Genomic DNA, 217408 nt, shown 5'->3' with positions numbered 1-217408 from the left:
CAATATTATTGTCTCGAGTTTCATGGATTTCTCGAGAAAAAGTCCTATTTCTGCCTTGCATAGGGGACGCACCCAAGGACTAGATGACAAGAACTAGGCTGATGAGATTTCACCTAATCAGTTTTTGTTCAAACATGAAATTAATCTCATCTCACTTACAGCTTCCATGCAACTTTTTCCTACTCTTCTTTTTCTTCTTCAGTTTACCTAAACCAGTGCAGTGAAATGCATTAGAAGATTTGAACAAGATTGATGTTTAAATGGTTCCCATTAATTCTGGGGACCTTGGCCAGCCATACTTTGCCAGTTTACTTCAAAGGGATGTCATGGAGATAAAATGGGAGAGAAAGAACCATGATTTGACATGCTTGCCCCCTCCTTTGCATTTGGAGGACAGGGAGTTTTGGGAGGGCCATGTCTAGAAACCTTCGCTGAGCATGTCTTCAAGAAGTATCTAATGTCCTCTGGCTCTAATCTTAAAAACAGACTGAGTTAGGACTGTGCAAATACTTGGACATTTCTTATCTACTTTTATTTATATACAGTATTTTAAGAATATAAGCAGAAAAAATAAAGCTAGATTCCTCTGCAAAGCTAACTCCATAGGAGCTCATTGTAATTGGATTCCTGGAAGTGATCGCTTTTATATGGCTAGAAGGGAGCATTGCAAACAATACAAAGCCAGGAACCTCAGTGTGCAGACCCATCCTTCATTATCTGTCAGTTAACTTTTAATTGCACTGTGATGCCTATGATTGAATGGGTTATGTTCTTCCTATGCACTTTATGGATGAAGTTAGAATTCTGAATTCAGTTTGAGAATTCAAATCTAAGCATATCTCTTTTTCCTATTGCAGCATCTTAATTTGTCATGAAAGTATGGTAATTAATGCTGACTAGGACATAATGCTGTGATTCTTCTTTCATACCTTCTGTTTGAAATGAGATCTTAGTTTCAAGGATCTCTGGAGGATTCTTCATGAAACTTTTCCAACCAATTGGAAAAACATTCAGAATTGGATCAGGAGAAGTTTGAGGCAGTAAGTGCTTCTATTTCCAAGCCCTTTATTTTAATTTTATTCTCTCTCTCCTCTCTCTCTCTCTCTCTCTCTCTCTCTCTCTCTCTCTCTCTCTCTCTCTCTCCCCCCTCCATCTCTCTTGACAACTATACCCTTGCTGAAAATTCTTTTTTAAATAATGTTGAGATATAATTTACATTTCCAGCAAGGAAGCATGGATCCTTGCCCTCTGAAGTTCAGACTCTATTTTCCTGAATTCTGAGTTTCCCATAACTTCACTTTTGGAGGGCAGTGGGCAGGAGCTTGAAAAGCCCAAATTGTTGCTGACTTTGGACTAGCGGCTGGTGTCAAGTTCTGGCTCAAATTTGCCAACGGGTTTTGGATGTTCCTGCAACTAAAAGAAGGAACTTGGATGTCTTGCCTTTTCCCTAGCAAAGTAGAGGGGACTGAATGTCTCGAGCCATGTTAGAAAAAAAAAGTGATGTAAGTGTATTTCATAAACAAAGGCTTCAGATTTGTAATGTGCAAAATGTGTAAAACTGAGATGTAAAAAGAAACATTTTAGAAAGAGTTCAGGCTTCTGGTTATATCAGCTGTTGTTTTGCCTGGCCTGTCTGAACAAAACCAGAGCAGAACTCTATATTATAAGGCAGTTCCTGAACCTCTTCTCTGTTTCTGCTTTGTGTGAGGGCAGGAAAGGGGCATTTTGGGGGAGAGAACTCATCAAAAGGCTGGGGAAGGGTGTTGTCCATTTCCATCTCTACTGTTTCTTTTCTAAAATGAGTCTCCAGTTGTTTCCCCCACCTCCCTCTTCTCTGAATCCATGTATTTGTGCAGCTTAAGGCTCAAAGTATGACTAATTTTAGCAATCTTCCTTGCTATGGGAAAGATGAAGTACAGTAGCCGTTCTTACCTACTGCCTCCCTCTTGTAACAACCATGTCTAGTTTAACGAAGAGAAGGACAAGGGTGGACATGATAGCAGTGCTCCAATATCTCAGGAGCTGCCACAAAGAAGAGGGAGTCAAGCTATTCTTCAAAGCGCCTGAAGGCAGGACAAGAAGCAACGGATGGAAACTAATCAAGGAGAGAAGCAACCTAGAACTAAGGAGAAATTTCCTGACAATAAGAACAAGTAGTCAGTGGAACAACCTGCCTCCAGAAGCGGTGAATGCTCCAACACTGGAAGTTTTTAAGAAGAGACTGGACAGCCGTCTGTCCGAAATGGTGTAGGGTTTCCTGCTTGAGCAGGGGGTTGGACTCGATGACCTCCAAGATCCCTTCCAACTTTATTATTATTATTATGGATCATCACACAGTCAGCCAGATGTTCAGATTGGATTTGGCATTTTGTCTACCTGTCGAGTCCTTACCCAGGATCTGGGATAGGCAGATGTGGATGTTTGATGGTATTACAGGTATCGTCGCAGGATGGAAGCAGTTCGTAGTAAGGCCACCTTTTGCAACTGACTAATAGCGAATTTGTCAATGCCAATGGTGTTCAAGTGGTGCTCCAGTTGTTTTGGGATTGCACCCAAGGAGCCTATTACTATTGGTAATACCCTCGCTTGCTTTTGCCACAGTCTTTCTATTTCTATTTGTAGGTCTTTGTATTTTGTTATCTTCTCCAGTTCTTTCTTGTCTATTCTGCTGTCTCCAGGCACTGCCACGTCCACTATCCAGACTTTTTTGTCTTTCTTATCGACAATTGTTAAGTCTGGGGTGTTATGTTGCAGGTGCTTGTCTGTTTGAATTCTGAAGTCCCAGAGCAGTTTAATTTTATCATTTTCTATGACTTTCTCTATTTTATGATCCCACCAGTTTTTGCTTACAGGCAAATGATATTTTTTGCAGATCTTCCAATGCACCATTGTTGCTACTTTGTCATGCCGCTGCTTGTAGTCAGTCTGTGCAATCTTCTTGCAACAACTTACCAGGTGGTCCACTGTTTCTTCAGCTTCTTTGCATAGGCGGCACTTACTGTCTGTTGCTGTCTTCTCAATTTTGACTTTGTATGCATTTGTCCTTAAGCTTGGTCTTGTGCAGCCAGAATTAGTCCCTCGGTCTCTTTCTTCAATTTTCCTGCTCTTAGCCATTGCCAGGTTTTATTATTATCTGCTTTCCCAGCTATTTTTTTTATGTATTGGCCATGTAGTGCTTTGTCTTCCCATGCCTCTATTCTGTTCTTCATTTGGTCTTTCTTGTAGGCCAGTTTGGTCTCTCCAGTAGACAGTAAGCCTTCCTGATATACTAATTTCAGTGCATCTTCATCATTGTTCTTCAGATATTCTTCCAAAGCCATTTTTTCTTCTTCAACCATCTGATGTACTTGTAGCATTCCACGCCCACCTATTTGCCTTGGTAGATAAAGTCTATCAATGTCACTGCGTGGATGAAGGGCATGATTCATTGTCATTATTTTTCTGGTCTGCCTATCCATTGCTTTTAGTTCTGCTTGAGTCCAGTCCACTATTCCAGCTGTGTACCTAATGACTGGGATTGCCCAGGTGTTGATTGCCTTTATGGTATTTCCTCCATTGAGTTTGGACTTTAAGATCTTCTTCACTCTCTTGATGTATTCACCTCTAATCTTTTTCTTGACTTCAGTGTGCTTGATGTTGTCAGCTTGAATAATAATAATAATAATAATAATCATCATCATCATCATCATCATCTCTGTCCTTGGTTTTGGCTTCAGTTTTTAAGGCCGGTGAGCCAGCTGCATGAGATAGATGGTGGGGAGAGTTAGGTGAGGAGAGATAGAGGTGACAGTATCTTCTTGGTTTCCATGACCTTTCATTTCTGCTGGAAGATAACAGTTATGAATGATATCTGATTTACTCTGGGTTCCGTAGACTGGCTGTTTGCCTTTTGGTGGAGAACATTGTCTCTTTATCAGAGTTGAAGAAACATTCAGAGCTGATTTGGTCACCTCTTACAAACTGGGGGAGGGGGAGGAGGAGTATCATGCCATCTACTTCTTTGCTATGAGAGCAAACTAAATTGTACTGATCCTCCAAGCAGCAAACAGCAAAAGGTTCTAGTCCTGCCTTGACCAGGAAAGCCAGCTGGGTGACTTTGGGCCAGTCACTCTCTTTTAGCCCAATTCGTCTCACAGGATTGTTGTTGTGGGAAAAATAGGAGGACGGAGTAGATGTATTTGCTGCCTTGACTTTTTTATAAAAAGAATAAAGGCAGGAAATAAATAAATAAATAAATAAATAAATAACCGCCAAATACACATTGCTAAATAAGCACATGTATAGCATCCCTTCCAGTTAGCAGCATTTACTATGAGTCAAAGACTTTGGCTTGATGTTACCACAGTTGTCCATCAAGGAGCTTAGGACTGGTACTCTGTCCTTGACTCTTTTTTTTTTTATAATAATTTTTTATTTTTCCAAACTCTCCCCAATACATATACCATGATATTTATTAGATGTTAACATACATTCTTTTTACATTCATATATAAGATACTTTTAATAAAATGAAATAAATACATACACATGACTTTTGGTGTTGCTCGCCCATTTCCCCTTTCACTGTATCCACACTCCTTCTTCTCTACCTTCTTTCTCCCTTTCTTCTCTTCCCTACTTCCCTCTTCTTCCTCTCCTCTTCTCTTTCCTTCACCACTCTCCTCCCCTTTCTCCCCACTTCTCCTCTTCTCCTCCCACCTTCCTACTTCCTTCTCCCCTCCTTTACTCTTTTCTCTTTCCTCTCCTTTCTTTCCTCTCATCTCTCTTCAGATACAATTCAGGGGCAATGTCCGAGCAACTCTGGTACTCTGTCCTTGACTCCTGTCCTTTGTCGTTTGCCACTTAATGGCTAATGTGGTTAACTCATTCTGTACCATTGTCTCTGACACTGTTGGAATATCCCAGTCTTCTTTCCTGTGGAATTACTCATGTTTCATTTAAGGTCAAGTCTGCTAGGCCATTTTTCATTTGGACAGGATGATTCGGGGTATGACACTTTCAGTGGGCATCCATTCTTTTGAATTCCTCCACCTCTTCCAACTTGCCTCCTCACTGCCACTAATTATCAGCTTAGGTCTGCTTTCCAGATCTTATTTATCAGCAGTTCAGTTCTCATGCACATAAAACTAAACTGGCTAACCATGTTTTGGCTTGGTTTATGGGACTAATCCAGTGCAAGTTATCCAGAATCACTTGATAGTGAGATGGGTGACATATACATTTAATTAATAGTAATAATAGTAGTAATAATAATAAAAATATCTGAGGTCCTTGGAAATGATTTGATAGATGGGATGAAAATACCAAAATTCAATCTAAACATCTGGTTGAATGTGTGACCAACCATAATAATAATAATAGTGATGGAGCAGCTTACATCCTGTGAGGATAACTTTAGCACCATCAAACAACAACATCTGCTTATCTCACATCCTTGAGAAGGACTCAATAGGTGGATAAAAATGTCAAATCCAGTCTAAACAGCTGGCTGGCTGTGCAACCAATCATGATAATAAGATAGGATTGAGGGAAATCTAGAAAACTGGCCTACTTGATAGGCAAAGTGGCCATGCAAACACAACCAGTTGCATCTCCAACTCTTTTACTTTGTTTTACTCCCTGCAGATTAAAAGATAGGAGGAGCAGAAGCAGGAGAAGAAGGAGGATCAGAGGCAAGTCAGCCTCAGCAAAGTCCTATCACGCTGAGCCCATAAAAACTTACACTGAAGCAATAGTAAAACTAACAAAAAAATAGCAATATCCAGGACATTATCATATGCTAACAGGCCTTGGCTAGTCAGTATCATAATCCTTTCTTGAGAAATCCAACATGTTGAATGCTTTTCAGTAGATGCCCCTCCAGATTTCCCATTGAACTGCTTTAATTTTCACAATCACTTTTGTAGATGTCTTCATAGAAATAACAGTCGCTAAAACTTCTTTTAGTAGCTGGAATGCCTATACATGTCCTTATACTCTTGCTTCTAGCCTAGTTTGCTAATTTTTAATTTGCTGGACTCCAAAGATCTAGGAAGTTGTACACCGATAACTAAGACCGGGAGTTACTTATTATACAGGCTAATAAATGACAGGAGTGTCATTTATCTGGTGATTCATTCCTCATCTTTTTGACTAGTCCTTGAGGGAAGCAAAGACTGGAGTCATGTGCTCTGCTCTCTCAGAAGAGCTGTGTGGCTAAAGTGCAGGGGTTTATTGCATGTGGAAACATCAGTGTGCATTAATATTTACACCAAGATCCTAGGTCCCCTAGAACCTGAATGCACCTTTTGATGAGTCACCCTATTTAGTCCCATGAACTGAACTTTACCCTGAGAATAAACTGTTGCTTTGAGCAAGACTTCCCCAGTTCTGTATCCTCCAGATATATTGGAAGCTAATTCCAAGAATGTTCTGGCCAGGAAGGAATTCTGAGAGTTGCAGGTAACATATCTGGAGAACAGCAGATTGGGAAATGCCTTTAAATCAGTGGTTCTCAACCTGTGGGTCGGGACCCCATTTGGGGTCGAACGACCATTTCACGGGGGTCGCCAAACAATGCAGTCCGCCATTTTTCCCCCTTTTCCTTAGCTGTGCTACTCCCTTTTATTCTATTGGCTTTTGAAAGCCAATAGAATAGACTCTCTTGAATAGAGTCTAATTCTATTGGCTTTCAAAAGCCAATAGGAATTGTCCAGGCTGTCTCTGCCCTGCTGAGCCCGCCAAAAGTCCCATTCTGCAAACGGTGCTGCACCAGTTGAGTAGTCCTCGACTTACGACCAGTTGAGTAGTCCTTGACTTACGACCAGTTGGGGGTCGCGGCATTAAAAAGGTTGAGAACCACTGCTTTAAATCATAATCAACCTAGAAAATGTTGAGGAGTATTCAAAGAAGAGAATTAAGCCAAACAATAGGTAGCATAGCAAAAGAGGGGCATGCAAGGTAATAATTGCAATATCATACACATACACATAAAAGAGGAGAAGGAAAAGGTTGTGAAAAGTTATGGAAGAGAAATACTCTTATCATTTCCAAATAGCTTTGTCTTGAATTGCATCAGATAAACATTTCCCAGATCAGGTCCTGAGTATGTGACCCCAATGTACAACTCATCTCTCCAGCATTAACGCAACAAAATACTAGTGGTCAAGCTCTTTCCCACTAAAACACACAAACACACCTTCCCATTAACCAACGCTTTTCAAATTTAAGGCATCTCCTCAACTGCAATCAGGCTGCAATCAGGCAATAAGCTTATACCATCCTATTTGTTTTTCATCATTCAGCTCCTATGAAAATGTTGGGCAGGTCATTTCTCTCCTAGTCATTTTTGAAAAAGTATGTTGGCACACCTTTGTGGGGTGTCAGTTCTTCAAGGCAAGTAAAAAGCATAGTAAATAGCTTGTGTTGATTTTTCTGGGCATCCTTCTGTTCTTCAATGGCTTTGAAGAGATGCAGGAATTAAGTTAAAAATGTACATTTAATCTGACCTAATCTAAAATGGTCTAAAATAAATCATGAGCCAAAGACAAAAAACGTTTATAGAATGTGTCTTCCCCAGGAATATGGGAAATCTGAATGAATTTCGATCTCTATATTCATGGACATTTTTTTTTATGAAGTAGCACTGTTACTCAGCTTTAGAAGTGGTAGAAGAATTTGATGGCTTTTGCTGTTATAGCAATTGCTATTTAACATTTTGCATCAGAGACCTCTAAAAGCAATCTCTCATCCAGATTCTGTGTTCAGAGAAAACCAGCAGTTATCACGTGCATGCAGAGTTTGGGGGTTTGGGATTATTGTCTTCTGTACATTGGGAAAGTTCTGACTAACCATCCAAGCCACGTAGCCTATCTGTTTCCACCCTTAACCTACTGCTCATGAGCTTTCAACTTCCAGAAAGTCTCAAATCCCTGCAGTCTATCTTCCCTCATTTGAAGATTCCCATCCCCGTCCCTGGATGCTGCTCTGCTCACTTCCGTGCTTCTAGATTCCAGTCCCTCCTTCTGAGCCAAGCTGAAGAAGCAATACAGCTGAAGGACTGTTGCATTCCAGATGGCGATGTATTTGAGAGAAGGAACCACAGTGCCTGGAACCAATTTAAATTCCACTCGTATGTTATTGCAGTTGGAGGGCTCCTCCAGCTGTACAGTTGTAACTGCTATGCAGTAGATTTTTTTTTATAAAGCGGCCTCAGTAAAAAGAACCCTTTGCCTTTTCTTCCTAGTGTTTGCTAAGGATTTCTTCCTGGATAATTTAATAAATAATTTTAAGAAAACAAGTGAAGTTTATAAAATTAGATTGTTAGCTTGCCCCAGATTTTTACCCTTCAGTTATGTTAGATGACGAACCCCTATCTGGGGATTATGGGGTTGGTAGGCTAACAGATCTGCAGAGCAACATAAGCGATTTAGGTCACAAAAAACATGCTAGTCTTTAAGATCCCAAATACTGTTTTGTTATTTTTTGCTATCCATCTGAAATATTTTTATCAGCATATTTTCTATCAACTATTTTTCTATATCACAGAATTGTGTTTCCTGCTGCTATTTCTAGCTCCGCACAGTTGTATTTCATTGTAGTGTTTAGTTGTTATTGTAACTGTTTGTTGAGAGAGGGCAAAATAGATCTCTTTGGTACATTTCCACCAGATCTTAAAAATTTCCTGGGTCTATAAAGCAAATATAAAACAATTTTCTATCATAAATCAACAATATCTCTGACTTACTTGTTTCTTTGTCATTTACTCTTCTATTTGACTGCCCGGCATAGTCCATTCTGCCCCTGTTATTCCTCCAAAAGATAAATAGACTTCTACTGTATTCTGTTCTGTTCTGTTCCGTTCTGTTCCATTCCACTCATTTACACATCCACAAACAATACAGTAAGAAGAGTTCTCTCTTTTTTTTAGTGTTGTTAATGGGTTTTTCCCTTTGCATTTCTACTGGGACTACTCTGTGACTGCTCTTATCACATTTCTCCATTTTAACATGATGCTATTGAGGGCTGTTTCAAACCTTACAATTCTATATGCATAATTGCAGTAACAACAAATTTGCCCATTTCTCTTTCTAAGCGAATTCTTCTGCACTTTGTTCCAGTTTCATTCTTTTCAGTTTATTCCTATAATCTTCCAAGATTATTTTGAATTTTATTACTATCTTGAGTCTTAGCTACTCCTCTTAATGTTATCTCTATTAATCATCTGGAATATAAACTTTCCCATCCTCCTATTAATTAATATTTCTTTGATAATTATAAACATAATAAATCTTAAAATTCATTGTGATGCATTCCTCATCCATCCTCCTGTCAGGCAGCATACTTAACTGATAGGTATGGTCAACACATATTTCTGTTCCTCATAGTACTGAATCACTAATTACTGTAACTGTTCTGTCTCCTTGCCAGATGCTGCCAGGTCCTTCAAGGAGGCACCATCTCATTTCCTGTTTGTCAGCATCTTTTTTCGTCTTTGAAAGCCCAGAGGCTTTTTCTTTTGGAAGACTATTAAATCTGTTTCTGAATTCCAGCAGTGCAGAGTATCTTTTATGCTGTTTCTGCATGGCACTCTTGTCCACTCATTAAACAAACACTCATTTGTTTTATAGAAAAAACTACTTCATTGTCAGTTCTTGATGAATGTGTCTTTATTGGATCTATGCCAGACATGTCAAACACAAGGCCCGGGGGCCGGATGCAGCCCACAAAGTGGTTTCATGTGGTCCGCGAAGCCATCCTGGAAACAGTGAGGGAACAGACCCCGCTGCCTTGACCCTGGCCCAGGCCAGCTGGGAGCCAATGTGGTGGCTATCTTAGCACTTGCCCCAGTCCCACCCCCTTCTGCAAGAGACCCTCAGATCTGTCCCACTCCTGCCCAGGCCCCCATAGGCACCTTTGACACGAATGATGTAGAACTGGCCACGCCTACCCAGTAGTCCACACCCACTCCATCCACACCCACCCAGTAGGCTGCACCTACTCTGGCCACACACCCCCAGCCCCCCCAGGGCAACCACAATGCTGATGTGGCTCTCAGTGAAATTGTGTTTGAGCACCCCTGATCTATGCTATCTGACGAGTTGAAGTTTGTCTACTTCCTGCTCCAATTTTTTCTTCAGAGTCTGCTCCAAGCTTGGGCTTTTTACACATACTGAATATGATAATTTATTTTCAGGAGAGCATCTAAACATGTCATGCGCATGGCAAGTCATGTTCGTTCATCTCCGCTGCTGTCTCTCAAGGCATCATCCATCAATACAGAGGTGATACCTTTTTGTTTTCTCAGGCGGTCAAGTTAGCTAAGTACCAAATGCCCATTGGAGATTAACTTTTTTATGGATTCCTTAAACTTCACGTTCATATTCTTATTACTGTTTGTCTTTCTGTTGCTTTGCTCAGATATTAGTTCCAGAAAGTGCTACATCACAAAACATTTGGGGCTTTGGGGAAGAGGCCTCTGGCTTCTGTGTACAGAAATCTCCTATCCAGGGTAGGAGGAGCAGCAAGTGAAACAAAGAAATGTGTTCCGTGGGTTGGAAGTTTGATGGAACCATTATGGGCAAAGTCACAGTTAAGGCAAATGAAACCTGGTCTCCTTTGGCTGAAATAAAAACTCTCTCTGTCTGACTTATGGAGAGAACAGAGCAAGGCTTGTTCCTCTTATTCCTCTCTTACCTCCTGTTTAGCATTGAGAGCCAGTCCACATTCAATCTTCCCTCTGCCTTCCTTCCCTTCCTCTTCCATGCTTGAACTCAACAAAGGCATACATACCCAAAGGCTCATCTGTCCATTTTTCAATTTTCCTTGTACCTCAGTCCTTTCCCCTTGCCTCTCATTAGTTGGCATCCTTGAATTCAAGTCTAATGCACCCAGTTCTGCCCCTCCCTCTTTCCATCCCAAAAAAGATACATTCAGCAAGAACTGACAATGAAGCAGTTTTGCAATAAACTTTTCTCCAACCACCCCAGTGGCTTGGCCGTTTCCCATCTCCCACCCTAGAACATCTCTGACACACACATTTTGAATTCATGCCTAGATTAAATATATATTTCAATCCAGGCATGGATCACCCGCTGCCTTTCCTATGCATAGAAGAGATTGTACTTCTAAATGGTCTTATCTCCTAGGATAGATTATTAGTCTAATGATGCCCTCAAGTTCTGAGCATGAGACGTTCATGGCCAGGTTTGTGAGAAAGGTCAGAGACAGTTCAGAGCAATATTTGATAATTCCAGTTTCAGGAATAATTCAAGAGGAAAGTTGACAGATCAAAAAAAGACTGTGGGCAGAGCTACAAGGATAATAAAAAATCTGCAAGGCAAATCACATTACCAGAAGTTGCGTAAACTTTGCATATTTTGCTTGCTGGAAGAAATCCTAGGAGATGTAAGTTTACAGCTTTCAAAATATTTATAATGATGTCAAAAAGAAAAAGGAGAAACATTTGTTCACTCTATCTACTGCTGCTGGAATAAAAAACAGAAAAGAGCAAGGGTAGATTTGCAAATAAGCAGTTCTCTCTCTATTTTAGAGATTCTTCTATTGAGAGCAGTTTGGAAAGGAAAGGTTAAAAACATTTCTATAGTTTCATGCACTGAGCACAACCACATTTATCTGTGAATATAAAAGATCTGGCTGAAATATAATTAGCTATTTATCAAATTTATATGGCCACCCATCTTACCAGAAGTGACTCTGTGTGGTGTACAATGGGCAGTGTACAATCATGATTTAAAATATAGAGAAAAATATACAGTAGTGGTCAAAATTGTGGAAACCTTTTGGGAAAAGTGTACTTTTGTGGTTTGATGGCTATTAACACTATTTTTTTTGGAGTAGTACCATAAAATTATATATCAATGGAAAGATAATTTAATCAAGAATGTAATGCAACAAAGTTTGTTCAATTATCTGTATTGTATTTTATGAAATGTTATAGCCAAATAACCAACCAGAAAAAGGAAGCACAACTTGCTTAGGTTGATATCAGGTAGCTTTCCTTCATCTGATTGTAGCCAATGAGCATGAGTGTTTAGAGAGCCAATCAGGTGTCATCTTGTAGGATTCAGTTATTGGTGTCATGTATTGAAGCTGAGAGGAGGACATTTGTCAGTGTGTTATGTGATCGCTATCAAGTTGGTTGTTTTTTTGTGTGTGTTCTTTCATTTAGTGAGTTTGTAGAACGTAATAAAATTAAAGTAATGATGCAAAGAGTTGACTGGTTGCCCAGAAAGTGATGTGAAATGGTATTATTAAGTGAACAAGGCTACAGTTATAAAGAAATTAGAAGAAAAATTTGTTGGAAACTTAACCAAAGGTGACATTTCTACTGTACACTTTTCCCAAAAGGTTTCCACAATATTGGCCACTATTGTACGGTAGTCTTCAACTTACAATCATAGAGGAGTTTGACAAGCACAGTCATTAAGTTATGATGGTCAAAAAGCAGGACATCATGTGGCCAGACCTGATTTTACAACCTTTTTGCAGCGATCATTAAATGAACACCAGTCATTAAGCAAAGCTATTGTTCTTTCACTATGGTCATTTTATCCCCCTGGAAACTGAAAGCAAAAGCCAGTTTCTGGAAAAAAAACATAATAAATTGTAGTCATGTGACTGTGAGATGTTGTAAATGCAGGCTGGTTGCCAATGCCCAAAATGCGGCCAAATAAGTCAAAGATCACCTATAAAATCTTTTATTCTATACTTCATTTACATGGGGGGGGGAATCCCATTGTACTCAATAGGGCTTTATTCTAAATCCCACCGGGGATCAGAAACAAAACTGTTGCTATTTTATTTGCACATTTTGATGGAAATAAATACCACTGGGTTCAATATGGCCTACTGAAGATGTTCAGGGAGTTTCCAAGTGTGAAACATAAAATCTGAAAATCCTAAAACTGTTGAGATGCTAGTCTAGGAAACATATGAATGCATCCTAAACTAATTTAAGAATGATTTGTGAGGGAAAGAGGGAACCTAACAAAGGGGCAGTCCACATTCCCCTGTAAATCTCAGATGGAAATAATAGAAAAAATAAATAATTATGACCCCTGGGTTCTTATTTCTGTCCTTACTAATTAGCAAATTGACTGCCATGACTTTAATGTCTGCTCAAAGGCAATCTGAATCTTGTTCTTTAAGAGGAAAATTTAGGAGTGAGGGTACTGGTAATAAACCTTGTGTTTAAAATTTCTTAAAAGATAGATTCATGAACATGACATGGAAGTTATTATGTTAATCCATGATAAATGTGCAAAGAAATGCAAGGCTTCCTTGCATTACTAGTCAGCTCAATGTTTTTATTTGCTTGTGTTTCATGGAATGATATCTAGCAAAAAGACTTTCAAGGGCATCTTGATATGTGTCTTCTACCAAGCCTTTGCATGTAGACTCAGATCTCTTTTCTGCTTATGACTGTTTTATTATCCCATATTATAACATTCAAGGGCAAAAGAAAGATTATGCCATGTTATCATCAATCTAATTATTATTAATACAGCATAATTGGAATATATGGCACTTTCCAGTTATGTAGCAAAATAAACCAATCTTGGTTACTATTGGGAAGGAGAGGAAAATAATTCTCTTGGAATTCAAATGCCTTAAAAGTGAATGATATTTTTTTGCTACAATACAATCACATTACTACTCGTAGCTGGTTTCAGCAGTAGGGCAATCACCAAAGAATTTTGGCACTTTTTATGTATGTCATGAGTGTATAAGGGCAACAATCATCAAATTATGCAATTTCTTTTCTTGGGTGCTGGTCATAGTCCTAATGGAGACAGGGCTCAGCTTTGGGACATGTTCCATTTTATTTTGCACTGCCAGGGCTCAGCAACTGAACCCATGCAGGCCAATGACACAAGATAAATGCATGAGCAGAGTCTTTCCCTTGCCCCTGCCCCCCCAATCAGTTTGAATCAAGGTTCAGAAGTCTAGGAGAGTTAATACCAGGACTTGCAAACACACTCTGAAACTCCTGCATGCTTCTGATAAAACAGAGTTTGCTCTCAACTTCCAAGTAGGGACGGGGAGATAATCTTCAGAACACAGGCCTGAACTTTGAATTCATACATTTAAGCCAATTAATGTTGACTTAAAATGCAATTGCAAGGTGATTGACTTAGACATACACATGTTAAGAAACATGTAAAGTGGAGCTGATTAATTTGCTAGTTTGGAAAAGTCCAAGGTATTTTAAAGCAGTTTATGCTGTAATTAAAAGTACTCCAATTAGGAAAAGGAAGGACACCCTTCATTTTGTGGTGGCATTTGCAGCTAACTTTTAACATGAGTTTTTCTAAATATGGCTTAAGGAAACACTTATTTTAGCCTCCTTCTCTTTCCCCCTACTATTTCAGTGTTCAAAGGCACCAAATCCAACTTCACCCCCTTCCAATTTATTTAAATAGTTAAGGGAAAAACGGTGCGGCTTTTCATAATTTTGACTTGAGTTCCACAGAAACGCAGATAGAACAATGAATATAGTATCGATCGGGGTCGATCTACCGTCAACGTAGATCTCATTAGCTGTTTATGTATTACATTTTTGTCCCGCCGCACTCCAGAAAAAACTTCTAACCGATTTTCCAACCGGGTCTTTCATAAACCTAAGAAGGCAGCAGGGGTGGCTTCGCCAGAAGGTGAAATCCCTATCCTCCAATCTAAGGGAAAACTAGCGGCAGCAGCCAAGCAAAGGCAAAAAGGAGATTCGCCAGCACTCGACATAGCCTTAAGCTCGGCCGTGGAACAGCATGGAAGTGAATAGGAGGAGGGTCATGTGACTCGCCGCCGCGCCGGGATGTGCACGTGCATCCTTGCGATGGGCAAAGGGAGGGAGGAGAGGTTTCGGAGCGATCACGTGTCTTTCCCGGCTCTCCTCCTCCCCCTCCTCCTCCCAGCTGCGGAGCAAGCCAAGCAGCTGGCTGGGAGGGCTTCCACCAGCGTCCAGCGACTGCCGCAGCGCAGCTGGGAAGAAAAGGGGAAGGGACAGGCCGCCAGCTCTGGATCGATCGCCGAGTTCAAGCACCACCTCAGAGGGGGCGATGGATACCCTTTCCTACTTGTGAGGCACGCGGCGCGCTGGCGCCTTTGGAAGTGCCGCGAAGCCAGCATGTGGACTGGGTAGGAAGTCTTGAGTCTGCAGTGAATTTCCGACTGGGGTGGCGATGATGACCACAGCGGCACTTTACATGCCTTTTGTCCTGTCGGTCTTCTTTTCCCCCTTCGAGGAGGATTGAATTCCCGTAATCTGCTTTTGCAGCTCATCCGTGGGAGAGCCTCCGCTCTAGGTTCGGGGAGCCCCGGCTGAACAGTGCGGAGGCAGGGGCGGAATCCAGAGAGGAGAATCCCCGAGCGCCGGCTGGGAAAAGCTGACTAGAGGGGAGGGGGTGCGTTGTTGGCTACCGGTAGCTTGCATTTTACGGATAAGAACTTGTGCGAGTCTGATTACGGGGAGTAGTCCCTCCAAGAGAGTTCCGTGGCTGATGTGTAAATTGGAATAATTGTGCGCCGTGGTCAGCGAGGGATCTAGGTTCGAATGATCCAATTTTACTCCGTAAAGCAGAATATTCTGATGAATGCCAGAGGTGCTTCGACTCTTAGCACCCAGAACTGGTGCATGCGGTCCCAGTGATAAGCTTTAGGTTTGAAAATGGCAGAAGTGTTGCATTCTGAAATTCCGAAAATTCCCTGCAAATATACCCAAAGATATACCTGCAGGTGTATGAAATACCTGTCCAAGGACTGATAACTGTAATATAGGTTCAAGTGTGTGTGTGTGAGTGAGTGAGAATGGAAATGCTGATGCATTTCCAGGTTTGGAAGAAGCAGAGAGAAAACATTTGGAAAGCCTCCAAACCTATCTGGCTACCTGACTGTCTGCTATAGTCCCTCTGCTTTTTCCTCTTCCTTGTCCCCATTACCTCACAGCCACTATTGGCTTCCTATTCTTTGTATCAACTAGCCATCCACCCAGGAAACAACATGGAAAGTAAGTCTCTGCTGGCCTTCCACCTATTGCTGTACAACAATTTAAAGTGCTTGGCTCAGTTCTTTCGTGGAGCCTCAGAAGTACACTTCAGAGTAAGATGTACTACACCTTGCTGATGCTTCTGTGCATTAGAATGGATAATTATCACTTTAGATCCAAAATGACTCTCCCCTCAGAGATCCAGTTCTGCATAGTGTGCAGAAGGGTACAGTACTTCTTTTCAGCTTGTACGCTAAAGGTTATTCCCTTAACTGGAAAAAAGGGGGAAAGTGGAGATGAAAGATGGGCTGATGATATTTGTGTCTTTGTGGAACAGAGCTTAATTGCTAGCTTCCAGAAACAAACAGCTTTGTGCTCAGGACTGTAAAGGAAGAATTAAAGTCAGAGTGAAACCTTTTGGGGTAAAGACTAGGAAGACTGATTCTAAATCCAGCACTTTTGGCTCTTTATCTACTTTTGTCTACTTACTGTCTTTGAAAGGGTAAAGGACCGATTCAGATGTGATGCAGAAAGATAAGTAATAGGCAATTTTACTCTTTTTTTCTTGCAATAACATTTTGGTGTTTGCGTGTGCAGTGGGCACGTCAAAACTACACGTTTGGTTAACTTGGTTGAAGTGTTGCTGTGCCTTTGAAGTCCCAAGAACATGAGTGATGTGTGTATAGATGTTGAGTCAGCTAGTGGTTATAGGCTCTCCTGCCAAGGAACATGTACATTATTTCAGGAATCCCTATGCCAAAAGTCCTACTAAAGTGATGGTATATAAACATTTTTATATATACTGCCCAGCACTTTAGATTTTGTTCCAAAAGGCTTTCTAGTTTTAGTCAAGATGTCGGTGGATTTCCCATTCAGCATTGTGGTATCAGGTTGATGATGTGGTATAGCAATGTATGAAATATTAGGGAAATCAAAGAGAACTTCATGAAGTGGCTTGATTCTCTCGGTTAAAGTGATGTAGAATGCCAGGAGCATACTAGCCTTATGGGTGTTATTTCCGTGCTAATAGCCAGTGTTGTTTCTGTTATATGTTTATGTATTCAGAGAGCTTTAACTAGTCTGTGTGAAAGCAATAAAAAGAAAAATGATGAAGTTGTCTTGTAGTTGCTCAGTTAATAATTTTTCTCCAGGTTTACAGTATGTAGGAGGAAAATTCACTGCACATTGGAACATAGATTTCATCTCTTTATTCTGGTGTCAGAGGAGATTTCTTTCATTGAAGAGAGAAGCCCTGCAAATTTCTTTGTTGGGCATATTCCTTGCAGAATTCTACCAAAAGTCATCTATAGGCATTTCATACAGGAAATTGCTCTGTCAGACCAGCTCTGCAGGGAACTCACTGGGCCTTTTGCTAAAAATACAGATCTGGCACATTTCCCTCTCCCCTCCTCCTGTTTTGACAGAATTAGATTTTTTTAAAAGATCTTATTAACAACTTCCCATTGTGAAGAGCCTTTATGAGACAAGACGTTGGTCTCCCTCACTAAATTGATGGAATGAGCGGCCCCTTAGTTGTGCCGAGAATCAGTGTTGCAGGGAAGAGCATCTGTAACCTTGAAGTCTGGATTGAGGGCTGCCTCTTCAAATGCTTCAAATTAAAAGACTGCTAAGAAAATGACTCATGATACGCATTTATCCCAATACTTTTTGTATTATATTGCCCTCTTAATCCATTTGATTTAAATTTGTTTTTTTTTTTTCATTCACAAGAGCTTCTTCTTGAAAAGAGCAGCTATATTGAATTACTATATAACAACTGATCTTGAAAATGAGAACCAGATTGCAACTTTAATCCGGACTAACAGTGGCAACTGCACTGATTAATGATTCTGAAATTTACTCTCAGTGTGGTTGCTTCCAAATAATTCAAATAAACATAAGGTGCTGGAGTTGAGCAAAATTATTGGACAGTGTAATATTCCTAGATATCGATATGGCTAAAAGCCTATTTAACTCCTTGCAGGTCAGAAATGCCATCTGCAAAGTAGGAAGAAAACAGGAAGGACTATTATATAAGCTATGGCAAGAAATGGACAACAGACAGCAAAGACCAGAGAAAAGAGTTCTGGCCATTTTTTTATATTGTTAAAGTCGGGGATAAGCATTTAAACCTGGAGTGTTACCTATATGGGTAATATAGGTGGTTAGAGTTCTAGACTTTGGAGAAGCTGGTCTTTGCCAGGACTAAAGTAATGCCAGATCTGCAATAATAATTATTTACCTGTTCAGGCCTTGTCTTTGATTTCACAGGAATGCTCTTGTGGGTGGGCTGTAGTTGAGGAATGAGGTTTATCGCAAAGGCCCAAATGTGTTCTAGATGTATTTTGAAAGGCAGAAGGAAGTTTCAGTACATGAGGGCATGTATTCAGGATGTGGCAGCATTTAATACACATGTTCATATATCCCTGCTACATCTTATAGGATGCCAGCTGAACTGTGATTACAGCTGATAGACATTATAGAAAGGCAATTTTTTTCCACTTGCCTAATGCTGGTAGACTACCTCAAAGGTGTTTTTACAAAAGGCAGCGGAGCTTTCTTTGTTTTTCCTTGAAGATGTTTTGCTTCTCATCCAAGAAGCTTCATCAGTTCTGACTGGATGGTGGGAGGGATAGAAAGATAAAAGAGTTTGAGGTCAGAACTAATTCTTCCATTCCACCCTGCCCCACAGTCAGAACTGATGAAGTTTCCTGGATGAGAAGCGAAACATCTTTAAGGGAAAACAAAGAAAGTCCAGTTGCTTTTTGAAAAAGCACCTTTGAGGCAACCATGACCTGGATGACTGAGAATCTCCATAGACAGTTAGTAGACCGCGTCCCAAGTTTATTTCTCAGCATCTCCAGAAAGAACTACAGAAAGTAAGGAAGTTGGAGATTCATTCCTACATGTTGCAGTCCCCATGCATCTGAGATAATCTGGTTTTGGGCAGGGAGTGATACTGATATTGAGCTAGATTGATCAATAATGAATTGTTCAATCTCTGAAGTTTGAGCTAAGCATATAAGGTAAAACTAGAAAAATATTGTTTTCTTTTGTTCCATTATGTTTGATTCAGAGCTTGCCTTGGACAAGTCCCTGTCATTTTCTTGGCAAGGTTTTTCAGAAGTAGTTTGCTCTTACCTCTTTCCTCAGACTGAGAGAAAGTGACTGGCCCAAGATCATCCAATTTAGGCTTTGTGCCTAAGGCAGGACTAGAACTCATGGTCTCCCGGTTTCTAGCCTGATGCATTAAACACTTCACCAAACTGGGTGTAGGGAGAGGGAAAGTGGCATGGAAAATGAAAAAATGAAACAAAATCAGTGAAAGGAAAAATATAGGAGCACTTCTTAAAGTTATTACATAATAATAATAATAATAATAATAATAATAATAATAATAATAATATAACAATAATAATAACAACAACAATAATAACAATTTATTAAATTTATTACATAAATTTATTACTTTTTGTTACATAAAGGTTTTCCTACTTCCTCCTGTCTTCCAAGGATTTGTGAAAATTTTATGCATTCCCAGAATTTTCATAAATAAGCTATCCAAATTAAGAAACCTTCAGTTTGCTGCCTTAAATAAAATAAAGTTCATACTTTTACATTTTATTAAGGCTCAGTAAACCTGAAATTGTCTGATTCTTGCTCATTTATCTTTGCTGAGTTGTCACTAAACAACTCTTTCTAACAGAATCCCCAGCCTTGAAATATTTGTAAATGTCTTGTTTTCCTCATGAAAGCATGCAAGCGTAGTTACAATTTCTATAGAGTAGGTAAGAAGCAGTTCATAAGCATTTCCAGAGAACTGGCAGTAAAGAAGTGTTTGTGGGAATGAAAGACTTTTACTGTAATTCACCCCTTTCTTCCTCTGTTCTAGGAAATGATTTAGGACCTGAACTATTTTGTTCAATTGACAGTTGTTTTTAAAGAAATTCTTGCTGACTGTGCTCCTTTTAAACTAGGCAAGCAGAAGTTTAGATGTTTCTGTTTATGAATGAATGATTGCCTTCTTCTGCATGTAAACTATATATGTCAAATGTGAGTGAAATTTCATTACAAGCACGTCACACTGCATTAAGTTTTTAATTAACTGTTATATATGGAAGCAGAACAGCCAAGTGGTATGTCCATCTTATAGAATATGTAAAGATTTTGGATCTCTTGAACTTGAGAAGCCAAGATATATAGAGTCCCAATTGTGCCATGGGCTAAATGATACATTTTTTTCCATGGTCTCCTATGGCCTCTGCTGTTCCAACTAGCCCTAGAATAATAATTACCTAAGGATGTTTTCAAATGTGTTCTAAATGCTGACTCAGTATGTTTGATATCTGTTAACCACACAGGAACCAAGACTTGCTGATTCATTTCTACTTTTTCAAGGGGCAGACCAGACTCTGCCAGGATCACCTGGCATCATAATGGAATGCAGGGCCAGTTGCATAAATAATATAAGTTATTTGGTACTTTTCTGCTCAATTTTCTGTTTGTTTTTAATGCAGCACATTAAACTGATCATAATGAAATTTCTTGGACAAATATTACTTTGCAGAATCTTCTAAAACATAAAAAATATAGAAGGCTTTTTCTGCAATATATTTAAAAAGACAGTCTTTTGACCACTGGTGATAGTTGACCATCTAGTAAATTTCCAATAAATTTAAAAGGAAGTAATGTTTGTTTTTTTCTGAAAGAAGCTCTGTTAAGTCACTTCTTTTAAATAATATAATTCTTCTTTTAAAAGATCATCTATTTTACTCTAGACATTTATATTCAGTCTATGCTACAGAGAGTGCTAGATGGCTCACAGCAATTAAATTCAACTCCCAGCTACAAAAACAAAATAAGTCCCTACCATTCTTCATCTTCAGTGAGGTTTTTTAAAAATGTTATTTCAGTTATTGGTAGATTTATATCCTATTTTTCCTCTAGGACCTCAAGGCAGTATACATAACATTCTCTCCCTTTCCAGCAACAACCACTCTGTGGGGTGAGTATATTTATTTATTGAAATTCCCACGTTGTGGCTGCTGCAGAATTTTCTCAAAACCTCTCAAGGCTTTAACTAAATAAGACAGTAATGGGCAGAGATTATTGGTTTGGTTCCAGAGAAGTATTGATAGAAAGCAATTTCTCACCTTTCTCTTCTTTCAACAGCCATCCAAATCTTCTCTTGAGAATTGGTGATCCCTCAGTGGTGACATAGAAGCAGTGGAGGGATTCAGCCAGCTTGCACCAGTTCGATAGAACTGGTAGCTAATTTTTTGATGCCCAGGCCCAGAATGTATTTCTGGAAGTGGCATCCACACAGAGAACCAGTTGTTCACATTTTTGAATCCCACCACTGCATAGGAGATTGAAGAGTGCGCACAAGGAATTGGTGGGGTATTATCTATTCTATTAGCGACATCTAGCCTGCCACATCCCCATTGGGCCCCCAGCCCAGTAGGCACAACCATGTCTTCAACACCTTTCTAAAAGTCAAAAGAGTGGGAGCAGATCTCACCTGGGGGGCATGATGTTCCAGAGCCTGGGAGCCATGGCAGAAAAGACTCTTCTTCTGGACCTGACGGGATCTGAAGCATGCCCCTTCTACCAGAGTGGGTAGGATGGGCTAATCCCATCGGGCTGATGTTAATCTTTTCATTAACATATCCAAATACTTTTTATATGTTAGTTTATCTTGGTTCTACAGGTTGATGAATATTTTAATTCCGACAATAAAGTCTACACTGCACTCATAAAAGATTATTATTTCAAGTCCAAGACAAAATTTAGTATGGAACAAAAGTGTCTCCAGTTAAGTTCTATATTTCTACTACCTGTGTTTTCCCCAAAATTAGACCGGGTCTTATATTAATTTTTGCTCCCAAAGATGCATTAGGGCTTATTTTCCAGTTAGGTCTTATTTTCAGGGAAATACGGTATTAAATGCATCCATTTGGCTGACAATCTTAACTGGGACTTATTTTTTGGGGAGAGCTTATATTATGAATATTTTGAAAAATCATGCTAGGGCTTATTTTCCAGTTGGGAAATGAAATGGAATAATTTTGTCCCACATTCTCTCCTTCCCCCACTTTACTGAATATTAAAAGGCTTTCTAATGGATTTTAATATCTTGTTTAATTAATTTTTGAATCAAGGGTTTCATTGATCACTATTAAACAAGGCCCTTAACTGTGCTAATTGGGTGGCTTCATAACCCAATTTAAGATTTGGGATTGCTAATATCTCATTAGTCTTTTCTGTTCTTGTTCATGATCGGCTAATTTATTCCAAGTCTTCTACTGCAAATAAAAGTATTTAGCCATTTTCTGTCTTCCTATCAGCACATTTCTATTAATCAGAAATTGGATATAATAATTCTTTTAATAATTCCTTGCGTTAAAGTAAATGCATATTGTTGTCCCTATTAATTCTCTCTGGCAACTAAAAACATATGAAAATGTTTAATGCTTGAAATCTGCAGTATTGTACAGGTTGGGGGTTATCTTTTTTGTTATCCAATAGATCATGATTAGTTAAGGATATTTGTAGTAGTTATTTATAGCATCATCAAAGCATCACTTTGTTAATAAAGAAAAGATAGCTGGACAGTATGAATAGTGTGAATAGCCTGTTTTACTCTACTCTGCCACAGTGCAGGTGGGATTTGATTCTTTATATTAAAAAGATCTCTGCATATAGAAAACTAGATGTCAGGCATCTATCCTTTCTCACCAATATACAGTTTGCTGCAGCAATATGGGGAATTAGGGAACTGTCTGCACAGCAGCATCAAATAAGATTGTCTAATGCTCCTGCACTGATTTTCTTTTCTTTTCTTTTTGCCTAATCCCATAATGTTTTCCAAATCTGTGACGTCTGTCTGGGTTGGGTTTAGCTTTTTCCGGTGGTATTAGTTTAAGTCTTCCTGAGAGACTTGTTTATTTATTAACCATTTTTCCCACCATGCTTAATTATTTTCTTAGCTAAAATGTTAAATAGTCCCTGATCTATTTAAGTTTCAGGGAAAAAAATGTTGTGCTATTGAGTTTTTTGCAGTGCTGGCACTTTCTTAAAAAAAAAAAAAAGGATTGGTTTGGATATGCCTGCTCTGTGTTTTACTTTTTCAGATTATTTGGCCAAGTAGTTATAAGTCAGTGTGCAAGCCGAAGTTGGGATCTAGATTAAAACAGGGAATGAAGTGCTAAGATTTGGGGAGAAGATCTTTCTTGATCATGTGAAGATCTTTTGGCATTTTTATTACTCAGTTTCTCAGATTAGGTTTAAAAGAGATGATACAGGTAGTCCTTGACTTATGACCAATTGCTTAGTGACTGTTCAAAGTTCCAGTGGACCTACCGGGGGGGGGTACTTAAGATCTGGATTCAAAATTCCAGTGGTTTTCACCTCCCTTGAAGTCACATGATCTGCACTTTGGACACTTAGCTATTGGGCCGCATTTTATTTATTTATTAAAATTATATGCCACCCATCTCACTATCAAAGATTTACAGCTGTTTGCAGCATCTTGCAGTCACTTGAACTGTTTTGCATCTATTTTACTGAAAACCGTCATTTACTTCTGGTTTTCAGCAAAACTGCACCATAACAAACCATTTTGTCACTTAACGATTACTGTGTTGGCTTAATGACCGCTGCAAAAATATCATAAAGTCAGGTTGGTTATATGACCAGCCTGCTTTACTATGTTTGTGAGCTATAACTGTGATGGGCAGGCTCTATTTCAGTTGTAACATGAGGACAACCTGTATTGCTATTCCCTTCAGATTCCTATGTTCTTCACCCATCTGCATTTCAGTTCTGTCTGCTTGGTTTTAAGAGTTGTACCTTGATAAGGAACTTTTTTTTCTGGACACTAAAGAAACACCTGGCCTATTATAGTTTCCCCTAACTTCTTTCTTTTTGATAATTGTTTTTTTACAGACTTTGTTAGAGAGTCCCATTTTCTCCCTCCCGAAGTGATTGATTGTCACTGCAATCCTTTTCAATATGATTTATTAAAAAAAAAAACCCACCACCTGTTCTGGAATGGATATGCAATCAGACCTCTAAAGCTGAAGAACTTGAGGGCTTTCATCCCAACCACAGAATTTCATAGAGCACTTTGTTTTCCCTTTTTTCTAGATCACTGAGCAAAGAACAATATAAAGTCAGGTACAGGACGTGTCAGTAGCTTCCCAGCTTTTGCTGCACATTGTTTTTGGTGCTGAGAGGGACTTTCCTTGATTCCAGGAATGGTAATTCACATCTAACAATAGAGAGCTGATATACAGTTGATGCAGGGGTGGGGAATATTTTTGCGAGCTAGGCTTCCTCCTCTTTTTCGCAATAGTTGGAGGAGGCATGGGAATTATATCATCAGCGGGCGTGGGGCTAAACTATGCCTACTGGAGGCTTGAAGCATTTTCAGAAAGTAAATTGGCAAACTGCTCTGCTGGAAATTGGAAAATTGCCTGCCAATTTCATTTGTTTAGTTTTGGCAGGAGCTTAGGGGCTGAAAAATGGGCCAATAGGTACTTACACGTGGTGGAATGAGTTTGATATCAATAGCTGTGTGAAATAAAAATAGACATTTGGGCACTTGCAAAATTCATGCAAGCTGATTGCGTGAGACAACAATGAGCAGGGCCTGATTAGTACTCCATTGCCGAGCTCGTAACTTTGGTTAGGATTGATATTGCTATTCCTTTTAGCAGCCTTCAAGGTGGGGAGAGGAAGCACAGGCTCCTGGCTCTTTAATCATAGCCAAAAGGCAGGTCCATTTAAATAAATACCATTTATTTATGTTCAGGATCAATATCCATCTCTTCACTTGTCCTTTTTAGAGACTTTGAGCCTAAGAGTCTCGGTGTGATGTAGGTGGCTTCTGTCGGGTTCCTAGACAGGCTGTTGGCTGCTCTTTTACTTGGAATCAAAATTGAAGTGTAAGACAAGAACTGGCAAATTCAACATCTTATTCTTATTTTGTAAAGTTCTTTGCAAAGATTCCTTTATTTGTTTTTTGCTTCACATGAACTTGAACCAGTCTGACTTAAGGAAACAATTGCCATTGCTTGGTACATATATAGCATTTACTCCTGATCTTTTTTCCAAGTTTGATGTAATCAAATCTTGGCCATAGGCTAATTGCTGGCTAAACCTGAGCAATTTCGTTCCCAGGATTAAGCCACAGGGATGTCTAGATAATGGCTACGCTTCTGTAGTTTCTTGTTTGGATCTTTTCCATAGTGGATTTTCTTCTCGTGTGTGGCATATTTTCTTTGAAATAAAATATAGGTAAAAATTATAATGCTTAGGGCAGGGGTCCTCAACCCCCAGTCCAGGGATAGGCAACCTTGGCTCTTTTATGACTCGTGGACTTCAACTCCCAGAATTCCTGAGCCAGCATAGCTGGGAGTTCAAGTCCACGAATCATAAAAGAGCCAAGGTTGCCTACCCCTGGACTGGGGGTTGGGGACCTCTGGCTTAGGGTCTTTATCCTTTTTAAACATACACAGGGATTTTCAGTGATTCTGAGATGTTTTAGCAATAGCAATAGCACTTAGATTTATATACCGCTTCATAGTGATTTTCAACACTCTCTAAGTGGTTACAGAGTCAGCATATTTCCCCCAACAATCTGGGTCCTCATTTTACCAACCTCAGAAGCATGGAAGGCTGAGTCAACCTTGAGTTGGTCAGGATTGAACTCTTGGCTGTGGGCAGAGTTAGCTTGCAATACTGCATTTTAACCACTGTACCACCATGGCTCCTTTTAATGAGCTCTTCATTCATTATACAGTTGCTGGTCTCACATTTATGTGACTTTGGGCTGCTTACAATAAAACAAATAAAATATATAAACTTCACAATATACAAAATAAAATGAAAACACATAGCAGCTGGTTATTATCCAACCAGTTATTCACATAGGCTCGGGCACAACTTACTTTACCTTTGTCTTCATTATATCTTGTGAAAGAAATAGCTTTCTACTACCATTTCTACTATTACTATTACTAGCTCCTTCTCCCCTTTCCCTTTTCTTTCCATTTTATACAAGGAAATCTGGGATGGTGTAGAAATGTTTAAGGAGATTCTCAATCATCCATATCATGGTTTTCCCAAAGGTGCTTTTCTACTTCTTCATCCAAGAAGCATCATTTAGAAATTTTTCAGAATTTGGATAATTTCAATTGGAAACTCTAAAGGATACACCCATTCTCTGCACTGATATCTCTCTCTCTCTCTCTCTCTCTATCTCTCTCTCTCTGTGTGTGTGTGTGTGTGTGTGTGTGTGTTGGGGATGTGTGTGACCAGCATATACAAAACATAAGCAGCTGCCTTAATGCTGTACTTTATTAGGCCATTGGTCAGAAATGCTGCAACTGGCCTTGAAGATTTTAGGTAGAAGTTTCTCTTTGTCCTGTCTGGAGGAAACAAGGGCTGAATCTTGGACTTCCTCCTTGCAAAGCATTATCATTATGTCAGAAAAGTCCAATTCTTCAAGAGTTTTGTTTCTTTCTATACTTGGAACAAAAGCTGGCCATTGAGAGTGGTGTTGTTTTGAAAGTTCTGGGTGGTTCTGACTGCTGTGACCAGAATTTTGTTTTGTGGCTTGTGATAGGTTGCTTTTTTTCCAGTTTTTCCATGTCCCTGCTGGTTGTGGGACTGCTACTCCTGGCCTGGCCTGGGTGGAATGGCAGAGGGAACCCTGAGGCAAACAATTCCTTATTGAAGCACACAGTTCAGAACCGAAAAGTCATTGTGGAGTCTGCTGTGCTACTGGAGAGCAAGGGCAGGAACGTTGCCACTGTATGACCTAGGTTGGTGCACGGGAGTGCATCACTTGGTCTCCTTCATAAGCATAGCTGAAACTTTTGAAGTTGTGTGAGTTGTATATATCAAGACTATTATTGTTATCTATGTTGGAATGATTTGATTGATTTCTACATTGTGGTTTGTGTGTGTGTGTGTATCTGTGTACATGCTCTTGTATCCTGTTGATGTTGAGCTTCAGAATGTCTTTTCAAATAAGATAAAAGTTTTTTTTATGTCAAATGCCCTCTGATGTTCAATTTCAATAGGAGCCAAGAGTATGCATGGAATGCCCGCAAAGCTAAGCGCAGTAATCTTACCAAGTCTATCAAAAGTCTGAAAAGATCTCTGATTGGTTGATAGTTTTGTTGTGATTTTACTCTTGTATCTTTTTAATGGTCAGCTCAAGAGTACATTGAAAATAAAAAGAATTCTGGATTGATTGGTTTGATTTGCTGAGCTTTGATTACATTCTATTATTAATGTTATTCTTGATGCTGAGTTTTCAGAGTGCTTTGAAATTCAGTCTTCGTTGGCATTGCAAATACAGTTATTTGTGTGTACACACATATGCACACACATATGCATATGGCGTGTGTGTGTGTGTGTGTGTGTGTGTGAATGTTTGCTGTAATGTTCATGTAAGCTCTAAGCAACAATGGCCCTGTTGTGAAAAGCAAGAGAGTGAAGGTTTTGTTTCATTGGAATATAGCTAATTTGAAATGATCTTCTTTGTGCAAAACATTATTCTTCCATTGAGCTATAATCCATTTTTGACTGTGTGTAAATTATGAAAGTGAGTTTTTTAGAAAATATAGCACATACAATAATTGGAGAGGAAAAAAGTGTTTTCACTGTTCCCATTTTCCACTCTGTAGCAGGAGTAGAAAATCTCCAAGCAGCCTCAGGCAGTTTGAGAGGATGACAGAAACTGAAGTTCAGCTACATTGTAGAAGTCAAAGATTCTCTCTCTCTATATATATTTCTGCATGAACAAGTTTGTGTATTATTTGAAAAGTTATTGTCACAGATATGGGAATAGATAAAAATGCATCACTATGCAAGAAAAAGGTTTCTTTGAGCTCTATATTAGTACAATGTATCTTCCTTCTAGTGGCAACTGCAGCAACTTCCACATCAACTCAGTCCCCAGTAATCTGGACCTCTTTTCTTCCTGGTGAGGAAGAGCTGTGTTTCAGTGATGGTGAATGAATCCTTGAGAGAGGAGGGGCTGCCTTCCTCTTTGAAGGAGACAGTGATGAACTCTTTCTTAATGTGCTCTTTCTTAAGGCATGATTCAGATATACTAAATAAACTACTGACCTGTCTCCAGCTCTTTCTGAGGAAAGAGATAATTGTGGAGAAAATGCAAAAAGCCTTGAAGGAAACAGATTATTTGGAACTGTTGCAGTATACAGTATAGAGCCAGCGCTGGGTTGCACTTGGAGGGACCTAGTTAGAGATAGGGCAGTCTGCTTCATCTCTCAACAGCTTTTGACACCATTGATTGTTGTATCCTTCTGCGTGGAGAATTTGATGTTTGCCCTCATTTTCTCCCAAGTTCTGTCAGAATGCTGTCCAGATGCCTTGGAGCTGCAGCTGGAAGGGGAGGAACGGGGAGAAATTCACCATGACAGAATAGCATTGGGTTTGAAGGTCTGCTGATTCGAAAGAGATGCCATCTTTAGTTCTGAATGTGGTTTTCATTTCCCATCATTGAATTGGTTTGTAATTTGGAGGTGCCAGGTCCTGCTTGCTTGAAAAGCATCTTGTATATGGAGCAAAGTGGGTTATAGCCCTTCTTCTGCACTGGGTGATGCTAAAATAACAATACATGTTGTGTATTGACATCACTAAAATGCTGCCTTCTTTTGTGTTCTGACAAAATACTTGCTCTGTGCTGCTGTACCAAGTTTATATTCTTTTGATGAGCATGAGTGCACCATAGCTAATTGGCATTAGCCTCATTTATGTTCTCAGCCAAGGAAAAAACATTGAAGAGATTGCTTCCTGGAGAAATATTTCTAACCCAGCCTTCTTGTCGTGTAGTAGCTAATTCCATTTGTAAAACTCATTGGCAGAAAAGAAGCCAATTTTAAGGCTTATTTTAAAAAAGGAAGAAAACCTGCTTGATTCTTGATTTGTTGTGTCTCTTCTTCTCATGCTTCCTGGAGAAATATTTCTAACCCAGCCTTCTTGTCGTGTAGTAGCTAATTCCATTTGTAAAACTCATTGGCAGAAAAGAAGCCAATTTTAAGGCTTATTTTAAAAAAGGAAGAAAACCTGCTTGATTCTTGATTTGTTGTGTCTGTTCATCTTCACTCCTTTCTCTCCCTTCCTCCTTTCTCCCTCTCTCTTTGCGCAATTATGTAATGGAACTCATATGGGATTTTTGAAAAAAATATCCATGAGGGGAAATAAGGGCCATATGGAGCCAGGGTGTCTCCCTTTGTAATCCTGAACATACTTTTTTACAGCCAGGCCCATATTGAGGAAGCCAGGCCACAGCTCCAAAAGCAACTAGTGGTGAGTCAGTGGAAGCCTCTTGCAACAACTAACAGAGGACAAGAGTTACAGCCTCCAGAGCCTTCTGTCAAGAGCCTGGCTGGTGGGGATGAGAACCAGTCAGTGGCACAACTGAACGTCTCCCGCTTGCGCAGCTCCTCGGTAGAAATCCGTGAGAAGGGCTCTGAGTTCCTGAAGGAGGAGCTCCATAGAGCTCAGAAGGTAAATATGAGGTTAAAAAGAGATGGAGAATTTGACTACTAGCCCCAAACCCACCTGTTGGCAAGCATAAGGCCTAGGCTCAGATGTTGGATCTCAGTGGGTCCAAAAGCTTCATCTGAATTGCTCACCAAGTAATATTGAATTGTTGTCCATCTGCATTAGGAAATTGACATTTTGTCCTGCCACTCTGCTTCGTCTTTTGTGAGCTACATTGATTCCATTCTGCCCAAAGCTATTTCATATCAATTCATGAAGTAGACAGTTGATGAGCAGGTAAAATGCTAGAATACTATTGGGAAATTAAAAAAGAAAACCAGATAGTTTATGTTATTCCATCTTTGTTTCTGCTAGGTTTTTACTGCATAACATATAATTCCCTCCATACTCTGTAAGTTCATACATATATTATTTAAGTCTTTTCATATTCTGATTTTGGTGTTTTTCTAAACAGAACTTGGACAAAGGTCTATTTCTTAACTTGATTTCGCGAATCTTACACTTTTATAGAACCCTTACTGCTTCCTATTCATAAATGATAAGTTCCTTTTGAAACAGCGATCACTATATTCTACTGCTTCTATATAGTGTAGACTGCAGGACTGATTGGCTACAAGACCAGGGGTTTCCATAACAAACTGGATCAGAACTGGAATTTGGGATGATGCAGTTCTCACATTGTGCTGTCTATGCAAACAAGAGTTCCAGTCTGTTGCTTCTCTAGATTCCAGACTCTGATTGACAGCTGGTTTTCTTTCACGTCTTTCCTGATCATATGATCTGGCTCTAGATCACAACTGAGGACTTTGTATAGTCAGCTGACAGTCTCATGTTGCCTTTGGCTGCCCACAGGGAAGCCCAAATTAGGGTATGCTATTTAGTGGGTTTATTTTCTTTATGTTCATATATTTGACAACCTGAAGTTGAAGTGGTAGGAAAGTGGATCCGGAGTTCCATACTTTCTAAACCACATGTCCAAGTCCAGCTTTTGCCATCGCCTTCTTCAGTTAATATGATTTTTGGCAAAGCTGGCCCATTAAAATTTTTGGTTAAGGTTCGTAAAAATACTTTCAGGGGTGGACAGCTGTCGACACGTTTCAGTGTATGGTAGATCTCTCTGTGTGTATGTGTGTGTTTGTATCTCTCTCTCTCTTTCTCTAAACTAGAATAATTATGGAGAGTCATAATTTCTTGTGTTTTCCTTTTGCAGGAATTAAAGTTGAAAGATGAAGAATGTGAGAGACTTTCCAAAGTCAGGGAGCAGCTGGAACAGGAACTGGAAGAGCTGACAGCAAGCTTATTTGAGGTACTGGCGCTTTCTTAACTTGAACTTGGCATTCAAATCCTGAAGATGGTAGTGTGGAACCTTTAGAAACCAAGTCCAAAGCTGAGTTTAAGTAATCAGTGTACCTCTTTGAAGACAACTCTTTGGATACTAGAATCCATGCATCTCTTCTCACCCACCCAGTATGTTCTGATAACCTTTGAAAAAGCTGTACTTATTGAAAGAACAGAATTCCAAACCTAGCATGGAGTTCTGTTATTTCAATAAGTATGGCTTTTTCAAAGGTCATCAGAACATACTTTGTGGGTGAGAAGAGATGTATGGATTAATCATCATCATCATCACCATCATCATCATCATCATCATCATCATCATCATCCATGCATCTTTTCTCACCCACAAAGTATGTTCTGATGACCTTTGAAAAAGCCATACTTATTGAAAGAACAGAATTCCATGCTGGGGTTTTTTTTTTTTTGGACTGTATTATTTCAGATTATGCACATTTTAATAATTTACCACAAACATATTGACACATGAGATTTCCTGGAGTTGTACTTTATATGTTCAGGAAAACTTTACTGTGTAGAGCAGTGAAATTTGTATTCCACTGGAAGATGTTAGATCCAGCAAAAGCCACACCGTGTTGTTGCTTTGATTATGTAGGCCAGCACCAACAGGAACTGGGTGTTTGCATAAGAGCACTCTCTCTCCTCAGTTAGCAGAGCAACCATTTCTCTTTCCCTAAAGTCAGCAAAATCTGAGCTGGTGCATTTTCTGTCTCATTACCCTGATGTGTTGTATTCCTCATAGGAATGGAAATTTCTCATTTTATATGGATGCAGAGCCTTTCTCTGGGGGGGATGAGGCTATCCACCCTTGGCCCTGGATTAGAGAGCTGTGCATTCATTCTCTTGCCATTGAACATTAGCTGGGGATGAGTAAGGAATTTACTCAGTTCCTATATTTCAGGAAATTTACCCAGTTTGATCTTTCTGAATTCTTATGTAAATAGAAATGCTGAAATCTGAATTTTAAGGATGCATTTTGGAACTAAAAAAAAAGGGGCGAGGGGGGAGATGTACACAATATTTTTAAATCAAAATTGCAAACTGGTACAGAAGTAGGCCTAATCTCTCTTGGGCTGGAAAAATGAGAAATGGAATATATTCTAAATGGATTTGCCCTAACTCTGAACAAACTTGAGAGAGGTTGAGTTCCTCAATCCACATCTAATTCAGGTAGTCTTCACTTAACACAACCACAGTTGCGACAGATAACTCCATAGCTAAGTGACACAGTCTTTTAAGTGAGACATCACCTGATTTACATCAGCTCCACTGTGGACATCAGGCGAATCACCTATGGTTGCTAAATGCAGTGTCACGTGAGTGCACCTTGCAACTTACTGCTGGCTTCCCCATTGAGTTCGCTTGTCAGACGCTGACTGTGAAGGTTGCAAATGCTGATCAGGTAACCACAGCACACTGTAAGTAGAAGGACCAGTCATAAACCTATTTTTTCAGTACCATCATAAGTTTGAACAGATGTTAAATAGGGGAGTCAATATGCAAGCATTGCCTGTATATAAGTGTGTGGTGGAGGAGAGCTTGTTCTCATTGATTTGCAAGATCATATTGACTGAAGCTACACTAGGATAAGACATGGTGGGTGTTTAATAAACTACTGTATGGCTTCAGGTGAACATTAAATATAAATTGAATACTGAATGCTTTATTTATTTTTAGTTTGCTTTTAAGAATATTACATTGTGCTCTTTTAAAGACATTCTCAAGAAAAATTATGAAATTAAAAGTAAAACATGCAGGAGGAACTCCAGATATTGTAAAAGTAGTTTAAAATTGCCATTCAAACATAAAGCTGTTTGTGGCCTAAATCATGTGAGGACCTAATTTTTTTGTATTTGGTGAAGGGAATGGACTAAGAATTAGGACTGGCAGTGACCTTTCAGCTAAGAGGATTTATATCAGCCCTATCCTCTCTAAATTCCAAAGTATTCTATGGCAGCCTCATTTAGATTTGATAAATAAAAGATATATCGCTATCCAGTATTTTTTTAAAATAAAATCTCATATTTAAAACAGTGGCGATATTTTGATTGCCAAAAAGAAAAAGGCCCTGAGAAGAGGAAGTGTCACCTTAGAACAGCAGCTCCCAACCTTTTCTATACCCTGCACCCCTAAAATGCTTCTGATATATTCTCAGACCTCTTACAAAAATTCGAAATAATGGCAATGAATTATGCATATACACTATAATTTTGAAAACCCAACTTTTTGCACCCCCTGGAATATCATCTCACACCCCCAGGAGGTGCGAGCATCCCTGGTTGAGAACCCCTGCCTTAGAACATACAGTACATGTTTCCAGCAGGTGGGAAAACATTCCTGTTTTGTACGGTTATCACACCTGCCCTCTCCACTGCTTTTTATGGTATTGCAGACCACCTGCACAGCTGCCACCAATTTGTAGTACATAAAACTAACATACTCAAATGGAAGAGAAACCGTAAAAAATAAACTTGTGGAGAAGAAGTTGGATGGAATGTTTTTTTTTTTAAAAAAATATATATATCAAGATTTAATCTCAATATTCCAACTTTCCATGTTGGCTGCACTCATTTTCCACATTGCCACTTCCTCATGAAGTCTGCAAGACTTCTGCAAGACTCACCTGTCACCATTGATTTCAAGAAAAGACTGTGTACTTCTGCTGTATGTGATTAAATGTTCCTTATTTTAATGTGCTGGTCCACCACGTGTCTGTGTTGGTTCTTATGGGTGGCAGTTTGGGAAAAGACATTCTTTGAGAGTTGACCCCTCTACTTCATCTTCTTTAGAAGTTGGTCTTGTCATTTTTGAGAACCTGATTGTCTTTGACAAAAGTTTGTAACTCCTTTTGTTTTGTGGTATCTGCTGTAGGAAGCCCACAAGATGGTCCGGGAGGCAAACACCAAGCAAGCAGCATCAGAGAAGCAACTGAGGGAGGCCAAAGGGAAGGTGAACAAATCCATTTCATACATTGCCTCCATCCGTATAATCATGGTGACCACTAGACCATATCTACTAAGCATATCCCAAAGTCCATGAGCCTGACACTGAAAGGGGAAGCGTTTAGATATGGACTCTCCTCACAATCTGGATAGCAGACCTGCTTGCACTAGTTCCCAGCTGTGTAGAGCATGTGTGTGTATGCATACAGAAGTGTTGGAGCAGGCTTTTCTTTCAGATGTAAAGGTAGCGGGAGTCACTTGGGTATAGAATATCTGTTGCAGTTCCTTTCTCCTTCCTGGTTGGAGACAACAGGTTAGAAAGGCCTTTTTACATGGCAGAGTAGTCCAAATCAAGCTGTTGCACGGGAGCAGGAATCGAACCATACAAGAATGCTTCTGAGGTGTATTTTTCAATTGCATTGTCAGCCTGTTGCCCCCATACTGATAATTGTAACAAAGCCCAAGCTGATGGGACACGTTTCCTCTCAGTGAATCCTCATGGATTGTAATGATGAAGCAATAAAAGGAATGTAGTAGAGTTTGTAATAACTTCAGAAAACTGAAAACTAAACGGCTAAACGTGAATGCACTGCAATCAGAAAGGGAAATCCTCTAAAAACCGAAGACCTGAGCTTTGCTGAAGCAGGAGATTGGCTCTAGCTGTCTGAAAACTCATGTTATTTCACCTCTTTGGAGAAAATGTTTTCCATGCTATTCTGGCAGTTCCAGTTCAGAAACAAGTCCTGCTGAGTTTGCTGGGGTTTGCTTCCAAGGGAGAGAGCAGAGGGTTGTAGCCTAAGTAGGTCAGAGCAAGACCATAAATAGGTGTACCCCTATGCCTTGATGCCAGAAAGAGTTCAGAGAGAAAAGATAAGACCACCATGTTCTGCCTGCTGAAATGTAGGCTGATTTAGTTGCTACAGGAAGTCCTCGGCTTACTACAGGTCGCTTAGTGACCGTTCAGTTACAACAGAACCTCAAAAAAGCTATTTGTGATCCAGATACAAAGTCAAAATGTCTACTCCCCCCCCCATGACTGCAGTTTGGGTGCTGGGCAACTGCCCTGCATTTACAGCCATTTGCAGCATTCTGTGATCACCTGACCATAATTTATGACATATTTGTTGGAAATGTGTTTATTTCTGGTTGTGGTAAAAACACCCCATAATGAACAATGGTTTGCTTATGTACCATAGCATTCACTTTACAACCACCACAAAAAGTCATAAAATTGAACGCAGTCATGTGATGGACTTGCTTAACAACCATCATAACTTATGACTGAAATTGCAGGCTGAATTATAGCCATAAGTCAAGGACTACCAGTATACATTCAGAAACAATCTACGGAAGAAAAAAAAGGACCAAGTAGCATAATACATCGCCTCAAGGAACTGGAAAAAGCCTAGCTGTTGGATCCATTGTGAGATTTCTCTTAATGCCAACACTTTTATCTTCATTCCCAAACTAGCCACAGTAACTGAAGCCAGTTAGGTTTCATCCCATTCTCTGGAGGAGCAGAAAATGTCTTTGCTTCCAGCATGAGAAACCTTCAGGTATTTGAAAAGTCTTGTTCAACCAGTTTGTGCAGGAGAGGGGACACCAGAGATTAGTGATACATCACTGATACTTCAACTTCCACAATCCCTTTTTTGGATAGTTTTAGAAGAACTTGCTGAACTCGAACTTCTTGTGTATTCAAAAACTCCAGAGGCACAGCTAAGGATTTGTGAAAAGGATTTGTAAGCTATGAACGACAGAAAAACCGCTGCCATTTTTAAAGTGATTATAGCGCCATCTGTTGGCAGAGCTAAAGCAAATCACCTAAAAGATTTTGTGTTAAATGCTTTACCCAGCCATAATGTGAGAAATACAGGTAGTCCTTGATTTACGACCACAATTGAGCCTAACATTTCTGTTGCTAAGCAAGGCAGTTGTAAGTGAGTTTGCCCCCATTTTACGCCCTTTCCTGCCTCAGTTGTTAAGGGAATCACTACCATTGTTAAGTTGGTAACACGGTTGTTAAGTGAATCTGGCTTCCCCATTGACTTGGCTTGATGGAAGGTCATAAAAAGTGATCGCATGACATTGGGACACTGCAACCGTCCTAAATTCATGCCAGTTACAAGCATCTGAATTTTGATCACGTGACCATGGGGATGCTGCAACAGTTGTAAGTGTGAAAAACGGTCATAAGTCATTTATGCTGTGGTAACTTGGCTGTTGTAACTTTGAATGGTCACTAACGGTCACTCTCTCATTTGAAGATTAAGTTGACTAGGTTCTTAAATAAGCATTGTGATCAGAGATATATGGCATTTCTCAGATAAATTTCACTACTGTCATTTAAATTGGATTCCTTCTGATTTCCTGGCTAGCATTATATACTGAAACTACAGGAAACCACTTTGGGGAAGTGGTGAATGTGCTACTCTAGAAATCAGGTGACTGGATTTTACTCCCACTTTAGGCCTGAAGTGTGGTGATCTTGGGCCATTCACTCTCTCTTGGCCCAACTTACCTCACAGGGTTATTGTTGTAAGGGAAATAGGAGGAGGAAGGAATATTATTACATTCTCCGCTTTGAGTTATTGCTCTGGATGCGGGTTTTATCAAAACTGTCACCATGTGGCAGATTTCTTGATTAGCCTTGGACTCTTAATATCTGCTACTAGACAGAAGCAATAGACAATACTGTACACTTTGGAGTTTTCCCTAGTCTCACAGCTCTTGCTTGAAAGGCAGGTGGGAGCCAAGGGCACAACTGTGCAAAATGTGCCATTTGGATCCTTTCCTGGATCAGGGAGCGCTGCGTACAGTTTCTTATAGTTCAGTCACCCCATTTGGACTATTTCAAAGGACTGTACATGGGGCTGCTCTTGCAGAGCATCTGGAAATTGCAAGATGGGTCCACAGTGCAGCGGTGTAAGCAGTTATGGGTGTACCTAGTTATACCCAAGTTACACCTTTACTTTGCACATTGCACTGGTTCCCAATAGGCTTGCAAATGGAATTCAAAGCATTCTGCTTGCCACTTGCATGGCCTGAGGCCATGATATTTGAGAATCACCTTTCTCTGACTCTACCTGCTCCATCAAATCTGAGAGAAGGGGGCAGACTCTGGTGCAGTCTATTAAACAAGATCATTATAATGAGACCCAGTAAATGTATCTTTTAGATCAGTGGTTCTCAACCTTTCTAATGCCGCGACCCCATAATACAGGTCCCCATGTTGTGGTGACCCTCAACCACTTATACATCACCGGGTGCCAGGGGCGTGGCCAAAGAAAAGGGGGAAAAAATGGCGGACAGCCTTGTTTGGCGACCCCCGTGAAATGGTCGTTCGACCCCAAATGGGGTCCCGACCCACAGGTTAAGAACCACTGTTTTAGATCCTGTGCTTGCCTTTTGGAATACTATTCCTCCCGAGATTAGATTGGCCCCAATCTTGCTAGGTAGGCTCTTAAGACCTAGCTGGAGGCAAGAGGTTAGATGAGCTTGTAAGATATTGTTGATTAAGGCTATTGGTTCTCCTCAGCTACTACTTTATTGTTTCTACTTACATTTATTTTATATTATTATATTGATGACTTTGAATTGTATTTACTAGCCAGAATTGTTTATGCAATAGGGATGGACATATAAACTAAATGTACTAAAAGAAAAAAAATTCCTGGGATGAGATTGAGGGAAGTAAGCAGCTGGTGCAGAGAAGTTTTGTACCGATTCATTCCTATTTATTGATGAGTAATTACTTAATTTTTAAGTGGGGAAGGGTGATCAAGAGTGTGGTCTTCTTTACATAAACCTGTTTTGCCAGTATTTATATAAAGAAAAATTATGCAGCAAGAAAACCCGACATTGGTATGTAAGTAACTAATATATGCAAATATATATGCATCCTTTTCTATTTAGTGCATTTGGTAGTTATCATGTACAGGGAAAAATCTTTATAAAGCCTATATATTTAACATTTGGGGTTTGTGCAAGTAAATAAGAAAAAACATAATTTAGAGGTTATAAAGCTAGTAGCTCCTGAACTCAACTTCCTGTTTGCTTCAAAAAACAGCCATGACTGATTGGCTTAATAAGCCATTAAATGTTCTACTGGACATGGCATAATCCTGGTACCAAGTCCTTTGCTGATCATTGCTGATGGCTTTTTGTCTCTTGTTAGATTGACATGTTGCAAGCAGAGGTGACAGCCTTGAAGACGCTAGTGATAACGTCAACTCCTTCCTCGCCAAATCGGGAGTTGCACCCACAGCTTCAGAGCCCTGCCAAAACAGCCTTCAGAAAGGGACATGGACGCAACAAAAGCACCAGCAGCACCGGGGCAATCACAGTTGCTGGCCAAAGCGCACCCCAGGAATCAGTCAACAGCGAATTCAAAGAGGTGGGTAAATGTGGTCGGTCAGCATCTAGCTTGAGGCCCTGGGAAGAAGCAAAATATTATTAGCCATGCTGTGTTGTCTGTGTGATGGGGAAATGCAGTAAGGTCAGGGATGTGGTAGAAAAGTTTGTTTTATCTTGCACTTACACAATCTTCTTCATTGCAGAAAGTGTTGAGGAAACTTTTATTGACTTTGATTAATTCCTTGATTCTGGTTGGGTTCTTTTGATATACTAAGCCAGAGTCAAAGAAATAAGCAGTAGTTATCATGTATGACAAGGCATGAATGAGCTTAACTATAGCTGGAGTCAAACATGAGAAGTCTCTTGTTAGATCAAATCTTGTAGCTTCTAGCCATGTTGGACCAGAGTTCCCAACATTGCTAGGGAAGATAATTTTGGAAATCTGGGAGTTGCGATGTCCCAGTACATCTGGATTAGGCCACAATTAGATAGGATGGCCACCTTTATGTACCTTCTGGGGTGGGATATTTGTGCCCAAGGTCTTTTGTGACTGAGGTTGTCTTTTTTCTAATCTTCTGTCCCTCTCACACCCTTTTCCTTTCTCTCCTTGTCTTTCTCCTCTTTCCCCCTTCTCTCTGCCCTTGTCACCTCTCTGTCTTGCTCTCCCATTCCTTAAAGTCTGGGGTACCCACTCTCCTCTCCCTGCTGCTCTGTATCGTCCCTGCGAAGGCGATCCACATCACCTATGAGCCAGGCTGGCGGTTCCCGGCAGCAGACTCTCCTTTCTCCTCTCCTCTCTCGCGGCAGGTAATCTCTCTTAGGGTGGGGTGAAGTAGAGTAGCTCTACGACTAGGAAGGTAGGCTCAGATATTTGATCGCTACAGTGTCAACAAGACTGCTTTGCTGGTGAAGGTGGTCATAAAGTCTGAGGGAAGCTGTTCTTCTTCTGTACAGATAGTAAAGAGCCGTGTCCTCTTTTTCATGTTGACTAGCTTCACTATCCATAGCAGTTGTTGCCAGAAAGGATGGGACTGCAACATCAAGGCTGGTAAAAAAATATTGATAGTTGCAATCCCAATCAGTCTGGCTGTAGAAATTGGTTTCAGTGATTTTGAGGAAGGATCAGTTCTGGGGACAAGAAATACTTTTTGGATGCACTTTTAACACTTTCCCCCTGTTCAGTTTTTTTCTTTAATACTAACAGTCATTTGTGTGTGTTTTTTCTCTCTAAATGTTTTCCCCCTTCTCCCATACGGGTGCTCTGAAGTGGTTTCCTGGTCTCAGGTGAGCAGTCTCTGTAGCTTAGTTATTGGAACCTTTTATAACCTTTTTTTTTTAAAAAAAAATGCAGCTAGGATGTCAGAATTCAGTTATTTCTGATTATCATGGTTATGCCTTCTATTCTGGAACTTTCTAACCTTCTCCAGCGTTTGGAACAGGACATGCTGGGAGAGATTGGCAGCTTCCTGAAAACCTGAAGGTACTCACGTCTTTTGAGGATATCTTTTATTTAAAAAGGATTGCCTTTATTTAAAGAGGAAACATGGAGGTACCAAATTTTGAGGATTTTGAGAATTGCCTTTATTTAAAACAGAGGTTGGGAACTATGGCCCCTTTATGACTTGTGGACTTCAACTCCCAGAATTCCTGAACCGGTGTGACTGGCTCAGGAATTCTGGGAGTTGAAGTCCACAAGTCATAAAAAGGTCATAGTTCCACACCTCTGATTTAAAACAAAGGTCTTGTCTATGGCTGTGGTAGTTCTGTGGGCCAGGTAGAGAAACCGAAAAGCCAAGAACAGATTTTTCCCACAAATCAAATATGAGCTTCTAACTGGTTTACTTTTGGAAAAAAGAACTCACAAGTTTATGGAAGATTGGATGGTCAGTGGCTACCAGTCATGATTGCTATAAACTGTGTCCAGTTTTGGAATCATAAATCCTAAATGTTTATAATTGCTAAACGCAAAATTGGAAAGGGGCTGTGCAGCCATGTCCTATTTGTCTTGGGTTTCCCAAAAGCACCAGTTAGATCTTTATGGGAATAATCAGCATTTAAGACTTGATTCATTACAGAATGTTTTAATTTTTTTTTTGTTCTTAAGGGGTAGCTACAAAAATCAAGCAGCAATGTCTTCTCTGCCTGCCTGGGTGCCTGGTCTTCTTTATTTGCTTGATTAAATATTTATTTATTTACAACCTGCCTCCAGAAGTGGTGAATGCTCCAACACTGGAAGTTTTTAAGAAGAAACTGGGCAGCCATTTGTCCGAAATGGTATAGGGTTTCCTGCCTGAGCAGGGGGTTGGACTAGATGACCTCCAAGGTCCCTTCCAACTTTATTATTATTATTATTATTATTACTTATTTGTCAGATAAATTTAGTGCCACTGCAACTGAAAAGACTCTGATTTTGTGAGTCTTTCCCCTGTCATATGGATACGTGGCTAGAAGAAAGGATTTCTTGCATCCTGCCTTTCATACCTAGCATGTTTTATTTTGTAACAGCCACAGAGTCTTCAGAACATAGAATGCTTCAGTTGTTTTGGAATTGGGCCCTTATTCAACACAACTAAGTAGCCATGCAGTCTTTTGGAAAAAACCTCAATTTTTTTCAACTTTGGTGAAGGGATGCTTGCTTGCTGGGACTGGAAGTGAATTCCTTTTGGTGAAGGGGGGGGGGCAACTAAGCTTTGTATTGGATGGCCTTTCCGTATGGATGGCCTTCTTTTCATGGGAAGGCCATCCATACGGTTATCTTCCTATTCAGTGGTACAAAATTGTGTGATTTAAAATACATATCGTTTGGAAGAGCTTAACATTCATATTGCCAATAGTAATAAAGTTCTAGGAGAATGTACAATTGAGCAGTCTAAGGATTTCCCTCCCTTCTTCTGGATCTGTTGGAAGCAACCGATTTGTCATAAAGAGGAGCAGGAGATTTTGCTGAGGCCCCACCTTCTCTTTGCTTGACATACTGCTTGATTATGAATGCAGATCACAGCTCATGCGAGACTGTGAAGAGGGAACAGATCTTCACCCCTGATATGGCATGTGAGCCCCAGTATGCTGAAAAATTTATAGACTAATAAATGATGTTCCCTTTGGTTACATTATTGGGGTACTACTGTAATCTACTAATACACTGTCTCCTGATGATGCTGTCTCTGTCATGCCCCTTTCTGCAGTAACCACAGCAAGAGGCAGAACTGCCTATCGCTGGCGCATAAGTCACATTTATTCTGCTTCTTTGCCTCATCATCTGCCTAATGAATAGGAAGAACATTCTGTTTTTTGTGTAAAGGAATATCTACTTCCTTCTTCGTGTCTGTGTATCGATATCCGTGTGTTTTTCTCTCCCTAGTTTTCCTCAACAGACATCTGTTTTGTGGTTTTCTGTCACTGCAGGTGGATTCCATCTTGTTTGCAGAATTTCAGGCTTGGAAGGAGTCTCCAACATTGGATAAATCGTGTCCTTTTCTCAAGAGGATTTATCATGAAGATGTAGGCCCTTGCCTGGACTTTACCAAGCATGAAGTCAGTTTAAAGATGAGTTATTCAGAGATTTCTAAAAGATGAAGGTGCTCCTTCCTTGTTGACATGAATTCCTTGTGTTTGTTTTCTTTGTTGCAGCTTTCAGAGCTGATTCAGGCAGCTGTGGAGCAGAACACCCTTACCATTGAGCCAGCGGCTATCCAGGCATTGCCTGTAGTGAAGGTGTCAGCCATTGAATGCGGTGGACCAAAGTAAGATTATAACAGCTGTTCAGCTGCCTTTTTTTCTCCTCCTCTTCTTACACAGACGCATCATTAGTCTCTAACATGCGGCATTACCAGTTGCCTTTCTGAAACAAGGTCTTCTATTTGGTTGTTCACAGAATTTGTTTTATTGAACCACTGTGTATTCTTCCTTTCAATTTGTACTGCATGGCCCACAAAAACCAGAAGAGAAAGCAAAGGAGGGAAGGGATCAGTAATAGGAGAATCGGATTACATGAATATACAAAAGTATAAATATTATACAACAACCAGCAGTTCTAATGGACCTAAATTGAGCTAGAAAGCACTACAAGGTGTGATACCATCGTTGGAGAAGGTTGTGGCAATTCAAATATTTGTAGCTCAGGGTTGAACTGTGGGGTCCTTGGTGCTCTCTGAGCTTCTTTGTTTTCTTGCAGACATTTCATTGCCCTACTAAGTAACATTGTCAGCACTGATTATGTTACTTAGCTGGCAATGAAATGTCTGCAAGAAACAACCAAACTCGGAGAGCACCAAGGACCCCATAGAGTGATATAAACTGGCTTCCTTTTCAGTATGCTTGATTTGCATATATATCAGAAGAATTATCCTCTGGGCCAAAGTTTAGTAAGGGACTTCATTTTGCAGATACAAATATCTTGTTGTAATGTGTAAGAAGACTATTTCCTTAGCTGTGTTCTGATTATTCTTTTATTGGACTCCAGCGGTTTTCATTCGCTGTTCTACCCCCTTCTTTCCATAACTTTGTATAATCTGGTATGTTTGAAAAAAGATTTGTACAAATATTTGAATTGTTAGTGAATTGCTATACTATTCTGTACTGTACTATTACAGTTCTTTTTATGTGTGCACATACGTGCTGGAACTTTCTTCCTCTGTTTCTGACAGTAAGTTAATAAAGCAGGTAAACACAATTTAGGTTTTGTTATGTGCCCATGAAAAAAGAATTTTAGAGCCTTGGTGCTGGTATCTGTCAGAAAGATCCTAATTACTGGAATTACTTTTCTGAATTTACATAAGGTGGTGGACCAAAGCTCGTAATTGGGATTAGTGTTGCTGTTTTATACTAATGTTGTTTTGTTTTCTACTTTTTAATGTTTTTATTTTTTTATCACTATTAATGTCAGGCACGAAAGACCATGTGAAAGTCCAATTAAACTGATTTATTGCTAAATAGTCTATGCACAGGAATCTTTTCAGTTAATCGTTAGTACCTGCTTTGAGTTAAATAAGGGTCCACAATGTTCAAGGGAGAGCGGACTTGATCCGCTTGTGGCTACTTAGGGATTCTAAGCTGATCCTTCTTTTAACTCCATCCCCAGGTTCTGCCACTTCTTCTCCTGCAAGTTAAAAAGCCAGATTCATGAACTTGAGATAGGCTGCCATATAAATTGAAAAAAATGAATGAATGAATTAATAATAACATGATAAAAAGCAGGGTTTTTGAACTCTACTTGTGGAAAAATTTGCCGGGGATAATACATTTTCTGAGGTCATCTTTTTTCTTCATGGACAAAAATTTGAGCACTAGGTGAAAATTGCTTTATTCTGGTGCAAAGTAAGAATTTGATTGAAGTGATGCTTATCTTCCAGGCATGGGAATCAGACATTGAGCCTGAGAGATACAATTAATTATTGCTGATGGTTATCCTCAGCCACCACTTTTTTTTTTGCTTTATTCTTCTTACATATTCTCATTTTTTCTTTCTTTTTGTATTATTATATTGATGTTTTGAATTGTGTTCATTGCCCAAAGCTGCTTACTAGAAATGGCAGCCATAAGCATTTAAGTAAATAAATATCAAGGATGGAGAATATCACCTGGACTGCAGCCATATCCAGCTGCCTCTCACTTTTTCTTAAGAGCCACATGACATTAGGAGACAAAGCTTCAATAAATGCCCTAACCTTTATGAACAGGAGATAGGAGATCACTGCTTCTGCATCATTTCTCCTGCCCAGAGGGGAAAATTATGCAGGATGAACATGAAGCATTGCTTCTCACTTTATCTTACAAAGTGATTTGGGTGATTGGGGAAGGGGAGCAGAAAGAGAGAGAAAATTTGATGTCTATGTCTATTATTTGCACTCAACTCTGGGCAAGGGATTTAAACTGCCTGGAGTTACCCAATTGTTTTCTTCCATCAGACTGGATGTCTGCTAGGGTGGTGCATCTGTTGTGCAATGCCTCCACCATTGGCATCAGTGCAAGGGGGCCCACAAGAAGGGGCACTTGGTTACCTTAGAGCCAAACGGTATGGACCAGTCTGCTGGGCTAGAAATAACATATCCTTGAGACAGATATTCTCTCTGCTGCATTTAAACTTCAGGAGTAGTGCAGTCCAGAATTCTGCTACTCTAAGTTTCTTCTTGTAGGTTTCTTGGTAGGTATAGGATTGTAGCTTAATAATTTAGATGTTAATCTTCCCTCAGTTTGAGCTGTGCTTTCTACACGCACACCGCCATTAATCCAAGAAGAATGAATGTTGCCATTGCTAGCCTAATACTAGTTTCAACTTCTTATTTCTTCTCACAGTGGGTTCCGGTCCCAAATTATAACGTAAGTTATTTTTTTTAAGCCAGTGAAAAGTATTTACACCATTATTAATAAGCTACTAACTCAAGTTGTTACTAACAGCTTTGCAATTGGTGCTATCAAATAAATGGTGAGCATCCAGGATGCTGACAGCATACCATATAATCTTCAATTACAACTGCCTTTGAAATGGTTCATCTTTATTTCCGCATTGCTGGGTATATAAGCCCAGAGGGATATTTTTGTCTACTAACTGTCAACTTTCTCCTGTAATATTAACTTTATTTGGTTTTCTGTGTTGCTCGTTACCTCCCAAATCCTATAGCTAGATTTTTCAAATGTCACATTTTAATGCAAGAAATGTTGAATTGCCTACAGGAGGCTTAATAGTAATAGTTTCTTTTATTTTCTCTTTTAAATTAAATTACTTATAAATCTACAGAAGGAAGAAAGACAAGATGCAACAAATTCTAATATTCTAAAGTGCTAATCTTTGTAATGATAATAGAGTTGATTTACTGTGGAATAGGAAGAGGTAACAGAATGGAGGCAGAATATTTGTAAATGCATCTTTATGATTCTTCCATTTCTTAATATTTTATTTCTAGTAAGGTCAAATTCCAAACTTTCTGCAACCTCTATAGCAGCAACATCTTTTGAAATTGAATACCCCAAAAGCACTTTTCAAACAAGCTGCAAATAGAAAAGTTTGAATCAACAAAGTTTGATTGAACAGAAATACTAATTAGCCTCCAAGATCAAAAACAAGAAGCGGGAGGGCTGTAGAAAGACAAGCATGCTGGGGAATTCTGGGAGTTAAAAACAGAATTTTAACTCCTCCCAGGGTATAACAGTCCCTAATATGAAGGTGGCAAGTTTACTATCCACTTCTCAGGTGTAAATTGTATTGAATTGAGTTGAGTTGAGTTGAACTTCTTTGTTAATAAGTATGCTTAGCTTTATAGCCTTAACATCTTTTAGGATAAATTCATAGTACAGAGAATAATTCAAAAAAATGACAACATACTGTGAAATCCTTTAATTATAGGATGCAAAAATGAAGGTCTTTGCTTGGGTTTGCCTCGTGGTGACCAGCATCATGTTTTGTTCCCTTTAGTCAAGGCCTCTAGATGACATCCTGCTTGACTTTTTCCACTCCCACTTTCCTTTTTACAGGAAATGCGCTCTGAGTGGCCTGTCCCGAGCCTGCAAGCATCGCATCAAACTGGGGGATTCTGGGAATTACTACTACATTTCCCCTTCTTGCAGGGCCAGGGTAAGTTCTTATTAGTAATGCACTTAGCAGAAAATAATCTAATCTTCAGCTGGACACTCTAAATGTGAATACGTGCAGAAGAATTGTGTTCAGCTTGTTTGCATTTGTTTTGCCTGGCTCCGTGCCTTTTTTATGTGCTTTGCATCTGACGCCAAGGGAGTAATCTCTCATCTTAAAGACCGAAGAGTTTACTATTGTCTGTCCTATTCACATAGATGTTTTCTGTAAATATTTCTAAATGTGCTTGTAAACAGGTGTAATGTTTGTTCTCTTGTTCAGATTACAGCCGTATGCAACTTCTTCACTTATATTCGGTACATCCAGCAGGGACTGGTGAGACAAGATGGTAAGAATTCTCCTCTTTCTTGGGCTCTTCCCTTTGTAGCTAATTCACAAAGTGCCCAACCAAGTTACGTGATTATAAGTGGGACCACCAAATCACTCCAAGCATTTTGGAGTTTTATAAGGGAACATTCAAGAGAGAATTATTTCCCCCCCTTGTAAATGTTACCCAAAGCAGATAGAAAAGAAAGGTAATCTAGCTGAAATAATGTGTTCATCTAGATTATTTGAACTAATCTAGGTAATCTAATGTGTAATGGATTCAAAAATTCATGTGCATAAAATCAAATACAAAATTCCAGAAATAAGATATATGTGATGTTAAGGTTCAAGTTGGGATTTGATCTTTGCAGAATTTGGATTATTTTTAGGACAGCATATTAATTAAAAATGGGTAGGATTTCAACATACAGATGCCTTCCATTCAGTGAGGGGATAAATATGTGGTTGTCATGGGCAGAAGGAATAACCTTGTGAACAGGAGGAAGAGCCACAACTAAGACAGCGCTTGGATAAAAGAAATCTGAGTCCAGAGTCAAAATGTAATTTGAGAAAGTGGAGGGCTTATGGTGGTGGAAAAAGAAGCTATTATACTGTTAAGCAAAGGACAATAGTAACACCCCTCTCCCCACCTTTTGATCCATAGAGAAGTAGCCATTATTGTAGGGCAAGGATCTTGCTTTTGTGTCAGTGGAACACAGATGCTACACGTCAATTCCTCTACCTTCATATTTTAGCAAGAGGGGATCTCTTGCTAAAATACGAAGTGGCTTTTCCGAAGGGAAAGGAGAGGTTCCTCAAATGATGCTCATGACTCCTGATCATTTGGCCATGCTGGCTGAGCTGATGAGTGTTGAAGTCCCAAGATCAGGAGAGCAGTACATTGGGGAAGCTAGCATAGAGCAAACAGGTTTGCCTTCTGCTACAACGATCTCTCACTTGCTTCTCTGTTTAATGTCTTCCTTTGACCCACAGTGGAATTGATGTATTGGGAAGTCACGAGGCTTCGGAAGGAAATGTCCATTGCTAAATTGGGCTTCTATCTCAGCGAGATGTAAATGGAAGATGATGATCAGGAAGGATTTTTGCCTTCAGTTATTCTCTGGACACCCAGAAAATCGATGACAGAATGTCTGCTCATACTCAAGATGGCGCAATATTAATTGAAAATGTAAGAAGCACAGGTTTTCCTTGTTGAGTGGCAGTCTCAGTTTCCTGAGAGCACCTACTCCGGGCATTTTTACCGAGTGAATATGAGCTCTCTGGCACTATGGAGTGAGGCCATGTTGGGACTCCTGCCTTTTTTCTATGCATTTCTCCTCAGCCAGTATATAATAGTCTACTTAAAAGCCACTATATATACACACATATATAAATATATAAAAAATATTCCTGAGGCTTTGGCTGCACCTTGGGCTCATTACCTGCTTGCCACTCTGAAATCTAAATGCTGTTGGTCATTGCTGCATAATGGATAGATAGATAAACTGCTGCTCCTGCTTTCCAAAGGCATGCACCTATTGAAAACAGCCTTCCTTGAGAGCTGCAAGGTGCAGATTCCTCCAGTATTTCTTAGGAGCTTGAAAGAGATAACTGGGAATGGTTTTGCTTTTGATTCTGATTGTAGCTCAGGGTTTTCCTTTGAGGGATCCACGGACCCTTTGACAAACTCAGCAGGCTGATATTAAAGCCACTCCTGATCAAAACCCCAGTCGTGATGGAAGGATGGGGAAATGACCTAATGGATAGCCATTCATGACTAATAGACTTCTTTTTTATGCCATGGACATTCTAGAACAAGCTCTTTCCACCTGAAATCATTTCTCCCAAGGCTTCTCCAACTTTTTGCATTCAACATACTAGTCATGAATCCATTGCCATAATCTTCCTTAGCCCACATTTCTGCTGTACTCCTGGTTCTCATTTAGAGGCTTGCATCTGGATAAGTATTTTCTAAACTCAAGCTTCTCCCCCCCCCTCCCATTTTATTCACCTCCAAAGATTGACCTCAGAGATTGAATTTTCTAGCAAGTTATTAGAAGTTACACACATTCTGCCATTTTTAAAAAGTGGGGGCTATTTGGATTTAACTAGCGAGACTTCAGTTTTGATGCTACAGCATTGATGAGGATCTCTCTTTTTATTGTATATTAGCGTAGAATAAAAGCTGATGATGAATTTTTAAATCAAAGATCTAGATGATCTGTTGGGTGTTAATAAAAATGCTTCTCACTTTCTCTGGTTAAAGAAAGGACTAGCTTTTCCTTTTGGATAATACTTCGAGACTTCTGAGATGAGAACAACTGATACAGGCTTTCTAGAAGACATAATTTCCCTTGGTAGCCATTCCCTCCTACTTTTAGACCAAGTGGTTTAGTTGGTGGTTACTCATTGTGAAAGGCATCTGCTATCTCAGCTTCCATCCATGAATAGTGACAATGAAAATCAGGTTTTGTTGGTAATCCATGAATTCACAAAGCCTCTACAACCAGAATCTCCTGCTTGGGGAATTAGCAGATCAATTCAGTTTGTGTTACTGAGAGAGTGTTCCATTGGTTCCATTGGGTATGTATTCCTGGTTGGCAGCAGATTTTTACATACATTGTGGCTTCCTTTTGTCTCCTTATGATTGCACCCGCATCATGGATCTGTGTGGACTTTACCAGATTTTCAACTCTACCATCACAAGAGGAGGAAGCCAGAACATGACACAGTGGCTAGATTTTATCAACTGATCATTAGTGGGGTTGTTAGAATTATGTTCTGAATACAGTTTGAAGCCACATCTGACAGAGTTGCCTGTAATCGCTGAATTGGACCCTACCATTTCTATTCTTGGGGAAGCAATGTTTTCTTCAGTTTGCCTTGAAATTAATAGCTTGACTTCACTAATACGTTGTGTTTATGAGCAACAGAGCAAGCATTCTTTGGGGTGTTACTGGAAGTTATTGACTTGGGAGTGTTTGATAGTGTTGCATATCAAAACATTATTTTCTTGACCTACACTACTTTGTTGTTCACTATCCCCTGGCTACTATCCTAATCATTTATAGTACCACTTGAGGGATAAAGATTGTATACACTCATACAGCTTAGATAGAACCTCTTCTCTTGAAGGATGTATTTGGGAAATATGCTATTGAAATTATGCAATCAGGAGAACAAGTAATAATACACATTTTTCCTGCTATAAGATTTCTGTGCATCATAGGACAGCTGCACCCAGATGGACAAATTAGCCAGGATTTTAGAATTGCTTTTTTTACAGCAAAGATTGCTGCCTTTTTCATCTCGCCTCTCAGATACCTAAAATGATGACCTGAACTGTATGAGTGTATGAAGAACAATCTTTTGGGCCAGAGAGGCAGTTAGTCATATAGGATCTTGCAAAGACTTCAGAATAAAATTGGCAAAGGATCTATTTATACTCAGTGGTGAGCATGTATCTGATTGCTTCTCTGTTGAACAACCAGAAGTGAAATTGTTTCTAGCAACATTTGCTTTGAGAATATTGACTTCTGCAACTTCCCCTACAAAGTGGTACAAAAATTGGCCTATTAAGCATGTGCCCCAGAGCAATCTGGTGACTATTCAGTCACCTTTTCCCAGCCTGGTGGCCTCCTGATGTGTTAACTTAGAACTCTAGTCCAGCTCATCTGGAAGACAGCACAATGGTGGAGGGTACACTAAGGCACTGTGGTAAGGAAGCAAATGATTAATGGTGGTGGAGGACAACTGAAGGGTTCCTTGTAGAGATGGTGACTGCCTTATGAGAAAGTCCAGTTTGTTTATTGAAAGGGGATTTAGCATTGTTTTGAGTACATAATGAACTGTTGTGAAGAAAGGTATCCTCTGAAATTTCATTTGCAAAAAGTATTTATCATGCCAAATTCACTGCAAAGACCTCCAGTTTTTTTCATGCTGGCTATAGGTTTTGTACTGTCATTATATACTTATCAATATCTGGTCCTATAAGAGATGAAGGAAATGATTAGATCAAGATGGCTTGACTAGCTGCCAGTTTTCCCAAATTACAAGAATTGGTTGCCTGAAAAGAAAAAAAACAATATATATTACAGGCAGCTTTGTATCTTTTCTCCTGGTTGCATTATTATCTCTTTGTTACTTCTGTGTTCCTATTCTAATAACATATGCTGATTTCTATTTAATAAATAGACTCCAGTGTTGACATGAAGCTGGTTCTTATTGCCATTGGACTGATTTCTTTTGAAGTCTTGCATGTATTCCAGTGACAAAATAAACAAGGCATTACAAGCAGTATTGATTGTGTATATAGTAGTGTTGAAGTTTTAGTAGTGTTTAAATAACAAAATCAAAATTGCATGCAAAATGAGCCTCACCCTAAAAGGCAGCAGTGACCCATCAGTTGAAGCATGACACATTAACCATGGAAAGGATGCATGTCCTGTTCAAAGGAAGACATCAAAGACACCTAGCTCCAGAGCCCAAAACAATCCTTTCTGGCTTGCCTAGTTAGTTCACAATAAGACAGACCACCAAGGAGTGAAATAGAAACAGTACCCACAGGTATGTCATAACAATACCTTGACAATATGCTTTATTTTAGCATAAAATATGGCTTTCTTTTGGATCAGAAGAATGTTAGAGGCACAGTCTGTACAGGTTAACTACTTTTTCTATTAACTGCCTGCCTGCTCAGAATTCTTCCCATCAGATACTCTGCTGTGGCATTACTTAAGTGTCACCCTTTGTAAGTACACATTGACCATCTGGATAAGTAAAACAAGAGCTTGGGGAAAGAGAATGATTTGAGACAGAAAATGTGTCATTCAGAACACACCCCAAAATACAGATAGGCACTTTCTTTAGAACTGGGCCTGGATTGATATTGTTCAGGCCTAAAATTTTGCTTCCTAGAACACAAATCCCCAAAACAAGGAAAACAGATCTTTGAACGACTTGCCCATTAAAGGTTTTCAATATGAATTTGAATGTAGCTGTTCCTACCTCTTGACTAATATGCTCTGCAGAGCATAGTCTGTCATCCTTCAATTTTATGCTCCTTGGAATATTGCAAATTTTAAGGTAAAAATTAACATAAATGCACACTCTGCTAGACAGTTGATTGGGGCTATATGGGTCTCTTAGTGATAAGGAAATGTGAATAAATTAAATAGTTATTCATCTATGTGCTGCCTAGTTCAATACGTTGCCCTGGTGAAGATTTGATTTTCCTAGTTTTCTTCAGTTATTCATGTGCTGTATATTTAAAACTAATGTAGACATGGGATTTCACACAGCCTGATGAATTAACTCATATGAAACTGTATAGATTAGAAAGAATCTGCCTCCCTAGCTTTAATTGGATTTTAGCTCCTGGTGTTATTTTTTTTTTTAAAAAATCTTGCTTGTACATAATCAGTGGGCTCTGGTAATTATGAAAGAAAGTGCAGACTATGATGAGCAATTAGCAGTTTTGGAAGAGCCTGAAATTGCTTTTCTTACTATTTAGAGCAGAGATGTCAAACTTGCAACTTCACGTGACGTGTTGCAATGTTGCCGGCAATGGGGTGGGCACAGTTTTGCCATGATGCATCTGGCCTGTGGGCTGGCAGTTTGACACCCCTGATTTAGAGCATTCTTTCACTTCCTGTTGCCCCTTAAATGCACTGAACTTCAACTCTAATTATGTAGTTGGGTAATGAAACTTCTGCAATAAAACAAGATCAGAGAACACCAAGGATCCCACAACTCTTAATAATCCCCAAGCCGATGGGTTTAAAGCAGCTAGTCTAATATATCAAAAGGATAATTAAGTTCATTCATTCATTCATTCCATTTCTGTATTGCCCATCTCACCTAAATTGAGTTGAGAAGACTGACTTCCTGGTATAATTGTAGTGGCAGCATCTGCAACACTTTTATAGGTAGCTGCTAACTCTGGGAAGTAAATCTTGATCTAGTTAGCAATAGTGGTTAACCTTTGAGAGATGGGCAGCCATAGAAATACAATAAATAAATAAACTATAAAAACAAATGGTCCATTCAGTGGTATTAAGGTTTTTTTTTTTTACTTAGAAAAGGATATTAAAATAATAAAGTGACAGTGATTGGGAACCTTGAAATGCTTAATCTGAAGATCCATGTAGCAAAATTGCAAAAGAGTCAGTCTTTGTTATATTAATTTCAAGGACAACAATTATCAACAGATAGTTTCATTTTCTTGCTCAGGAGCAGCTGGGAAATAACTGCTACAACAAGTGTTCATGTATGCTGGATACTTCAATAAAAAGGATGCAAAGTTCCAAATCCAGGGGATATGAAGGTTAAATTCATGGCTCAACCATACTTTGGGTTGCTGAGTCTTTGTAGAAAAGGCATGGATATGGGAAAAAAATTGCAGTTTGAAAAGTCTTGATCCAAAGAGAAATCTCAAAGGAAGGGAAAGGAGAATTTAACATACAATAGATTTCCATATCACAGGCTGATTTTCCTCAGCCCATCATAAAGCATCTGCATTTTATTTCTTGATGAAAAATTAATAATAAAATAATGAAAAATAAACTATTTCACATAATTATTGAATTACAGTGGGAACAAATCAAATCAAGGGCTGAGTTCATGTATAATTTGATTGATTGCTCTGGGTAAGATTCAGCAGGATTTACTTCAAGAATTGTTTCTGAGGCTGAACCTTCCTTGAAAATCTTAAAGGAAGGTTAATTATTTACAAGAGCAGGCAAAAGGTGTGAAGGAAGACATGTTTGAAAGAAGCAGAATCTGCTAGTAAAGGAACATCCAATATGTGAACTGGAACTTGTTATGTATTAAGCAATTCATAAGGTCTGTTATAAAAACAGTTAACTGATTGTTCTATTTGAATTATAGACTGTCTGTATAACTTTAAACCTTTGTTTTAGGCGGGAATGAGTACTTTAAATTGATTGACCGCCGCCTAGTGGTGGTCCGTATAAATATAAGTCAAGCAGCTGCTAGAGCAGTGGTTCTCAACCTTTTTAATGCCAACCGGTCGTAAGTCGAGGACTACTCAACCGGTCGTAAGTCAAGGACTACTCAACTGGTGCAGCACCGTTTGCAGAATGGGACTTTTGGTGGGCTCAGCAGGGCAGAGACAGCCTGGACAATTCCTATTGGCTTTTGAAAGCCAATAGAATTAGACTCTATTCAAGAGAGTCTATTCTATTGGCTTTCAAAAGCCAATAGAATAAAAGGGAGTAGCACAGCTAAGGAAAAGGGGGAAAAATGGTGGACTGCGTTGTTTGGCGACCCCCGTGAAATGGTCATTCGACCCCAAATGGGGTCCCGACCCACAGGTGAGAACCACTGTGCTAGAGTTTGCTTCTGTGAGAACTGAATAAAGAGCTGTTATTTCAACTCAGTGTCTTCAATGCCTCGCTGTTCCAACTACACAACACAACTAGATAAGAGTTCAAAGCCCATGGTCGATCTCCCTTGAAAAGACAGACAAATGTGGATAAGATAAGATACACCAACAGTCTCCAAAGAAGAGCTTTTCCAAATGCAGATAATGCACACCTTTGAGAGAAAAAATTGGCACATCTTCTCTAGCACATGAATCAGCTGAAATGTCTCATGCTCTTGTGTAATATGTATGTTAATGTGTTTGTGTATATGTATATGTATATAGGGAGGTGTGACCTCACAATTGAAGCCTGCCCCCCCCCCCACTTTATATACTTGCCATGTCAATGCACAGATGAAAGGGTGGGGCTTCAACCATTCAGTCATCCCACCCACTTGACTTCTTTTTAATATTCTCCATGGATGCCCCTGATGACAGTTGTTATTAAATTGCTGACCTGCAGGTATATTGGGCTACAACTTCAACAGTTCTCAGGCATCGTCACTGTTGGCTAGGAACAGTAGGAAGTGCTGTCATAGAATGAAGGGCAAAAAAGACAACAGCCATGACCGCATCACTGAAAGCCCATCCCTTTCTTATGTGCATTTTCTGAGGTCCAGGGTAGTATCTGATTCAGGCTGAAATTTAGCAGCTCTCTCTTCTCTATTCCCTTATGTCATACTCCTTTTGATCTAGCCCAGTTTCACCATATATTAAAGTTTATTCTAGCTTCCCCATGCTTTTTTATAACCTAATGTAAACCTCTCTCTAAGAATAGCCTGACCTGTTTTTCATAGCTTGCCTATTTTAGAATCTATTCATATCTTCAACAGCATTGAGAGAGGAAGATTTGAGCCAGTACAGACTGGAAGATTAATGTTGAGGATGAATTACCTTATTCAGTTCCAATGTGTCACTTAAAACTTTCATTGAATACATACCCATGAAGCTTACAGAGAGCTGCACTATACCTGCACATATCAGAACAAGTTATTTCATACATCTAGCATAATCTTTTCAAATGCAATTAAATCACCTAATCAACTTCTGATAGCAAGCATGTTAGAGTTCCAAGTTTTTTCTGTATATTATTTTAAGGCTGTAGGACTGATCCAGCATGGCTCTTTTGGTCCCAGAAATGCTGCCATACTTAAAATTCTCAAAACTATAATTAAAAAAAGATATAATAAAAATATAGGTTGTATAAGTCCTCAGCCTGGTGCCTTTTAGATTTGTTCGACAAAGTCTAATTAAATGGATTATTTATTTATTATTAGATGTTATCCTAACTGTATTAGTTTGTAAGTGACTCAAGATGGCGAACATACCTAATATTTTCCTCCTCCTATTTTCCCCATAACAACAACCCTGTGAGGTGGCTTGAGAGAGACGAATAAGACACTTGGTTTCACTACATATTCAGGAATCACTGCTGAGACTGTAGTTGAAAAAAAGATAATTTCAACCTTCTGCTTAAATGTTGCCAGGCAGGTCTTTCTTTTCTCTCTTTCCTCATCACTCTCTTTAGTTTTATAAAACACAAAAAATAAGTGAAAGCTTCTTTGGAGAGACAAATACCTCTATTCATACAAGCAAAAGGTTATGATACCAGAATATAGCCAGCAGATGGGAAATTATCTAGTAGCTAAGTCCACCATCCTAGTGACTCTTGATAGAGTCACAAAGAGTCATATACAAGTGTGTCATTGAATAAATAAAATTACTTGATTGGTTTTTCTGAGAAACAGAAAACTGAATTCCATTTATTTAAGCTGTCAGTTTATTAGGCTACTTACTAGATAGATGTTCCCTGGGCACTATTATGCCATACCAAACACTAGACCTTTGTCACAGGAAAGCTGATGTTGCTCTTACAAACGAAGAATGAAATTGCAAAGCATCTAAATTATTTCTAAATTGTTTCTTGTCCATTCTTAAACCATGGAGTTAATATTATCTGTAGAATTTTCATCTGTTATTGTATTTGCAATTTTAATAAAATATGTGCATTTCATCCATGTAAAGACTGTGATGATACAGCTCAGCAACAGCCTTTCTATCTTAGTATTCCTTGCCACAATGAGATTATTCCTCTAATTTAATCTGCTTAAAGGTTCATCTTGGTTGAAAATGTCAATTAGGAATTACTCTACTTCACCTCATCAGGAAAAAAAACACCCTCATTATTTCTAATTGCTTTTTCTTCTTTTATCAACCAAGAAACTTAAAAAAGCTCTTCTTATCCTAACAAAAGCAGAAAACAAAATTCAATATAGCTGTTACTATCCTTGGAGGCAAATATGCTTTAACTATAATGGCATCTAAAATAAATTCTATTCAGAGGCAAATCAATACTACTACTACTACTACTACTACTACAACACTGGTCACATGTCATGTGAAGTATCTGTTCTCTCCTGCATTGGGCAACCCCATCTTGAGTATTGTGTGCAGTTCTGTGCACCACACTTTAAGGATGCAGATAAATAAAAATGGGTTCAGGTAGGGTAACAAAGATGGACACTAGGTCCTACAAGGAAAGGCTGAGAAAAATAGATAGATTTCATTGTGAGGAAGCTAAAAGGAGATATGTCAGTACAAAATACCAAAAGATCATGTCCTCTGCTTTATTATTCTAGAGTGCAGGCAACAAAAAAAGGCATTTAAGTTACAAGAAGATAGACTCTGGTTGAATATGTGGGGGGAAAATACTAACTGCAAAAGCAGGCTGATGTTAAAACAGATTATCTAATGAGCAGGTTGGCTCCTGTTTGTAAATGTGTTCAAGCAGAAGCTGTCAGATATGCTTTAATTTGAATATTAATATTTACAATGCTGCTACATTATTCTATTGTCTTGAGGGAATTATTCAAACTCAGATAATGTATAGTCCTGCCTCAAGCAACAGTAAAATTACTGATATCTTAAAAAAACAACTAAATATATTTTCCAGTTTCTGATATCAGATCTTTTGGGTGAACCAAGAATATGAAAATGGCTGTAGAACAGCAGCATAAAATATGTTCATTGAAGTGTAATTCTAAGTCACTTCTAAATGAGATGAGTGACACACAATAAATAAGCAAATCAATCAATCAATCAACCAATCAATCAAATTCTTCAGTCATACTTCTTCATATAATTACCTCTCAGGTTTACTGAATAGACTAAGCTTAAACAAGCAACCAATTCAGCTGAACAAACTTAGTATTGTCTATATATATCAATCCACCTAGGTAACAGTTTCATCTTCCTTCATTGCTTATACAATGGTCCAACACTTAAACAACTTCCTAAAATAATTTAGTTGGAGAAGAAATTTAATGTAAAATTTGAGGATATATTTCTATATAACTCTATTTCATCATCCAAGCATCCATTTGGTCAAATAAGCAAATATACTTCACCAGTTTAGAATTATAGAACTGGAAGAGACTTAGTTCAATTCCCTGTTCAAAGCAGGATCAGGTAGAGTATTTCTGAGGGATGACAATCCAGCCTCAGTTTGAAGATTTCCATTGAAGACCTCACTATATTATGTGGCAGCTTTCCTTTGGCTGAAAGCTTATACAATCAATCTTGCCTATTTCATAATTTTAACCTGTTAATTTTGGCCCTATCTTCTGGGACAATAAAAAATAAGTCCACTCATTTTGTGGATAATCTTCAGATATTTGAAGAATCAAATATCTTCCCTCAGTCAATTGAACTGTAGGCTAAACAAATGTAGAAGCTTTAATTGATCTTCATAAGGCTTGGTTTCCAGATCCCTCACCCTTTTGGTAACCCTCCTCTGAAGTTAGTCAATGTCCTTTCTGAACTATGGAACACAGAACTAAGTATTCCAAGTAGAATCTGATCAGGGCAATGTAGAGTGGAACAAATATTTTGCATGGCTTGTTCTTGCTTAGTGCGATATTTTATAAGGCTCCACTGATCCAGAGAAAACACACACTCCTTTGGAATCTATTGATTCAGATTAGTGTGAGAGAAAAAATTGTCAGAAAATTGAAACCTGAACACAAGATCCAATATTAAAGCTAATAATAATCTACATGGATTGACATGTAGATGTACCCATTAATGTGTGCATGTGATTACCAAGTATTTTAATCTCCAAGAACATGTACAATGAAACAGACTTCTCCTCTGAATGCAAAAGCTACCATTTTATTTCAATTTATTTCTACCATTTATTTTCAATGTTTTTTCACAAACAAGAAAATTTAAGCAACCATTGAGTTTTTAGTTAAGGAAGGAAAAGTAACTATCACACCATTTCCTTTCCTCTGCCTATCTTATTCTAGTGGGGCTGTTATATTTGCAAAAATTGTTATGTACAACTGTGTATTGGCCCCTTCTTTTGTGGATTGTCCCAGCAACATTGCTGTTTATTTTAAAAATGATTCTTACCTAGAGGTGCTATCATTAGATGCAGCTGCCTTTCCCCAAAACTGCTGGCAGTGCAGGGTTTTTTATAGATATGTTTTTAAAAAATTAATAACCTGGTAAGAATAAAGCCATTGAATCGAGAAAGCTGAAATCCTAACATTCTGGGGCTCCTCTTGAGTTAAACAAATAGAAAATAGCCAGGCAATGCAAGGTGGCTGGAGTGGAACAAAACTGTAGGAAATTCCTGCAAGTTCTGATAGAAATGAATTGTTCTTGAACAAAAGGTCGAGAGAACAACAAAGAAATCAGAAGCCTTCAGATTAAGTGAGCTGTCCAATTGGAAGACTGCATAAGAGATGCTACAGGACCTTTATTTTTGTGCTCATTCCTGTAGAAACAAAGAAAATGAAGTACATTCATGGAACTAGGCAGGCATGACTAAGCCAAATGCCAACACTTATATGAGTCAATGCTAAATTATGTGCTTAAATTGCTCACATTTAACTTTGGCTGGGTCATGCCCTGAGAGATTAAGACAGTCTTTCTCTGCTACCCTCCAAAACTTCAACTCCCATTTCCAATCTAGGAAAGCCAAAGGCTCTGGCTCCAAACTTCTGAAGGACATCAGATAGGAAAAGTCTGGATTAAGGCAAAGTATTGTGTTATCCGTAATTTAATGTTTACTCACTCCCTATATTATATTCTAAAAAGGCTACAAAATATGGACTGTTTCTGCTAATTCTGGAACCAGAGATTCTCAGATTCATAATAAAAAGTCTCGTCAGTAATTAAGGTTAAAACCACTATTGTGGTAGTTATATGCAGGGTGGCAAGTAGGAATTCCATTGCTTGCCAATAATCAAGAAGCAATGAAGAGACATTAGGAACAATTTTGACTACAATTTGAGATGTATTCTTTGAGAGTTAACCCAAACTTTCAAGCTTCCAGTGAACCATCATGGCAAACTGATGTTAGAGAAACATGTTGTGGCTAAAAATGGCATCCAAATGCTTTTGTGCTGCCAACATCTCTCCAAAGTAAAGAGAGATTGCCATATTACTGCCATGTACCCCACACAGCTGTTTTTGTGAGCAGACAGCAGGAAATGCATATTTTTTGTGATCAACTCATTATGAATTGTAAGTCGTGAGATTTCTTTGTGCTTAGAGCACTAATATTGTCTATATGGACCATATATTGGACTGAGGTTCATCTCTTAATCACTTTGTATTTAATTTTTCTCCCATTTGGCCATTTTTTTAAAAAGATTGAGAACTTTCAGTCTGGCAAATTTTATTGAAATTACAAGTGAGCTTCCCTCAATTCTTTTTTAAAAAAGTTTAACCTCAAGTTTAAGATTTGTAACATTTTTATTATACAGCAACATAATAATTACTGCTGGGTTTAGAAAAATTTAAATGGCTCAAGGGATGAAGTTGACTTGATTTAAGACTGAATCTAATTGAAAGGATCCTCTTTCATGGGAAAATGCTCTTGTTTATACTTTGAAACGGATAAGATGACTTTGAAAGTTCAACACTAGAGGGCACCTAATGGCTACCTTAAAATAAATGTTTGATGAAGGGGTGAAGGAAGTCTTTGAGTTATTGATGTTTATAATACAGGATTCTCCAACCTCTGGGCCATGGGCTGGTACTGGTCTGGGGTCTATTGGGAACATGCAGCACAAGTGGCGGGCAAGCGCACAAAGTTTCATTTGCGCCTGTGCAGGATTAGGTTACGCACACAAAACCATCCCCTCCCCCCCCACTGCCACTGCTGCTGCTCTGTGGAGCCAGAAAGGTTGGAGATTTCTGCTATAATAAAATCAGAAGGTGTTATTGAATAAATCCCATTGAATAAAACTGAAATTGACTTACCGATGATTTAAAAAATTATAGCCTATAAGAAAGAGATGGAAATAATAGATTTACAAACTGAAATTGAATGAAGATTTTTAAAATATTAAAAGATGTACAAATAATGAATCAGAAGAGGGATGTGGATAATTTTCTTATATTGGATTTATAAAAGACGTTTGCTGGAGTTGTCACACTAGAATTGCAAAAGTGGCCTGACAAAAATGACAAGAATTTTGCAAGAAAAGAGAAAAAAAAAGTATGAGAAAGCAGATGTTAGAACTTTCTTTGATGAATTCAAAGATCCTTGGGGGAAAGAATACTGAATACAAATCAATTTATTAGATCAAGGTTAAAATAATGAATTGCTCTTTCTGGTGGGGTTAAATGGTTTTCTGATTGGGATAGGATGATGATGGTTATTTCTGGTAACATTTAATTGTTTTTGACTGGGACTAGACTCTGAATAGAGGAAATGGGGGGATCTTTTAAATATAACTAAATATAAATACAAAAAGGTTCAAACTGGGTATAATAGATAAAGGTTATAAGACTTATTTCTGATAATGCTTACTGGGTTTTGCTGATTAACATGGATGTTTTAGAGACAGTCTTATAGAGAATAGGGTGAGGTGTGGAGTGGAAGAGGTGTTTGTTTATATTAGTGATAAGTTGTTGAGTATGCTTGCTGTGGATAAAGGGAGAGGTTTTTTTTCTTTTATTGTTTTTGTTCCTTTTATTTCCCCTTTTCAGCACTTCTTAAATTTTTAAAATATCTTTCTGTACTATGTAGTTGTATTAGTTTTATCTGTATAATACAACCTTCAATGAAATTATTGGGAAGGAGAGAGCTAGTCCAAAATTTCATTAGTTGTAAGAAACTAGATGCCTTTTTGCTCATCATCCAGTTGGATTTCTTTGCTAATAGCATACATATATTTAGAGCACTTGATTTATAATATTGAAATCCTTGAATGGCCTTGCCCATCACAATGTCTCTAGCTGGGGAATACATTTACATGGACATACTAATTTCTTAAAACAACTTCTTTCCAGAAGCTCAGTGTGGAATATGTAGGTAGATAATTATGCTCAATGTTTTACTCACAAGAAACCTATATCATATATTAGCCAAAGCAACTGTTTCCAGTATAGACATAAAATGAGCTTCAGAGCTGATCAAATTACCTAAACTGTTTAAGACTCTAAGCCAGCAGATCTGGGACAATTTTACATATGGTAAAGACCTATGTAATTAAATTATTAGTTTTCACTTTTGGAAAACTTAAAAGGAGATTTTTTTTTTTTAGTTTACTGTCACAAGCTCTATTTGTAATCATTCAGAGTACTTTTTTTATCCTCTACAAGTAGGGATTACCTGTACTGAGAGAATCACAATTCTCAGCAAGGATAAGAAATAAATGAGAGAAAACGGCCTCAAACACATCAGTTGCAGCTGAATTGCTTCCAGAAATTGAACATCTGATGTGATATAGCAATGGGGGAGATTGTCTTGTTTTGGGATTTTTTAAAAAAATTCATATATGGACACTTTTAATTAGCAAAACAAATAGAGGAAATTATCTATAAGATCATAAGGAAAAAAAGGAAAGTGTCCTCTCAATATACTGTATAAAAAGACAAGCTGTTGTCATGAATTGTAAGTGATTAAAGTAATTCTTAAAAAGCCTCTGGAATTCCACATTAGGAATAAAACTCGAGAGAGGTTGTATTATTTTGATTTTAGAAAACAGGCCAGGTGGCTGGGCTCAGATTTAAGGCAATATCTATCTATCACAAAGTTTGTCTACTATTGGTCCTTTTAAAACTTTGGTCATGGACTGTAAAAGGTTTCTTAAAAAAATCTATTCCCCAATTAATTAGATATTGTAAGATAGATGAGATTGATTAACAGGAGGAAAAAATGAGAGTGATTTTGATTGCAATTTTATATACAGTAGCAATTAAGAATTACCATGCATGGGACCTGAAGCAAATCTTTACAAAGTTTCTGTTTAAAGCAAGCACGATTCTGTTTTATGTCAGTTGTTATAGAAATTGTGACTGAACCGAGCAATGATGCAGAACACAAACTTGCTGGTCCAGTGTAAAAATGTAAATGTACAGTCCATCATTATTACTAATCAGCTGTTTAGGCATGGAGAATGATAAATAGGCTTTCCTGTTTGCTCATTTTAAAATCCATTCTGTAAGTGCAGCTGTCTGTCTACAGCAGGGGGTCTTCAAACTTGGCCCTTTTATGACTTGTGGACTTCAATTCCCAGAATTCTTCAGCCAGCATGCCTGGCTGAGGAATTCTGGGAATTGAAGTCCACAAGTCATAAAAGGGCCAAGTTTGAAGACTCCTGATCTACAGCAATAGTTGGTGAACCATGCATACACATTCATATGCATACAGTATCTCTTATCTAATTAGGAATCTAGTTAGGGATACACACATAGCCCAAAGTTGGTTTAAGCTGGTTGATCTAGTGTAAACAGGCATTTGTAATGCTCATTGAAGAGAGAATTGGAACTGACCGCCAGGAAGCTCAGTGTAAATGAAGCACATTACAGTTTCTTCAAACAGTATGAAAGAAGAGGTAGGGAAAATTCAAGAAACATATGCATATAGTTATATGCAAATCCCCAGCAATTGGTTCTCTGTGTGGATGCTGCTTCCGGAAGCCTGGGCAACAAAAAAATTAGCTACCGGTTCTGCTGAAGTTGTGTGAACTGGCTGAATCCCACCACTGCATGTATATGTGTGTGTGAATGTGTGTGTGTTTTGGAACTGGAGAAGAAAAGCTCCATTTGGTAAGAAACAATACTTTCTTATTTGATTTCTTAAAAACATTAGAATGTAAGCATTTTCACCTGACAATTTAGATATTATTCTCTGAATTAAACATACCTCACCCTTTCCTCCTCCCTTGTGTGACAATTATTAAGGAGAATAAGTCCCCAGATTTGTTTACAGTTTATTCTTTGAAAGAACTAGCTAACACTCCTGTATTTAATGTGGATCAAATAGATAGCTGGACTGCATGTGACCCAACCATCTCTGTCAGGTTTTTTTCAAACTGTGTTTATAGAACCCTGGGGTTTCATGAGAGGCTAAGAGCAAGAAAAAGGTCCACTTAAACACAGCCAGGGTTGTCTGCAGCAATTTTCCATAGTACAGTGGAAAGGGATGGAGTTGTTTGGCTGACATTCAAAAACTCCAACCCCGTTGGGGAGGGATATTTGTATTTATGCTTTGCTTAATTTTAATTGGGTTCTGATGTTTTTTTCCAACTGAAGGTTCCAGGTCCTGAAGAAGTTTGAAAACCCTGGGATAAGAGACAGCTGGAACTATAACAACAAGACTTAGGAGAAGATACAAAAATCAACTTGCTCCTTCTTTCACACCTTTATCAGTTCTCTTTAAAAGGTCTCAACCTTCTGAGCTATCCTGTGTTGAATCTTTTCTTTTTTTCAGTATCTGACACATCTGAAATTCCTTCTGATTTGAAATAGGTTCCCTCAATCTGCCTCAACTTCAGTTTGACAATACAGTACAGGAAACTTCTTTCCAAATGTGTGTACTCATACAGACTGAAATCAGACAAGAAGAATACATATTACCCCTTTCCCCAGCCCTCCCCTTTGCTAAGTCATTCTCTTCACCGAAATCCAGCTTCATTTATGGAGGTAAGCATCCAACCACAGCGCTCCAGATTTCTTTAGGGATCTAAAGAGTAAGAAGAGAGGGGTGAGATTCCAATAGTATAACAGAAGTCTGATTGTGTAAGCCACTTTCTCCCACTTGAATTCATAGCAAACACTTGTAACAAATACAGAGCATCCCCAGAGCTATCCACATACAGATTAAACATTACTCTAAACTGCATTTCTGTAAGTAGAACCCATATAAAGATAGCATACAAAGCATATAAAGATGGCTGGCTGGCTTTATGAACTTGTGCTGGCATCTCTATACTCACCAAAAGATAAATAGACTGACAATCCCTATTTAGTCTCTTACCCTACGATATCTCCAAATGCTCTCAGAAGAGGTTTTTCTTCATAAGGAACTTCATACTTGGCACACAGGGACTTTACCAATGGTGCTATCTTGTGGTAGTTGTGGCGTGGCATTGTAGGAAACAAGCTCAAATAAAACAGAAGAAGAAGGCATGAAGAAAGCTCAGGAGCAGCAGTTCTGCAGGACATGCCATGCACTAGCTTTCACTTATGGAAATAAATAGAACCTAGTCAGTTCAACAGTCAGATGAGACAGCTGAATCCAGAAGTGATATGATGGACTGTATTACTTCAGCATCTAAGATACAAGTACATCACTTTGAGGCACTGCGGTGAGCTTGGGTGAAGTCCAACATCTTTTGCATTCTCTCTCTCTCTCTTTGTCTCCATATATCTAGATCATCTTATATACTTGTATTATTTACGTATATGTACTTTAAACTAAAACTGAGAGGAAAGATTTCATAATCTAGTTATTTTAAAATTTTTTTCCAGAAGACAGCAATAGTTTAAAGCTTTGGAAAGATGGGTTTTAAAACTCCATGTTGTTTGATGGGCAGTTGGCCTTTCCATTTCTAAATAGATGGAATATTTGGATGTTTTATATGGCAGACCACTGGAATGGTGTACAATAGCTTTATGTACATTGCATTTTTTTATTTATTAAGCTACCCATCTCTGCAAAGTGACTCTGGGTGGCATATACATTTAATAATTATTATTAATTACATTAATATATATTATTACATTAATATATAATTATTACATATGCTCATACCATATAAATTTAATAAATATTAAATAATAATAAATATGTGTGTACTGTATTGAAATTCTATGGTGGTTGCTGCTAGCCAATATTTTTTTTCTTCTAATTTCTCCAAGCTGACAATTACATCTTGCGTATGTATTTTCACTGCCAACGTTCCTTCAGATCCAAACATTGTATACTTACTGGTGCTCTATTTGAAAGTTCAAATGTCCACTGAACCAGTCATTGAAAAAAGACTGCTCAATATTGCAGGTAGCTGCCAACTGTGAAAGAAAAGTAATCGTGAATCCCAATAAACCTGAATTTGAAAAGAGATTAAGTTCAAATTCATTAGTTTATTCTTTTTGGTAAAGTCTGCCATTCCAGTACTGTGCGCATGCTGCAATTGATTACTCTGATTGCAGACTAAAATAGTAATCTTTTGAATTCTTCAAAATAGTGAGGTAATGCAAGAGGCAGGAAATTAAGAAATAATATGTTTCAAAGAACCTTTGGAACAGAGCAGTGGCAAGCCCTTTGGTGTAAATCTGAATTATAGTCAGCTTCATGTTTTTAGAAAAATAGGTCAGCCATTGTTCCTTTGTCTCAAGATGCCAGACTAAATGGATATTTTCAATATCAAATGGTGACTAAGGATTTAGCTAAATTAAATCCTTAACCCAGTATGGTCTGTTTTGCAAGAAGTGTGGAGCATGGAGGAACATTTTCTTAGTTTCATCAAACTGAGATAAAGTCAGTATGACACGTTTCCATACTCTACCAGAGTATACCAAGCATGGTTGCTCAGAAACTCCTTTGGACTCGGTGACACTTATTCCTAGATAGGGATGAGATTTCAGTAAACAACGTTTACCTGGGAGCTGAGCCAGTCTCTGTGCTTCTCATTGTCAATTTCCATTGGAATATGATTCATCTGAGTAACCCAAACAAACCAATGGCTTTCCATAAATCTGAAGAGCAAGAAAGAGAGAGAGAGGATTGAGCTCAAGAGCCTGAAAGCTATAATCTAGAGAACTTATGGACAACAAAATGGTCAAAGATTAGGTTTATGTCCAGTAATTTAATAACAGGCCAAAATTCATGTCTGAACAGTCTTGAACTTGCCATATTTTGTAGGCATACAGTTGTTCTCTAATATGTTATTTGCCATCTTTGCCATCTAATATGTTATTTGCCTTCAAAATTACTCTGGGTGGCTTCACAAGATCAAAAGAAAAGAAAAGAGTCAAGCATAGATATAGCTATATAGACACACACATACATACACACTATATAATAGCACAGCAATCATCTGAGGGAACAATACATTACAATATATATTTACATCATCCTTCAGTTCAACCTCAGCCCCTCCCCTGAAACATCTAACTCAAGTCCTGGAAGGAAAAACAGGTTTTTAGAATCCAATTAACAGTGGGAAAGGATTATTTGTGGGAACCTATTTCCATCCATCTGTTCAGCAGCATTGATTATTGTCATCTTACAGGATTTTTCTGCTCTATGACCTAACTTTTGGAATACCTTACCTGTCAAGATATGGTTGAATTCAACTCTTCCAGGCTTCTGGAAAATGTTGAAGTCACGAATGTGTTTTGGAGGCCAAGAGGTAAGTTGAAGCCAGCGGAGTTGTGGTTCCCGAGTTCATTGTAGATTGGCTTTTACCTCCGCTGTCTTTCTAGATTATTTATTTATTAAATTTATATGCCACTCATCTCACTCTGCAAAGCGATTCTCAATATTAATACTGTTTGATGTTATTGTGGATCTAGTTTTAATACATTGTTGGCTGTCTAGAGTTGCTATAGGATGAGCAGCCACACAAATCAAATCAATCAATCAATGATAAATAAGTAAATATTAGAACAATTGATAAAATCAAGAAAAGTCCTAGGAGGGGAAATTCCAAGGTGCTGCTAGTGCAGATAATACCTATCTATAGCAGAAACAAGCATAGGTAGTCCTCGTTGAACAACCACTCATTCAACAACCAAAGTTATGACAACACTGAACAAGGGAACTGAAAACAGGTCCTTATAGTTGCTGCCATTGCAGCATCTCCACAGTCACACCATCATAATTCAGGTGCTTGGCAATTGGCTCATAATTACAACATTGCAGCATCCTTGCCATTTACAATCTTTATTGCCAGCTTCCAACAAGCAAAGTCAAAGAGGAAGCTGGCAGGAGATTTGCAAATGGCAACCACATATTCATGAGATGCTGCAGCCACACAGGATTCACCTAACAATGTTAACTGGGACTGCTACAACTGCCATCATAAGTCAGAATGGTCACATGAAGTCAAACTTTACAACCCCATTGCTTAGCAACAGTGTTCCCTGTCCCAATTAGCATCACTGTATCAGTCAGTCACAATGTTGTCTTCTTTCACACAAACATTGGGCAGATTTGTATGGAAATCGATGAGTCTACAACTAATTTGGTCTTGAACTTCTCAGAGTGTTATAAACCACCAAAAATATCTTTTAAATGTTTTAGTAGATAACCCTACCTGACAAAGGTGAGGAGAAGCAAGGACCCAAGTAATCCATAAAATGGGATGTAGGTGATAAAGTAGCGTACATAGTAGCTGAAAGCCCATGCCAAGTCCTAGGAGACAAGGAAAATGTTATACATGGCAAATGCTATATGTCTTTTATCTCTAGGCCAACAATTATTTCTTTTCCAAAGAATCAGCATAGAAACCTTGCTTCACCCCCTCAGCTGAGATCTTCTTCAGATGAAATTTCATTTCATGCAGTGAAATGAAAGCAATAAAGGGCATGTAGGATTTTTCACTTACCACCCAGAACTTGTGTTTGAACATTGTTGTGAAGATTTGCATTTGAAAATAGACTGGAATAAGGAGAGGTGGAAAAACTGTGAACAAAACAAAATGCATTATGGGAAGTTGGCAACACAAAGCATAGAATGGTGAAAGTGAATCTCTCTCTCTCTCTCCCCCCCTCCCTCCCTCTCTCTCTCTCTTTCTCTCTCATAGTAAATGATGAGAAATGCTGTTTTGGGTTTGTGTTCAGCCCAATATTTTAAGCTATTAAAATAATCAGGACTTGTGTTTCCAACATGATACCCTGGGAATCAGTGTGCCCAGAGACATCTCCCCTGTTGCCCACATGGCTCCTGGCCCATTTCTTTAATTTTTAAAACATTTAATTGATAAAAAGGAAATGAAAATGCTGAAAGCAACATGAATCTCTAGCATCAACTATTTACAAGAGAGCATGGCACAGGTACTTCAGCTCTCCTTAAATAATAAACATAGTAGGTGGTGCAGTCCTGCAATGGTCTGGAAATGTATTCACCTGTGTCCACCAAATGTATATTTAAGAAGACACTGGGATAAGATAAAGTTAATATGGAAAATGTCATGTGGCTGAGGGAATTGTGAGGGTGCTCATTAGGTGTTTCACTGTACTTTGCAAAAGGCTTCAATTTTAAAATGTTTACTTAAAATACTGTTTCTAGTTCCAAATGCTCCATCCAAATCAGAAACAGCTTCCTGACTTTACAGGAAATGTTTCAATGCTGTTCCAATTATTCTGGAAGTGCTCCAAAGTTGGGCATCTTTCAACATTTGACTACGGTCAGAACAACACACTCTTCCATTGTGACTGTGAAACATTTTAAATTCAAGATGCATTGCTCACGCCTAGCAGCAATTTGTGCTTGTCATGATGGCCATTTTGTAATCTTGAAGTTAGCCAATTCCCAGGACTGGGGATTCTCTGGCACTTTCAAATATATTCACTTCCCAGAAAGTTTAGAAAGACATAGGGCTTTTAACTTACAAACCAGTTTTAACATATAGGGGAAAACATCAGTGAATTGATTGTAATAACTGTGTTTTGGACAGCTTATAGAAAAATAAGCAGGAAATAAACATCAGCTCTGCCTTCTCTATAAAGAACTATACTTACCCAAAAAGAAGTATTCATGTTGATGGTTATAAGGGAAGTATTTCAGCTTCTTCTTTCCATACTGAAGGAGGAGACAAAAGCTTTTCAGTGCTGACTATTCAAGACAATAAAACCCCATTTGGTACTGTACCACTGAACTTGTTAGATGAACAACAGAAAAAAACAAGAGTTCAATGACATTGGGGAGATTAAATATATTAATTTTAATACAGACATAATTTTTGTACCTGTTGACAATACTTATTTTAAATTGTAGGGATTGTAATCTTAAAACATTCATATTTCTAAACCTAAATACTAGAAATTTAGCTTTGTGCTATTTCAGATGACTTTCAGAGGTTTCAATATTTTTCATTGTATTGCTTGATAGAACTGAAGTTTAGTGGCTATCATAATACAGAGGAGATAGTTTTACAAATACAGATTCAGCAACCACAGGCTCAGGAACAGCATTGAATGAGTGGTACTTATAACTGGTCCTCAAAGTCCTGTTTGTCACAGCAACTTGACGATCGCATGACTGCAGTCAGGTTGCTTAGCAACTGACTTGAATTTCTAACTGTGGCAACATCCCATGCCGGATTCCCACAAGTAAAATCAATGGGGAAGCCAACATAAAATCAGAACTCACAATCATGTGAGATACTTGCTTAAACACGGTCCTTGCTGAATAATGGTAACTGGGGACAGACAGATCTGCCATCACTAAGTGGCACAGTCACATGATGTCTTTTACAATTGCATTGCTTAGCAACAGAAATTCTGGTCCCAATTACCATTGTTAAGTGAGGATTACATGTAATAATCATCTATGTGCTGCCTGACTCCCAGTAACTCTAGGTAGTTTACAATAGCTAAAAACAATTAAAAATGTAGTCCAAAAACAGCATAATCGAAAAGGACAACAATAGCAAAGAAAAAACCCAAAGGAAAACAGAAAGGATGGCCTGGGCAAAGAATCTTTAGGGTCTTTAGGGCCTTTAGAAATTCCAGTTGGGGGGGGGCATTTGAATCTTGGGAGAAACCTTGCCCACAGGATAGGTGCTGCTACAGAGAAGGTTCTCATCTGGAGTCCTGATAGATGGCATTTGCTTCATTGAAGAAACCTGGAGCATGCCAACCCTGCCAGATTGAACTGACTGGGTAGATGTTATGGGAGACTGGTGATCCCTCAAGCAACCAGGCCCTTTGCCATGTAAGCTTTATAAGTAAATAGTTTTGAAGAGAATATATAGACCAGGGATCTCCAAACTTGGCAACTTGAAGACTTGTGGACTTCAACTCCTGGAATTCCTCAGCCAGCATGGCTGGCTGAGGAATACTGGGAGTTGAAGTCCACAAGTCTTCAGGTTGCCAAGTTTGGAGACCCCTGATATAGCTTGTGGCAAAACATTTGACAGAAGGCAAGCTGGTGAAATGTTCTTCACCATCCTGAAATGGAGAGCTAACTTTTTTGAAAGAATGATAAACAGCATTCTTAGAGAACAGAAGAGAAAAGCTGCATATAACCAAGGTCACATTTTTATTTTGATATTTATGTCTAAATCTGTAAAACTGTTCCATATAACAAAGCAAAGGGACAAATAGGAAAGAAGAATGGGTTCGCTGACCACACCGAGAGAAGGAAATATTCATATTCAGAGAAACTAAATCACTACATCTGTGTTTCTTCACCACAGATTGGGCATTCTCGTATATCAGGAATTAGTTTTTTCCATTATAAGAAAACAAGGCTAACACATTATTATCAGATATGAGCAAAGCAGGAATGACCTTTCTTGGGGCTTTTCTTTGACCTGGAGTTGACCTCATTGGTCTTGACACTCAAAGCCACACCTCGTAGGTCATGAACTCCACCTCATGAAGCTTTGAGAAGGGGCTGATCTGTCTCAGCTGGCTGCTTCACTTCTCAGCAAATGGCAAAGTGAAGCTATCAAAGCAGAAGCATGGCTGCCCCACTCCAAATAAATCAAAATGCCAAGCTACTTTATGAACCTGCTTTAATGGATGATTTGATCAAAGCATTTTTATTGAAGCATCCCAGCGAAGCAAACAGATAATTTTGAAGAAGGAATTAAAAAAAACATTATGAAAAAATAGACAACAAATGAATCCTGAGTGTAATGGGATGGTGGGTGATATTGGGGAATGAGAGGAAGAAAGATTGCCTGGGAAACAATTAAGCAAGGTTGGCTAACTAGTTCACCAATTTGTTCTTATTGCCCTTTGGGGTTCAGTTCATTACATCAATATCACATTTTGTGGAATGTGGAATATTTTGTGGAATATTGTAACCTAGTTACAATATAAAAATATTTTAGATTGTATTTCAGCATTTGCATAATAAGCACTGAATATATTGCACTTTTGAAGTTGCTGTAGCAACCATGGCTCAGGTTTCTAACTGGAATCAGTTATGATAGGAAGCTCTTTGTTTTTCCTAGCATTTTTGTTCTGGAGAAGAGCAAAGTGTCCCTCAAGGACACTGCCTATCACAGGGGCACGTTCTTCTAACATTGTCCCTAGGAAATACGCCATTCTATAACACCACATGATGTTGTTACTTTTCCTTGCTGATGTCAAAAGCAAGAATATTTGCAGCATTGATCTATACAAGGTAAAACTCATCTAGATTTTATAAATTATCTCTAGATGAATCTGGAAAGGGAATTTTCTTAGAAAAAGTATAATCAGAAGGTAGATCTAACTGGGTCTTCTGGTATATTGCAGTAAATGGACAAGGTTCTTTGATTTTCAGTTTGATTCTTAGTGGGAAACCAGATTGGGGAAAGAATATGAACAGGTTTTAGTTTGGGATTTGGAATTTCTGGACTCTGAACTCTTTAATTTTAGGCTATATATTTTGCACCAGGCAATGGATAATGGAATTTGGGTTTCCAAGAAGCAGCAGAAAAAATTTTGCATCTCTGAATTCTACTATGCCATGTCATTATTATCAAACCATCCCAAAGTACACTTTTGATCCAGGAAAGATGGTTATGGAGATATCATCCTGCCAAGTTTTTATTTTAAACATAGTTTAGTAATAGATATGGGGCAACATGGTACTATATATTAATCTTTATAAATGAAGTGGAATATATCCATGTGACAAACTTCAGTGCTTCTTTCTAAATATATTACTCAAAGTGTAAAGATTGTCAGTGTTTGCAGAAATGACACTATTTTTCTATAGAATTTGGGAAGCAATTTTACTTTAAAAAAGTAAAACAAACTGTAATAGAAAACAAGTAAACAAATGAATACATGCTAGTTTTGCTACAATCTCTGTCACAGATTGTCCTTAGCACAAAGTGAAAAGCAGCTAGTTGGTGATATACAATATTGGACTAAAGATGGGAAGGCCTGGAAAAAAACTGTGAAAACTGTGAAAAGCCGTTTAGAAAAAAATGGAAAAAATCCTGGTTCCCCCCCATTTTTTCAGTTTTTTTGCAGGTCTTTCCCACCTGCTTTTCTAATCTAACACTTGAATCAATCACTTCACTATGCCTATTGAGGTAGTCAGTTCTCTAAATCAGTTCTCTATTCAGCTAGTAGTCCTAGTAATATGATTCTGAAAAAGAATGATGCATTGCATCATGGCTATGAGATCTGCCAGCAAAGGGAATTGATAAAAAATAACCTCTCCCATCAGAGTGATGCAGATAGACCAAGGGATAAGGAATAAGAGGACTTCATACCAATATTGATATTAGATACTGGCTAATAGAAGTATTTGCCTCAAGAGTGCAGTACTGCAGGCCACTTTAGCTGACTGTGTTCAGCAGGTCAGTGGTTCAAATCTCACCGGCTCAAAGTTGACTCAGCCTTCCATCCTTCCGGGGTAGGTAAAATGAGGACCCAGATTGTTGGAGGCAATGTAAATATATATATACATTGCTTACTGGTGTACACCGCTTAGAGAGTGCTTGCACTTAAAGCGGTATATAAGTCTCATAAACAAACAAACAAACAAACAAACAAATAAATTTTCCTGGGTCTCTATTACCTTTGGAATTTTCTTTGGACCTGAAGTGCTTGAATTGACATCCTTTCATCTTACCTCCACAGGCTGGGTGTCTCCCAAGACAAAGAGATGCAGCATGTTCACATCTGGGTCTTTCTTAAAGATATTTGGCTTTGCATGGTGCTGAAAGTGCCGGTGATTCCACCAATTTGCTGAAGCACCCTGTGGAAACACATGGAGAATCCATTTTTTATTGCTGTCAAAGTGATCATTTGAACACCCCCAGAGGGGGATTAAAAATGTAAGCTCTCCCCTTGATAACTTCATAGACAATCTTTTATCTATGATTTTCTTTGCAACGACATAGTAGTTCTCCATTGCTTCTGAGATTCTTTTGATTTCTTAGTCTTCAGCCATACAGTTTGCTGGTTATCTCTCATCCAATACAAATCTGAACTCACTTAGCCTTTTTTGAGATTAGCCAAGGTCAGTCAGTGCTGCCTTTTAGCTGGATAACCTTTTCATAACAGGTAATAGTTTATATTCAAGATGATAAATATTTGTGAAATCACCTGAAAGACATATAGAGTCCCTTATAACTCTTTCCTCAACATATCTTCTGCAACCAACTAATACTTGGCAAGGCATCAAATGTAAATATAAAAATGTTTGGAGTTCTGCCAAATAAGGAATTCTCCCTCCTTTGATATGAATTGCCAGACAAGCATGGCATGCAATGGCACAATATGGAATGTATACAGTACTGTAGATCACTTAATAGAATTAGGAGACAATTTTCTGGTTGTTATTTAAGAATTGCAACATAAATATTATTTGCTAAAATTGCAAATTTAGATTAAGACATCGCTTGTCCTTTAGAAATGGGCTGTTAGCCAGAAATCCTCCAGAATGTTCTTTACACAATAATAAAGCAATAATAACTAATAATAGAATTACATATGCAAAAATATGGGAGGACATGGGATCAGGTAACACCCAGCTATGAACATGAACAGAAGAAATGTTGACATCTGTGTGTCACATTTCTATGTTACAGTTAATTATTATTTTATGTCGTTGCAAGGAAGAATTCAATAGATTCATCTAATGTTTGGAGATGTGCTCAAAATACAACATTGGATCATATGATGTGCTCTTCTATTACAGTGGCTCCCTTTTACATAGAAGTTGTTTCATGTATTACTTTTGTTCCAGAAGGGTCATTGTTTTTGGGGATCCCTATGTTCTTTTCAATTCTATACCAGTGGCTTGGAAACAGAAGGACAATGGAAATAGATACTGTGTGCTTTTATGATTGCAAAATATAATACCCCAAGGTTGGAAGGGCACCCATTCTTCATTAATTATACAATGGCTTAAAAATGTATTCTTTTTCTGCTATTTAAAAAATTGGATTGCCTACAATAGTTTATGATGTTTTATTTCTCATTTTGTAATGCTTGTTTACCAAATGATATGCTTTTGTATATATAACTTCCTCATATATGTATTGTTATTTTCAAAGAATTATGAAAAGCAGGAAATGTTAGATTTCATGCATTATTTTGGGGGATATGTATTAACTATATTGGTATTAAAATACAAAATAAACAACTTCCTTACATTAAAAGTGAGGGTCTGAATTCAGCACATTTTTGCTACTTAATTGCAAGTTGTGTTCCTATATTTCTTGCAGAAGATTTAACCTGCTGAAATAACTATTTAACCTGACCCAAGAATATCTATAGAGAATAGTTAAAAGACCAGTTGTCTTGACAGAGCTGTTCTCTATGAATTGAGCCAATTTTCTTTAAAGCCATCCAAGGTAGTAGCCATTACATTTTGTGATGGCAGATTCTACAAGATATATAGTCCTGTTTAGTGACTGACTTGTTTATGCAAATGAACACTAAACAAGTTGCCAATTCCAATTGTGATTGCTAAATGACAACTACCTGTATGTGTTATATGAAGATTTTTTAAACAAAGATATTCTAAGTGTTCTTCTAATCAGCTTAATTAGATGACTTCTGTTTATTACAGCCTAGTTTTAAATACTGGAAAAACCAAAGAGATCATTGTTGATTTGAGAAAAAGCAGGCACAGCCACACTTCTCTGTGCATTAATGATTCACCTGTGGAGATGGTTACCAGCATCAAATTCCTGGGTGTGCAGCTAACAAGTAGGCTGGCTTGGTCACTCAACAGTGAGACACTGGTGAAGCAGACACAGCAGTGCCTGCATTTTCTGCATTGCATGAGAAAAACACATCTTCCTTCTCCTGTCATACAGCATCACAGCCTGGTTTGGAAGCATCACTGCTTCAGATAGGAAGGAGGTGCAGAGAGTGGTGAGGATGGCCGAAAAGATCATTGGCGGTTCCTTCCCTCCCATCCAGGACATAGCACAGAAGCGTTGCTTGAGCAGGGTCTATAAGATTGTCTGGGAATCTATACATCTTCTTCATGACTTGTTTTCCTTGTTACCTTCTGGGAGGAGGCTTCGTGGTATCCGAAGCAGAACATATTCAGCCATAATTTCATTCCATACAGCATTAAACTTGTGAACTCTCAAGCTTCCTCCTTCCGTTATATATTCAAGATGGACAGTGTTTAATATTTATTTGTTATGTATATGTAGGGGTGTGGGTGTATACATATGTTGTATATAGTATGTTTAGGTGTGTGTCATGTATGTGTTCACCTTGGGAGTGGGAAACTAAATTTCATTTTTGATGTGTGCCATTGTGCCCACAGTAAAAAAATGACAATAATGGTTATCTTATTTTGCCTTGCCTTATTCATTTTCTCCATTCCATGTATTAACATAGAATCATAGAGCTGGAAGTAGCCATAAATCATCTAATCTAGCCCATGCTCAGTACAGGATCTGTAAGAATATCTCTGAGAGAGGAGCATGCAGATTCTGATGGAAGGTGTCTAGTAAAGAAGAACCACATGTTGTAGCAATCTGTTCTATGTGTTCTTTAGTACAATCAGGAAGCTGTCCTGATATCAACCTTAAACCTCTTACTTGTAACTACAATTCCTAGCATCTCTCATTATTGGCCATGTTCCCTGTTTTGTTGTGCTTTCAAGAGCTTATTGACCATTACTATAATTAACTTACCCTCAAGTAGATCTTTCAATTTTGGTTTTTGGATTACAAATTCTTCCCATGCAAATGTATATTAAGTTGGATCTAGCTAAAATGCTGATGTAATTATTGCAAAGAAAGGTGTGCTTCTTCTTCTTTAATACTGTTTAGGATCTATGAATGCTGGTTATCAGCATACAATTCTTTACACAAACTAGTCTAAAACGGATTGCTTATTCCTTACTCTGAAGCAAATCAGGTAGGCTTGGTTCTAGAATTTAAGAGTAAAATATGACCAACAGGTTCCCCAAAATTTTCCTGAATTGGGAAGCCCATTTACTCTGAATATGTCCTATCATGATGATGTTTAAGGCCCAGAGGTTGTTTCAAAAAAGAGTGGGCAACATAGCATCATTATATCTTGCTGCAGTTATTCTACTGTAATTTGACAGGCATATGCCTTACCTTCAAGTGACCAATCACAAACTTATGAACTATATGGTTCCATACAGACTTCTGAAATACAGAGAGATGTCCAAAGTCATGCTGCAACCACCCAGCCTGGGCCTGGGAAGAAAAGAAAAGGATTAAGGAATACAAAGATACCTTTAAGATGGCACAATAGGCATCTTGCCATCCATCAGCTGCACATCTAGTCTTTAATGCTTTTCTTGCAGCTCTCAGCTCACTTAAATTTGAACTACAAAAATCAGAGCTTAGTAAACCTACAAAACTACAAAGTCCATTCCTTCCCTAAAAACAGGAGAGGAAAATTTTGCCTTTGATCCATACAGTAACATCATACTGTATATAACTGATCTACATCTTATTTTCCATTTTAATTAACGGGACAACTAACTAAATTAAAGTTGTCCACTCTTAGTTTATATAAAAACACATGTATTTATATATGTTTTCTTCTCAGAGTTCTGTATGCTTTTGCTATCAGGGCAGTGGAAACAAAATGAATTCAAATATCACATTGTCTGTTCATAAGCCAGAGAAATGGGTCTCCAAATTTACTTTTAGTAGACCTACAGCAGCCATTGTCAACAGTAAGCAATATTCAGTACTGCTTCTCCAAATATTGCATTTGTGTTCAAAGGGAAAAAAAATCTGAATACAGGTAGTCCTGGATCTACGACAATTGGGACCTGAATTTCCACTGTTATGCAAGGCAGTTGTTCAATAAGCCTAATTTTTACAACCTTTTTTGTCACAGTTGTTAAGCAAATCACTGCAGTTGTTAAGCAAACCACAAGGTCATTAAGCAAATCTGATTTCTCCCATTGACTTGCTCGTTGGAAGCCAGTTGGGAAGATCAGAACATGGTGATCACATGACTCCCCCGGAATGCTGCAATCACGGTAAATAGATGCTAGTTGCCAAGCACCTGAATTTTGATCAAGTGACTATGGAGTTGTTGAGATGGTCATAAGTCACTTTTTTCCCCAATATTTGATCCTAGTGCCGAAATCTCTGCACTCAGAGTGACTATCCAATGCCTGACTATCTTGTCACTGCCTCTTTCCCTACCATGGAGCAGATCTGCATCTCCTCCAGTTTCTCTGCTTTTGCCCAGACTCTCTTGCTTCCTGGCCTCTAGTTCTTAAAATGAGATGTTAAATAGTGCAAGTGGCTTTCTATACAACACTTGCAAGCTGATCTTCAGTCATTAATACTCAATTGTGTGGAACACGGGATATTGGGTTGTCATTACTCTAGGCCTGGGCAGTGCCGAAACCTAGTAGGATTTTCTTTTACTTGGCAAAAACCAATTAAAAAGTGGTGTGTGCATATGTGTGTGAGGGATAAATTTAATCAGTTTGCAAGACAAAAGCAGACAGGTTTGCAAATATTTAGGGTGAGAGCAAAAAAAAAAAAAAGACTGACAACACATCACCTTTCTAATAATGACTTCCTGCTTTTAGTTTCTTGAATTATAATTTATTTCACTTTCCCCTCCAAAAAGCACAGTTGCGTGGAAGTTTAAATAACTTGTGCATTTATTTAAAGAGTTCAGTGACAAATGAACATTTTGTATTTAGCAAACAAAATCTCACCTGAGAGACTGTAAGGATGATGGAAAGTACAAAGGTTATACTCCAACTCGTCCCACAATATGATACCATTAACCAAGCCAAAATTTCCATCACAATGATGTGACCCAAATAAAGGGAGAAAAATACAGGATCGCTTTTGAATAGCTTCATGTCCTCAGCTGTCTTTCTCAGAGCACGGAAATCTTCTATCAGCTGAGGCTGAAAATAAGGAAAAAACAAGATATTGGAAAAAAAACCCAGGTGTTTTATACTCAAATGGGCGGCTTCACTTTTAAGCACTACACAATCTTCACCCTGCTAATTCTGCTCTGTCAGGCCAATGCTGAACTTCATGGATTCAGTGCTTGATTGTGTATCAAGAATTCTATATAATCTTCAACACATAACATATACTTCAACTGCCCTGTAAAATCATTAAATATATACCATACCACACCATACATACTACCCTACCCCACCCCACCCGATCCATCCCACATCAGTTTATACAGAGCCAGTTTGTTGTAGGGATTAAGGCACCAATTTAGAAATCAGTAGACTGTGTATCCCTCCCTTAAGCCCAAATACTGGCTGGAGGACTTTGGGTCAGTCACTCTCTTTCAGCCCTAGGAAACCCCTTCTCAAAAATGGCAAAGCACCTCTGAAAAACCTTGACAAGAAAAATGCAGAGACCGGTCCAGGCAGTCTCTGAGAATTAGACGCAACTGAATGGAAGAAAAATATATATTAATATTGTTCTAGGCCAGAGGTCCCCAACCATTTGGCACCAGGAACCGTTCCACAGAGAAAAGCTTTTCCGTGGACCAGAGGGCGCGTGGTTTTGTGTGTCATCTGCATCCCATGGATGGAGCTTTGCTTGTTTGTGCGGACCGTTTGCTGGCATGCCACTGCCGGTACCGGCCCACAGACCAGGGGTTGGGGATCCCTGGTCTAGGTGACTGAGACTGAGGAGAGAGAGTTCTAGTCCTGCCTTAAGCATGAAATCAAGCTGGATGACCTTGGACCAATGGCTCTATTAGTCCAATTAGCCTCACAGTGTGGTTGTTGTGGGGAAATAGGAGGAGAAAGGAGTATGTTTGTCACCTTGAGTAATTTACAAAAATAATACAGGCAGGATAAAAATATACTGACATGATGTAACATAACACAAAAAAACATTATATAAACGCTGATTCTCTGAATGCTACATTCTAGATTCAAGGATGCACAGAACACAGAGTCCTACTTTTTATTTCTGAACTCTTCTTGACTTTACTGTTGGCTGTTAAATAAAAACTCAAGTAGCGTTTTAAACATGACAGGTATCTATTTGGGTTCAGAGCAGTAGGGGCCTTGCTACTCAGCCATCTCTTTTGTATCATCCTTCAGATATAGATGGCACAAGCTGTTTTACAAAAGGTCTTCTCTATATAAATGGTAAAAAGGTAATGAGCTCAGTTCGTGACCCTGAAGTTTTGGGAGCATAAGTGTCAAAGTATTTTGCCATTGCAAATCGTGGTGGCTGCTGTGACCACTGTCAGGACTAATTTAATGAAATATAACTTGATATACCTTAAGCTTCTCAATATTTCCACCTAGCTGCAGGCTGTAGGAACCAATTAATTAACCACTTAAGCATCACTACTCACTTTCTGTGATGTGGAATACTGAAAGCATTAATGGGGCATTTGCAGGGTGATGTTTAGACATTGGCTTGTTATCTTAATTGCAGCCTTCCAAAAAGAAAAGAGGGAATGGAAGGACTTTTGCTTGTGACTGCTCAAGCAAACCAGAGTGACTGAATAATTGATAACTGAACAGCTGGGAGCTGAGGAATTCTGAATGGCTGGGAGACAAGGGACAGATAAGAAAGAAGAGGCAGAGTCATATCTGTGAGCTACCTTCCAAGTTAGAGTTCAGAAAAGCATCAGGTTACTAAAAGGCCACAGGATGCTTTCAGACAGAAAAACCAGGCCTGATCTCATGTGAAGAAGAGGGAAAAGGGAGAGGGCTGTGAGCACTTTAGATTCGAAAATGAAAAGGTGCTTTAAATCCTGAGAAAAAGCATGGATTAAGGAATTCCCAAGAGGAGGTAGGGAGCAAAATCCTAGCAGGTGGAATAAGAAATGATGAAAATTCCCTGAATATTTGCTTGAGTAATTTACATTCAATATTCTTTGTACCACTGTTTCTAATCTCAGCTGCATGCTTAGTCTCCTGCGAGGAGTCTGAGCTTTGCCTCAGCAAAGTTCATACTTCAAAGGCAACACAACAGTCTTCATCAAGGTATTTCAAATCATCTTAAAGCCTCAATCAACAGTTGAAGTATGGGAATAATTTTTTGCATATGTTTTGAACAGACAAATGTCCTTGCACTTTTAATGTTGCAACTGGAACTTCCAATTTTGAAACCAGAAGAAGTCCAGAAGACAGGCTTTTTGATGAGGGATGGCAAGCTAACCCATCTCTGAACAAATAGAGGTCATGACCAAAGGACTGTGAAGTAGAACAGTTCCATGGAAGAGAATACATGTATCTCAGAGGGGAATCCTTGTGTTTTCTGTGCTTGCTTGCTTGCTTTCAGATGTTTCATTACCCAACTGGGTTACACCATCAGTGCTAGTAGGTATGAGGTTTGCTCCCTGTTTCTATACAGAACTTGTCCCCCCAGTGGGAGTGTGGTTTTATCCTTGATAGTTCCTTGATTAGAGTATTGTTTCCTGCAAGATTGCTTGTTTGATGTTAATGCTTATCTGGTTATTGGTTGTTGGAGAAAACGTATTTTCTGGTCTTTTTGTTTCCATCTTAGATTTTTATTGTCTTTTTTGAATGGTGTGGAAATATAGCGTAGCTCTATCTGTCTATTTATGATATTGTGATAGGTCTGAATGCCAAGCTTCTAGCATTTTTGGATTTAACTTAGTCTGGGAAACTTGATCTCAGATGAAACTTGTTAAGTACCATGGAACCTCTCCAGATAAAGACAGGAGAGCACTCACTTGTGCTCCAGTTGGCTTCTTCCTGCTATCCTGAGTCTCCCTGCTACCCCATATCTCCTCATGGCAAAATGGGTGGCAAATAAAATAAACAAACAAAATCCCCACAGGATAGCTTTTTACTGAGTGTTTTAATGCTGGGAAATAGAGAGAAATAATAGCTGTGGAGGCTTTTAAAGGACTAACCTCACTTTCTAATCACTTTTATGAGTTACCTATTTAACTATCGGAACACTAATAGAGATCTTCAAAATGATAAGTTTGCAAAGCCACATGGTGAGTTTACTTTCATTTCAGAATAAAAGAAAAATAACTATAAGTTTAAGAATTTAAAGAATTTGAAATAAACAGCAAAAAGCTAATTAAAATTTTAACTTAAGAAAGTTATAAATGAATTAAGGGATCACACAAATTTGGATTAGGACTTTTGCTATAAGATTTTGAAAATATATAAACAGCACTTTTATGGGAATCAAATTGTTTAATTTACCATACATTCTAATAGAAATTTAAGACTTTATGATTTCAGAAATTCTACACTAGAGAGGATGAAAGATTTCATGCATAAAAAGAAACTGAAAAGAAAAAAGAGAGGGGCAGGGTTACCTTTTATTGATTAGCAATAACAAAATGACAGAAAATGGTATGAAATTTGAAATACTCCAGGAGAGATTTGAAGAATGGGGACAGAAACTAGCAACTACAATGTCAGCAATGATTTCTGCTTCTATGGATCGACTGTGTCCAAAGGACAGTAAAAAAGAAATGACAGACAAGTGGAAATACAAATGATAAACCAAGAGAATGACTTGGGAAACGATGCTTTATTGGGTTCACAAGAGATTTACTAAAGCTTCAAAGAAGGGATCTGAATGAATTAAAGATCAAAATTGCTAGAGACAAAAGGAAGAAGTACAAAGTACTTTGGTTTGTTTCACTAAGATTAATATAAGATATGTTAAAATAAAATATGTTTCTATAAAATTCTCTGAATTCTTTATAGACATTTTGCTAGCCTTGGTCTGTAATATCAATGATTTATAGATATGCATATGGATAAGAGATGTGTTATAGGAAGAAGACATGCTTGTATGCAATCTTATGGAGATTGAAGAATTACTAGATTTGTTCATGCTTGTAATGAAAAATGGAAGTCATTTTTTAAAACATTTCTTTTCTTTCTCTTATTTTTCTCATTTTCTTTCTTTTTTGCTTATTTTCTTTTCTCTTGCACTTTCTGTTTTTCCTTTTCCTTTCTGAGTTTAGTTTGCAATGTCTTTTATGGAGGGGGAAGGGGAAGAGGAGGAGGAGGAGGAGGAGGAAGAACAAAGTGAAGCAACATTTGGCTCTTCTAAAGGTTGCTTCTTCTGAGTCTTTATTAAAATGAAACACCCCTTCAAAGATTTGCACAACTATTGAGTGAAATACCTTAATGTAAAGGCTTTATGTGTGGATTTCTTTCAGCCCAAGAAGATTTCAACTAATATTAAGTAAGGAGACACGTCAGTGTATTCCCAACTTAAGGCACTTGCTATTAACTTTGTCTTCAGTTTCTCTACGTTTCGTTACTATCTTTCCCACTTTATTTTCCTGCTACCCTATTTTTAACCTCAATCAAAAGAAGAGCCGAGGTGGCGTAGCAGTTAGAGTGCAGTACTGCAGGCCACTTTAGCTGACTGTGTTCAGCAGGTCAGCGGTTCAAATCTCACCGGCTCAAGGTTGACTCAGCCTTCCATCCTTCCGAGGTATGTAAAATGAGGACCCAGATTGTTGGGGGCAATGTAAATATATACATACATTGCTTACTGGTGTATACCGCTTAGAGAGTGCTTGCACTTAAAAGCGGTATATAAGTCTCATAAATAAATAAATAAATCCTTCTCTTCATTTCTCTCTTACTGATGCTTCATGTGATATCCCTTCCTTCAGGCTCTCTTTGGTCTCCTTCTCTCATTTTAAAAAAAGGGAAGACATCTCTTACTTACATTCTTTCCTCTATCTTGGTTGGGTTCTCCTGGATCAAGTTCTCCAATCAATAATGGCTTAAGAAACTTCTTTACAAAGGTGATATCTGGATGAAAGGCCCGAAATGCATCCTAGAATAAAAAAGAAGAGATGGATAAGCATTGATATTCTAAGAGAACTTATCTACATTATACCCTTGACATTCATTTACGATTCTCCCTTCTGATTGTAACTATTCACTAAGAGTTTTTTTTACCCCCTATAAAAAAGTGAGAAAGTACAGGCTGAGACATTGTTAGAGTTAAAGCATCTGGAATAACTTATTCATTCTCATTTGTAAACCTGGTTGTATGATAGCTGTCTTCTCTTGTTATTCCTCTTCCCCAAAGTAAAGTTTTTTTAAATGCAGTTATGGGCTAATGGTTAAGATGCTGGGCTGTCAAGTGGAAAGTTGGCATTTTGTGGCCCAAGTACCCTATGGCAGGGTAAGCTCCATTCTTGCCTCAGCTCCTGCCAATCTAGCAGTTTGAAACATGCAAATGCAAGTAGATATATAGGTAGCACTTCGGTGGGAAAGTAATAGTGCCTCAGTGTATGGTCATGCTGGTTACATGACTATGGAAATTTCTTTGGTCAAAGCTGGCTTCTTCGGCTAAGAAGCAGATATGAGCACCACCTCCTACAGTTGGACACGACTGAGCAAAGGAAACCTGTACCTTTCCTTTTTATGGACATTTGGCATCATTATTTTAAAATGGGATTTCTCATTAAACCCTCCCTTATGTACAGAAATTCATGACTGCTAATCTAGCCCTTGTATAATCCATACTAAAAAAAAAAATCATTCTAAAAATAAAGTCTTCCTTTTTAATTTATCCCTTTTAAAGCAGAGGTAAAGAGACAAGGTTAGGATGGCAGGGATTCTCAAACAGCTGAAGAGACATGGGCTTTCAAGTGAGAATTAGCCTACTGGTAGTTTAGTTTTGAGAAACGCTTTTAAGAAAGGAATGATCTGGAGCAGTGGTTCTCAACCTGTGGGTCGGGACCCCATTTGGGGTCGAACGACCATTTCACGGGGGTCGCCAAACAAGGCTGTCTGCCATTTTTCCCCCTTTTCTTTGGCCACGCCCCTGGCACCCGGTGATATATAAGTGGTTGGGGGTCATCACAACATGGGGAACTGTATTATGGGGTCGCGGCATTAGAAAGGTTGAGAACCACTGATCTGGAGGAAAATTATTCCTTTTTACCAAATCAATAACTTGATGGAAATAGTAACTCTGTATTGTCTTTATGGAGAAAGCTGAACTGTTTCTTTTCTTCCAGAAACAGCAACATCACACTGATATATGTCTGTGGGCTACATATGTCTACATTTATACACACACAAACATACATCATATAGAGAACATGTTTACCAAAGAGTTTTCTCTTTAACAGTACTAGATCTTGGGAACATCTTGGGATTGTCATGACCTAAGTATGTTTATCAAATTTGTTAATTCAGGATATGAAAGTGACATCCAACTTGGACTTAAAGGAAGATCAAACAATCTAAGAAAAGTAAGACTATCAGCTGCTAATTATGGTAAAATTATATCCCCTTTCTTATTCAAGACAGGGTGCTTCTCTGTATAGAGCTCAGTGGTAACACTAGTTTGAGCTTGGTTGGTTTCAAAATGCACAACCAGACCTGGTTAGTACTTGGACAGGAAACCAACAGGGCAAGGGACTGGATTTGAAAATTAAAAAGAAAAAAAAGAAATAAAGCAAAACTGCAGGGCTACTATAATAGGTTGACTGCTTGGGGGCAGCAATGAGAAAATTCTCTCCATTTCTGCAATCATCTTGAGATCATCTGGCATTCTGCAAACCAGTGCGGTAATCCTATGAAAGAAGGCAACAGCAAAGAGGCTGTTGCTGAAGAAAACCATAGTAATATGTCCATGTAATTAGGAGGAGACTCAAGGGAGTCTTTATCTTTTCATACTTCTTAAAAATAGTTGTTAAGGAAACACCCATGGGAGAATATTACTACATTCGTGTCCTGCAAACAGGCTTTTAAAACCGTACACAATAACTGGCTTGATCAACCAAAGGGAAATGCAGAAAACCGAACACTGTGGCAGAAACAACATTTCTAATGAAATGCAAAAAAGCTATACAGGTAATCCTAGACTTACAACTCTTCATTGCGCAACCATTTGAAGTTATAGTGGCACTGAAAAAAAGTGACTTATAACTGGTCTTTGCACTTAGGAACGTTGCAACATTCCCAGGATCGCATGATCAAAACTCAGGCACTTGGAAACTGGCATGTGCTTAGGATGTTTGTGGCATCCCAGGGTCAGGTGATCGCCATTTCCTAATCTTCCCAACTGGCTTCCAACAAGCAAAGTCAATGAGGGAAACCAGTCTAATGATCAAATGATTTTCTTAAAAACTGCAGTTATCCCCTTAATAATCATGGCAAAAAGGGTCATAAAACTGGAAGCAACTCACTTAACAACAGCCTTGCTTGACAACAGAAATTCTGGCCTCGGTTATTGTTGTAAGCCAAGGACTACCTGTAAGATACTTGTTCCAGTGTTTTGTCTATGCAGCCGAGTTTCTTCCATTTTGATTAGCTGCGGCACTTCAGAATAGAGGATTCTACAATCCTGCTACAGGATTATTTTCATGAGAGATGCCAACATTGGATATAGGATCATTTGTATGCAATGCACAAACATAAATGCTCCTAGCAGCTTCCCACTGAACTGTTTTATTTGATACAACAAAAGACCTGCCTCCTCCATCTATGTCATGATACTGTTGGATGTACTGATTCATTTTCAAAGATGGAATGCAAAGGAGGGTTCCATCTTCCCCAGTTCTCATTTTTCCTACAAGGCTGATAATCATTATTCAGGGGACAAAGTTGGATTTGTCGTTTGCATAGCTGAATTTGTATTTCAATTGCAAGAGGATTATGTTGGGAGTGTAACTGTGATACAGATATATTCATCAAGACATCTCCCCTCTTCCATTTAGCTCACTCGTAGCTTTTCTTTTTTTAAAAAAATCTTTTTTCTTCTGAGATTAATATAATGAGAAAAAGACCCTTCTTCAGCCAACGCCAAACAGATGTCAAGACAGCTTGTCTGGAAACTGGAAGTTTGGCACCGGAGGCCTGCTGCTGAGTCAGAAAATTGCTCACAGCAACTTCACATAAAAGATTCTCAGGCAAGGCAGCGAAAGAAACAAACAAATCTTTAGCAGATCAGAATGGCCTTTGCAAAAGATTACAGGGCAGCATATTTAGAGCCAGGGAAAATATGAGGTTCCTGAAAAGTAATTGGGGCCTAATATCTGGATCTTTTGCTAGTGGACTAAAAATAACGCAGGAAAATTGTTACGAACTTATTCTAGGAAATTCAGTCAATGTATGCTCCATTCCTGCTGTTTTTTAGCACTTGCATATACTATCATTTGCTTCTAACTGGCTTACATGATTTATTGTTACAATCCTGCACATTTGATTATTTTCTTTAAGCAAAGAAAATGTAATTAATGATGAACATGAGTCTCCTTAAGAGCCCTGATATTCCTGAGAACAAATGTATCTTTATGGACAGGCACCAGGGACTGGCACTAGGGAAGAAAAAACCAAATTTCTACTTCCCTGAAGGATGGAAGAGGAAAGGAACAAGCTGCATGGGTTGGATTTCGCTGTGTTCTAAGGAATACCAGTTCTCTGTGAACAACTTACTGATGTGTTATACAAGTCCAGCTGACCTCCAGTGGGCAGCTTGAAGTGTGGCCCTTCAGGCTGGGTGCCCAACTAGCTCATTGGTGCTCTGTTATCTGTGATCTCCATGCACAAGACATACACACCCAGGCAAATGAGCTGTGCAAAGGCAAGCCAGGTACTGAATTTATCAATTTATCCTTTTATTTATTTTGAAAGTAACAGTCAAGATATTTCTCTTTAAAAAAAAAAACTGGTGTTCCATGCTTTTGAAAAGTTGAAGAAACCCTGCATTATAGGAGAGCATTGTATGCTTGCTTTGCTGTCCTTTCAATTCCATATATATATATATATATATATATTAAAAAATAGCTAGCACATTAGTCTAATACTAGAGTTATGATTCCACCATATTAAGTTAAATGAACAAGGGAGTGTGTGTTGGCTTAGGAGGTTAGGACACTAGGCTGATGATTGGTAAGCTTGAGTTCAAGGCCCATTTGCTGCCATAGGAGGGGGTGAGTTCCTGCCACATGCTCCAGCTCCTGCCTACCCAGCAGTTCAAAAGCAGGTGACTGTGAATAGATAAATGGGTACTGTTATGTCCCGAGCCTTGCAAACGGCTCGGGCGTTTGCAGGCAGTCCCGGGCAGGTGCAAAGCTGCCCGGGACCAGACAGGCTGTCGCCAGCGCCGTGCGCATGCGCGGGTGCTGGCGCGGGAAAAGTAACACATTTACCCGGGAAGCGTCTATATAAGAAGCTGGGAGGTTTGGGGAGCTGCTGAAGCCATCTACTTGTAAGCTGAACGCTGAATAAAGGAAACTGAGAACTTCAACTGCTTCTCGTGTCTGCTTCCCGCCAAGGACTCAACACTGGTGACGAAGGTGGGATGCCTTGCACTACCTGGAAAGGAAGAAGTGTAAGCTTACCCAAGGAGTCCTGAGCGGCGGAAAGGAACGGCGTCGACTCGGCAGCTGCCCGCCAATCCGGTGCGCATTCGGGGGTAGGCTGGCTGATAGACCCGTCTCCTGAAGATCTAAAGATGGCAAAAATCGGAAGGCTTTCGGAATTCGACGTCTCACATCCAGAGCGGTGGGAGTCATACGTAGCCAGGGTGGAGAACTACTTCAAGGCAAACCAAGTGAGGGAAGAGAGCTTGAAGGCTGCCACCCTGCTTTGTGTTTGCGGTCAAGACGCCTTCGACATCGCAGAAAACTTGCAGCACCTGTTCCAGTAGAGTCTGTCAGCTACGCAGATCTGAAGAAGCTACTGAAAGAGCACTTCCACCCCAAGATGTCCGTCATCGCATGGCGCCACACCTTCGAGCAGAGGGATCAATGGCCCGGCGAGTCGGCCAAAGAATTCATCGCCGCATTACGGAAGGCCGCCAAGCACTGCGAGTTCAAAGACCTCGAAGAACGACTGAGGGACTGATTCGTGTGCGGGTTAAGGCATCGAGATCTACAACAGAGACTTTTCGCTAAAGAAGAACTGTCCTACCAAGATGCCTTAAGGGAAGTCACCGCAGAAGAAGCAGCAGGCGGCGCTATCAAGAACATGCGGCCGATCAGAAACAGTCCAGAGGTTGCATCCGTGCACCAGGAAGACGCCCAAAGAACTCCGAGGAGGATCCGGACGAGGAAGTCGACCGTCTCCACCCCACGACGGAAGAAAAACAGAAGGGAAGCTCTTCAGCTCCGCTCAAGTGCATCGGCTGTGGAGGTCGCCACAGGAGAACCGACTGCAAGTTCCGCTCCGCGACCTGCCGGGCATGCGGCAAACAAGGACACATTGCAGCTGTGTGTCTGGGCTGACGAAAGGTACAACCTCAGGAAGTGAAAGGTACCAGATTCCCCAGCCAGAATAGGGTAGGGTTTTGCGCTTCGCGAAGAAGCATCCTTAGGACAGGCACACACAAGCCAATTAAGAAAAAGCTGTCTGAAGCTACAAAGGGTTCCATTATCTATGGAACTAGACACAGGGTCTGCCTTTTCAATTATCTCCTTGCATACATTTAGGAAGATTTGTTCCGGTAGTGGAACTCAGGCCAAGTTAAGGCCTTTCGACATTGTGTTAACAGATTTTCAAAATTCAAGAGTGTGTGTTAAGGGGGAGGCCACCCTTAACGTGCAATACAAGAGTTTTGAAGGTCCACTAGACTTATTAGTAGTAGGGGGTGAACGAACGAGTCTCATAGGACTCGATTGGTTTGAGCTACAAACACTCGACCTACAGGAAGTCTGCAAAGAATTTGCAGATGTTTTCAGCCCCCAGCTGGGCACATTCAAAGGACCCCCTGTGTTCTTAAAGCTAGACCCCACTGTCACTCCCATTAGAATTAAAGCAAGAAGGGTCCCTTTTGCTTTAAAGAGTAAAATTGACACTGAGTTAGACAAACTGATTCAACAGGGAATCCTAGAACCTGTTGATTCCAGTCCTTGGGAGACCCCCATTGTCACACCTCTAAAGGCAAATGGGGACATTCGCATTTGTGCTGACTACAAATGCACTCTGAATAAGGCATTGCAGCAACATGCCTATCCTGTTCCTGTGGTCAGTCATATTCTGGCCTCCCTCAAGGGGGGCGCGTTTTTGCAAAGCTTGACCTAGCTCAAGCGTATCAACAGCTGCCTGTTGATGATGATGCTGCTATAGCTCAGACTATTGTGACCCACAGGGGAGCCTTTAAGGTAAAAAGGCTGCAGTTTGGAGTGAATGTCGCTCCTGGGATTTTCCAAAGCGTAATGGAAAACACACTACGGTGTATACCAGGGGTTTGCCCCTACTTTGATTGTCTTAATTGCAGGAGACTCCACACACATTCTAGCTGAAAGGCTAAGGGCTGTTCTGTTAAGATTCAGGAAGTCAGGCCTCAAGCTCAAAAAAGACAAATGCAAGATTGGGGTGCCTTCTACTGAATTTCTGGGGTTCAAAATGGATGCTGCTGGGATTCACCCTGCTGAATCCAAACTGACAGCTATTTTAGAAGCACCTAGGCCAAAGTCCAAGGCCGAACTTCAGGCCTTCCTGGGCCTCCTGAATTTCTACAATTCTTTTCTTCCACATAAAGCTAGTGTAGCTGAGCCTCTTCACAGGATACTAGACAAACAAGCAGTGTGGCAGTGGTCACATACACATGAGGCTTGCTTTGTCAAGGCCTTGCTCACTTCTAACAGTGTACTTGCACATTTCAACGAAATCGCATGTGAGTCCCCTCGGGGTAGGAGCTCCTGAGCCAAGAGAACTCAGGTTCCTGCATATTACTCCAGACATGAGCGCAACTACGCTCTAGACAGGGAGGCTCTGGCTGTTGTTGCTGGAACAAATGGCAGGCATTTCACGGTCTTTACTTAGCCTCTGCTGGGGACAGGCATGCTTAGGTGGTCATTTTTCTGTCTGCATATGATTTTTCTTTACTCCACAACTGGGAAAGAAATGGCACAGTAGATTGCCTCTGAAGAAAAACCCTGCGCCACTGTCAAATTCTATCAATCTTGCCCGACAGGGATGTTCTGCCTGAAGGCACTGCCCTGTCCTGAAGAGGAAAAGTTCTCCCTTTCTCAGGGTTGTCTGCTTTGGGGGAACAGGGCTAGCTCCACGAGGGTCATGGGTTGGAAGGCTCTTCTTGTGGTGGCTAGATGTTGAGGCTAGGTGCAGGAATATCTCGCCCAGAGTTCGTCTGTCCCCATGTCTAACACTATGCTGGGCCCTTAGTTCTTCTTGGTCCTTGTTGACAGATGTGTGTATACTGCAAAGACGTCCATTTTTGCTGCACACCTTCCAGATGTCATCGTGTCTGACAACGGCCCTCAATTCACTTCCTCCGAATTCCAAGCTTTCTTGAATTCGTGTCGGCACCCTTCCACCCGCCCTTCAAAGGAGGACTCACCTACGGGGTGCATCACAACTTAGCACCACACCTCATCTGGTGAACTCTGGGGGCGTTAAATGACCTGTCCGGACAGATCTCCATGTCCTAGGGCACCTAGACAACTACACATACCCAGGTCACAAAGGTTGCCCTGAGCTGCACATGCAAAGGACTTTTCAGATGAGAGTCTTTTCCAGGTACTGATCTCCATTTGACGGCCCATTTCAAACTTCCGCAAGTGCTCCGAAAAGGAATTCCTTCACGCCTACTCCAGCCAGGAGTCACCCCGGGGGCATACTCATCCACACACATCACCCAGCACTTGAAAGCATATCATTCCCCGCAAGAGAGCTGGCACACAATCAAGGTTGGCCTGACCTTACCCCAAATTTACTCATACCGGGAGGTTAGGAAAAAACAACAAGCCCAAATCAGGGGTAACTGAGTGGGAAAGTACAGGAACCCACACAAGCCCGGACACAGAACCAGGGAATGGTGCTTTTGGAAAAGGTTGAGACGAACACTATCACTGCCCGATTACAGCTAGGCAGGAGGTCACAAATGACAGAAGCCCTGGCCTGACGAGCCCAGTGCATTGCACAGTTTGGAAGGCACCAAGGCAAAATAAGGAGAACAGGTCCTTCCAGTCAGGGAACTCATGCTAGTAACCCATCACAGAGAGCAAAGAAGTCTCCTAAATACTTAGAGGATTACATATTGCTGGCTAAACAAAAGCCAAACGATAGGAGCCACTGAGAAGCAGAACACTGCATAAAATAAATGATTATATGTTGGTAGTAGTTTTAGCCCAGGGGTGTTATGTCCCGAGCCTTGCAAACGGCTCGGGCGTTTACAGGTGCAAAGCTGCCTGGGACCAGACAGGCTGTCGCCAGCGCCGTGCGCAGTGCGCGGGTGGCTGGCGCGGGAAAAGTAACACATTTACCCGGGAAGCGCTTGATAAGAAGCTGGGAGGCTGGGGAGCTGCTGATGCCATCTACTGATGGCTGAATAAAGGAAACTGAGAACTTCAACTGCTTCTCGTGTCTGCTTCCCGCCAAGGACTCAACAGGTACCACTTTGGTGGGCAACTTAATGGGGACGTGAAAGGAGCCCCAACTGAGCATTCCCCAGGCAGTGATGATGTCACTGTTGTTGTTGTTGTTGATGATGATAATAATAATAATAATACAGTAATGATGATGATGATGATGATGATGATAATGATGTTGGAAGGGATCTTGGAGGTCATCTAGTCCAAATCCCTGCTCAGGCAGGAAACCCTATACCATTTCAGACAAATGGCTATCCTTTAAAAACTTCCAGTGTTGCAGCATTCACAACTTCTGGGGGCAGGTTGTTCCACTGGTTAATTGTTCTAACTGTCCGGAAATTTCTCCTTAGTTCTAGGCTGCTTCTCTCCTTGATTAGTTTCCATCCATTGCTTCTTATCCTGCCTTCAGGTGCTTTTGAGAATAACTTGACTCCCTCTTCTTTGTGACAACCCCTGAGATATTGGAAAACTGTTTAGCCTTAGTCCTTCTCTTCATTAAACTAGACATACCCAATTCCAGCAGCCGTTCTGTATATGTTTTAGCCTTCTGTCCCCTAATAATCTTTGTTGCTCTTCTCTGCACTCTTTCTAGAGTCTCAACATCTTTTTTACATCGTGGTGGCCAAAACTGGAAGCAGTATTCCAAGTGTGGCCTTACCAAGGCATTGTAAAGTGGTGCTCTGACATGACTGTAGTAGTAGTAGTTAAATGAACATATTTCTCAACAAATGTGTATAGGGTTATATATTGCAACTTAACTTGCCCATCAAAAAGGGAAACAGTCCTTTCCACAATCCACCTCTACTGCAAAACACTGAAATGGAATACAAAGGATCTGTTTTAAGGAGTTTTGGATCCCTGGATTACACACAAGCAAGCAACATCTATTAGTATTTCATAATCCATTTAAGAACATGCAGCTGACACTTCATGTTTATAGCAAGTCATACTGCAAGGCTGATGCAGATGCCTGCAGGGTATACTTAGTACTCCTAGAACTCAAAGATGACTGGCACCTGTCAGATTCTATTAAATGCTGAATATCAGCAGAAGTCTGTTGCTCCCTCACCTGTCTAAGAGACTCCTTCCATTATATATTATGAGTCACACTGTCCCTGTGCACTTCAGCTTGCATTTCTGCTGCTACCAATCAATCTTGATCATGGGCTCTAAGTGTATTGTACGTCTTGCCCATTTCCACACATCCGGCCAAGATCCACTGCTATTATCTGGATTATCCTTGAATCAACTCTCACATTTCTCTCTTTGACTATTTGTTTTTTGTGTCTAGCAGACCCCCCCCCCCAACATCTAGGACAGTGTTTCTCAACCTTGACAATTTTAAGGCATGTGGACTTCAACTCCCAGAATTCCACAGCCAGCATTGCTGGCTGTGGAGTTCTGGGAGTTGAAGTCCACATGCCTTAAAATTGTCAAGGTTGAGAAACACTGATCTAGGAGGAAAAAGGAAATAATTCTGATATCAGGAAAGTGCTGTTTTAATTTCAGGACTCTGAACCTCACAGGTGGTTTGATAGAATTACATTGTTGCAGAAGTGTGCGTACCATTGGCTGCTTTAATTAATATTCAATCCCTTGATAGAATGCATCTTCCAACTGAAGGGAGAAGGTGGCAATTTTCAGTCATCCTCTTCTGGGAACCCCCATCCCAATTCCTAATGAACTCTAAATGGTCACACTGGAGACAGGATTGCAAGAATGAGAAAGAATCTTTCCCTTCTCATTGTCAATTGGAAGCAACTTTTAGCCTGAAATTCTGAGCACACTTAGTTGATTAAAAAAAGAAAATAAATCCTCACAGTATTGCATTAGTGGGGTCATTTATGAATGACTATGCTTATGAATAAATATGGTGAAGTTATTAAAATTTCATCTGAAAAAGATTAGAAGGCAGAAAGGCCAATGCCCATTTTACTTTTCTTAACCAATGATTCAATCTGGGTTAAAAGTTATTTTTATCTCCTTCTAGCAAATGTAAACATAGCATGATTCTTAGGTTCCAGGATTCGTGTAGTAGAGGAGCAGGAAGATTTTAATGTATCAATAAGGGTAGAGTTTGCTTTAAAAAGAGGACAAGAAGCAGTTTAAAACTGCCTCTTTGAGATTGCTAAATCATTGGGAAAATAGGATTAGCAAGTGCCCCATATTTTATGAGGGGAGCCATTGGCCTTAAAAAGTCTACATTTTGTGGACTCCATCACATATCCAAAAGACTGGTTCTCTATCATTCATGTTTTGCTTTTTTCCTGCAAATATAAGGAAATTGATGCAATATCATTCTGCAAGAGAAGAGGAGCTATTTCTACCCTTATCATTTAAAAAAAAACAAAAATCCAAAGAACTATTGGATTCCCCTTCAGCATACAACTCCCCTCCCCAGGCCTAAGTTGTTAGCCTGTGCTCATCCAGTAACATCACTGCATCATTGGTCATTAACTCTTATGGCTTCTAAAGGGCAAAATATTTTTTAAAACTCTTATCCTGACAAGATCCCAAAGGTTTGTCTATTAGGGACATATTGTGATTAAAAATTGCTTCCTTCTCCATCTCAAATTAGAATCCCATAGAAAGTAATGATCATATATTTTTTTAAAACTCTTTTTGTTCTACAGAATTCCATAGCTCAGACCTTTTAGTTCACAGTGTTTCAAATTTTTAAAAATGTTGCCTTAGAGAGCCTTCACTGTAACTTGAAACAACAGAGACAATAGAACCGATCTCCATGTGTTTCATAGGACCAACACCATAGACAAGTGGAACGATGATAAACTGTAGTATAAAGTTTATAAACAACTTGACAACTACAGTTGCAGATTGGTGGGTCATCTGGACCAATCAATTTAATATGACACCATTGCAGACTCTGTAGAAAAAAAAATAATTGACAAGAACTAGATTCCATCTTCTGAAATCGTTCCTCCTCCTCACCAACATTTTAGCTTTTGAAGGTTCAGCTGTTTTGAAAAGATATGGATTTCTGGAACAACACAACATTCCCCAAAATCTTTATGGTGGGCAAATCTAAATCCCAATGCTGACAGCACAGTTCTAAACAGACCTTTTCTTATTTCTTTAGCATGTTCAGACATGTGTTCCTTTATTGAGAAAGTAAAGGAAAAACTTAAAAGGACCTGATTGGGAATGAGATGGTCTCCTTTTATATGGAGTATGAGGGGGAGAGGGAGAGGGAGGGGGGAAAGGTAAAATGAATGCATGAATCCACCCACCAAGCTACAAACATATTCTGGCTACTCAGGCTTTGCGGTAAACCATAAAAAATAAGGATGACACAAACGAACAGGATCATTGTCTAGAGCAGGCATGTCAAGCTCGTGACGTCATATGACGTTGCGCGACATATTGGGACTTTTTCCACATTGCCAGCAATGGGGTGGGCGTGGTTTTGGCATGACGCATCCGGCCCATGGGCCGGCAGTTTGACATGCCTGGTCTAGAGTGCCCCTCTTAAATGCTGGAAGACCTCGACCTACAACCACAATTGAGCCCAGTATTTCTGTTGCTAAGCGAAACGTTTGTTAAGTGAATATTGCTGTATTTTACGACCTTTCTTGCCACAGTTGTTAAGTGCAGTTGTTAAGTTAGTATCATGGTTGTTAAGTGAAACTGGCTTCCCTGTTGATTTTGCCTGTAAAAAGGTTGCAAAAGATGATCATGTCATTCCAGGACACTGCAACAGTCGTAAATGTGAATCAGTTGCCAAGTGGCCAAATTCTGATCACCATGACCCTGGGAATGCTGCAATGGTCGTAAGTGTGAAAAACGGCCATAAGTTACTTTTTTCAGTGCTGTTATAACTTTGAACGGTCACTAAATGAACTGCTGTAAGTCAAGGACTACTGTAAATAAGTCAGCTCAAATATATTTATTTTGGAACTGAGGAACAGCAATGCCTTTCACGTCCAGGACTACTGAATGCTAGCAATTGGTGTTCCTCTCTCAGACATCCTCAGGATTTAGCTTCGGGAGATGATTTAAAACATGGATTCTGAGCATAGGTGAGATCTTGTCCTCCAGTCCTTACCACCTCACATTTGGCCACTATGTCAGCCAGGAGCCCTTCTACCTTTCCTCCTGGTTAAAATCGGTGGTGGTGCAGTGGTTAGAATGCAGTACTGCAGGCTAACTCTGCGCACAAGCCAGGGGTTCGATCCTGACTGGCTCAAAGGTTGACTCAGCCTTCCATCCTTCTGAGGTGGGTCAAATGAGGTTGGGGGCAATAATGCTGACTCTGTAAACTACCTAGAGAGGGGTTGTCAAGCACTATGAAGCGGTATATAAGTCTAAGTGCTATTGCTATTAATGGTGGCCCCTCTAGGAATGTCATAGGAGCTCAGCAAAAAATTGAGTTTAGGTGGATCACCCTAGCGCAGTGGTTCTCAACCTGTGGGTCGGGACCCCATTTGGGGTCGAAAGACCATTTCACGGGGGTCGCCAAACAACGCAGCCTGCCATTTTTCCCCCTTTTCCTTAGCTGTGCTACTCCCTTTTATTTTATTGTCTTTTGAAAGCCAATAGAATAGACTCTCTTGAATAGAGTCTAATTCTATTGGCTTTCAAAAGCCAATAGGAACTGTCCAGGCTGTCTCTGCCCTGCTGAGCCCACCAAAAGTCCCATTCTGCAAACGGTGCTGTACCAGTTGAGTAGTCCTCGACTTACGACCGGTTGAGTAGTCCTCGACTTACGACCGGTTGGGGATCGCGGCATTAAAAAGGTTGAGAACCACTGCCCTAGTGGGTGGGGGGGGGGCACCTCTGCTGTTGTTCTCCAGGCTTTGGCCTACAAAGCACAGGTTCCATTTGAGCCTGGAGCCATTCTTAAGCCGGGTGAGGCTGTGCTCTTGTGGCTTTAGAAACCCATCCGGTTCGCAGAGATGCCCTGGGTTTGCTAAATTAGGCTGGGCTTCATAAGAAAAGAACTCTGTGACTATTATTGCAAGGAGCCGCGGGCGGAGGGGGCTTTTGGGGTGATGGTGATGCTCCAGGGTATCCAAGGCAACAAGCCAGTCCGGAACTACTGCCCGCCTCAGAATAGGCAGCCGACTCTAGTGCTGACCTCGCGTCACCCGGGGACTACGGTACCACTTGGCTGCAGCAAAGGGAGCGGGCGAGAGATGCGGGAGCCGGGCGGCCACGGTTTTCTCCCGGCCGTCGTTTACAAAGCGCTCGCTTTTGTCCCTCAGCCCTACTGGACTCCAGGGAGAAAAGCGCCGGGGCGGCGGGCAACCCCGCGCGACAGAGCAAAGCCTAAAGGCAGCTTCCCCCGCAGTCTGGGGCAGCCCCATCCGTCATGTCTCCCGCGCGCCAGCCGGAGCGACGGATTTCCCAGCCCCGCGGCTGCGTTTCTAAGAGCGGCAGGTGAGAGAAAGAGGGGGAGCCCCGGCGGGGGATGGGAGCAGCAGCAGCAGCAGCAGCAGCAGCAGCCATTTGCTCCCGGCAAGATGCCGCCGCCGCCGCCGCCTGGAGCCCTTACCGTGGCATCTTCGCCGGCGTAGTGACTGATCACGCGGATCCCCCCCGGGTGCCTTTTGGCCCACTGGGTGATGTTGTACACCTTTCGCTCGATCACCAACCACTTGTCCGTGCTCAGGTTATGCTTCTGGATCTCTTCCCAGGTGTACGAAGGGATGGGCGCCTCCCGTTCGCCGCCGCCGCCGCCGCCGCATTCTTCGCCTTGCTCCCCGCCTTTCCCCATGGGCGATTCGCTCTCTTTGTCCGTCTCGCCCGTCTTTCTCTGGATCCTGCGGGGAGCCGCCTGGCCGAAGGAGAAAGGGCTGCTTTAGCCTCCCCCTCCCCACCCGACGTAATTCTGCGCCTTGGCTTGGCCCTCCTCCCTCTTTGTCTCTCTCTCCCCCCCCCCCGCCTGCCACCCGAGCGTGTGAGATTCTCCGGCTCCGCCGCCAGCTCGGAGTGCCCCCTAGGCTGCCGCGGAGGATTTTCCTTCGCCTATAATCCCCACGCCAGCCGGGGCCACCTCCGCCTCTCCATCCCCGCTCCAGAAAGCATCAAGGAGCTTTCCAGAGTGGATCAGCAGAGCCCGTGCGCCAATCCCCGCTCTCCCCCGGCAAAAGGATGGTCTGCCATTGGCTGGCGACCATCTTTCGAAGGTGAAGGCCGGCCGATTTCGGCTTACATTTGAAGACGAAGCCAGATGGGGCGACGCGAGCCGGCATTGGCCGACCTGCCTCTCAACAGATGTTGTGTGGAGGCTGCCGCCAGGCTCTTTTCGGCAGGAGTAGAGATGTGACGTGTCTCCGAAGTTCTGCCGTTTTGGTTCTCCCGTTATTTTTTACAACCCAGGCGGGTATAAGAGGAAACCGCTTTAAATTTAAGGCGGCTGGCTTTTAAAGGATGCTTTCCCCCCCCCCCACCCCCTCTAGCTGATTCTCTCGTTTTGCTGCCCTCTCGTTTTCCATGAAATGCAATGCAATGAAAAGGAAATGACAATTTCATTTCGTTTCTAAGATTACTTAGCGATCCCCTCGGAATGCTTAACCAGTGTTTCTCAACCTTGACAATTTTAAGTCATGTGGACTTCAACTCCCAGAATTCCACAGCCAGCAATGCTGGCTGTGGAATTCTGGGAGTTGAAGTCCACATGCCTTAAAATTGTCAAGGTTGAGAAACACTGGCTTAAGCGGATGCCAGAGGAGCCAATTACGTCAGCTTTCGCTGCCAGGAGAGCTTCGTAGCTCCATCGGATTTTTGATGGGCCCAATACTCCCCCAAAATGCCAGTTTACTCAAAAATCCCACCCGGTCGCCTTCCTTGTCTGTGAAGGAGCATCAGAGACTATAAGTAGGATTTGATTACAAAATGTTGTCGGATCATATGAACGCAAATTATTAGTCAGCAGGCTTTAATGGTAGAGATTTTCATTTTGTTGTTATCCAAACGATGCAAAGGAGTAACAGCAGTGTCTCTAGTGACATTTTTTCAATTCTTAACTCGTTGTATTTTGCACATGAGCCAGCTACCCAAATATCACAGGATGATTCTTTTTTTTTTTATGCAAAAGAGCCACGACCATCACATTTCTTCATCTAAAAACAAGGCATCATCAATGACATCAGTTTCTTATCTAAGATTCCATCATCTGAATCTTGGGAGGAAAGGATCATTCCATTTTTTGATAAGGGAGAAATGAAGATGGGACTGTGGGGTGGGGTGGATGTGAGGTAACCAACATTTCCCAAAGATAGAAGATGGTGAAGTCATCAGCTATTCATGTATGCTGCTTTAAGGTGCTGTGATGCAGACATCTTCTAATATGCTTTCATCCACCCCATCTACTATCCTTTTAGCTCTTAACTGACTCAAACTTTACAGTAATTAGCTTGTTTATATAATTAGCTTTTTGATATATAATTTGAGATAATAGACAGACAGACAGACAGACACACAGAGACAGGCAGGTCCCAGAACAGCAAATATAGATGTGCTAAAAAAAATTGGATATTCCTTGGCCAGGATTTTTATTCTTGTTGTGCAGACATCTCATGACCTTTGAGCTGCATATCAACTACCAAAGGTGGAGGCAAACAGCTGCTGCAATCTCTGTACATCTGGTTTCTTCTGGTATTTGGCAAGTAGAACAGGACAGTTGCCAACTGAGACCCATCCCTGAACATCAGTAGTCACAATGGCTATCAGAACAAAAGTTTGTATAATCATGAGTGAGTCTTTTGCTAGACTGAGCTTCAGCTTGTGTGCAAGACTGGTGTATGTGGGGGGGAGGGGGGGGAATCAGCAGCCCTTCAGCTTTTGCTGAACTCTTAAGTCCCAGAATCTCTTGCTTTCACTCATGGTAGATGCATGTCTGGAAGTTGTAATTCTAGAGAGCCCACAGCCTGAATAGATGACTGGATCATATAAAGCTTCCTCCAACAACTCAGAATGGCTCATATGAGACAATCTCCATTTTCTCCCCACAATTATTATATTGTATGGCAGATTGAGCTGAAAGAAAGTGATTAGCCCAAAGCCATTCAGTGATTTTTCACAGTGGAGGGTGGACTTCAACCTACCGTTGGATTACTTCGTCAGCTCAATGCTTTAACAATTTATTCTTTGTTTCTTCTGAAATGTATCTGTTATGACTGCAGAAAAAAAGGATGCCAAAGAAACTGATTCACCCTTTCCTGCTCATAAATATTCCATTTATTTTTCCCAATATAATACAATAATTGTTTCCCATTGAAATATACAAGCACCTGTAGGAAATATACTTGTCCATAATCAGCTTTAATTCTATGCACAGGTGTCAGAAAGAGAGAGATCCCTGGCTTTAGTAAAATACTACACAAATATCATTGTTCTTCAAGGTCATGCTCAGCTATTTCCTGTATCTCTGTGTTTTGTTTCTCTTTTGTAAATTATAAACACAGGCTCCTCTTTGCTTGCTTTCAAATACTTAGTGGGGGCTAATAGAAATGTGGAAAAAGGGACATTCCCCCAGGAAGAAAAAAAAAAAAACATTGCATCACTTCTCTCTTAAACTTCTCTCTTAAAGAGCTAGATCACATATAACAAATGATACCCACCCCCACCTGTCTGGCTGAGCTCAGCTAGTCTTCCACTTCAAAATAAACATCTGAAAAGCTTTCTCCAACCTACTGCCTTTCCATTAAGGACCACAGCTCCCTGAGTTGGCCATCCTAGCTGGGAATAGCTGGCAGTTATAGTTTCAACACTCGTGGGGGTTGGAAAAAACTAATCTGAGTTTGGCAGTCAGAGATTCAAGCAATAATTCATGATGGAAAGGCAAGTCGTTTACCCTTTTACCCTTACTCTGATTTAGGAGGATGATATCCAACTTGAAAATAATATCTAGTTTGAATGCCGGGATAACGTTGAATTTAGCCATAAAGCATACAATGTGCTTTACCAAGTGCAGATACTCCAGAACTCTGTGTACCTCTCAGGCTTCCCATTGCTTAAAGGTATCCTTAGGCTATGGTCGTTGCTATGCAGAAGACCAGTTCATCTTATTTAGTTGAGTTTCAGCTTCGGTTGCATCCCAAACAACATCTTTTTGTGAGGTATTCAACTTTGGCCACCGAAGGGAATACCAATTAATTCACCCTATTTTCTTTTAAGCATGGTGCCAATGGCCAATTAGGCAAAAGGTTACGCATTGTAGCGACAGTTTGAGAAATCAGCTCAGACTAGAGTTGCCCTGATTAAACAAGTGCTCTGTGTCCTGGAGAGGAGAGAGATTGAATGTGAGAGGTTGGTGGGTGGGAGAAATAAGAGGAGAATTACAAATAGGAAAAGGGAGGAAAAAGTGTGGCCCAAAAACTGAAAAGAAAGAAAAGATGAAGGAGGAATAAAATAGATGCTGTGAGGTTAAAATATAGAGAGAATCCTCTGCAGCTCAAGCCTCTTGCCGAAATTCAGAGTTCCCTATATAATTTAAGATATCATTTCCTTTATTTGGAAGACTTAAAATTGTCAAAAATGGTGTGAATTTCATTAAAAAATTAGGGGGTCTTCGCAAAGAACAGAAAAAGTCTTTTCAAAAAATACAGAGTAACTCATTGACTTCTCTTTAACAATTCCAAAATTAAAAGAAGCACCTGGCAAATGGAAGACCTGCTCCTCCTCTTCCTTCTTTGAGTAACTGTTGATTCCTGGTGGCTGTCTGGACTGGTCCCTGCAGTATTTGGATGTGGTTTGCCCTTGTCTTCTTCCTAGGGCTGAGTAAATGACTGGCACAAGGTTATTTAGCTGGCCTTCTGCCTGAGGCAGGACTAGAATTCATGGTCTTCTAGGTTTTTAGCTTGGTGCCTTAACCACTATACCAAACTGGCTCTCCTAGGTCACTCTACTAGACCCCCCGAAAAGGGTTAAGGACATTGAACAATTTTATATATTGCATAACCAGTTAAATATGGTTGAAGAATAATCCCACCAAAGAGGCAAGTGTTCAACCAGATCTCTGGCTCATTTCATGCCTCTATTCCTCATCAGCTCTTGTCCCTTTCAGACAGAAACAAGGCAATACAACACAGTCATTTTCCCTGGTGCTAGTTCTTCTGCATTTTTTAACCTGCCAGTTTTCTATTTATCGGAAGAGGAGTCCCTTTAGAAATTAGCTCAAAGAAGCGATTATTATAGAAATTCTCCTGTGGAGGCTGGTGTTCTTATATCTTTTTAGATACAAGGTGGATGAAAAATGTGAGAGAAAGGCTGTCCTGCCTTGCTTGGTGCAATAATCTTTCCAGAAATCTAAAATGAAATTTAAATAGAAATCAGGCTTCAATTTAAAGAGATAGGATCATATAGAAACAAAGAATCATTGGGTTGGAAGGAATCTTAGAGGTCTTCTAGTTCAACCTCTTTCTCATGGAAGGAATTCTCAGATTGTCCTAGACCAGGAATGTCAAACTCATGACATCACGTGATGTCACGCAATGTATCACGACTTTTCCCCCATTGCCAGCAATGGGGTGGGCGTGGTTTCGGCATGACACATCCGGCCTGCAGGCTAGCAAGTTTGACATGTCTGTCCTAGATCAATAGCTGACCAGCCTTTGTTTGAAAACATCCAATGACTGAGCCTCCACAACTCCAGGAGGCAGACTGTCCCTAATACAGTAGTCCTCAACTTAGGACCACAATTGAGCCCAAAATGTCTGTTGCTAAGTGAGACGTTTAAGTGAGTTTTGACCCATTTTACGACTTTTCTTGCCGCAGCTCTTAAGTGAATCATTGCAGATGTTAAGTTAGTGACACGGTTGTTAAGTGAATCTGGCTTTTCCATTGACTTTGCTGGTTGGAAGCTTGCAAAAGGGGATCACATGACCTCGGGACACTGCGACCGTCATAAATATGAACCAGTTGCCAAGCATCCAAATTTTGATCATGTGACCATGGGAATGCTGCAGGAGTTGTAAGGGTGTAAAATGGTTGTAAGTCCCTTTTTTTTGTACCACTGTAATTTTGAACGGTCACTAAATGAACTGTTGTAAGTCAAGCACTACCTGTAATTCTCCCAGTTAGGAATTTATCCCTTTTTTGTTTTTGTTTTGAATTTGAATCTCTCTGTGTAAAACAGGGGTAGTCAACCTTGGCTCTTTTATGACTCGTGGACTTCAATTCCCAGAATTCCTGAGCCAGCACAGCTGGCTCAGGAATTCTGGGAGTTGAAGTCCACGAGTCATAAAAGAGCCAAGGTTGACTACCCCTGGTGTAAAACTTACATACCGTGGTTCTTGCTGTATCCTCAGGTAGGGCAGAAATAAATCCCTGCCTTTTTTTATTTTGACAGCACTTCACCTACATTTTGCATAGGCAAAATGCCCTCCATTTCCAGGTGTTAGTGTGGAAATTCGTGTTCCTTATAAAGATATGGGATTTTTGCCCTTTCTCTGGGGTGTTTAAATCTTGGCAGAGAGTCAAAATAGTTCATAATGCTTGCACTGTAACAACTGTTTGGCATGGTGTTGCTCCAAACAACCTTCGCATAAATTCATCCGTTCAAAATGTACTGTGCGTCATTCACTGTATCATTGGTATGTTCTTCTTTAACTCCTCTTCTTTTTCCAAAGCTATCTTCCCGATGGCTTTCATGTGATCTTTGAGCTGTCCGTCATCTTGGTAAGTTTTTTTTTTCTATATTTTAAAAGTGGATCTGGATTACTAATTTAAATTGTAATGTCAGGTGCAAAAGAATAGAGTCATACATTAAGTTCCAATGAAACTGATTTGTTGCTCATGTCTATGCATGAACTTAGAGACTCTAGTTCAGGGGTCCTCAAACTTGGCCATTTTAAGACTTGTGGACTTCAACTCCCAGAATTCCCCAGCCAGCCATGCTGGTTGGGGAATTCTGGGAGTTGAAGTCCACAAGTCTTAAAGTGGCCAAGTTTGAGGACCCCTGCTCTAGTTTGATTCCTCTTTTGACTCCACCCCCAGGCCCTGCCACTCCTTTATCCCAAATCCCAAAGCCAGTTTGAATCTTGATTTTGTTTTCTGCATCCAGGCTTTCTTAATTAGTCTCAAGTGGTCTTTGACTGCCTTGGAGTAAATGCAGACTTGCAATTTCTTGTTCCAGCCATCCGTTCAAATATTTCTTCTCACCTGATTATTATGTTCTCTTTTCTGTGCTTTATGTACTTACTTTTGTTTACTCAGAAATAAACAACACGATGGGTGTGTATGTCTGTGGTGTTCATAATTGAAGGGGAAAAAAACCAAGCCTTTTTAATAAGTGGAAACCACACTCTCTACTTTGAACCAATTTCATTGTCACTGCACAGGAAAGAATACCAGGTGGCAATGGACTTTCCTCCTCAAATCTTTGTAGGTATGACATCATCTTGTGAATTGGTGAGTGGTATTTATTTCAAAGATCTTTTTTTTTTAACTGGAAAACTATGAAGACACCAATAGAGATCCCTCTGAGGAAAACAAATGCCATGTGTTGTTACTGTATGAACATCACCACAAAAGATTCCATTCAGATCAACTGCCAGACAATAACAAGAAATCAGGATCTCTTTGTTTCACACACTGCATAATTCCAATGAAACATTTCCACAGAGGCCCAGGGATTTATGAGGAAATTTTGAGTAGATTTCAGTGTGATTTACTTCAACATGTATGGTTTTAAGAGTAGGATTGCCTCAGGTATCATAATCCCATTGTTGGACATTCCTATTGCTGCCAATACACATATACTCTAAAATGAAAGGGAAGCCCACAGGTATGATCACATACTCATACAATCTCTGCATTAATGATACACATTAATTCTCTCTTGGAAGTGCCTTGCCTTCCATGCCCAGGTTTAGTGGGGTGGGGGTGGGAGCTAATTAGTTGTCTTGCAGTGTCCTCACAGGTGCTCTATATACAGCATTGACATTCGGGTGTAGAGGTGAGGATTTGGGAAAGACAGGAAGAATTCCCCACCAGACAACGATTTTGTCTGGTGGGGAATTATGGGAAGGGTCATCCATCAGATGGGAAGGCACCAGATGGAGAAAATGCCTTAAATCCGGAAGAGCGTGCCAACTTTCTTCCTCCTAAACCAGTGTTTCTCAACCTTGACAATTTTAAGGCATGTGGACTTCAACTCCCAGAATTCCACAGCCTTAAAATTGTCAAGGTTGAGAAACACTGTCCTAAACAAAGGCGTCAAATGGAAGGCAAGGCACTTCCTAAAAAGGCGTTGAGAATGTGGGGAGATGCCCAGCAGTCGACTCTTTTTAAAGGAGCACGAAGATATTACCGTACTCTCACGAGAAATGAAGCGCTGCGGCAGGGAAAACAAAAGGCGCCGCGTAGTTCCATCAAACCAGCCCCCATCCCAGAGCGCAGGTACCCGGCTACCACCGGGGATCCCTTCCAGGGGCAAAATCCGGCGGCCTTTTCTGACCGAAGGCCGAGAAAGCGGCCGTCCAATCGGGTCTCGGAGGGGCGGGCTTGGAGGCCGACCGAGGCTGATCGTTCGGTAGGTGACGGCGCTCAATCCGCACGGACGACTGGCTGCAAGAGAGAGCTGCTCTCGGTTCCTTGAGGCGGATGTTGCTAGGATGGATCCCTCGCAGCCGGGCTCTCCTTCCTCTCCGCGGTTCTTCAGCTGGGATGAGATCAAGACTTACTCGAGCCAGACGCCGGAGCGATGGCTGGTGATTGACAGGAAGGTCTACGACATCAGCCAGTTCCACAAAAGGCATCCGGGGGGCTCCCGCGTGATCAGCCATTATGCTGGACAAGACGCCACGGTGAGAGAGAGAGAGAGAGAGAGAGAGAGAGAGAGAGAGAGAGAGAGAGAGAGAGAGAGTGAGAGGGAGAAAAGAGAGAGAGAGAGAGAGAGAGAGAGAGAAGGACGGACGACTGTCTGGAGGAGATCCCTCGGGGACTTAGGAAGGAACGAGAGAGGCGGGGTGGCAGAGATCCTTTGTGAACATCCTCTGGTTTGATGGTGGAGGCTGGGAGAGTGCTTGCAAAGAGCTCGGTTGGAGGCATGGATGGAGAGATGTTTCAGGGACAAGATGTTTTGGAACCTGCAGAGCAGAGTATCGGAAGCTAAAAAAAACGAGCTTCTAGGTATCATAATCTACATTATGCATCCTTATAAACAATCTCCCTGTTGCATAGGTGTCCCCAGGAAGAGCACTGTGGACTGCACCTTCCTTGAATTAATGTTGGAAGGTTCCACCCAGCTAGGCTGAAGTCTTTTGTATGCAGAGCTGTCCTGTTCTCTTAGCAGAGTTTTATGATCTGCTTGTTATTTGGATCAAAATTAGAGAAGGAGTCACAGTAAGCCTCTCCTCTGGCAACAAGGTGCAGAGCAGCTGACAGCATCTCCTGTGTGATGAAAGAAAGCATTCTGCACATGTTCAGAACAACAATGGTTTAAGGGTGGAGTTCTGAGGTGAGCAGTGATCCAAAGAAAGGTAATAGACTGGAGATGTTCTAGAATTGCAAAGTTATAGGGAAAGAACTTGTTTAAGGGTTCATGTAAGGGAAACTTTTTAACGTGGCATGAGTTTTCCTAGATTAGAGGAAAGCTTGTACAATACTATATTTGCACTCCCATAGGCTCTAATCCAAGAAAATCATTGCTAGAATATTCCCTCCACTGTAGAGTGTTTATGATCAAAAGCAAGATGAGAAGGGCAAGGACAAAGAAGACTGTGTATGAGTGGAACATAGAAATTTACTTCCTAATGCCAAAAGCAAAAACTCAATCCCTGGATCAGAGGTACAGTAAATAATTTTCTGCAACCACACAAATGGCTGAGTAGACACTGACCAACCCAGTAAAGGTCCTGAAAGGACTTGTATGTTTTCCCCCCCCATTCATGGTTCTAGAGCAGTGGTTCTCAACCTTCCTAATGCCGCGACCCTTTAATACAGTTCCTCATGTTGTGGTGACCCCCAGCCATAAAATTATTTTTGTTGCTACTTCATAACTGTAATTTTGCTACTGTTATGAATCGTAATGTAAATATCTGATATGCAGGATGTATTTTCATTGTTACAAATTGAACATAATTGAAGCATAGTGATTAATCACAAAAACAAACTGGGTTTGAAGATAAGCAGTAAGATGGAAAGAAAATTAAATAATGAAACTGAGAGTTCCTGGATTAGAATTTATTACACATCACATTAAAAATAAAAGTATTTCCAATCTTGTTGGAAAAACAGTGGATTCACTCCTATTGATAATATTATTTAGATCAGGGCTTTTCAACCTTTTCACCGATTGTACCACTTTTAGAATATGACAACATTCGAGTACCACCAGTCACCTAGCAAGGTGTTAAAAACTTGACCCCCCCCCAAAATGGGAAAAAGTGATAAAGTACAGATAGTCCTTGACTTAAAATAGTTTGCTTAGTGATTGTTCAAAGTTACAACGGCACTGAAAAAAGTGACTTATGACCATTTTTCATACTTATGACCGGTGCAACATCCCCAGGGTCACGTGATTTACATTTCGATGCTTGACAACTGATTCATATTTATGATGGTCACATTGTTCCAGGATCATGTGATCACCTTTTGCAACCTTCTGACAAGCAAAGTTAGTTGGGAAACCAGATTCACTTAACAACCATGTTACTAATTTAATCTCCCTCTTTCTCTCTCCCTCTCTGTCTCCCTTTCTTTCTCTCCCTCTCTCTTTCTCTCTCCCTTTCTCTCCCCTTCTATTCCTCTCTCCCTCTCTCTCTTGCTCCCTCTCTCTCTTGCTCTCTCCCTCTCTCCCTTTCTATCTCTCTCCCTCTTTCCCTCCCTTTCTCTCTCCCTCTCTTTCTCTCTACCTCTCTCCTTTCTTTCTCTATCTCCCTTTCTTTTTCTCTCTCCCTCTCTTTCTCTCTCCCTTTCTCCCTTTCTCTTTCTCCCTCTCTCCTTCTTTCTCTCTCTCCCTCTCTCTCTTTCTCTCTCCCTCTTTCTCCCTCTCTCTCTTTCTCTCTCCCTCTCTTTCTTTCCCTCTTTCTTTCTCCCTCTCTGTATTTCTCTCTCTCTCCCTCTCTTTCTTTCTCCCTCTTTGTCTTTCCCTCCCTCTCTCCCTTTCTCTCTCCCTCTCTATTTCTTTCTGCCTCTCTTTTTCCCTTTTTCTTTCTCTTTCTCCCTCCCTCTCTTCCTCCTTCCCTTCCTCCCTCTCGATTTGGGGATTGATTTGGAGGCACGGAGGGGAGGGGAGCAGCCGAGGGCTGCCCATGTGACTTTGAAGTGGCCACCTTTGGAAGCACCAAGGCTGCTCCAGCCAGGCTCGAGCCGGGCAGAGTGGGCAATGGGAGAGGAATGGGTCAATCACCTTACCGGCAGCCGGGACTCTGGTGCGCCTTCCCAGCTAGCAGGGCCTACAGTATCAGGAGCCCCGCGAGGGGGAAAGCCGGCATGAAGAGCCAAACCCTTTCTGCAAGGGAGGGATGCATTGAGGGAGCCAGCCAATCACAGGATGTAGATTCTGACTGACGGCCTGAGCCAATGAGGCACCAGAGGACTGGGAGCCATAGTTGAAGGCTGAAACGCCTTCAGCTGTAACTGCTCGTGCATGTTTGTGTTTGTGCGTGTGTGGGTGCGCTGGCCCGGATCAATGTTGCTTTCCAGGTGATAGGCGCTTCTTCAGGGCTCAGCAGATGCACCGGGATCAATGCCGCTTTCCAGGATATTGGTGCTTCTTCGGGGCTCAGGAGAAGCACCAGGATCAGCACCGGAAGAAGCGCCAATCACGCAGAAAGGGGAGCTGATCCTGGCGCTTCCCCTGAGCTCTCCCAGCCTTGGAGGAGCGCCGATCAGGCGGAAAGGGGCGCTGATCCTGGCGCTTCCCCTGAGCCTTGCCAGCGGGATGCGCGCCTCTCGGTGTCGTGCGGTTTTCAACGTTTCGCTTGAAGTAGGGATGGAAAAAGAGAGAAGAGCCTTGCTCGTCATGAACTGAGAGCAGACGGTTATTGGCGTCGCGGCTCAAGGCGCGTAATGAGGCAAAAATATGATTAACACTGCGCGCGCGCATACACACACACACACACACAAACAGCGCTTGTCTTCCACCACATTTTATTCACGTCAATCTTTTTTTTCTTTGTAATATTGCAAGTTGAAAATAGTGACTCTCCCTCTCCTCACTTCCTTTCCTTGGCTTGTCCACTGCTTTGGCTTTGGCAGTCAAAGTCACTGCTGAGCTCCGGTTTATATCTAAATTAAGTCTTCTCTTCACTTAGTATCTTTAGCCCAAATTTAATTTAAGCCTCTATCTCTCTCCCTCTCTATTTCTTTCTGCCTCTCTTTTTCCCTCTTTCTCTCTCTTTCTCCCTCCCTCTCTTCCTCCTTCCCTTCCTCCCTCTCGATTTGGGGATTGATTTGGAGGCACGGAGGGGAGGGGAGCAGCCAAGGGCTGCCCATGTGACTTTGAAGTGGCCACCTTTGGAAGCACCAAGGCTGCTCCAGCCAGGCTCGAGCCGGGCAGAGTGGGCAATGGGAGAGGAATGGGTCAATCACCTTACCGGCAGCCGGGACTCCGGTGCGCCTTCCCGGCTAGCAGGGCCTACAGTATCAGGAGCCTCGCGAGGGGACAAGCCGGCATGAAGAGCCAAACCCTTTCTGCAAGGGAGGGATGCATTGAGGGAGCCAGCCAATCACGGGATGTAGATTCTGACTGACGGCCTGAGCCAATGAGGCACCAGAGGACTGGGAGCCATAGTTGAAGGCTGAAACGCCTTCAGCTGTAACTGCTCGCGCATGTTTGTGTGTGTGTGTGGGTGCGCTGGCCCGGATCAATGTTGCTTTCCAGGTGATAGGCGCTTCTTCAGGGCTCAGCAGATGCACCGGGATCAATGCCGCTTTCCAGGATATTGGTGCTTCTTCGGGGCTCAGGAGAAGCACCAGGATCAGCGCCGGAAGAAGCGCCAATCACGCAGAAAGGGGAGCTGATCCTGGCGCTTCCCCTGAGCTCTCCCAGCCTTGGAGGAGCGCCGATCAGGCGGAAAGGGGCGCTGATCCTGGCGCTTCCCCTGAGCCTTGCCAGCGGGATGCGCGCCTCTCGGTGTCGTGCGGTTTTCAACGTTTCGCTTGAAGTAGGGATGGAAAAAGAGAGAAGAGCCTCGCTCGTCATGAACTGAGAGCAGACGGTTATTGGCGTCGCGGCTTAAGGCGCGTAATGAGGCAAAGAATATGATTAACATATCATATGTGCATACACACACACACACACACACACACAAACAGCGCTTGTCTTTCACCACATTTTATTCACGTCAATCTTTTTTTTCTTTGTAATATTGCAAGTTGAAAATAGTGACTCTACACAAACACACACACAAACACGCAGGCGGGCACACCCCTTCTCCTCACTCAGTTCCTTTCCTTGGCTTGTCCACTGCTTTGGCTTTGGCAGTCAAAGTCACTGCTGAGCTCCGGTTTATATCTAAATTAAGTCTTCTCTTCACTTAGTATCTTTAGCCCAAATTTAATTTAAGCCTCTATCTATGGTTTTCCTTGATCCTACTAACTGAGGTGAATCATTTCTACATTTAATGTTTAATGTTTCATTGGATTCTTGGAGGTACTCAGATGTTTTGGGGCATACAGTAAATCTATTGTCAAAACCCAGGCCTTGTGAATTTGCATTGCAACAATCTTTCAACCACTCAGAGTTTCTGAGAAATATTAGGGCAAAACATGTCTCTGTATTTCTAAGAAAAACTTCATTGGCCTGGTTCATCACAAACATAGCAAAAGCTAAGCCTATGCAGGCTTCCAGGACCATGTTTTTCAGAGGTGCACAAAGTATCTTAATAATCTAAGACAATCTAGGCATTTTAGTCTTAATGTAACTGGAGCATAATGCTTTTTGTATAAACTGAAACAAAGCTGCTCATTTAAAGAAAGCAAATATCGGAATAATTCCAGTTTTTCTAAAATAAGACTTTTTTCACTGGCATGCTAAGAAAAGCAAGCACACTTATTTCTAAAAGAAACAATGCATAGAATCAGACCTTCATTTGTGTCTTGCTGACACACAAAGCACTGTGATTCTAAAAAGATGCCGTGCAAATGATCTGCCCATCATTGCCCCCTTCCTCTCCCTTTCAGACATTATTGCCAGGTTTTACATCCACCATTGTGATGATTGGTTGAAACTTATGGTACCACCGTCTTCAGCTCTGACTGTGACCCACCCACTTTCCCATTTGCAGTTAAAAAAACTGACCAGGAAATCTCAGTCTTCTCACTCTCTCACTCTCACTCCCTTTAGATAAGTTTTACCAAGGAAGGTTTGATGTTTCTTCCTCTGATGAGATTCTGGAGCTCAGCTGGAGGCTGCTTTATCAACAATAGAATTAAAGCCCTTTCTTGATGCCACACCAGTTAAAGGACTAATATTACCCACTATTTACAACAGTAGGTCAGCATGCCCTGAGCTGGCCTTTCTGGGTTTTGGTACATAGCTGGAGAAATCTGCTCTTTTGGTACATTAGGATGTTGGCAATTTAGAGAGAGTATGAGCTACGTACAAGTGCAACAATGAAAATCTCAAGCATTTAAAGAAATTTAATCTGGCTCATGTATTCATGGACTCAACACCATTTCATAAAGGATAGGATATTTTTTGTATAGCTCTCCTTTCATTTCATGTCTATCATTCACTTGTAGAAAGATTTACCCAGGAGATGATGGAGGAGATAATTTATTCCAAGTATAGAAAGTTTGATAGTGATGGAGGCGCTATGAACACAGTAGCCAAAAAGAAAGTGATATTCAGAAGATATTCTTGATAACTAAAGTTTCCTGTCGTCAATAAGCTAATAGTCACAGGAAGATACATTTGTTTTTTTACTCATTCCCAAAGTCACTGGATGGCTAACAACCTTGACATAAGATAACAATCCCCTATGTATGTATGCATGTATGCACATATGTATTTATGTCTATATTTGCATTTACATAAAAAATAATGAAATGTTATTGATTCATGACCCTTGTGATAAAACTAACGCACTAGATGAATTGTGATTTAGCTGTTTCATCAGTCTGAAATTCTTTTATTTGAGAATAGACACTTTAAACAAACATAGTATTCCAGGAATACAGGTTTCTATAGCAGCATCTAGTGGCCAGAAGCAAACAGTGTAACTTAGGCATTTAATTGTCTTGGTTTCCATTCAGATTCCTTTCAGGAATTGCCAAAACGAATGCAAAGGCTTTCAAATCAAAAGAAGAAGCCATTGGAACCAATGTGCTGGCTAGAGATTCGTCTAAGGACTAACAACCTCTCTGCCGCTACACATAAGCTGAGTGCAGTAAGGACACTTGGTGAAAAAATAATTTTGAAAAAAAAAAAGATTGAAATAACAAGTGAGAAAGATTTACCGACTAAATACATTTTCTTAAAAGGCGTAAGTTTTTGTTAGCTGCAGCTGACTTCATCAGATGCCTAAAATGATTAGACCAAGGCAGAATTTAAACTAGGTGAGGCAAAGCAGGAAGGGAAAACCAGACTCTTTGTGGTGTTTTTGGTAATTTTAAAACTTGGACTTAGGTGAAGGTTATAGGAAAAACTATTTGGACAGCCATGTGAATTATTTGGAGACGGTGCCAATTTAATATAGCAAAAAGTTAGCATGCTTCTAAAATGAAGTTAATAAAATGGAAACCTTTAACCACCGCATCCATGTTTATTCAACATTATTAACAATAGAAAACAAAATCTTTTCCAGCTTTAAGAATTGAATGGATTCCTTCAACTCCATTTTTTCCCAGGCTTATAGATTTCTTTAATAAAAAACAAAGGTCTTCTGAAACAAAAAATGAAGCTTGTTTTATTGATCATTTGTGTGCACAGCCCTATAATTTTTGCCTTGTTCTGTTTTGGCTTTGCAGGATCCTTTCACGGCATTCCATTTGGATAAGAATCTAGTGAGGACATATTTGAAGCCTTTATTCATTGGGGAGCTTGCAGCAGATCAGCCCAGTTTTGAACCCAACAAAAATGTAAGTTTTTCTGAGAACTGCCTTGAGAAAGAGCTCTTTGCTGATGTTATGAGGAATCTGCAGTAAAAAATTGGGAATAAGGCCAAAGATACCTTCCTTTGGTGGCCTGCCCAAAATGGGAAATTCAGAAACACACTGTAAGGAGAACTGGGAAATGTTAAGAGGTAGTTTACAGGTGAGAGAAGACTGGATAATACCAGAACAGTAACAAAAATGATCAATCAGAGTCTCAAAATGGGGACAACTAGGAGATGTTTGGAGGGAGAAATATGAAATGTGATGTGAAATGTCTCATATATTCATGTGCCAACTTTCAGAGCAAATTTTTTTTAACTTGGAATGATATCTCAATGGGAATGGGCTTTCTAAAAAGGATAAGTAGTTGAACATAGCACAAAGCCACATACTCTGCATTACAGGGATTTTTTTTTCAAAGTTTTTGTCATGAAACTAGAATAGAGATGGCATCACTCTAAGGTATATTGAGTAGCATCAGGACAAAAGCCACATTTGCCTTTAATTTTGTTAACATAAAAGTTGATTCAATTATGTACCTCATAAGAAGCTTGCTTCCTGGTATTCAGGATGCTGCTTCTAAACACTATGTGCTTAAAGCTCAAAGCATTGTTAGAGACCCCACACACCCACTTTACAGTCTGTTTCTGTTGCTCCCCTCTGGGAGGAGGTTTCAAAGTATTTCTAGCAGGACTACCTGATTCTGTAATAGTTTTGTTCCCTATGCCATCCGTCTGGTAAACTCACAAGGTTCGTTTTTCTCGCCATGCACATGTATACTTAATCTGAACGAGACTGTTGTTTCTCTGTGTCATATAATATATGTGGGTATATGCATAATTCTGTATTTATTTATTTTTGTCATATTTATGTAGTGTATATCGGAGGTGCTGATCCTTTGAGGGTTGTATGCGATGAAATTTCATTTTAATGTATGCCGATTAGTGTACATTCAAAGTGACAATAAAGTTATTATTCTATTATTCTATATTATTCTGTGCCAAATGTATATTGAATATTTTCCCCTTTGTATAACTTTTTTATTGTTATATTTTGGTCATATTTTTGGGGAGACTTTAAAGGCTTCAGACTATTGTGGTCTTTAGAGGTGCCCACGGCCCAAGGTGTCAGGTTGTCCACTTCTAAATAAAAAGTTGCCTTCAGAACAAAGGAACTATAATACTGTGTTTTTTCATAGAAAGAACTTGTGGAGGACTTCCGTGAGCTCCGCGCCACTGTTGAAAAGATGGGACTACTGAATTCCAATCATCTCTTCTTCCTCCTGTCCCTTCTTCACATCTTGCTGCTAGATGTATCAGCCTGGCTCAATATATGGTACTTTGGAACATCCTTGGTGCCATTCCTCATCACCGCTTTGCTACTTGGGACTGTCCAGGTAATCGGTCGATCAGATTAAGCAGAGCAGGGCTTGAAGTTTCAACATACTAAAGATCTGTGATAATTTAGACCTCTCTGAGGAGAGGTATCTGTTTGCATTACCCTTACTTTCTAATTCAGCTTTTCTCTCTAGATAAACCAGTATGGTAATCATAGCTCTTTTCATCTGATCACCCTTGGTTTCCCATTTTGGACAATTGTGCCCATTATCCTATACTCAGCTATGCAAAGAAAGCTCCTTCCAAGTATGCTAGTAATATTTTTTCCCCTTCAGATGTCTCTTTGGAGTTCACTTTCTCATGAAACTATTGGTTTGCCTCCTCAGATCTAAGTCCATCTGACTGTTAAACTTGTTTATTGTAGTACAGTACTCAGATCTCTTCTCCTTCTCCCCTCCCCCCTCCCCCCTCCCCCTCCCCCTCCCATCAACCATCACTCTGCATAATCTTCTGAGAGCAAAGACTTCACAGGTCACATTGTAAAGCATTATGTGCACTCATGGCGTTGTGGTCATGCTAGCTATGGAAATGTTTTCCAGGCCCAAGCCGGTTGGCTGCAGCATGATTTTGGACATCTTTCTGTCTTTGGCAAGTCTAAATGGAACCACTGGATTCACAAATTTGTGATTGGACATTTGAAGGTGAGTTTCATGAAAATGGGCTCTTAGCCATGGCATGGCATTGGGGCTCAAGAACAATTAGGCCCCTTGCACTCAGATTTTGCTCTGCCTGGTCAGAAAATAAATATCTAAAGAGGCCTCTTGTATTTGCATTGTTTTGCAGGGAGCACCAGCCAGCTGGTGGAATCACTGGCACTTCCAGCATCATGCAAAGCCTAACTGCTTTCGCAAGGATCCTGATCTCAACATGCATCCTTTGTTATTTGCCCTGGGAAAGATACTATCTGTAGAGGTGAGACGTGTGGGATTTGGGGAATGTTATGAAGAGGGAAATTTTCCATGCATCCTGAAGCATCAACTCTTTAGTGGAGCCCCAACATACTTTTAGATCTTCAAAAATTGTTACCACTATGTATTTTTGAATCTAACAAAATGAAAAAAATTATCAATTACATCTTTGGGATGGTGATATGAATTAGAAAGGAAAATAAATCTTAAAGAGCTATGTTTTGCCCTGGGCCTCTTTACGTGAGTTAATAGTTTAATGTTGTTGAGGCTTATTTTGTCATTTGGACTGATTCAGAAATTTTCATATAATTTTAAATAAAAAAGCACAGTTATGTAGATTTGTGTGAATACTGGCCTTTTTTCTATATATTTGACATAAAGACATAGTGAATAAGATTAAGTATAATAATTGATATTGGTCAAAACTACAACTTTAAAAGAACAAAAAGACTGACAGTGTATAGTGTGTTGACTTTAAAAGTTTTTAAATGGCTAGGTTTTAAACCTCATGGAAGTAAGGACAGCTAATTTAAAATAAATGAAAATAATTGGGAAATCTGAGTGGCAAATGGGATGAGGTTTTACTTCAGATCAAAATTCAGTATAAAAATAGAACACCGAAAGTGAAGGTACTTTCTATGTTACTTTATAAAGAGTCAGACATATGACTGTTTGTACTTTGAGCTTAAGTTGTGGGATTGTTGTCAGTGCCCGGAGCTTTTCGTGCTCAGACAGCAATTTTGAAATGAAAGTTGGAGAGTTGGATATGCTTAGACAGCCAGACAGGTACATACACAGGATCTTTTGGAATGTAATGGCTCACTTCAATCCCAGGACAGGCAGAAAGAAAGAAAGGTTTGGGGAAGGAGGGTATCATTTTAAAGCAGCGGTTCTCAATGTTTGTGTGATGGCGACCCCCGTCACACAAACGTTATGCGCATGCGCGGCACGGCCGCGCATGGGGGCGGGGGCCCCCCCGCGCGGTGTGCATGCGTGGCACCGCCCCCGGAGGTGCGGCGGCGCCCCCATGCGCGGCGCGCATGCGCGGTGGCGCCCCCAGGAGGCGCGCCGCCGCCCCCACGCGCGGCGCGCGTGCGCGGCACCGCCCCCCCGGAGGCGCAGCGCGCCCCCGGAGGGAACAAAATGGCGGATCGCCGCGTTTGGCGACCCCACAAAAGAGGTCGATCGACCCCAAATGGGGTTGCGACCCATAGGTTGAGAACCGCTGTTTTAAAGAATATTCCCAGAAAGGAGACATTCTTAGACAGATGTATCTATATTTTCTCATATTGAGAATAATCTTCTGGGGGAGTAAATCCTGCCTGCCAACATTCTAGAATTTTTTGAGAATGTCAGCATGCTGTTAACCTGGATTTGCAAAAAGCCTTTAAGAAAGTTTCTCATTAGAGAATCTTGAGGCAAACCTAGCAGCTATAGATAAGAGGACCTTCCCTTTGCTGTATTGCTTGTCGGTTAAAAACCAGAAAGCAAAAAGTAGGAGTGAATGGGCAATTTTTTTTTCAATGGAGAGAGCTATGAAGACCTGTGGCAAGTGGTGACATGGCCATGGCTGCACATTATTCCAAATGGTTCATGATAGTAAAAACCAAAAGTGTTGGGGACCCCTTATCTTAGAAAGAAGGCAACTGAAAAGGAACATACCTAAACATGTAAAATCGTGTGTAATGTAGAGCAGGGCTTTTCAACCTTTTCACCCACTGTACCACTTTTAGGATATGGCAATATCCGAGTACCACCAGGCGCCTAGAAAGGTGTCAAAAACTTAATGATAAAAAAAGGAAAAAAGTGATGAAGAACAGGTAGTCCTTGACATACAACAGTTCGCTTAGTGACTGTTTGAAGTTACAATGGCACTGAAAAAAGTGCCCCCCCAAGCTACAGCCGAGCAAGACACCTGCCTGCCCACATGGCGGCGCTCTTCCTCCTGTCGGAGGTTTCCATTGTTGTGAGCATTTCTGTTGAGGATTGGCAGCGGGGGTGGGGTGGGGGGGGTGTTTGGTTTTTATTCCCCCCGTCTGCTGAATGGTTGCAGCAGGTTTTGGTCACTTCACATGACCCTGGGACACTGTGACCGTCATAAATATGAATCAATTGCCAAGTATCTGAATGTAAATCACAAGACCCTGGAGATGCTGCAACATTCCAGCTGATTGGTGCTTCTCAGAGCTCAGCAGAAGCACCAGGATCAGCGTCGAGCTCCAGCTGGAGCCTGGCGCTGATCCTGGTGCTTCCACGGAGCCCTGACAGCATTGAAGAAGCGCTGATCCTGGCGCTTCCGCTGACAGCCCTGTAGCTCCAGCCATCTCTTGCTCAGGCTTGTGCAGTGCTGCAGCCGGTTCAGCTCCTTCCCCCCCCCACTACTATTTTTCTAGGATGGTCGTGTACCACCCGCCAGGTGCCAATGTACCACAGGTGGTACCCGTACCACTGGTTGAAAAGCCCTGATCTAGAGAATGTAGACAGAGAGAAGTTTTCTCCTTTTCTGAAAAGGTAAGATCAGCAGTCATTCTGTAAAGTTGTTTGAAAGGAAATTTAAAATAGACAAAAGGAAGCACTACTTTGAACAATGCATAATTAATTTGTGGAATTCCTACCACAAAACTGCACAGTGGCAGCTAGCAGCTTGATTTAAAAGGGAACTGATTACATTCATGGAAGACTAGTCTGTTAGTATTGAAGAGTCAATGTTATCACCCAGTTGGGGGTGGGGGGGCATACCAGGTGCAGTGGAACAACAGCAGTAACAGTTAGGTTTCCATGTGCTGTATGTTTTTATCCCCAAGTATGAATAGATTTGTTACTGTGGTTTCTAGTGTGTTGCCTTGAATAATTTCTAATTCTAATTTCTAATTATTGCCTTGAATAGTTTCTAATGTGTTGCCGTCATAATTTCCTTGATGACAACAGCAGTAGCAGCAGCAACAAAAACCTATTAAAGGATTCCAGTTCTTTTAGTGGCTAGATTATGGATGAAAGAATTCATACAAAGTCACACACAGTACCTTCTTTTAGGCTCATACTGATTTGATTACTTAGGTATGCAAGAGTAGTTTGAATTTTTTCTTTGCCTGGGGCATTCCTTTCATCCATTAAATTTTTTTGTTGGCCAGATTTCATAGAAGAACCTCACTGGTTGTTAGCTGTCACCTTATTTCCCATGATAAGCCTTATTAGAAATAAAGCAAAGTTGAAGTTTGTTGTGTGTTTCCCTTTTCTTCAAATGGTGAGGAGCACCAGGACAGTTTACTGGTTTTAGTTTCTTTTGGGTGAAAGAAACTAAAACCAGTAGTTTGGAGACTAATGACATCTTTGCAATGTTCTTTATGGAAATATACAGGCAAGGGACAAGAGAAAGGAAACAGGGTCTTAAACATGATAGAAAACAATTTCCTTCCTTAGTTTCATGTTTTACCCATCATGTGGGTTTAACTGATTCCACCCACAACCATATGTTATTCTCACTTCCTTCGAAACTGACAATTGCTTTCCCCTCTTTTTTCTTTCCTGCACATTCTTCCATCTTCTACATACCATCTACTGGGTGCCACATATATTTACTGATCTTGAGCTCCCAAGAAGATAGGGGAAGTTGCCAATGCAATTTTCTGGAGTTTTGTATGCTGCCTTCCTGCGAGACAACTTGCTAATCTGGTTGCTCCTTCCTTTTCCTGGCAGTGTGGCTTTGTTATACAGGCTGGGTGCAGAAACAGAGGATCACCTTCTCTTGTAGACTAAGAGATCATACCTTCTAGTATTCTCTACCCACCTTTACCTCTTCAGTCAGTGGTTTACTATATATTAGCAACTCCTAAAACATATAGCATGTGGATTTTTAAAATTGATGGCTTTACTGAAGAAACTGCAATTGCTTTTAGACTGGGTTCTAATCTTATTTGTGTTGTGCCAATGTATATGTACAGTCTTTTATAGGGAAGGGCTATGGAAATACTGGCGCTGCTAAGATAACTTTGACTCAAATAACCTTGGCACAAATGGTAGAGAATCATTGATGGACGTATGTTTGCCAGGACACGTTTGTGCATTTATCTGGTATGATTTGCTGAGTGCTGACTTGCTATGAACCTTTCTCCCCATTCACAGCTTGGCATAAAGAAAAAGAAGTTCATGCCATACAATCACCAACACAAATACTTCTTTCTCCGTGAGTATCATTTTCTTTCTGAGATATTCCTGTTCTTATTAAGGGCTCATAGGATAGCAAAAAACCAGAGATTTTTTTTTTTGTGTGGTGTGGTTTTGCTGCCATTGGTTGGAAGGAAGAGTGAAACCCTATTTGCCTGGGAAATGCGGGGATAACCGTTTCCTGTAAAAAAATGCCTTCTAGTTATATTCTAATTATATTCATGTCATGTATCATTAGAAGGATACTTTTTTGTGTGTACAATATTACTATAGCTGTTTCATGTCACTCTATTATAATCTCAAATGTCTACCCATTAAATTATATTTAACACTCTATGACAAACTGCACCACACCTGGCAAATGAAGCTTTGTATTCCAGGGTTAACACAGGCCTGGTCCACCTGACTCAACACTAATAATAATAATAATAATAATAAAGTTGGAAGGGACCTTGGATGTCATCTAGTCCAACCCTCTCTTCAGGCAGGAAACCCTATACCCATGGTGGCGAACCTATGGCACGTGCGCCACAGGTGGCACGCAGAGCCCTCTCTGTGGGCATGCATGCTGTCGCCCCAGTCCTAGGCCTTCAGCTGGGTTTTATAAAACCTTTTCGCTTTAGGCCTCTGCCATGTGCAAAAAAAGAGAGGTTCAATTGATCAATCAATTTCAACTTCTCGTGGGAAAAAAAAAGATCTCGCAGAGTTGGAATTGATTGAATGAACTTTTTAGTCCCACCCAGTCTGCCATTACCACCACAGCCACGCCCATCCAATGGGCCACGCCCATCCAGTTGGCCACACCCACCCAATGGGCCACACCCACCCAATGGGCCATGTCCACCCGGCACCCGATGATACATAAGTGGGTTTTGGGTTGCAGTTTGGGCACTTGGTCTCTAAAAGGTTCGCCATCACTGCCCTATACCATTTCAGACAAATGGCTGTCCAGTCTCTTCTTAAAAACTTCCAGTGTTGGAGCATTCACCGCTTCTGGAGGCAGGTTGTTCCACTGGTTAATTGTTCTAACTGTCAGGAAGTTTCTCCTTAGTTCTAGGTAGCTTCTCTCATTGATTAGTTTCTATCCATTGCTTCTTGTCCTGCCTTCAAGCACTTTGGAAAATAGCTTGACTCCCTCTTCTTTGTGGCAGCCCCTGATACTATCTGTATCCCCTTTTAATAATTGAAAATATGGTGGATGTAGATGCATATGACGATGGAACTGAGCCACAATGAACCAAATGGGATCTTCATGGTTACAGGAGCTGTAGTGGCACAGTGACTAGAATGCAGTATTGCAGGCTAACTCTGCCTACAGCCAGGAGTTTAATCCTGACCTGCTCAAGGTTGATTCAGCCTTCCATCCTTTTGAGGTTGGTAAAATAGAATCCAGATTGTTGGGGGCAATATGATGACATTTGTAAACCACTCAGATGCACTGTGGAGTGCACTGTGTAATGCACTATGGAATGGAAAACAAGTCTAAGTTTCTATTGCTATTGCTACAGACATCCTACTTATTGTGGGGAAAATATTAACATTATTTTACATCTGTTGGGCATATGAGGCTCTGAGGTTTGATCCATTAAAACAATTCTTAGGTCTTCCTGATACTTAGAGCCAGTGAGTGAGTGTGTAATTCTTCTCTGGCTTGCAAGAAAATGAGACCACTATATCTGAATCTTGACAAAGTCCCCCCCCCCCTCAGTAGTAAGGAATAGAGAAAGATCATTAAATATACATAAAGAAGAATATTTGTAGCTCAGCACTGATGATGTTACTGTCAACGCTGCAAATACTGTATATTCTTGCTTTGACAATATGCAGAACTGTCTGGTATTTTTAGAGTTAATGCAGAGCATAAGAGAGAAAGAAAAAGGAAACCTCTGACCTTCACACTAATTGGATAATGTGATATATGACAGCTAATTTAGGGAGGGAACATACTAATAAATTAAATGCTCAGAGGAAGAGAATTTAGATCTTAGCATAAAAAGCCTCCATTATGCCTGTGCCTGACATTTTGTAACAATAAAAGACTTTTAGGAAAATAAATGCCTGGAAGTTCTTTGAAGTGTTTCATTAGCCTGAACCATAACAGTTACCTAGTTTGAATGATGAAACGTCTGCAAGGAAACAACAAAGCTTAGCAAGCACCAAGGACCCCCCCTTTTTTTTAATCCTGAGCTACAAATAGTCTACTTTGCTTTGAGTTGATTTTACTTAGACATTTATCTTTGTATTCTTCCTTAGTTGGTCCACCAGCTCTGGTGCCTTTATATTTGCAGTGGTATGTTTTCTACTTCGTTGTTCAGCGCAAAAAATGGGTGGTAAGTAGTATTTCCACTATGGTTCCAAAAGGAGGTTGCATTTTCATTGTGGCATAATAAAGGGGGCCACAGAAAAAATGTAGGTGGGTTTTTAGGATTCAGTATCTTGGTATGGGATTATAGCATACTATTTGATAGAAATTTCTGTTTTTTTGTGGCAGGATTTGGCTTGGATGGTAACCTTCTATCTTCGATTCTTCATAACATACTCATTTCTACTAGATCTCAAGAGCCTCTTGTGTCTCTTTCTCCTGCTCAGGTGAGTTCCATTTGATCCCACACTTTTCCTGATTTCTTTGGATTGTCATGCCATGTCCTTGTAGGCTTTCTGCCTGATGCAGCCACTTGTATCGGCTTTCAAGTTCTGCAATTCCCAAGACATTCTTAGAGTTGATTTTCACATGGTTGGGAGGACACCAATCGGGGCAAATTGAATAAACACATACATCAATATTCAGAGCCAAAACCAGAATTTTGCTTTCTCTCTTGCTTGAGTGCTCTGGTTCAGACCAGGAATGGAATGCTTCAGCCTTCTCTGAGAAGATGTTGTGGGATGGAGCATGTTCATGTACAATGCCTTTTTGCATCTATGGATGCATTGTGTCTTCTCAGGGGTGCTTTTCAGCAGATGGCAACATCTGTTCAACCTTAGTTGATCTTGGAATGATTCCAAGCAGCTTTGGCCATGGTTATAGTACTACCCTCTGGACGTTTCAGGATTGTTGGTTAAACCTGGAAGTTTTTAAATCTTCCCGGAAGAAGACAAATCCCTTCTATCACATTGCCAAGATATGGCATGTATACACTCATCTAGAGTTGAACTCAACAAGAATATGTCTTTTGCTTTCTTTTTCTTTTAATCAGACTTAGGATCAGGGCTTTCTCTTCACATCTTCCCAGCCATTATACTGACATTTTCTCAGTGGAAAACAAATACTAAATAGGCTACACTCTGAATCTATTTTTTTTACCATGAAGGTTGTTGGATGACGTGCCATCAAGTGGTTTTTGACCCTTAGTGACAACATAGATAGATGTTCTCCATGAGAATAGAGATTAATCTGCTCTAATTCACAGGGAAATCTACAACTCCATAATTGGAATTCTTCCTCTCCCATAAAAAAGGGAACCAATTTGGTGTAATGATTAAGGTGCTGTTCTAGAGACTGTGAGTTCCAGGTCCCCCTTACACATGAAAGGCAGCTGGGTGACGTTGGGCCAATCACTTTCTCTCAGCCCAACTCACTTTTCAGGGTTAATATTGTGGGAAAAATGAGAGGAGAAACTTCATATACAACAGTGTTTCCCAACCTTGGCAACTTTAAGATGTGTGGACTTCAACTCCCAGAATTCCCCAGCCAGTTGAAGTCCACACATCTTAAAGTTGCCAAGGTTGAGAAACACTGATATACACCATTCTGAGTTATACACAATAAAGATGGGAAATTATTGTTAGGGTTATTGTTAGCTGTTAACAATAAACATTGTTGTTATAATTATTATTAATAATAATAGAAGTTCTTACTATGCCACAGTTACTCTGATTAATCATGATCATGAATTCTTCAGTACCTCTTTTTTTTTTTTGCTAGGTTAGTTTGTTTTTGTTTAATTTTCATATTTGGTTAGTTTGTTTTTGTTTAATTTTCTTCTCGTTACATTTTCCCCTAATTCTGCCCCTCTCCTGGTGCTTCTCTGCTACTTCCAAACTGCTTTATTTGTACTTTTGTGTAGGCTGCAAAAATTGTAATCTGCCTTTATTTTTGTTGTGTAGAGTCATAGAAAGTCACTGGTTTGTCTGGGTGACACAAATGAACCACATCCCAATGACCATTGATTATGATAAGAACATGGACTGGCTTTCAATGCAGGTGAGATGCACAATCTCCCCAACCCTTACTTCAGGTGACATATCTGTTCATATATAAATGCAGTATAATAGATGGGGTGGAAGAAGGCAAAAGGGAAAAATGACATTCTCTTTCTGAGGAAGAAGTCTGGTGTGAGACAAGAATTGTCTGATCTCAAGCTTTGATAGTTTTTAGATATGAGGTATGATGAAATAGATTTTAGCCCTTAAAAATCCCCCTCTCCAAAAAAATATTTGGACATACAGGACAAGATCTGCCCCGGGAATAAAACACTCCACTAGACTAGTCAGGTATCTGCAGATCTTTGAAGGGCTTTTGGGGTTGAGATCTGGTTGAGATTTCCTGCTACTCTCTGAGATTACAAAGGTTGTATTAAGAAACATGGTTTATCATTTAAGGAATAGCCATATGTTTGTGGGGTTTATTTTTCCAGGGGCAGGATGATCAGACTCATTGCAGCCATAACCTAGAACTCATGTTGTTAATGCCACTGCTTCGTTGCTGGCTTTCTGCAGTTCAGATTGCAAGTGGGAAAGCATAATTGTTTTGTAATAGTCTTGATAGCATTCATGGGTGCAAATCAGGACAAAGTCCTGAGTCCATTATAAGCAGAATATTTATAAAGTGAACCATTACAATAACTCACTCATGACAGTGAGTTCTAAGGATATCAGTTTATGCCATCCAGAAAAGTAGAACCTAAGCCTAGCTCTAATTCAGGGCACAAACAAAATCAGGGTTCTAGAAAGTGGAGACAAATCTTAAAGTTGTGATCATTGTAGACAGCTTTCTGCTCATAAGAGACTCACCATGGAGTTCTCACGCTGTTTTTATTTTGATCCAAAGTATAAAACTCTCTTCTTGTTTAGAGTACAGATTGAGACAGCTGTGAGCATGGAAATGTCCAGCCTGAAATAAAATTAACTCATTCTTAGAGTTGGCTTATTCCTCTCTTTCTTCCCTTTTCAGCTCCAGGCAACATGCAATGTAAACCAGTCTTTATTCAACGACTGGTTTACAGGGCACCTCAACTTCCAAATTGAGCATCAGTAAGTACATTTGCCTTAGGGGAAATGGAAATTTGGGGAGGAGTTTCAAATAACCCAGAGCCTGGAAAATAAAGGGGATATTGCTTGATAATTGTGTTTGTTACATCTTCCACTGTTGTTCACACCGTATTTGTCTTCTGAAGTTTCACATATCAGCCTTTCTGAAGTTTCACATAGGATCCTGAATGAAGAGGAACATAAGTGTTATGTAGATTAAAAATCTTCAATGAGATCTCCAAGGTTCCTTCAACCCCATTATTCTATGTTCTAATAAATCATCCGAATCATTCCAAGGAATATCAGTTTGACTTTCACATCTTTCATCATTGCCTCACCTAGAACAAATTTCCTCTACCCTCTTTTCTGAGAACTTAACCTGAATCCTTCTACTTTCTCCCACAAAGCCTGTTCTTTGTTCTTTAGCCCTTAAGCTTCTTGCCCCTTTGCCTGCTTATTCTCCAAATGTTCATCCTTATTTTTTCTTGAGGAAATCAAACTGCCTCTCCCCCCTCTTTCATTCCTCCTGATATCCCAGATCTAATATCAAAACCAATTTACTCTCAACAAAACCTCATACTTTAATGGGGCAATACTTTCTATCTGTCCTTCTCCTCTCTGGCCAGGTATGCCTTCCATCAACATGGTCTTTCCTCACCCTTTCTTGCTCTTAATAATAATAATACTAATAATGATAAAGTTGGAAGGGACCTTGGAGGTCATCTAATCCAACCCTCTGCTCAGGCAGGAAACCCTATACCATTTCAGACAAATGGCTGTACAGTTTCTTCTTAAAAACGTCCAGTGTTGACGCATTCACCGCTTCTGGAGGCAGGTTGTTCCACTGGTTAATTGTTCTAACTGTCAGGAAGTTTCTCCTTAGTTCTAGGTTGCTTCTCTCTTTGGTTAGTTTCCACCCGTTGCTTCTTGTCCTGCCTTCAGGCGCTTTGGAAAATAGCTTGACTCCCTCTTCTTTATGTCAGCCCCTGAGATATTGGAATACTGCTATCATGTCCCCCCTCATCCTTCTCTTCATTAAACTAGACATACCCAATTCCAGCAACCGTTCCTTATATGTTTTAGCTTCCAGTCCCCTAATCATCTTTGTTGCTCTTCTCTGTACTCTTTCTAGAGTTCAGCATCTTTTTTACATCATGGTGACCAAAACTGGATGCAGTATTCCAAGTGTGGCCTTACCAAGGCATTGTAAAGTGGTATTAACACTTCACATAATCTTGATTCTATCCTTCTGTTAATGCAGCCTTTTTGGCAGCTGCAGCACACTGCTAGCTTATATTTTAAGTAATTGTCCAGTAGGACTCTGAGATCCCTCTCACGGTTATTACTGTTGAGTAAGGTACCCCCCATACTATACATGTACATTTGGTTTTTCTTGCCTAAATGTAGAAGCTTACTTTTTTCACCATTGAATTTCATTTTGTTAGATAGCTCCTCAGGTTTTAAAATAGTGTGAGTGGCTGGCCTATAAAGGCTGTATATGACTCAGTCAGTTGACATCCAGACTTGCCAGGCTCCTAGAGATAACATGGCTATAAATCACATTTTTTCTATTGCAGGAGTTTATAACAGAAATTTAATTATTTTTCATTGAGAGAAAGCAGTTCAGGACTTTTCTGCATTATAGCAAATTGTTCATGCAGATCAGCCGTCATAATTTATAACCACTCAGATTTTGAATATTTCACACTCTCTTGCCATCCACCCTTTTTGTCAAGGAGACTTGGATTTCCTCTAACTCTCCTTGTGTCAATGATAGATTCTTGTTCTATTCTCCTCCTTCTAGGCCTCCCATTCAGATAGTTCGATCTTTCAGCCACTGAACCCTGACAAGACCCATTACAATAACCTGTGAAGATGGTCAAGGGAAAAAGATGGCGAGACATAACCATAGCAGAAAAACTCAGTATGCAGGCAGTCTTAGATATGTTTCTGCCTGTTTTCCTTAAGAACTCAATCAAGCTAGGCAAGAGATGCCAGAACTATGCTTAGGTGCTTCTTCTAAACCAGTGGTTCTCAACCTTTTTAATGCCGCGACCCCCCCCAACCGGTTGTAAGTCGAGGACTACTCAACCGGTCGTAAGTCGAGGACTACTCAACTGTGCAGCACCGTTTGCAGAATGGGACTTTTGGTGGGCTCAGCAGGGCAGAGACAGCCTGGACAATTCCTATTGGCTTTTGAAAGCCAATAGAATTAGACTCTATTCAAGAGAGTCTGTTCTACTGGCTTTCAAAAGCCAATAGAATAAAAGGGAGTAGCACAGCTAAGGAAAAGGGAAAAAAAATGGTGGACTGTGTTGTTTGGCGACCCCCGTGAAATGGTCGTTCGACCCCAAATGGGGTACTGACCCACAGGTTGAGAACCACTGTTCTAAACCTTTCTGTTCAGCTCCTTTGGGAAGAGGTTGTTGGGCTTGAAGGCCTGCCTATCTCATAGTTAATAAGAAGGGGAGCACTAAACTGCACAACATCTTACGGTCTCTCTCTCTCTCTCTTCTTTCATGTAGCCTTTTTCCCACCATGCCTCGACATAACTACTGGAAAGTGACCCACTTGGTGAAATCCATTTGTGCAAAGCATGGTATCCAATATCAGTCTAAGCCTTTGCTCACAGCCTTTGCAGATGTTGTATGGTAAGCATTGGCTCTTGTAAGAAGGTTGAACCTTTGTTGCCCCAAAGGTGGTTTTCCAAAAGGCAACTGGAGTTACTTGTTTTTTTCTTTGAAAATGTTTCGCTTCTCATCCAGCTTCTTTAGCTTCTTAGATGAAAGTGAAACGTTTTCAAAGAAAAAAAATCCAAGGAAATCCAGTTGCCTTTTGGAAAAGCACCTTTGGGACAACCATAACCTGGGTGACAGAGAATCTCCACAGATATTTGTTGGAAAAGCAATTTCGCTCATGGAAAGTGTAAGGAAGATAATTTGACAGAAATATGTAAGAACTATTAGCTAGACAAAGGAGGTTGAAATGAAATAATCTTCAGAATCAGCTCAGGCAAAGGTCGCCCTGATTAACTGAACTATAAAGAAGAGGAACAGGAGGAAGTACATTGACTAATGACCATAATGTAGCCTGCTCATCACAATTATAAGTCATAACAGTCATAAAACAGGTCGATCAAAGATCTAGAAATGTCCTGTGTGGCCTGGCATTTATGCAATAATGGTAAGATGAGGCTACAGATGTCTCTGTAATACGGGCACTGGAAAAGCACCTGTTCTATTGTTTCAGTGTGTCCAGGAGCCTGGTCTCACTGGGTAAGGAATCTTCCTGTATCAGCCTTCATGGAGAGCTGAGGGGAGGGCATGACATCATGCCAGAGTAAAGGCCCTCCAGTGTTTAGATACGATAAGTATAGTTTATTGATTGATTGATATTTATTTATTAAATAAATAAGTTGACTCTGGATGGCTTACAGTGTTAAAAAGAGTAAAACAATACAGAAACATATCTATAAAAATAAAACTATAAAAATACAAACTATCAGCTATAATTAAAAGATGGGAGGGAGGGAGTAGGATGAGCAGGATGGTAGGGTGGGGGTGGTGGAATGTGTTATTAATCTATCAGCCACCTGTAGTGTGAGAGTCCCCCATTGGCTAAGCATGCCAAGGGAAGGCAATGTATCTGTTGTCCGAGCTAGATGCAATTAGTGCTCTGTGTCTGCTACACATAGAAGAATCCTGGGTAGCAAAATATGGATCACTGGCAATCAAGAATCATAACTTTTTAGCAGAAGTGTCCTTTGGCTTGTTTAAGGAAAGAAAAGGTGAGGTGTGCTGTTCCTTTTGTGCTTCTGGTTCTCTTAAAGTCCCCTCAGATTGGGAAGCAGGTGAGAGCATACCTTTCTGTGAAGATACTGCTTGTCTGGAGTTTATTTTGCTTCCAAGACAGATTCTTTTGGCATCAGCTACTTGAAGTTGTCTGGATTCTTTGAATACTGCTGGTATGGAACTCTCAGTGGAATCAGTGCCAGAGTCACTTTCACTGTTATTGGTGAGGAAGTGTGCTGATAGCTTTTTCCTGCATGAGTCAAAAGAGAGAAAGGTTTAGATTAGAAGGTTAGCAGCTTAATAGGGCAGGTGTTGGTGCTGGACATCTATATTTCTACCAGCACTGAGTACAGTATGTGTCAGAATTGTTGTTTTGATGTCTGCTAGCTTTTGTCTTAGATTTCTCAAAATGTGTTCTGTATTTTTATAGATTTAACTTCCTACTTTAAAGTGTGCTTTGACATGGCTGGAAGATTTACTGACATGCAACTGCCTGCAGATTTACTGCTACTTACATTTTTATGGCTCTTATGACAGGATCAGGAGCCATTTGTTACTTTCCAGTAATGAGGTCACAGACTAACTTATTCTTAAAGACTCTGGCACTTTGGATGTGATGAGTCTGCCAAAAGATGGATTTCTAGGAGTTGTTTTTTTGTACTACACAGCAGTAGTTGGGCGCAATGACTGCTTCCAGATGCTCTGTTGATATTGTAGGACATACTGCCAAAATGCCAATGGGGCCAGCTTCTGCTGCCATTTTAACCCCCTGATTGTCACGGAGGATTTGCAATTCAAGCTGTCTGCCTTGACTGTAGTATGATTTAAATTTTATGCTATAAAGATTTCTGCAGACAAAAGGCAGACCACATGGAAAGGTTGAGTAATGTGATTGTGGGAAGTGTATGTGACTTGTTTCAGGAGGTTATCTTCCCTACTTCCCTGCTCTGGAGGGTACTCTGGCTGAAGCTTTGGAAGACTAGGAGCCTGACTTGCTCCTTAGGGATTAAGGAGATCTTGAAACTGTACATCTGTTACTCATATTTTGCATTGTCTCTGCGGTGGGGAGATAGTCAATCCTCATCTCTCTCCTTACTGGAATATTGGACCCCAGTATCATTACTGGGGCTGGTCCAGGTTCCTTTCTTCCTTCTGGATGGCGTTTTTAGGCCATAGGACTGAGTCAGAAGGGATAAGGATAGCCACAGATCAGGAGCTTATTACAGGAGCTGCTAGTCTGTCACCACCTTTGATTCTCCAATTGTCTTTGAGGAAGTCTTAGAGTTCTGAGATTGCACTGGTAGGGGTAGCATATAGAAAGGAAATGCCAGTGAATGGCATGCAAATTGATGTAAGCACATGAGAAATCTCATATGATTATTTGGTTCCCACAAGTCACAAACAAATATGTGAACTGAATCTATTGAAAATTATAGCCTTATATTCTGGTTTCTCTTCAGATCATATACATCTTTCCCCTTTTACTATTGAAAATTATAGTCTCAAAATGTGATGAAAACACTGCCATGACTTATTCACTGAATGGTTTATTCAAACATGCAAGCCTCTATTTCATCATACAGATAGTTGTTGATTAATGACCACTCACTTAGCAAATGTTCAGAATTGTGATTGTGCTGAACGAATAGTACTTACAACCAGTCCTTGAAATTCTGAGCATCACAGCAACATCCCCCCTGCCAGATCATGTGACTGTGATTTGGGCATTTGGCAACCAGTTCACACTTACAACAGCATCTGATGGCCACATTATCATTCCCAGGAGGGAAGGTTGCAAGTCATTTCTGCTGCTTTTTTTCTGCTCCTTTTTTTTCCTGAGGAACCTGCTATATAGAGAAAGAGATCTCAGGGATCTTGTACTTTATAGCATGCATCTGCCCACAGTGTTCCCTGCACAAATTGTGTAGCAACCCCCTTCACCTGGCTGTGCTTGCATGGTGCCACAGCATCCCCTCCCTCACCCAGCCACACTTGCTTGCACAATGCAGCACTGTCTCCTCACTCACCTGGCTGCACTCCATAGCACTTGCTGGCCTGCCAGCCTGCTTGCAGGCTGCCTGAGACTTCGCTTCTTGGAAGCTGGCAGGAAATCGCAAGTTATAGTCATATGAGATCCTTGCTTAACGACTTGCAATCTTCACTTAACAATGCCAATGGGGACTGCAAGGAGTGTCATGGCTAAACAATGCATTTAGGTAATGTTGTGCTTTACGACCATATTGCTTAGTGACAGAAATTCTGATCTCAGTTGCTGTTGTAACTTGAGGACTACCTGTATATCATTTCATGATAAGTCTATGTACATGAATAAGCCCTGTGGTTTTCTCCAGCCGATAATACTGCCTTATTCCCTGTAATTTAATTCTCCCCAGTCCATGTTATTCCATTTTGGATGATCCTTACATTTCTTATACTACCATTCACATCTGTTCATTGGTGTATACCCCACATTTCCTTGCTCAATAATTAATGCTTCTTTGTGATATCATAGTGCCTGAGCTGGCTTTGTCTCTTTTCTACTCTTTCTTCTAGCTCTCTCAAGGAATCGGGGCAGCTGTGGTTGGATGCCTACTTGCACAAGTAGGAGCCAAACACCATCCCGTGGGGGACAGCTTCCCATCCTTGTCACCTCCACAATTGAAAAAAGCAAGCGTCTGGTTCAGTTGGGGAAGATTACCCTTGTGGGCAGAATTCTGAAACCTGGTGTTGCTGCTCCTAATGTTCTCCTGTTTTCCTTTTTAACTTGTGCATCTACCATCTCTCTTACCATCTGAAAATTTGTTCAAAAATGCATATTCTCCAGCCTTCAGGACCAGAAAGCAATACCAGGAAAGGCCTTCGCTGCCACTTCGCTAAACTTGGTGTTTAGCAAAACAACAACAACAACAACAACAACAACACAGCCTTAATTGCCTATTCCTTACAAGAACCTATTTTGTGGAAGCAGTTGAAAGAAGAGAACCTGGAAAGAGAAATTCAGGAACTGGGAATAGAAACTCCTGGTAGGGGAGATTCGAGCCATAGCTTTAGCATTGGAGACTTTTGGAGAAGGAAGAAACAAAGGAGATTACAGGGGCCAAGAGCCTTGATTGAAATACAGCAGCATATGAAGGAAATAAATCAATGATTTATTTGAGCAGAAATCAGTCAGTTCCTGGATGTAATTCACTAGAGAATAGTTAGGCAAGGTTAATTATAGGGAGGAAAAGAGGATTGTCTTTTGTGCCACAACTCCCTGACATTCCTGGATGTACTTTACATAAAAGGATAAAAAACATAATATAATTATCCACATGCCTCTTCTATAAGTGTACAAGATAAGTTAGTGAAAGGAGACTAATGAATGTTGATGGACTTATTATTAATTATTAGTGCAAATAAATGCTGTTAGTTTTTGGGAAAATCTGTTATATTTTGGAGGTGCAAGAGGAGAATTAAAACAAATCTTTCGATATTGTTCATTTATTATGGCCACTTTTTATGCCTGAATTAAATTTTGTTTTCCAGAAGGGCTAAGTCTCTAAACCAGTGTTTCTCAACCTTGACAATTTTAAGGCATGTGGACTTCAACTCCCAGAATTCCACAGCCAGCAATGCTGGCTGTGGAATTCTGGGAATTGAAGTCCACATGCCTTAAAATTGTCAAGATTGAGAAACACTGCTCTAAACTTTTTGACCTGTTGACTTCAGCTCCCAGAATTCCTGAGCCAGTATGGCTACCAACCATCCCCAAAGTTGTGTGCTGCTTTTTGATCCTCATGCAAGTTGGCAAAGCCAAGTCTTCATGTTCTTCCTCAGAAAAATGGGCACCAATATCACCTCTGGGGGCAAAATGTTCCACAGGGTGGGGCAATGGCAGAGAAGACTGTCCTCCTAGATCCCAGCGTCAGATTTCTTTAACTGAAGGGATCCATAAGATACCCTCTCAGCATGACTAGATGGTATGGGCTGAGGTAATTGGGGCAAAACGGCTTCTCAGATAACTGGTCCCATGCCATGAATGGCTTTAAAGATAACAGTCCACACCTTGAACTGAAAGCAAACTGGCATCCAATGCAGTTCACACAGCAGAGGTGTTATAACACAGTCCTTGGGGCACCCAGAACAGCTCACTTGCCCACATTCTGCACCAGCTGCAGCTTCCAGATTCTCTTCAAGGATACATGTAGGGCACATTGTAGCGTAAGTTGATCGATGCTACTAAATGATCCATACTACTAAATGAACACAGATGAAAATATTGTTTCTGTTGTTAAATGGGTGGATTGTACTATGTTTTATTGCATACACTTTATATGGGCATTACACAGATTATCCAAAGTTATCCATGTAATACAATTGTCAATTACTTCGCTGCCTTGAAGCTAAACAAGAGCCAGGTATCTTCCCCAATTATTTTCCCATAATCATGCTAGGAATATTGTGTCCAGTTCTGGGTAATTCAATTTAAAAAGGACAATAAGAATTGAAGAGAAGGGCTACCAGGTTGGGGGAAGGATCAGGAAACCAAGCAATATGGGTAATGTGTAAAAGGAATTTCTGAGTATCTTCAGCCTAGAGAAAAGACAGCTTACAGAAGACGTGATAGCCCTCTTTTAAGTATTTGAAGGGCTGTTACATAGAAAAAGAGCGGACATGCCCTATTGCCCCAGAGACCAGAACCAGAATTGATAGGTTAAAATTACATGGAAGGAAGTTCAGACAAGCTATCAAGAAGAAGTTTTCCAACTGTGTAGACTTAGTCAATAGAAAGCTTGCTATATGAGATGGTGAGTTCTTCACTAGAAGTATTCAAATGAAGGATGAGATGCTCAGACATGTTCAAGTGGATTCTGTATAAGGATAGCTTCATTCTTTGCATTGCTTCCTGATATCCTCACTCAAATTGTTGGCAGATGTACTGGATCGTGCAGAAAGGTTTGGGTGGAGGGCCCCAGATTCTCATGAGGTATGAAAATTCTTGCTTACTTGACAGCTAAGTGTGAATTCCTGTGACATTAAATTGCTTTTATCTTGTGTTTTTACAGCTCATGCTCTAAGTCACATCACTAATTTATTCTGTGAATTTCAAAACAATTTTGAAATGTTTTTCAAAGTCATTGTTTAAATGTCTATCACATCTTCTACAAACTTGTTTGGAAAGGCCATTTAATTGCTACTTAGTTTTGAGCAATCTGTCACTGCTGTAATATAAATATTTTTTGTGTGCTAGCACTGCTGATTGCCAGCAAGCAAGATAGTTAATTGGGTGCCGTCACAGTCCAGAGATATGCAAACTCAGACAGATGTTTTAGAAGTGAAGAATCCTTTTTACCAATAGGATTTGTATAGTATTTGGGTGAATATTAGAGGGGAAAAAATGACATTTTATACATGTGTACTACAGGCCATCCATTCAAGCAAGCAAAGGAAATAGATGAACCTTTTGCTAATCAGTTAGTTGAAGGGCGTGGGAAATATGCCACTATAGTAATGGGGGACTTTAACTACCCTGACATCAATTGGGAAACAAACTCTGCAGTGAGATCAAACAGACTACTGAAAAATGAGATAATAAAGGCCCAAGCAAAAACAATACCACAGAGATAGAAAAACAAGAGATTCCAGATGAAACTAGCATGGTTATACAAAGAGCTTTCTGAAAAACTGAGGGATAAAAAGAGCAAGTATAAAAAATGGAAAGAGGGACTTCTAACTAGAACAGAATATTAGCAAACAGCCCATATCTGCAAGGATGGAATCAGGAAGGCTAAGGCTTAGAATAAGCTAAGACTTGCAATGAATGCTAAAAAATAACCAAAAAAGTTTCTTTCAATATGTAGGGAACAAGAAGAAAGTCAGGGAAATAATCAGCCCATTAATCGGAGAAGATGGCAAGAAGGTAACAGGTAGCAGGGAGAAAACAACTGCTGAATTCCTTCTCCCTATCTGTCTTTATGGAAAAGGAAAAATAGTACAACCTATCAAAACCATCACCAGATAGAACAGGAAGGCAGGTCAAAATAGATGAGGAATTTGTAAGAGAACACCAATCCACTTTGAATAAGTTGAGATTTCTGGGACCAGATGGTTTACAACCCAGGGTACTGAAGGAGCTGGCAGATGTGACCTTGAAACCAATGAATAGCAATAGTACTCAGCCTTATATTCCATTTCATAGTGCTTTAGAGCACTCTCTGAGTGATTTACAAATGTCAGCATATTGTCTCCAACAATCTGGCTCATTTTACTGACCTCAGAAGGATGGAAGACTGAGTCAACCTTGAGGATTTAACTCCTGGTTGTGGGCAGAGTTAACCTGCAATACTGCATTCTAACCACCGCACCACCACAGCTTATGAAAGAAATGAATCTGAGTGGATTGAAGGTGCCTCATCAAATCAAGCTAGGGGGAATTACTAACAGTGTTAAGATTCAGAAGGATCTTGACAGATTCAGCATTGGGCCCTATCCAACAAATGCAATTCAGTGGTGAGAAAAATAAGGTCCTGCACTTAGGCAGGAAAAACCAAATACACAGACAAGAATAGGCAGTACCTCTGAGAGGAATCTAAGTGTCCTGGACTATTGTTTAATTATGAGTCAGCAGTGTGCTGCAGCTGCCAAAAAAGTAGTCCTAGGCTGCATCAACAGGGGGATAGCACTGAGATCATGAGAAGTGATAGTACCACTCTATACTGCACTAGTGAGGCCGTACTTGGAATACTACATGCAGTTTTGTTCACCACAATACAAAAAAGATGCTGAGGCTCTAGAAAGAGTGCAGAAAAGAACAACAAATATAAAGGGTCTGGAGGCTAAATCGTATGATGAATGGCTAAGGGAACTAGGTAAATTTAGCCTTTGCTGTTATGCTTTTAAAACAGGGGTGTCAAACTGCCGGCTTTTTAACACCTTATCACGTTCTCCCATCTGAGTCTTCACTTCTGTAATATTTCATGTCATATCCTGACTTTGTTTCGCCAGATCTGCTATTCTTACATTCATATTATTCATTTTATCTTTTATATGCTTCAAATCCTTCTTTATATTTGTCTTCATTTCTTTTATATTTATCTTCATTTCTCTTAACTCTTGTAAGAGAATGTCAAGTTTACCTGGTTGAGTCAGTGACTTCTCAGGTGATTTTTTTTCCTCACATCCATTTCTAAGGCTTTTTCCACTTGAATCAGACATAAATCTGAAGATCTAAGGCCTGCTTTGGGTCTTTGCCAAATACTTTCTGCACTTTGACTGTGTTTTGACATCCAACCACCAAAAAGAGTTCTTAACCTTCTAAGACTTTTTACACAGTCTATAGTCCATACACATCACTTCCTCCCTTTATCTTGTCCTTATCAACTTATCTCCATGAAAGCAGCATAATGAGAGTAAATAAATCCAAAGGCAGCAGTTATCTTTATTATACATGCCTTATCAAGGCTCTGTCTTAAAGTTATTTAATACTTTCACTTTTTCCAGATCTCAACATTCAACTTATAAATCAGCTATTATTTCTTCAACTATACTCCTTTAAACTCTCTCCAAATTCTTTCTCCTATCAGTCTTCAATCGTAGGGCCCCTCCTCTCCCCATCAGCCTTCAAAAGCCTCTCAAGTCTCTTAGCCAAACATCCAAATTCAAAGCTTCTCTGGGAGAATGTCCAAAACCGAATCAAATACAATCCAAACTTCAGGAGAAAAGCAAGGGAAGTAACTCACGTTTCATAATTTCTTAAATTTTCATAGTCCTTAATTGGGTGTTACATTTTCTAATCAATTCTCTGTGATGGCCCGGAGGAGGCAGAAATTCAGGTCCATCATTTATCCGAGCTAGCTTCGCCCCCTGGAAATGAAATGTTTTCAATGAAAAAAAACCCAAGAAAGTTCAGTTGCCTTTTAGAAAAGTGTGCCTTTAAGACAGTGTTTCTCAACCTTGACAATTTTAAGGCATGTGGACTTCAACTCCCAGAATTCCACAGCCAGCAATGCTGGCTGTGGAATTCTGGGAGTTGAAGTCCACATGCCTTAAAATTGTCAAGGTTGAGAAACACTGCTTTAAGACAACCATGGCCTGGATGATTGAGAATCTCCATAGACATACACACAGACAATGGCACTGAAATAACATATGCTCACAAAGAATAAGCACAGACCAGGTTGTCTCAAAGTGCTTTTTCAAGAGGCAACTGAACTTTCCAAAGTCCAATTGCCTCTTGAAAAAGCACCTTTGAGACAATAATGACCATGGATGACTGAGAATTTCCATAAACAAAGATCAGGTTGCTTCCTGAAGAATTTATAAGCTAAATTCTACACTATGGCAATAATGGAGAAAGGCAATAATAGGAAGAAAAAAAAAGTAAGACACAATAGGGTCTTTCTGTGCTGATTTATTAATTATTAGAGAGTGTAGTAATATTTAGCTGTCCTTGATTGATTTGATGAGGCAAACATGCTCAGAACTAGTTAGTAGTTGGAGAGGAATTACCTGGGAATCCCAGGGTTATAGACTGAGATGTCCCTTCATACACACCCCAAATCAGAAATAGACAACAGCAAGTAACCTCTGTATGATTGCCAAACTGGACCTGAACCCATCTTTTTTCTAATCAAAGAAATCAATTTAGCCATTTCAGAAAGTTTCATCATCTTTATCAACCATTTCTCCATTGTGGATAGCGTTGAATATTTCCATCTTTGTGCATGCAATAATCTTACTGCAACTATCATATATGAAAATAAAGATCCATAACTTTTTTCAATTGTTTGCCCATCAATCCCAAAAGAAAAACCTCTGGTTTCAATTGTATATTAATCTTTAAAATCTTCTGAATCAGTGCATGCATGTGAATCTAGAATTTTCTAAACAAGTCCAAAACACGACAAAATATTTCTTCTTGTTGTTCACATTTCCAGTATAAATTTCAAGTGCCTGTATATGTTCTAGATCAGTGGTTCTCAACCTGTGGGTCGTGACCCCATTTGGGGTCGAACGACCATTTCATGGGGGTCGCCAAACAACGCAGTCCGGCATTTTTTCCCCCCTTTTCCTTGGCTGTGCTACTCCCTTTTATTCTATTGGCTTTTGAAAGCCAATAGAATAGACTCTCTTGAATAGAGTCTAATTCTATTGGCTTTCAAAGCCAATAGGAATTGTCCAGGCTGTCTCTGCCCTGCTGAGCCCGCCAAAAGTCCCATTCTGCAAATGGTGCTGCACCAGTTGAGTAGTCCTCGACTTACAACCAGTTGAGTAGTCCTCGACTTACGACCGGTTCGGGGTCGCGGCATTAAAAAGGTTGAGAACCACTGTTCTAGATAATTTCTCTTGTGACATGTACCAATAGTACATCATTTTGTAAAAAAATTCTTTAAGGTTATAACATAGTGTAAATTTCAATACATATTTTCCCATAGTTCCCATTGTATATTAAAACCAAATTTTTAGCTCATAGTGTCATGCATTCTTTCACTTGTTCTTTTTCTGTTTTACATTTCAGTGAGATTGTATACATTTTAGCAACAACATGCTTATCATTTATACACAGTTCTGTTTTAAATTTAGCCTTACAATGTTCATAACCATAAATACTTTCTATTTTAAATCTGTCTAACAATTGTAAATAAGAGAACCGTTGACAACTATATACTTTTGCCCCTAGTTATTCTCTTGATTTTATTTACCAAACTTTCACCCCTGCCAGTGCTGCCCATATTCCTGCAAGCTGCTGCAGAAAGACAAAAGAGAAAGGGATTGATGGCAGTGAGAACATCTTCTCCAGGCAATCTCTTCTGTGCTCTTTCTGGCTGCAGCTTCTCCTGGATAAGCCAGTGCCCAAAAGGAGCCTCCCTCAGCTGTGAACTTATTTTTTTCTAGCTGGTAAGACAATGAGTTAATCCTTGCAAAGAATCAAGGTTTTGCTCTTTCCCAAAGATGTGACCAGACAACTTAGTGGCAATCAAAGACTGTATTCAAAGACTTGGTGCTCCAAAACATTAATGGATGGAGTGAAAGAAAAACGGTGCCTCTAAGCAGAAATGGAAATATTCTCACTTGAGCAGGGATATGGCTCACATGAGACATCCAGAGAAACCATATGGCTTCCATGCAGAAATAAGTAATTATGAGAAATAAAACAATAATAATTAGAAAGTACACTTTGAGAAAATACACATTTTTGATGTTTTTAAATAGGTTGTCTGGGACAAACTTGGTTATTTTCTTAAGGGTTTTCTATAAGGGCTGATTTCCAACCTATAAGAAAAGCTTTTCTGGCAAACCTCACTTGTCTCCAGACTTTCCTTTTTTCTTCTCTCTTTTCCTTTACAAACATCCCACTTATCTTCCAGTGGAAGACAGGTAAGAAAATGGGAGTAAGATACTCAGTAACCATTGCCTGTAAATGTCTCTTATTCAGGGAGGTATTTATTTAAGTATATGTCAAATGTTTAATGTCTCCTAATGCACAGAGAACCAATATTCCCAGGGATACTGGCACTGTGGAAATCCTGATGTCAGACTTTCATTCTCAAGCTAGAGCAGTGCACCCTCTCAACTCTTTACCAATAACAACCGATTGTTGGCTTATTGCCTATGAATCACCCATCTGCTGATGCCAAAAAGTTTTTTAGAGAAGGAAGCTTTGGGAAAGTTCATTGTGCATCAAGATTTAGAAACACCGATTGTTGATTATGTGCCATCAAATTGCTTTTGATTTCTGGGGAACACATAGATAGATTTTCTCCATGATCCCTCAAAAAGACTTTCAAGTCTTCTAGTGGTGCATTAATTCCCAATGAAATTGAGTCCATCCAACTCTTCTTCTCTTTCCTTCCAACTTTCCCAGAACTACAGCCTTTTCCAGAGAGTTAGGTCTTCATATAATGTGTCCAAAATAGAATAATTTGAGCCTGACCATTTGTGTCTCTAGGGAGAACTCAGGGTTGGTTGGTTTGATGATCCACTGGTTTCTGATTTAACAGATACTTCATTTATTGTTTTGTCTTTCCCTCTACCTTATTGCTGAAACTGTTTATACAATTTTAGCTTGACCTGCTGAAAAACTCTTAAACATGTAAAATTCTGTCACCATGCCATTTAATTGCATTTAGACTACAGCAAATTTTCATAGATCTTTCAGTATTTTCTGTTACAGCTTAGAAAAAACATCTCTTTCAAGTCCCATTAGCTGAGATACAGCTGTGGCCAACAACATTCGATCAGTTGTTCTGAAAAGTTTGTTTCTAGGCTTCCTTCCCCCCCCCCCCCAAAGCTACCAGTAAGATGTGTGTTTTGCCACTCTAATGCTTAAGCGAATAAAAGCTGTTTCAGATTGTGACAGTCTCCTTTCTGTGCAGCGAGTAGAAATTCTCAACCTGTGGTATTTCAGGGATGGAGAGAAAGCAGGCAGAGATGAATCAACAGTGACTCTGAATCCCACACCAGTCTGTTCTCCAAAATAAACAAATACTGGCAACAGCTGATTTCAATTTAATCGCTACCCGCTGGGGAAGGCAACATTTCAAAATACAATCACTCACCCCAACCGGCAGCCTGCTTCTCCTTTGTACTCGAAATTCCGAACATCCCAGGCTCGCCCGAGTTGGCTTTTGCGGCACTTCCCTCTCCGCGTTTGTTCTCCACGAGAGCAGCGCCAGTGAAACTCTGTTGGCCAATCAGAGACGGAGAAGGGGGGAATCTCAGGACCCGCCCAGTCCGCCCTCCCGGTGGTGCTGAAAAGGACAGTGCCAGGTTCCCCGAAGCCTCAGTCGGGGGGGAGATGGCTTCCCAGCAAGGAGAAACCGGGGTCAGGCAGAGGAGGGAGGCTGATCCCGCGGCCGATCTGTCCGGCCCTTCGCGGTGGTTTACCTGGGACGAGATCGGGCTGCGCACTGGCCAGGGAGACCCGCCACAGGAGCGCTGGCTGGTGATCGACAGGAAAGTCTATGACGTCAGCCGCTTCTACAGGAGGCACCCAGGGGGTTCTCGGACCATCGCAAGCTACGCGGGGCAGGACGCCACGGTAAGGCGCGCGGCAAGTTGTAATTAGTTTGGTCTTTTTTATTTTTAATCCCATTTTCCACTGTGCTCCTTGACTTTTATTACTAAAATTTGCAGATTTTCTGTATATTCGGTTTCAGGATAGGGCTACCAGCATAATATAGGCTATTAATGTTTCTTCCTCCAATGTTAAAACCATGCCCATCATTTTCTAACCCAGTCCCCCTTAGTATATATTCAGCATATAGGTTGAATATAAGGGTCAAATACACAGCCTTGTACCTCTTTGCTAACCTGGAGCCAGTCTGTTTTATCATGTTCTGACTGTACTGTGGCTTCCTGATTGTATGTAAGTTTCTCATGAGGACAACCAGATTCTGGAGTTCCCATTTTTCTGAGCACTTTTTATAATATATGAAGCACATATTGACTTCTTTTTGCTAGACTTTGGCTTTCTCAGTTATTTACAAAGTATTCCATTTATTCTGCTCTGTTTCCCAATCTGAAGGATGGAGCCAAACAGCCAAACAAATATTGCAAATCCCAGTGTTAATTTAAATAGAAATGAGAGAAATAAAGCAGGAATCCTATCTACAAAATGGTGCAGTGAAATCAGCACACACATTCATTCTTTCTCTTTTACATTCTCACACACATATCATTTCTGATATAGACTATATTTTTAAGAAAAAATAAGAAAAAACAATGTAAATCTATAATCTATAGGCTAGCTTTTCTTAGAATTGTTGGTAAAATGTTGCAATTTCCTTGTTTTTACAGTTTCACCAAAAATAAAAGTGAAGATCAGAACAAAAAAAAAATCCTTCCAACTAGATAGATAAATAACCTTTATTGTCATTTTTTTTACTGTGGGCACAATGACACATATCAAAAATGAAATTGCCCACTCTCAAAGTGAAACACATACATGACACACCCTAAAAGCATATTATATACAACATAGTTATAGACCCACACCCCTACATATACATAACAAATAAATATTAAATACTGTCCATCTTGAATATATAACGGAAGGAGGAAGCTTGAGAGTTCACAAGGTTAATGCTATATGGAATGAAACTATGGCTGAATTTGGATGTTCTGCTGCGGATACCACAAAGCCTTCTCCCAGAAGGTAACAAGGAAAACAGGTCGTGAAGAGGATGTGTAATGTCCCAGATAATCTTACAGACCCTGCTCAAGCAGGGTAATTAAGTGTAATTAAATCATAACCCGTTATTGTGGAAGTTAAATAATCAATTTGTAAGTTTTTAATTAATCATACACAACTTTAACAAGGAGCCAGTAGTTCAGTCATGCAATACCATTCTGTCTGTCTTCCCTTTTGCAAAGAGAGAAACTGGATCTATATCACATGATTATTTGAAGATACACATACTTCTACACCTTTTTGGTCAGTTGGGAAAACCAGTATCTGGCCTCTGTTAATGCAGACTGCAAGCAGGAGCTCACAAAACAAAACATATCTCTGTTACACACAAAACAACCAGGATATAGAAAATAAGATATAAATTATGTATTCATATGGAGCCAGTTTGGTGTAGTGGTTAAAGCATCAGGCTAGATCATAGGCTAGTCATTTTCTCTCAGCCCTAGGAAGGAAGCAATGGCAAGTCACTTCTGAAAAACTTTGCAAAGAAAAGTGCAGAGACTTGTCCAGCAGTCCCAGAGAATTTATGATTGAAAAGAAGGGGAAAAAATCATTTTATTATTGTAAAAGTAAGATTGCATCCAGTCGCTATAACCTTTTCTACTTTCAAAGCAGATTAGCCTATTTTTTTTTCTGTTACCTTTTACGTACTTTTTTTTAAAAAATAATTTTTATAAAGATTTTCAATATGTTTGGAACATGGCTCAAGATCCCAAAACAAACTCAATTGGAATTCCAGCAACAAGGTTTTATTTAAAAAGCATTTGCAAAGGCGTGGTGAGCTGAAACACATGTAGGAATCCAGCCACACCTTAAAGAGCTGTTTGACACATTTTTATATCCTATCCCTGATGCAGATTCCCTCCTCCCCTATTGCACTCAATGCCCCTTGTCTAATCGTCTGACAAACTAATCCGGACCGCCTAAAACCACTATCCCCTGCCCCTCCCGTGTTCCAGGAAGCCCCTTTGTGCACATCTTATCTATCACCATCTAATTTTCTATTAACAAAGCTCGATTCCTATAGTTATTTCTATATTTCCTCTGCTTGCAGTTTCAGTTAGCCAGCAACTTCTGCTTTTCTTATTTGTATTTAGTTAACTTGTTTGAGTTTATGACTTTCAGGTGGCTTCTCCCACAGACCTTTAGATTCATTAGAAATTTCTGATTAATAATCTACTCCTGTCAAGTACAATAGTAAAATCTAATACAAATTAAACTCAGAAAAATAAAGAAGAGAAAGAATTAAAAAAATGAAGTGTATAAAAGTTGAATTACAGCAACTGGACCAAACTTTGACCAGATGGTCATTGCTCAACTTCATGAACTTCAACTTCAATTTCCTCAGTCAGAGTAAAAAATAGATAGGCAGTGAGTCAGAGAGTCATTGGAATGTACCAACTCTTGCCACACCAATTTCAAAGGTTTCTCCCCAAAATGAGTTGCAATATGTATGTCAATGAAAACTCATCCAGGCCAAAGATGTCTAAAGGTTGAATCATGGCAACTGGACCAAACTTTGTTAATCTGAGATGTTAATTTGAGAGAGAGTCAAGATTCGACTGAAATTGGTGTGGCAAGAGTTGGTACATTCCAATGAATCTCTACTGTCTGCCTACCTAATTTTTACTCTGATTAAGTTGCTTGGATGAGCAATGAAATGTTTCAGATTAACAATGTTTGGTCCAGTTGCCATGATTCAACCTTTAGAAACCTTTGGTTTAGATGATTGAGTCATCATTGACATACATTAAAAAAATGGAAAGAAAAAATTAGAGAAACAAAAAGGAAAGAAGTAGAATAAATAAAAAGAAAAGAAATATATAAAAGAAGTGACTTCCAATCTTCAGTATGCAAGTAAAAAGAAATTTGATAACTCATTATCTGCTATAAAGTTACAAATAAATATCTCTCCTTCCCCAAATCCATCTTTCTATATGCATAATGACAAATGATCAACTTTTCAATCCTGGTGTATGCAAAAAGCCCATAAAGAATGACCAGAGATTTATAAAAAGCATGTCTTATTTTAATCAAACAGAACAACTTTATATTCCTTTCTTTTACTTCTAACAATCTTGATCTTTAATTCATTCAGATGTTATCTTTCTTGTTGTATCATAGAGGCTTCTTCAAGTCTTTAGCAGACCTCTTTTGTAGATCAACTGGAAAGTCACTATCCAGATCATGATTTTGATTTATTTTTTTGTATTTCCCCTTTATTTTTCAAAGCCTTAAGCAGTTTCTTCCATGTCTTTTGTTTACTTGGTCCACATATTATATATATACATACATACATACATACATACATACATACATACATACATACATATTTATTTATTTATTTATTTTCAGTATTTATATGCCGCCCAATCCCAAAGGACTCAGGGCGGCGTACAAAGTTAAAACAATGATAAAACAATAAAATAAAGCAGTCATACCGCGAGTCCGATCATATCCCGGCCCCCCGGGGACATCAGCCCCAGGCCTGCCGGAACAGGAGGGTTTTAACGGCCTTCTTAAAGGCCGGCAGGGTGGGAGTAGTTCGAACCTCGGGGGGAAGCTGATTCCACCAGGTCGGAGCCACCACAGAAAAGGCCCTTCCCCGAGGGCCCGCCAGCCGACATTGTCTGGCCGACGGGACCTGAAGGAGGCCCAATCTATGGGACCTCACCGGTCTCTGGGAGCTATGCGGCAGAATGCGGTCCTGTAAGTAACCTGGCCCTATGCCATGAAGGGCTTTAAAGGTGATAACCAACACCTTGAATTGCGTCCGGAGACCCACAGGAAGCCAGTGCAGCTCGCGGAGGATAGGTGACACGTGGGCATACCTTGGCGCGCCCACAATCGCTCTCGCGGCTGCGTTCTGAACCAACTGCAGCCTCCGAACGCCCTTCAAGGGTAGCCCCATGTAGAGCGCGTTACAGTAATCCAGTCTTGAGGTGACAAGGGCATGAGTGACTGTGAGTAAAGCCTCCCGGTCCAAATAAGGCCGCAACTGGTGCACTAGGCGAACCTGTGCAAAGGTCCCCCTGGCCACAGCCGATAGATGTTGTTCCAGATTTAGCTGTGAGTCCAGGAGGACACCCAAGTTGCGTGCCTGCACTGAGGGAGGTAAATTTGCCCCCCCCCAGGACTAAAGATGGACCATCCAGTTGGCCTTTGGGAGACAAGACCCAGAGCCACTCGGTCTTGTCAGGGTTGAGTCTAAGCCTGTTCACCCCCGTCCAGACCCTCACATCTTCCAGGCACCGGCACATCACGTCGACTGCTTCACTGAAAGGACACGGGGTGGAGATATATAATTGGGTATCATCTGCATACATACATACATACATATATAAGTTTTATGTTCTTTAGGTTAACTTTTTATATCAGCAAGTTTCTTCATGGAAAGTGGGTGTATAACTATGCATGAATGAAATGCAAAAGATTATACTTACTATAAATGTCTTCAAAAAGAAGCATAGATTTTTCTCAGCATTAAAATTAAATAACAAAAGTTAATGCAGAACTAAGCAAATTGTGCATTTTCCACCTATAAATTGAAAAGAGAGCAGAAAAGCAGGAATTCTATCTGCAGAGTAAAGCAGTAAAACTGGTTTATATTGCTGATAAAAACTATCTATAAATACTACTTTCTAGAAAGAAAGTATTAAACAAATAAAATATGTGATTTGTACATTTTGCTGTCTTTGATATTTTCTGCAAAACACTGCAGTTTCTTTGTCATCTGTTACTCCAGACGTTACTTGAAGCCAAAATACTTTTCTGAATAATTATAGTTTAGAATTAATCATAACCCTTCAGAGACAATTCCTTAAATAATAGTGCAAGTGTCTCAATATTTTGGGTCAAACAACTCCTGGGAATTATGTCTGTGGTGCCTTGAACTGGAAAGAAGAAAGGTAAGAATCAAGTATAATCACTTAGCCTAAACATGTTTCTTCCAGGTTGGCTTTAAACTGGTTCTTTATTATAACTTTGGATATTCTATAGAATTAGAAGACTGGCAAAAACTATGGGATAAAATATTAAACTTATTAAAGTTTAATACAAAGTAACATACAAAGAAAACTTATATAAAATGTTTTATAGATGGCATATGACACCAGTTTGCTTAGTGAAAATGTTTAAAAACTTATCGGCTACATGTTGGAAATGTAAGCAAAAACTGGGTACTTACTATCATGCTTGGTGGACATGTTCTATTGCAAAAAAATATTAGTCTAAGATTCATAGATGGTTAGAAAAGATGATGAAAATCCAGATAGAATTTAAACTGGAACTGTTCCTGTTAGGTATATTAAGACCTAACTATGGCAAAGAAAATGATTATTTAATATTACATGTATTAACAGCTGCAAGAATAGTATTTGCCCAATTTTGGAAAAATGAAAACCTACCATCAGACCAGATTATAATTTTGAAAATTCTAGATTGTGCACAAATGGACAGATTAATGTTAGAGATGAAGGAGAAAGAAGATTCAATCTTCTATAAAACCTGGGGAACATTTTATCAGTGGGTTGAAACATGTTAGAATAGTGGTTCTCAACCTTTTTAATGCCGCGACCCTCAACTGGTCGTAAGTCAAGGACTACTCAACCGGTCGTAAGTCAGGGACTACTCAACTGGTGCAGCACCGTTTGCAGAATGGGACTTTTGGCGGGCTCGGCAGGGCAGAGACAGCCTAGACAATTCCTATTGGCTTTTGAAAGCCAATAGAATTAGACTCTATTCAAGAGAGTCTATTCTATTGGCTTTCAAAAGCCAATAGAATAAAAGGGAGTAGCACAGCTAAGAAAAAGGGGGAAAAAATGGTGGACTGCGTTGTTTGGCGACCCCCGTGAAATGGTCGTTTGACCCCAAATGGGCTCCCGACCCACAGGTTGAGAACCATTGCATTAGAATAAGAAGAGATTTTAGAGTTTTACTATATTAAGTATTAAGGTTGATGATTGGAAATAGTTGCTATGCTATTAACTATGTTAATTATTTAAAGGAATATTAGTCTTTTACCAAATGTCAGTTGTAACTATATCAATTTATTCTTATAAATGTCTAGTATTATATAAACAATAATACTTAATATGAAGACCCGGACGACAGCTTGTTCTTTGAATTATGTATTTACTGTAGTTATTCACACCCTGTCCCTTTTATCCCAACTTTCCTGTACCCGCACTGACCCTACCTTTTCCCTACCCATATAAAATCTAATAAAATATATTTAAAAAAACCTGGTTCTTTATTATAATATTTTTTTCTTTTTTCTTTCTTTTTTCTTTATGCTTTAGGATCCTTTCACAGCCTTTCATGTTGACAAGACTCTAGTAAGGAAGCACATGGCGTCACTTTTGATTGGGGAATTGGCACCTGATCAGCCCAGCTTTGAACCTAGTAAAAATGTAAGTTTGGACATAGAAAATTGAGGTAGTGGCTTATGGTGTTAAAATGCAAAGCCTTAAATATTATAAGGCTTGACTCAAAGATCACTTTTGTCATTAAAACCGATCTGCTATTAAGGTCAACAAAAGAAATTTTTATAAGGTATTCCTCAATCTTTCTGCATTGCCCTTGTACTTCACCCTAATCTCTTGGCATTTATAAAAACAGTAAAAGTCCATTTCCTTCAGCAGACTTTTAATTATGAAGTGATCTTAGTATCTGCCATTTCATTCCCTTCCACTCTCCATCTCATTGCCCTGAAGCCCCACTTGATCCTCCCCAAATACATCTGAAGGATATCTTCACTACCACTCACACTCAGCTTCCTCTCATCCCCCTATCTGTCTGCTTCCACTAAACAAGCAGGACTCGAATCCACAGGTGAGAATAACACAGAGAGAACCCTGTTTGCTTCTTTAGGCTCTACAGATTCAACCTGAACTCAAATAACCCCAGAAGACGAGGCTTTTGTTATCTCAACAAGTTATATCCAGGTAGTATCCAATGTACACAGTTTTATCCTCTTCATGCTCCGGATGCAGAGCAAACTCATTTCATGTCCCATCAGATGATCTTCCATCTGATTTTGCTAAACAAGATTTAAGGTACTTTTAAAAATGCAGCTGGGCAATAAGATTGGGCAAGTAAACCCAGTTCTTTCAGGTTGCCTTCCTCAGCCTCCACCTAATCAATCCCAGCCTGTCTTCTCAAGACCATTAAGCAGGTAGTTGCAATGCAGCCTCAGAGAGTCTGGAGAAAATAGTTTATCTGGATCCTTTTCAGTCAGGTTTCAGGGCTGAGCATAGCAATGAAACAGCATTGATCATGCCTGTGGATGGCCTGTGGTGGGACTTCTGGCCAATGGGCATCTACTGATGTAACCTGATGAAAGTCATTGAGTGGGCAGTTATATAAATTGATTAAATTAATAAAGTAGGTAAATAGATACCAATAACAGTTCCATAAATATTTAATAATAAATAATAATATTAATTCAAAATCAATATTAATTATATATTTTATAACAGTAATAAATACTATGTTTAATTGGAATACAGAACAAATGTATTATATAAATGAATTTAATGTGCAAATATATTACAATAAATATATAAATAAAAACAGCATTGAATAACACAACACTCAGTGGTTTTGTTTAAACTAGTAACTCTCTGACTGCATGTGCATTATAGGAATATATAAATTGGTGCCACCTTGTGGACACTCAATAAAGCTATTATACCAAAGTGTGTGTGAGTTAGTTTCTTCATTAGTGCTTTATGCCAAGATTATTAAATCCAGGTAGACGTTGAATAATTTCAAGTGTCCCAAACATGAGCTGTAAGTTGTCTAACAGTCACTAAGAAGAAAAATAATTTATTTCTGCAACAATTTTTCATTTGCTTTCTTCCACATTTAATATTGTTAAAAGAATATTTATCAAATTTTGAGGTCACATGGTTTTCTCTTCATTCCTCTGTATAAAGTTTGGAAGGAAAAGGATAGTTTGGAGGGCAATTCCACCAAGAATTCTTGATGTTAACTGTTGAAGTCATGCAACACCTGCAAATTTGCTGAATTTTTTTTCCATAGAAATTATTAATAGAAGATTTTCGGGAGCTGCTGTCCACTGTTAAAAACATGGGACTCTTCAAGCCAAACCAATTCTTCTTTTTCCTGACCCTTCTGCATATTTTACTGCTGGATGCTGCTGGCTGGTTTGTGTTGTGGTATTTTGGGATATCTATAGTATCTTTTTTTATTGCCACAGTGTTGCTGACCTTTGCTCAGGTAATTTTCTTGGATTTATTTTTGGGCAAAATTGCATTTTCCATTAGATTGGCTTCCTACAGCAGGATGTCTTTCAGCCAAATTAAAATAATTTCTTTGTAAGGAAAATAACACATATTCAACTGTCGTGGGCCTTCAGAAAATTGCACTAAATTGTTTGGAGGAGCAAGGGTTGAGGAAGACTAAGCAATTCGTTTAGATAAAAAGCCACTTCTGTTTTGCCCAACAGATGATTCTGTAGAAAAGAAGGATATTGGAGGCTTTTAAGAAGAGACTGAACAGCCATTTATCTGAAATGGCATAGGGTCTCCTAGTTGAGCAGGAGTTTGGATTAGAAGACCTGCAAGGTCCCTTCCAACTCTGTATTCTATGTTCTATGATGCTGTGTTATCTTATATCTCAAATCTCCCTTTCCGAAGGACAGTAGGTAATGAAACAAGAACAGAGCATTAAAAAGCAGCTATGTCTTCTCACTGTCTATCACAAAAATCACATAAGTTTGTCGAAGATATTTGTGGTTATATTGTAGAATTGCTTGCTTGTGCACATCCTATTTGTAATGTTTCTCTGGGTGGCTTCCTCTTTGATTGAATAAAAAAAACCCCAAGAATGAATGAATCTGTATTTTATCTATCCCAGCTATCCTTGCATAGCTATTACAAATATCATTGCATATAAGTTGTAGGAGTGACACAAAAGGTGGTCCTGTTGTGAATCGCTCTTTCCTTTTAGTCTCAAGCAGGCTGGCTACAACATGATTTGGGACATCTTTCAGTCTTCAGCAATCCAAAATGGAACCACCTTTTTCATGAATTTGTGATGTGCCATTTAAAGGTAAGTAAGGTATATTATTCTTAGAATGTTCCACAGAATTGAAGAGGAATATGGAATATTGCAAATACACCTGAAGAAGTTTCATCAGTAAGTATCAAATATGTTGTGTTATTTATAACAGATGTGTCAAATGGGATAAGAAAGCTCTCTTACATTAAATTAAACTATTTGCTCATCTATCTCATTACTAACTGCAGACCAAGAATGGAATTTCACTTGTAATAAACAATATGAATGTGCAAATTAACTGAGAGCCAATCCAAATTTAAGATCTGAAGGTGGCAAGACCTGATTCATATAGGACAGTGGTTCCCAACCTTCCTGGCTCCACAGACTGGCATTGGTGGCCAGGATGGTGGGGAAGGAGGGGATGGTTTCACATGTGCAGACTAATCCCCCTCATGCACAAATGAAGCTTTGTGAGCTCAGACACCACTAATGTGGCCCAGTTCCTAACAGGCCATAGTCCAGTACCAGTCCATGGCCTATGGGTTGGGGAACCCTAGTATAGGAGATCTGTCAAATAAATTCAAAAAAGTTGTTTGTTTGTTTTTTTACTTGAATGGAAAAGCATCAAAATGCCTATAGCTGTTTCATTTTCCATATCATCATCTTTCTCCTAATTTTTAAAGCTGGCTTTCCCCATAAGGTCAATTTGGCATGGGAAAAACAGTCAGTTTTTTAAAGTAGACATTCCATAAATTTCTAAATAACGTAATTGTTTTCAGAGGTACCAGAGTTTGAGTATATGTAGATCCTAATACTGTCCATCCAACCAAAGGTGCTGTATATGTATATTCCAAGGTTGCCCAAATTGGAAAATTAACCCCAGTTGTTAGCTTTCAGGATTTAATGCTTGACAATAAGTAAGCATGATTGTTCCAGATTGTAAAAACTGAATCCTCTCTCATTAATTGGCCTTTCTGTAAAGAGATTCTCAGAATCAAAGAACCCCATCAAAATTTTCTACAGAAGGAATTTATTTCTGAAAATATTTTCCAGATTTTTAAACTGGAATTCTTCTCAAAATAAAAATTAATCTTGGAATAACATACATTTTGACAGCATTCACCTTTCTTCCAAAGAGTAAGGTTTAATGACACCCATCTATTGATATCTGAAGAAATACCCTTCCAATAATAATAATAATAATAATAATAATAATAATAATAATAATAATGGGTAAGGACTTGATAGGTAGACAAAATGCCAAATCCAGTCTGAACATCTGGCTGACTGTGCGATGATCAATAATAATAATAATAATAATAATAATAATAATAATAATAATAATAATAATGATGATGATGATGTTGGAAGGGATCTTGGAGGTCATCTAGTCCAGGCAGGAACCCTAGACTGGCTGTCCAGTCTCTTCTTAAAAACTTCCAGTGTTGGAACATTCACAGCTTCTGGAGGCAGGTTGTTCCACTGATTAATTACTCTAACTGTCAAGAAATTTCTTTTTAGTTCTAGGTTGCTTCTCTCTTTGGTTAGTTTCCATTCGTTGCTTCTTGTCCTGCCTTCCAGTGCTTTGGAGAATAGCTTGACTCCCTCTTCTTTGTGGCAACCCCTGAGACATTGGAACACTGCTATCATGTCACCTCTCGTCCTTCTCTTCATTAAACTAAACATACCCAATTCCAATTATTTATATTACTTGTTGTATCCTTTCTTCTTCTTCTTCTTGTACCATATCCGTTATCGGACGTTGGTGATCATGTTGGTGATCCTATTTTTATCAGCAGCTGTGCCAAAAAGTGCTGCTGAGTTTTGTCCAAACCAGTCCCTTAGATTTTGAAGCCATGATGTTTTTCTTCTGCCTGGACCTCGTTTGCCTTCAATCTTTCCCTGGAGGATTAAATGGGAGTATGCCGTATTTTTCTGGGCAAAATATTCTAACTTTTGTTTTTTAATTGTTTTGATGATTTCCCTTGGCTTTCCCAGGCAGCTTATCACCTCATTTCTGATCTTGTCAACCCAGTTTATCCATAATAGCCACCTGTAGATCCACATTTCAAATGCTTCTCTGACAAGTGGCCTTCTGTCAGAGACAAACTCTCTACTCCATAGAGCAGGATAGAAAAAATATAAATCTGACAAGCCTGAACTTCAATCTTAGGCTTATGTCGTGACTGCAGAAGACCTTTTTCATTTTGAAGAATGCTGTTCGAGCTTTCTCTATCCTTGTCTTTACTTCAATGGTCATATCCCAGCTTTCAAGTAAATTAGAACCGAGGTGCGTGATCCTTTCAACTTTTTCTGATGGTATTCCTTCCAAATTTATTGGTGGTAAATTAATGGATTGTTTGCTGATGACCATGATCTTGGTTTTTGAGGTGTTAAGCTTCAAGCCATATTTATATCCTTTGGTATATATATTCAATGGATTTGGTGCAAATATGGAATTGATATTTAGCGGATGGGTAATCCAATTTTCACCTATTGGAATCAGTTTTGATTTGGACAAGTTAATAGAATAGTCTGCTATTTTGCATCATTACTAAAACAACAGTATGAGGTTTGGAAATAAATAAAAGAATGTGGGTATTTGTATTCAACTGAGTTATATAGTACTCCATAGATAATTCTATGTTGTCTAATAGCAGAAGCAAAAGGTTATTAAATATTAATAAATTGATTATTAAATATTAATTGAAATATTAATGTAGCTATTAAAAAGCAAGGGTGAAAGTGTTTAGTTTCTCTAAATAATAGAAAAGTGGGAGAAATATGTCATTAAATCTTACTTTAGATGTAGATATAACATCTTAATTCATTTTATGAATTCCAAGGGATTTTCAAATCTATTTAATACAATAAATAAGTATTGTTTGTGTAGTTTATCCAAAGCTTTTCAGCATCTAATAGTGAGATTACAAGTTGATTTTTATTTTAAGTCCGTTATATCTACAACTAATCCTATATTATCTGCTGCATGCCTAGTTTTTATTAATCTTGCTTGCTAGTTTTTTATAATAATTTCTAATCTATTTGCCAACACTGCTATTAAAATCTTTGTATCAACATTAGCAATGAAATCAGATGAGAATTAACATACCAGGTGTTATCTTCACCTGTTTGGTACAACTATAAGATAAGCCTGATTAAATGCCAGTGATAAAATTCCCTGATCAATAAGCCTGATTAAATGCCAGTGATAAATAAGGAAGGAAAATACTGGAGACAAATCTACAGGTGAGTCAAAGAAGAATAATGATAAAATGGTGTGGAGGCAAGGAAGAGCAAGATTCATTAAAAGCGAGACAGAGCGGAATAAACTTAGTCCTCGATTTTGTATTCTGTTCCCCCCCCCAGACAAATCTCTCTAAATACACAAACGGCAGAGTAGCACATCTTCCAGAGCTTTGATAGACAGGGTTCGAAAAGGTGACAAAACTCCTTTGCCACCTACTTAAAGTTAATATCAGAGAACTCTGTACAGTACTCAAATTCCCCCAGCTTTGTCCATATATGCAATGAATGCTTGAGATTCTTCAAAGCTGGAAAGTGCATTTAATCTTCAAACTGTTTTTGAACCTCTCCAAGATAATTCAGAGTCAGCTGATTCAACCCCTCAAACTTATTTGAAAATCTGATTCAAAGGTTCAATGGAATGTCCTCTATAATATATTGCCTCTTCAAAGCAGAATACTGCTGTACTAAATAGTCAAGTAATCTTTTAAAAGTGCCTGAATGCTTTCTGTCACTCTTCCTCTACAGGGACTTTCAGCTCATTGGTGGTCTTTGCACCATTCCCAGCATCATGCTAAACCCAACTGTTTCCAGAAGGACCCAGATGTTTCATTTCATCCCGTTATTTTGTCATTAGGGAAACCTCTTTCTTTGGAGGTAAGAAGCAACAGATTTTACTGAACCCTGGCCTTTCAGATCAGAACAGAACCTATTTAGCCACTTCATTGTCAATGTTTAAAGCTGAACACAGTATAATTCTTCTGGATGTATTATTTATATTTATGAGCAGTGTCTGATAAAACAGATCACAGAGAAAAAATAGATTAGAAGGATTGTACAAAATGTTCACCCATGGTGGCCACAACAAAAGTGTATTTCTATATATGGTCCCCTCTTTTCTAAGGCTGAGAGAAAGTGACTGATCAAGGTCACCCAGTTGGCTTTCTAAGGCACGGGTGTCAAACTCGCCATGTCATGTGATGTGTTGCGACATATTCTGATACTTTTTGCATTGCCGACAATGGGGTAGGCACAGCTTCGGTATGATGAAATTGGCCCAGGGGATGGCAGTTTAACACCACTGGCCTAAGGAAAGACTAAAACTCAAAATCTTGCAATTTCCAGCTGATGCCTTAACTGCTATACCAAACTGGTTCTCCTGTTGTAATTCATAGCTATAGATAAATATTATGAATTGGACTACTGGGTGAATTGTCTCTCTGAATTGACTTTATAAGTGTGTACAAAAGGATTCTGAGGAACTCAGCAAGCTTTTATAGCCATGGTGCAATCCTAAGAAGGTGTGTTAGGGAAGCAAAGTAGCAGATTGTGTCCCTGTCCAAAACCCTGGCAGTTCAGGTAGGATAGATAGAACATGGTGGGTGATATGGAGGCTAAACATCTATGTTTATTCATGTTTCCTCCTTCTTTGGTTAATGTTATGAATTGGCTGATTAATTATGTGCAAATTATGTCAATGGATTGTTTCAGATTTGATAAGCTAAAAACTTTATCTCTGATGGTTGGGGATGTGGCAGTCAGTAAAAATCTCAAAATGAAGAAGCTGCCTCTTTAGCTCAGATTCTGGATTCCCTTTTTGTTATTAATTTTTGACCTCTTGATACTGTTGAAGCTTCTGGAGCAGCTTCAGGGGTTGGGAGTGGCGGGGTGCTTGTGCTATACTGGTTCACTTCCTTCCTCTGTGGGCGCTCTCAGTCAATGTTGATAGGAAGTGAGAGCTCCAGGCCTTATCTGGATGGGGGTTCTGCAGGGCTCAGTACTCTCTCTGCTCCTATTTAACATTTACATGGAGCCGTTGGGTGAGATCATCCGTCACCATGGACTGAGATATCATCAGTATGCTGATGATACTCAGCTGTATATCTTAGCCTGTGGTGAGTTAAGTGATGCCATGACCTCTGTCTCACAGTGGGGCTGGATGGGGATCAACAGGTTGAAACTGAACCCTGGCAAGACCGAGTGACTCTGGGTTTGGGGCCCATGGAGAATTGCCATCTTTGATTTTGGATGGGGTGGCACTGCCCCAAACAGGCCCTGTGCATAATCTGAGGGTACTCCTGGACTCACGGCTCCTGCTCAAAGAGCAGGTGGCAGCCGTGGCCAGGAGGGCCTTTGTGCAACTGCAGATTTGCACCAGTTACGCCCTTTCCTGGGCCAACAATCCCTACTCACAATCACTCATCCCTTAGTCACCTCCCGTCTTGGCTATTGTAACGTGCTCTACATGGGGCTGTCCCTGAAGAGCACCTGGAAGCTCCAATTGGTATAAAATGCAGCAGCCCACATGGTTTTGTGCAGACTTCATTATACACATGTGACACCTCTCCTCAGTGGTGGGATTCAAATAATTTAACAACCGCTTCTCTGCCCTAATGACTGTTTTAAGTATAAGAAAGTGATATACTGAAAGGTAGTTTATTATTTCATGCATTTAATACTTAAATAAGAACAATAAAAGAGGTACACAAAGCTAGATTATGTTATAAGAAAGAATTTTAAAATATTAATGAAAACTATTAAATAATACCTGACAAAAACAATAAAAATGTTGTTTAAGATATTTCTGTATTGCTTTTTGATTGACATCCTCACTTGCAATTTTCTTTGCTTTTATCCGAGCATCATCAGCTGTGTGATTTATTCTTAACCATCCGTGCGCCCCCACTCCAACACTCTTTTGGAAGATGCTGAAGACCTGGTTCTGTCAGTGGGCCTGGGGAACCCAGAGCGGGATAGAGCCCAGCAAATGGCTAGTTTGTGTGTTGTCGCTGGGATGGGGGGGGTTATTATATTTTATTATTTTTGCTCTTGATATTTTATTTTTTATAGGGTGCTTTTCTATTTATGTAAGCTGCTTTGAGTCGCCAAATGCAAGTAGGCAACAATACAAATTTTCTAAATAAAATAAATAAATAATTCACCTCTACTGACACCAGTCAGCACATTAATTGTGCCAGTGATAGGATAGTGTGGCCGAAGAGCTGATATTGGGACAATGGAGCACTTTGAACTCAGAAGAGCCAGGACCATCAGTAATGTTTTCCTTTGGGACCTTCTGCTAATGGAAAGATTAGTTAAAGTTTATTTAGTGTTTTTGTTACCAAAAGGGACCTCTTCCTCTCCTGGCTAAATATATATATATATCTAAGATTAAGAATGTTCTTTCCGTATTTATATTGTAGGACTTAGTTCAAAAGCTACCTCACTCTGCCATGAGTTTCTGCATCTGGAAACTTTGAAAATAAAGTGTCAATGCTACTAACTTGGATGTTCATGCTTTGACAACAGATGGAAATGCAGCCATTTTCTCTATTGCTTTTAGAATTAGTTGATGCTGGGAGGGGGAATAGGGATGAGAGTCCAGCTAGTCTTAACAATAATAACTTAACCATGGGAACCTAAGGACATTGGGCCCAGAGGTGATAGTGTTTTGGTGGGCTGGAGAGCTGGGGAGAAAGCCCACGCTTCAAGCTAATTGGGGAATGTGATTTATGACTGTTTATTGGAGGAGGGAATTGTACTTTGTTACTTTGTATCCAGGGGAGGGGAATTTAGTTTTTGTTTCAACTATGTAGTGCCGATACTTTGTTTCTTGAATAAAAGTTTCTTTAAGGTAAACAATGCCTTGAAGTTTTTTGAAGAGTTTCATCTGTCAGAACCATGACATTAAGACTGCAATCTACTCTAACTATCACAATTACAGTCTATTATTGTACATTTCACTTTTCTTCCCCTTTTCTTGCCTGAGTATTTATTTCACAGAGCAGTTGAAAAAGATGTTATAAAAATGGAGCCTTAAAGTATAATTATCTAGTGAAGGATATTTGTTTTTTCATGATTTTCTTTCTTTTACAGTTGGGTTTGCAGAAAAAGAAATACATGCCTTATAACTATCAGCACAAATATTTTTTCTTCAGTGAGTATCTGATCCCCCCCCTCTAGCTAAGTGTAAATAAAGTTTTTTTGTGTGTAAAAAACAACTTTCACAAAAAAGCTTTGGATCATATTTGGACTATCTTTTCCACCATGAGCTCATGGACAGATTATATATGCATTCTACATAATTCTACATTCTACATCTGCACAAAAGTGCAGATTAATAAAACTCTTATTACACATTAGTGATAAGTGTCTATGGAGATTCTCAGTCATACAGCTCCTGGTTGTCACAAAGGTGCTTTTTCAAGAGGCAACTGGACTTTGTTTTCCCTGAAGACATTTCGCTTCTCACCCAAGAAGCTTTTTCCATTCTGACTGAATGGTGGAAAAGGAAGAATTTATATTCCTTGCAGTCTTATTAGTAATAAGATAAAGAGGAGGAAGAGGGAAGAACAAGAGCAGTGGCAGCAACTGCAGAACATTGCAGAGAATGAGGAGGAATTCTTTTCTTTCTCAGAGCAAACAGACACCCCTGTACATTTAAGGTGGATGGAGGTATCTAAGTCCATGTCTTCAAAAGCAGGCTATGTCTAAACAGTGCAAAGAGAGCCAGAGGGGCTACCACACTTTCTCTTGCAGCTGCTCAGTTATTTGGTGCTCTAAACTATAGGCAGGACCGAGGACCATCCACAATCAAATTAGAATGGAAGAAAACTGCCATGGAAGAGAGACGGAAAATAATGCAAAAGATGCTCCATCCTCTTGGCCAGCAGTTGCTTTTCTTTTTTGAAACTACTTTATTCATGGTGCCTGCTGGATCCTACCTCTGGCCCAACAGGTTCAGGAGGCCATTCTCGCAATGACCTACCAAGGAAACCCACTGGCCTCCCTTCAGACAGGCAGACTGCCATCCAGGCTAACAGCCTTTGGCTTCCATGAATTGGTCCAACCCTTTTTTGAAGCCAACCAAGCTAGTGGCCACCACCGATAATTGCTTACAGCAGTTCAGAGGGGACCTCTGACATATGGGTTTTTTTTTTACCTGCCTCCAATTAAATTGACTCTTGAGTCTGAGTCTCAAGAACCACAAAAGCCCTGGACTCTGAACAAGTGGGTTTTGTTTTCTTTTGTTTTTTTTAAAGTATTTTCTTATAAGGGTTAGGGAGATATTTTATTTTGAAAGAAACCCAAGATATAAAAGTGAAATGTGAAACTTACAAGTTTATCTATTGCCTCTACTTTATATTTTATTCTATTGCTATTTATATATTGCAATATTAATTACAATTACTATAATGATTACAATTATTATACTCTGTTACAATACCATATTCTGTGGTACTATTATATGACAATGTTTTCTTCTTACAAATACTGTTGTCCCTTAATTCCTCTTTCTGGAATTTCTTTTCCTTTTCTTCTCTGCTACTAGCCAGCAAGTAGAATATTTGCAACTTTCCTTGTTGTGCCTCTATGCTTCTTTTCCTTTGGACTATTAACCCCTCCCCACTTTTGAAGGAAAATTGACTTTTATTCATCTGATTCCAATATAAGAGAATATTTGTAGCTCAGGGTAGAACTATGGGGTCCTTGCTGCTCTCTGAGATCAGTAGTTTCCTTGCAGACATTTCATTACCTAGCTAGGTAACATCATCAGTGCTAGAAGGCAATGGGGTTTGCTCTCTTTATATATACTAGTGGCTTGCCCTGTCTCTAGTTTTAGGTTTTATATTGTTGTAAATCACCCAGAGTTGTGTTTTATGAGATGGGCAGTTTTACAAGATGTTTCTTATAAATTGAATACATAAATATTTGAAAGCAGGTCTCACTGGATTTACCTGAGTAGATTAAGACAGTATTGTCCACTTATCACCAGGAATAACAAGAGATTATTTTAATTCATTCAAGTATATTTTAGTCAATTGGTTCTAATGGAGTCAACACAAATAGGCAGTGTCTGCTATGTACAAGTTTTGGGTTTTGATTTATTTTTGATGATGAAAATCTCAAGTACAATTATAATATTTCCAAAATGTTAAATGCAAAACATTTGAGGAGTGTGGTTAATGCTTCCTTTATGTTTAGAAAAGACTGTTAATGGCTATATGCATTTTGTTTCCTTCTACAGCATTGCCACTGATTGTTGTGCCAACTTTTCAAGTTTACTCATTATACTTTATACTCCAGCGCAAACTCTGGAGGGTGAGTACACAAATAATCTATATCAAATATTAAAATACTGAGATTTCCCCCCCCCCTTCATAGCACATTTTTAAGTTTAGAATTTTATTTCCTTAAGAGGATATAGAAAGGCTAGACTATTTTTAAGAGCATATAAAAATTGGCATAGGAATATTGTTCATAGGAAAGTCAATGCCACCCAATTCTAAAGCATTTCCAGATGGACTATTGCTAGCTTTCAAAAGGCTTTTTATGAAGAAGGCATTAGAATTTTTTCTAAGGAAACAAACATGTAGAAGGTATAATGGGGAAAGTTGGAGGCATAGAATTGGACAATGACATCGGTTGAACTAAGAATGTACAAGAATTACAATCCAGTTTTCTCAAGTAGTGATTTTGAGGGCTTTGATTCAGGAATTGTTTATGGTGGGTTGAACACAAACACAAATGAAGTTATGGTTCATCTTTCTCTTTAAAAAGATTTAGAGGGATTGGAAATGGGGTTGGATGTATCTTTTTCTAATTGAAAAGATGGCAGAAGAGACTTTTCCAACTTTATTTAACATAGGGATCTGCCATGCACTATTGTCAAGCACTCTAAATAAAAATGGCTGAAATTTGGTGGGATAATCAAAGCTAACAAAATCTCTACATTCACATCTGATATCACATAAACACATCAGTTACTGAAAATAACTGAGCTCAAACAGATCCACATACATACCAACATTGGTGTTTACAATCACACATGGTCTCTTGTATTGATAATCACTATATAAAAAGCTTGTCTTCCCTGATTAATAAAAAAAAACAACCTTATAACAACATGCAAAGAAACTTCTCTCCTCCATCACTTTCTGGAACAATGTGAGCTCAAAATATTGTACTTTTTAAAAAGCAAGTATACTCAATTTTGTCTAGTGAATTTTTTTTGTGGGTCTTTTCAATCCATTAAATCTGTCAATCTGTTAAAAAAGCAGCCAGAGTAGAAAATGGCTCTGTCAAAGTGGGCAGTAAACAGAGCAGAATTTCCAGAAGATATACATCTGGAACTTATTACAATTCTATGTAGGGTGCCTACTTGGAGCAAGGGAAGATGCTATTCTAATGTCTGTTTCTTTTCTTCTCTTCTGCAGGAAATGGCATGGACTGTGGCATATTTTATCCGATTCTTTATTTCCTTCAACCCCATATTGGGATTCAAGGGTGCTTTGGGATACCTCTTTCTTTTGAAGTACTGTTCATCATATGTACTATTTTCTTTGTGTTTCACCATTCCTTCACAGGCCCTGGCTATTCTCTAGATTATCCTTCCCCAACCTTGCCCCCTTCCATATGTGTGGGTTTCAATTCTACTGGCAGTAATGGGAGTAGATGCCCAGGCTGTGGAAGGCTAATCTGAACTTACTCCCAAAAGTCCCCCTCTTTTTTAGGACACCCAAACTCATTTTCTTCCTGTTCAAGATTGGTGCACATGCAAATAATTTCATGATTTCAAAAACTGGACACAAGAGGAGACTAAAGATTTTAAGTAGAGGAAAGATATACAGGCCTGCAAGATAGTACAAAATGTTATGAAAATAAAAACACTGAAGGAGAAGAACTGAATTAGAAAATAGTAGCCATAATATCAATAGTGTCATAATATTGATGCTTTAATGGATAAACTATGTCCAAAGGATGTTATTGAAGAAATGTCACTTTTAGAACAAATTTTGACAAGATGGAGATGGTATTGAAACTGGATTTACAAGTGGTAGATCAAAAGAATTAGTTAGAAAAGGATGTTTCTCTGGATCTTCAAAAGAAACTAGTTGAGGTTTTACAATTTAAAAATGAAATGCAAATGAGAAACCAACTGGAATTGAATAAAAGTTTTGTTAAAGCCTTGAAGAACTTTGGTGAAAAAACAAAAAAGAAATGAAGAGAGATAAAATCTTATGGCAATATTTGAATGAGCTAAAGATTAAGTAAAAGAATGGTTCATTTGATCATTCTTGATAGGATAAGTTACTATTTCATACTATCTTTTTTGGATTTTCTACTGACACAAGATGGAAAAGGATGTTTTATGTATTTGTTTAGAGATAAGATATGGGATGAAGAGATAAATGTTTGGAACTTTACAGAGGGTGAAGAGTTACTAGTTTTTTTATACTTATTGTGATAAAGGTTGGAAGTAATCCCTTTTATATGCTTCTTTTCTCTTGATTATATGCTTACTTTTCTTTCTTTTTCCTTTCACTTTTTACTCCTCTCTAGTCCCTTTTATTATTTGAGTTTATATTGTCATTTATAAATGATAAAGAGCATTGTGAGGGGCTGGAGGGAATAGCAAGAACAACCTCACCAATTTGCCTTCCTCTAAGAGGATCACATGTTGTCCATTTGCCATTATATATCTATCTGGGATATATCCAAGCCATTCTATAGTGGCCATTCTGGATCAGTTTCCATGGTATTTGATCAACCTTCCAAGTATGTCCACTGACTCAGAAAGATTGAGGTTCCTGATCTTTGGTTTGGATATGTTGTTGGGGTGTGTGTTTCTTTTTCTTAATTTTGATTTTTCCTTTTTCACTTTACAAAAAACAAAATACAAAATACATTTTTTTCTTAACAGTACTGTGTCCCATATCTTTTACATTTATTTACAGTTATTTACATCACTTCTTGTACTTTTTTATTCCTCAATTCTAACCAGTTGTAACACTTGCCCCATATCTCATAAAATTCTGTAGCTTCTTTGTCTTTGATTTCCAGAGTAAGTTTGTACATCTCAGCGCATTCTAGTATCTTGTAAATAATCATATCCTTTGTTGGTATGTTTTCCCCTTTCCAGCATTGCACATATGCAATGCGTGCCGCTGTTATTATATGTACAATGATGTGTTGAAGTTGTTTTTTCATCTTTGGGTTAATTATACCTAATAAGAATAATTTGGGTTTAAGTTTGATTCATTCTTTTGTTATTTCCTGTATCTATCTCCTTATCTGCTCCCAATAAATCTTTGCTTTGGGGCATTGCCACCACATATGATAGAATGTTCCCTCTTTTTTTTTTTTGCATTTCCAACAGTCTGGATTCATATTTTCATATATCTTAGCCAATCTCACTGGTGTTAAATGCCATCTATAGAACATGTGTGTTTCAGTTGGACAGGTATTGGCCTCCACAGAAAGGCATCATTAGGTTTAGTAAATGGCTTGCATTCTAAGCCTAACAAACAAACAAACCAATAAATTGTCCCACTGTTCTATTTAATAGCTGATTTGTATAGATATAGTTTCACTTCCTGACTTTGCTTCATTTCTGTCTCTCAGTGTTCTCGAGAGTATCCTATTTACATGGATATCACAGACAAGTCATCTTCCTATGCACATTGATTACGATAAAAACATGGATTGGTTCTCTACACAGGTAAGAGAGATCTCAAAGATAAAATTGATGGCTGCACATGATTAAACTTTAATCTTAATGTTACACTTGTCTGTGTAATTTTATTATATGCACAATAATTCACAGATCCATAATAATCCAATTACCACAGCATCAACTATAATTTGCATAGGTGAAAACTGAATTCCTTTTTGGAAGTTATTTTTATCTATTTTTTTTGACATTGCTTTTCCTATCATAGAAAAGTTTGAAGTGTGTTTAGAAATATCATGACTTTTCTTACAGGTTATGATTGCCCTCAATTTGTTCGGACTTTATAAACATGGAAATGAGATGAGCAGAACAAATAACACTTTTTGGCTCATTTTAAGATGATAGCACCAAAGAGAAACTGGCCAGTGCAGAAATCATTTCTTTCTTTTCCATTCCCAGCATCAGGTTTTCATCAAGATCAGGACATTCTTTTTAGAAAAGGAGTTCGAATCTTACCAGTCTGGAATAAGTAAGGAGAAGATTTGAAAGTAACTGTTGAAAAGAAATGTTTCACAAAATGAAAAATAAACATATTAGTACAATTACACTTTATTTCTCCATGTTTTCAGAACTGTACAATGAGGACTATCAGATTTGATACCAAATGAGTATTTAATATAATTTAAGCTTTCCAAAATTCAATATATTTGTTCTTCCATCATTCACAGTATGTCTGGACTAAAATCTCTCTTTCTCTCTTCTCTCAGCTTCAGGCAACATGCAATGTGAATCAATCTTTTTTCAATGACTGGGTAACGGGGCACCTGAATTTTCAAATTGAGCACCAGTGAGTACAGATTTAGGGCAATGAGAAAAATTTTAAGGTATCAGTGAGAAACTGCTTCATATTTCGTATAAAACAAAAAGATAGTAAAGGGATCATAATTCTCTGTCTTCCTTTCTGCCTATAGTCTCTTCCCTACGATGCCTCGGCACAACTTTTGGAAGGCGACTCCTTTGGTGAAATCCATGTGTGCCAAACATGGTATTGAATATCAATCAAAATCCCTCTTTACTGGCTTTGCTGACATTGTGCAGTAAGTATCAGATTGCAAAGACTATCAGCTCAGAAGAAAATTTGGGCATCTAGGAAACATTCATTATATAAAGGTTAGCCAAACAGCAAATCAAATGAAGAAACTGCATGGTTTTGCTCTTAAGAACATGGGAAAGGTGAACTTGCAATGATATAGACATATATATATAAGTGTGAAGATGTCAATTGAACACTAAGTCCATTGGGTAGAGGCTTCAAAAGCAATCTGCTGTGCAAAGTATTAAACTGTTAATGAGAATAAAGATTCTGAATGTAGATCCTTTAATAAAAAAAAAACAAGTCTAGTATCAGAAAGAGAGAAATGCTAATCATTAAGCATGTGCTCTATTATATGCTTCTTTCATAAAGTTAGTTATAATTAAAAATTAGTTATCAGTTAACATCAAAGAGCCTTTCATATGTGGTAGCTCTCAACAATACTTGGGTGATCTTGAAAAAAGATAAGCAGCATCTAAGTGGGTAGTATTTTGATAGGAGCCATCAAGAAAAAGATGTAAACTAGACCAGGGGTCCCCAACCCCCAGTCCATGGACCACACCTGGTTGGAGCATGCCAGCAACCGGGCTGCACAAACAAGCAAAGCCCCATCCACAAGATGCACGCCCACCCTCCAATCCACGGAAAAAACCCTTTCATCATGGAATCAGTCCCTGGTGCCCAAAAGGTTAGGGGCAGCTGGGCTAGACTGTAAAGTTGCAAAAAACAAAACAAAACAAACAAACAAAACCCCTCTAGAAGCAGGCAATGGCAAACTATTTCCATATGGCTGGCATGAAAATTACATGCCCAGGTGGCCTCCTGAAGATGGGCAGAGTCTGCCTTCTCCCTATCACCATGACCTTGCAATTTGGGTGCTTGGATAAAGTGCTACTTTATGATAATGCTATATAAGTCCATAAAGCATCAATCCAAGCTAGAGATACTGTCAAGACATGTCAAATACTTAAAAGAAGATGTAGCAGTCACTGATAGATTTTTTTGCTGCTCACTCTGTCCTCAATGTACTGCACTTGTTCTGAATTCAATCCTCTGCTTGAATCAGAAGCATGATTTTTCTGAATAGGTCTTAATTCTCATAGCAATGAAGCAGGACTTACTTTCTGTTTTTTTTTTCAGTTCCTTGAAGGTTGCGGGTGAAATCTGGTTCAAAACATATCATCTTGAACAGAAAACACAAAATCCTAAAATCTGTCTTCAACAAGGGAAGAAGGGTGAAGAGACACAATAGATCTGAAATGTACCTGACAGTCTTGGGCACAGAAAACCTAAAATACTTTGTGGATGAAACAGAATGCTTGGAGAGACTTGACCTCAGCTTAATTTTTGACATGTTTCCTAATGAATATAAGCACTCAAAATGACACTTTCCCCCCTCTTTTCTGTTTCTGGGTCTTGGATGAATCATAAATAAAGATGTAGGAAAGTTTCTCAAAAATTTTCATTGAATTGTTTTGTTGCTGCTTTTTACACTTCATCTCGGTTTTGCTATAGTCATGAAAATAAATGTAAAAGCTGTTGTAGTGGATTCTGGATTATGATATGAGATTAAACTGGATCAGCAGATACAAACTGCAGATAAGAAACCAATCCACATTTCTTCTACTTTTTTTTAGCATTTGTAGATTCCATATTATTTACCTGATGTTTCTCTCGCCCAGAGCTTCCAATACTGGAAGAAATCTAGTAATTCTTCCAAATTCATTAAGAAAAAGAGAAATGAAAAAGTATCTTGCACCACTAAACAAATAATATCATCAAGATGACCATGCATGTCTATATTTCTGTGCTTTTCTTCATTTTGAGGACTTCTTCTTGGGCTGGCAGGGTGATAGAAATGCAAGTTGAGAAATGGGGGCATGGAAGGCAGTTTTGTTGATGGAAACCCAGCACATAGGAGAAGTGTGTGTCCATGTCGATGCTGAAATGAAAACAGAAAAAGAAGGTGGTTTTATGAGAGTGCAAAGGAAGTGGTGTTTTTCAGTGTTTGCAACATGTTGACATGTCAGTACTGCTTCACAGCTGGTATCATGATGTGGCCAGGGATATGTCCAACAGCAGATGCAAAATATAATCTTGGTGTTGAAAGGTTTATAATAAACACAGGATTATGATTGTTTTTACATGGTCAGCCAAAACTAGAAAAAATAGTACATTAAACGTAAGAAAAGAAAACAAGAAAAATGTGAACTCAACTGAAACTGAAAAGTAATGGTAGGGTGAATAATTCACTTTGCATTAAGATTAAATCACTAAAGTAAGAGACCAAAAAGAGACAGAAAATTTGCATTTTGTGAACCCATCTGGAACACAAAAATGAAATTAAAACAAAAAATGATATTAAATAACAGTTATTAAAATGAACAATTGGAAATAGTTAAATGTACATTCCTATACATTTATGCAAAAGCAGAAGTTTGCAATTCTAAATATATTTCTTAGGATAAACTTTCCCAGTTTTCAGAAATACTGGATTCCTGCTTCCCTAATCTCATTTTTTATCCTCCTGTGTGCTGACTGTGGGAGTTAAAATCCCAAACATCTGATGAGCACAGTACTACAGAAAATAACTAATAATAATAACAGTGGAACTTGATGGGGTTTAGTTCTGAATAAGAAGAGTTTGGAGAGTGTTTCATATACAGATAGTCCTTGACTTTTGACTAATTGCTTAATGACTGTTTAAAGCTACTACCTGTGCAGAACTTCTAATCATCATAAAATGTTGCACCACCCTCTTGTGGTCATACGATTTCATTTCAGATTCTTGGCAACTATCTGACATTTATATTTTTGAAATCTGATCTATACTTTTAAATCTACATGACTCTTTAAGAGTTTAAAAAGATGAGATCTAGTATTTGAATTGTAGTAGCAGTTTAGCTCTTTGTTCTCATCAAATCCTTATATTGAACACAAGAAGTCAGCAAAGTATAGAGAATTGCTATTAAGTTTAATGCATACAGTATCTGATTTTAGAAACATTTAGAACAGTGGTTCTCAACCTGTGGGTTGGGACCCCATTTGGGGTCGAATGACCATTTCACGGGGGTCGCCAAACAAGGCTGTCCGCCATTTTTTCCCCCTTTTCTTTGGCCACGCCCCTGGCACCCAGTGATATATAAGTGGTTGGGGGTCACCACAACATGGGAAACTGTATTATGGGGTCGCGGCATTAGAAAGGTTGAGAACCACTGATTTAGAACAAGGAAGAAAATTAAGACGGGTTTTTTATTGATGTAATTTCCAAAGGGTTTGCCATCTTAATCCATTATACTGTCATAATGCTGCCACCACTGACTGTCACTGGGCATGGTGGCCAAAAGCACATAGATCAGGGGAGATAGGTGGGTGGGGGAAGTTGTAGCATCCCTGCAGTTGTAAGTATTGCTTGGACAGGTGGCAACTGAGCCTTTCCAGATTACGGAAGTCTTATGGTGCTTTGGAGGGCTGGGTAAGTAGTTGAGGATTCTCAGGTGGCAGCAGCTTTGGGCTGCACTGGTGGGCTAGGCAGGGTAGCTGAAGCTTTGCAATGTATGTTGGAAGTAAAATCTGGTCTGGATCTCAAGCGATGAAAGAAAAAGACACTGGTGGTGCTACTTGAAAGGAGGAAGTTTATTTTCCAGAAAGCCAAAATCTCTGGAAGGTAGACTACAAGATAGGGAAAACTCTAATAACAATATTTATAGCATTCTAAATAGTCTTTTAATTGTTTTTCTTTGTTTATATTTAGCATTCTTATTGACCCGGGAAAAGAGTTGATTAAATCAAGCAATGATGGAATCTCTTCCTTTAAATTATAAGTATTATAATTCAGTTTATAAAGTGTAAATTTGATGTGTTTGCTTGTGTATTTTTACAATTTAAAATTAGTGTTTAATTAATTTTTATGTTTGAGTAAGTTTAAAGGAGTTTGGAGACTGTAAATCAGTAACTTTATGGAGACCTGGTCCCTATACAATATTTCTAACATAGTTATAATATTTGTAAATTCTTTCCACATGTACTGCAGCACCCGTCCAACTCACCCATAAACTGTGCCTGGCCTCCTATGGCTTCCTTCACCACACTGAGGCATCCTGTACTCTTTACCTGGGACTCTGTCTATTTAATGACTTGGAATCCTTGCTTAATGACTGCAACCAGGAGTGCCAAGTCTGTGGTTATTGAGCAAAGCGGTCATTTGACATCGCATTGAACTACTGTTTCACTCAATGAACAAGATTCAGTCCCAATTTTGTTTGTAAAGTGAGGACTAGCTATAAATAATTTTTTTTCAAGGAATATATCTTCAAGTGTACAAATCACAATGAAAATCTGAGTGGTCAGAATTGTACGGTCACTCTGAACTATTTTAAAATCCTTCAGTTTCCATTTCAGTTTTTATTTCAGAATCTTTCAGTTCATTGAAATCTCTCAACTTTCAAAGTATCCTTAAAAAATTACCATTATGGGAAAACTTAATTCAAGGCAAAAGTAAAGATGAGGATGAGACACAATGAGACAGAAGTAAGAAACCATTATGGAATAACAACCTCAGTAATTTACAAAAAATAAAACAGCCATACAACTTCAATTTTTTTATTTCTCATAGGCATATTTGACATTGCTATATTTCAGTGTTACTATTTACTTATCACTTCTCAAATTATTGAAAACTTTCATTAAAAGGAAGACCTCAGATTTGGAGCTGCCCAAAGGAAAAACTAAATGCTTATATCTCTCCCTTGAACTCAGTGGAAGTTTAAAATACTGCATTTAACTTTGATTATGTCCGGCATTCTCATTGTACTTGCTTTCAAGAAATAGAATATCGAGATTTTGCAAAAATCATTAAAAGTTTGCAAAAATTTTTCAAACTTTTTGCAAAAATAATCAAAATTAGCAAAAAATCAACAAATCAGCATATTGATTTTTCAATATGAGGCTTTTGCCTTTCCATGTTTCTTGGAAATCTTTTTCTCTTTCTCCTTCTTTGTTTCTCTTATCACTTCTTTTCTCTCTGATGTTTTCAACATCTCTACATTCCATTTTATCCAATCTGCTTTTTTGTCCTCAGATTTATTTTGTAGTCTTAAGGGGTGAGTTGTTTTTTTCTATTTCTTGTAATTTTTTCCCCACTAGGATTAAATCATGTTTTCTTGCTTTGTTAAGTTCCATCTTTGAGTCTCTATTTTCAATTTTATATCCACTTATTTGTTTTGTCTGCTCCTTCTCTGTTGTTGTTTCCTGGAAGTTTTTTGTTGTTGTAAAGTTAACTTAGAGATAGATTGATTTGTATTTTCAAAGTTATTTTGTATTTCTTTGTCATTTGAACTCAGTGTTATTTGAATTAATTGCAGTATACTATATATCTTCTCCTGAGGGGTATTTATGTTTTCTTGGTGCGTTCTGTCTACATTTCTCTGATCCATGATGGCCAAAAGTTGGAGTTTTCCTTCTTATCAGCAAATAGCTTTAGAATCCCGGTTAAATAGATATTTGTAACAGTTCAAAAAAGATTTTTTTCCAAAGTTTATAATTCTCTCTTTGTCTGCAGCCCAGATTGTTGTCTTTTTTTTGGTCACAGCTGTTCTTTATTATGAAAGCTTTGAAGGTCGCAAACACAGATTAGCTTTTCCCAGGTTTTGGCAAGCTGTCATAATCTTCATCCACCACTAGGTGTCAGCATCTATTTAGTTTTCAATATGAACAATGGTCTTTAAAATGAGAGTCTTGGAATATTTATCATTAGTTAAATCTGGTCTTCTTCTTCCAGTTTTGTCTGATTAGAATAAAAGGTCATGTCTGGTGTTGTGATTGTTATTTGATTGTCTAAGTTATCTAAGTTCTCAATATATTGTGTTTGTTGATCAATTCCTGTTGCTTTTGGAGTTACAGGTATTTTAGATGAAGTCAGTGTTTGATTCTCAAAGTTCTTAATAGGTTGTACATATTGTAATGCAGCATCCTCTTTATGTTAATTTGCTCTTCTGTTGTTTTTTGGCTTGTAAGTTGATCAGTTGGAGTCTGGAGTTCAATTTGTAGATTTGGGGTAACATCTTTGGTTTTCACTCTGCCGTTCATTAGTTCAGTGGCTTCAAGGATTTTTTCAAGTATGAGTTTATAGTTATGTTTTGGGTAAAGTTCCTCCATTTCTATGGTGATTTCTATGGTGATTTTAATGGAGGCTATGTTTAGTAAAACTCAGTCAATGTCCACCTCCACAATTTCTAGAAATTGTTTCACCACCCAGCTGTTTCCAATTCTTATCTTTTTCTTAGATAATATGAAGGGCAAATCAAGGGAGCCAACAGGCCTCACAGTCAGAGATATTCAGTTGCTGTACCAGACGTAGCCACAAAATGTCCCCTGTAGGCTATGGAATCTTTTTTTCCAGACGCCAGTTAGGCTTTTATCCAGTTAAAAAAAGAAAAAAAGAAAATTTTCAAATTTAATAGATAGATAAGATGATAAGTCTCTATAACCCCAAAATCTTAAAAATAAATGAAAATCCAGTTATTTAGTTGTTAAGATTAATTATTCTTTTTTTGTTTCAAAGCTTAAATTCCCAAAGTATACAAACACCACTGTATTAAGAGTGGGGAAGAAGTTTCAGGAGGCTTTCACAGGAAAGTAGTTAGGGTAAAAGAAAGGTAAGGAAGGGTCTCACCCAGATCTTCTATGGTGCTTCGTTGTGTTTAGTAGTGCTTTTGGCTTTTAGCTGGTATGGCTAGGTCTGGGGTAGGCAACCCAAAACACTTAAAGAGCCACTTGGACCCATTTCCCACCAAAAACAAAACACTGGGAGCCGCAAAACCCTTTTGATATCTAAAATGAAGATAACACTGCATATATCCTTTTTTACCTTTATTATAGGTGTGTGTGTGTTTGTGTGTGTGTGTTTGTGTGTGTATGTGTGTGTGTGTGTATATGTATATGTATATATGTATGTGTATATATACACACACACACATACACACACAGGTAAAAAAAGGATATATGCAGTGTTATCTTCATTTTAGATGTCAAAAGGGTCCTCCCTCTCTCTCCCTCCCTCTCTATCTGCCCTTGGTCTGCCACTCCTCTTCCCCTCTCTCTTTCTTTCTTTCTTTCTTTCTCTTTCTTTCTTTCTTTCTTTCTTTCTTTCTTTCTTTCTTTCTTCTTTCTTTTTCTTTCTTTCTTTCTTTCTCTCTCTCTCTCTCTCTCTTTCCTCTCCCTCTCTCTCTCCCTCTCTCTCTCTTTCTCTCTCTCTCTTTCTTTCTCCCCTCCCTCCTATCTGCTGCTCACCTGGCAAGCTTCAAGCTGTTGTCCAACAAGCAACCTCGTCTCTTTTATGACTCATGGACTTCAACTCCCAGAATTCCTGAGTCAGCCTAACTGGGCTACCTAGCTCTCTCCTGCCCTTCCTGCTTCCTGCTTCCTTCAGAGATGCAGCAAAGGGAGGAGCTCCGCCCAGTAAGCTTTTCAGTTCCTCGGAGAACAGTGAGTGCACTCTCTTTTACACATACACACACACACACACACACACAAAAACACAAACAAACACACACACACACACACACAGAGAGAGAGAGAGAGAGAGAGAGAGAGAGAGAAGCAGGGAAGTGCAATTGCCTCTCTCTGTCTCTGTCTCTCTCTGCAAAGGCAGAGGAGGCTGGGAGCCACAGGGGAAGGCTCAAAGAGCCGCATGCGGCTCCGGAGCCGCAGGTTGCCGACCTGTGGGCTAGGTGATCGGCCATGTTAATGGCCAATCTTTTCTTTGTCGATCCAAAGAAGCTGCCTCAGATGAAATGGAAGGGCTGCCACCCTTCTGCAATCTAGAGAGGGTCCTCCTCAGTGGTGGTCATCCCTCCAGGGCAACTTTTGACCCTTTCCAGGGTCTTTCGATGAAGGGAAACCAGATGGCGGGGAGAGCAGTCTCCCTGTACATCCACTGGCGCCACAATCCGGAACTGGAAGCCCCCTTGGAGATTTGAATTATTTGAATTATTAGGGCAACAACCTAATAACTATAAAGAGGCCAGCTCCTTTGAAAAATTGATAACTGGATGTTCTCCCTTGATTCAAACAACATGTGTAGGAATGAAGGGAGATCCATCTGAGGATTTAAAGGCTCTGGTATGGAAGCCTGTTGGCACAAAAAGAAAGCCAGAGTTAGATTTAAAAATGGGACTTAAAATTTCACTTAATGGGTTAAGGAGATTTTTAGAGATATTGATGGATTTAATATTTAGAATTTAGATTTATAATGGAAATGAAAATTAATTGTTAGATTATAGCTTGGAATTGTAATATGGAAATGGGTTTGTGACAATGAAAGATATTTTATTAGTAAATGAGGAGCTACCAGGACGAGAAATAGAATATATTTGTGAAATAAAGTAAGAATGTAATGTTCGGAACAATATGTGTACTCTAGATACGATAATTATTTTGTAATGAAAGGAGGGAAACTAGGATTACCCAAAGTTTAAATATTATGGTTATTAAAGGCTAAATTGAAACATGGTAATTGGAATTAAGTAAAACCTAAAAACAGGACTTGGATATGTATAAGTAAAATGTTATTGATAAATGTATTGATTGATTGAGCTTTATCTAGAAATGTATTAACTTGAATATGATATAATAATTAAGGGAAATAGAGAGGGAACTTTAAGGAGATAAAATGTGGATTTTAAAGGAGATAACCAACCAGAGATTAAATCCTAACATAACTATTGAACAAAGAAGAGGAAAGAAAACCCATGTGGCTTGTTCTTCTGTTTGCCCTCTCATTCCGTGTAATCTGCATATGCTGTGTTGCTTAATGTTTGAGGATGACATGAGGACATGGCACCCAGTAGCAAATTTCTTGTAACATCATCTTATACCAGCACTCAAGGAACAGATGAATAAATTGCAGCCTTTTTAGAGCCACCCAGATTATAATCTTGCTGACTGAACAGTGACCTCATTTTCTGATTCTGCAATCAATCCTCCCTTTTGTCTTCCTTAGATTTCTCTGCATAAAGCCAATTAAGAAATGTTTTTCTTATTGCAGATTGGTATGTGGCTTTTGTTCCTAAGGCCATTTGATTAAATGTTAGAAAAGTATTTAGATACACATGCAGAGTCAGCCCTTCATCTTAGACTCAGAGGGAACAGAGGCCTGAATTCATAAGTATGTCAGATCTTATCTAGTAATCCTGTTCTAATATATGTTCCAGGTAGATGTGTGCAATGGAAAATAAGCAGGTGTCCGTGGTTTTTTTTCAAGTGTCACATAGTGATTTATTTATGATTAGTAATTAATACACATCTGTAAACATGAATTTAACATATGAGTAAAAGGACTTATGAATGGAAAGCAGAATCTTATGGTTTTGCGTTTCCCACTTCTTTTGTTTGTGGGACTGCCCATAAACTTCTTTTGTTTGTGGGACTTCCCGCAAACTTTTGTTTGTGGGACTGCACGTGGCGGCAGAAGAAGTGATGGAGGATCATAGTGGAGCTGGGAAGAATGTGCCACGTGGGTCCAATTGGGGGCATGGGATTTTTGCCAAGCAACTTGTACGGAGCTGGGGAAAAGGGCTGGGGGGGGGGGCTGCCAATGCTGCTGCCATGAGGCTTGGCAAAGGCCCCCTGAGCGGTCATGATTCCCTCCTCCCCAGCCAGCCAGCCACCATCACCTGGCCTACTCCTCACCTGGCCAGCTGCCCTCCTCATTGTCCGCCCCACTCAATCAGCTGCCAGCTGATCTGAGATGAAGAAAGCAAAAGTGCAGCAGCAGGATTGCTCTCAAACAATAAGAGCTGGGTGTGCTGCTTGCTTGTGTGTGCCCGACTTATTGAGAGCAATCCTGCTACTGCACCTCTGCTTTCTTCAGCTCGGATGGAGCAGAGGCACTCAAGCCACTGGTGGCCATTTGAGTGTCAAGGATGAGCTTTGCTGCTGGGCCACACCTGGGCTATGCCCTACTGCTGCCTCCCAAACTCCACCTTCACCACTGGGGGAAGCAGCGGTGAAGTGCTCCATCCTGGGGCAGCAGCAGTGGTGGAGCGCTCCGTCGGGGGTGTGGGGGAAGCAGCGGCAGTGGGTGCTTCATGCAGAGGGGAAGCAGCAGCAGCGGTGGAGCACTCCATCGGGGTGTGTGACAGAAGCAGTGGCTGTGGGATGCTTCATGGGGGGGGGGGGAAAGCAGCAGCAGTGGTGGAGAGCTCCGTTGGGGGTGGGTGGTGGAAGCAATAGTGGTGGGGCACTCCGTGCGGGAGGGGGGTAAGCAGCAAAGTTTTGTGGCTCCTGTTTTTTTATTTTCTCTGGGAAATGGGTCCAAATGGCTCTTTGAATCTTTAAGGTTGCCGAACCCTGGTATAGGGTCTCCTGCTGTGCAAGGGGTTGGACTAGATGACCTTCAAGGTTCCTTCCAGTTTTATACTGATTGATTATGATGCAGTAAGCATGAGAGTAAAGGAGGAACTGTCCTAAGTTTTGTATCATTAAAAATTAAATGAAGCATTTGAAATGTAATGCTCTGGTTAGTAGTGAGCTGTTAAATGGATTGGAGGAGTCGGGGTGCCAGCCTGAATGCACTGGGAGCTGCACCCCATCCTTGTTGGACTCCAGATTGTAGCTCTGAGTGTTTTAATAGTAATAGGACAGTTGATAAAGTGGTAGAAGATTATAGATTAGGGCTGTGCTGTGTTTCAGGATCAATTCTGAAAATATGTTTCAGAAAATATAAGAACCAGCCTTTTTTTTCTATACCATAGTTGCTTTAATGAGTTAAAGGCAGGTGCTCCTTTTTGAAGAACCTCCTCTAAATTGAACCCAGTGCACTGAAGCATGATATACATCATTTTTGGAGATACAGATCAGGAGAACTGTCAGTGGAGGATGGATTATGTGGGAAGATTAATCTTACTGTTTGAAAGTCACATCTCATCTACACTGTTGGCAGGACACTCTATTGCCATACATTTCATTATTATGGCATAATATTCAAACTGGAGCTTCATGGATTTGAAGCCCTCATTTAAAGGGAAATTAATCCTATGAGAGTGGAGATAATGTTTGCAGGTTTACAACAGCAATAATAGCAACTATAATACAAACAAGTTTGTGAAATACATGAATGCATGAAAAGACATTTGTTCAAGACAGCCAAGACTTGTGTTTTTAGCTCGGGAGCATGCAAATTAATCCAACCAATTTTTTTTATCATGTTCCCGTCTCTCTCCCATCTGCCCAGTATGACTTGGCTGTGAATTGGGGTGAAAGTAGTCACCAAACACTGTTCACCAGACTGCTTTTGCAGGCTAGGAGAATTGGCTTTGATAAATCCTCTAGGCATTTCGTTTCTTAGCATAAATGTTCCATTATGTGGGGAAAGGCAGGTATGTCCAAATGCATGAAACTGGTAGCAAAATCTCCCTCTAAGCATAATAATTAAAGTGCAACATCTATTGCATTACTCCCTGTATAAATGGAGAGCATTTTTAAAGAAAAGAATGTTCTTCTTTGATCAGGGACATTGAAATAAAACAATTCAAAATTCAATTGGAGCAGACCAAGAACCACATACTGTCTATCTTCTAGTGGATTTATATAGCTGTGACAACACTGCTCCAAATGGCACTAAGAAATTGAGGCCAGAAAGAGGGTCACAGAGATGAGAGGTTGGAGTAAATGAAGAGGCTAGCTAAATCCGGTTGCAGTTTGGCACTTTTTACATAGAGTAGATTCCTGATTTTCCAATGGAAGGGGATTGTGACTTCCCAGATGAGTCCGTAGCCCTGATATGCCCAAATGAACTTTCAGCCAAGTACTACAGTGTTTTCCCAAACATAAGACCTAACCGGAAAATAAGCCCTAGCATGATTTTTCAGGGTGCTCATAATATAAGCCCTATCCCAAAAATAAGCCCCAGTTAAGATCGTCAGCCAGACAGACGCATTTAGTACTGTATTTCCCCCAAAATAAGACCTAACTGGAAAATAAGACCTAATGCGTCTTTTGGAGCAAAAATTAATATAAGACACAGTCTTATTTTCGCAGAAACATGGTAAGCAGATTCCAGCTTGCTGAGTGTATCTGAGATCAGCCAAGGCAAAAGAAACCAGGCCAGGCATCAGCTATTGTTCTTTGAGGTTCTGACAGCTGCCTAAATATGGAACATTAATACCAATTCCAGAATTGAATTTTACTGAACTTTTTTATTTGGATAAGCCAGTCTGGTCTTAAAAGGAAATGTATAAAACAATAAAACAAGTAATGTTACAAGAATTTTGAATAGTTAAATGTCCATTCTACTGAGCTAATTACTTTTTAGGCATTATTGTTTAATTTCACATTTAGGTTTATTAGCTTTAGGACATTGTGTTACTGACTAGAAAACAAAAAGTTTATTATGATTGAATTTCCTATCTTATACAAGAGTTTTCTAAACTACTTTGTCTATCCTTACTTCTGATCAAGTTATTTTCTCAGGATCTGGAGCAGGGCTAAAATGACAACCTGAAAACGATCTGAAAGAAAATGAATGAATGTGTGTCAGGGATGTCCATGTGGTATGGTCCAAAAAGTGAGGATGTCTAGTTTTTATGTAGGTCCTTTGATTGAGCTGCTGTGGATAACAAACTTGAATTTGTTTACCACAGCTTGCAGACATCCCAATGCATATCATTTTGGGAATGGACAGTGGAGAGAAAGTTAGGGACCATCTTTTTTCTGTTGCCATCCATACACATTAATGGTATATCCACAAAGTCCACGTCTGGTCTTCTTAATCTGGATCTCCCTACCCCAAACTTTGATTCTCCTATGGATATTGAAATGGAGCAGGGCAAGTCCAAAGTTCCATTTTACAAATACAGTTCTGAAAAATGTAGAATTTTTGTCCCCAAGAACAATAGTGGAAACATTCAGAATTTTAAAAAGGCATATTGTCCCTTATTTGCAAGGACCTTTTCTCTGGATCTAAAATTAATTAGACAACCAGGCTTATATGAATATAGAAATTAACACATTCCTCCTTATTTCAGAAATTAGCTGGACGAGAAAAAGAGTATTCTTACAATTCAGTTCTGGTTTATGGTTCAATCTTTGCTTACACTGATGTAATGCTATATTTTGTACTTTGTACTGTAAATTCTGCTACAGAGAAGTTGTGTGTGTGTGATACTATATATAAGATGTATACAGTGGTGGAATTCAAATATGTGAACAACCGATTCTCTATGTGGATGCCACTTCCAGAAGTCCATTCTGGGCCTGGGCAACAAAAAATTAGCTACCAGTTCTGCCAAACTGGTGCAAAATGGCTGAATCCCACCATTGGATGTATACATAATACATCTTATAAGAAAAGTATATCCCATAAAAGGTTATGTTTCAAACCATGCCAGAAGCCATGATTAACTGGATTAGAAGAAAAAACTGCAAAGCTTATGATGCATTGTTTGAGAAGCCTATCTGTGCAAAAATCTGTAGGTGTGGATGAAAGTAAGTCTCATTGCTCAATCTCTTGCTCTTAGCCAACCTTGTTGAGAAGGGAAATTGACAGGCCACATAACATTTCATTATCTCTATGTGCCAGTTTTTATATAGCAGAATGGCATCTGTCACACAAAAGGAAGATAGTAGCAAGCTTAAAGGAACACAAAGATTTGCAAAAGAACCATTGGCCAAAACAAACACACAAACAACCATTTGAGGATGGGGAAGGCAAAGCAGGCTGGCCTTCAGACTGGAATGTTAGATTAACATGGCTATAGATAGCAGCCTTTCACTGCCATTCATGCGAAGTGAAACACAGGAAATTGCACAACAGTTGTCTAGATGAAGTCAGAGAGACTAACACAAATTTGTAATCTTATATACATTTAAATTTAAATGTCTTATAAACATTTAAATTTACAGCAATCTTTGTTATCATCCAGGAAGAAAAAACACAAGATAATAAGGAACACAGAAACATCATGAGGTACATCAAACAGTATGCAGAACAAAAAGGAAGGAAAAAAAAGGAAGCTCTGCCTTTATACTTACAGAAACAAATCATGGCGTAGATTGCATCATGTATGAGTTGGCACTCTTTAATCAAGTACAACTGTGTGTTCTGGCCTATTGTACACTTTACTGCTCCAGCTCCTAAATTTAATATCCTAACAGAAACACACTGGTTTAGAAGGAGAAAAGAGAAAGTAGACCTTCATCGTCACCTGTTGCCAAGTTCTACCTGACTCCCTGTCCATCAAGTCTTCTCCAGTGTTCTGTTCGCAAGCCAAAGGTATTGAGATGAAGCGAGTAACAAAAAACAAGTCTTCTTTATTCACTGTCAGCAACAGAACAGAAAACAAAATGGTGCACAGATCTTTTATACTCTCCTTGCAGGGACAGCGTCAACCAATCATTGCAAGGCTAGTCTCCCGCCTTGCGCGTGCGCAAGGCTGGAGACAGCCTGTCTGGTCCCGGGCAACCACGGGGGCTGCCCACATATCTTTTACAGCTTCCTGAGCCTGCTGAATAATTCAGCAGGCCTAGGACATAACACCCCTCCTCCCTAGGATGAAACAATAAGTCAGACTTATTGTTTAGAGCAGCATACAAATACATGTGTTCAGTTGAGCATGTTGTTATTTCTAAACACATTTATGCCTGCACACAGGCAGACCATTCTCTCATTTCTTGTGTGTACAAGAATACATCAAATTTTTAATACAGTGAAGAGTAACACCCTTCTATAGAGTGTAAGCTGAGTTCTAAAGATCTATTAAGCCACCTACTTGTTTGACAGGAACCTCACATAGTCCTGCAGATGTTTGGGTTGACCCTTGGCCCTCTGTGACCTTCTTGGAGCCGGTGTGTGTACCTGCCTGCCAGCTTACCTGTCAGGCTAGGCAGACCAGGACTTTGATGCCCCAAAGACCCAGGTGACCCACCCAGCTGCTGACTGGCTGGATCCTCTAAACCCAAGCCAGAGTTCCTTGGGAGGGTGGAATTCCCCAAGTCCAGTGGTGGGGTGGAATTCCCCAAGTCCACATTGGACTCCTCTTGGGAGCACCGTCCCTCGAACCCAAGACCAGCAGCTGGAGTGGCCTGAGTAGGTGATTGACAGCAGTATCCCCATGCCCTGGTGTCTGTGCCAGAGTCAGGAGCCATCTCCATGGCAAAACCCCCTTCAGGAGCATGTGCTGCCGCTTGTGAAGGTCCGCTTGGGCAGAAAAACTGTGATCCACAATCGTAATTGTGGTCCTCCCCCCCCAAGAGCAGAGCCAGGAGTGGAAGTGTGGCTGGGAAGCATCCAGTGTAGCTGGTCAATGTGACGTCGGATCACACGACCATCATCCAAAGCCACTTCGTATGAAAGTGGCCCAGAGACCTTGCATACCACTGCTGTGACCCAGAGATGTCCAGGTCCATAGTTCCTTGCCCAGACCGGATCGCCCACCTGTAGTCTCCTAGGTGCCCATGGTCTGGGTGCAACCTGTCCAGTTTGGTGATGAGACAGCGACCCCAGCGGAGTTCTGCTGGGCTCTTCCCAGTGGCTGTGCAAGGTGTGGTGCATTGGCAAAGAAGAAAGTCAGCTAACCTGTGATGCCAGCTGCCATGGGTGATTCTCTTCAGAGTATCTTTGGTTGTACGCACCATCCTCTCAGTCTGGCCATTGGAAGATGGATGAAACAGTGCTGAAATAGAGTGCCAGATCAAGTTGGCCTATAGAAAAGCCTGAAACTCAGAAGAAGTGAATTGGGGTCCATTGCCTGAAACCAGGACATCTGGAAGTCCATGTGAAGTGAAGATTCCTGGATGGTCCTAGCAGTAGTAGTGGAGGAAACAGGCACCACCTCTAGCCACTTGGAATGGCTGTCAAAGAGGAGAAGGAAGAATTGCCCCTGAAAGGGCCCAGCATAGTTGATATGAACCCTCGATCAAGAGGCATGTGTTTCCTCCCACCTATGTACAGGAGCCTGAGGCATTTCAGGCCTGGACTGTTGGCACACTTGGCACCCATGAACCTGGGCCTCAATTTCTTTACCGAGCCCCAGTCATCAGAGATGGCTGCATGCAAGCGCTTTCATCCAGACTATTCCCGGATGTCCCTCATGCAGAGAGAGCAAGACTCTAGTCTTCAATGAGGCTGGGATGACTACCCTGCTACCCCATAAAAGGCAACCTTGAAAGTGGAAAGCTCGTGCTTCCTTTGCCAGAAGCCCTGGAATTCTGCACCAGGACATGTATCAGGCCAGCCTGACAACACCCATGTCAGCACGCGTGTGAGCGTGTGATCAGTGGCAGTTTCTGCAGCCATGTCCCTAGCATTGAGGAGAGATTCAGGCAATTCCTGAATGGAGAGAATGTGAAGAGCAGGAGCAGGATCTGCCTCTATCTGCTGTAGAGGTAATCTGCTGAGGCCATCTGCATGGCCCATTTTTTTGCCTGGTTTGTGAACCCAAGTGTAATCATATGCTGACAGGAAAATTGACCATCTCAGCATTCTAGGAGAGATTATGTGTGGGGTTTGTTTGTTTGTGGTAAACAAACCCAGCAGAGGCTTATGGTCTGTGTAGACCGTGAAGTGATGGCCATATAAGAAGTCATGGAACTTCTTTATTCCAGCCACTATGGCTAAAGCTTCTCTGTCAATCTGAGCATAATTACGCTCTGTAGAAGACAGAGTCCTGGAATAGTAGGCCATAGGGACTTGTGTCCCATCAGCCTTCAGATGACTGTGCACTGCCCCAACCCCATAGGGTGATGCATCACAGGCGATGCACAGAGGGAATTGCTCATTGAAATGCGCTAAAACCACATTTGAAGAGAGCAAGGCCTTGACCTCTGTAAAGCCCTTTTCATGGACCTTAGTCCACTGCCATGGGGCCTGTTTATCCAAGAGTTGGTGTAACAGCTTAGCCACTGCAGTCTTGTGGGGAAGGAATGCATGATAAAAATTTAAGAGTCCCAGAAAAGCCTGAAGTTTGCTTTTGGACTTGGGACTTGGGGCCTGCTGAATTGCTTGAAGCTTGGATTCAGCAGGATGGATGCCCTCAGCATCAATACGGAACCCCAGAAATTCAGCTGAGGTAAATCCAATTTTATACTTATCTTGCTTTAGCTTCAGCCTCACTTGGCGGAAATGAAGCAAGACAGCCCTTAGCTTTTCAGCCAAATTCACAGATGACTCCCCAGCAATGAGGACGTCATCGAAGTAGAGACAGACGCCAGGAATACAATGGAGTGTTCATTCCATCACACTTTGGAAGATGCCAGGGGCCACATTAACCCCAAACTGCAGCCTTTTCACTTTAAAGTCTCCCCGGTGCGTCACTATTGTTTGGGCCTCAGCTGTTGCCTCATCAACAGGTAGCTATTGGTAGGCCTGTGCCAAATCAAGCTTTGCAAAGATTCACCCCCCCTTGAGAGAGGCCAGAATGTGGCTCACCACAGGCACTGGATATGCATGCTATTGCAGCGCTTTGTTAAATATACATTTATAGTCCACACAAATTCGGACTTCTCCATTTGCTTTTAGAGGTGTGACTATGGGGGTTTCCCATGGACTACTGTCCACAGGCTCTAAGATTCCTTGCTGGAGCAGCCTGTCTAGCTCTGCATCAATTTTACTCTTTAGAGCAAAAAGCACTCTTCGAGGCTTAATCCTAATGGGTGTGAGTACAAAGTTAAGAAATCCCACCCCTAAGGCTATGCAAGCAACTACATTCCCCAATACATGATCTTGGCAGGCTTTTCACGAAATGCCCAGCCTGCAGCCTCAGGAACAGCTGATGACCTTGGTTCCCACAGGATAAAAGTTTATTTAGACTACTGAAGCACCTGGCAGTCCCCTTCGGTGGTGCTGGACTTTTGGGAGTGGTCCAGCTTGATGTCTAGCACCACTGCCATACTCACGTAGCAGGCAAGGAAGACTTTGAATGATGCAGGCTTGAAGCAGTCTAGTCCGTTTGAAGTAGTTGATCAGTGATCGATCAGGCCACTGCCCCAGCCAGTTAGCAATTCTCCTGAATTCATGGACATACTCCTTTGTGGGGCGACCTCTTTGCTTCAGGCAGTGGATTTCTTTCTCAGCCAGCAGGACTCAGGATTGATCTTCAAACTGACCTCTCAGTTGCTCCATGAAGATTAATGTTGTGCAATTCAGGAACCCCTTCATCATAGAAGTTGGTCACCAAGTCGGCCGCTTCCTCTCTAAATTTGCCACCATAGCATTCGCCATCATAGCCCCATCCAGTAGGCATAAGCATAGCGATCTAAATGAACCCACACCTGGTTTAAGAAGAAGGTCAGTTTCTCAGGATCCCCATCAAATGTGAGCTTGATGGGAGGTGGCTCGAACCTCGGTGGAGCTGCTTGCACCAACTGCTGGGCTTGGGTGGTTTGCTGGTCCTAGGGATATGGCTGAATCACTGTCCAGACTCCTCTTGGCTGGGCTTCAGGACTGGTATCCTGAGGCTGTAGCAATGGACTTGGCTGGATACAGAGCTTGGTATCACAACTGCATGGAGGATGGGTGAAGTAGCATGGGCTCCAGCAGTTGGGCTGGAGCTCCAGTGAGTGGGAGGAAGAGATGGGTAGCTCTTGGCATTTTCCCCCATGGCATCCACCTCTTGGGCAACAGGAATCATATCTTTTACCTCCAGCCAGCCAAACTTCTCTTTCAGCTATTCGAGTGAGGGGCTGTGGACTCACTGGAGTCATTCCATCCCATTGACCCCTTTCTTGCCATCTGCAGATGAAGAACCCTGGGATGGCAGCAATAAGAGCTCTCTCCAGTGGTAACAGGAGTGCTCTTGCACTGATGGGCAGTCTCAGCTTGGAAGAGGTCTGCTAGGGCTATAGCTCCTTCCTGTTGGATCAACCTTCCCAGGTTGGATCAACTTGGCTTTTGGCCAAGACCCTGCCAGTGACTCCTCCTCTGTGGCTGGAGCACCTGCCTGCACTCTGACAGCCTGAGTCCCATTGCGGCTAGCAGCGGTTTCAATTTTCTCCTCCATCTCGAGTCTTCGCTGAGTCTTTACCACTCTCCGAAAAGTGAGTGGGTAGGCGGTCAGGGCCCAGCACCCCGGGTGTACAAAGTTTTATGAGACTTGGTTTAATGTCATGGTTCCGACAGAGAGAGACAAATAAAGCAGAACTCGAGGCTTGCAAATTCCTCAAAGAACATGTTTATTAGTTACAAAGTATCGGCACATGAAAAGTGAAATCAAGTCTGAAGACACACATAACAATTCCCCAATACAGGTAGTCCCCGAGTTACGAGTGTAATGGAGCCTGACCATTACACTTGTAACTCGAAAACTCGTAGAGTGAATCTCATACCTTGAATGAAATTACTCTCTTGCTCGTTAAAATGCACATGGCTCATTAAGTGAACATAAGGTATTTCAGTGGGGAAGGCCATGGAGGGTCTAGTGATAGAACAGGCCCTCAAGGCCTCCCCGACCCACTAAGATACCGCATGCTTCCCCCTCCCTTCATGCCATGCCGGACTCACCTGAAAAAGATCCATTTCCTCTCTGCTGTTGTTCCTGGTGCCACTTGGATCTAAGGCCGGGGAACACTTCTGCGCCCTGCCATAGCCCAATCCAGATTCCGGAGGTCTTTTCCAGGATGCTGCTGTCTGGACTTCGGACTGGGAATGCTTCCATGCCCCCCGTGTCCCGATCCAGGCTCCAGAATGCTTTTCCAGGCCGCTGCTGCCCGGATCTAAGGCTGGGGAATGCTTACGCGCCCTGCTGCAGCCTAATCCAGACTCCGGAGGCCTTTTGCAGGGCACTGCCAGCCATATCTGAGGCTGGCGAACACTTCTGCACCACTGATCTCATATGATCTTGTGTTACTTTAGGCCTCCATTCTCTGCGAATGCACCGAAGGCCTGGAACAGCCAAGAAAGAGAAGGACTCGATCTTCGCAGGGTGATTGTTGAAGGCCTGGTGCCTAGGGAGACCTGGGGCAAGGGTGGGGAGGGAGGGAATAACCAGGGTGAATGTTGCAAAGCCATTGTGTTCACTCATACGGGCAAACGACTGCCATGGTGCTGTAATATTCGTAACTTCGGGACTTGCTCATAAGCACTAGAGGGCACTCATCACGTAACTTTGAATGAGCGTTAAGTGAACACTCATAACTCAGGGGTTACCTGTCCAAAGTTAAGAAATCTCATCCCTAAGGCTATGCAAGCAACTATGTTCCCCAATACATCTTCTTGATAGGCTTTTCACGAAACACCCAGCCTGCAGTCTCGGCAGCAGCCGATGACCTTGGTTCCCACTGGATAAAAGTTTACTTAGACTAGCGAAGCACCTGGCAATCCCTCCTCCTGCCTTTCTATGTGTCAACTGAAAATGAATAAGGAAGATGGCTACAGCCATGCTCATTTTTAAAGTTGACACCCTCTTTATTACAGACAAAGGGAATATCAGAGACCAAAACAAAGGAGCCTAAATGAAGACCCAAACTGTGAAGGCCTAGTTTGGCATAAGCGGCATTGGATTCAGAAGATAGACCTAATGGTCTAAACTGACTATAAAGGGACATATCATACTTTCCCCTTGCTCTCAATCTGTTTATCTGAGCAAACATTTCTTTGGCCTCCCTCAGCTAATCAAAATTATGAGGACAGGAAAGGCAAACTGATGCAGCCTCATTAGTCTTTGGGTCATTCTTTCCATGCCTAGGGGATATGGGACAAATGTATGGACTAATTCCAGACATAATCTCAGTGGACGACAACTTAATTCATTTCTAGCAATGTCAGAAATAGTTGCCACAGCTGTGGGACAGTCCAAATATTGGATCTGCACTTTGATGCTTGTAAGCTCAGAACATGGACTCCCTCTGATTCTTCAGCCATTAAACTTTAATCAGATGGCAGAAAGGGGAGAAAGCAGATTTCAGATGGCTTAAGGACCGAACATTTGACACATGAGGAAATTCAACAAATTTAAAGGGCAATAACACCGAGTTCTTACATGTAGTGGTAACTAAAGGACATTGTTGTTTTTGTGGCTCTGGGTTCAGCCACCATGACATAGATATAAGATCCTCCATCTGTGATTATGTTGTTGATTAACAAAGACAGGTGTTATGGAACTACACTACACCATCAGGCAGGAAGTCGAGAACACCTTTTGGGGTTCATACTATACCCCATATGATGAAACTGGGAAATTGGCCAGGGGTCTGGATTTAATTGCAACCTACGCTAGATGTGTTTGGCCCAAGTGGACAACTATATTCCAATGTCAGCCTATGCTAATTACTAATGAGCTATGACAGGAAGAGCTAGGTCCAATGTGGAAACCCACTAACTTTGCTGGGTATTAACCCTATTCACAAGACCATATGGGTACAAAATAGATACTATGATAAAAACATAATAAGGTGCACTTTAGTGGGACAGTATTTTGCCTATAAGCGTGCCTGTAAGTGTCTTCTGAAAAACTGGAAGGGGACTAGTTATGTAGCTGTGCTCCCCCCATCCACCTATATTACACCCACTTTACCTGAAGGGAAGATTAGAAACTATAGAGACCTTGAACAATCCAGAAAGTACCTAAAGGACTACCAACCCCTTACCTGGTTTGGTGGGCTCCAATCCCTCAATAATGTCATGTATTGTATACAGTCAGTGGTGGAAATTCTAGCTAATGAGACAGGGGAGTGCTTTGTTGCTGCAGCAAAAAAACAAGAAGCTATACGACAAATGACAATTTGGAATAGAATGGCTTTAGATATTGTATTGGCATCCAAAGGAGATGTGTGTGAATTAATTGGACAATAATGCTGTGTGTATATTCCAGACAAATCAGAGGAAATCCAATACCAAGCTGCACACATAGCAAAGATAGCTGCAATCCCCCACATGAAAGAATGGGAAGGCTGGAGGCATTGGCTGACAGGATGGTTACCTGATTTCAGCTGGTTAAGAACCCTAATAATGACTCTGGTGGGTATAGCCATTGTTCTCTTAATAACCTGTTGTGGATTACAATGCTTTGCCTTTCTGCTTTGCCTTTCTGCCTGTAAGCAAACTACGTGGTCTCTCTGTACATGGATATTGAGGTGGGGTGAATCTTGGAAAATTAAATCATTTTCAGATTCAAAGGGGAGGAATAACAGGCTGTCTGCTAAAATAAAGCAAGGTTATGGTATACACTTGAAAGGAGACTGGAAGCCTGTAATTGTGGAGTCTGTTTGGCAAGAACAAAGAATGCTTATTCACAGGGAATATACCCTGTAAAGCCTGTAACAATTCTGAGTGATTAGAAAGCTGAAAAAAGTAACAAAGAGTTAGGCATCTTGCAGACCTCAGCTCAACATTAGGGACAGAGGGGCCTGGAGCAAATAGAATGTGTATTAGATAACTCCTAAAGCATTTATTAGCCAAGGCTTAGGAATAGGGACGGGTAGAGACCAATAGAATAATTTTTGGATTGTTATTAAAATGTTTATTAGATGATATTTCTTATATATCTTGCCTTATTCCGCCTTCTGCTTTAGTGAAAATGTATAAATCTTTCTTAATCCTATTGTTGAAGGTTCCTTGACATTTTGGCCAGGACCACTTTTCTTGGAGCGCTTCAATAAAAGGAAACAAAACCTGCACCTCGTGTCTGGTGTTCTTCATTGGCCTCAGCACCAGGCTCAGACCTGAATTGGGGACAATGAAGTGTTCAAGCAGAAGGTAGGCAGCCATTCATCAGGACTGCTTTCAGCCAAAGTCTTTCAGATGATACAGGGCTGGATTCTGGCCTAAATGTGTAGTGGTAGAGACAGTGTAGTGGTAGTACGTGTGATGGCATCACCAGCTGAAGAACAGGGGGACCCTTTAGGTGGAGTAAAGAAACATTCCAGCATGGGGTTGATTCAGGGGAGGAAACATCTGAGATAAAACTCTCTGCCATTTCCCAAGGGAAGGCAGTCAGTGTGGTGAGATTCTTGTAAATAGGTGTTCGATAATAAAAGAGTTGCTTTAGCCTATTCTGGGAAATGCTTTGATTGCTTGTATCTGACAGTGGGTAAGGTGTTAGATAAGAACCAGGGTTAAGTCTCTTTTGCATCATGGAAGCTCACTGGTTGACTTTAGACCAATTACTTTCTGTTAACCCAAACTATATCAAGCAACATAGTCAGGAAAGTTGGAAGAGGGAATGCTATTGTGAGACTATTTTTTAATTTCTTTAAAATGGACAAAAAAGCATAAATTGTCTTATTGTTCAGTACTGTGGGCAAGGAGAAATCTAAAAAGGGGAGCAGATGCACTACCTCTTTATAGATTTAGAAAAATTATAATATAATTTAATATGCATATACATTTAATTTGATTTTGATTAATTTACCACATATGCAGGCTAATGTGCATGGAAATAAAGTGAAAAAAGTGGTAATGAGTATGGATGCAATGGCATCCTTAAGTTAAAGTGTCAAAGAAACTGTATCTGAAGCTACAACATTTCTTTGGCTCAGTTTTTGTCAACCTTAGAAATTTTAAGATGCATGGAGTTCAACTCCCAGAATTGCAACTCCTAGTATGCTGGCTGGAGAATTCTGGGAATTGAAGTGCACACATCTTAGAGATGCCATGGTTGAGAAATACTGCTGTAATGTCTCAATAACCACAGAGTTCCCAACACTGTATGTTAATCCCTTATTGTCCTAGTTAACACTTATCTCATCTGGTTACCCTTACAACGCTCTTTGTACCGAATATTCCAAGCATTTAACTGGAGCTATCATTTAGCAGATAGCTAAATGAGCAGAGCTATCATTTTGTTTTCCTTGGGAAGATGTACCTGATAAGGGACTTTTAATTTAAGTCAAAGAATTTTACAGGTAGTCCTCGACTTATGACCATTCATTTAAGTTAAAGTTACTTACAATCAGTTCTTGCATTTACAACTGTTGCAGCGTCCCCATGGCCACATGATCAGGATTCAGGCGCTTGGCAACCGACATGTATTTACCCTTCATTTTATTTTCCACCAGAAATAGCAATCTTATCAAGCCTTCTAATAAGTCTGACAATTCAAATACAGGTCACAACTATGTTTTAGTGGATTATACAAATAATCCAACCACACAGAATATACTTATGTGAAAATAGGTACATTCCCACACAACCTGAGGGAAGACGGAAATCATGCAACATCTTGTACCCTAAGAAATGGCATAAATTAGTATCAGGAGGACTATATATATCTTTTTGATAGATCACATTCTAGAGTAGATTGGACTAGGAAGAGAGACTGGTAGATTCATGGATTAAAATAGACTTAGGTTTCCCTATGGGAGGTTCAGCATCTTAGCCACTGTTTCAGATTCATTATATGTGGTATCAACATGGATTTCTTGATCTGAATCTGTGAGGAAAACCTTTGTAGTGCAATATACAGACAAGTCCTTTGTAGTCAAAAGGCAAAGTTTTTTTCAAGTTAAATCAACATTTGAACCAGAAAAGCAAAAGTCAAGAAGATTTAAAAGATGGGAGGAAGGACAAGGTACGTAGAGCATAAATTGTAGAGACAAGTGTCCAAGACTTTAAATTACAGGTACGAGGCATGTAGATGAGGTTTGCAATTGCAATGATTAGCCCATAGTAGGTTGATTTGAACGTAACAAGAAAATGTGTACTTCAGATGTAGAAGAGAGAAATGCACATTGAAGTCACTTTGAAGGTGAGTAAGGGTTTAATAGATGGCAATGTCATCCATTTCTCCCTCCAAAATCAGTTACGAGGCTTTTCTGAAATGGGGCAACTAGGCAGTGTAGATAAGGCTTTAGACCAGGTCCAAACTAAATGTTCCCTAGGTTATTTTGCTGATGCAACTTCAGAGGTCTATGTAGAAGTTCTTTGTATAAATATTACACAACATAAAAACAGAATACTATACATGACTTCCAACAAGTTCACGGCCTTCCGTAAATAATCACCAGATTTTTATGCAGGACTATAAATTTATATCATTTCTTGGTTGGGGAACTCAGTTTGGAAATAATTCACATCTTATAAGCATTAGCGCTTTTTAGAAATACTTGGATTTTTTTTCTGCAGTATTTTCTTCATTAAGTTTGCATTTTTGAAAATATTATTGACAAATGTTTAGGCGAATCACCCAAACAAAGCATATTCATAAACCAGGAGTGTCCAGGGAAGAGTGTGTCAAAAATGCAACAGGCAGACAGAGCATTGTGAACAAGCAAGTACCAAAGAGATGGGGCTGCCATCACAATGACCTATCCACCATCCACACAAACACACACAAACATACACACACATCTTCTTTACATATCATAATTCATGAATCAAATCAAAGGCCCATTTGGAAGCAGCAAATTATGAACACTGCAATGGATTTGACAGCTTTTTGAAGCACTTTGCAAATCTAATAATAATAATAATAATAATAATAATAATAATAATAATAATAATAATAATAATAATAATAGTAAAGTTGGAAGGGACCTTGGAGGTCATCTAGTCCAACCCCCTGCTCGGGCAGGAAACCCTACACCATTTCGGACAAATGGCTGTCAAGTCTCTTCTTAAAAACTTCCAGTGTTGGAGCATTTACTGCTTCTGGAGGCAAGCTGTTCCACTGATTAGTTGTTCTCACTGTCAGGAAGTTTCTCCTTAGTTCTAGGTTGCTTCTCTCCTTGATTATTTTCCACCCGTTGCTTCTTGTCCTGCCTTCAGGTGCTTTGGAAAATAGCTTAATTCCCTCTTCTTTATGGCAGCCCCTGAGATATTGGAATACTGCTATCATGTCCCCCCTTGTCCTTTTCTTCGTTAAACTAGACATACCCAATTCTAGCAACCGTTCCTTATATATTTTAGCCTCCAGTCCCCTAATCATCTTTGTTGCTCTTCTCTGTACTCTTTCTAGAGTCTCAACATCTTTTTTACATCGTGGTGACCAAAACTGGATGCAGTATTCCAAGTGTGGCCTTACCAAGGCATTAAAGAGTGGTCTTAATACTTCACGTGATCTTGATTCTATCCCTCTGTTAATGCAGCCTAGCACTGTGTTGGCCTTTTTGGCAGCTGCAGCACACTGCTGGCTCATATTTAAGTGATTGTCTACTAGGACTCCGAGGTCCCTCTCACAGTTACTACTATTGAGCCTGGTGCCACCTATGCTGTACTTGTGCATGTGGTTTTTCTTGCCTAAATGTAGAACCTTGCTTTTTTCACCATTGAATTTCATTTTGTTAGTTAGTGCCCAGTGTTCAAGTCTGTCCAGATCCTTCTGTATCTGAAGCCTGTCTTCTGGAGCCCTTTCTATTATTCCAGAAGTTATTTTAAGCAAGATAGTGCTACAACTTCATTTTCATAAGTGATGAATCTTGGTGGAAGGGGTGTGTCATGAATGGAGTGTTGAAATCTGTGATAGTGACATGAGAAGCCAGCCAGCTCATTAAATTTCCCAGAAGACTTGTTTTAGGGAGACACAGATGATAATAAGATAACACATTCCTGTGAAAATCTCACCAATACACTGGAAATTCAGCCTGTCTGTCAACTGTCTTAATGTTTAAGGCTGTACATTATTTGATAAAACCTCACTTCAAAATTCTGCATGTTGGGGCAGAATTAAGTTTCTTGACTATGCATGAGTAAATATTAACCAAATATTTGCAGATGTTGTCTTAAATGTTTATAGTTTTTTTAAAATAGAAATGGTAAAGCTACAAATGCTATTTTTTTTCTCTGGGTCAGCCTAATTTATTTTGGCCTTTCTGTCTGAGGAGCATTGTATTTCGTTGTATTTTGCTAGCTAACTAACTTTGGGTATTGCCAGCAAACTGTATTTCTGACACAGTGATGTGTCTTGTTAGTGATGATGGGTCAAGTTTCATTTCCCTTTCAAACTTTATTTCAAATTCTTAATATGTCAACCCTCCTAACATCTTATAAAACCTAGTAATCAGAGACAGTACAACTACATTGCCTCTTAATGGCAAGATAGTTGCTTCCTTGTCTCCTCTATGAGGAGTCAAGATTGTGAACAGTCTTTTTGTCACCCAGACACCCACTGATCAAAGCCAGCAAACCCTATTGTCCCATCATGCCAAACTTGTTACTACAAATGAGCAAATAGTAGCTAAGTCACCCCTCCTCCCCGAGTTGCTCGACAGTGAGATGAATGGCATATACATTTAATAAATAAATAAATAATGAAGTCAAATAAGTGGGATTTTTTAAACTTGAAGTAGAATGTTTTCTGCCTTGGTTGAGCACATTAGAAAAATTGGCAGCTCTTTTGTCTTTCCTCCGTCCTGGGAAAGATATACAGTGTGAGAGTATTTCAGAAATTTACTGCAATGAGTCCCTCAAAGATATATGAAACCTGGCAAGGTTAATATTCTTTGAAGGGTCCATCATCCCTGAATCCTTCATCCCCTACTGCTGAAAAATGAAGCACCTGCAGATGTTTCAAAGCTTTTCTATTACAGTCAACTGATCTTTTTTAAAAAGAAGATTGGGGTTAAATGGGATAATATAATATCTTGATTTAATTCTGTTGGCTGTCACATCACAGCTTAAATCAAATTAGCCTCAAATTTTGATTCTCTAATTTGCCTTGAGTCAGAGCTGATCCATTTAGGCCTCTTTCTCCTCTGTCAGAAGTTGCTACATTAATTATTTGGGACAATTAGACCGCAAAATTACTGACTTTGACTGAATTATCATGTGGAGGAGGGGAAAAATTGAAATCTTAATTCTTGCACTTTCAACATTCTCTTAAGAAACAGATAATGCTCTTTTGTGGAACAGTACCTTAGCAGAGCATAAAAATGTCCACCTTTCCCCTCTGATTCACCATCCTCTGCCAGCTGCATTCCTAAAAATATCACCAGACCTTGCATCATATCTGGCCTAATTTTAAATAATGACAGAAGGTTTGCTCTTTTTATCCCTTTCTGAATGTTCCCAGTTTTTCAATTTCCACCACTGAACTTATAGAAGGGAATGTTTGTAGCTCAGAATTGAACGGTGGGGTCCTTGGTGCTCTCTGAGCTTGGTTTTCTTGCAGACATTTCATTAGCCAACTAGGTAACATCATCAGTGCTAGAAGGGAGTGGGGTTTAGTCTCTCTTTAACACGCAGTGGCTTGCCCTGGCAGTGTTAGTGGGGGTGTTTTTAGTGGCTTCTTCTCTTCTACCAGTGATGATGTTACCTAGTTTTGTAATGAAATGTCTACAAGAAAACAATCAGATTCAGAGAGCAGCAAGGACCCTACACTTTTGAATTTGTATAGCAATTTGCATTTTTATTTCCTTACACTAGGGGAAGGTGTCTTCCCAAGATATTAAGAGACATTTACAGAAAAGCATGCCTGAACAGGACAAGATGCAACCTCTTAAAACAAGAAAATAAGCCTAGAAGCTAGATCACCAGTACTGGCTAGGGTCAGCAAGTATGTCTTTCTGTCTGACTCCCTAGGGGAGCTACTGTTGGTATCTCGACAAAATAATTATCTCCAAATTTACTGAGAAAACCTAAAAAACCTTCCTAAGAAAACCTGAGCTGAGGGCAAGTCATTGTTTATATCAGAGGAAAAAATACATGTGGAAGTCCCTGGAGTATTAATGAGATATGAGTAGATACGTGTCCTCCAGCGTATATCTATTTATATAGTTAAATAACTGTGTATGTTTATTTCAAATCTGACAATTCAGCTCTTCATTTTTGTAAATTGAATACAACATCTCTCAGTGAATTGACTTACATTACTCTTCTCCATCTCTGGCATTTCAAAATTCATTATAATAATAAAGTTGGAAGGGACCTTGAAGGTCATCTAGTCCAACCCTCTTCTAAGGCAGGAAACCCTATACCATTTCAGACAAATGGCTGTCTAGTCTCTTCTTAAAAACTTCCAGTGTTGAAGCATTCACAGCTTCTGGAGGCCGGTTGCTCCACGGATTAATTGTTCTAACTGTCAGGAAATTTCACCTTAGTTCTAGGTTGCTTCTCTCTTTGGTTAGTTTCCATCCATTAATCTTCCATTCCATTAATCTTCTCTGATGTTTCTCAAGGGCCAATTTTAAATCCCTCGGAATCACTTTTAGTGCCATCTTTCCAAACAGCTTTGATAGGCTGCAATTGCTCTTTGTTGTTGTTGTTAATTGCGAAGTTGTGTCCGACCCATCGCGACCCCATGGACAACATTCCTCCAGGTCTTCCTGTCCTCTACCATCTTCTGGAGTCCATTTAAGTTCACACCTACTGCTTCAGTGACTCCATCCAGCCATCTCATTCTCTGTCGTCCCCATCTTCTATTGCCCTCAATCTTTCCCAGCATTAGGCCCTTCTCCAGTGAGTTCTTCCTTCTCATCAGGTGGCCAAAGTATTTGAGTTTCAACTTCAGGATCTGGCCTTCTAAAGAGCAGTCGGGGTTGATCTCCTCTAGGACTGACCGGTTTGAACGCCTTGCAGTCCAAGGGACTCGCAGGAGTCTTCTCCCGCACCATAGTTCAAAGGCCTCAATTCTTTGGCGCTCAGCCTTTCTTATGGTCCAACTTTCACAGCCATACATTGCAACTGGGAAAACCATGGCCTGGACTATACGCACTTTTGTTGGCAGGGTGATGTCTCTGCTTTTTAGTATGCTGTCTAGATTTGCCATATCTTTCCTCCCCAGGAGCAAGCGTCTTTTAATTTCTTGGCTGCAGTCCCCATCTGAGGTGATCTTGGAGCCCAGAAAAATAAAATCTGTCACTACCTCCATTTCTTCCCATCTATTTGCCAGGAATTGAGAGGGCCGGATGCCATGATTTTGGTTTTCTTAATGTTGAGTTTCAAGCCAACTTTTGCACTCTCCTTCTTACCCGCATCAAGAGGCTCTTTAGTTCCTCTTCACTTTCTGCCATTAGATGGTATCATCTGCATATCTTAGGTTGTTGATATTTCTCCCAGCAATCTTAATTCCAACTTTTGTTTCATCCAGCCCTGCCTTTCTCATGATGTGCTCTGCATATAAGTTAAATAGGCAGGGCGACAGTATACAGCCTTGCCAGACTCCTTTTCCAATTTTGAACCAATCAGTGGTTCCATGTTCAGTTCTCACTGTTGCTTCTTGACCCGCATATAGGTTTCTCAAGAGACAAATGAGATGGTCTGGTACTCCCATCTCTTTAAGAACTTGCCACAATTTGTTGTGATCCACACAATCAAAGGCTTTTGCATAGTCAATGAATCAGAAGTAGATGTTTTTCTGGAACTCCCTAGCTTTCTCCATGATCCAGCGTATGTTGGCAATTTGATCTCTAGTTCCTCTGCCTCTTCGAAATCCTGCCTGTACTTCTGTTAGTTCTCGATCCACATACTGCTGGAGTTTAGTTGTAGGATTTTAAGCATAACTTTACTAGCATGTGAAATGAGTGCAATGGTGCGATAATTTGAACATTCTTTGGCATTGCCTTTCTTTGGAATTGGAATGTAAACTGACCTTTTCCAATCCTGTGGCCACTGTTGAGTTTTCCAAATTTGCTGGCAAATTGAGTGTAGCACTTTTACTGCATCGTCTTTTAGGATTTTGAATAGCTCAGCTGGAACACTGTCACCTCCACTAGCTTTGATGTTGCTCAGATTTTCTAAGGCCCATTTCACTTCACATTCTAGGATATCTGGTTCGAGGTCAGTGACCATCTCATTGTGGTTATCTGGGATGTTAAGCTCATTCTTGTATAGTTCTTCGGTGTAGTTTTGCCATCTCTTCTTAATCTCTTCTGCCTCTGTTAGGTCTCTGCCATTTTGGTCCTTTATCATGCCCATCTTTGCATGAAACGTTCCCTTCATAGCTCCAATTTTCTTGAAGAGATCTCTGGTCCTCCCTATTCTGTTGTTTTCTTCTATTTCTTTGCACTGTTCATTTAAGAAGGAATTCTTATCTCTTCTAGCTACTCTCTGGAATTCTGCATTAAATTGGGTGTATCTTTCTCTTTCTCCTTTGCCTTTTGCTTCCCTTCTTTCCTCAGCTATTTGCAAAGCTTCCTCAGACAGCCATTTTGCTTTCTTGCATTTCTTTTTCTTTGGGATGGTTTTAGTTGCTACCTCTTGTACAATGTTGCGAACTTCCATCCATAATTCTTCAGGCACTCTGTCTATCAGATCTAATTTCTTAAATCTATTTGTCACCTCTACTGTATATTCATCAGGAATATGATTTAGTTCATACCTGAGTGGCCTAGTGCTTTTCTCTACTTTTTTCAATTTAAGCCTAAATTTTGCAATGAGAAGCTCATGATCTGAGCCACAGTCAGCTCCTGGTCTTGTTTTTACTGACTCTATAGAGCTTCTCAATCTTTGGCTGCAGAGCACATAGTCAATCTGATTTCTATGTTGACCGTCTGGTGATGTCCATGTGTAGAGCCGTCTCTTGGGTTGTTGGAAAAGAGTGTTTGTTATGACCATCGTATTCTCTTGACAAAATTCTATTAGCCTGTGCCCTGCTTCATTTTGTACTCCAAGGCCAAACTTGCCTGTTATTCCGGTTATCTTTTGGCTTCCTACCTTAGCATTCCAATCCCCATGATGATAAGGACATCATTTTTTGGTGTTAATTCTATAAGGTGCTGTAGGGCTTCATAGAACCGGTCAATTTCATCCTCTTCATCACCAGTGGTTGGGGCATAGATTTGGACTACTGTGATATTGAATGGTTTGCCTTGGATTCGAATTGAGATCATTCTGTCATTTTGGGGACTGTATCCCAGTATTGCTTTTCCTATTCTTTTATTGACTATGAAGGCTACTCCATTTCTTCTGAGGGATTCTTGCCCACAGTAGTATACCTGATGGTCATCTGAGTTAAATTCACCCAGTCCTGTCCATTTTAGTTCGCTGATTCCTAAGATGTCAATGTTCAGTCTTGTCATCTCTTTTTTGACTACGTCTAGCTTGCCTTGATTCATGGATCTTACAGTCCAGGTTCCTGTTGTGTCCTGAGCCTGCAAAGGCAGGCTCGGGACGTTGCAATTGTCCCGAGCAGTTGCAAGCTGCCCGTGACCAGACTGGCTGGCGCTGACTTCGCGCGCATGCATGAGGCGCGGAGCGCGCCTAATTGTTACCATTTTGCCTGGGGATGTTGTTAAAAGGAGTCTGAGAGGCCTGCGAGCCTCAGAGCTGTGATGGAGTCGAAAAGATTCAATAAAGAGCTGTTGGAACTACAGAATGTGCTGTATTCATTCGCCATTGACTCGAGGATGCAACACTGGCGACGAAGGTGGGATAGCTTACAAAAACAAAAGAGAAGAATTGTAAGCTTACCCAGGAGTCCTGAAGAGAGGAAGATGGCATTAAACTCAGCACCTGGCCTGCCAGTACAGCATCGCTGGAGGTAAGCTGGTTGATAGACCCCTTCCTTACAAAGAAGCAAGAATGGCGAAGATAGGGAGACTGTCTGAATTCGATGTCACGCATCCAGAAAGATGGGAGTCTTATGTTGCCAGGGTAGAAAATTACTTTAGAGTAAATCAAGTAAGGGAAGTTGGCTTGAAGGCCGCTACTTTGCTGTGTGTCTGTGGTCAAGATGCATTTGAAATTGCTGAAAATTTAGCAGCCCCTGCGCCTCTTGAATCTGTCACTTATACAGATTTAAAAAAATTATTGAAGGAACATTTTCAGCCCAAGTTGTCTGTTATTGCGTGGAGACACACTTTTGAACAGAAGGATCAAAGAGCTGGTGAATCAGCTAAAGAATACATTGCAGCCTTAAGAAGAGCAGCTAAGCCTTGTGATTTTAAAGACTTAGAAGAAAGGTTGAGAGACCGATTTGTATGTGGGCTTAGGAACAGAGACTTGCAACAGAGACTCTTTGCAAAGGAGGACATTTCATTCCAAGATGCCTGGAGAGAGGTCACTGCAGAAGAGGCAGCAGGTGGGGCAGTCAAGAACATGAGGCCTATCAGGAACAACCCAGAAGCCGTCTCCGTGCACCATGAGGGAATCCAGGAGAGCTCGGAAGAAGATCCTGAAGATGAAGTGGATCATCTCTACCCAGCCAAAGAGAGAAAACAGAAGGAAGGCAAAGAAAAGTCTTCAGCTGTATCCAAGTGCTTTGGGTATGGAGGTCGCCACAGGAGGACCGACTGCAGTTCCGTTCTGCAATCTGTAGAGCATGTGGCAAGCAAGACCACATAGCAGCTGTGTGTCTGGGCCGTCAGAAGGTACAACCCCGAGAAGAATTGCGCCTGAAAGGTACCAGAGTCCCCAGCCAAAATAGGGTGGGTTTCTGTGCATCACGTAGAAGCATTTATAGGACAGGCACACACAAGCCACTTAAAAAGAAACTGTCACTTAAGGTGAAGTTGCAAGGAGTTCCATTGGTTATGGAACTGGACACTGGGTCTGCACTTTCAATTATTTCCATTCACACATTCAGAAAGATTTGCTCTAGCAGTGGGTTCCAGGCCAAGCTTAGGCCATCCAATATAGTCTTAACAGACTTCCAAAATTCCAAGGTGTGTGTTAAGGGGGAGGCCACCCTTAATGTACAACACAAGGATTTTGAAGGTCCATTAGATGTATTGGTAGTTGGGGGTGAGCGCATGAGTCTCATTGGACTCGATTGGTTTGAGGCCTTGGGAATACAAGTTACAGGGCTTCACAGTTTGCAAACATTAGGTCTACAGGAAGTCTGCAAAGAATTTGCAGATGTCTTCAGCCCTCAGCTGGGAGCATACAAAGGCCCCCCAGTTTCCTTGAAACTGGACCCCACTGTCACTCCTATCAGAGTAAAGGCAAGGAGAGTACCCTTTGCTTTGAAAGGGAAAATTGATGCTGAATTGGACAAATTGATTCAGCAAGGTGTCTTAGAACCTGTTGACTCAAGTCCATGGGAAACTCCCATAGTCACGCCTCTCAAGGCTAATGGGGACATTCGCATCTGTGCAGATTACAAATGCACTCTAAACAAAGCATTGCAACAGCATGCATATCCTGTACCTGTAGTCAGCCACATTTTGGCCTCCCTCAAAGGGGGGCGTGTTTTTGCAAAGCTGGATTTAGCACAGGCTTATCAACAGTTACCTGTTGATGAAGCTGCTGCTGAAGCACAAACTATTGTAACTCATAGGAGGGCATTCAAAGTCAAACGACTACAATTTGGAGTAAATGTAGCTCCTGGAATTTTCCAAAGCGTAATGGAAAACACCCTGTAGGGTATACCAGGGGTTTGCCCCTATTTTGATGATGTCCTAATAGCAGGAGAATCCACTCAAAATTTAGCTGAGAGGTTGAGGGCTGTTCTGCTGCATTTCAGGAAAACAGGCCTCAAGCTTAAAAAAGAAAAATGCAAAATTGGAGTGTCTTCTACAGATTTCCTGGGATTCAGAATAGATGCCAAGGGCATTCACCCTGCTGAGTCTAAATTAAAGGCTATCCTGCAGGCTCCTAGGCCCAAATCTAAAGCTGAATTACAAGCTTTTGTGGGCCTCTTGAACTTTTACAATGCATTCATACCTAACAAAGCTAATGTAGCTGACCACTTCATCGGCTCTTAGACAAACAGGCAGTTTGGTAGTGGTCACAAGCACATGAAGAAAGCTTCAATGAGGTTAAGGCCTTACTTACATCAAATGATGTGCTTGCACATTTTAATGAAACTCTTCCTGTGTGCATTGCTTGTGATGCTTCCCCTTATGGGGTGGGAGCAGTACTTAGCCATTTAAGACCTGATGGAACTCAGGTTCCTGTTGCCTATTACTCCAGAACTTTGTCTTCTGCTGAGCGAAACTACGCTCAGATAGATAGAGAAGCCTTGGCCATTGTTGCTGGAATTAAAAAATTCCATGATTTTCTATATGGCAGACACTTCATGGTCTACACTGACCATAAACCTCTGTTGGGGTTGTTTAATACAAACAAACAAATTCCCCATATCATCTCCCCTAGAATGCTGAGATGGTCCATCTTTCTGTCAGCCTATGATTTTTCATTGGTTCACAAACCTGGCAAGGAAATGGGCCACGCTGATGGCCTAAGTAGATTACCTTTACAAATGGTAGAGGCTGACCCTGCCCCTGCCATCAACAGTCTTTCCATTCAGGCGTTGCCTGAGTCACCCTTAAATGCCAGGGATGTGGCTGCTGAATCAGCCACGGACCTCACACTCACTCGTGTATTGTCCTGGGTTTTGTTTGGATGGCCAGAGAGTTGTCCAGGTACTGAGTTTCAGAGTTTCTAGCTTAAGAAACATGAGTTATCCACTTTTCAGGGTTGTCTGCTGTGGGGCAGCAGAGTTGTTATTCCTACCTCAATGAGGCCTAGGGTCTTGGCTTCCCTTCATGAGGGCCATCCTGGCATTGTCAGCCATTTGTGGTGGCCAGGGTTTGACAGGGAAATAGAGGCTCAAGTGCACGGATGCCACTTGTGTCAGCGCTCACGCCCAGAAATGCCTCAGGCTCCTGTACATAGATGGGAGGAAACACAGTCACCTTGGTCTAGGGTGCACATTGATTACGCTGGGCCCTTTCAGGGTCAATTCTTCTTGGTCCTTGTTGACAGCTATTCAAAGTGGCTTGAGGTTGTACCTGTCTCTTCCACCACTGCTGCCAAGACCATTCAAGTACTGAGAGGGATTTTTGCTGCACATGGGCTCCCTGATGTCCTGGTGTCTGACAATGGTCCTCAATTCACTTCTTTCGAGTTTCAAGCTTTCTTATAGGCCAACATGATTCGTCATGCCACCTCTGCACCATTCCACCCTTCCACCAACAGTATGGCTAAACGGATGGTCCGCATCACCAAGGATGCTTTAAAGAAACTGACCTACGGGGACTGGCATCACAGGTTGGCAGACTTTCTTCTTGCTTATTGCACCACACCTTCAACTTCCACTGGGAAAAGCCCAGCTGAATTCCGTTGGGGGCGCAAACTGATCACCAAACTTGACAGGTTGCACCCGGACAGACTGCCTCCTAAGGTCACCCAATCCAGGGCACCGCGGTGTCTGCAAGTGGGTGCTCCCGTATGGACCTGGAACTACGGGTCTGGTCACTTGTGGGTTCCTGCTGTAGTATGCAAGGTTACTGGTCCATTGTCATACGAGGTCTCCTTGGATGATGGTTGTGTCCTTCGGCGGCATATCGATCAGCTGCGTACGAGACTGGACTTACCCTCTGAAACTCCTGGGCTTTCTCCAGGGGGGGGAGGGGGACTACTATGGGCAAAGGGAAGGGTGTTGGCAGCAGCCGGGGCCAAACGAAGAGGCCGCAGACGGCCTGTTTCAAGGTTCCACAAGTGTTCCAAACAGGAATTCAAGGGAACAAGAAATCATACAGGCACCAGTGCCTACTCCAGCCAGGGAGTCACCCAGGGGGCATACTCATCATTCACAACTACCATTCAGCACTCCAGTCAGGGAGAATAACTCGGAGCATCCCAATAACCCAAACATTGCAAGAGAACTGGCACACAAACAGTCAAGTTGGCCCAGTACTGCTACTGTTTCCAGAAGGAAGTCTTCACACAGGGAGGTGGTCAGAGAGGCAAATCCCAATTCTGGCACCTCTGGCATAGATTGGGGGGCAGCTGAGTATTGGGGCACTGCAGAAACCCCAGACAATCCCGTTATGGGGCTTGGGAGTGAAGGGATGCGTTCCCTTGATAGGTCCATTGTGGGCTTGGAGGGCTGTACAGAATTGTCAAACAGTGGCAGGCTTAGAAACAGGCCCAAGAGCCTACAGTTAGGCAGGTCAACCAGGTTCATGGGGGAGCAAAGTCCTGGTCTGATGAGCCCGGTGGGCAAGCAAACAGACCAGGCAACGGGGCACAGTTCATGGGGACCACCAGGGTTTGAAAGAGGGGGTAACTCCACATCATCCTCTGCACAAGAGGAAGTGGGGGATTCTCAGAATCTAAGGAGGTCACAGAGAGTAAAAAGATCTCCCAAGTATCTTGAGGACTTTGTAACCCTGCTGTCAAAGCAGAGAAAGTGAGAGGGTGCCTGCTGTTGTGGAAAATGGAAGTGTGAGTGTTGGGTAGTTAATCCCAGAACAATAGCCCAGTACCAATTGTGGTGTGGGTATTGCACAGCTGCAATAGATGTGCAGGTTTGGGGTTGGCACACCACGCTCGTGTTGAGGTCGCTTATAACTACCTACATAGTTAATAAGTCTCATCCGGGGGGGAAGAGGTGTTGTGTCCTGAGCCTGCAAAGGCATGCTCGGGACGTTGCAATGGTCCTGGGCAGTTGCAAGCTGCCTGGGACCAGACTGGCTGGCGCCGGCTTCGCGCGCATGGGCGAGGCGCAGAGCGCGCCTAATTGTTATCATTTTGCCCGGGGATGTTGTTAAAAGGAGTCTGAGAGGCCTGCGAGCCTCAGAGCTGTGATGGAGTGGAAAAGACTTCAATAAAGAGCTGTTGGAACTACAGAATGTGCTGTATTCATTCGCCATTGACTCGAGGACTCAACAGTTCCTATAGAGAAAAAATCTTTGCAGCATCGGACTTTCCTTTCACCACCAGATATATCCACAGCTGAGCGTCCTTTCGGCTTTGGCCCAGTCGCTTCATTCTTTCTGGCGCTACTGGTACTAGCCCTCTGCTCTTCCCCAGTAGCATATTGGACACCTTCTGACCTGAGGGGCTCATCTTCCAGCGTCATATCTTTTTGCCTTTTAGTACTGTCCATGGGGTTTTCATGGCAAAGATACTGGAGTGGTTTGCCATTTCCTTCTCCAGTGGATCACATTTTGTCAGAACTCTCTGCTATGACCTGTCCGTCTTGGGTGGCCCTGCACGGTATAGCTCATAGCTTCATTGAGTTATGCAAGCCCCTTTGCCACGACAGGGCAGTAATCCATAAAGGGGCAATTGCTCTTACAAAACAGAAATAATAACATAATCAAAGAACTTTGGATGTGATTAAGGTAAGCCACAGCCAATGCCCATGGCAGAAGCAGGATAAGGATTGGGTCAATAGAGAAAATGAGAAGTTGAGAAAGCCTATATGTAAACAAAATTGTGAAAGATCTTAGGCAAAAGCAGCCTAGCCCTAATTAGGTGAATATCGTATGTCTGCTTAAGGAAAGCTTTTAATGTATTCAATTTAAATATTAAAATTAGGAATTAAACTCTACATCCAAACATAGATATAATATATCTAGCAAAGATATAAGCATTACAAGATTATGAGTCCATCATGAGAATGTTCTTGCAGTGTTTTTCCAGTTTCAATTCTTAATGCAGTTCAGATCTGGAATGATAAAAATCCTTCTAAAAGATGATGTCCTCCCCCTCTTTTTTATTTAAAAAATTCTCTTTTTGCCACTTATTATTTTAGCTGGAAACATATGGAAGAAGCAGGACAAAAGATATAAGCCAGTGAGTGTATTGAGTTAATGAGGTGTAGTACCTCAGATATTAAACTAGGATTGGGGAGGTCCAGATTCATGTCTAACTCTGAGCCATGGAAACTCACTGGGTGACTTTAGACCAGTCTTTCTCTCTTAGTGTATCAAGCTCACAGGGCAATTCTTGGGGTAAAATTGAAAGTTGAAAAGCTGCTTGGATATTTCGAGTTCTCTCAGGCACCATATAAATCTAACTAAATATGTGACTGAAGGAACTGGAGATATTTGAGGAACTATGAGAGGCCGAATGCATGGAAAAGTGAAGGTCTTATATAGGCAGAGATATGTTGTGATTTGAGAGGCAGCCCCACTCTCACTACTGTATATACAGTCATACCTTGGTACGTGACTCCTTTGAAACCTGAATTTGCTATTCAATGCATTTTGACATGAAAATTTTGTCCCAGTATTCATAGTTTGTTTGGTACTAAACACGCAAGCTAGAAGTTGTCGGTGTTGGTTGCTTTGTGACTCGCTATCTTTTCCAGCCAAAACAAAGGGTCACCCTTATGGGAAAAATCTGGTTGGTACTTGTCGTCTTTGGTAGTGCCTTCCGGAACTAATTAACAAGTACTGAGGTACTACTATATCTGCATTTAACTTCAGCTTGTTCACTCTTGTCCAAGGAATGTTAAATTTGATTGAAATAAGAGAACCAAGTTTCAATTCTCAACAATTTGAGGTAAACATTAAACAGAATAGAAAACTGTGAGGGCCAAAAAGGGCATTTAGGAGTAATGGTCTATCATCTAGATAGTTTCTGTGTTCCATAAATTGGATAGGATTTCAGAAATCTCACCAAAAAATAAGCTAGTAAAATTTCTAAGTGCATTTGAGAATCGATTCAGTTCTATCAGGAAATTGGGACAAATATTTTAACTCATCTTCCACCCCCACAGAGATTCATACTGTCATCCCCACAACTTATTTAAAGCTGATGAGTGACTGTGACTTACTGCTTACATAAAGACAATTACTAGTTGGGACAGGTCTGAAATTCCCATCCTGACTGAGTGACTTAGTGGGTATGGTGAAAACTCCCAATACAAAAAAAAAAAAAAAAAAACATAAGAAGAACCCACACTACCACTACTCCACCTAATTCAGGAAGGAAGATTGTATGGGTTAAGTAATACAGCAAGATAATCCCTAACTACTCACGGTAGAGAGCAAATCTCTGCAATTCAGAACTGGTGGCATGCATTGAGTATGCTTGGTAAAGTTGCTTCGGATTTGTAGATGTAAAACATTGAGGGGAGTAGTTCTAGAAATGTGGTGGAAAACTCATAAAGCCAATCTACTCTGCACTAGTCTTTTTCCTTCATCACCTTTAGTACATTTGCCAAGTTTCCTTGCAGAGGCTGATGGGGAGCCTGAAACATTTAGGGTTCTCAAAAATAGAAAATATACAGAACTATATGACAGGATCTCTTCCCTGCTTAAAGAAATTCCAGATGAAAGAAAAAGTGTTTTTTTTTTCTAAACCTGGGTTGTGTAAGATTGATACATGTGTCTCTTCACATTTTTGTAATGGTTGCATATACTCCAGATAGTGCAGGGGTCTTCAAACTTGGCCCTTTTATGACTTGTGGACTTCAACTCCCAGAATTCTTCAGCCAGTGTGTCTGGCTGTGGAATTCTGGAGTTGAACTCCACAGGTCATAAAAAGGCCAAGTTTGATGACCCCTGATATAGTGGTTTAGGAATTTAGAAAAAAAAGTGAGGTATAGGTAAAGGTTCCCCCTGTCCTGTCGTGTTTAACTGTAAAAGACACTGCTCATTTCTGTTTCTTAGCCGAGGGAGCCAGCATTGTCTTCCATGGTCATGAGGCCAGCATGATACATGTGTCTCTTCACATTTTTTGGAATAGTTACATTTACTGCAGATTGTGGTTTAGGAATTTGGAAACAAAGAGTGAGATGAAAATAAAGGTAAAGGTTTCCTCTGTCTAGTTGTGCTTGACTCTGAGGGCGGTGCTCCTCTCAGTTTCTTACCTGAGGGAACCAGCATTGTCTGATGACACTTCCGTGATCATGTGGCCAGCATGATACAAGTGTCTCTTTATATTTTTGTAACAGTTGCATTTACTCCAGATTGTGATTTAGGAATTTTTTAAAAAAAGTGAGGCAACAAATTGTAAAGAAACTTAGCTGAGGATGGGGGAGGCAGGTGAACTTCTTTTCTGAACCTGAGATTTACTGTTGCCTAAAAGAGTAGAGAATATTCTTTTTTGTTTTCTTCTATTTACTTTTAGGATGCTCCTGTACAGTCTCGTCTTGTGTCAGGAATGCGGGAACTAGAAAGGGGAAATTATTAATTTAAATTAAAAAAGATTAAAAACTTTAATAAAAACATAAACTTATATAGTTCTATCCCAATGGTGGGCCACGTTGATGGCAGGGATATTTCCAACCAGCAAGTTATTCTGTGTGTGTGTCAGGGGGAATTGTAAAAGATGGATAGTTGTTTGAATAGTACCACATTCTCAGGAAATATGCTTGTCCTTTGGGAGAAACCCTAATTTTTCCATGTGGTCTTTAGTTCTCGCGAAACCAGTGCACAGTTTATTTAAACATCTTCAAACTGTCCACTCTTCCTCTCAACCTCCAGACAACTCCTCAAGTGGTTCTATCCAATTGTAAAAATGTTTGATTTGAAGTTTCCATATTTTTAATTATTTTGTTTGAGGTAAGTAACACTCCTTGGCGCAATCTAAATACTCCTCCTTGATTTCAATCTTTTTGTAGGGGTTACTTGGCTAAATAGTGGGTGTGCTGGATCATGTAACAACTTTCCATATTCCATGTCTTGTGACACACTCCTTCTGATATCTGGGGGGGGGGGACTATTCCTGCGAAGATATATGTCAGTGATGGTGAAACTTTTAGAGACTGAGTGCCCAAACTGCAACCCAAAACCCACTTATTTATTGCCAAGTGCCAGGGCTGCATCAGCATTGTGGTGCCCTCAGGAGGGGGGCATGGGGGCATGGCCCACTGGGTGGGTGTGGCCCATTGGGTGGGCATGGCTGCGGTTGTCACGGCAGACTGGATGAGCATGGCTGGGGTGAGCATGGCCACCTCGATGTTGCTCCGGGGGGGGACACCTATGGGGGCTGGGCAGGGTTGTGGGAGATCCAGGGGGTCTCTGGTGGGTGGAGATGTAGTCAGGAGGCCAAGCATAGATAGGAGGCATGCAATCCTAGCTGGGACTGGGGTCCATGGCGCCGATGGGGATCCAGCTTTCCCTGCTCGGGGTGGCCTTTGGCTTGCTGGGCGTGGGCATGCTCTACTACCTCTACTCGAGCTTGCTAGCTGGCCACTTCGCCTCCTTTATGCTCGGTGGGGCTGCCACTCTGGGCAGTGGTGGCAGCCTAATGGACCTGCGCAAGCTGCTGGCAGTGGTGGCGCACATGCCCACTGAGAGGGCTCTGAGTGCTGCCTCTGGCACACGTGCCATAAGTTCACCACCACTGATATATGTTAACACTGCTAACATTGGATGTTTTTGCTTTGACAACATATGGAGATACAGCCTTTTTGTTTCTTATGCTTTACTCTTAGAATTAGATGATACTGGGGGAGGAAGAGGAATGTGATGGGACATAACAATATTGTAATAGTGTGTGAACTCAGGGCTTTTGAAATAAGAGATGATAAGAAATGGCGGATTGGAGTAAAGGAGAGAAAGCCTACATTTCAAATTAATTGGAGAATGTGATTTATGACTGTTAATTAGAGGAGGGAATTATGTTTGATACTACAGTAGTGGCCAAAATTGTGGAAATCTTTTGGGAAAAGTGTACATTTGAGGTTTGATGGCTAATAACACCACTTTTCTTTGGAGTAGTACCATAAAATTATATATCAATGGAAAGATAATTTAATCAAGAATGTAATATAGTAACTTTTATGAAGGATTTACTATTAGAATAGCAGTTATAAAGAAGAAAAGTGAAACACGTAGAAAAAAATGAGATTATCATCATAGAAAAATGACATATACAAAAATTATCACCATGTCAGTTAATACTTAGTTGGGTAACCTTTAGCATGAATTACAGCCTTACAACATCTTCCCATGGAGTGAACCAAGTCTTTTAGTTCTGCAGCTGTTATAATGTGAAACCAAGATTGAATAATTGCTTCTATTAACTGGGTTTTATTGCTAGGTCGCTTCTGACTAACAAAGTTCTTTAGTTGGCTCCATAGATTTTCAATTGGGTTAAGGTCTGGGCTATTCCCAGGCCATTCTAGCAGTGGAATGTGATTATCGTGAAACCACTTTGCACACAGCAGCAACATGACATGGAGCTGAATCCTGTTGAAATATAAATGCTTCATTGTCTTGGAAAAGATCATGTGCAGAAGGCTTCAGTTTGGGCTCAAGTATTTCATTAATGTATTTTTGGCCATTTATATTCCCATTAATCACACAAATTCTGCCCACAGCTTTTGATGTCGTACAACCCCAGATCATAACACTAACTGGGTGTTTCATGGTACATGTAATGCCATCAGGATGCAAATCTTCTTTGATTCTTCTTATGTATTTTATGCCATCACTACCAAACAGGGAGATCTTGGTCTCATCACTCCAAATAACACTGTCCCATTGTTCCTCTGTCCAGGTAACATGGGTTTTAGCCCACTTTAGTCTTTTCAACCTTTGTTTGAGAGATAAAAGTGGCTTTTTTCACGGAATGCTAGATTTTAGGCCAAATTCCTGCAGTCTGCACCGAATAGTCCTTGCACTCAACTTCACATTGCATTTTGCCATTTCATCTTGTATACACCCAGATGATTTTCTTCTGTCACATAGGCAAAGTCTCTTAATTCTTCTATCATCACTTGCTGTTGTGCACCTTTTCCTGCCTTTACCAGTGTGGTTTTGTAGTGACTGAGTCTCCTTATACCTCTTCAAATCTTAGAAATACCACCTTTGGTTAAGTTTCCACCAATTTTTCTTGTAATTTCTTTATAACTGTAGCCTTGTTCACATAATAATACTATTTTACATCGCTTTCTGGGTGACCAGTCAACTCTTTGCACCATTACTTTAATTTTATTACATTTTACAAGCTCACTAAATGAAAGAACACAAAAAACCCCAACCAACTTGATAGCGATCACATAACTCACTGACAAATGTCCTCCTCTCAGCTTCAATACATGACATCAACAACTGAAGCCTACTGTGATCTGATTGGCTCATTGCCAAAACAAGATGACACCTGATTGGTTCTTTAAACACTCATGTTCATTGGCTACAATCAGATGAAGGAAAGCTACCTGATATCAACTGAAGCAAGTTGTGCTTCCCTTTTCTGGTTATTTGGCTATACTTTTTCATCGAATACAGATAATTGAACAAACTTTGTTGCATTACATTCTTGATTATCTTTCCATTGATATATAATTTGATGATACTACTCCAAAAAAGTGGTGTTATTAGCCATCAAACCACAAATGTACACTTTTCCCAAAAGGTTTCCACAATTTTGGCCACTACTGTATGTACTAAGGGGAGGGGAATCCAGATTTTGGCTTCGCTTATGTATGTGCCAATGCTATGCTGCTTGAATAAAGATTCTTTAAGGTAAACAATGCTTCAAAGTTCTGAAGAATTTCATCTGTTGGAACCATGACATTAAGCCAAAATCTCCAATTTTCCTGACTGAGCCCCAGTCTCTTAATTGAAGGATAAGCTGACAAAGATTCAGGAAAAGTTTCATCATGGACAAAGAGAAAATGCCTGAAGCCAGTACCCCAGCAGCAGCTGCTACCCCAGCAACAATGTGAGGGCCTGGGCAGTTGCCGGGACAACCAATCCCTAGACCATGTGCATATCGATTACCCAATCTGGGCCCCCTGCAGCAATGGGGAATATGGCAGCCCCTGCAGGTGGGAGGTCAGCAATCTCTGAGCCTGCAGCAGCTAATAGAGGCCTTGCAACAACTGGGGGTGATGTAGAGGCCAGAAGACCAGCAACCGGTGGAGGCAGCAAGGGGGATGGTCACCACCCCCTAATGTACAACAACCACTGAGGATCCCGCATACGATGGAGATCCAGCAACAACCCCCTCTGAAGCTGCAGGGGGCCCTACAGCAGTTGAGGATGCCACAGCAGGGGGAATGGCAACAGCCCCTGAACGTGCCACCGCTGAGAATGCAGCTGCAGCCAGGGTGGGGGGCCCAGCAGCAACTGGGGGTGCAACAGCCATGGTGGGGCACCAACAGCCATTGAACCAGCAGCCACTGATTGCTCCACCTTCTAGAACAACCTTCGATGGGGACCCAGAGAAGCTGATTTTTTTTCTCAACCAAGTGCGCTCTCATTTGAACCGCTGTACCTATCTCTACCTGGACCCAGCCACTATGGTTGATGTGATTGTGTCCAGCTTAGAGGGAGAGGCATCCAAATGGCTGAATAATTTATACAATGAGCAAGCCCCCAAATTGGAGGACCCCCATCTCTTCCTCCTAGGACTGAGAACAAGGTTTGAGGACCCATCCATTGCCCTCAAAGCAGAAGAACAAATCCACAAGATAAAACAGGCCTGCTCTGGAGTATGTATGAGAGTTTTGCAAGATAGCTGGTCACATAGAGTGGTGGCCTGAGCAGTCCCTAGTCCACCACTTCAAAGAAGGTTTGGACGATCACCTCTCTCAGACATGCATCTATCGAGCAGTATCTGATCAACTGCAAGAGTGGTACCAGACAGCAGTAAGACTAGATGTTCAACTCACCCACTACAAGAAACCTCCCCCACCTTTAGCCGAGCAGAGACCAGAGCAACACGAATGGCAACCCCCCCCCCAAAAAAACCTCAAACTGCTGCAACTGCTAAAAGACCCAAGCCACCTGCAGGTCCACCGATCAAGTGCTTCTGATGTGGACAGAAGGGACATCAAGCAGCAAATTGCCCAGTCTCCTACCCCAACAGCAGAGTAGACTGGGACCAGCAGTGAGAAAGAATCCTGCTCAGCAGCCAATGAGAGAGAAATCCAACTGGATCATACAGGAATCCATTACCCAAATCACATCTGCCACACAGGAGGACACTGGGACTCAGGCTGAACCCACCCCCACTCTACCCTCTTTTGACAGTGATAATGAAGGAGAGAAAGACACGATGGTGAGCCGACACATCCCACCTTTCTCACCACCTGCCAAACTCATAATCCCTAAGTCGGGAGCATAGGTGGATTTAAAAGTGCTAGTTGATTCTGGATGCTCCCGATGCGTCATTAGCTTGCCATTTGCCATCAAAATGGGCATACAAGCAAAACTGCTCTCCAAACCCATGAGGTTTGAGCAAGCCAATGGCTCCCTGATGGGAGGGGCTTTAGTCACGCAATTGACTGAGCCCCTATGCCTAGAAATAGGTGAGCACTGGGAGTTTATTCGTTTCCTGGTGGCTCCAAAAATGGCTGAGGCTGTGATCCTAGGATTAGCCTGGTTGGACAAATGGAAGCCATTTATCTGGTGGGAGAAAGGAATGAGAACTGTGAGGCTACCTTTAGGGCGTAAACCCCCCATTGATTCAACAGACATTACAGGAAACTTTAGCCCACCTAATGAGCAAATGCACATGGCTGCCTCACTGCCACCAGGTGAGCCACTCATACCCAGCGAGTACCGGGACCTAGGGGAGGCATTTAGTGAGAAAGAATGTGATACCCTGCCTCCTCACCAACCCAATGATTGCTCTATTGAACTGTTGCTGGGAGCCAAACTCCCACGGCTGAGAATGTACGCTATGTTCCCCCTCAAAATGGAGGAGCTTTCTTAAATTAATTGGATCATCTCAAGGTCTATCATCTGCTTTTCACCCATCTACTAATGGGGCCGTAGAAGCCATTAACAAGATGGTGGAGCAATATCTCAGATGTTATATCTCCTACCAACAAACCAACTGGACCGACCTCCTCTCTTTTGCAGAGGTGGCTTACAATAACTCTGTTCACAGCAGCCTTTCAGAGTAGCTACAGGAAAAGAGTTCAGCCCAATACCTGAATACCCTCAAGCACCCTCTGCTTCTCAGACACTTGATCAATGGGTGAAGGGGTGGGAAGAGGTTTGGAAAGCCATGAAAGCTGCTTTAAAAAAGACTTCCGAGACCCAGTGCTTTTTTTCTAAAAAAAAAAATGGTGCCGGAACTCACATATGCCATACAACCTGCCTTGCCCACCCTACAAGGTTCCATCCAAAAAGGGCGACGGAACTCCGTTCTGGGCGTTCTATGAGAAAAAAAGCCCTGCCGAGACCTATAAAAAGCAGACAGATAAAAAGAGAACCCCTCAAAGAATATTCCAAGTTGGGGAAAAGGTTTATCTGTCGACTAAATATTTACGCCTTAAATTACCCAGTATGAAATTAGGACCGAAATTCTTGGGGCCTTTCCCCATTGTATGGATCACCAACCTGGTCACAGTAGAATTAAAACTCCCTAGGCTTTTAGGGAGAATTCACCCTGTTTTCCTTGCAGCTTGTTGAAACTTTTTCAAGAATCCACTTTAAGGCCTCCCTCTAAGAAGGCACCTGGACCTCTCGTAGTGGTGGGTCAAACTCATTATGAAGTAAAGCATATTCTTGATTCTAGAATTTTTAAAGGGAAATTTCAGTACTTAGTACAATGGAAGGGATACTCGCTATCTGAAGCCACTTGGGTGAAATCTAGCAATGTGAAAGCTGACAGACTCATCAAAAGGTTCTACAAGAAACACCCTAACAAACCGAGAGATAGTCCTTAACATATGCTTTTGTTTACACTATAGGATTTGTCTTTTTTGAAAGGGGGGAGGATGTCAACGTTGCTAACATTGGATGTTCTTGCTTTGACAACATATAGAGATGCAGCCTTTTTCTTTCTTATGCTTTACTCTTAGAATTAGATGATAGTGGGGGAGGAGGAGGAATGTGAAAGGAGTTAGTTAGACATAACAATTTTGTAATAGTGTGTGAACTCAGCACGTTTGAAATAAGAGATGATAAGAAATGGTGAGTTGGAGTAAAGGAGGGAAAGCCTGCATTTTAAACTAATTGGAGAATGTGATTTATGACTAAAACAATATAACATAGAAAAGCCAACAACTGAAACCAGGCCGAAAAAGAAAAAGAAAGAAGAGCAAAATAGAAACCTTGGCAATCTTTAGTTTGGTGTCTGAGCACCAAGGACTCCACAATTCAACCTTGAACTTATTTCCAGAAGACAGGTGCTACATCAGAGAAGGTAGGCTTCCTGGGCCCTGATAGGTAGCACTGTAGAATCAAATGAACCCAGAGTGCACCGACCCTGTCAGCATGAATCAGCAATGCAGGTATCACAGAAGATAGGCAATTCCTCCAATAATTAAGATTTATCACATAAAGAGCTTCATGCTGGACTACTACAATGCATTCTACACAGGAGTGCCCCTAAAAATCATTCAGAAACTTCAACTGGTCCAGAATGAAACAGAGCAGGCTGTTATGGACAGGCCTTGGTATGTCTATGTGACATCTTTGCTCTGCAAATTGCTCTGGTTGTAATTTTGCTTTCAAGTGTAATTCAAGGTGCAGATTATAAAAAATCCAAAGGTACATTTTGTCATACCCATTTGATCATTATTTTAATCAGGATCAGATTTCCCTGGGCTGATGGTATAAAAAATCACTTCAAGTGAGGGGCTGCTCAGAAATTAGTTCCAGAAAGGACTGGTTGATGAGAAGGATGATGAGCATGCCCGCTTCCAGACCTGCTGCAATTATTTTATTTATTTGTTTGTTTGTTTATATTTCTGTGGCCACACAGCTCAGTCAATGATTCTGGATGGCTTACAGTTCTGAAATATATTATGATTAAAAATAAAAAAATAAAAGAATAAAAACCACAAAACCAGTAAAAAAACATTAAAAACATCCAATTCAAAACACACAAGAGCAAGATATTTGGCCCTTTAGCAATATAGCCAGGAAACGGGGGCCCTCTGTTAGCAATCTATTGTTATTTTTAACTCATAGAAACTCTATAACAGCTTTTTATCTACCACAGATCACCACAATTGTTATCTCTGATCTGTTCAGGATCAAATATCCTCATTTGATTCTCAATAATAAAACGTTTCCTTAAAATGATGGCTGATTTGGCAGAGTGCCAGGCTTCTAGAAATTCCTTGGCAGTTTTGGATTTGGCCTGGTCTAGGATTGTCACATTTTCCCAATTGAAACTATGGTTAAATCTGTCTATCTGTTGTGAAATTAAAGAATTTTCAACATGTCTTCTGATTGCCAGTTAGTGTTCATGGGTGCGTTCTGCCAATCTTCTGCCTGTTTGTCCTACATAGTAGTTGTTGCAGTTCTTATATTGTCTACTCTAACCCTTGTTGGAAAACTATGTGGTTTTTAAAAATTATAATACATTAAGGATATGACTTCATAGTTATGCCTATAGTTCCTGAATCCTAAATAATCTGCTATACGTGTTCTCCTATATTCTACTGGAAGAAATGATGAATATTTAAATAAGAAAGTCTACATGCAGGCTCTGAAAATTGTATGCATGCCATATGAAACCCCTTCACAAACTGTCACAAAATGATATATTTTTTAATTTTTTAAAATATAATTTTATTGACAATTTTCCATAAATAAAAGACAAAGAAAAAAATGAGAAGAAAAAGAAACAAAATAAAAAGTGCAAAAAGAGGGAGGAAGGAAGGAAGGGAGGGAGGGAGGGAGGGAGAGAGGGAGGAAGGAAGGAAGGATTTCCAAATTTCTTTTCAACAGATATTAACAAAATAATTATCCCTCTCTCTTTAGTATTACAGAAATTCTCTCAGTCCCTTATCTATCCCCTTTTCAGTAATAAATCCATAAATCACCACTTTATGTTTTTCTATTTTTCAGCATAAACTTTCCAGTCTTTTAAAAATTTACTTATTGTTTTGTTCCTCACCAATCAGGTCAATTTGCCATTTCTGCCTATTCATATCTTCATTGTGGGAATTTATTTATTTATTTAATTTATTTATATGCCGCCCAATCCCAAAGGACTCAGGGTGGCGTACAAAATTAAAACAATCATTGAGAATAAAACAATAAAATAATACAATCATACCGCAAGTCTGATCATGTCCCGCCCCCCCGGGGACATCAGCCCCAGGCCTGCGGAACAGTAGAGTTTTAACGGCTTTCTTAAAGGCCGGCAGGGTGGGAGTTGTTCGAACCTCGGGGGGAAGTTGATTCTACCAGGTCGGAGCCACCACAGAAAAGGCCCTTCCCCGAGGGCCTGCCAACCGACATTGTCTGGCCGACGGGACCTGAAGGAGGCCCAATCTATGGGACCTCACCGGTCTCTGGGAACTGTGCGGCAGTATGCGGTCCTGTAAGTAACCTGGCCCTATGCCATGAAGGGCTTTAAAGGTGATAACCAACACCTTGAATTGTGTCCGGAGACCCACAGGAAGCCAGTGCAGCTCGCGGAGGATAGGTGACACGTGGGCGTACCTTGACGCGCCCACAATCGCTCTCACGGCTGCATTCTGAACCAACTGCAGCCTCTGAACGCTCTTCAAGGGTAGCCCCATGTAGAGCGCATTACAGTAATCCAGTCTTGAGGTGACAAGGGCATGAGTGACTGTGAGTAAAGCCTCTCGGTCCAAATAAGGCCGCAACTGGTGCACCAGGCGAACCTGGGCAAAGGTCCCCCTGGCCACAGCCGATAGATGTTGTTCCAAATTTAGCTGTGAGTCCAGGAGGACACCCAAGTTGCGTGCCTGCACTGAGGGAGGTAAATTTGCCCCCCCCCAGGACTAATGATGGACCATCCAGTTGACCTTTGGGAGGCAAGACCCAGAGCCACTCGGTCTTGTCAGGGTTGAGTCTAAGCCTGTTCACCCCCATCCAGGCCCTCACATCTTCCAGGCACCAGCACATCACATCGACTGCTTCACTGAAAGGACACGGGGTGGAGATATATAATTGGGTATCATCCGCGTACTGATGACACCTCACCCCATGTCGCCGAATGATCTCACCCAGCAGTTTCATGTAGATGTTAAAAAGGAGGGGGGACAGGACTGAGCCCTGAGGCACCCCATGATCGAGGCGCCTAGGGGTAGATCTCTGTCCACCCACCAACACCAACTGCGACCTGTCAGAGAGGTAGGAGGAGAACCACCGTAATATGGTGCCGCCCACCCCCACCTCTCCGAGAGGATGCTGAAGGATACTATGGTCGATGGTATCGAAAGCTGCTGAGAGGTCAAGAAGCACCAGGATAGAGGAGTGAACCCTATCCCGGGCTCATCGGTCAGTGTGACCAAAGCAGTCTCAGTGCTGTAGCCGGGCCTGAAACCAGATTGAAAAGGGTCCAGATAATTAGTTTCATCCAAGGATCGCAAGAGTTGGGACGCCACCACCTTCTGTACAACCTTCCCCACAAAGGGGAGGTTGGAGACAGGACGAAAGTTCTTCAAAACAGCTGGGTCCAGGGAAGGCTTCTTGAGGAGGGGCCTCACCACCGCTTCCTTTAAAGGTTGCGGGAAAGACCCCTCCATCAAGGAGGCATTGATTATTGCCTGGAGCCAGCCTCGTGTCACCTCCCTACTGGCAGAAACCAGCCAGGAGGGGCACGGGTCCAATAAACAATTGGCGGCATTCATTGCCTTCACGGCCTTGTCCACTTCATCAGGGGTCACAGGCTCAAACTCGCTCCAGATAACATGACTAAGACCAGCCACCGGCAACTCGGCTGGCACTGCCCAGTCGGAGTCCAGGTCTCTCTGAATCTGAGCGATTTTGTCCGAGAGAAACTGAACAAACTCCTCAGCTCTCCCCTGCAAGGGTTCCTCCGCCTCCTCCACTTTAAGAAGGGAGCGGGTCACCCTAAACAGGGTGGCCGGGCGAGATTCTGCGGACGCAATAAGTGCAGAAAAGTGAACACGCTTTGCCGTCCTTATCGCCACTAAATAAGTCCTAAGATAGGCTCTTAATAGTGATCGGTCAGATTCAGAGTTACTGGCCCTCCAACGTCGCTCTAGAGGTCTCTTGTGGCGCTTCATCTCCTGGAGCTCCTCAGTAAACCAAGGCGCCCTCTGGGGACCACCACCACAGAGAGGTCGCAAAGGTGCAATTCGATCCAGGGCCCCGGACACCGCCTCATTCCAGGCCGCAACCAGGGACCCGGACGAGTTGTGGACAAGGGAGTCAGGTATTTCCCCAAGCTCCTCCTGGAACCGATCTGGGTCCATTAGGCGCCTGGGGCGGAACCACCTAGTCGGCTCCCTCTCCCTGCGATGGGGGAGTGATGCTCTGAAGTCCAGCCTCAATAGGAAATGATCTGTCCATGACAAGGGTGAGATCTCTATTCCCCCTAATTCCAGATCATGTCTCCATTGCCCCGAGAGAAACACAAGGTCGAGTGTGTGACCACCCCTATGAGTCGGATCCTGGATTACCTGGGTCAGGTCCATGGTTGCCATGGAAGCCATGAACTCCTGCGCCGCCTCTGAGCAATCGCCAAGTGATGGTAGGTTAAAGTCCCCCAGTACCATAAGTCTGGGGAACTCCACCGCCAACCCGGCTACTGACTCCAGCAATGCAGGCAGGGCTGTTGCAACGCAGCTGGGAGGTAGGTACATCAGCAGCAAGCCCAACTGTACCCGTGAACCCAACTTCAATAGGAGGGACTCATACCCGAAAACCTCCGGGGCAGGAATCCCACGAGGACTCAAGGACTTTCGAGCGATGACTGCCACTCCCCCACCCCTGCCCTGATGTCGAGGCTGATGAAGCACCACAAACCCATCCGGGCACATCTCCGAGAGGGAGACACTCCCCTCAGGGCCCAGCCAGGTTTCGGTTATACATGCCAGGTCCGCCCTGCTGTCCAGTATTAAATCACGGACAAGGGGGGCTTTGTTGACAATGGACCTGGCATTAAGCAACAGCAGCCTACAACTAGGGCCCTGTACTCCCCTGTCACCAGTACTACAGGATGAGCCTTTTGAGGGGCCGGAACAAGGAATCGCTCTAATATAGCGAGTCCTCGTTCCCCAAAGATGGCCTGCCCCTCGGCTCCTGCCATATCTGCCCATCCCAGTCATAACCGGGATGCTCCGACCTTCTCTCCTCCCCGGAGTACCCCCACCCTCACCAGCCTTCTCCCTTCCTGACCGGACTAGCTTTCCATACAGACCAAGCCCAAGGGTAAGTCCTGCCCCCCCTACTTTTGCTATTGCACTCAGCAGAGGGGGTACCAGGCTCCGCCCCCGACTCCACCATTCTCATACCCCAAACACTCAATACACATTCACACTCAATTTATATACATAAAAATAAAAATATTCACATTCATACGCCCTAAATACAATAATAAAATTTATACATAACAGGGCCACCATTCATCTACATACATACACATACCCACAACAAACATTCTCTAAAAAATATTGCCCCTCTGTGTCCCAGGCTGGTCCAATGTGGCCGGCTAGGTGATCATTAGGTACTTGTCTTGGGGCAGCCTGTACTTGGCCTTATGCTCCTCAAAGAGCTGGGTCAACTTCTCCAAGTACCTCTCATGCAGCTCATCAATGGCTTCTCCGGATATCCAAAAATTGTGTAAAGTCAACCCAGCCACGGCGGGACTATAATTCGTCTTCTTCCACGGGGTGCCAGTATAGGCCGGCTCTTTCGGCCTGCTCGACAGCCTCCCCAAGGGCCCGTTCCCCAATATTTCAATATTCCTCCACTGTTGTGAATGTAATAATGTTGCTACAGTTACTATTGTGGGCTTCAGTAGGCAAGGAGAGATCAGCATAGTTACAACGTTATTTATTGACTAGAACTGGAGAACTGCAGGCAATTGCCTGTAATTTATACTCTGAGCCCACAGGGTTTTAACCAATCACAATACTTGAAAAACCCGCCCAGATATGAATGTTCAAAGTTTCCCTCCAAAACAGTTGGAGTTAACAGTCACGGTCATCTAAAGATTAGTTTCATTTTAGCTTCACAAGCAGCTGGAGTTAAGTCAGTTTCACTTTAGCAGGGATTAACACAACTTTATATATATTCAATACATAACACCCCTTTCCCCTAGGATAGTTTTCATCCTCAGTCTGTTCAATATTCATAGTCTTTGAGATAGGCCGGGGGCCCGTGGATCCTAGTGGACTGTTGCAATGTTATTGGAGAGTCCTGTTCAAGTGGAGTATTGTCCATCTCCAGATGAACAGAGTTGTGATTGCCGTTTAGGTTGCCTGTGAGTGGTGGCATCTCAACGGCCCTTTGTACCTCCATTTCCCTGGAGGTGGCCATGGGTGATGTAGTCAAACTTGGAGGAAAACAGTTCTCTTGTGTGTCTGATGAAACCTCGAGATCCTCACCCGGGACTGGCCCGGCCTGCCGACACCGTAACTGATCAATGTGGCATCTGACCATATGATCATTTCCCAGAATAACCTCGTTTGACAAGGGCCCTGTTATCTTAGTTACCCTAGCTGCCACCCAAGGTGCCCCACTTCCATAGTTCCTGGCCCAGACCAATTCACCCAGCTATAAGTTCTTGGGGGGCTTTGGTTGAGCCATCTCTGCTGCTACTCTGCCTGGGTGAAGACAGTCAAGCTTCGTGGTGAGCCGCTGGTCCCACTTCAGCTCTGCTGGGCTGTGACCTGTGGCTATACTGGGAGCTGTGGCTTGACACAGGAGGAAGTTCACCAGGTGGTGATTCCAGTCCCCAGTCATCATCTGCTTGAGCACCTCCTTTGTGGTCCTGACCATTTGTTTGGCCTGACTGTTGGTCATGGGGTGGAATGGAGTGGATGTTATGTGCTGAATCATGTTGGTGTTGAGGAAAGATTGAAACTCTCCTGATGTGAATTGTGCCCTGTTGTCGGACACAATTACATCTGGCAGACCATGTGTGATGAACAGCCGGCACAACTCTTGGATAACTTTGGTTGTTGTCATCGATGAGACCGGTGCCATTTCCAACCACTTGGAATAACTGTCTACTACAATTAGGAACATCTGCCCTTGGAAGGGGCCTGCAAAGTCAATGTGCACACAAGACCATGGGGCGTGCATGGTCTCCCAGTTGTGCACTAGTACTTGTGGCATCTCTGGTTGGGTTTCTTGGCAGGCCTGGCAACTCCTTACTTAATTCTCAATGTCCTTGTCCAGGCCTAGCTAGGGCCTTCATTCATTCCCTTGTGTAATGAATCCAGCATCCTGAAGCGAAGACTGGTGGAATGATGTCCCTACTGCCCCACAGCACACATTCCTTGTGGACCGACAGTTCATTTTTCTAAGAAGCGTAGTGATGGAATTCAGGGCCTGACCGGGTCTCTAGCCCCCCCCCTTAACACGCAGTTGAGAATGTGGCTAAGCGTT

The 217408-nt window shown here is 40.5% G+C and overlaps 4 protein-coding genes, 1 long non-coding RNA gene and 2 pseudogenes across 15 annotated transcripts; 4 read left to right on the top strand and 3 right to left on the bottom strand.

Annotated features, from left to right (window-relative positions):
- Positions 1–14849: 14849 nt before the first annotated feature.
- On the top strand, positions 14850–50373 carry RAB3IL1 (RAB3A interacting protein like 1). Of its 8 annotated transcripts, XM_039353188.1 has the most exons (14): positions 16466–16519; positions 20760–20839; positions 20929–20986; positions 29280–29529; positions 30737–30832; positions 33754–33831; positions 38002–38220; positions 38859–38987; positions 41586–41714; positions 41811–41923; positions 44475–44498; positions 45651–45750; positions 46030–46096; positions 47068–50373. In XM_039353188.1, exons 1-14 carry the CDS (start codon positions 16506–16508, stop codon positions 47148–47150), a joined length of 1440 nt encoding a protein of 479 aa, XP_039209122.1. In that variant the 5' UTR covers positions 16466–16505; the 3' UTR covers positions 47151–50373. The 8 variants fall into 8 exon arrangements, 7 of the variants coding, with proteins under 7 accessions (XP_039209117.1, XP_039209116.1, XP_039209118.1 ...); XR_005557901.1 differs by lacking the exons at positions 16466–16519; positions 20760–20839; positions 20929–20986 and adding an exon at positions 14854–15134 and having other exon boundaries at positions 47068–47263; positions 48759–50373; XM_039353182.1 differs by lacking the exons at positions 16466–16519; positions 20760–20839; positions 20929–20986 and adding an exon at positions 14854–15134.
- A 6949-nt stretch (positions 50374–57322) lies between these two features.
- On the bottom strand, positions 57323–97064 carry LOC120312451 (acyl-CoA 6-desaturase-like). Of its 3 annotated transcripts, XM_039353180.1 has the most exons (14): positions 96678–97063; positions 82534–82644; positions 77574–77771; positions 75976–76077; positions 72510–72635; positions 68447–68507; positions 67312–67388; positions 67021–67118; positions 65362–65458; positions 64692–64771; positions 63738–63863; positions 63338–63443; positions 59732–59753; positions 57323–58238 (listed from the first exon to the last, which is right to left on the bottom strand). In XM_039353180.1, the coding sequence occupies exons 1-12, from the start codon at positions 96897–96899 to the stop codon at positions 63392–63394; spliced, it is 1350 nt and encodes a 449-aa protein (XP_039209114.1). In that variant the 5' UTR covers positions 96900–97063; the 3' UTR covers positions 57323–58238; positions 59732–59753; positions 63338–63391. The 3 variants fall into 3 exon arrangements, with proteins under 3 accessions (XP_039209114.1, XP_039209113.1, XP_039209115.1); XM_039353179.1 differs by having other exon boundaries at positions 57323–59753; positions 96678–97064; XM_039353181.1 differs by lacking the exon at positions 59732–59753 and having other exon boundaries at positions 96678–97064.
- A 7264-nt stretch (positions 97065–104328) lies between these two features.
- LOC120312449 (acyl-CoA (8-3)-desaturase-like) lies at positions 104329–131164 on the top strand. Its single transcript, XM_039353177.1, has 12 exons — positions 104329–104934; positions 112046–112156; positions 113370–113567; positions 114108–114209; positions 114352–114480; positions 118599–118659; positions 120894–120970; positions 121132–121229; positions 122745–122841; positions 123811–123890; positions 126413–126538; positions 130232–131164. Exons 1-12 carry the CDS (start codon positions 104743–104745, stop codon positions 130281–130283), a joined length of 1323 nt encoding a protein of 440 aa, XP_039209111.1. The 5' UTR covers positions 104329–104742; the 3' UTR covers positions 130284–131164.
- On the bottom strand, positions 123653–139361 carry LOC120312450. Of its 2 annotated transcripts, none has more exons than XR_005557900.1 (5): positions 139219–139361; positions 135400–135523; positions 129335–129525; positions 127750–127928; positions 123653–124071 (listed from the first exon to the last, which is right to left on the bottom strand). It is a non-coding gene; the product is annotated as an uncharacterized LOC120312450 (long non-coding RNA). The 2 variants fall into 2 exon arrangements; XR_005557899.1 differs by having other exon boundaries at positions 129429–129525; positions 139219–139359.
- Positions 139362–139414: 53 nt separating this feature from the next.
- On the top strand, positions 139415–164277 carry LOC120312447 (acyl-CoA (8-3)-desaturase-like). The gene is made up of 12 exons (XM_039353175.1): positions 139415–139700; positions 146153–146263; positions 147897–148094; positions 148827–148928; positions 152652–152780; positions 156000–156060; positions 158152–158225; positions 159341–159438; positions 161529–161625; positions 162345–162424; positions 162549–162674; positions 163811–164277. Exons 1-12 carry the CDS (start codon positions 139458–139460, stop codon positions 163920–163922), a joined length of 1431 nt encoding a protein of 476 aa, XP_039209109.1. The 5' UTR covers positions 139415–139457; the 3' UTR covers positions 163923–164277.
- A 13903-nt stretch (positions 164278–178180) lies between these two features.
- On the bottom strand, positions 178181–180915 carry LOC120312494 (annotated as a pseudogene).
- A 276-nt stretch (positions 180916–181191) lies between these two features.
- Positions 181192–198579, top strand: LOC120312493 (annotated as a pseudogene).
- Positions 198580–217408: the final 18829 nt, after the last annotated feature.

Source organism: Crotalus tigris, unplaced genomic scaffold (genome assembly GCF_016545835.1).
Source record: "Crotalus tigris isolate CLP2741 ecotype Arizona unplaced genomic scaffold, ASM1654583v1 scf7180000018504.2861643, whole genome shotgun sequence".
In the NCBI taxonomy this organism is placed as follows: domain Eukaryota; kingdom Metazoa; phylum Chordata; class Lepidosauria; order Squamata; family Viperidae; genus Crotalus; species Crotalus tigris.
The sequence above is the reverse complement of the archived record's forward strand: the minus strand, read 5'-3'. Positions and strand labels throughout refer to the sequence as shown.

Excerpts from the sequence above, each read along its gene's own strand:
- RAB3IL1 (XM_039353188.1), top strand. Across the intron at positions 20,987-29,279 it reads AGCAACAACCACTCTGTGGG|CCAGGCCCATATTGAGGAAG; the intron begins GTGAGTATATTT and ends ACTTTTTTACAG. Across the intron at positions 33,832-38,001 it reads TGAGGGAGGCCAAAGGGAAG|ATTGACATGTTGCAAGCAGA; the intron begins GTGAACAAATCC and ends GTCTCTTGTTAG.
- LOC120312451 (XM_039353179.1), bottom strand. The coding sequence starts at position 96,899 with ATGGGGAAAGGCGGGGAGCAAGGCGAAGAATGCGGCGGCGGCGGCGGC. Across the intron at positions 76,078-77,573 it reads TCATCCTTACAGTCTCTCAG|GCCCAGGCTGGGTGGTTGCA; the intron begins GTGAGATTTTGT and ends TTTTCTTCCCAG. Across the intron at positions 65,459-67,020 it reads CTTCTCCTCACCTTTGTCAG|ATTTATGGAAAGCCATTGGT; the intron begins GTAGGGTTATCT and ends CTTGCTCTTCAG.
- LOC120312449 (XM_039353177.1), top strand. The coding sequence starts at position 104,743 with ATGGATCCCTCGCAGCCGGGCTCTCCTTCCTCTCCGCGGTTCTTCAGC. Across the intron at positions 118,660-120,893 it reads ACACAAATACTTCTTTCTCC|TTGGTCCACCAGCTCTGGTG; the intron begins GTGAGTATCATT and ends ATTCTTCCTTAG. Across the intron at positions 122,842-123,810 it reads TGGACTGGCTTTCAATGCAG|CTCCAGGCAACATGCAATGT; the intron begins GTGAGATGCACA and ends TTCCCTTTTCAG.
- LOC120312447 (XM_039353175.1), top strand. The coding sequence starts at position 139,458 with ATGGCTTCCCAGCAAGGAGAAACCGGGGTCAGGCAGAGGAGGGAGGCT. Across the intron at positions 139,701-146,152 it reads ACGCGGGGCAGGACGCCACG|GATCCTTTCACAGCCTTTCA; the intron begins GTAAGGCGCGCG and ends TTTATGCTTTAG. Across the intron at positions 162,425-162,548 it reads AATTTTCAAATTGAGCACCA|TCTCTTCCCTACGATGCCTC; the intron begins GTGAGTACAGAT and ends TTCTGCCTATAG.